This window comes from Leptinotarsa decemlineata, unplaced genomic scaffold (assembly GCF_025532065.1).
Source record: "Leptinotarsa decemlineata unplaced genomic scaffold, Ldec_3_MD MMD2_tig00004307_RagTag_RagTag, whole genome shotgun sequence".
NCBI classification, from domain to species: Eukaryota; Metazoa; Arthropoda; class Insecta; order Coleoptera; family Chrysomelidae; genus Leptinotarsa; species Leptinotarsa decemlineata.
The window spans coordinates 10,741,965-10,948,888 of NW_027412606.1; the positions used below are offsets into that span (position 1 = coordinate 10,741,965).

General features: G+C 34.1%; 3 protein-coding genes and 1 long non-coding RNA gene across 7 annotated transcripts; all 4 read right to left on the minus strand.

Moving 5' to 3' along the window:
- Window positions 1–20,800: 20,800 nt before the first annotated feature.
- On the minus strand, window positions 20,801–34,043 carry p115 (General vesicular transport factor p115). The gene is made up of 4 exons (XM_023162829.2): window positions 33,834–34,043; window positions 32,233–33,780; window positions 25,941–26,375; window positions 20,801–21,210 (listed from the first exon to the last, which is right to left on the minus strand). The coding sequence occupies exons 1-4, from the start codon at window positions 33,909–33,911 to the stop codon at window positions 20,821–20,823; spliced, it is 2,451 nt and encodes an 816-aa protein (XP_023018597.2). The 5' UTR covers window positions 33,912–34,043; the 3' UTR covers window positions 20,801–20,820.
- LOC141483912 (uncharacterized) lies at window positions 21,217–23,555 on the minus strand. Its single transcript, XR_012466366.1, has 3 exons — window positions 22,447–23,555; window positions 22,347–22,393; window positions 21,217–22,035 (listed from the first exon to the last, which is right to left on the minus strand). It is a non-coding gene; the product is annotated as an uncharacterized lncRNA (long non-coding RNA).
- Window positions 34,044–38,578: 4,535 nt separating the features above from the next.
- Window positions 38,579–205,252, minus strand: LOC111515046 (uncharacterized). Of its 4 annotated transcripts, XM_074178963.1 has the most exons (4): window positions 204,898–205,252; window positions 203,403–203,545; window positions 68,616–68,703; window positions 38,579–40,835 (listed from the first exon to the last, which is right to left on the minus strand). In XM_074178963.1, exon 4 carries the CDS (start codon window positions 40,666–40,668, stop codon window positions 39,304–39,306), a length of 1,365 nt encoding a protein of 454 aa, XP_074035064.1. In that variant the 5' UTR covers window positions 40,669–40,835; window positions 68,616–68,703; window positions 203,403–203,545; window positions 204,898–205,252; the 3' UTR covers window positions 38,579–39,303. The 4 variants fall into 4 exon arrangements, with proteins under 4 accessions (XP_074035064.1, XP_074035066.1, XP_074035065.1 ...); XM_074178965.1 differs by lacking the exons at window positions 203,403–203,545; window positions 204,898–205,252 and adding an exon at window positions 146,580–146,718; XM_074178964.1 differs by lacking the exons at window positions 203,403–203,545; window positions 204,898–205,252 and adding an exon at window positions 138,446–138,690.
- LOC141483915 (zinc finger MYM-type protein 1-like) lies at window positions 175,314–179,338 on the minus strand. The gene is made up of 2 exons (XM_074178961.1): window positions 178,828–179,338; window positions 175,314–178,419 (listed from the first exon to the last, which is right to left on the minus strand). The coding sequence occupies exon 2, from the start codon at window positions 178,404–178,406 to the stop codon at window positions 175,482–175,484; it is 2,925 nt and encodes a 974-aa protein (XP_074035062.1). The 5' UTR covers window positions 178,407–178,419; window positions 178,828–179,338; the 3' UTR covers window positions 175,314–175,481.
- Window positions 205,253–206,924: the final 1,672 nt, after the last annotated feature.

The window sequence follows — 206,924 nt, forward strand, 5'->3', positions numbered from 1 at the left end:
AGAAAAAGCCCAATCGAACTAGTTTCATATAGACATTGAATTATACACTTCTTCCTATTCAGTTTTTACTCCAAATATTCGTTATGGAATTCAATCATATATCATTCAGGATAGCTACACAATATACTACAGAAAAGAGGTGAAATTTCACTATCGTGTTCCATCCAGTGGCGGATATTGATGTTTCGGAATTAAGACATTTGCTCTTCAGCACCAATCTGGATAACATTACAGAATGAGACACTCAATTAATTCATATTTGATTCAATCCCAGACATATGAATCTTGTTTGAATTGAAAGAAGTATTTTTAAGAGAGATTAATTTTTGGGAAAGAAAGGTTTTTAGCTTTATACGTCTTCATCTTTATGCAAAAGATGTGGGAAACTTCTAAAGAAAGAAAGAAAAAAAGCAATGAATTTCATATACTCTCTTTACAATAGGAAAACGTAGGTATTTCTATATAATCCAATATTCTTATGAAAGGAGTTGTATCGAAAATATGTTTTCTGTGGTATAATTCAATGTTTATAATGAAGTGTTTGTTTCAAGTTTGTTCCAGTTTGTGAACCTTTCTTTCCCAAATTCTCAATTTCTGTTTTCATATCTGCCTGATTAGCAATCCTCTGGAGTCTTTCAAGGAATAGGTAGGAACATTGGATTTTATCATCAAGGTAACCAAAAATTCTGAAAATATTTCTGGTTGCCTTAGAAATAATGTATATATAGTATGCGGCATACGTATGGAAACAACGTTCCCAATAATATACCAGGTCATATGAATGACCTGGTATATCATTACCAAATTTAAAATGAGGCTAACATCAAAATGGAGTTAAATTCAGCCATACCAATTTGACGAACTCTCATCAGGAAACATTACCAACTGTTATGGTTCAAATGGATCACCGTGTATATTATTCTTTTAATATGAACATACTCAGTCTATTCATACCTTCAAACTATTATTATTACCTGCAATCACTTCAGTGTTATCATACTCGTATGTAATGGAATCAGCTGATGGAATCTCACAAAAACATATTTCTTGAATATATTTAGTGTTATTATTTCATTTGGGCCTCAACATTTTCATTGACGAGATAGAAATCTAATTGAAACAGACAAAATAATTTATTATCACGAAACATGTTCATTTGTTAAAATCATATACTATCAAATTCTCACTTCAAGTTCAATTCCAATCCTTTATATTTCACACCACATCAAAACGACTTCAGATTGGTGACTTCACAAGTGAGTATGTGACGCGCATAAATGCCTTTTATAGCTTAGAAATGGTGTATTTTTACCATACAGCACCATAGAGTATGAATAAATTATTATTTCTCTGATCTGGTTCTTCAAAACTCCAATTTCATTCAACATCCAGTAATAGAAAACTGAAACACAAACCTACATCAGTGAAACAAACATAATAACAGTACTCTCCAACATCTACTTTAAATGACAGAATATGACTCAGTATTGCCAAACCAATAGAAAATACCTGTGAAAATACCAATAACCATATATTCAAAATTGCATACAATTGGCAACACTTCAACGTCAACAATTCAGTGTCTCCAAATGTCACCTTAGTAGCTCCCAAAGATAAGAAAAATAGAGGCTCTCAAAATATTTCAGATAATTATTCAAATCTAAAGCAAATGGAACTTCAGACGTTATTCAAGTCGAAAAAATATGAAATTATATTCTTAAATGTTTCCAACAATCAGCAATATCTGTTTATTTTGCCGAATTGACGATATGAAGAAGATTTAGTCAACGGTGGACAGCTTTCACAGTTGAAAACTGTGATAGATATCAAAATTGTGTAGAAGAATATCAGGAATTGTCTCGAAGGATCTGATTTGTTCATCTTGCCGAGTTGGCGATATGAAGAAGATTTAATCGAGAACTACACCAGAAGCAGTTTCATTAACCATCAGTGGTACAATAAAAAAAGTAGATAATTTATTATTTGGAAATGGTGCCTTCAATGAGAACTACAAGTTTTTGTTTTTCTACTGCTTGGGAGCCGTCTGACTTGTTCATTTCTCCCAAGTTTCCGGAAAACACTGCAGCCTCATCGGCTCATTGCGTTTTTCTTCCATCTTCCCCATTTCAACGATCATGTTTTCTGTACTAGTTTATACAGGTCCCTTGCTGGATGTATGCCATATTCTTTTGAACGTAATTTGGGGTGTCCAGTTTGTCTCCAGTGATTCAGTATCTCACATGCGCATAAAATAAAACGAGCTGTCATGACCTCTAAAAATCTATGGTACCAAAATTGGGTTCGGAGTTAGCCTTCCCCCACTTGAGCGTAATCTCCGTTACTTCAATACAGGGTGGTGAAAAATACAGTTTTTTCGTTTGCTTGAAAAAGTGCGAAACTTCACTAGTTAGGTATACGCATGATATACTTAGAAAGAAAGCAAGTTTTAACAGCTTTATGAATTTGTAATGATATACAGAGTGTTCCATTTGCTTTATCAAGCAAACGAAAATACTGTATTTTTTTACCATCCTGTAAATTACGCTGGAGTGTGCGAAGCCTCCAAATATCACCAAACTTCATATGAATTTCGGTATCATAGTATTTCTTAACTCAAAGAAAAGAAATGAAGTAATTCATATTTTGAAAACGGTAACAGATAGGTAAAGGAAAATTTCAAAAAAAGTTGTCGAGTAATTGTTGTAGATTCCATAAATATATACAGGGTGTTCTATTTGAAAAATGAAAGTTACTACTAATTTCTAATGGAAGTGGCAACACCGCATTTTCGAAAATATTTTAGTTGGGTAGAGAATTTTCGAATATGCTCTCCATTGAATTTTCAAAGTTATCCGGTATCTGGTTCACCAGAAAAGTCTAATGTGCCATCCACCGTGAATCAGCCTGTACAGATAAATCATCAGATAAAATAACATTAACGAAAGAGAACATAGCTTCATATAAGACTGGTGACTCATTGGGTAGACATTGTTACGTTTTCCCCGTGGGTTTGACAATAATTGACTATTTTACTGCTATACAAACACTTAAACTGAAACTTCAGACTAATATTCAAATATCCATCGCCTTTTTAGCTTGATACTTCGTACGGCACTTTCAACAAGACTTTTAGATCTGCGTGTTGGTAGTGTTCATATATGGTAATGGAAGTCTCTGGAAGCCGATAGGACAGTCCTTATGTTTCTCAAAGCGACGTGACATCTAGAACAATTGCGAAGCGCAAGTCGAGTTGAGTGCGATCTTGGCCAAGTACAATCGATTTACGACAACCAGCGGCAGCCAGCGTTGTTTTTCCTGAAAATTATCTACAACACTACTCCCGTTCCTGAGGTGGTTCGCCCTGAACTGTCCTGAAGAGGAATGCTCCGATGCCTGTTCTCTCATGGTTGCGGACCATTTAGAGAAGGGATCCGAACTCCTGGTGAATACATTCTGTCATGTAGACTCTCCAAACTCCCTGTCCATTTAGTTATATACTCCAAACGAGTAGGCTGAGATTGGGAAGGCAAGCATATTTGTAGCAGCAACTTTATTCTTTCCTGACAATTCCGATGACCAGATCTGTCGGAGTTTGTGTTGATACTTGTCGCGGAGAGAGTACTTCAAGAGCTGTTACCTCTTGAGAGTGGCGTTGTTCAACTTCGAGGTAGATATACGTCTCTTCGGCATCCAGATGGTGCGGAATGCTTTCATCTACGAGGTGACATGAAGAATATCTACCCACAAACAATCGAAAATAGGCCAGGTTGGTGTGCCCACATTGGAAATAATCAACCAGTTCCCTCATTGACCGCAACGAGGCAGATGGATTCACGTGTGAAAACACAGGGTAATTGCTAAACCGTTATGATGGATACCAAATTGTACACGCAGAATTTTGAAGATATTCTTCAGAAGAGGTGATACACAAATATTGCACTAGATCTTTCTAGAAAGGTCTGGTCTGGACTTCAAGGTTTGATACATATCAACATCACCGCACCGCACCACAGCAAGCTCCATCAGGTAAATAAAATACTCAAGATTCACACGAAAAATGTTCCATTTAGACTAGAGAGAGTCAGCAACCAACTTATCAAGATTCCTACCTCCAATCAACTGTTACAAAGATAGAATGTAAGGCACTCCAAAAAATACGATTATCGAAAAGAATGTGACAAGTTCTACGTCGGTGAAACTAAAGTATATTAGCGGTCAGGAGAAAGCAGCGAATCGACAATATCGAGGTAAAACATGGGTTTGAAATGGAGTTTGAAGAAGCTGCATATATTTTGAACAAAGATCTATTCAGCCAGCTTGTGTGGAGATCCGGAACGTACAGAAACTTCTAATCGAAAAAAACACAGGCCACAGTGCATTGAACCGGAAAAATGAAAGAAAAGATGGGAAAAGGGAATAAGAATAGGACGATTTCAGTTTGAATTGAAAGAAGTTTATTTTTAGGAGAGATAATCAAATTATATATAATTATTCTATAAGATATATTCCAAATTTAACCCCTAAATTACTTAATATATTTCGTGACATAAAAAGTATTAGAATTTCTACCAAAATTTATAAAACAATTTCAACCCTATATTCTAAAATCAAAACCCCTCTCAGCAACAAAGAAAAATCTAATGTTATATATAGTATTCCATGTTCTTCTTATAATTCAATTTACATTGGTGAGACCAGTCGTAATCTATCTGGAAGAATCACTTCACATAAAAGTGACTGCAGACTAAACAAACGTTCCTGTGGACTAGCTGAACATGTTATCTCTTCAGATCATGTTATGGATTATCAAAATACTAAAATTTTAACAGTTGAAAATAATAAATTCCAAAGGCTTTTTCTAGAAATGGTTCACATAAGTAAACATAATAATAATTTAAACAAAAAACTCAGAAATACAAAATTTAAGTCAAATTTACAATTATATTTTAACTTTTGATAAATAAAATTGAACAAATAATTTCAATATCATATTACTAATAATTTTTCACTTACACTTACATTTAAATAATTATAAATATAAATAATTATAATATTCACATTTTCTCTGGTGCTGTAACAAAATTTTCAACGTCAAATTTTGCATTTGACTTTTCGTTTTATGTTTGGATTCATATGCCTTTTTTTATATTTTATACTAACTTTGGTGAGTTTTTGTAATATATCTATTGGTGTATAATGTGCACATGATCTTCATTTTGTAGATATTCTTGATAAAGGAGTAAAATATACTTTCCGAAAGTGTTTCCACACTTTCCGCAGATATTGACTGAAATACCCAAATCAAAAATAATTTATAGTTATATATATATATATATATATATATATATATATATATATATATATATATATATATATATATATATATATATATATATATGTTAACTCGAAGATTCTCACGGATAAAGTATGATGAGCTGTTTTCTCGGTTTCGCTCCGTGTTCTGTGTATTTTCTCCCCATAAGGATTATTTTCACAACGTTTCGGCAAAGTCTCATTTGCCATCTTCTGGTGATGTCTGGTTTTTTCAACTAGACTGATTAATTCGAACTCTGTGTCTCAATTTATAGGGATGGATGTTTCCCTTTACCTGCGTTGCTGCCACTACCTGTGTTTGCTCGACTACCTGTTTTGGTCTTATTACCTGAGTTGCCTCTCCTGTCTCTGTTATTGTACCTGTATTGTCCTGTACCGAGTTTTGCCTCTGGAGTTGAGCAGTCTGATTGCTTGTGCGAAGTGATAAAACGGATCTCCATGTTGATGGTAATCTTTGCGCATCATCCCTCTTGTTCATATTATTAGGTCGTTTTTCAATTTCGATTGCCTCTCTGATTGTTCGTGAGTAAAAGTTTTCGTTGCTTGCTAGCATTTTTGTGTTGTCGAAATTGATGTTATGTCCTGTTTGAAGTACGTGTTGGAAGAGAGAAGACGTGGTGACTTTTCCCTTCACTGCTAGTTTGTGTTCATCTTTGCGAATGTTGATTCGTCTGTTGGTCTGGCCGATGTAAGTCCTGTCACAATCATGGCATGGTACTTCATACACTCCTTGTGATTCCAGTGGTATCTGATCCTTGGGATTACGAAGCATGGACCTTATTGTTCGTTCTGGTACGAACGAAGTTGATATGTTATGTCGGTGAAGTATTCTGCTGATTTTATCTGTTGTTCCTGCAATATATGGTAGTGTGGTTGTTATGACCGGTGTATCTCGAGTTTTTTGTTGTTTCCGTGTGGTCTTGGCAGCCGCTTTTATACTTCTTTCTGAGTAGTTATTCATTTGTAGCGTTGTTTCGATGGTGTTCAACTCTTGTTGTCTGTGATCGTTGTCTGCCAGCCTCCTCGAAAATAATCCTTATGGGGAGAAAATACACAGAACACGGAGCGAAACCCGAGAAAACAGCTCATCATATATATATATATATATATATATATATATATATATATATATATATATATATATATATATATATATATATATATATATATATATATATATATATATATATATGATGAGCTTCTGTTTTTCCGTTAACCAGCTATCGCACCTCCACGAACGACAATCCCCAGAAGTCGAGACTTGTGTGAGCTAAGGATTAACGAGGTCTTACCTTTTAACAATTGATTCCTGAGACGGATTAGACAATAGGAAGTGAAAATCGATCGTTCAGACTAGGGCTTGAACCAGCGAGCAACACGTGTAATTCAATGTTTACATAAAAGTAGCTGTTTCAGGAGTTATTTCCAGTTTATGGCTAAAAGTTACTTCTTTGCATGATCTACATATCCATGTATAGAATAACTTCCTTCCTTTCTTTGGAAGATTCCAACATTTGTTTGTATCAAGATGGAGTAGTAGAAAGCCAAAAACTTTCCCAAAAATACAATTTGGAATCTATAAAATAACGTTTCTTATAAAAATTATTTTAAAAAATTTCACATTGAATCCCTCATTAACTTTGTTGATAAAATTCTATTCGAGAAAAACTCTATATTTTTAGGAAAAGTTTCCCACGGGGGAATCAAATATTGAATAAAATACAGGGTGTAACTTTAAAAAAATCAAGAAAAAACTGTGCTCGAGATTTAATTTACTCAGTATTACTAAATGACGCATTAAACAGTTTCTTAGTTCAAGATTACTTCCCGTGAACGTGGAAAATTTCATTTATATTTCATTCACCTAAAATACCAAATCTAAAATCCCTGAACGATTTATGGCCTATCAACATCCTTAATTTTCCATTTTGAGTATTTGAAATAGTCTATAAACAACTTTACGAGTTTTGGAGTCCACGTAGTATTTTACTTGTTAATCGGTCTCATTGGAACCGCTACTGCTCAGGTATAATAATAGTTCGCAGGAGTGCAAGAACAAAAGTTGTTATAAAACTGAAATATAGCGATATGCCTCTGACGTATCGTTTACATATTCACAAGACATTGTGACAAGTAACACTTTATTGTGAGATTTTCATTGGACAGTTTACAAAATCGTAAAACGTGTTTTTCCCCCTTTTGATTTATATATATATATATATATATATATATATATATATATATATATATATAAAATAAATAGATAAGTACTCTTTGATCATTCCCATATTGATTTCAATTTAAGAGCCACCGGTATACAGCTGTTTCAGCCTATTGGGCATCGTCAGTACCGGGCAGGCGGTCCTCGATTGAAGACAAAATGAGAAAAAACCAAGAAAGTACTTGATAAAAATAGCTGCGTAAACGCAAGCGAAACATAAGTGGAACCACCTATTGGTGTGACACCCAAGTCAACTTGGGTGTCATGATTTTCATGGAATTATTTTCCAGCAGCTTGACTGCATTAACCTTTCTAGATTATATATATATATATATATATATATATATATATATATATATATATATATATATATATATATATATATATATATATATAATTTTCATCTTTTCGGTTCCTGCTTTGGGGGCCATTTTCAAGAATCTCTTGGAATTGTACTTACATGACTCGAGAACGAGGTTGTAATCTCTCTTGCCCCCAAGTCTCTATGCTTGCTGTGTTCTGGTAGTATATCATTTTTCAAAATCTACGTTTTGAGACACCCTAGCATTTTTCATTCATGAACCGATTTAAATAAAACACATACTGAAGTGAAGCTTACCACAATACATTAGTGAAAACCATACTCAAATTCTTTAACCCGTTTTTGAGATTAGCGTGTACGAACAAACAGATAAACAAGACAGCTATCAGTTAGTATTTAGATTCACATTAAATGGAGTGTCTTCATTATCTATTGAACCACTGAAAGTTCTAACTAGGTGATTAACTGTAATAGACAGTACCTTTTAAGAAAAGTAAATATATGTACCACCTACTAGTATAGTGAGGAATTCTGAATGAGACGATAATTGGTCCTTTCTTTCTTGACGGTATCATCAATTCTGCAAATTTCTTTCAATTTTTATTGAATTGATTATCGGACGTCATCCATGAATTTCCCTTGCTGTTAGAGGGTTGTTGCAGGCATCGTGATAAGACACTGATTTTCATGAATAATAGTATATTAAAGTATAAATGGATATAAAGGTGTTCAGAACACACGCAATTTTTGAAAGCGACCTCCCGATTTATTCCGGAAGGCGCGTCAGCATTATCAACCAATGCCGTGTGGTGAATGATCGTGGGTCCAGAATAATGTGCCTTTTCTAACAGGTCTATGCAGTGGTCCTTTGAATTAGTAAGTATCCTTAGCTAGCGAGTCGCCCCGGCTCCGCACTTGTCTAATGCTGATACTAAATATAAATTTAAAGGCATGAAGAAACAGTGATGAAAAGATAATTTTGTTTTATGGACGCGCCTTTTTGCCCCGCGGCTGGCGCCCCAGTTGCAATATTTAAATTTTGTTCTTATTGCACATCTACAATATATAAAGACCCTACATATAAAATTCCAGCTTCCAAAAATATACCGGTATGGAGAAAAAGTGATGAAAAGGTAGTTTTCATATAAATTGATTGATTTAGGAATTACTACGTGGTATTAAATTCTCATATGTAAACGCGCCCCCTTTTACCCCGACGGGGGTAAAAGAGACGCGTTTTCTAAGACCTAAGAAGCACCTGCATACCAAATTTTAGCTTCCTAGGACTTACCAGTGCGTAGAAACAGAGATGAATGAGTGAGTGTTAAGTGAGTGACTTTCGCATTATATGCATAGATTGTTAAAATGGATGAATACAGTTATTACAAGTGTTCAAAGTACAGTCGTTTTCGATACTTGAAGAATTTTATGTTTTTTGCCGATATATCCGACAACCATAATAATATTTTCAACGGTTCGATCGTTACGATCCATGTATACTTGGTGTAATTAGGAAGATAATTGGAGACTCAGGGTCGAACTAAGAAAATCGACGTGTTACTGACTTTGAGAAATAACACACTTTTCAATTTGTTTCTTGGTGTAGGTATTTTGTTCTTACTTTCACTATCCGAAAAAGTATTAGAAAATATATTTGAATTTAAAGAAAAGATAAATGAATGTAATAGCGACTTTGGAATATTAAACTTAAATGTTATTATAAAATATCAATACTATACAAACAATAAAAATAAAAAAGAAATAATATTCGAAATTGAAGAAGAAAAATAAGAAAAAAGATTTCGAACAAAAGTTACTTTAAAACGTTTCGATGGTCAGTATCATTTTACCAAATTGGAATTCTTATTTACTTTCACATGTCATACTTAGTGCTTCTTTCCTTTCATTATTTGATTATATTTTATTTTTTCTTCATTAACTAGTCCAAATATTTCAGTTCTAGTGTTTTTAATACTTACGAGTACTCCATTTGTCTTCTCTTACATTTCAGATAATAATAATAATAATATTGTCATCGGTAGGTAAATCATCGTTATGGGCCCCACCGCCTTGCCTCTGACCCCTCCGAGCGGGTCGATTGTGGGGGCCCCTTCCTCGATTGCTAGGAACCAAGTGTTGGGTCCACCGGGTGGTTAGCCCAGTGGACCCACGGCAGGAACCGGTGGGAGAATAGTATTCTCCTTCCCAGGTGCGCCTGGGCTGCCGGTTCGGTTTTGCACCAGTTGCTCGGGTAAGTGGTGGCGCAACTCACCAAAGGCCAAGGATGTTAGCGGCCATCCCTGCTTATATCTATCCAGATCACTCTGTCAAGATGATTGTTCTGATTACACAACACAACAAAGTTTTTGTTTCGGGGTTGAAATTAGATGATTTTAATGTATTTCCACGTGTTAAAACCGAAAGTGGTTTTAACACGTGGAACAGTTGGTACACATGTTTGTTTACATAACACCCCTCTCATCAGCTGTTCTTAAGTAGTAAACATAACCTATGTGAGTTTGTCAATTGAACGCACGTGGTTGCTATTGAAATTATCGTGTGAAGTAGATTTTTAAATTAATTTAAGTGCTGATCTGAAATGCCTCGAAAGTGTGTGAATTCTGTCGATAGCTTTTGCTATATATGTGGTGAAATAACATTTAAGGCTCAGAAACGTAAAATGACACCTATCGTTAAGATAGCCTATGAACATTATTTTGGTGTGAAAGTTGGGGACCAAGATAAATCATGGGCTCCTCATATATGTTGTAATTCTTGTTCCGTCATATTGCGAGAGTGGCTGAAAAATAAAAACCGGGCAATGGCTTTTGCAGTACCTATGGTTTGGCGTGAGCCTACCAATCATACAGACGACTGTTATTTCTGCTTAACTCCTCCCATTAAGCAAGGTTTATCTATGAAGAAAAGAGGAACGGTTAAATACCCTAATCTCCCATCTGCTCTTCGGCAATTTGCCAGTCCCTTCTCCACCCCAAAACTATGAAATTTTAGAGGAAGGTGATGAAGACTGTTTAGAAGGAGCAACCCATCCTTCTACATCCTATGACCCTGATTTTGAGGTAAGCGATAGGTCTAGTGATCCGCACAGAATTAGTCAAGCAGAGTTGAGTGACCTTATAAGAGATCTTCGCTTGTCTAAGGAAAAGGCTGAGCTGTTAGGGTCAAGACTACAACAGTGGAATCTTCTAAAACATGATGTGAAAATATCTCAGTACAGACAGCGTCAAAAAGATTTGCTTCCTTTTTTTGAGAAAAAAGAAAACCTCGTAGTTTGTTCTGATGTTAATGGTTTGATGGACTGCTTGAATTTGGATCACACTCCATCTGAATGGAGACTGTTTATAGACTCTTCAAAACTAAGCTTAAAAGCTGTACTTCTGCAAAATGGAAATCAGCTACCCTCTATTCCTATAGGTCATGCAGTTCACATGAAGGAAACGTATATAAATATGAAAACACTTCTCCAATCAATTGAATATGAACAACACAAGTGGCACATCTGTGGTGATCTGAAAGTCATTGCTATACTCCTAGGAATGCAATTAGGGTTCACCAAGTACTGTTGTTTTTTGTGTCTGTGGGACAGTCGGGATAGAAAATCTCACTTTAAAAAAATGAGCTGGCCTACACGAGACCTAAACCCTAATGAGAAAAATGTAGTTTACGAGCCTCTTGTAGATCCTAAGGATGTTCTCCTTCCCCCATTACATATTAAGTTGGGACTAATGAAAAACTTTGTGAAGGCCATGGACCAGGAAGGACAAGCTTTTAAGTACTTGAGAGCAAAGTTTCCCAGGTTGAGTGATGCTAAAGTCAAGGAAGGCATCTTTATTGGGCCTCAAATCCGTGAAATCGTAAATGATCCTGCTTTTGACATGATTTTAACAGGAAATGAAAAAAGAGCCTGGGAAGCCTTTAAGGGGGTTCTACATGGGTTTTTAGGTAACAAAAGAGATGATAACTTCACAGCATTGGTTAAAGAGATTCTTCAAGCTTACCACCAACTTGGATGCAACATGTCCTTAAAAATTCATTTTCTGAATCGGATGGACTTAATTGAAATTTGGTGATACAAACTTCTTTTATTTGTCAAAACTCTAAGAATAATGTTTTTTTTATTAATTTTGTACTTAAAATATTCTAAAAGAAACATAACAATATTGTTTTATGTACTTTCACTTTTCACGTATAGTATAACTACTCTTTAAGATTAAGTACTGTGTATCTCAAAAACCAGAGCTAATAAAAATTTTTCATTGTTATTTTCGTTTTTATCACCCCAAAATTAGTAGAAATTGACTAATTTAGTGTAGGAAACATTCAAAAAATATTTTTTTGTTGTGTTGTGTTATTAGAGTCTTTGGTGGAATGATGCCCTTTCTACTCTCGAATATTAAAATCATACCGGCTTGCCGCACTAATGCAGAAATCTTAGCCGCACAGATGCAGAAGGCTGTCATTCTTGGCTCACTGCGCTTGCTCAGGGCACATGATTCTCGGACCCAATGATCACTTATCCCACGGCGTGGGGAGTGGTCGTTGGTTGATAATGCTGGCACGCGCTTCCGAATGTATCGGGGCTACAAAAAAATAGTAAATGAACAAGATTCAGTATGGCAATCGGCACTGGAAGGTGCAGACTGACATCTGTTCTTCCACTGTGTTAAGATTTTTTTGAACAATGCAAATCCGAACCTTCAACTTTTACGTTATTTACTGATCTGCAGAAATCTAAGATTAGATTCAAAAAAGGAAAGAAACTTAGAAGGGGCATACTATATTTGCAATTTCATCCCGAAATCTCAGGATTTTCACGAAAACTCGATTTTTTCCTGATTTTCACTTTCAACAAGAATTCGAGTATTTCAGACTTTGAAACTGGATATATAGAGATTTGAAGAAAAAGGTTCAGATTCAGAAAGATATTTAGACAGAAAAATCGAGAACTTGTCAGAAATAGTGATTAATTGAATAATTAAATGTAGCCCTGGTATGCTTTCCTGTAGAATCCAAACTGACAATCTATTTTTTAAAGATATAGAGTTCTAATAAAAACAAATTCAAGAACTGTTTGTCCGATGTATTTCAGCAGCAAATCTAATAATATTAATATGCAGATTTGATTATGCCATCAAAATTGTTTAGGTATACACAAAATTTTTCGAAAAAATTATCTCATCAATTGGATTTGTGAAAGATGAAATAGCTCATATTTTTGTCGACATGAATGTAAGTCAAGGTCAAGTGTTTATTATTCTTTGGAAGGTGTAAGAGAATTCTGTAGTTGTGGGTAGTACCAAAAACCACCATTAGCAAATCGACTCAAGGATGTACTCAGAATTTAGTTTCTGAGAAGGTTGACTTTACAGAAAAATGAAGTACTTCTGTAAAGATTTCAAGAAAATAGAAATTATTCCTTTTTGTTTTCTACCTCTCCTGACAATTAAAAACAAGTCATCTTCTGTCAAAAAGATCTACAACTTTATTGAAGAATTGTCTATATTTTATTTTTTATCGGACTTCCTGACTTATTAAATATTATCTAACGAGTTTTAATTTTCAATGGTTTTGTTCTATTCAATTCGAGTTCACACTTCTAGTAATATTTCATTGGACTTTTACATTGGTTCTACAATTGTAATTTTGTTCTCTACATGAATGCATGAATACGAGTATGATATATGAATGTAAATTATTTGTTTGGAAATTATGTATTGCTGAAGTTTATGTGATGATTTGATAAGTGGAATTTGGAAGCTCTGGAGTGAAATATTAATATCGTTTTTCATTGTTTCAAATTCGAAAGTAGATTTACATTCGAATATAAATGATATGACTGGTGAACAACGATTTGTACAAGCCCATAAAAACCACAGGGGTCGAGCATGGGCGGTCTACAATTTTTGAATTATTTCAGGTGGTTTACCAATATATTATTATACTTTCACACAATAACATATTTACACAATTTTCCAATTTATGAAAATAGAGATTGTTAATATAGGGTCTTTCATCAAGCGCCTTTTATCTTCAAATTTAAATAAAAGTGTTTGTAAGATTCATCGACTGTTTTATTCGTTTGAAACACCTATTGATGCCATCAAGTGTGGAATATAACATCGTTCAAATATCCGTCACTATTTCTCCGTGTGGGACGCATCCGAAACGTCCAATTTTGAATGACCCTGGCGCACAAATCTTTGACCGATGGCATAGGTTATGTTGGCTACGAAGACCGCTGTGGAATTTGGCTTATTCGCATACACCTGTGACTTGAGAAAACCCCATAAGAAAAAGTCTAACGGGGTCAAATCGCACGATCTCGATGGCCAGTTCACATCACCTCCACGTGAGGTGACCATGCCCTCAAATCTCCCGTGCAGAATATTCAATGTAGCAAGGCCGTAGCCAGGAGGGATCAAGAGAGATTGCCCCCCCCCCCCCGAACAATGTGACAATTTTGTGAGGAATACCAAATAAGTGCGCGAAAATGTGAGGATTACTGACATCGATTGTGAAACATCGTCAAAGGCTAATTTTTTCTGAGATCAGTCATTTTAAGTGATTTTGTTCTAAGCTTATGTTGCTTAGAAATGTTGTTCCCATACACAATGACACCATGCAAAATACTCCACTCTTCCATTTGCGATTTGGCAGCAGCTTTATAACATGTCGATTTAATCATAAAGACTATTGAAAATGTCAAAATATTGATTCGAAGTTTGCCAAACTTTTCCAGAATGCACAGAATTTGCTCTCTACTGTAAACGAAAAAAAATAAAATTCCGCGAATAACGTCACGCCAAGAGCATAGGGCAAACTACAACACATAAGATCCTGAAACCTAATTTAGAATTACTATAATGATTCCACTTTTGGATGATTTTATTGATCAGCTAGCTTCAATCGAGACTCCAAAATCATAAAACCACATTATCATCTCTCAACATTTTAATTCCTTCTGTGTGCGGCAAAAAACAAATCAATAGTAAATATCAAGAAAATTCCTTTGAGCTCTATAAAAAATATTCAGAATGGGACTTTGTGAAAGCTGAATTAGACATGTGGCGGATAAAATGGCTGGAAGAATCTGAACTAGATCGACCAACATGTGCTACAGAAGCTTTCGGAGAATGCAACCAGTCCTTATTTCCAAACATTCACAAACTTTCTCGTCTCTGAAGCGCCTTAAAACTTATTTAAGAAACTCTACAAGCCAGGAACGACACCGTAGAATTGACATCGACACCGAGAAGGTATTGATTTATTCGCTGCAAGGAAAGCTAGAAAACTAAATTTGATTTTGTATAAAGATGGTAATATTTCTGTAATGGTTTTTTCAATAAATATATATGATAATGTAACATTTTCTTTCTTTCGTTATTTTTGTATTTCATGTTTTTCTACTGTTCCACCAAACCAAACCCCCCAGAAATTGTTTTCTGGCTACGGCCTTGCAATGTAGCATGAGCTGTATGGTACGCAGGCGCTGTCCTGTTGAAATCACATGACATTGGGATCCAGATCATCCAATACAGGCCAAAGGTAGTTGATAATCATTGACTTATAGTGCTCGCCGTTGACAGTGATGGCCTGGCCATCTCCTCATAAACTAGCTGTGAGGGGAAGCTTTTACTTCAGGGCACTCAACCCGAGAGAGGGCATGGGGGGTGATGGCTTGGCCTTGGATCTTATGTGAATTGGTATCGTCCCAAACTCCTGCACATAGCTCCACATGAGCTATATCCGTCCATGGTGATTTGATAAAACAGATTGAGTAAATGACCACTAATTTGAAAGGTGTAGTTTCAACAGATGGTCGTTATCAATTGTCACTGTTCGGAAGTCCCTGTTGGAAGACCCTATTTCTGTCACAAAATTCAATAATCCCTATAAACTTTACCACTATCGTCCTCTACGTATGTTTTAAACAATATACAAAGTTATGGAGCAAAATTTTAGTAAACAATTAAGTGGTTGGAGAAAACAAAATCCGGGCTGGCAGGCCGTGATCGAATGGAGTTTGTAGTACCGAACGATTCGTCTGCTACTGCGGCAAACATCATCAATGATATGTGTTTCATCCGAGAAAACTTAGATGATTATTTAGATTGAGAAAATGCCTTCGTCATCCTATGACCATCTGCTACTGTTGATATATTTCAATGTTTCTATTAGAATCCTCTATCTCTCACATTTTAGGGCGCCATAATCGTTTTACCGAGAGAAATATTCGCAATATGGTGGACAAATTTGAGTCCACTGGTTCAGAAAACGTTCGACCAACAGCCGTAGGTATGTCGAGGAAAGGCAAGATCTGCCGTAAACATCGCCACTGTCTGTGAGAGTGTTCGGGAGAATCCGAAGCAGTCGATTTCGCGTCGTTCACAAGAACTCGACCTTTCGTAGAGCACAACTTGGCGAATTTTGCGTCGTGACTTGGACCTGCACCCGTACAAAATGCAACTAACCCAGGAACTGACCTCCAAAAAGTAAAGCCATCAAGAAGATGAAGGAGAAGTTTTTTTTCATCTCCTAAAGACGCCCACTTGGTTAAACGCGCTTCGAAAAGAGTATTGCATGCTTGATTAGAAAAAGTGCTCGTTTTGAAGGCGATAGAATATCTAAAAAATATTTCATATAAACACTGTTCAAAAAATAAGGTAAACTTTCTTTTTTCTCAAAATATATTTATTCATTGATTGATTTCTAGTTTGTCTCCTTCAATGTAGTCCCCCTCAGATAAAATACACTTGTGCCAGCGTTTTTTTTAATCCTCGAAGCAGTTCTGATATGCATTTTTTGGTATGTCCTTGAACTCTCTCAGCGATTCGGCTTCCATCTCCTAAATCGTCACAAAACACCGTCCTTTCACAGGTCTCTTTAATCTTGAGGACAGGAAAAAGTCGCAGGGGGACAAATCTGGTTAATACGGTGGTTGAAGCGTTATCATGTTTTTGGCCGAAAAATTACGAACAAGCAATGATCAGTGAACAGGTGCATTATCCTGATACAAACGCCATGAATTGTTATTCCACAGTTTTGGACGTTTTCTTCGTTTTGCTTCTCGCAGGTAATGCATACCCTGTATTGTTTGATTTGTCCAATGAATTATATGATGTGAAAGTAAAAACAAATGCTTGGCAGGAGATAACAGAAAAAATGGAAACAACTGGTAAGAATTAAATTATATAAGTAGTACTTGCACTGATTGAAACCTTTGGTATAATAATGAATATCACTGGAGTTTAGTCCCAACACCAAACCGTTATTTTTAACACCTGGACACCTGTTTCATTCACCAAGTTACCATCTTCAAGAGGAAGATTAAACTAAATTACACACAATATTATTCTTATTTATACCATAGATACCTCTTCTAGGTACCTGCGTCTCAAGTGTCCTAAATTAATTTCATCTACTCAAAACTCATCTACTAGTCTTGACTTAATTTTACAATGTGTCCTTATGTAATACACAGGTAAATCTAATAATAAAATATAATTTCAACAAGCTATATAGTATACTATTAGGTATTGGTCCACCATCATTATTATTAATATTATTAATTTCACTTATTCCTACACTCTCATGTTGTTGTTAACTTGTCTAACTAATCTTAATGAACTTAATTAAGTCTATAGAATGGTTTTGTTGCAAAATATGATGGGTGACTGCTGATTTTTTAGGTGTGCTAAGTATTTTTTAGACTGTCCATAATATTTTGTATCACAGTCCTTAATTTGATTTCATAGATTCCAGACTTTACCGAATTATCAACTTTGTCCATTGGTTTTCCTAGAAGGCGCTGTAGTGTATGATTTGTTTTAAATACCACACATTAATTCAGAGAAGTATTAGGAAGGATACAATTTTATATTTTCAATAATGTATAATAAAATATTAATGTGGGGATAGGGATTAATATACCTGAAATAGATTATTCATTTTCAGTCTGATTAGGTGATATCACAAATATATGTGATGCAGAAGTAATTGCAATATATAAAGGAATGTTGATATTTTGAAAACTTCATATTCATAGACTCCAAAGGTGCATTGGAAAGATTTGAAAGCTGTGTAACGAGTTACTATATTACCTTAAAAATGAAAAAGATAATAAGTTCATCGGCTTATAAAAATAGTACTTTTAAATTTGTTCAGATACCAGGACATGCCAACATAGAAAGTAGCGAGAAAGCAGATACTTAAGTGAAAATTGACCCTTCTCTGAATGGTTGAAACAAAACTCTATACAAATATAGTTCATGATCAATGGCAATGTAGCATACAGAAGAGTGATAAAACATATAGGATCAATTCAGATACCTTGCCTCCAGAAAAGTGGACATTGTATGGATTCAGCAGCACTTATTCCGGATAGGGGCGAACCAGAAACAAAAACTAACATTTTTTTTGAATGTCTTATCAATACTATCCCTAAGTACGACATTTATCAACAAAAAGTATCTAAAGGAATTCCAGTTTCTCTGGACACATGTACAATACTAAGATGTCTCAACGTGAAAATAATAAAACTATTTATCAAATTTATAATATCCTACTAAACTAGAAAAAACAGATTGTGCTTATTTTATTAGTTTTATGCTATTTGTCTGGAACTGTAATTTCCTTAGCACACTGAAGAAAGAAGCACAAGACTACAAAAGCTCCGAAACATGCACATGGACACAAGATTGCACAATGGAAGTTATCCCTTAACTCCTACGAATATTTTGTTCACCTAACGCTCAGTTTCGTATCCGGAGGAGCAACAGTCAATCGTGCTTGAACAGAAAGCAACGACCATCCAACGATAGAAAGAGAGGACTGGTCTAACCCTGAGCACACCTTAAAAAAGTGTTAGAACATCTCAACCTGAGCAGGAGGACATTTTAGCATCAAAAGGATCCCGGCACAAGTTCAAAGAAATATTAATGAGTCAGGTGTCACCTTGACGTGAAGGAATTATGTAAATGGTGCGACATTGGCTCTTCAAAGAAAGGCCCAACAACCAGGAGCCAACTATATCTATATGGAACCAGTTTCAAGATGGTTGCAGTGGATATACTTGAACCTTACCATGTGACTGACAATAGCAACAAATACACGCCGACAGAAATCAAATATAGAAACACAGTCCAGGAATCAACTAGCTTTTCTTGATCTTCTGGAAGAAGAGTGAGACGTTTTCAAAACCTACTCTGTTTTGCACAACATAACGAGAATACGGATTACCAGAGACCGGATGGAGAAGCAGTTAGACAAGAAAGCTATATGTGCAGAGTTCAATCAAGGAAATACTGTGTAGCTATACGAACCCCAGACGAAAAGGAGCAATACGTCCAAGTAACAGATGAGATGGAAAGACCCCTACTTGATGTCCAAGAAGATAAATAACTTGGTCTATCATGTTCAGTTAACCCAACGGAGTCAACTTCTGAGAACTACAAAAGAATGACCCCCTACAATGGTAATGGTTCTCAGAGTCAGTGTTGTTCCTGCTAGATTAAAAAGTGTAACCGATTATGCCAAAAAAAACTTTTAATAGAAAATTTTTACTTTTAGAAAAGTCACTCACAAAGCGGAGCATTTCACGCTGAAAGATTGCTAACACTGCTGATTTATCTTCAAAAGTGTTAGTTGGCATATCAAAACTGACAGGAGATGTGTTAAAATGGTCTTCAATCATCGGTTATGATACGTTAACTCTCAGTTTTGATACGATATTTGTCAGTTTTGATACGATATTTGTCAGTTTTGATATGTCAATTGTCAGTTTCTGTGTGTGATCTGACAGTTGAAAGTTTCTCGAAATGTAATAATAGGGATAAAAATGTAACATTTTGTCACTAAAGTAATGCTAGGAACAACATTGTTCTAGATGGATTCATCAGAATCAAGTAGACTAGTTATTCTAGACAGGACGCCACACTGTGAATCAAATCAGTATTGAAATACCCAAAATGAATGAATGAATGCCATCGAATAATCTCCATTTTTGATTTAAAAGAACATCATTCGAATGGGGTATAAATTAAGCTCCGCATGGAAATCGGGTGGTTAGAATTAGAACAGATTAGTTTCGATGAGCGACAATGAAATATAGGCGTACACCTATACCGTTTGTTGCTAAGACGACTTTGGCATATGACTTTCATTCTCGCAGTACACGTACATGTACAACCGGGCCAAACCATCACAGCAGAATTCAATTGTGAGGAAATTGATAAAATGAACCGAAAATTGCGTCAGTAACAGCCAGCACTGATATCAATAGAAGAGGTCCGATCCTGCTCCACGACAACGCCCGTCCGCACGTTTCACAAATCACCGTCCAAAAATCAAGCGAATTGATCATCAAAGTTTTGCCTCACTCACTCACCCCCAGACTTCCCGCCAACTGATTGCCATCTTTTCAAGCACTTCGATAATTTTCTCGCCGGTAGAACCTTCGCCAATTAGGACCAAGCAAAAACGGCCTTCGTCGACTTCATCGAATTCCGAGTACCCAATATTTATGACTTGTGTTACGATTGCAAAAGTTCACTGATACAAATGACGCTTACTTCGATTAAATTGAATAAGTATTCACTGAACTATTACAATTTACATAAAAACAGACAAAACTATTGTAACAACCTAATATTTTGACGTATCCCAGATCTATATCATCCTTTGGACATTGAAGCTGCTACTACTACTACAGAACTATCTGACAATTGGCATGCTACGTGTTAATAGTGAAGAAGAAAGCCAAAATATGATTTTTACAAACATTTTCTCCACAAAATAATTTCAAAACAATAATTTTAAATATCCAAGTGAATTGTATTCCAACTTTAAAAACTGTAGCCTTTGTTTGAATTATATATTGTTTTATAGATCAATAACACTCTGAATGTCTGAAAATAATTACTATTTATTCATCATTTTCTGAATACGCAGAGTTATTGTCAGAATCTTCATCATTGGTTGTCTGACCTAATTCTCGCAATTTATTTTTAAATGTATTCAGTTTCGTATCTTGGTCTGTTAACAATTCAAGTAAATCATCCTGGTCTTTCCTGATTTTGTCCAACTCAGCATCTTTCTCTAAATTCTCCACTTCCAATGCTTTGATTTTATTCAGCAAATCTGTATACTCGCTAGTATCAGAGACAGAATGGGTTAGATTGGATTTGACTTGATCTTGTTCCAACTGTGGTACCATATTTACAGAATTTGTTGAACTAATAGCAAGTTGAGCTTTCAGAAGAGTATTCTGATCTGCCGATTGCCTGTTGGTTTCTTCCAATTCTTGAATTCGTTCCTAAAAAATGATTTCACATTTGAAAAAATCAAATACAAACGTACATTATCAGGAATAATAGAAAAATTTAATTATTGGAATGAATAATTACCTCAATAGAGTTGAATACGATATAATAATTTCATGAACCAGAAATGAAAAGACAAATACATAAAAACTGGAAAAAAAAATTGTTGTTTATTTCTAAAGTGACTAAACTTAGGGGGCCACGGGGTTACAGTTGACCCCAATACCTGTATTGTTGATAATAGTAATAATTTATTAAGCCGCTGTTTTATAATATGTACATATGATACCTCAAGTACAGGTGTACAGCATACAATGCTCCGAATGTAACAAATTCTATATCGGCCAAACCAAGAAAAAACTAATCCAAAGGTACAACGAGCACAAAAAGGCATACATAAACCCAATAATATATAAATTAAACCTCGCAACACACGACATACAAAACAAACATAATTCCCCCGACAGAGAGCATAAAACTCATAAAACAAGTCAATAAGGAAAACTTTTCAACATATGGGAAAACTTAAACATCCATAAATTCAACAGTCATAATTCACTTATCGAGGAACAAATACAAATCAAAACACAACAAGACCTAACATTCAATATATTACACAAAACAATCCACACTCCTAGAAACAGTGAACTTAGAGAAGATCCAACACAAAGAATATTACCTGATGTAATGCAAATACAGGCAAATTTACCTAAATTACCTGCAGTACCTGAACTAAGGCGTTCGGACCGCATAAAAGGACAAACGAGAGGATGACACGTTCAGTTTGAGTAGAGCCTTGATGATGATAGCACAACCAGCTGTGAAAGCGCTCGCATATAATAAATACGAGTTATAAAGCTTCAAATCCTTTTTACATATATCATATATATATATATATATATATATATATATATATATATATATATATATATATATATTTGATTGATGCAACTAATTTTCCTTTATTTTGAGTATTTCAATATTGAATTCTACAAAAAGGATTTGAAGCTTTATATCTTCTATAAATTATCTGCGAGCGCTTTCGACAGTTGGTAGTAGTGTCATCTTCTAGGCACCCTTTGAAGGGTGACTAGAAGAAAAAACTTTCGAAAAAACGGTTTTCATTTACAATATTTGCCAAGCTTTCGCTTCATTTTAAAGCTTCTTCAGGGCTATCTAAAATACAATTTGGTGCAATTTTAACAGAAAAAATTAATATTGATACTTACAGTAAATATAAAAAATATATAAGAACAATGTATAAAATAATTGTAGAAAGTTTGTGAAAAATGTTTGTCAAAAGATTGAATTTAAATTGACTTAATAGTTGTCAAAATTGATATAACTTTGTTTAACAATTTTGAAAAACAATTAGTTGATGTTCATGGAAATATATAGTTATGTTTGATTTATAACAAAACGTCAGAGAAAATTCGTGTTTGCCTTAACAAATTGAAAATAGAAATGAATGATGGAAAATTCCCAATGATGTTACTTACTTTTATTTATGTCTAAATGTAATAAATACGTATATATTGTACTAAGATGATTGATATCTATTCATTTGTTCATATATATATATATATATATATATATATATATATATATATATATATATATATGATATATATCATATGTATATCAGGGCGACCGAGATAACGAGAGTATTCATTCTGCAAAAGCGATTTATTCGCCTGATATTCAACTTGGACTATAGGGAATCATGTAGAGAGACTTTTAGGACAAATAGCTTGATGACTTGTACAAACATTTACCTCTACAAGCTATTAAATTATACCCACCAGCACAAAAATAAGTTTCAAAAAAATAGTGATGTCCACCAATACAACACTCGAAACAAAAACAATGTCCACTTAAGCAAATTCAACCGTCTGCACCTGAAAAAATCTCCACTCTATGCAGGAGGATATTTCTATAACCTGCTACCAGATGAAATAAAAGCAAATGAAAATATAGTCAAATTCAAATCCACCTTGAAATCATTTTTGATTGACAACTGTTTTTATTCCCTAACAGAGTTTACTGAACAATTACTAAAATGAAATAACATATTCTCATCCCCTACATAGCACCAGGCATTTTATTCCCAACTCTACATGTACGAACTTTTAAAAAATATGTATTGTATTATTGTATTGTTAGTATTTTTAGGTGTATTTTTCGTTTTTTATTAAGATGTATTGTAATTTTATCCTGATTCGCAACCGAACACGGTTATTAGACTTATCTCATGTCATGTAAATGATTCGAAGAGATCAATAAATCTATCTATCTATCTATCTATAATATTGATATATGTTACAAAAAGGATTTGAAGCTTTATAACTCGTATTTATTATATGCGAGCGCTTTCACAGCTGGTTGTGCTATCATCATCAAGGCTCTACTCAAACTGAACGTGTCATCCTCTCGTTTGTCCTTTTATGCGGTCCGAACGCCTTAGTGCAGGTACTGCAGGTAATTTAGGTAAATTTGCCTGTATTTGCATTACATCAGGTAATATTCTTTGTGTTGGATCTTCTCTAAGTTCACTGTTTCTAGGAGTGTGGATTGTTTTGTGTAATATATTGAATGTTAGGTCTTGTTGTGTTTTGATTTGTATTTGTTCCTCGATAAGTGAATTATGACTGTTGAATTTATGGATGTTTAAGTTTTCCCAGATGTTGAAAAGTTTTCCTTATTGACTTGTTGTATGAGTTTTATGCTCTCTGTCGGGGGGAATTATGTTTGTTTTGTATGTCGTGTGTTGCGAGGTTTGATTTATATATTATTGGGTTTATGTATGCCTTTTTGTGCTCGTTGTACCTTTGGATTAATTTTTTCTTGGTTTGGCCGATATAGAATTTGTTACAGTCGGAGCATTGTATGCTGTACACCTGTACTTGAGGTATCATATGTACATATTATAAAACAGCGGTTTAATAAATTATTACTATTATCAACAATACAAGTATTGGGGGTCAACTGTAACCCCGTGGCCCCCTAAGTTTAGTCACTTTAGAAATAAACAACATTTTTTTTTCAGTTTTTATGTATTTGTCTTATGTATAGAGAGAGAAGTTAATAATTGGACATAGCACTCAAGATAGTGACAAACCATAGACCGAGCTTTTGGCCCATCATCAGTATGGTGCAACCAATTGTAAGGATGGGCAACACCTGGTTACTCCGTGCATTTGTATTTCTTTCTTTTGGCATGGGAATTTTATTATACATCTTTTGTACCGTTGTGTAAAAAACATGAATGATCAATAAATTATTTATATCTGTATTCCATTGTATATTAATGAATCCTCAAGCAACGTTGTTGTGGGCAGAGGAAGTCTGATCAAAAGCCCAGATAATAATTGGGAAAACAAACGATCATCCACAGGGAATCAAGAAAGAATTGAAATTTGTAAATAATAGGATCTCCAACTTGGAAGGCGAGAATCTCTAGATATCAGAGCAGTTTCAAACTCTCCACAGAAAACTGAGAAAGAATGCTATTGTTGTCTTTGAAATAATATCTACCGATGTTCCTACAGCTTTATCCTACTCAAACAGGACTCTGGAATTGAGTCTAAGCGTTTTTGATCTAGACATGTCTTATTTTTTCGATGACATCAGCAATAATCGAATTTGAGAAATATCCCTTTCCATCGTACCTGTACTTCAGATGATCAAAAAATATAAAGTCTTCTTAGCAAACCATTTGAGCCTTGAGAATCAAACCATTTCAGTTTAACTGCAATTTAACTTATCTGAAACTATATTCAGCTACGTGTTATGTTTTACACTTGCCATATTCATGTGCTCTGCTTGTGACAATTTCAAATTCAAATACCAAGCAAGCGCATAAATATGGAAAACATACTCAAGGTAAATTGAGGATAAAACTGTTTTAAATTAATGATAATAACAAAAACATTATGAAAACGAGATATGGTGATGGTGTCAATCTTTTGAATATAGAATGTCACGTCCAAAAACTAACTAATGATAAGAGTGACATTATTGATGTCAGTTATTAACTGGAGATGGAACAATGAAACTTATTCATTTCTATAAATATTGCTAAGATTTTCAATATATATTTGCTTAAAGAATATTACTGGAGTTTCTTCCTCTTGAATATGATCACTTGGTGATCGAAACACATGTTGAGGTGTTAAAATAACGGTTTGGTGTTGAGAAAAAAACTCCATTAACATTCATTACTACATCAAAGATTCCAAACAGTGCATCACAAATATATTTGCATATTCATACTGTTTTTGTTGATTTGGATCATTTAAAAAAAGTATTTTAGACATATTTCTCTCTGAATTCAAAACTTTCGTTCATAGCTTGTTTCTTCAGAATGTGTTAGTGCACAGGATTTTTTGTTTATTCATATATTATTTTTATTGCGAAGTTATTTTGCTTGCTAATGTTCTACGAGTGGTTCCAATACGAAAAGAGAAATGAAAATTTCTATGTTTTTTACCACTTTTATGTGAAAAACATAAAAATTTTCATTTCTCTTTTCATCATGATCTCCTACCACGTAGTAACGGCTACATCCATCAATTTATTGGTTCCAATATGTTATTTGAATTATATGTTTGTAAATGAAGCTGTAATGAATACATAAATTGACAAATAAATAAAATAAAATTGATACAAATAAAAATCTACAAAAAATTTAAAAAAATTAAACAAATTTTGCAATTTTGCTTACCTGCAAATCCTCATTCTGTTTGGTCAAGTTGTTGATGTTTTTTTGGAGTTCTTGAATTTTTTTGTCTTGATCTCTTATCAGTTCCTTGTATTGTAGAAGCAAGGCATTTTCATGATCATTCAAACTAAGTTCCGAAATTCCATTGGATAAATCTCTCTGTGCTCCCAAAGACTGGATAATAACACCCTCTAATGCTTTGAATAATTTACAAAACTCGAATTCTAATAATAATTCACTGGAATGGTTGGCTCTGATTTGGGGTTGTTTTGCTGCTTTGGCATAAACTTCATGACGGGAAATTTCAGATAATTTTTTACAATACGTTTCAATTCCAACTCGTTTTTCAATGAGTTGGCTCAAATTTTCTTTTGAGTAATTTTGAACGGAGTTGTCATTGAAAGCAACACAAAGACCCATTACAAATGCACAAAGACCCTGAAAAAGATAATAATGAAATATGTAGATTTTTTGATTTGCAGATGAAACAAATAATCTAAATCGAGTAATATCCAGTCATCTTTCATTTTCAGAAAACACAACCTGAATATTTATTATTCATTCCTTCCCACTACTATTCGTGGCTAGAAATATTTTTTTTAACAAAATAACATACATAAATACATATAATTTAAAACAAAGTGTAAGGTGAATAAAACCATAAAAGAGTCATTAGTCACCTTCAACAAAAAAAAATATATAAAATTTAAGATTTATTAGGTGAATTATTATTCAAAGACGTCTGTAGTTACTAACAATCAAAAAGTTGTGAGGTAGCTTGCTCAGAAATTGTAATTATTCTTTTTTCTTTCTTCACCACAACTTTTCTTCATTTTTATCAGTTGAATATTGCTGATATTTCAAATATTGTTCAACACACTTTCTAGATTCACTTTCATATGGGTCACAGTAATTTCGTTCATTACAAATTAGCTTTCTTAAAATATAAATATTTCGGTCTTGGTAATATTTCATTCATTTATCTTTTCAAGATTTCAAATCTGTTGATACTGTTTTTTTGAATAACAGTCTGAACATCTTACATTCGTGGAAATGTTTATTAAATTGACCAACTGATTATTTTGAAAACCAACATTGAATTTCGTCCAAACATCATCGATTATTGTTTTTATAATATTGTATATATCACCAGGTGACATATGATAAAGGATAAAAATAGAATATAATGGACTATAGTATTAGAAAAATAATGATCGCAGATAATATAACTAAAGCTTATTGCAATGTCATATCTTAATTCACTTGTAAAATCAATAATCCTGTAATATGTTGATAAATATTTCCTTCCATACATTTATGGATTATTCAGGATTGTAGGTGATTAATTTCAGCTTACCCTTTAAAAATATTAAACTAAATTATCAAAACTATTCGTGTAAAAAAACATAGAAAAGTTAGATATGCTGGATGCTTTTTATTTTCATGAAATCTAATCTCAGGGAAAATATATATATATTTGGTATCAGAAGGTCCACTGATTCAGTAGTTGAATATGTTTAATTGTAGACGTTTTAATGCAACATGCATATTCTTTAAAATATTCAAATATAAGAATCCTTCCTACTTATATGAACATTTGTCTTATAGGACAGATATCCATGAATTTGCGTAAAAAGACAGTGCTAAACATTCCTGTACATAACAAAGAAATATTCAAACGATCTATTTCCTAATATCTCCTCCTCAATAAATTATCTACATAAATGGGAAAACAATTTTTTCAACATGTCAGAAACTGTTTTTAAAAGTAGGTTTAAACAGCATCTGTTCAGCATTCAAACTAGGTCCGCGGGGAGAATCCTGAAAAAGGTTTTAGCTATTCATATATCTATATCTTTATATTACTTTCTCTTTTCTTTATTTTTGTTTCTTTCTTCTTTTCTTCTCTTCATTCATTTTCATACATTTTCAGCATTGGTGGAAGAGCAGATGCGAATGCAAATTCGCGATATATATATATATATATATATATATATATATATATATATATATATATATATATATATATATAAAGTCAACGAGGCTACTTGCAGTGAAATTATTAAAATATATTTTTTCAATTGTCGAATAATTTTCAACAGTTTGTAATAAAAGAAAAATAATTGTCACGGCCCCTAGTGAAATTCTTAATGAAACTCAAATGTGGAAACTTCTGTTACCAATATTTGTCGAAAAATTGGTGTAAATTGTTAGATATCAAAAAAAATCTTTAAACGCATTTCACTGAAAATTCTTGCATTTTTCTTGTAATACCTATTGTTGGAAGAATATTTTACTCCCTCTGACAATGTCGCAATAGTTATATTGATATCTTCATCAATTTTTTCGAAATATTGTGAAGAAAAAAAACCATAATTTATATGAGGTGTACCTCCAGTGGAAAAATCGATATTAGAGAAGAAAAATCACAGATTTCTCCCAATTAATGCGCAAAAGCATTCGACACCATTTCACATAGTATATTATTGATAAAATTATACGCATACGGTATCAGAGGAAAGGTTCATGATCCTCTTAAGAGTTACTTAACGGATCGACAACAATGGGTTAGTGTGAATAACTCCTCAAGTGAAACCAGAACCGCCACCTTTGGCGTTTCTGGCTCGGTGTTAGGCCCGTTATTGTTCACGTTATACCTGAATAGCCTACTACTTCGCATATCAAAAGGCACAGTTCACTGCAATTATTTACACTGCAGATAACTAATAAATATTACTGGAGTTTTAACAGTTTTAATCTTCCTCTTTGGAGATAATCACTTGGTGATCGAAACACGTGTCGAGGTGTTAAAAATAACGATTTGGTGTTGGGAATGAAACTACAGTAATATTCATTACTACACCAATGGTTCCAAACAGTGCATCATAACTGCAGATAACTGGTAAGATTTACAACATGAGGCAGAGACTGATAGACTGATTTTAAGACAATTACAAAATGGATTCAATACAACAAACTCATACTGAACATTGATAAAACTTACTATATGACATTCACTTCATATAAACATAATTTGCCACAACTAGGAAATCTAAAACTTGATGAAAACACTCAAATAGCAGGAACTGAGTTCGTTAAGTATCTTGGCATTATTATGGACAGACATTTACGGTGGGACCTTCATGCCAATTCTATGACAAAAAAAATAGAGGACTGATTGGTAGACTCAGGTATTTAGCGAATTTTCTGGCAATTCATCACTCAAAAACAGTTTATTTTGCATTAATTCAGTCTCACTTATCTTATGGTATCCTGGGTTGGGGAGGTATTCTTGACTGTCACCTAGAAAAAGTTATTGTTTTACAGAGATGGGTTTTGAGTATCATCCAGAATAAAAAAATCACCTTCCCCTGTGATGAAACTTTTTCATTGAGCAAAATACCCTACATAAGACAGTTATACTGTCAAAGAATAATTCTGAGTATTCACCGATCTTTAATTGAGCTCAAACCTATAGAACATAATCACGCCACTCGTGATAAGAGCGAAATGGTGAAGATCCCAAAATGTGACAAAAATATTGGACAGAGAAGTGTATTGTATCTAGGCCCCAAATTATATATCAACTTACCTCCACAATTAAAATTGAAAGTAATGAAAATTCATTTAAACATAATTTGAAAAAAATGGATTCTTAATACATATAGGATATTCTTTAGTGACCTAATGAACAATAAAATGTAATTAATAATGAAAAAACTACCATTTTCCGATTCTGACACAAGTACCGATAGTGAAAATAACAACACCTATTATGATAACTTCCCGAATGGGAGAACTTCAGCATAGCTGACCTATAACGATTAATTTCTAAATTATAAAAAACGACAGTATCGCAACACCCCTACATTGTAATTGCCAATTAGATTTTCTCTCACGAACAAGCAATCACTTGCTTCTGTGAGTACCTATGTTTATTACAGAGGAGATGGATTTCGAGTTTACGACTCCAGCTGACCTCCCTGTAAATTTGATCCAGGAGGGAGTCTCCAGAGGAGATGGCTGTCGAGTTTACGACTCCAATGGGCCTCCCTGTAAATTTAGTTCAGGAGCTAGTCTACAGAGGAGATGGATGTCGAGTTTATGACTCTAACTGACCTCCCTGTAAATTTAGTTCAGGAGCGAGTCTACAGAGGAGATGGATGTCGAGTTTACGACTCCAACGGACCTCTCTGTAAATTTAGTTCAGGAGCGAGTCTACAGAGGAGATGAATGTCGAGTTTACGACTCCAATTGACCTCCCTGTAAATTAAGTTCAGGATCGAGAGCTGCGGCGTACGCAGAATCTGTCTCAGGTGGGGGAACTAACCCCCCATGAACAGGTTAGCAAAGGTTTGTGCTCAAGTGAGGTTTCACCAAAACCAAAGGCAAAAAAGCCCTGCACGGTTGAATCTAAGGCATCGTCAGGTGTAGCTGACGTGCAAAAACCCTCATATGGGAAGGTTGTTGTGGGTATCAAGGTGAGAATCTTGCAACTTGACTATCCAACTACCTCTTTAAAACAGAGCATATACTTTGTGCCTGCCCCGCCGGGGACCGAATCAGGTCTTTAGAGTTCGGCAGAGCCATAATCTTACCATCTGACCTGAAAGACCACTCACCATATAAACTAATGGGCTTCGTTAAGAAGCTGGGTTTGTTTGGCCGAGTGAGAATAGGTGTGAGCCACAATAAACCCTTGCGGGTTGCGGTGGAGGTTCGAATAGACCCACTCACTTTGGACCTAACCTAACCTAACCTATGTTTATTTCATGGTATTCATGTAATGTTCAACTGCTTTTTGTTAATTTATTGTTGTTGAATAAACATTATTATTAATAATGATGTTATCTTATAGTTCTGTAAATAATTTTGTTTTGTTATAAGCAATGTATTGACTAATTGTCGTTATGCTATAAAAAAGTACAATTTCATAATAGTAGGCACTAAGTTCTCAGAAATATTATTGCAATAAAACGAAAATATTGTTGTCAAGATTGTGATTCTATATATTTTATCACCATTTTTCCTCATCTGTTTAGAATAATTTCCGTACGCCATTGCAAGAGACAGATTAAGGCAGTCATTTCACTCCTAAAGTTATTTTTACGAAATTCGAAACATTAAATATGTTCACAAAGAGGCATTTTTTGACAAAACAGGAGATTTTATTTCAACTCCTGGTTTTTTCCTGGAAATGAATGAAACACCCCGTATACTGAAACGTTTTTGAAATCTACAATTTTCTGAATCCGATGATACCTTATCGTTGATATTTGAATTATAGATTGAAACATAGTTGTCAAGTGGCCTGCAAGATCACCCAACTTAACTCCTTTAGACCTATTTAAGATCCTCGCGGGTTATTAGGGAAGTTGCTATGAAACAGTGAAACCACTTTTGACTGTTTTGAACTGTTATTGTTAGTGAGTTACTGAATACAATGCTGGAGATCACATTGATAACAGAAATAAATTGAAAATGCAACAAGTATATAACAAACGATATCTTGTTTCATAGCTGCTTCCCCAATAACCCGCGAGGACTGAAAGAGATCTAAAGGGGTTATATTGAGTGATTTTGCAGGCCACCTGACTGAACCATGTGTGTCAATCCATAATTCAAATATCAAACATTGGGTATCAGATTCATAAAATGATGTAGTTTTCAAATATGTATTCAAAAAACAAACTTCGATGTCATTTCTGGTAAAAAACTGGAAGTTGGAAAAAAGTTCCTCTTTGTGAGCATATTCAATATATCGAGTTTCATAAAAATAGCTTAAGAAATTAAGGTAAAAAGGTGGGAATACCATGAGTTTGTGTCACTCAGTATAGATACGCAGGAGTTTTAGTATAAATTATCTAATGTAAGAGAATACAGGCATAAAATATATGTTGTGTATCCATGCTCTGCTACCCTACCAAATTCAAGTGATACGTTAAATTCTTTTTCTAAATTGAAAGGAGTATAATTTTCAAGATACATTTTTTGTGAAAAATTTTTCATATGAATATTGAGATATACAAAGAATCTTGAGTGTTAATATACTAGAATATTCCACATGTTATATCACCTGGCCACACAATATATTAACTATTATACCTCAAAGCAAAGGGCCTTTCATAGTTGACTAAAGAATCTGCTTGGAAACCAAACGGCACTGTATAGGGGCTGAAAATAGGGGTACCAGGTAGTTTGAAAGATAGTATTGGAAATTTTAGCAGTGAAAACACCTGTTAGGTGTTAACTATTTAGAATTAAATATTAACGTAATACAGACGTGATATCTTACCTGCAAAATTTCTTCATTATTGTCATATTCGCTTGCTGACGCTTGTGCTGTCAAATAAGCCATCGCACCAGAAACATTCAATAATACTTTAACAGCTTGAGGAGAATATGCCATCCAGTTAGCAATCAACATTAGTATTCCTATTTTGGCCTGCAGGTTGCTGGTGTGCTGTAAAAATACACCACACTGATGGAGAAGGCTAACAGGTTGTGCTCCCAAATTTGTAGCCAAGAGGACCCTCAGTAACTGTTCTTTTTGTGCTGGATTGTCTATTAAACAGTGTGAGAGAGCTACAGCTGAAAACCAATTACTCAAGTGATCATTGCTGAACAAACCACTGCATAACAATTGTCCTGTAGTGAGAGCTCCAGATCCAGTATTACTGGGTAGCAATGTTTGAACGACAAGTTCTTGACCAATCTCGTTTTTGAATAAAAAACACTGGAAACAATATAATACGGCACATCTCAATGTGAAAGGTTGCTTTTCATTCACCATTGACATCAACAGGACTACAATTGCTGGTCTAGGCGGATTTGAAGGAGCCAATACATTTGAGAAATACTCCTGGTTGGTTAGATTTCCTCGAATCACTTCCCCAACAGTATTTATAGTTTCTGTTAGAATGTCTGCTGGTACTCCACTAGCCATCAAAATATCACACAAAGACTCCAATAAATTTGTATTACGCATATCTTTCTGACATGCAGTAATTATTTGTGCTGGATTATTAGGTGAAACCAAGGTTCGCACCAACCACAGAACACTATGAAAATTGGAAATTTTTTGGGGGCTCCAACCCACTTCTTCTAAATTTGGAGGTAAATTGAACATTGGAGCAAGTTTCTGAATATAGGAGCCTTCCTTGAAGAAGTTTATATTACTAGCATTGTTCTTTAGAAGATTCAACAAAAGAAGAAAACAGTCTTCCACTACTATTCCTCCATCAGTCCAACCCTCATTTTTTATTACATCAAACAATCTGTCAAAAGCATTTTCAAATGCAACTATTTTTTGTATATTAGCGTTGGACCTGGTTAAATTGATAAGTAAAACTAGGGCATCATTTCTTATGACTTCACGATTTTCTAATAATAAATCCATCAACTTTGAAACAGCCATCGGACAAACCAAAATTATATCCTGTATTTCCTTCGGTTTTGATAACGTGAGAGAATTCAGTAGTTTAACTGCAGGCCACCGTACTCTAAAATCATATTCCTCCAAGAACCTCAAAACTAGTGCAACATTTTCTGAATTTTTCAAAAACATCTCCGTAAACTGTTCCCCTACATTCACTTGCATATTCATCGACTCATTTTCTTCTTCAAATATTTCCTTTGACGTTATATTACATAAGGTATCCAAACAATAACCTACAGTTTCAAAATCACTATGATCCAATTCCAAAACTTGCTTCAAAACATCCAGTCCTTGTGCACCGACCTCAAGTCTATATTTTTTAGAGAGGGCTTTAAGGGCTCTGCAAGCATCACGTCTATCTTCAAGTAAAGTTGATGTGCTTACCCTACTGACGAGTCTTTCAACCTATAAATAATTGTATCAATCAATAAGCATATGTTAATAAATTTCATACCTACTGTTTCAGGACCTGTCGGCTGGGTGCCAGGAGGCGAAGCCCCCAGGACCGATTTCAATCCACTCCTAAAGTAGTCCATTTCTATCTTTTCAAACCATTTTTTATTCAATTTTGTTTTTGAGTAAACATTAATTAGTAATAATGAAATATTATCATATCTCCTATTATTACCTAGTTGACAGTTGACATCGTGTTTTAAAGTTGTTTGACTTTGACACTTTTGACAGTAACGACCAGTGGTGTCAGCAGGCAAATATTTATTCGTAAATCTTATGGACCGTAATAGTTAGATCTTGCGCGCGAGATCAATTTTTAAATTTTTCAACATCGAGTACAACACGAGTACCACTTTGAAGTCGAAAATTGAATCCACAGAAACTTTCTCAGTATAGTGATTTATGATATCGAATGCCTTCACTTTTCATTTATCCATTGCCATTAATATTTTTCTAGAATTGACCACATTTCAAACTCAAAAATCTTGATTATTTCGACTAGTGATATTGACAATTACGAAGGAATCATAACTATTAACAATGAAATATAAAACTCGGCCACCATTTAATCCTATTATCTATATATCTTCAATGTTTTTAAAGTGAATTTAAAGTGAAATTTGAAAGAAATAAGTGATAAGTTTTACATTATGCGTGATCACAGAATGCATTCACAATTTATTAAACATTGGTCGAACAAACTTCACATTTTTACATTTTCTGATACGTAAGAGCGCCCGTACACGAGCCACATTTTGCGGTCAGATCGACCACACAATTGCAGTCGCGTTCCAGCGAACTCAAGCCGCCCATAAGAAATGCTGTACTACACGTACACGGGCGTTCACAAAGGTCAAAACGGACGTCTGCAGTCAACTTGCTGCTGATCTCCGCCGAAATGTCATCGCAGCATCCGCCGTACACTAACCACAAACTTGCAGTCGTATCCAACCGCGTACACCATGGTGTACTTTTTCTCATATTGGTCTCACAGCGTGTATTCAAAAACTCAAAAACGATTCGTAGTTACGTCATCTATAATAAGATTCGCCAGAGTGTAATGATTCTAATGATTCAATAAAAAAACAAACTTTTCAATTTTCTCTAACGTCAATTATAATCGGATTTGTGCAAGTAATTATTTTCCAGCGTTATTTTGTACATCCTTACAACGTATTTGATGAAAAGTTTTCAGCACTTTATAAACTATAACGATCAAAATAAAGCAGAAACTGACAACTGACATGACATAATATCAAACTCCGTTTCAAAACCAACCTGACGCTAGTTTTGAATCACCATCATAGTTGATGTGACGGCATCGTTTCAATGCCAGAATGAATGTATTTGAATCCCAGATGAATACCTACGCTTTGAATACATTAGCGCCAGAAAACGCCTCTGAAGAGGTGGGTCGAAGTGGACGTTGAGAATATTTCGGCGCAATTTTTGAAATATGATAAATGTTATCTGTCATTCATAATTATTCATTTCTAATTTCATTACTCAATCTCATAAGTAATCATTGGACTAATTACTTACACATAACGAAGTAAATGTTTTGGTTGGTTTCCGGGATTTGCCATGGTCTTCTTTTGTTACAATCTCCAAACATTTCTTATGAAGACGTCATTTAGGGGATGGACGGAAAATTTATTAATTGTTATACAAGGTGAACGGCCAAGCTTATATCTCTCTGCAACTTTCACTGCAAGGCAACTTGATGAAACCGCAGCTCAAAAATTATTGTCAAAGCTTAGATTTGCAAAAGATCACAAACGAGACTCGAACATTTCGTGTTGAAGAAATGTGGTTTTACACATGTTTACTACAATGTTATTTAAGGACAACTGAATATAACAATGAAATTGTGCTTCAACATTGAATCACGGATGACTTAAAGAGGTCGAGAAATTTTAAATATCGGTCGCAAAATTGAACCAAAATGAAGGATACCAGCAAAAGTCTGAACTGTTATTAATGGTTTCTGAAGTATGCAATTTCTCTAACGCTTAACCAGTTTTATGGAACAAAATCACCCTTTCCCAAATTGTCCACATGGCTGCAGACATGAAAAAACCCATAGAAACTGCTTTAAAAGCGTTATGTAACCATATTTATGACCACTTGAATGATAAAAAAGCAGTTTATTAGGATCTCAATATGGTTTTCGATACTACAGATTACAGCCTACTACTACAGAAACTATATGGACTATAGTTATAGTAAAAATCAACCAGTAAGAACACTCCCATTACTTTCATTCATAAATTCAAAAATTTCTCGGTGACCTCGAAACAAAGTGCAGAGCCAATTCCGGCCGTTTATTACTACTAATTCGATGTCCGTGGGACCGTCAAAACCTTCGATACTACAGCTCTGAACGCTTTGGATGAGAATCTCATCCTAACAGCGGTTGAAGGTCCCCGGCAACTCTGGCGAATTCACGTGGTAAGAGACCCTACTGGTTATAGTCTACATAGTCTACTGTGCTATGGTTGTAGACAAAGTGAAATCTGAACCATTGAATGTAACAATGGTATACCACAAGGCTCTTATTTTGTTGCCATCATTAATGACATTATATATTCATGTACATCTTCATAATGAAATGTTTATCTATGCATATTATATAAATTAGTTAGTGCCTAAAAGATTGTTAACAGGCTCTGTTACAACTTGTAAAACGTGGGAATGAATTCTTCCAATGGTATGAGAATAATGATTCGTGCTATTTCAACAAAAAATATCAGTATTGACTATGGTCCACTGATAAGAATGAATCATTGGTCCATAGAACAAGTAGAATATTCTAAATTTCTTGAAAACATATTGAACAGAAGTTCACGTGGAATGTTCATACAGATCATATTCTATCCAAACTGAGCAGTGTATCCTTTGTTATTAGACAATTATAAGAGACCATCTCTCTAGAACCTCTTAAGCTGGCTTTTTATGGCCTTGTTCATTCAACACTGATCTTTGGCCTCATTTTTTGGAGTATTATTATTACAGAATTTTTTTTAGATGTATGATGAGAGTCAAACCACGGGAGAACTGTAAGAAAGAAATATTTTTCTCGTTAGGCTAAATCTGCCATGCTTCTATATATATATTTAATAACTTTTCAGGGTACAAAGGGGCATTTCAGCCATGAGGAAGGCTTTATCATACATGATTGTGGCATTCACAATGCTAATTGTAACTGTTGACCATTTTCTCGGTAAGGACTGGAGCAGAATTCATATATGTACCACGATTTAATTTGTTATACTCACACTGCTGAACATGTTTGATTGGTCATGTTGTCTTTTAAAATTGTTTATAGTTTTTTATGAATGGTGTACAGACCTTGAATATTAAGGTTATGCTTTTATTTTTATGTTGTATATATATTTTTTACTTTTAGTGTCCGAACGAAACTGGTTTTTATGAAACCGAAACCAAAAACGAATTTCGGCAACGGTTTCAGTTTCGGCCGAAGAAAGAAAAGAAAACGTTATAACAATCAGTCAGTCTTATTTTTTTTATCTTTAAATCACAACGTTATGCACTCTTCAACATTTTTACTTATTGATAATCAACATAAACCCTTATTTAAGGAAAAATATTAATCGCACCTGTTTATTTGAGTAGTTGTAGATCCTTTTTTCGAATACTATTGATGGTTTTTCAAAAATATCAAATATAAAATTACTTATTTAAGTTGTTACCTAATATCACAATAGGTACTTAATATTTATGTAATGAACAAAGTAAATCACAAAGTAAGTAAGGAGTCATGACATGATTAGGCACGTGGACTTGGCAAAATATCTTCGTCGCTTGTATGAAATTCAACGCGCCGAACATGACCGATCACAGCGCGGGAACTCCCGAATGCAGTTTCGGTTGTAGTTTCGGCAGGTTTGCCGCTAAAACCGAGCTTTCGGTCGGACACTATTTACGTTGTTTATATTTTTTTGTATGTCTGACTAATCTGATGATTTTTAAAAAGATAGGTTTCCATTCTGGAACTTGTAAAACTTTAGCGATGAATAAATGTATCTATCTATCGAGAGCCGAAATGGGGGTTGAACAGAAAAATGTATATTTTTGGAATATGTACGTTCTTGGAAAAATGAAAACATCAAAATTTTGTGATATAAACACATTTCAGGCACTTGGTAAATTTTGAGAGTAAGCTGTGGTACATAAAGAAAGTTAGAATTGTTTCCATTGGAGACATCATCAGGCCCGTAATGAAAAAGTTTTTTGATAACCATATCACCGAAACTCTCGGAAAAATCGAAGAAACATTGATTACGGCATTATATGATTACGATATTATATGAACATAAAAGATCAAAATTTGCTACAAAAAATGCAGGTTCGTAATCAAAATTTCAAAGTTGAGGGCGCCTGAATAAAAAATATATGACCATATTCTGAAATGAATGAATGTTCCAGTGGCAAAGTCTAAACATATTTTCAATATAAATGCGAATAGAAATGATACAAAAAAATATATGATTTCTCAAAATTTTCGACTTTTCCTATTTATCTCCGGATTCAAAAGAGCTAGTTTTGGTTTTTTAGTACTTGAAAACTGTCAAATTTTTCAGAGTTCAACCGACTTTCAATCTTTTACCATGCATAGACTCAAGCTCGAATAGCCCTGTATATTTTGAGTTTTGAAATGAAAGAAACATGGTCATTAAAAAATTGTTCATGCAATCATGGAAATGGGGAAATAAGTATTTAAAACCTCTTTTTATTTTGAAGAAATGTTTTAATACTATTTTATTTTAGAGAGTCTATTAGACAAATATGTGTACTTTTTTGAAATTACGAGCTAACCGAATCTGTATCAAAATAAATATGACAAAATTGAAAATACTCCATAGATGTTTACACTTGCATTTACTTAGTAACTAATATCTACAGTTAAAAACATTTGAATTGAATGAGGTCAGTACATCAGCCACTATCCAACTTGACGTTTTACCTCGTAACAATCAATCTATTAATTTAGAAAATATTCATGTGTGTTCTTCTCCACTCTTTATCATAATAAAATGAAACAATCTAATTTGGGATTGATATAAGAAGCAGACAATTTATTTCACTACATAAATTAGTATCACATACACACTTGAAACATTTGCCGGAATATAATTTTTAACAGCTGAGCCTTAGTTCGGAAGTAAAACAATTTTACAGTTTGCACCATTTTATCAATCTGGTAGATTTTCACTAAGGCAAATATGACAAGGATGACATGGATACAAACTTTTTGTTGCCTTTACTGTTAAATTTAAAGCTTTACAATTTAAACAAGGTATTAATTACTCTTACCACATTAATAGTTAACCTCACAATTACATTGTCTCAATTCTCCAAAACTGACCTAATTCAACTGTTATGCTCTCTATATACAATAATAAATAACTATATACAACGAAATCACATCAAAGCGGTATACCTAAACATTAATTACTGAAAAGGTTGTTTATGCTTGAATTTGAATAAATAAGCTAAATCATCTGTAGGAATCGATCTATAGTACTCCTCATTTTTAAATTGATTGGTATCAATATAGGCACTTTTTCTTGAAAATCTCAAAACTACAGGTTTGTGGAAGGTGCTTTGACTCCACCTTGGCGAAAAAAGACCATTATGCCTGTCACGGTTCCTCCTGTTGAAATTTCGATGGGTTGTTGCAGGTACGGGATGCCCACTGTTGGAATCTAAACCGACAGCTTCACGGAAAACCACTGGATCATCGGATTGTCTCGAGAAATCTTGATGATTGATTCCTACACTTCTTCCACGAGAATCCTCTGTTGACATTCGAGATACAACTGACTCATGATTGTCCGGGAATTTCACATGATTAGAGTGAACTTTTTTGTCATTGGGAAAACGCCACTTGAAGGGAGGTGAAAGAGGCAAAATACCTGGTTTGAGAGACGATACTGAAGGCAGTTGAGTTGTAGTTTCTACAGGAACAGTTGAATCATTTTCTGTAGTTGTCATCACTTCCACGTTCGAATTGGTACTATCCTGTTGTTCCAGATCCAGCATGTCTACTGTAGTTGCTTCAAAAGTAGTCGTATCAAAGGTGGAAGATGTAATTAAACCCTCAGTCTCAATTACTTTGGTGGTTTCCTCGTTATCAACTGTTGTGGGTGAAACTGGTTCTGTCACCACCAAACTATTAACGGGTTCATTTTCTCTGTTTATTGTAGATTTTGCTATATTTTTCAGGTACAATTCTTGTTTCTTTCCATCATCCATGCTCTCTCTTTTGTCCAAATTGAGAACTTTTTGGTCAAAAAAAGTTTTCGTGGGAGATACTATTATGGCAATATCAGTTTCTTCATCACTCTCGTCATTTTCGACTAATCCACTATTGATCTCTAACGGTATATTTACCTGCAAAGGGCCAGCCGTTGTAACCGTTTCATCATAATAATCGTCATAGTCTGCCGAGCTGAACTTTTCCTTCAACTTTTCAATTAAAAATTCGTAATGAGCATCCTGATCCAGCTTAATTATTTTAATACAACGACCCATCAAGTCCGAACTATATCCTTCAGCACAAGCAGGCAGAGACTCAGGACTGAACGTTGGAGCAATGAATATGGACTTTGGAGTAATTCGCCTTCTCAGCATTCCATCAGAATTTATCAGTTGCTTGTTTTGGTTCTGATCGTCCACAAGAAGCCAGGCTTCCCAAGTTAATTCAGGCGACCTCTCGTTCAGGGGCTTGGCAGGATATCCTGATGCCGAACATACACAATACGACAAGAGAATAACTACGAATTTGTATGTTTCCATCTTATTCATCTTTGTCATACTAAGTCATTGTATTGCACACTCGAAGAAACTTTTATCGTGCCTTCACCGTATTCCAATACTTCATAAACACTTTCTCTGATGCGTCTGATATAAGTCGTAGTGGTGTACTGATCAGTTGAACATCTGGAGCTGGTCCGGATATAACGTTGTTCGTGCGATGAAATCTGCAAATAAAATAATAAATTAGATAAGTAAAACAACGATTAATTTTTTTGTTATAAATGTAAGTTTCCATCTGGTGTTTTGGCAAAAAGCCACCATTCATTAGCAGCGGGACCAGATCGGTTTGTTATCGTAGTCAAGGATTATTTTTTTACAATGTAAATATTGTAGATTCTGTAATAAGTTCAATTGCGTTTTAAATTATGAATTATTTTTTTGATTAGATCCACTTCTGTATATGAATGTTGAGTTATTTTTCAAAATTGTTATTCTTTATAAATATTCACAAGAAATTGTAACTGAGTTTATACTGAAGGTCTTTTTTCCCAAAAACAATTCTTTCACTGTATCTTATGAACTTAATGGCCGAGTTCGTCTGAAAAAAGACAATATCACACAATCGACTTGTTGGAGAGAAATTTCTATTTGAAAACGAAAAGCAATACCTTTTGAAACATCGACATTTTTCAAAACTTGATAATTTTTTACTATGATTTTGACAACTGTTAATTAACTGAAGAAGTTGAAATTGCAGTTGTCGAGGATTTCCATGTGAATATGAGTTCAATGGTGGATTCAATTATAAAATATCTAACTGAACAAGACGAAGTTGAAAGTTCAATGATATTTATATATGGCGATTGATGACAAGCCTAATTTTAGATTTTAATTGTGAAAATTAATGAGCGTGAGAATTAATGAAATTTGTGGCAATGTCTTTCTTTCTTTCATTGTACGCATCGTAGAAAGGAAGAGCATTTCGACCACTGCTATATCGGCTTTTGTTAATGTGTGCCGCATTTTCAGTCGAAATATCAGATCTCATAGCATACAGAATATACCCGAAACCAGAATAAAGTAGAGTACAGGGGAGTAATTTATTGACCATATTGAATACAATGTAGGTAAATTCAAGGCGACATGCACAGTCACGACATTTTAAAAACTTAGTATATGACACAAACATTATTTATAACATAAAACAAATTTTTGTACAACTGTCATTGACAATGACATTTTTAATGGTTGTCAAGAGTATTAAAAGATGATGTTTACAAAGTAGTGTATTATAAATATTTTCAACACTAGTGTTGAAATTATTTTTAACAGGATTTTTTTCGACCAAATAGCCATAAACAAAACATAATTATTCAATTTGCAAGGAAGTTTTATTATAACAATACATATAGATACAATTAAATTCTGTTACAAATGTATTATACACAATAATTACATTATTATTAATGAACATTGAAATGAAAAGTACAATTAGAATAACTGCTGATATTGGCAATATTGAAGAGCCTTGTAATATATTTGAACTAGCTGAGTTGACAACTTCATGGGCATTAACATTTGTTTCTTGAAGTGAAGAGGACGATGCTTTCTTTCAGCAATAACTTTTTTATAAAAGATAGATTGAACGATGTAACCCTCAGCTACTGTTGTAGACTTCCATCCTCCGTGCTTCTTAATATCCGTTATATTTGCTCCTGAATCTGCTAACAAAGAAGCAGAATACCTTCTGAAGCAGTGACCTGTATATTCCTTTGGTTCCGAGAGGTTCAGAAACTTGTTTATACCAACTGGGTTGACACTGCATTTATGATGAGTATTTTAGAAAAAAATCTTGATGATTGATAAGAGAAGGGCGAAATGCAACGTATTAGTCAATGTTTTTCCAAAAATGCAAAAAGAACGACCTATTTTCGTTTTTGTATTTGTAATTTGAACAGTCAATGATTTATTCATTAATTTAATGTCTTCTAATAATAAATGGCACAGCTCTTCACGCCGACAGACTCCATATATTCCGAAAATAGTGGACACTTTAAAGGTCTCTGCCCACTATACCATACCAAACCATGACCGTGCTAGGACCGTATCAGACACGAAAAATAACACGACACGGTCTACCTTGCCCACAGTAATGGATCACAGTGTTCTAAGCCCGTAAGAAACACGTATAATGACCGTATAATACGTGAATGATGACCGTTAGATACCCGTTTGACAACTGTAGTTAATGTGAAGTATTGTATGTTATTCCGGCTTACTCATCAGTGAAGTATGAACGTGTAGAAGAGTTTACCACGGAGAACGAATATGAGTATGAGATTATCTACATTTCAATGGAATGTATTGCTGAATAAAATTGAAAATGATTTACAACCCGTTTATACACCGATTCGCTGCCGGAGATCGACCATGCACGTTGCGTATCAGCACCGGCAAAATATTCTCGACTCGAATACTGTCGTGGCACGTGCATGCTACGCTACGTGCCGGACCTGTAACGGAACGGTCTAGTGGACGTTGGTTCATCGTATGAAAGAATATTTTTTAGCACCTGCCGGTACGTTTACGGTCATAGTTTGGTACGGTATAGTAGGCAGAGACCTTTATCATCAAATATTTTTCATCTGGCGCCTCATTTATAAACCTCTGGACCTGTTCAAACGTTAGAGTTTTTGGGCCTATAACTTTCATTTTTTCGCTTCAAAAATGCTATTACTTCGATATATTTGCTTGTATTAACACCATTTTTAATGAGCACACTCGACTTTATCATTGAAAACTTGCTCCACAAAGTTGACGAGTTCCATATTTTTGATTTCTCTTCTAGATAGGCTAAGAAGACGGTTTCGCTGAAATTTCCTTCAACGGTTTTAAGTCTACCTAAGCTAAGAAAATTAGAATATGCGATGTCGTACTGCTGAGCCGATGTTTTTGGTAACAATTCAATTGAAGCTTTTTTTGCAGAATCTTCAATATCGCCAGGAACACACAATTCCCCATTAATGTTATTCATTATGCAAGACATTAAACACCACCAAGAACTTCAAATGCGACTTCGAATAAAACACGTGAGCTGTAAACAACACTGTTTGTTGGTAACCCGGTGATTCGGCGTCACCTGAAACGACCACTTCACAGCAAATGCACAGCAAAATTATATCATAAATAGCCCAGCTGGGTCAATATACTCGTATTCTTCGACTGTATAAAAACTATAGTCAAGAATTTTTTGATAGTTGGTTAGAAACTTCTGAAATTCAAAGATTTCACAAAAAGATCTAGACTAGACGATTGTACAAATCTGAATTCAAGGATTCTTTTGACTGTTAGAGCCTATATCTGGTATGATACAATAATTCTGTAGATATTGTAGAATTTTCATGGTTGTAATGTTTCGGAAAATATTCGACATTTTAATGGATCGCAAACGATTCGACAAAAACATACATTGACAGTAGTTACATAATGATACGCTAAATAAATACAGATCGGAAATGTTCATGAGCTAGAATTCATTCCATACGATTCTAGAAGTATTTTAATTGGAAAAATGTGTCCGACTTTGAAAAATAAATACAATATTGAAGTCACCAAGGAGCAACATATTTTTGTTTTGTTTCATGAGTAGAGATGATAGAGTATTGAGGTTCGTCTGAAAAACATTGACGTATCCTCTAAAAGATCTAGATAAAAGTATAATGAAAGTATTCAGGTATTGTAAGACTATACCACAAAATTCAGAATCGAGTTCGACATTGAAATTACCTAGATCAAATTGTTGGGTATACTAACGACATTTTTACAGAAAATGGCAACGCCACCATGTTTGTATTTTTGTGCACACAACTCAGCAGATAAGAAATGAGTAGAGATATTTATAGTTTTCAAGTTACCATCGCCAAGACGATGTTCAGTTGAGCAAAAAATATCGAGTTTATAATCGTTTAGAAATGTATTAATTTCAATAATTTTTAAAGCAAACTTCGTATGTTCGTATGAAACACGCTAAAAACCTCCTGAGCTGAACAATTTATTTTTGAGACTCTTTCACTGGACTTACCACCCACCCTTGTGTTTGTGATGTCGTCTTTTTTACATAAAAAAATGTGACACAAGTGCCCGGCTTGGCTATACCTCACGTTTTCGTGCTACGCCAAAATTTTCCTGATTGATGGATACTCTCATGCAGGGCCGTCGCCATTGGGGGGATGGAGGGGAGCCTCCACCCTGCTTTTTCGACTTGGAAAAAAGGTTGGGAAATTTTGGGCCGTGAATATAGAAAAACATAATAATAAAAAAATGAATGAAAATTAAAAAAATAAAAATGAGAGAAAGGAAAGGGCGAGGTAATAAGAAAAGGGAAAAAAACAGGAGAAGGTTGGGATTTCCCAACATGCATAACTTGGAAATCCCATACTTTGAAATTCTGAGTTTTTTGAAAACTTTAAAAACGTTTAATTTCTACCGAGTAAGAGAACAGTCCTGAACAGTCAACAAATTTTGAAGTGACAATTTTACAAAATTCCCAACTTTTCGCTGTTTTCGACTTGGAAAAGTTGGGAAATTTTGGGCCGTGAAGATAGAAAAAATAATAGTAGAAAACAATAAGCACAATTTTATTCAAGTGTTGTTTCCTTTCATTTGTATTGCATATTTCTATACATGGTGGATGACCAAGGACCTTGATCCAAAGTAGAATAATTCCCATTATTATTTTTATACCAAAATTTATTTTTGTTTGTGCATACCCTAACGGGCATATAAGCATTCAGCCAATCTTTGGATAGCTAAGTAAGAAAATTAATATATTATAGTAGTAACTAATCTGTCGGCTTTCATTTTTCGAAAGTTAGAAAATTTTGCTGGTGGGGTTGGGAAAATTTGGATTCTCTCCCCCCCTGGTTTTTTTTCGCTACGGCCCTGCTCTCATGGTCATAGATCGGAAATCTTCGACGGGTGTTTTTCACATCACCTCTGGGAAAGGCATACAACAAAAGCTTTCTTCAAATCGTGAGGTTCAGGCGTTAGATCAAGACCTGTGCTAGTATTGCTTAACATTTTGGTAGGTATGGTTCTAGGTAATGCCTGAAACTTCTCCATTACCACCAACTATAACCATTTTTTTGTTTGTTCTCTTGTGAGAAAAGTTTTCCCAATTGTCACTTGTTTCTATTCCCAAGTATTGTAAGTTAGGAATTTTATTTGCAAACTCAAGGGTCATGATTGCAGCATATTCACGTCTTTATGAGTAAAACTGTTCGGTAATATAGAAATGAAGATATCCCAACAGTATATGTTTGGAAAATGATGAAACAGCAGAGTATATACTTTGTGCCTGCCCCGCTGCGGACCAAATCAGGTTTTCAGAGTTTGGCAGAACCACACTTCTACCTGAAAGATCACTAACAACCATGTAAACTATTGGAGAACCACACATCAATTCGCATTTTGGCACGCTGAGTATAGGAGTGTCTTCGACTCCTAATTAATTTTGAGTTGAAGGTATTCACAGAAATCGAAATAGTAATCCAAAATTTTGTTATAGATTAAGGTTGTGTCGGAAGTTTTGTCCATTTTTATGAGTCTACTTCAAAATGTAATATCTCATTTTGATCGAAATGAGTGCACTTTTGTCAACGTAACACAAGTCGGTTAGTTCCGTCAGCATAAAAAATTGGGCGCTCCGTGTTCGGCGTAGTCGACGAATTGGCGAAGGTACTGGCAGAAATTCGACGGTCAATTCGTTTGATTTCCAGGCGGCGATTAGTGAAACATGCGGATATGCGTTGACGTGGAGTAGGATCGGACCTCTTCTGATGACTGTTGCTGCCAAAATTTCTTGTACATTTGGTCGATTTCCTTACAATAGGACTCTGCTCTGATGGTTTGTAGAAAGTTATAGTGAATCAAACCAGCCGCTAACCACCATACAGTAACCATGGTCTTTTGTAGGTGGGTTTTCGTTTCCGGAAAGTGCCTGGGTGTCTCCTGTTGTAGATGATCTACTTTTCATCACATTTGACGATTAGATACAAAAAGGGATTGTTTTGGTTGCGCAAAAGCAAAAAAGAACACACCCCCAAACGTTACAATTTCTGTTGATCGTTCAAATCGTGAGGCACCCACTTTTAGAGCTTTTTGACGTTTCCAATACGTTTTAATTCATCAAAAACCGCATGGAAGCTGACACTCTGGCCTTCCGCTATCTCACGCACTGTTTGTGGCGGGTCAGTCTCCACCAAGGTCCTCAATTCTCATCCCGGATCAGTGTAGGTTGACCAACGTCGAAAAGTGCGTTCATAAATACTATCATTGCCAAATTCTTGGTTAATTTTTCGGGCTGTACTTTGGTTCAATTTGAATTCGTAGAGAAAAATTGTCCAAAAGTCGCTCAACTACAACATACAAGCTGAAAAAGGGCAAAAATTTAAATTTGGAAAAATCAATAGCATCAATGAATAGAGTACAAAATTATCTATCTATCAGTATACACCAAGACATAGTAGGATAAATATTTCTTGAGATATGGAGCTACATAAACACAAGACATTAAAACAAACAAAACTTCAATTTTCTGCACTCTAAAGAATCTGCGAGAGTATAATGAAGAACAATTCGAAAAGTTGTTTAATTCTAATTATCTGCTTGTGTACTTGTTGCGAGCATTAACAAAGCGTTGGTGTTTTGTAACAGTGTCAATAAGCCAAATTTATATAGACAGCAGTTTGGTACAAATTTTTATTCAAAAAGGATTTGTCATTGGAAGGTGGCTTGTTGATGGATCATTAGAACAGGGGCCATGGAGCCCTAATTGAGCATACATTTTTTGACGGAACCCTAAAGTGTTCATATAGTAAATTGAATATTTTCATATTCCGATTCTAAGAAATGAAAAATTATAAATGAAAAATAATCATTGTATTGAAACAGCTATTTAATGTGAGGATGGAATTTTTCAACATATTTTCTTATGATAGAACTTAAATTAGGCTTTATATCCGATAGTTAGATACGAAGATCCGAAGCTGGATCCAGTCTGATTCTGTATTTATTTTTTGTGTATTAGTACGCTGAAATGCCAGTCTCGCATCGGTAAGTCGTCACAAATAGCAGCAGAACTAAGATAGCGTTTTCAACAATTGCAAGCTATTTAGATCTACCACAGAGCGCGCGGAATCCGCAGACTACTATTTAGGAGTCAAGCCATTTGAACAAACGCCTATCCGACAAAAAGTTATTGTTGGCCCTCAAAAAGGAAACAATCAAACAAAAGGCAGGATTCAATCTCTGCACTGATAGATTACGACAGAGGTTGCTCTTCCACCTGATTCAACAGATCTACAGTTCCAATCTTTCTACGGTGTAGGCTGATAATTGACATAAATTGATGGATGTAGCCGTTACTATGTGGTAGGAAATCATTATGAAGAAGAGATAATTGAAACTTTCTATGTTTTTTGCCACTTTTATTTGTAACTAACGTTACTGCAGTTTCGTCCTATAAGGACATTTTCAAACTTATACATTAAACCAAAAATGATTGATTACATTAGCTTGTAGGTAATAATAGAGGTACTTACCTTAACTGAGTACCTGAATTTTGATTACTTGTGACAATGTTGTTACGCTAATAGGTAGATATTTGTCTCAATCAACTCTAAATGAATATTTGTGAGTTAATCAGATAATGTATTCAAAATTATAAATATTGAACTTCGAAGTTCGAAGTGAAAGAACTGAATGTATTTCAAAGAAACTTATGAGGTGGTGGCTAGCAAAGATAGTACATTTGAGTTATGACTAGGAAACAGCTGAATGATGCTAAATATTTGTAGTGTTGTAAATCATCCCCTAAAGAAAATAACGCCGGCCGCCCCTGGTAGTCATAAACCATCTGTGACGTAGCTACGAGCGCGCGAATTTTCGATGTTCGCTGCCGTTCTAGATGCAGCGCCTTCGATTGCCAAATATAAGCGTCATCCTCTCACCCATCGAGACAGTCAAGTGAAAGTTACACCGATCTAGTGAGGCGATAGATAGATGCAAAAAATTGCAATTATTATTAACAAAATAAGATTTAAAAAAAATGGTATTTAATTTTTCGTTAATAACTCAAAAAATATTATTTTTTAAGCAATTTTGAAAAAAGCTCGTTGAAAAGGAGGAAATTTCCGATGAACAAGTCCCGACTCGCGAAACTCTATCTGCATTATTCATAATTTTAATTTGACGTTGAAAATAGAGTCCCCGCGGCTGTTACGGCATGCGCGCGCTGCCGCTAAAGAGAGTTTATCAAAGGAAATACATGACATAAAATGTTATTTTAAAAATTTGAAAAAATCTAGAATTCTCTCAACACTTGAATAAATCGAGGGTGTAAAAATTTTTTTTTTATTTATTATAATACTTTCTAATATCATACGATACCGTAATTATAGCGGCACTTTTTCATATATAGCTGTTTTTATAATTTTTTCTGCTTCAGAAAAAATATAACGTTGGTCAATATTTGTCAATAACAAATTGTTAAACTGATAAGCAATCAAATAATAAACAATTTTTTTTGCCAAACTATTTAAAAGTATGAATTATGATTTTTAAAAGCAAAATTATTTCTTAACTAATTATTTAAACAATCGACATATCAAAAAATCGATTTTAAACAATTACAAATTAAAATTATGAAAAAATTTTTAAAAAAATCATAATTATCTCTAGACAACAAAATAGCAAAAAAAATGTCCAAAAATATTGAATTTCTCTATTTGTTCAAAACAATTTAATAAACAAATTACGTAAAAAAATCATATCCTATGTTGACAACTGCCATTGTTTAATGTGAAAACAGACATAGCTAAATATCAATTGAAAAAAAAATGTATCAACAATTTTTAGCTATTTCATTTTGCAATAGTTATAAAAAATCATAATTAACAAATTGATAGATTGTTATGAACTTTTATCGCAGGATCGTATGAAGTATATATATATATATATATATATATATATATATATATATATATATATATATATATATATATATATATATATATATATATATATATATCAAAAGAGCTCCATGAAGTTTAAAATTTATAGGCCAATTATTTATACCTTTAATTCCATTATTTATGCCAACGGAGATTGGGAAAAAAATTTGTTAGTTAACAATTGAATAACTTTTCGAAAAATGGTGATGAAACTTTTTTTTCTACGGGACTCGATTCATTCAAGTGTTAAGAAGATACTAGATTTTTTTCAAATTTTTAAAATGACATTTTATGTTATAAAAAAATTATTTATTTGATACAGTCTCTTTAGCGGTAGCGCGCTCATGCCGTAACAGCCGCGCGGAACCCTATTTTCAACGTCAAAATAAAATTATAAATAATGGAGATAGAGTTTCTGGAATCGGAACTTTTTTATCGAAAATTTCCTCCTCTTTAACGAGCTTTTTTCAAAATTGCTTAAAAAATAATATTTTTTGAATTAACGAAAAACTAAATACCATTTTTTTAATCTTATTTTGTTAATACCAATTGCAATTTTTTTCCTGCACCAAAATCCTTCAAAAACATTTTTCTAGAGGTGATTCCGAATAGAATGAGCTGTCGCTCATATTTTCTGGACCTTTATATCTATTTTTCATGTTTTTGAACTTGTTGATTAGACTAACGGGGAAAACGTTATATTTGGTGAAATAATTGACTGAAAATTTTTTGTTTTATGGTGAAAACGACGAGATGGAAAAACTTGAGAAAATGCCCGAGGCTTTGCGAGCGAGCCTGGCAGAGAATGAAAAACGCAGAAAAGAAGAAGATGAACGAAGGAGGGAGGGAAAACGATTACGCCGAAATCAAGATCGTGAATTACTCCTGAATATTCTGGAAAAACAGGAAAAAACAGACTTGCTGGTGAATATTCTGGAAAAAAAAGATAGTGACAGAGAGGAATTTCGTAAATAATCAGGAGAAACAAGAAAAATACAATAAGATGTACCTTCATGTTCCCAAGTTAGTAAAGGTGAGGTACAGGAATTGATTCACGAAGAATTTGAAAAGTATTTCAAAAAAGAAAGAAGGGTTTGGAAAAAGTAGTCGATGAGAAGCTTGAAGGGACTGAAACAAAATTTGAAAAAAAGCTTGGAAGTGTCGAAAAAAAAAACTTTTTTCCTGATATAAGAAGAACCAGATTATGGAAGATATCACGAGAGCTGAACTTCATTTTTGGAAAAGAAGATTGAAAGAGCATGTTGGAAGAAACATCAAAAATAAAGAAAGTCTGAACACTTGGCAAATCTATTTTTCATTTGAATGAAACATGAGTCAATGGGGGTCATACCGTCTCGAAGGTTTGGCAAGACCAGAACATCAAAACTCTAAAGTGTGTGTCTCTCAGTACAGTCACACTTTCCTACTTCTTGAAAATGGCTTCAAAGTCGAAGCCAAAACGTCAAAAAATGCGAAACTGAGCGCGGTTCAACCCGAAATTCAGATGTTGAAATTTCTAACCGCAGAAACCTATTCTACTTGTATACTTATCTGGTGACGTTTCGGATACTCTAGCTATCTTCATTATCAAACCTACGATCAATTTGATATTATCAGTGCCAATAATAATATCAAATTGATTTACCTATATTGAAAGACGAATTATAACTACAAATTATAATGTTTTGATTTAAATAAGTTGTATACAGCAAATAGGGAGTCTTTAAAACGTCATCAGATGATACATATTCATTTTTATATGCAAAATTTTATAAATTCAACTTACCGACAATTTTTTTTTCAAAAATCTGATTTATCAAATGAAGCCATTTCTTTCCTTTCTACATTTGTAGATATTCATTTTTAAATTTAATAACCTGATTATTTTGTAGATCTGTAGAAAGTAACAATCCTTAATAAAAAACAATTTTAAATATAAATTGTCCTCCTCAAAATAAAATATTTAAACAAAATTAGTTTTTCACGATATTTCAGTTATCTCCGCACCATACAGAACATATCATTGGTAATTTTATATTAATACCGCCAGTCCGACGCCTATTAATAATATATTTAACGCAATATGATAAACAGCGTCGGCCGCCTCTTTAGAAGTTCTTTGTCGCAAGTCACTACTTTAATGTCTCGTTAGCGGCGTCCTCAAGGGGCATAGCGGGTAGAAATATTTCAGTAACTTCGTGGATTAATTGCCATGCCACTTGCTTGAGACGACTATGTTTTCTTTGATGTACCGACAGGTTTGCAATCTTGAAATTCTTTCACAATCAGACTATACCAATGAAATTATTAAAAAAATGAATGGACTGACCTGTTATTTGATGAAAATCAATAACACTAGCGAAGATAATTATTACACAATTTTCACAAACATTTTTATTTCTAGACGCCTTTTGCTAACACCGTCGCTTCCTCGGTAGAAATGAAATGTTGAATAGATTTATTGTATTTTGTTCGAAAATCTTTGCGAGTGATAATACATATTGATTGATTGACTACTTCAAAGTGTCACTATGTACATCGATACATCAAGGCAGTTCTAAAAAAACACTGAACTGAAATGTGGCCTACAATCTTCACACACCTTTCAACAACTGTAACTCAATGGCCTCCATGAAGTGACTTATCATCAACAAAAAATACTATTTCATTTAACATTCGGTGTTTACATGCTGACAAGTGAAGACGTGTATTACATAAGTAATCTTAACGCATCATTTCATTGAAGTGTTTGTTAGTCTTGGTGATAGCATGGAAATCGTGCACCTTTCATTTAAAAACTGTTACAAGGAAAACAAATAATTGATAATGAATTATGATAAAAAAAAGTGATATTGAGTTCGATCATATGAAGAGTAAACCATGAAAAATGTCCATGAATGATCTCAGCCATACGAATATTTTGATGATTTTTTGATAAGTCAACTATTTTGATACTCGATCGAAGTGGGGCAGATAAAAAAATCAAATAAAGCTAAGGTCATAGGTACATTGTAATTTCAACTGATAGGTAAAAATTTTTCCATTGAATGTGTAAGTTGTCCCAGTTAATTTTTTCAAAGGTATTTATTGATAACAAAATAGTACTTGCAGAAATTACATAACTTAAAAAACTTTTATTGTCGGTGAGACAGTTTTTAGCGGAGCGAATACAAAATTGTTTGAAAGTGTTCTTATACTCGTAGGACGAAACTTCAGTAACGTTAGTTCCAAATACAAGTGGTATAAAAACATAGGAAGCTTTATTTCTCATTTTTCATAAATCTAAATCAACAGAGATCTTCCTGAAATGTAATAAAGGGTATGTTTTATTGCCTTATACTGTAGGTAGTCGGAGCTTTTAGGATCCAATATGAAATTAAATACAGTCTCTTCAGCTGTGTGTAAATGCCAAAGACACGTTATGATCGTTCCTATTTTTTGAGAAGTTGGTTTGCCACTGAATTCTCGACTGAATCGATGATCACATTTGGGATTTTCAACTTCAGGAATCCTCAATTTGTTGTGTAATACCTTATATCTATACATATTGCATAAGATTTTTGAAATATATGCGATGGTGGAAAACATAAACTGAAGATTCAGAATCAATTGATGAAGCCTCTTACTGATGGTGAATTAAAATATAATCGAGAATATAATCAATAATTAGCAGAAAACATTACAAACGGTGAGATTTTGATACAATAACTTAAACATAGTTCGATGTGGTTGTCGTCTTTCGGGATACAAGTTTAAATATTTGGGAAAGAAAGTTTTTGGCTTTCTACTACTCCATCTTGATACAAAAAGATTTAAAGTAGAACTCATGTGAATGATATCTGATTTTTATTCCACAACGAATGTTTGAAATACAAACTGAATAGAGAAAAGTATCTTCTGTATAATTCAGTGTTCATATAGAAGTATTTGTTTCGAAAGAATGTTTTCTTTCGTATAATTCAATGTTTATATGAAAGTAGCTGTTTCAGGAGGACTTTCTTTCAGTTTGTGTCTGAAAGTTACTTCTTTGCATGATCTACACATCCATGTATAGAGTCACTTCCTTCCTTTCTTTGGAAGACTCCCTCATCCTTCTTTTTGTATCAAGATAGAGTAGTAGAAAGCCAAAAACTTTCTTTCCAAAAAATTAATCACTCCTAAAAAATATAACCCCTTCAATTCAAGTTTAAATACATTTCCGATGTCCTAACACTGTTTCTATCGTATTCGTAATAAATTTGTATCATATCTCTTTTTTCTTCATTCGTGAAAGTCATTTTTCGCCAAAAATTCAATGACTTGTACAATAACAAAATGTCATTGAGTGTAACAAATTGAAAGTCAAATTCAGAAACATCAAAGTCAAAGCCTATTATGATAAGAATTAATTTTTTTCAATATCTCCAATTTTTCGAAAAAGAATTACGGTGACCGGAAAGACGAGGATATATCATTTCTTATGAATTAGTCCAGGATTTTTTATCTCAAATAAAGACTTCTAGTTGTTGAGGTGTATCATTTCTAGAAAAAATTAAAATGAACACACCTGTGCACAAACTGATTTCAATAACCAAACCAAACGGAAAGAAATATAGGTGTATTGTCTAGCATCGAGACGCGAACTAAAATAATCTGGTGAATATTGCAGTAAACGATGTGTGAGTCATTGTTGATACAATTACAGTTTTCATATAAATATTTCTCGAGTTTCCAAACATCGATTTTTAAAAGGTTTCAAACAAAATACGTTTCGGGATACGTTTATGCTGTCGGAATACGTAAGTTGTAGATAAAGAAACGTATATGACGACAGACATAATCCACTACCGAAACACTCATTGTTCAACAAAACGAATAAATGTAAACATCCTAACCTCCAGTAATAGACCAGTCATTAGGCAAATGACCTAACTCAGCTTAGGAATATTGTAAACTTATTTTATAGAATTCGAAAAAACATCAGCTCTTATGACTGTGTAATTGATGTTATCAAAGTGGAATAATAATAATGATATTTCAGTTAAGTCATGCAAGTTTACTCGAAGAGGTCACTCCTGCATATTGCTGTCACTATATGTGGCAGCACTATATGTAAAGCTTGAAATACTACCTTGGCATTGGTGATTACACATAAGATCGAATTTATTTAATATCACGAAATAAAAGTCTGAATATCCATCCCCTTAACGTTTCTAAACGGTAGGATCTGGCAAATACCTGCCGAAAACATATATTTCTCCGGATATTATTTCAACGAACATTCAACCATATCAGAAAGGCATTTGTGCAAATTTTCTTAAAAAAGACAAGAGTGTGTCCTGCAATGAGTTCAGGAATCGATTGTCTTAACGTTAGTTCTAACCCATATATGAATGTTTCATCTGAGACATATGGAAAAATTGGGAGGAGTAAATATTTCGAATTGAATTTCGAAAAATTAATTTTGACTAGATCTAATATGATTGAATAAAGTGAATGAAAATGAAGCTCCGTCGGGGCATCGTCACAAGTGGCCAAAAAAAAATTTCTTGACAATATTCATTCATATAATGAACCTCAATGCCTTATTAGCAATGAAGCAACAGTGAAAGTATATCAGCAAAGTTTTTTTAAGACACCTGTAGTAGTCTGTTCAGAAATGAGATAACTCAGCAGTACATCTATATATATATATATATATATATATATATATATATATATATATATATATATATATATATATATATATATATATATATATATATATATATATATATATATATACATATAAGTGTATTCTTGAGAAATCTCATTGCCATCTCATTACTAAGCTATTTTTTGTTTATAAAAACGACAAAAAATGTCAGTACGACAACGAACATCATTGTTCAGTCAGAATATTCTCATTAAGTTTTCGCTTTTACTAGTAGAAGGGTACCACGTGAATAATCTCTGAAAAGCTCAATTCTTGTCCATTGGAAGAAAAAATTTAAGCGATTTTTATTTACACTGCGACGCATAACTCTCACGAGACCGAAAGGATGTTCAATGAAGGTTTTCCGAATCGTCCTATCTGTAGAAAATATTTGAGGGAACTTGTATCCAAGTTCACAACTACCGGTAGTGTACATAACAAAAAGCCCCCAGGTTATCCGTCCATTCCGGAAGAACAGCAAGTGAGATGGTAGTAAACCCTGAACAGTCTACTTATTCCATCGCGAATGTTTGTGAGGTGTCTTCTTCTATTATGTGGAGACTTTTGAAGAGGAATATGTTTCATCTACACAAAATTAAAATGGTACACCAATTAACTGAAGATGACCCTGAGCGAAGAACAGAATTTTGTGAAATCATGGCGAAAACCATTGCAAGGCATCTTTCCTATCTCCACAATATTTATTTTGGTGACGAATGTACAGTTTTTCAAACGACAATGTTCTCAGACAAAATTGCCGTTATTGGAGTGACACCAACCCTCACGTTTTCAGGGAAACACATATCAATATCCAGAAAAAAATAACGTCTGGGCAGGAATATTGGAAAACCATTTTGAAGGACCTCTATTTATTGATCAAAATTCAAAAGGAGAACTGTATTTGAATATGCTGGAAACTACTGTTAACCCTCTCATCACTGAAATCGTCGAAGCGAATCCTAATGAATTCGATATGGATATTGTATTCCGACAAGATGGAGCACCACCAAATTACTCCAGACAAGTAAGAAACTATTTGGATACTGATTTTCCCGGTCGTTGGATTGGTCGTCGGGGTCCTTCAGAATTGCCACCCCGCTCGCCAGATTTGACAGCTTTGGACTTTTTTTATGGGGCTATTTGAAACAAAAGGTGTACGAAACTGAACCTGCTTCAATATTGGATATACGACAGAGAATAATAAATATTTGTAGAGATATTGACGTACATGGTTCGAAAATGTTCGGCATGAAATATCGGATAGGCTGTTCATACGTCAACCATTTCGAGCATCTTCTGAACTGATCTCAAGCTTATTACCTCATATTATGTTGGTAAATGTCAATGTATTCAGGCAATTATTAAATATTCCGTCATTTTGTAGTAGTTAAAGATATTGATTGATTGAAAGATATTATATCTAGGGTTGTGAAGTATTCGTCAGGAGCTTCAAAAACACACACACACACATATATAATAGGAATAAATTTCAGCGACTGTGAGTAGTTATGTTTATGTCAATTTAAATTCAATCTCTTGACAACAATTTTTTAATGAACTTTCTACAATTATTTTATACATACTGTAAGTAAATATTAACCTTGTTCTGTTAAAACCAAAGAAAATATATATATATATATATATATATATATATATATATATATATATATATATATATATACAATGTGTCCAAGATAAGGATCCTAAGCATGGGAATCTCAGTACCTGTTGGAGATACAGCTTATGTTAAATTAGGAAAAAGTTGTGTTCTTTAAAGCTTATTTACATGCCGTTTAGAAACTTGAAGAATTTTCATGGCCTGCTGAGATATTTGGGAAAAACGAGAATTTGACAATATCAATTTTATTTTTTTCTGACTTTATTTGAAAAGATATCAAAAAACGAATAACACTTTTTCATTGGCACTTTTAAGGTACTACACGATGGTATTTTTAGATTTTATATCCGACGTTTCGTTTTCAAGAAACCATCATCAACTTTATTTTTTTAAATAGCCCGAAAAAAAAGTACACCCTGTATCTGTTTCCATTTTTTATTACGAATTCAACGATGTAACACATGCCATTGTTTTCTTTTTAGTTTAAGGGAAAATTGCATTTTTTCTATTTTTAAATTGTATTTTTAAGTAGGTTAATAATGACTTTTTCAAAGTAATGAAAACAATATATATATATATATATATATATATATATATATATATATATATATATATATATATATATATATATATATATATATATATATATATTTCGGCGGTCAGTAATTTGATATACTGTTGTTCAGATTGAACCGGGTCTGTAATTTTCATCGTTTCGACTCCTGCTCCTGCTTAGGAGCCATTTTCAAGAATCACTTAGATTTTTACTTACATGACATGAAGACGAGGTCGTAATCTCCCTTGTCCCCAAGTCTCGTTGCTGGCTCCATGGTTGCTCTGTTCCACTTAAGTTCGCACTGGTCACTCTGTTGTTCGGGGCCCATATTTATATTGTTGCAGTTGAAGGGTATTGAAAACACATTGTTTTTTTGAAAGCGGTATAAATACTTTGAATTATACCGTCAACAAACACACTGCACCCATCAAAAGGACCCACTTGGCTTTTTTCATAGGAAGAAAATATTACATTATTTTCTATTTGGAGTTTAAAGAGAGGAGTTAGTCTTAATCTCAGTCTCAGTGATATTCTTCAGTTTACTTCGAAAGCGCTTTGAATAAAAAGCTATACAACATGGAAACTAGTTGTTCGGGAACCGTCAAGCGTCCGAAACTATCAGCATTGAAGATAAATGAAAAAACAATTGTTATGAATGTTTATAATTCTTTAATACAATAATATCCGCCTGAAATAAAAAGTAAGGAGGAAGTGATGCAAAAATGCGTGAGTATGACCGGTGCCGGTGTCGATAGATCGACAATTTTTAGAATTCCTAAGGAACTCAAGAAAAACAGCTTTTTGGAGCCGAAATTATCCACTGTCAGAAAGTGTTTAGTTATCGGAGAAGAAGTCAAGAATTTTATTATTTTACATAAAAAACTAAATTCCTACATTGAATAAAGTTTTGTTAGTTATTCGTTAAGACAGTTTTTCTCCTGATATAAGAAGAACTAGATTATGGAAGATATTACAAGAGCTGAACTTCACTTTTGGAAAACAAGATAGAACATATTAATAAAAAAATGACAGATTGTAGAATCGAGAAGAAACTATTTAAGAGAAATAAAGAAAGCCAGAATACTGGGTAAATCTATTTTTATTTAGATGAAACGTGGGTCAATAAGGGTCATACCGTCTCGAAGGTTTGGTAAGACTAGAACATCAAAATCCTAATGTGTGTCTCTCAGTACGGCCACACTTATCTACTTCTTGAAAATGGTTTCAAAATCGAAGCAAAAACGTCGAACAATGCAAAACTTTGAGCGCGGTTCTTCTCGAAATTCAGATGTTGAAATTTCTAACCGCGGGAACCTTATCTATTTGTATACTTATCTTGTGACGTTTCGGAGACTTTAGCTATCTTCATTATCAAACCTACGATCAACTTGATATTATCAGTGTCAATAATAATAATATCAAATTGATTCACACCCAAAAACGAATTATAACTAAAAATTATAACTTAAATAGGTTGGATAAAGGAAATGGATAGTCTTTAAAACACCACCAGATGACACATATTTATTTTTATATGCAAAATTTCATAAATTCAAATTACTAACAAATTAGATTTTTTTTCAAAAAGTTAATTCATCAAATGCCGTAATTTTTTGCCTTTTCTACATTTGTAGTTATTTTTAAATTTTATATTCTGATTATTTTATAGATCTGTAGAAGGTAACAATCCTAAATAAAAAACTCAATGTCCTTCTCAAAATAAAATATTTAAACAAAATTAGTTTGCACGATATTTCAGTTATCTTGGCATCATACAGATTATATCAATGAAAAATTAATATTAATACCTACAGTCTAACCACTAATCAATACTATCTTCAACGCAATATGATAAACAGCGTCGGCCACCTTTTTAGAAGTTCTTTGTGGCAAGTCACTATATTAATGGCTCCCTAGCGGCGTCCTCAAGGAGCATAGCGGGTAGAAATATCTCAGTGACTGAGTTCATCTGAATTGGGGCCAAAACACTGATGTTATTCATTGATTCTTTCCTCTTTCCTCCAGACAAATCTTTGGGAACTAAACTATATTTAACCGATCTATCTCCCGCAGTTTAAAAATGTCCCCTTCATTCACATTGAAGAGTATACCTACTGTGTGGAAAATGAGAAATAATACTTTTTATGTTTCGTAACTAATTTTACTGCAGTTTTTTCCTAATAGGACGAAACTGCAGTGAAATTAGTTACAAATAAAAGTAAAAAACATAAAAAGTATAATTTCTCATTATGATCTACCACGTAGTAACGGCGACATCCATCAATTTATACCTACTTTATTCATATTGACTTCTTGTGCATTTAGAAAATATCAACGTGGTCCAATTCAAGGCAGTTCTTTAATAAACAGCAAAATCCAATATCATCACATATTTTTCCCAAAAATGTATCTCTCCTAAAATTATACCCTTTCAATTCATTCCAAACAATTTTATGTATATTTACTATGAAATTAATAAAGCTAAAGTGTTGAATTAAAATGCATGAGGATTTCACAAAAAATAATGAATAAAGTCATTTTATGAAAATGATGGTATATTAGCAGGCGTGTGACCTCTGAAGTACATCATGCATTAAACTCATTAATAGCTCAGCGTTTGAACAGGAACACTTGTTTTGATTGTAAACTAAAGAAACAGCGAGTCATTCATAAGATGCACGATGTTATGATAGTCGGTCCATCTGTACTGGGATAAACAGAGACAGAATAGAGAGATAGAATAATAATTTTAACTACAAGCAGTAACAAACCACAATGTGAAGGAATATAAAGAAACAAAGTTGTTTTCATAGTATCCATTAACTCATTCAAAAACAAACCTAATCAACAGTAACCTTGAAACCAATTCAATGATATCAAAAAGATAACTGAAATGTTGAAGGAAGCAGATACGCAACATTTCGAAGATGATTATTTGGTAATTGAATGTTGAATACTAAATGAACCAAAAGAAGAGGTCATAAAAAACAAATCTGTAATAACTTCCTATATAAGACGTGATCTTGAAAAGATCTCACTTGGAAGAATATCTTGACAAATATCCAAACTAAATAAGCCTAGAGTGAAATATCACAAGTGAAGGAACTATTGGACTACTAGATGTAGTCTAGTTCACAAGGCCATTCCACAAAATTTGCAATTCTTAATTTCATCCAGTAATTTACGATTTCAGCTAAACGAATAGGTTGAAGAAGTTGGAAACAATTGTATATATATATATATATATATATATATATATATATATATATATATATATATATATATATATATTCGGCATATTCGGACATTCTCTAGCCAACTAAAATATTTTCGACAATGCGGTGTTGCCGCTTCTATTAGAAAGCAGTAGCAACTTTGATTTTTCAAATGGAACACTCAGTATATAATATTATTTTTGGAATCTCCAACAATTGCCCGACAACTTTTCTTGATATTTCCCTATACCTATCTGTTACCGTTTTCGTATAAATTTCTTGAGGTTCATTGGCGGTAGATTCGGATACATTTCATTGAACTTTCTACATGTTCTGCTGATAATTTTGTCACACTGTCCAAAAATAATAAACAAATTCATAAGAACTTCGTTTGAATAGTTTTGTTCCATCGTTTTGAAGGTATTTGCAACTTCTGAAGTAACGAAAATGTCGATATTATTAGGAGAATGTCACAACGCTACTGTCAAATAGTAATCATGGCCTGCTTACCAAATACCGAATGGAAATACCATTCTGAAGGGACATTTTCACAAATAAATGTTCATAAGTCCGAAACTTGACTAGTTAGGTATAGGTATGATATACATAGAAAGAAAGCAAATTTTAGCAGCTTTCCGAATTTTCAATAATATACAGGGTGTTCCATTTAAAATAATCAAATTCCAAGCAAACGAAAAAACTGTATTTTTTTACCACCCTGTATTGAAGTAACGGAGATTAGGCTGACGTGTGGGAAGTGTCCAAGTATCACCTAACTCCAAACCAAATTTCGATATCATAATATATATATATATATATATATATATATATATATATATATATATATATATATATATATATATATATATATATATATATATATATATAAATCAAATATTAATATCAAGGAATTGAAAAACGGAGTTTTATATATATATATATATATATATATATATATATATATATATATTTTTTCAACTAGACTAGTCTAGTTGAAAAAACCAGACATCACCAGAAGATGGCAAATGAGACTTTGCCGAAACGTTGTGAAAATAATCCTTATGGGGAGAAAATACACAGAACACGGAGCGAAACCCGAGAAAACAGCTCATCATACTTTATCCGTGAGAATCTTCGAGTTAACATATATATATATATATATATAAAACTCCGTTTTTCAATTCCTATATATAAATTGGATAATGTTAGCGACTGGAGAAATTTATGGTAAAATGGATTAACTGTAATATCAAAGTTTTACATACCGAAAAAAACATTTCCAAACGCCTTTTTCTTCAAATGGTGGAAATTAATAAGTCTTCTGATTGTATGAATAAGAAAACTGACATTGATAATCTCAGCAGTATATATAGTAATTTACTAGAACTACATCAAAAACATAATAATAATGAAAGATGTATCAATCAATAACTCTTTCATTACAGTAAAAAAGTATCAAATCATCATACCCATTGAAAAATGACATTTATGTGAAGGTATGACATTTGTCAAATCCACAAAAAAATCGTATACATGTTAACTTTTACGTCAATTTATATCTTCAATTTATTGTTTTTCACTCATTTTTACTGTATGATTTGTAATGTTATTCAAAGGCGAAAATATTTAAAAAGCATTAAATTATAGGCCCTGAAGAAGCTTCCCATTAGAAGCGAAAGCTTGGCAAAGTAAAGCAGAGTTTGATTTTTGACTTTTTGACTGAGAGATCCTGTTAATCCATTTTACTATATATATATATATATATATATATATATATATATATATATATATATATATATATATATATATATATATATATATATATATATATATATATATATATATATATATACATCGGAAAAGTCTAGGGATATATTTATAACATACTAAATATCATAAAAATAAATGCATGAGGTCGTTTGATTTCGATTAAATTGGTACACTCGACCACCCTGTAGATTTCTATGGGTTGAACAAAGCCTGCAACAACGGTAACTAATCTTTTATCAAGTTTTTTACAAACTGTAGGTTTTCGGCTAAAATGAATAATCTGAAAGTGTCGAGTTTGTACATTCTATGCAGTTCTTGCTCAGCAATTAAACTGGAAATATTGTGCTTTAAAATGGAACGCCATCACTTACCATTGGCTGAGATGAATAGAGCTGTAGGGCTTCTTCAAGGTGGCATGCGACAAAATGATGTAGCTCTTCGTTTGGGGGTCTCCCAAAGTGTTATCAGTCGATTGTGGCGGCGTTTTCGTGAAACTGGCAGTCCAGCCGAACAACATCCAGGGCGAGGACGCGCTACAACTGCAGTTCAAGACCGATTTTTGGTCTTAACCGCAAGAAGACAACCGACAATCACAGCACCTGAGTTGGTTAACGTGTTGCAGCAGACGCACCAGGTAACCATTGGTCGTGATACTGTCAGAAATCGACTGCATGAAGCAGATCTCCACAACAGAAGGCCACTTAGATGTCCACCTTTGTCGAGAGGCAATCGCGGTAGAAGATTAGAGTGGTGTCAAGAACATCAAAACTGGGATGCAAATGATTGGCCCACAGTTTTGTTTACAGACGAATCCAGATTTGGATTTCATCCAGATTCTCGTCGAGTAAGACTGTGGAGACGACCTGGAAATAATGAACGTTTGAGACACGTCCAGGAAGTCCACACATACAGAGGTGGTACAGTAATGCTATGGGGCGGAATCATGCTCGGCGGCAGAACAGATCTCGTTTTTCCAAATCGCTCCCTCACAGTTCATCAGTACCTCGACACCATTCTTCTACCTATCGTCCGTCCGTTTGCTGGTGCTGTTGGTGAAAACTTCCACCTAATGCACGATAATGCTCGTCCACATATCGCGCGTCTAGTGACTGACTGGCTCACCAACGAAGGAGTTGATGTATTACCATGGCCAGCACAATCACCGGACCTGAATCCCATCGAGCATGTGTGGGACATGCTTCAACGAAGAATTACTCCGCATATGGGGAACATTCACACAACGTTTCAATTGAGAGAGCTTTCAATCGCTGAATGGGCAAATGTACCTCAACAAGACATTGACAATCTCATTTTGTCGATGCACGATAGATGTAGGGCCATAATAAACCAGTGTGGAGGCCATACTTTGTACTGATTCCAATTTTTTTTGTATAATGATTTTTTTTTCGGGGTGCCAAAGAAGAGCCATATTTTTTTTAGTTTTGCTTATATGCGCACTCAGTATTTTTGACCATTTAACAATTATTGCCATTTTTAAAAATATCCCTAGACTTTTCCGATGTATATATATATATATATATATATATATATATATATATATATATATATATATATATATATATATATATATATATATATATATATATATATATATATATATATATATATATATATATATATATATATATATATATATATATATATATATATATATATATATATATATATATATATATATATATTTTCTCCCCATAAGGATTTTTTTCACAACGTTTCGGCAAAGTCTCATTTGCCATCTTCTGGTGATGTCTAGTTGAAAAAAAACCAGACATCACCAGAAGATGGCAAATGAGACTTTTCCGAAACGTTGTGAAAATAATCCTTATGGGGAGAAAATACACAGAACACGGAGCGAAACCCGAGAAAACAGCTCATCATATATATACAGGGTCCTGCAACAGTGGCGCGGTGTTCCATATCTCTATATAGGAAGCAGATAGGAATCTAATTTTCTATAATATTACCTTATTGCTCGAGCTCGACAAAATAAAATCATTGGCGGTCACACAGGGTGTTCGATTTTTTCTGGGCGGATCCCAACTGTGTCTTTTTAAATGGCAACCTATATTTTTTATCGCTTTTTCGGTTTCTTCATAGAAAATAAAATAAACTTTATGTATATCTGCACTTCGAAAATATTGATGGTTTTCGAGATATCTAGCATGACAGGTTTTTTTTTCCAATATTCGTCACTCAGAATATTTGAAATTATAAAGTGGTGCCAAGTCCAGTTGAAATTTTTTTTTGTCGAATATTCTACATTGGTAACTCTCTCAAACGATATATCTGAAATCGACCTGTGATATACAGGGTATGAAAAACCGCTTGCCAAATATTGTAAATGAAAATTTGCAAAATCTTCCTTATATTAAATGGAATACCCTGTATATTATTGATCCATAAGAAGCGCCAACGAAACCTCTACAAATTTCATTAAGTATTCCCTATGGCTAAGTTCAATAGTTTTTCTTAAATGAGCATTTCTTTCGAAAAATGGTCATTTTTTCAAAGCGAAATCCATTTGACGACTGATAAGAATATACAAAAAATACCCTTTCCTTAAAATATCGCCCATTCCTAAAATTACCTGTTGCTAGATAAACAAGTTGCGAATTACACCACAAAATGGACGTTCTTGAATAGTTACAATAATTTAAAAAATCTCGGAATTTGTGCCATATTCTTTCGGTCTAAAACAACCTTTCAGCGAATGAAATATTTATTGGAAATCAAGTAATTTCACAAACTACACTTAAACGATTTGATCTCCACTAACTTTATTGAAAATAATCATAACATGTTTCGCTAAAACATTAGCTTTTTCAAATGATTAATCATTTGAAAAAGCTAATGTTTTAGCGAAACATGTTATGATTATTTTCAATAAAGTTAGTGGAGATCAAATCGTTTAAGTGTAGTTTGTGAAATTACTATGGATCTTCATCAAGTAACGGCCGAATCAATCAGGAAATCAAGTAGTCTGGCAAATGACAGAACAAAATATTTGGCTGCAAATGAATATTGAAATTTTTAGTCAATCGTGAAGTTGAACTGTCGGTATAATTTCATCAGAATGTTGTTATCAAAAAGTGATTTGATTGATATGATTTTCATATTAGGTGAATCAGACAGGAATTGTTTATTGGCAAGTAGAATTTATTCTCAACGGTATCCAGATAGAAGGCATCCAGATGAAAGATCTTTCCGAAATGTCTTGGGACGATTCGTTGAAACTGGATCTATTAATTATTCCAAACATGAGCGCATCAAGCCAGCTACTAATGAAGATAATGAATTGCAAGTTCTTCTTGCTGTTGAAGAAGATCCTAGTAGGAGTCAACGTCAAATTGGGGAAATAGTGGATATAAGTGAGAGATCAGTGCAACGAGTATTGAAGAAACATCGCTTGCATCCATACCACGTTCAGTTACATCAAGAACTACTGTATGCTGATTTCGAGAAAAGAGTGAGATTTTGCAATTGGGCCATGAACAAAATTCGTCGAAACGAATATTTTTTCAATAATATTTTATGGTCGGATGAATCGACATTCCATAAAAATGGATTTGTAAATCGACATAATTACCATTATTATGCGACAGAAAATCCTCACTTATTGAGACAGGTGGATTATCAACATAGGTGGTCGATAAATGTCTGGGGAGGCATCATTGGAGAATATGTAATTGGTCCATACTTTTTTGAGGGACATATGAATGGTGCAATGTATCTCAATTTCTTACGAAATGATTTACCAGGTTTGTTAGATGATATTCCTCTTGACCTCCGCAATAGAATGTGGTTACAACATGATGGTGCACCTGCTCACTATTCGGCAGAAGTGAGAGATCATCTAAATGAAGTATTTCCCAATAAATGGATAGGACGGAATGGGCCTGTACGGTGGCCCGCTAGATCACCAGATTTGACGAAACTAGATTTTTTCTTATGGGGATACATAAAAAATATGGTTTACGTTGAGCCACCAACTTCTCCCGAAAATATGCGACTTAGAATAACGAATGCTTTTCGCAGCATTACACCAGCTGTCTTGCGCAGGGTAGAACAGTCTTTCAAACATAGACTTCAGCTCTGCATTCAAGAAAATGGAAGACATGTTGAACATATTTTATAAAAGTTTCATTATCAACCTTAATTAAACTCTCCCTTTTGTAGTTTTGTAATTTGCCAGTTGACAAATTTGAATATCTAGAACTCAAGCTCTGAATGAATATAATAACATGAAAAAAATAGTTATTTATAATGTTTCTTTCTTTTAACTTGTTTGGTTTGATATTGCACGATTTATGAGTGAAATTCTGCATCCAATGAAAAAATAATTTTCCATTTAGCAAAAAGTGATAGGTACATACATTTATTTCGTTAAAAAATATTTGTTTGGACACCTTCTAATGTACAAAATTGAAACAAGATATCTTTCGTATATTTTTATCAGTCGTCAAATGGATTTCGCTTTGAAAAAATGACCATTTTTCGAAAGAAATGCTCATTTAAGAAAAACTATTGAACTTAGCCATAGGGAATACTTAATGAAATTTGTAGAGGTTTCGTTGGCGCTTCTAATGGATCAATAATATACAGGGTGTTCCATTTAATCTAAGGAAGATTTTGCAAATTTTCATTTACAATATTTGGCAAGCGGTTTTTCATACCCTGTATATCACAGGTCGATTTCAGATATATCGTTCGAGAGAGTTACCAATGTAGAATATTCGACCAAAAAAAAATTTCAACTGGACTTGGCACCACTTTATAATTTCAAATATTCTGAGTGACGAATATTGGAAAAAAAACCTGTCATGCTAGATATCTCCAAAACCATCAATATTTTCGAAGTGCAGATATACATAAAGTTTATTTTATTTTCTATGAAGAAACCGAAAAAGTGTTAAAAAATATAGGTTGCCATTTAAAAAGACACAGTTGGGATCCGCCCAGAAAAAATCGAACACCCTGTGTGACCGCCAATATTTTTATTTTGTCGAGCTCGAGCAATAAGGTAATATTATAGAAAATTAGATTCCTATCTGCTTCCTATATAGAGATATGGAACACCGCGCCACTGTTGCAGGACCCTATATATATATATATATAGGTATATATATATATATATATATATATATATATATATATATATATATATATATATATATATATATATATATAAAGGGTGTTCCAAATTTTGTCGGCACCATTGTCAACTCCGTTTTTCAATTCCTTGATATTAATAGTTGATAGGACCTCGCATGAGTGAGCTGAATTATTACCCATATTCATTCAACTATACAATGTGATCGAACTTGAATCGACAATATGGCCAACTTCTTTGTTATTGAAGATATATACGATTTTGGTTGCTAACAGAAAAACTATCGAATTTTTCGTTTTCGATTCATATCCAAAAATTAATGTATTTTTGAAAAAAAACTTTCTTCAAATTTCTAACTTAACAGATGTTATTATGATGTTATGTATGTTATTACGAATTTCACCTTAAAACCAAATAAATGGTGCCTCTCTCACTTTTGCCATGTAATATAAAATTAATATAACTGATAACCAGTCCGTGCAAAGCTTATTGTTATATCATCCGAAAATAAAACTTTTAACGGGTGATGATCAACTATATTGCCAAATATGTGCCAACTAACTGACTATTATAAGGTAGATTACAACCCCGTCGTCGAGTCATGTAATTTCAGTTTCAAATAGTTCTTTAAGATGGTTTGAAAGCAGAAGCCGAAACGTCGAACAGATGAAAACTACAGATGCGGTTTAAGCTGGACGACAGTACAAGTATACCATTATACCCATAGAATATACAAAAGGTTATGATGAATTCATTCCAAAGTGATATAACACACAAAGTGTATTGAAATTTAACACTTATTTTTAACCAGCAGGAAACTTGAACTGTGAATCTGAACTCATTTTCTGGTCTTAAAATGTGAAGAAAAACTGACTTTCTGAAGAAGTTTATTTCAACGGTTTTATAATTTTCCCCTTCATAATATTGAATCAGCTGTTGTATCACCTTATAACAAATGATTCCGAAAATCCATAATAATAAGAAATTCAATGCAAATATATTAAGTTATATAATTTACACCACACTTACCAATTGTTTGGAATCATCATTCTCGATCGTAGTTAAATCACTCTGGCGAAAGTGCATAGCCGGTTGAAAATGACTTCACTGCAGGCACCTAGAACAAATGACATTTTTATTTATTTAATTTAATGAATGTAGTCATTTAGAGAAGATAACAAGGGAGAACCCGAACTTGTTATCGAACATAGATTTCGGTAGTATTTTCATAAAAAATGGAATAAGACAACGACAATTTTCCTGTAGCTTTTATGAGACCTACTCAACATTATTGGGTGGCTAAACTGCACTTTTCATATGCAGTTGTTCGAAAAAATACCATCCAGAAATATGATTAGAAACTATCAGACATTTTGATAGAGTTGCTTTGATCTTCAATACTCATATCTGATGAATCTAGCCGCTGCGAAAGTGAAAATTTGAATTACCATTGCTTAAGGAAATAGACTTCATAAACAGAAATATGAGTAATAACGTTTTTCATGGTGCATTATTTTATGATTATACTATGACTTTATGATTATACTTATTTATTTGGGCAGCTTTTATTCTAAAAGAAAAATATGTATAATGTTTAACAATTATGATCTATCTAATATTAGAATGCAGTTGAATAAACATACTCCTGATGCAGCCCAACAAAATACCACAAAGAAAAAGACTGATTAAAACGCAAAATTCCGGGGTTGCACTTTGTATATGGTCTTGTTCTCCATAATCAAAGAAATATTCAATATTGAGATAAATGTTATCAGTGACATAGCTGGAAGCAATGGGTCTCCTTCAAAAGTTGCCGATAAATTGATTAGTGAACATTAATTTAGCGAGTGTCTTCTTAAATGCTTGACGCATCAATAATAGTTTGAATCAAATTTTCAAAAAAATTCAACATGAAAGTAACTTATTCATAACTCATTAGGCCAATTCCATCACATAAAAGTAACTTTCCAAGCTGCTAGCTCACTTCAGCAAATGGAAACTAAGAGGACTGCGGCAAAAGTATGTCAGTCAAACTAAATGCGATATTTAAAATAATTTCAAAGAACACACCGCATATATTTGGTTCTGAAAGCCAGAAAAATTCATTATCGCTTGAAACGACTTTAAAACGGCAATATAATAGAAGAAAACTGCTGTGACCGCCACAAGGTATCAGACATTTAGATTTTTAGATACTATATGTTTTCTCAAATCTACAAATTGCAAACTATAGCATGAGAGCTACGTTTAGTGGCAATCATCCTGTTTACCCACTGTTTACTTTTCATTAATCATTCACTTGAAATTGGCACGAACTTACCCAAAAAAATTCTCGCCAGTTGTGAAAGGGGGGGTTTAGGTATGAATACGAAATATCAGAATTAACACCAACTTGGATGGCGAAACGAGCGTCGAAATAAGGGTTGCTGTTTTGGTGCGTGGTATGTCGGAGATATGTTTGTATTGACCAGATTCTGCACATACCTTATGTAGTTCTTGAGATTCACAATATGATAGTTTTATTGGAAGTTCCACATATATGTAAATATTGATTCTTTTATCAGTTTTTTTGAATAAAACATTAAAGGTTCATTCTATAATTTGATTCACCAAATAAGTTCATTTTGTCTGCAATAATTAAGAACTGACTAAACAAATCAGGATAACAAATTCGGAATTTCATCAAGTGTATATGATTTAACAATTTTCTTAATATTAACATTTTGCCAGGTGCTAAGAAATCACAAAGAAAGTGAAACTGTATTCATTTTTATTTCATTTAAGAATCAGGAGTTTGACGCGTTATTTAATGAATGAGTCATTTAGTGAACGCGTTAATTGAAATTCAATGTTTCCGATTTCATTGTCTTCATCACTTACGAAGAAGCAGTTAAAACTCGATTCATTTCCAATTACTCAGATTTCTCCAGTGTTCACATGGAAAATACAACTTTTTATCAGAAATCAATTTGTATATTCGTACTTTTGTTGAAAATAAATATGTGTCTGAAAGAATAAAACATTCCCTATATACAAACAAGGTGGTTTCAGAAACTTAAAAATATTTTTCTCGAAAGATATCTTTTTCCTTTGAATAATATACAAGATTATTTCTACATTCCCATCATATAAACCATCTTAACACCTGTTATTCCGTTTATCCGTTTTATATGTATATTCAAAAACAATAATAACTGAAAAGGTAATTTTCAAGTAACAGACGAGCGTTATTTTCATTGGTGATTTATCCTAGAACGGGTAGTTATGCCAATGAAAGCATATACGTACGTCATTGATTGATGCATCCGACATAAGTCTCCAAAAACATAAACTAACCAGAAAGAAAAGTTGTGGCTACTACTCGGAAGAACTTAACATTTCGATAAAGAATTGTTTTTATTTATTTTGGTATTTTTGTTCATGATAGTTTTGTTTTTGAAAATCAAAAATTCATTTATATGCATAATCGTTACAAAAATTCATAATGAGTATAGAAATTATAAATAAAAAGTTATCTTGCCTAGATCATTTGTATAATATTGTACAATTATAAATAAGAGAAAAAATCGAATAGAAACATGCAAATTAATAGTTTATTTTCTGCCAGAAAAACTGTTCGCCGGATGATAAATAGGCAATAGGCCGGAGAGACATATTTACCTCGGGGTACCACTCACAAGAAGTAACAGCAGTGAAGAACTCTCTGGGCGGCCAGTATCAGCACAAACTTCGACAGATCTGGTCATCGGAACTGTCGGTGAAGAACAAAGTTGCTGCAACAAATATGCTTGCCTTACCAATCTTACTCTACGCGTTTGGAGTAGTGAAGTGGACTCGTGAGAAGCTGTATCAACTCGACGTAAAGACCCGAAAAATGATGCATCTCTATAGGAGTTTGCATCCCAAATCGTCCGTTCCACGGTTGTACTTCCCCCGACAACAAGGAGGCCGTGGACTTTTGAGTTTGGAGTGTCTACATGACACACTGGTAATGGATATAGCCTGTAAAGTCGTCAGGAGTTCGGATCCCCGTCTCTGCATGGTCCGTGACCATGAGAGAGCAGGAATTGAAGCATTTCTCTTCAGGGCAGCTGCCCGAGCAGCTGATGAACTCGGTATAGTTTTCGATACTGAACGAGGTGACCACAACTCTGTCACCGAGTTGAAACCCATTCAGCAAAAAGCTCGTATAAAAGCCGCAGAGATAACCTCACTTCTGCGGAAACACAAGGATAAGCCAATGCATGGGGTCTTTTTCAATAACATTGGAGACCTTGGCTCATCAAAGCGCTTTTGCTTTCCTCAGGTCGATTGGGTTATAGTCGGAAACTGAGAGATTCATCATGGTTTGCCAGGATGATGTCTTCAACACCTCAGTTTACAGCAGTCGCATGATGGGTATAGAGGTTCCTGACACGAGGTGCAGGGCTTGCCGCAAAACGCCCGGGACCCTAATGCACTTGCTATCAGCATGTCCAGCATATGCGGTCCCGGCCTATATCCATCGACATGACCGCGGCCCTTAGAGTGCTATATTACCATCTACGGCACTCTTACGGTATTGACGATACACCAGTGTTGCAATACGCTCCGGGGGATATTGAATCCGTTGTGGCGAACGAGAAGTACCGAATTCATTGTAACTATTCGTTCCCCACCCTCAGGCTCATACAAGCTAATAAGCCTGATGTAGTCCTTCTCGACCACCAGAGCAAGACGATATTTGTCATGAAGTTTTCAACAACTGGCGAGACGAATATCGTCCGAAGAAAGGGGGAGAAACGGATAAAATATCGAGATTTTCTCTTCGAACTCCGCAGACTCTATCCAAGATAGTTGTTCTGATTATTGGAGTCCTTGGTGGAATGATGTCCTCTCTACTCTCGTATCTTAAAATCATACCGGCTTGCCGCACTAAGGCAGAAATCTTAGCCGCACAGATGCATTCTTGGCTCACTGCGCTTGCTCAGGGCACATGATTCTCGGCGCGCCCTACCGAATATATCGGGGCTTCGGGGTATAGGGCCTGAACAGTGCATACTTCGGTATACAAAAAAAAATATTTATTCAAGTATAAAAGAAGAATACAGAAAAATGTAGAAAGAGGATAAAGGTGAATAAATGAGTACTCGATAAGTGTTTTTCACACTTGTTTCGAGAAAATACAATGCAATAAAACTTATAAATAATAAAAATAATGACTGACAATAGCGGACATATGAAACAATCAGACTTGTCTGAATCTAAAAATAAATATTTACAAATCATTTGCACACCCGCATATAACTATGTAACTATAAATTAATACGATGCGTTGATGCATGTGAGTGGTATAAGATTGTTTGTGTGACATTTAATTGACAAAAATGTTATAAGTGGTGTGTTAGAAATCATAATAAATAAATAAGGTAAAGTAGACAATCATGATGTACTAATATATAATATCAGGTTCTATTGTGAAGTAATAACAATTTTGTTCATTCACACATTTTTTGCATTGATAAAAACTTTATTTCAAATATTTTTTTGTCAACAAAATCAGAAATCATTTGTCTTGCTGTCTGCATATAAATTGCCTCAATGACTTTTTGAAGTGGTGAAATATATAAAGGTTTTCTATTGTATTGAGAAGGGTATTGAATAATTTTGGAGCCAGGTAGGTATATGTATGCTGCAAAAGTGATTTTTGTGTTAATGGAATTACATGATGATTTTTTTTTCGGGTGTTATAATTGTGTGACGGTAAGTGATACCTTACGTTTAGATTACATTGAAATAAAAGTGTTGACGAATGACAAAACACCGGCTTCACAAAGCAAATTGTCTGTAGGAGACCGTGAACTTTTCGAATGTCAGTTTTAGAAATTCGTTTCGTAGTACTTTAAGAGAACGAAGGTCTGTTCGAAATTACGGAAGCGCAGAAGGGACACATATTTTTATTATTTGTTTCTTGGAAATTACGAATTTGAATCTCGAAATTTCGACTTTTATCTCGAAATTTCAACTTTAATCTCAAAATTTCGACTTTCATCTCGAAATTTCGACTTTAATCTCGTAATTTCGAAATTTCAACTTTAATCTCGAAATTTCGACTTTCATCTCGAAATTACGACTTCAAACTCGAAATTTCGACTTCAAAGTCGAAAATGTTCATTTTATTAATAACGATAAGAGTAAAAACAACAATAAAAATTAATTGGCGCTCCGGGGCGACTTCATCGATTCCAGTGACGCATTTGCTTTTTCAGCTGCAGGAAAACCCGGAAAAACCTGCAGCACCATATCATCTGAAGATCTTGATCTGCCAATGTCCTGTCTCTCATAAAACAAAATGTAGGGTGTCACCAGAGGCTCCAATAGCTTCAATACATCGCCAGAACACTTTGTGACACGATTATCGTCAAACTTAAACCAGTCCGTTTCGTCTTTGATCAAGGCGTAATAATGACCAATTTAATCTCGAAATTTCGACTTTATTCTCGAAATTTCGACTTAAATCTCGTGATTTCGAAATTACGACTTCAAACTCGAAATTTCGACTTTAAAGTGGAAATTTTGAGATCAAAGTCGAAATTTCGAGATGAAAGTCGAAATTTCGAGACGAAATACCCCGCCCCAGCATGCTATCCCATAGCGTGAATGACTTTTTATTAGATCGATGTAATAAAGAATTTTCAAGTGGTGGGTGGAGAATATTTTTCTTAAGGTTTTGAATTTGTGTAGAATACTTGGCAGCTTTTTGAAAACGATAGAGGGGAAGTACATACATATTATTTATGAAGAAAAAGAACAGTGGTGTATCATGATATTGATAAAAATTATGGCAGGGTATGTTAACAGGGACGCCACTGATAAACATTAAGAAAACCTTTATCATGAAAAAATGTATAACAATTAGCGCCCTGCAGGATCCGCATTCAATTATGAAACACTCTGTATGCAAACAAAAAGAAATGAATGGAAATGAAATAATGAAGATAAATGATGAAAAATGCAATATAATGATACTTAAGCAGAAATATAGAGAATGCGAGAAGTCATTACCTTGTTGAATGACCACATAAATGGAGAAATTCAGAATTTTGGCCCACTATGTTTAACTGAAATGAAGAAGTAGAAGCAATCATATCGATGGAAAAGACATGTTTTCGAAAGAGTTGAACATTCGAAACGCATACAAGAACTTAGGGAACTGGACCAGCATTATCAGTTATGTAAGCCGCATGACGTATATCTAACTACGATAATAAAATTATACTAATATTTTCATATACTATATCTTCCCTAGTCCCAGTAATTTGTATTAATAATAAAAATAGCAACAAATTGCACTTGGTGAAGATCTAAGATCCGAACCTAAATCGACCTTCACCGAGCTGATAATAGAATGAAATATATTTTATAATGAATTTAGTATATTTGAAAATATGTTGAAAATGGGTTAGCTAAAAAAATTCTGGACAGACTATTTTTAATAATTTTTTGAAAAATGATTTTTAATTAAATTTTGCAACATCAAGATAATAAGAAAATTTTTGTCCTTACTTGTAGTATAAAACGTATAGAATGTGCAGCCGTTGGGTTGTCTATTATTTACCTGGGCGAACTAGTGGTTTGTCAGGTATAAACAGGTATATCGATGCCAGTTACTTTCACTGATTAGATAATAAAAAAAATGTATATCATCATAAGCGCTGTTTCATTGCGAACACGTTGATATTGGGTTGTCTCCAGAATATTCGGTCCTATTAGGGGTTTGCGAACTTTAAAGATTTGAATTTCAATGCGCGTGGAAATGTGTGACAGAGAGATCCGAGGTAAGTATACTGTGTAATAATAAAGGACCCAACATCATAGTCGCCTCGAATGGCATTTAGATGATTTTTTAAAACCAACAGGTTTCATCGGAGATCAAACTCCTTTGAAAATCCAGGACATCGTCGAAATGGAAGAGAAGGAGGATGAATCTAATGAATCAGAAGAATTCGAGTGCGACAATGATACTTCTGATGAATCAGATATAGAATAAAGAATATTTATTTTTCATTAATATAATTTTTGTGTTCATGCTGTTCTGTAATAAAATTTTTTAAACTTAATACAAGATGTTCAGTCTATCTTTTTTACTATTTTTCAATTTGAGTTTTCGGCTGTCCACTTTGTTTCTCTTGAATTTTTTCCAGAAAGAGTTCAAAAATTTCAAAGTAAGTAATTGATTTTTTTATTATTCACGTTATCATATTTTGAGATTACAAAAACTTGTCTATTATAGATATATAAGCTGCTGGAAAATAATTCCATGAAAATCAAAAAATAAATCATTGTGTGTCACACCAATGGATGGTTCCACTTATGTTTCGCTTGCGTTTACGCAGCTATTTTTATCAAGTACTTTCTTGGTGTTTCTCATTTTGTCTTCAATCGAGGGCCGCCTGCCCGGTACTGACGATGCTCAATAGGCTGAAACAGCTGTATACCGGTGGCTCTTGAATTGAAATCAATATCGGAATAATCAAAAAGTACTAATCTATTTATCTTTATCTATTTATCTTTATATATATATATATATATATATACCAGAAGAAATAAATACAAATGCACGGAGCCATCTGTTTTTCAGTTATTTATGAATTTAATGCTATATTGTTTTATTTTTTGGTACTATATTAAATATATTTGATTATTATGTAATTAATAATTTTTTTTGCAACTCAAATGTCAGTTGCTCCAAAATAACGCGCACTGTTTACTATTTGGAGGGTGGTAGAGGTACCTCTTCCCTCTATAGTTCACATACCGAGCATGCGCACTTTCTAATATTCAAGGTCCCATTCGAGGCGACTACGATGTTGGGTCCTTTATTATTACACAGTATACTTACCTCGGATCTCTCTGTCACACATTTCCACGCACATTGAAATTCAAATATTTAAAGTTATCTAATCAGTGAAAGTAACTGGCATCGATATACCTGTTTATACCTGACAAAACCAGTAGTTCGCCCAGGTAAATAATAGACAATATCTTGATGTTGCAAAATTTAATTAAGAATCATTTTTCAAAAAATAATTAAAAATAGTCTGTTCAGGATTTTTTAGCGAACCCATTTTTAACATATTTTCTAATATACTAAATTCATTATAAAATATATTTCATTCTATTATCAGCTCGGTGAAGGTCGATTTAGGTTCGGATCTTCTACTAATACAAACAGGATCCATGCCAAAAAAGCATCTTCTACCTCTTTCAGCGACGATCATCTTCAGCGATGAGGACCATTTCAAGAGCGTCCAATGCATCCCAAAAAATTCACTGTTTGGGCTGGCGGCGTCATCGGTCCATATTTTTTTGAGAACGACGTTGGCCAGTCCATCACTGTCAACGGCAAGCTCTATAGTTCGATGATTGCCAACTTCTTTTGGCCTGAATTGGATTATTTGGATACCAACGACACGTGGTTTCAATAGGACGGCGCTACGTGCCTCACAGCACATGCCACATTGGATATTCTGCACGAGTGCAAATTCCTTCCCGGATATTGAGATGACTATTTATGCAGACGACACTTCTCTACTGATTTCCAACAAAAATCAAATAGAACTAAAAGAAACCTTTGAAACTGCTCTATGCCAACTAACTTTTTGGTTCAATAAAATCACTCTTCCATGGTGAAATTCCATAGTCATCAGAGGAAACTGATAGATGTAGATATACTTTTAAATAACACACCTCTGCCTATAAATAACAGCTGTAAATTCTTAGAACAATTCGTTGACTCACATTTAGATTGGAAAGAACATTGTAAGCTCCTGATTTGCAAACTTTCATCCCTCCACTACATGTTCAGAAATGTCAAAATTGTTTTGAAACAACAACAATAATAAACTTATTCTATGCACAAGTGGAAAGTCGACTGAGGTATGGTATTTGCCTATGGGGAGACTACACTATCGAATAACGTCCTCGTATTACAGGAATCTTCTCAGAAAATTTCCTGCATATGCAATTGGCAATACAACTGAAAGAGTAGACCTTCAATTTTTGAACGGGCATACTTGCAGACCGGTTTCGGGCTTATTAACCACTCATCAGTGCAAGATAGTGGCCAACATCGACCTGAAGTTAATGATATTTCATAATTGAAAATCGAAATTCTTTCAGAGTACTTCATTCCTCTTCCTAAGTTGGAACGAATAACAAAATGTCACACCATCTAGTGGACGAGGTACTAACATTTAAAGTTCATTTCTTTAGATTTGTTTATTGCTAGTCTTTAAGCATAGACCTCTGACTAATAAGAAAGTTTTTCTTCCTTATTCAGAAGAATCGGCAAATTAAGGATATGCAGTTGAACGTTCAAAGTTCATTTCTTTAGGTTTCAAAATATTTTAAATTGTGACCTATACACGTCGTATAAGGATGATTTACGACTTCGACAATTGCGGAACTAGTCAAGTGTTACACCCATGCTCAATCGTTAAAGAGATGGGACGAAACCAAAGGATGTAATCTTGCCAGGATCACCTTGGGCGACCCTGGGAAGCTGGCGCCGAAGAAATATTTGGCAATGACCAGGAAAAATCTACGCCTAACAGTAGGATTTCTGACTGGTCACTGTCAACTAAGGAAACACCTCCATAATATGGGGCTCGTGGACACACCTCTATGCAGGATGTGTGAACAGGAAAATGAGACTGTCAGGCATGTCCTGTGCGAGTGCCCGGAGTTATCGTCAATAAGAGAGTATATGTTTGGTGAGTCTTGGCCTACACCTGCCGATATAAAGGAGATGTCCCCTAGTGACCTGTTCACCTTCCTGGAAAGGACAGGATGGACGATGACCTAGAAGGACAACTCCTCGGGAGGATGTACAATGGGTCACATGTGGCCTAAGTACTGTGGGCTTACACTCACCCTCCCTACTCTACAGATACAGAAGGATGATTTACGATAACTACTCTCTAAACGCAATATTTCCTATAAAGCTCCAGCTCGAATCGGCGTAATGATATTCAACAACTTACCTTCCTCCATCAAAAGCTTAAAACATGAACGTACCTTTAAAAAAACTCGAAGCATACCTGGTTGAGAAATGTCTATACTCTTCAAATGAATACCTTCAACTTGAACTTTTATTTAATGTGAATCTGTATTTTTATGTAAGTCAATATTCTGTGTATATGCATATTTATTACGTAAACATGTTTCGTAGTGTTGAATAATCCTTAACCGTACTATCATGCGGTTGTAACCATGACTCTTTCTTATACAACTGTATGTTGTCTTAAAGAAAAGAAGTGATTTGATTTTATTCGATTTGATTTGAGGGCATGGTCATCTTACGTGGAAGTGGTGTGAACTGGCCACCAAGATCGTACGATTTGACCCCGTTAGACTCTTTATTGTGGAGTTTTCTTAAATCGCAGATGTATGCGAATAAGCCACAAACCACAGCGGTCTTCAAAGCCAATATAACCCATTCCATCGGTCAAATTCATCCTGATTTATGCTCCAGAATCATGGAAAATTGGACGTTTCGGATGCGCTGCACCCAGAAAAACCCTGGAGGAGATTTGAACGATGTTATATTCCCCACATATATGTTAGCATAATTCCAAAAAAAGGTTGTCTAAACTATTTTCAGATACTTGTTGGGATACTATCATGCTTCTTTTCAGATTTTTCTGAGTGTACCGTTGTACTTACGAAAAGCAGAAACCGATTTGATCTCAATTTTGGAATATTTTCAAGTCTAACCTGACGCTAAAATTAAATTGTATGCTCACTACCTTGAGCATACAATACAAAAGATTTTCAATGTTCACCTAACACGTCAATCAACCGCGCATCCAAAGTTCACGGTCAAGCAAGATCTGAAGAACTCACATGTGCCAAATAGAAGATAGCCGGCTAGTTAGCGTGAATGGTAAGTTTTTCTTATTATATCAACCGCTATTGTGAGAGCTAGATCGAACCTAGAGTAGGACGATGGATTTTTCTGTAAATTATCTTGATCGTGCTAGGAACCTAACGTTGAAGGGAATAAATCCTTAGCTCGCATAAGTTTACACTTTTGAGGGTTATCGTTCAAATGGAAATGACCGCTCGTTAACGGAAAAACCCATTTTAACCCGTTTTTAACCAAACATAACTTTTTAACCTCGAAATACGTGTAATTCCATCTTATTTTTCCGTACTGATTAGATCAAATATGCAAGCAAGCAAGGATAGATATTAACATATATTTATGTTACTTCGGAACAGAAACGGTAGAAGGTATTCCTAACCTTACAAATTATCTTTTCACGTAGCACTTCCTACATTTCAATCTGTACCTTACGTAGGATAACATTTATTTCCATATTTACATTCACATCATAACTCTTAGGCAACTTTATATTTCATAACACCGAACAACTAAAATATTCTACAGCATACCAAACTTTAGGTCAATACCAGAAAGCGCTATTTCGACTTACCGCTGGTCTCATTGGTGATAAAAGAAAAATCTTCTAGGTAACTATAGAGCAGTCGCTTTTCTATCAGTGATATCAAAAATCATTGGGAAAGCCGTAAACCACCATATTCTTAAATATTTGGAAGGCTTCAACACCTTGAACGATAATCAATATGGTTTTCGGAAACAAAGATCAACAGGCTACCTCCTATCGTATGTCACCCATATCTGAAATAACTGTTGCGCTTGATATTTCTGAGGCCTTTGATCGTGTGTGACATGAGGGTTTGCCGACGAAATTTCGATGCTATGGTTTGTCGAATGATTTTTGTGTATGGCTCAAGAATCCAATATATTTCTCTGCTGACGACATCACACTTATCTTGTCATTTCATTTGGATTCCAGGATACCGGCAGCAGGAGGTTGCATATTTTAATGAGAATGTAGAGGTGATTTCTAATTGGGGTGAAATTAACCAGTTTCAATTCAATTACACGAAAACCAAGGCATCGGTTTTTCCCAAAAGGATAAATGTCTCCGAACCGATCTAATAATGTCAGAAGACATTTTCGCATTCTGCTTCGAAACGTTTGTTGGGGGGTTACAATGGACACCAATATGTCTTGGCACAATCATGTCGCTGGAATTGCAGAGGCTGCTTCTCAAAAGCTTGGAATACTTTCCGAACCAGACAAACCTCAGCAACTTTTGATGGTTTATAAAGCTCAGATCAGACCTTCTTTGGAGTATTGTTCTCATGTATGGAGCTGAGCATACCCTGAAGCTGCTGGATCCCATCCAGATATGAGCGATCCACACGATTGGAAACACAAACATCACTAGCATCCTTGATAGTCTGGAACATCGAAGAAAGGTCTCTCTTTTATGGATACTCTCAAGGGTGGTGCTCAAATGTCGTGGCACATTTGATTCCATCAAGGTACATTATTATCAGAAATACGCGACGGACTGTGGCTGCTTATCGTTTTTATGTTCAACACAGTACACATCGAACTTCACTGTTTAATATTTATTTCATTTGGAGTACTGCGTGTTTGTGGAATAAACTTCCTGAGAACGTTTTTCCAAATGAATTTAATCTCCAGCGATTCAACAACAACATGAATCGCTACTTACGCACAAGCACCGCTTTTGGAGCGATTTAAACATTTTACTTTATGCTTGTGTTTTGCCCTTAGTCTCACATATGATGTCATCCTAAAGGGAGTCATCATAGAAACTACTTACTCAAGAATGTCCTACTTAGGAAACTTTGTTTTTATGACCCGGCCTAGTACCACTGACAAGACTGGCAGATCCAAACAGCACTATCTGATATTGGATCATGTGTGCAACACTGTTAGGCTGCGGGCACGAAAATAGCGATTGTCGAGGTATGGCGAGGCGACGCGACATCGGAACGACATCGCCAGCGCTCGCCCGTCGCTATTTTCATGCCTGCAGATGGCGTCTTCATAAGGGGAGAAATTCAAAATGTTAGACTGTTTGCAAGTGAAAGAAGAATAACGATCAATCTACCCAGAATTTATATCAAGTTGACAATGTCGTTTTCTGTTTCATCAAGAATAATTTACTAAGAAGCTTGATAATCTTGTATTCAAGAATTCTATAATACTGACCACGCTGAATAATGCATGATCGTGAAACAATTTTCTTATTCATTTATTGTTTGATTGATTTTACAGAATAACTCTACATAATCAATAAAACATTTTGCACAAGAAATGAATTATAGATTATCATTCAAGTGTTACGTCACCAAGATGAATTACATTTTATATTGAGGATTGATAAGATCTTCACGAAAAAAAAAACGTGTTTTTTTCAGTTTAGTTTTGAGAATACCTCATCAGCAAGGTCACGATATCAAGGTCGTGAGTTCGATTCCAACCTCGATCAGATATTTTACCGAGAGAATTCATCTAGTTGGAGTTGGGATGATTCGGTAACTTTACATAGCAGACGGATGGCAAATAGCCATAATGCTCCCTAGATGACTTGGGGAGTTATTAACACTACCTACCCAGGACACGAGGTTAATGACTAAGCAGTCGGAGCCTTTGACATCCTGGAAAAAACGAATACCTTATAAAACAGAGGAATTGATTTGTGATAGTATTGATTGATTTCTGAAAGTGAAATATGCAATAGTATGTGAATCATATTATTGAATGCTGCTACTTCATGTTGATATGGATGTATACATGAATTGTGTATAATGATGTCAGTATAATATGGTTTGTGGAAAATGGCAAAATAATGTTAATTATTAATTCTAATGGTCAAGTTTAGAAAATTTATGGAGTTACTCACCTCCAACTCAGTCAAGAATTTAATCGAAGGGTGGATGAAATTAACAAATTCGATAAACTCACCCAGCTGCCGGCCTGTACCATACGTGTATTTTATGAATATGTTATAATACATCGGTCAGTATCGGTCAAGTATCGGTCATGTATTGGTCATGTATCGGTCATATTTAGGTCAGTTCTAACATACGAGTATTTGTTAATAAATATACAAATAAAGTTACCACACTTTTTTGCCATCAAGTTTGAATAAAATTTTCACTGAACCAAATTTTAAGTCGATGTGTGCTGAACAGAAAATCCAGCTGACAGTATCACAAAAGCAAAAAGGTATAGTTCAGTTCCCCTTCAGTTAGGGAGCTAACTAATTTCGTTATTCAACAATCATTTCTAATTATATAAGAATCACAATAACTATATAATATATGTATAATAAAAATATATATAATAATATAACAAATCCTTGGAGTTATTTGGGATAGCAGCGAAGCGCAAGTGTACTCTTATAACATAATATTTCCAATACTTCGACAATGGGTATTGTCATCATCAGGGAGCTAAGATGATAGACTTTGAATTAATACAGAACTTAAGTTAATAAATGAATATTTACAATGTTAGTGAGATTGGTCGCAAATGAGTTAGAGTTAAAATTAAAATATGAACGTTGTAATAATGATAAAAACAATCACAAAAGTGATTGTAGACTTCATCCACAAAGGTGTGCCCTTAGTGAACATGTTTATAATAATGGACACGTAATGGATTTTAACTCAGTAAAAATCTTGACTAAAGAGAGGAATGTTTCTTAAAAGATTATTCCTTGAAATGACTTAAATTTTGCTATCACGAAATTGTCTACATAAAAAAACGGACTTACAACATTCAAGTGAAATATATTCCTATTTACTTTTTATTGACAAAAATTGGAATTCCTTCAAAGACAACTCATTTGACATTACTCAAATTCATTTATCAACTTATCAACAAAAATTATATAACAAAACTCTTTCTTCTGAAAGCAACTGTAACTCTTTAATTAATTGTACCAGCGGCAAATGCCAAGTCTACTTCTTCTTGAAAAATTTTAATAAAAATTTTAATAAATTGACAAGTGATGTGTTTCTAACCTAAGATCACCACGTTCATTCTCAAATAAAATTTTTATGATTATTCCTTATTTAACGCATATATATTGTAGCTTTCATAATTCATATGTCTTGTATATGTATAGTTATTTGTTTTTATCATGATTACAACGTTCATATTTTAATTTTAACTCTAACTCATTTGCGACCAATCTCACTAACATTGTAAGTATTCATTTATTAACTTAAGTTCTGTATTAATTCAAAGTCTATCATCTTAGCTCCCTGATGATGACAATAACCATTGTCGAAATATTGGAAATATAATGTTATAAGAGTACACTTGTGCTTCGCTGCAATCCCAAATAACTCCAAGGATTTGTTTCGTAACTAGTCAGCAAAGACTACCTCTCTCTATAATAATATATATAGTAAATATTTTGTTATATAGGTGAGTGGGAAAGTAGGGATTCAAATAACAGGGTGATAATTACTCACATAAATATACAATCGATCGCTTTAAAAACACTTCATTAACTTTTTTCGAAAGCTTCTGATAATTCATCTTTCATATTCTCTGTTTCACTATCACTGTCGTCATTTAAATCAATTATGAATTTATTTCCACCATTAATATGGAAGTGTCCAATCTCCATATAGTCTTTTTCAACTAAAATTACTTTTCTAATCATTTTCTGCCAGTCTTCTTCTTCTTTAATTACTTCTATTATTTTCTTATCAAATTTTGTTTGCAGGCATGATAGGCGTACACATTCTCGAACCATCAGTCCACCCTTTCGTAACTGAGTCGTGAGTGTCATACACCCTTTCGTAACTGTGTCGTGAGTGTCATACCAAGTTTCGTTCAAATAGAAAATTTGCCGTTGTTCTTGTCTATATTCAGTTATTTGTTTTGAGTATTTGTTGCGCAATTCCACTTTTCTTCTGCTTTCCATAATTGCTTGACGTTTGTTTATTATTTCAAATGCAAATCCTAGTTTCTTTATCCAATTCTGAAGAGTTTTGTCACAGCAGCTCACGTTATGGCCGGAAGTATTCAATTTCTTCCTTATGATTTCAGTTGTAAGAATCTCATTGCTTTTGTAACAGTCGTATATTGTTTTTTTCAATGATTTTATTAGATGACCATCTAACGATTTTGGTAATCCTGTATCACATCGCATCTTGCTTTCATAAATTTTGTTTTTGACTATTTTACGTACAGACGAGAAAGGAATTTAGGTAAAATCTTATGTTGCTTGTAATAGTTTGTTTTCTTCGAAACCAAACTTGAGATAGATGTTAGATTCTTATTTATATACATTGAAATATACTCTATGCGCTTCAATATTCAAATGCATCCGAATGCTATTCACTGGTATTCCTTTTTCGCACCATCGCTATTGGAACAACTACATTGGAAAAAATCTGCGTTGTTATCACACTCGTTATTACTATTAGTACTTGTCCAATGACGCCATATTTTGAACAGATAACAAAAATTTCAAGTAATTATAACTGCACCAATATCGAATTTCAACACTCAAATCGCGATCAGTTCCTGAACTGAACACGACGGCGATAACCTTCCCCAATTTATATTCTTTTCGTCACCGTAACATGACTTGAAATTTATTTTTATGACTCTTCAGCCAATCATAAAACTCGGTTAGTAAAAATTATCCAATACGAACCGCCAAGTCCACAGTCCACGTGGACTAATTCGACTTTCTAGGAATTGGTTTTTTTGGCGTATGAGAGTGCCGATATCTTTAAATATGCACAATATCGTTTACTTCGACTATAATACTTCATGAAATGATATCCTTGATTTATACAGAACGTCATGACTGGGTGGATGAATTTCATTACTGTTAATAAATTTGTCTCAAACGTGTTCAAGAAATACGAAGCATAAGAAAATCTGTAATGCATAAAATTTCGACTTAGTAGTGAAGGAGATGTAGGAAGGTATATTATCATGATGAAAGAGCAATTTCTTTCGTCGCCAGACGAAGAATTTTTTAGGTATTTCTTCATTCATCAGATCCGGTAATTAAGCCATAATAGTCTCTAGTTATTGACACCCATCGGCGAATAGCTTTCTCTTATTCAAATCTTCATGTAATATTTTGATGGCGTGTGCCTTAGATAATGTACTGACCTTGTTATTTCTTTTACACTATATATTCACTTCACTCGATGACTCCACTTCACGACTTGACCACTTGATTTTTTGGTAAAGGAATCGAGTTCAGCACTTCTCTAATAAAATGAGTCCACTAATCAGGAAAGTTGTTTCCAGAGTAGATTGTTTAAAGGTTGTAAAAAAGCTGTAAGAAACATTTTGAAAGCCTTATGCAGCGGTGTGTTTCAAAATGTCTTGAAAATGTTCGCTAAAATTCACCTGAGAGGAACAATTAAGATTGTTTTTATGACTAAGATTGACAATATAAAAAAACTTTAAAAGGCTTCAACAGTTAATGAGAAAGTAAGCAAAATAAATCTGAAAAAATGTTGAGAAGTGTAACATATTAAATAATAAGCAAGAAATGAACTCTCTTGAAACTTTCAGTGATATCACTAGACCATTCATGAAAGTAATGAATTTGTAGTTTTAACGAGTACATCTCAATATTGAAGAACAGAGTTACAAATAAAAGTGGTAAAAAACATAGACAGTTTCAATTCTCTTTTCTTCATTATGATTTCCTACCACGTAGTAACGGCTACATCCATCAATGTAATGTCTTTAACGGTTTTATAAGTACAAAAGTGAAATTATCAAAATGACTTCAACCGTTTTGTTTGTAAGTTTTTAGTTTGTGACATACACAACATACATAGTTGATGTCCAATACAAAATTACTTTTTATGCCCTCAAGAAAACATTTTGAACACTTTCTTAGTTTATCGTTATCGTTTCAAGCTGCATTATATTTTATAAAGCTTACTTGGAACTACTAAAAAACACTTATAAAATTGTATTTCGATTATTTTTACGAAAATTACATTTTAAGAGTGTTACAAAAAAATTATAATAACTGTCGAAATGTTTATAAAACTGTTTTGTAGTGTTTGTAAAAGGCCCTACAAAATATTAATATAGACTATAATGTAAACTGCTGGATGTAGCGGGACTACGTGGTAAGAAATCATAATGAAGAAAAGAGAATCGAAACTTTCTATGTTTCTTAACACTTTTATTTGTAGCTAACGTTACTGCACTTTAGTCCTATAAGGACATTTTCAAACTTATACATTAATGTGTAACTTATACTTCAATCTCATACATTATTGTATAACCTATACTTGAAAATGTCCTTATGGGACGAAACTGCAGTAAAGTTAGTTACAAATAAAAGTGGTAAAAACATAGAAAGTTTCGTCCTATATGGACATTTTCAAACTGTAGTAACGTAAGTTATAAATAAAAGTGGTAAAAAACATAGAAAGTTTCAATTCTCTTTTTTTCATTGTGGTTTCCTGCAACGTAGTAACGGCTACATACAACAATTTACATCTTAATATAATTATGAATGAAAGGCGACGAAAATAATAGAAAAACTTCAGAGCAAGATACCAGGAGCAGTTTAACGAGTTATGTTAGAGCTGTACAAGGCATCAGTTATGTGGGTTATCAGTATAAAATTGGAATGTATACAGGGGATAATCAAAGTTGTGAATTTAAAATCATTTGTGAAAGTGTATGCATTTATGAAGGCTATTAGCAAGAATGACGGAGTCAACAAGATAACGCATTCAAGGAGGACGAGTTGCGTGAGTTTTCAACTGATTCACTGGACGTTACGTAGATATTCAAACCTATACCAATTTCAAGTCGGGATTTAGTATAAATAATATTAAATACGTAATTCTTCCTGATAACGCAAAATTAATATCGTTTGATGTCCAAAATTTATTTCCCAGATTTCAGCCAATTGAAACATTTGGACTGGTTGAGCGTCTCTTAGACAAAAACCACGTAAATCCATTGATAACAGAGGAAACTTTGAATTTACTCATTATTAGTCTGTCTCAAAATTATTTTAAATTTGACGAAAACTTTATTCATGCAGTGAAAGATTAATAATGGAAAACCCTTTGAGTGCTTTGCTGGCTGAAATTTTCATGGATAACATAGAGTATGAAATCCATAATAATCAGTTAACTAACAGTTTCTTGTACTGATACAGATGATATCTTATTCTGTTTTACTGTTACAGATAGGTAATTAGGCAAGTTCGTTGAATATGTCAATTCCATCCACCCGTCAATAAAATTCACCACTGAAAGGGATTTAAATAATTCAATAAATTACCTTGACTTAATCATGACAAAAAATAACAATAAAGATGATTTTACAATTCTCCACAAACCATCTCACACGGACATAATCATATATAATCCCTCCCTTACCAGCATAAAGTAGCTGCATTCAATAGTATGCTTTATAGACTATTGAATATTCCACTGAGAGTAATTTCCAGAGAGTGCTGTAAACTAATCGCGGTAAACAACGGTCATAAGGTAAATATTATAGACTCCATTCTTTCCAAAAAACTGCAAAATCAAGCCATGGACCAAGTCTACCCAAATTCAAGATGCGCTAACGTCAGTTATAGGACATTGTCATATTTGGCTCAACCAACCAATAATATTGCCCGTTTTTTTAAGAAAGAATGCGTAAACGTAGCTTACAGAATGAATAATAGTCTCAGTAAATGTATCAAAAACAATAAAGACAAAACTTCGGTCAAACAGGGAGAACATTTTCCCAAAGAAATAAAGAACATAGAAGTAGTTTTATAAATGGAAAGATCGATTTCACATTTGCAAATCACCTTTTAGCAGAAGGACATGAGTCAAATCATGAATACGATGTGTTACATTTAGAAGAGAAACTTTTGAAACTCAATCCTTTAGAATGTTTAGAAATCAATATATTCAGGAATTCGGGTAATTTACTGAATGGTCAATTGAATTTTAATAGCTCCCCGTTACTAAATATTTCTCATATGTGGTAACTGATAACATAACCTCAGTTAATTTAATTCATTACAAACTCAGATTCACATGAAACCTTAAATGAGCAGCTAATATTAAGGTACTTGAAATGTAGGTACTTAAAATTGTGAAATAATGTATTCAAAGCATTGAATATGAAGAATTTAGTTAGTAAAGACTAACCCGAAGAAGCGGTTGCCGCATCAAATGTGTGCTGTCCACAATATAAGTTCTATGAAATACAAATTTTGGCGCGGTTTTTTCCCGTTGTCTATTCGGTAACGCTAGTTGCACACACACCGATTTTGGACGGCCAGTATAAAATCGGCCCATATTTTATTGGTAGCGGGTGCTTGCACACTCACCAAATTTTCGTCGGTCAAACAATCAGTTGCTTTTTTGTCGTAATTAGCACGCACTACCAAAACGAAGTTAATGCGTAGTAACTACAATTTCACCGAGCATTCGAGACTGGAATGGTCGGTAAAAAACCGGTGAGTATGCAAGAGTGTATTTAGTCTGCCGGCGATACAGTGACAGTGGATGGCTGCTCACCGGTATTTTACCAGCGACGATCACCGGTCGGCGTGTGTGTCAGGTCCCGTTCCCACATGTGGTTCACTATTGGAATTTGGACGACCGGTACAAAGTCGGCTGTCCAAAATCGATGTGTGTGCAACTAGCGTAACAAGTCGCAGTTTCAAAATCAGTCGCGGGAAAAAACCGTCAGTGCCGTCGCTTCCATTAGTTTCCTTTACTCACAAAATCAGGCGGTGAAAATCCGCGACGGTTTAGTCGTAGTGCGGCCTAAGCCTGAGAGTGCTATATTACCGCCTTCAGCACTCCTACGGTATTAACCAAACTTTGATGTTGCCTTATGTTCAGGAGATATTGAATCTGTTGTGGAGAATGAGAGGTGCTGAATTTATTGGAACTATTTATTTCCCACTCTCAGATAGACACAAGCTAATAAGTCTCATGCACTTCTCTTCGACTATCAAAATAAAACAATCATAGCAGAAAGCTGCCATTCTCGGGTCGCTACGTCTTCTACGGAACTAATGACTACTTACTTCGCGGTTGTGGCGATCGTTTAAAAACAGGAGTGGAGTGTTTTGGAATGACTAAATTTTCTCTGCTGCGTATATTAAAATCATTGAAATCTTTGAACATCAACATTCTCCCAAAAAAATGATAGTACATTCTGATGAGAATACATTGTTAGTCGCGAGGTGCAACTCTCTTAGTTCATACAGTTTAATTTTTTCGATTATACAATTTTGTTACTGATTTGGTCGGATGTTCTTACCCTAGAGGCAAATCTGAAACAAGTATTCGAATTTTTTGGAGCCGACCTAAGTCGAACTTAGTCATTGAGCATCATATATGGTATCACACTATGAAATCTTGTATATAAAGAGTGATTCTCAGAAATTCAATTCAACTTCAGTTGTGAATGTAGAGAAATTCTATGTGGATAAAGCTGCCAAAAAATATTGTATAAGGATTTGATTAATTTATGTGTTTCACAAATTTGATTTCTGAGTCAAACCATAACCCAAGGTTTTTTGCCTCGAGTGATAAGTGGCTGGATAACATTACGGTAGATTTGCTAGCATTCAAAATGAGATTGTTCTCACTGAATATTCTGAGAAATTTTTCAGGGGGAAATAAGCATACTTGGGTATGCTTATGTATGATGTGTAGGTATGATGGCTTAGGTATGATGGGCTCGACATTCTGATACCTCAGAATTATTGTATATCACACGTTGAAATCTATCATGCGAATAAATATAAACGATATTGATTGCCCTATCGTTGAAACCAAAATATTTTATTTCATTAGTTCGGACTTCCGTTGTCTAATATTATATGAAATGATTTGAAATCCCTGAAGGAATCAATAAAATTGAAACGATTAGCTAAAAAAATAACAATTATATTAAGCCAGGGGTCTCCAAACTACGGCCCGGGGGCCAAATCCGGCCCGCCAGTGTCATCAATCCGGCCCGCGACAGCCAATGATTACCTAATTGTTGTTACTATTGCTGTGATAAGTTGAAGAAGAAAACACAGAATGATGATTACTTGGTTTTATTTACTTGCAAGGTAAAACTTAACGACAGAAATGATGACAAAGAAAAATTAACTTGAGTATCTAAGTTTAAGCATATTAATAACTAACAAATAATTGAAATGAATCACAGTAAAACAACAACACTAATGAGATTTATGTAATTGTGATTTTCTACCGACAATACTTTGTAGTTATGGATCAATTTTACTTGTACCAATTATCAGAAAAGATTTAAGATGCTCATCAGTTAATTGAGATCTGTAAACATTCTTTTTGTGTATACTTCATCTTGGAATACGTTTTCTCACACAAGTAAGTAGTACCAAAAACAGAAAACAACCCACGAGCAAATTTATGCAAATCATCAAATTGTTCCAGTGGAAGACTCTTATAAAATTCCAACAAAGATGAATTTTGATATTTGTTCTAAAGCATATCACTGCACCGTAAATCAATAATTTCCATTTGGACTTCCGGAGCCAGGGTTTCAATGTCAGACTCAAAAGGATTTTGAAAAAGCTTAATTTCATTCGCAATGACATCAAAATGTGAAAAACGAGTATCAAAATTTATCTTCAAAGCACTCAAAGTTTCGATTGCAAAATTGACGGGAAATTCAGTATCTGTGTGTGGCTGAATATTTCACATGTTTCAAAATTTGTGAAACATTTTTTACGTAATTGCGATTGAAATAGTATTATTTTCTGCCTGAAGGATTTGATATTGGTGTATAAATCAGGGAGAAGCTGATTTTCGCCTTGCAATCTCAAATTCAGTTCGTTCATATGATTTGTCAAATCGACATAGAAGGCTAACTTCCACATCCATTCACTATTTTCTAAATCGGCAAAAGGACGCTGCTTCTCATTTAAAAAAAATTCGATCTCTGCTCGAAGTTCAAAAAAGCGCTTAAGGACTTTTCCGCAATTAAGCCAGCCTACGGCAGTATGATATGGTAAATCATTTTCTCCAATCTGCTAAATAAACTCGCGGAATTGTCGGTGATTCAGCCCAGTGGATCTGATGAAGTTAACAACTGATATGACTGGTTTTAGAACTTCAGACATATCCAAACATTTTCCGCACAAGGACGGTTGATGAATGATAAAATGTAAGACTAATGGTTTTGAACCACCATCATTTTCTATAGCCTTTGACACAAGTGCAACCACTCCTTTATTTTTACCATACATATTTTTGCCTCCATCAGTTGTTGTAGATTTCAAATTTCTCCATCGAAGGTTCTTTTTATTAATGGCATTTTCAACTCCCTTCAAAATATCTGCCCCAGTTGTCGTACCGTGAATACAATCAATATTAAGAAGTTCTTCATACACTTCATAGCTTTTATCTGCTCCGCGAATAAAAATCAACACCTGAGCAATATCTGACACATCTGTTGACTCACCCAGTGCTAGAGAAAACCACTCAAGATGTCCATTTTTGTCAGACAGTTGAGATGATATATTTTCTGCGATGTCTTGCACCCTCCGAGCCACGGTGTTTGCTGACAAACTGACACTTTTAAATAAATTTACCTTTTCAGGGCATATTTCTTCGGCTACTGCAATCAAGCATTCTTTTATCATTTTTCCATTGGTGAATGTTTTGCCACGTTTACCGATTTCAAAAGCCACACGGAAGCTGGCGCGAGTTGCAGGCTCTTGTTCAGTATTCGCTTTGGTAAACAAATACTGCTGCGATTTGAGTCCGCGTTTCAAAGCTTCAAATTTTTCCTTCCGCAAACTTCCTGTATACTTGGAGTAACTTTGAAGAAGTTTCGATTCATAGGGTCGTTTAATGTTATAGTATTTGAGAACAGCTATGGTTTCATTACAAATTAAACATAGCACCTTATTACTGGACTCAATCACAAAATACTGAAAGTTCAATTTTTCTTGGAACGTTCTGCATTCACTGTCGATTTTTCGCTTCTTTTCCATACTATCAAATCACACATAAAAACAATAAGTCAAATCAAAATACTTTTATTGACGGGTGTTACTTTATTTCACAATAGACAGTTTCGCTTCCTTCGCCTTTCCTAAGCAGACTAACTCGTAGTTGCGCCGCTAGCCTTTTTATATGCAATTATTACTGCCATCTCGAGGTGATCGGAATACACTAGCTAGAACCAGAACTTTCTCGAACCAACGCGGTAATTCCAAATATTTAATTACGCCTAATGCCACCTAGCGGGTAGCTGAAAAACATAGCACATAGTACCACTACTCGCCACTAGATGTCGTTAAGTGTCACAATACACAATAATAATTGAAAAAATCATTATGGCCCAAAGGCTTCAAAGTTTGGAGACTACTGTATTAAGCAAAAAAAACTGAAATTACAATGAAATAAAATACAAGCAACAGTTGAAAACTGAACAATTAATAAGAAAGTAAAATTAAAATTAAAGGATTACACGACAAGTTACTTCACAATCGTCTTCGGGTGATGACTGGACTTATTCCTCTGAGAACTGACTATTTATAGGTCATTGGAGTGTTTTCACCTATCCCCTCTTCCCTCTCACCGCTTCATCGGTTTTAGCGGGAGCTGACCGTTTGGCAGAAACTGGCAGTTTTCCGTTTGATTATAGGTTCCCGTATGTTGCATATCCCTACGCTAGCTTGGCTAAATGCATTCTTGGACAACATATATGTGGCTTCTTTGAATTTTCTCCTAACCCAGTGTTCCTCCTTGTGGATGATTTTAGCTTGAGCCCACTTGACGTTATGTTGATGAGTCCAAACATGCTCTGCCCTCCCTGATTTGGAGGTTTTTTTCTCGCTGTGTGTGTTTCTTGTGCTCGGCAATGCGAACTTTCAATGGCCGACGTAGGATTCTCCGCCATCGCAGGGTATAGTATGGTAAATGCAATTCTTGGAATCGCAGTCCGCGTTTGGTGGCCTGGTTTTCGTGAGGCTGCTACGGATAGTGTTACCGGATCTGAAGCAGGTTTCGATGTTGTACTTGGAACCAATTCTTCTTATCCTCTCCGATAATCCTCTGATGTAAGGAAGTACAAGTCCTGTTAGTGACGGCTTCTCTTCCCTATGAGGCTCTTACTGTCTTCCAGCCAAAGTCTGTTCCACGATTACTTTGGAACAACCATTCCGTTGAAGATCATTTTTGAAGACGCACTTTGAAGCTTGGTCGTTTGTTTTTAGACACAATAAAAATAATAAACAAGCGCCGTCGGAACGTTTTTAATGTTAGATGTAACATATCCCGTCCAAGCAACTATTTGATCTCTTCAAAAATCGAATAAATGGCACGATGTTGATAATTTTTCCATTGTTACAATACTTTAGAGGGACAATGATTTCCGTTAGTAGAAGAACCTGTTGTTGCATCCAAAAACTATGCTTTGGACAACTATTTTGGACACATGCAAACGTATATAGATCATAAAGAATAATAATCAAGAAGACTAGTAGTATTTTTAATGACAAACTACTGTTTCCCTCGTATTATGATCATGTCCCTAATTCCTACAGAAGAAACCAAAGATGCTTGGTATCAGCAAAATAATAACGATCTTAAGACAGAAATGGACATAAATTATTGCTACATCAAACATTTCGTGTTGAGTACGTAACTCAAATGGTCGTGTAAAAAATATTATATTTGCCGCCAACTAAGAAGGATATGATGAGTAAAGTTTTACAAGCATTCAATTCACTACATGCGGATGAAATTAGCCGTGTTGTGAATAACAATTTGATGGAACGAGTGAATTAATGCTTGGAAGTGACTGAAAGTATATTTTGAAACTAGCTGTTGCCCGCAGCTTCGTTCGCGTTGCCTTCAGTTTTTTTTATATTTTTCTTTATTTTCTAACAGCAAAACGTTCTTATGTATCTGCCTATCTTTGATTTATGAGAAAATCCTTTTACAAACTATAATTGAAAGGCCGTTGTTAACTGAACCAGAAGTACCAAACGTTTCATCTGCTACTGCGGTAGACATAATCAGTGGTATGTGCGTTGACTGCGAGAACAGTGAGTTCAGCTTTTTTGAGAAGGGAAAAGGGAATATTTTTAGAAATGATCAGTTTTGAAAGCTTTTTGGCTTTTTACGTTGCTTTGAGGAGACAGCATTTGGCAGCCTTTCTTATACTAATGACCGTTGTTCCGATCTATATTTTTATTAAATTTATGTAAGTTTCCATACTTCTCAAAATGACAGAAATGTTAAATATGTTGCGGATATTTTTACTGAGCTACAATGTTGTAAACGTTGTTCAGTGATGAATCCGTTAAAGTACCGAAAGGTGAAGTATTTTCTGGAAATAATGTTCCACACGGAATGAACTATAGAAACTGTACAAAAAATGTTAGGTATGGCTTCTTTCAAAAGTTGAGTTTGCTCCCATCTGAAAGGAAAACTCAGGAAATAAATGCAAGAGGAAAAATTTGCAAAACGAAAAATATTCTTTTTGGATGAATCACTATGTCTTGACATTTCATGGGTTTTCAACACCCTACAACCTGAAAAACAGATTATTCATGACAATATATTTGACCCATTTTCATATATTTTTTTCAATTCTAAACGCGTTTCATTAACACCGTAGTTTCATCGGTTTTGATGAATCTTCGTCTAGAATACGTCTAGAATGGAAAACAAATTGGAAACATTGTTTGATTATTATTATGATATTGTTATTGATGAATTTCATCCGTGCATTCATAATTCAAAAAATAGATAAATGTGTGTAATAAAGGGCTACCTGAAAGGTTCAGTATGAGAAGTTATTGTTCAATATAAACCTCTGAAGACTCGAATTAGTCGAACAAAATCTACATTTTTCAATCGAGGTGATTTTCAGTAAGATACTTTTTTCCGAAGTCTCAGCTACTGTACAATAATTTAGTTTATGTAAAAATGTATGCATACAACTGACTGCTTTGACTCACTTTTCCTTTCAATACATTCTGTGAACCAGATGTATTGTATGATTCATTGCAAATTTCTTTCATGTATGTATTTTTTATTTATATAATTATCGATGCTTTTTGTGTAAATTTATATGTTACACTGGAACCGACAGGTGTTTGAGTGCGCTCGCTTCGTGGTTTACGCATTCGTCGCCATTCAACAAGGATCTGCGGATCTGCGAAGTTGTCCTGTTGTAGCCGCACAAGTGTTTATTTAAATATTAAAAATGCACGTCTACAAAATTAGACCCTCTACAACGAAATTTCGTTAGTAAATTTTCATTTTGTGTGTAATTTCATACAGTAAAATTCACACATAACTGAAATTCCAATAAGACAATTCCATAAAAACTTTTGCAAGTATTACCAATTTAATGAGTATATTCACAGGAATTATTATGCAATGAAATTTACATCAAGTGTGTATTATACTGAATCGAGTGCAAAAGTATAAAACATAACGTTGGCAACTAATTGCAAACGTTTTTTTGTGTAATTTTACACTTTTCTTTTTAATGTGTACTTAATCATCTCTCTGTGAATGGAATGGCGTCAAGGATGATACTATTTTTTGATATAATTGTGAAACAAACATGAAATGTTTTATCTTTATTTTGTTCACAGTAAAAATTTCCGGGACTTTTTCTAAGTTTTCATTGGCAAGGTCTACAAAATTATTTAAAGACCTTGCTACTGCTAGTAAATTCACCAAATGAATGCCATCCTCACCATTTATAGTGTCTTGTATTGTTCATGTAGAATACAAATAATAAAGGAACTATTATGCTACCTTGTGGGATACCTACTAACAATGAACCTTCTTCATAGTAATATTTCATTTCATTTTTTCTATTACCCTTTTTTATTTGCGGCGCGAAATAAAATACATTATCTAGACGAAAGGAGAACCTCTGATTACATCGATTGATGGACCATCAATCGACTAAAAAAAAGAATCATCAAGACTCTATTAGACCGTGCTTTTGGGCCCTGTAATACGAAAGAAGGTCTCGAGAAGGAACTACTCTGATTACATATTTATTCAACTTTTCTAAGTATATTGTATGGTCAATATACTATCGAAAACACAGGAGAGATCAAAGCATTCAACTAGTGATACATTATTCTCAAAAGTGGAAATTGAAATTTCAATAAATTCCTAAGTTACTGCTTTTTCAATAAATTTTCCTTTGAGGTGTCCATGTTGAGCACTACCTAATAGAATGTTTCGTACAGAAAGCAGTGATGATCCAAATAAATTAGAAAATGACCTTTTATCAAGTACCTATTGTGAAATTATTCCGTATACATGGTAACATCTAATCTCAAAATATACTTTATTGTTCACTAATAACAAAGTTTACCGAATACTATAAGTTGGTTCACTCCAAGGAATTCGTTTGTCGGTACGGCTCAGGATTGCATTTTTTGCGATTTCCATAAATCATATCGCCGACAGACGATGTCCGGAAGCCGCCGGCCGCATGACAGTTATACGAGGGCAGTTCCTATTCGCGATATCTACAGGGGACGTTCCGAAGTTGAAACTTCGCTTGCTCGGTTGTATCAGACAGATAAACAAAGATAGTTGTTTGTCGATCAACTTCTAGAAACATGATAGATAAACTCATGAATAAAGATCTAAGAAACAGATCAGAGTGATTTACTGATGAAATGATAAACATACGTTCAGAAAAACATGTTTTATTAACAAAAATAATACAATTATATAATGTTATATGTTTATAAATGATTTAAAATATTCAATTTTACATTGCATGATTTATGTTTCCCAACAATCTTCATGTCCTGGTTCATGAATTTTAAAGTAAAGTATATCCGAACTCTTGTATATAAAGATATATAATAATCGAAGGGGAATTTTTGACATGGATGTGAGAAAAGAATTTTCGAATATTTTGTTTTCAAATACTGTCCAATTCCCTTCTCACTGCCGATTTTATCAAAATTTTCAATGAATATGTTTTCCATCTCTATTACATGGTCAACAATATCTCTTGATGGTACGGTTAATCCACCAAACGATGATTTGTCGGTACTGTAAGCCTTTAGCTTACAGAAAATTACATCTTGATCAAGAAGGTTTTCTGAGGATTTGCTGAAATGTATGCAAATGTCACACGAATGTTGCATGAGACATTTTTTCATGAGGTATCCTGTGACATAGACAAGAGCGTTTCCTTCGGGACTTTTAAGGTTCTTATAATCTCGAGTGGAAACTTTCAAAGGAGCATAGTTTGGAATGTCGGGTGTAGCAAGGATGTATCGACATTGTTCAGTTAATTCTGGCGTCAAACTTAACAAAACGTCATTAACATCATCCATACAATTAGCACCTTCACTAGAATCAAAATATTTCAAAGCAAATATTTTTTTGAAAGCTCTACAAAACTGTATGGGTGTTGGATTCTTTGCGTTGCCAGAACAATTTCTGATCTGTCCAAAAAAATTCTCCAAACAATCCTGATTCAAATTACGCGTGAACAAATATTTATAATCACGTTCTTTCAACATCTCCCACAAGGCAAAAACTGCTTTCAAAGTCAACTTCCACCCAAAAATGAATTTCAATTGTTTCGTGACATTTTTGCCATCGTGTTTTTTTACTTGGAGATTTTGAAACATGACATAGGCTTCTTGAAGACATTTCATCTGCTTTTCCGTTCCCATAAAAGCCTGACATTTCTCAAAATTGCTCGAATTCAATAAATCAAAAAGATCATTCATTTTTTTAATGAAATCAGCAGTAACTAATGCTTCCTTGGACAAAATATTGAAGTCAATGTATGTGTGCATAGCCACGGCTACAGAGTGACTCAAAACTTGGGAAGCCAACTTGACTTTCATTTTTTGAAAATTATTTGGATAAATGTGGTCATTATTAAGTTTAGGAGCCAATTTATATTGTTTAGTTCTATCATAATTATACATTGTTTCTATGTAATGTTTTCTTGTTTCTCCACCCTGAAGTAAAAACTGATAGGAAAACAAATTGTTTCGTGTCGACTTCAGTAAGTGCGGGATATCAAACAAATATAGTTTATGATCGTCTATCAGAAATATGGGATTTTCGTCTGTAACATTCAAAGTTTTCACCAACTTCTGAAAATTTGAACCCTGATCGGAAACCACCCCCATGACATTTAGGCCTATACTTTTGCATCTTCGTACCGTTTTGAACAAAATATCTTTCAAATCATCAGAAGTTGCTGATGTCTTATAGAAAAAGTATGCAAGTGGTATTTTCCAATTGCTTGCTAAACCTCTGACCATTACTGTTAGAGCACTACTTGCTATGTCAGTAGAGGTCCCATTCAAACTCGTTTGGAAACCTACTATTTTGTCTCCGGAAATATCATAATAAAGATGAGATTTCAAAGATATTTCGTCTGGGCATAAAATACAATCTCTTTCTTTCTCCTTCATGAGCCCAATCCTGAATTCAATAACACGAAAAATAAAATCGTTGAAGCCTGGTTCAACAATCCAATTTTTCGTGAAACGATGAAGTGTACTTTTTGACGGTAATCTACAAATTGTTGAAAATTTTTTGTATGCTTTCGGACCAAGAAAATAAACAGTCAATGCAAACTGTTTGAATTCGTCACTATACCTGGACCCTTTTGGTGCTTTATTTATCAAAGAAAGCTGTGCTTTCAAGAGCTTACAATATTGCTCAGGATATTTTCGATCCAGAAACTTGAAAACATCATCCAGAGTAATTCCGGTTTCGTCCAGTGTTCTTTTCGATGTTGAAGCTACTTTTTTCTCTAGTGATACAATTTTTTTTCGTAATGCCACTTTTCTTGGAGTTCCCGAAGAGAGTTTAGCAGATGTTTGGCTGTATTCATCTAAAAGAAAGATGTACGTACTTTCAATAATTGTTTTCTTGTCATCGTTTTTGTTTCCGAAGCATATAAAAATAGATCAGGTAAGGTATAATATAACGAAAAGATATTTCACCTCGTGATCCTAATTGATCCGTTTGAACCTGAGCATCAATGTAAATAAAATCCTTGCTAGTACCGGCAATGGCATCATCATCTGGAAGGTTTAAACAACAAAATTGATATTGTAAATTTCATATGTTAAAAAGTGGAATAAGATTTTTTCATCATTTGAATCTATAAACTTCACTGAACCAACCTTTCTGAGAACCATCTTGAGGCAGACGCAATGAAGGAACAGCATAGCTATGAATACGAGAATTCACAATATCATCGGCTCTAAAATGTAAGCTGCAAATTTTAATTCTATTGTGACTCTGCTCTGGGTAAGATTAGCATATCTATGATTCCCAATGAAGCCTAATACATTTTTCCAACGTTGACACCTAAAAAAAATTCAAGTATATCAATCGATAAACTGAACATTTTGAAAAAAGATTGAAATGAGTTTGGATTGGCAAATGCCGGCGGTATATTTCATTATGAATAATTTTATACAACAAAACCATAAAAGGTATAGATAGGTAAAATAAAAATTAATGGTGAATATATTGAATGCATACCTTTCACTGTACTTTGGGCAGCGGAAAAACGAAATACCTGGGCTTCCCACCGTACTCAGACAACCATCCACTGAGCAATACGTCGACATTTTCACAAAATAAATATTTCGTACTCCGAACGAACACAACACAATCACAATACCAAAGTTTACCGATTCTGTTGTCTTTGACAATACCAAACAATACGGACAACCTTTATATCTCGTGTGCCGACGAGAACTGGTAACTTCAAGCGACACACTGTACTACCTCGGCTGGTAATTACCCGCTGTCGCTAGCGGGCGGCGAGATTTCTCAGATGTCGAAAAATGAGCGAGTGACACGTCTTATAGTATTCTGTAGTCTTTGCTAATAACCTTCATCATCAAGGTCATCATACCCGAAAGTATAATAAGCTATCTTTGTAATCAAGCCCTACCATCATCTCAAAATGAGGCCAGGGGGAAAGATTGTAACAAAAAAACATTAATTTAACTTCTATCGAGACTTCTATATAATTTCTCAACACGTTCAGGGGAATCACAACCCAAATATAATTTTGAAAAATCAAACAATGTTTTATGTAACTCAATTTGAATATCCTCAATTTTTTTAATGGGAAGCAATTAGTTCGAAATTTTTGATTATTTCATTTTTGTTTAGTCGTGACCATGTGACTTTTGAGTAGATATATTTGCCAACATAATGTTTCATCTGTTTTCCTGAAAATGTAGCAAAAAAAACTAATCAATACAGTTTATTGTATGATTTTCACTATAAAGGGTTTTACAAAAACCGCGACACGTGTTTCGCTATACAATAGCGAGAGTGTTTCGAGAGTTTATGCTTGAGGAAGTTATTTTATCGAGAAACACGTGTCGCGGTTTTTGTAAAATCCTTTATAGTGAAAATCATACAATGAACTGTATTGATTAGTTTTTTAATATGGATTTTCATCGGCCAGTATCGGCCAGTTCTATTCAATTATTGAAAATGTAGAGTTAGCTTTAGCTTCTTCGAATCTCAGTTTAATTGATGTATTAGTAGCTCTAAGTTTTTGAGTCTAGGACTGGCTTTAGATATTGCCTACATTCAATGTGGCTCACTAGAATATTGTTCAAAGATTTAGAATCGCTTTTCTTTAAATTCTCTGAAGCTCAAGTATTGCAGCGACGTCATAGAATCTTAAGGTGCCATATATACTGATTTGGGATTTCTTCGTTTTGCTGCAATAATGAATCCTCAGAAGTCTTAGAGTATTTTGATGCTTGTTCAATCTATTGTGACGAGGAAGCTTCAGTTGGGCTTGTAATTCACTTGGTCTGAAATCGGTATCTACGAAGATATCTTTATCAAAGCAAATATACCTGTTCATGTGCATAAGTGTCTAGGGTTTCCTCACAGTCTCACTAGTTTCGAGAGTGTGTGCGTGGATCTGAATGTATTTCTTCATCAATATTCTGATTTTGAACTACTATCAACGCCAAACTGATTCAAAAAAATTCTTCGAAGTCGGTTGAATGCATAGTTCCTGGAAACTGCTCTTTTCTTAGTTGTTGGTTGAATACATAGTTCCTGAAAGGCTACCCATTCAGATAAATGAGATTTCATTTATGCAAAAGCCATTCAAGCATGTCTTTTTTTGTTTCTTCGGCATGGACAAGTATGGTCATTAGTATAATGTTCTAGATAGGCTATTATAACACCACTTGAACACACTACAACTGTGCAAATTCATCACTTGTTGGGCACATTATCAGATATTTTACTGCTGCCTCTTGAGCATTCGAGAATATATTTTTCAAACACCTATCTCGGCGTCATCGAAAATTTTAAGGATTCCCCCTGACATGCTTTTCTTCTTTGCTTAGCGAAATAGAGCAATGTTATTTATGCGGCGCTAAGAATTATAAATACCCGTGAAGAGTTAAAAAATGACTCACTTAACCCTACTTTTTATTGAGTACCTGCAGTTTTGAAATGATTTACTATAACATGATGATTATATTTATTTGTCTCCTTGGTAATTTTTTTACTATACTCCGAGATATAAATTTAATATGAATTAACCTTTCTCCCTCAGATTTCGAAAGACCAATTAGAACAATTAAACAAAATCCAGCCAAAAACCCTTCCACAAAAAAAAAAATAGAGTTTTGAAAGATGACATTTTTTGTATTTTTCCATTTGATCGTGTTATTCTTTGAAAAGAAATCGAGATAGTATAACTGGAGTTACTTCTTTCATTTCAAAATCAAATTTTTGTGTTCTTTCGATCATGAAGACGTGATTCAAAAAAAAACAACGTCCTATATACAGTGCATTTCTTTAATGCCCCCCCCTTTTATTTTTTAACGGGTCAACTCAAAAAATTGAAATTTGGGATACTGAAATTAATGCTTGAATACTTTATTTTGAAGTGAAATTGACAGATAAAACTTTCAAGCTGACGACTGGGCGCCATCTGGAAAAAAAATTAAATGAAAAGAGGGGTCTTGTGATACATCATTTTGGAGCTCCTGATGAATACTTCACAATCCTAGAATATGAAGTCTACTACAAAATGGCGGAACATTCAATAATTTCCTGAAGACAAACACATTAATATCGATATTTCTAAAATTATTCCTTTTTAGGGAAATAGAGAAATAGAAAATAAATACAACGAAAGGAATTGATTAACTACTACTACGTGCCACTCACAACAGAGGACAAGCGATGTATTTGCAACGATTTACAGTATGAACAAATTTGTTTGAGCATCGTGTAAATACCTGTGATACCCAAACAATTACGCTAACTGAAAGGAGGTCAGACAAAAGTTGGCGACATAATTGATTACATGCCAGAAGAAGGTATCGTTGAACAGACAGCAAGTCCATGGTTGCCTGTTGGTGCAAATTGAATTTCTACTCTGGACCTGAAGGGCATTTACTGGCAAATCATAAATAATCCAACCTATTTAGCCACCATTCTATGTGGTAGTGTTCAACATGGGCACCTCAAATGAAAATCTATTGCAACAGCAATAACTTACGAATTTATTGAAAATTCAATTCCCAGCTATGAGAATGATTCTGTATCACTAGGTGAATTATTAGATCTATCCTGTGTTTTCGATAGTATATTGACCATACAATATACTTACAAGACATTAAAAATAGTAAGGATGACATTCATCTGTGAATTTACTAGCAATAGGAAGGCCTTTGAATAATTTTGTAGACCTTGCCAAATGAAAGCGGGGGGACAGTAGATGTTTACACATCTACTGGGGACGTTAAAGAAATGCACTGTATACCCGATTATTTTTAGGTTCAATCTACAATTTATCCATTATGCAATTTTAGATGTGAATCTTGAGTTGATAGGATGTTATAGATGGTGGAAGATGATTTACTCGTATCTAAGGATTCTGAAACATGGTACTTATAATGTTGTGTCTGGGATATTTTTTGGTTATATATTTTGTCTGTTGACAATTATAGCTGAATGTTTCTGTCGTAGTGGTTATAGTTCAGTGAATTGTTTAATATATCATTCCTAATTTTCGAATCATTTTCAAGGATAAAATGGCAGTATTAATATTCCATGAATTCTCAGAGCTGAGATATCTTCTACACTTTTTGAAACCTCTTCTTTTGCTTAATACAGTCATTGCCCTAGATAGAGGGCAACTACCTAAGGAAAAAATTATTCCAATACATATTCATACTACTATTCAATGTCGTTTATATCGGTATTGAAATACGAATGAAATTATTTTTGAATTCAAATACTTTCTAAAATTGTTCTTCATTGATGGTAACTGAAATACCTACACAAATATCTAGAGATTATATAGTTTCAAATATGGGTCTCCAATTTGCAATTATTGATGAATTTCATTGAATTTCAATTTATTCAATTCAATTCAGGTAATTCGAAATAAATTTTTACGATTTGTTCGATATTTTTTTTACATTTTGTTTAATGTGATTCCTCTAGTGATAGTTTCATAGGCAACTTATAGCCTGTCTTCTGAAAGTTATCTTTTGAAGGATCATATTCCTATTCCAACAATATATCATGGAGCAGAGATAATATTAGTTGTACATTAAATGTATCCGATTTACTTGTTTTATACACATTTTAGGCTTTCATAATGCTTGGGTATGAGAGGAGTGGAACAATTGATAGAATAATGTTTCTGTTTAAAACAGGCGTATAGTTTAAAACCTATGGGTGTTTTGGTGAGGGTTAGTAATTGGAAGATTATTGTTTACTTAGAATATACTGAAAATATTGTAATTTTTCATTAAAATTTTGTTTACTTCTTTTTTGAATCTTATGGCACTTTTTAGCTCTTTTATATTATTTGGGAGAAGGCTATATAATTTGGGTCCGTAAAAATAAACTGATTTTTGAGTCAGAAATTTTTATGCATTAAGGGAACTGTAAATTGTGTATTTGTAACACGTCTTGGTTTTCAGGAATTTTGTAGCAAAAATTTTTGACAATTCGTTTGAGACCATACTAAGCAACGATAAATATAAAGAGATCTTACATTGAATATTTTTGTTTCCTCATACATAAGATTGGTAGAGTAGTTTCTGTTTTTCTTCAGAACTATTTTTAAAATTGTGTTTTGTGCACTTCGTAAAGTTTTTATTGTTGAATTAAAAAAATGCTTCCCCAAGAGTTATAACTGATTCTACCTTAGAAGTATAAAGGGTTATTAAATTTTTTTTGTTTAATATATCTCGAAGGGTGTAGAATGTATTCATGAATGATCTTACCCTTTTTGTGACGTAAGTAATATGTTCGTCATCTGAGGTGTTTGTCAACAATGACTCCAAGGTATTCGGATTTCCATTTTCCAATATTATATAAAATGATTTGAAATCCCTTAAACAACCTATAAAAAAAATTTAAAAAATAATAGCAGAAAATAACAATTATATTGAAAAAAAACCCTGAAATGAAATTACAGTGGAATAAAATACAAGTAAAAAAAGGGCAATTGAACAAAAAATAAAAATTTTAAATTAAAAGATTTCAAGCCAAGTTACTTCACGACGTTTCGATTGTGAGTATCCACAATCGTCTTCGGGTGATGACTGTGGACGATTGTGGATACTAACAATCGAAACGTCGTGAAGTAATTTGGCTTGGAATCTCTTAATTTTTTTTATCTTTATTTTTTGTTTAATCGTTCTATTTTTGATTGTATTTTATTTCACTGTGATTTCATTTCAGGTTTTTTTTGCCCAATATAATTATTTTCAGCTATTCTTTTTTAATTTTTTTTATTGATTCTTTGAGGGATTTCAAATCATTTTATATAATATTAGACAATGGAAGTCTGAAGTAATGAAATTTATCATGAAACATTGTCAATCACCTTCAAACAAACGTTGCAATTATTGGATTGAGCAATTGTACGGGGGCGTATAAATACGAGTAGTGTTGTGCTCTGACTGAACTCGAGAATAGACATGGTGAAAACCGGATCTTCATAGGTCTTAAACAAGTACAAGTGAAGTAATCTGGTAATGATGGTAATGCGTACAACTATTGCTGCTACATAATCACAGTGGATATATGTATCGAATGTTTTGAAAATAGAAACCATCCTGGCAATACATAGTGTACGAGGTATGTTCAAAATTTAAGGTAAAAACATTTATTTGTTCATCGCAGATATAATAAACATGTGCCAGATTTTTTTTCAATTTTTGGTATGTCCTTGACCTCTATCAGCGATTCTCATTTTATCTCCTGTATCCTCGAAAAAAGCCGTCCTTTCATGGGTCTCTTCAATCTTGACAACAGGAAAAAGTCGCAAATGGCTAAATCTGGTAGCTGAAGCATGATTACCGTGTTGATTTTGGCCAAAAAATTACGAACAGGCAATAACGAGTGAGCAGGTGCATTATCGTGATGTAAAAGCCATAAAAATTGTTTTTCCACAATAACGAACGTTTTCCTCGTAGTGCTCGAAAGCGGCGCATAACTTCAAGATAATACTCCTTATTGAACGTATGTGTCAAAAACTCCTGTGAACTACAATACAGTAATCGAAGAAAACAGTGAGCAAAACTTTGGCATTCGATCGAACTGGGCGTACTTTTTTTGGTCTTGGCTCTCCTGGACTGCTAATGGGAAGCTTCTTCAGGGCCTATACTTTATTGAGGTGTGAGTTTTTTCGCCATTGAAAAACATTATAAATCATACTTACAGTAAAAATAAGTCAAAAACAATTAAGTTAAACATGTACAGGATTACTTAGGGTTGGACAAATATCATACCTTCACATAAATGTCATTTTTCAAAGGGTTGCCCCTTTCCTCTCATGCAAACCTACGACTTTGTAGGTACGTGTGGCAGATACCCAACGGAAAAACAACAACCCACCCAGCTAATGCCGCGCAGAAAGTTGAAGTAAAACCATCAGGAATCGGCCAGCGATTCGAACATATTTTGAAATATTCCACATGATTGTTTTACTTTTTTATAATTATTCATATCAATATTTCCAATTTCAAGTTTCTTGGTGCTTTTTTAAAGTTTATCCAAACATATTGAAATTGTTCTGAATTCGTATAAATTTCTTGAGATTCATTGGCAGTAGATTCGGATACATTTCATTGAACTTTCTACATGTTCTACTGATAATTTTGTCACACTGTCCAAAAATAATAAACAAATTTATAAGAACTTCGTTTGAATAGTTTTGTTCCATCGTTTTGAAGGTATTTGCAACTTCTGAAGTGACGAAAATGTCGATATTATTAGGAGAATGTCACAACGCTACTGTCAAATAGTAATCATGGCCTGCTCACCAAATACCGAATGGAAATACCATTCTGGTTCACCAGAAACGTCTAATGTGCCATCCACCGTGAATCAGCCTGTATATATATATATATATATATATATATATATATATATATATATATATATATATATATATATATATATATATATATATATATATATATATATATATATATATATATGAAACAATTCGTGGACACAACACTCCAAAAAAGGGGGGCAAACCGCGGAGACGTGTTTCTGGCTATTGGCCTTATCAGCGCGGTGCAGCCAAGTGTAAAGATGGACAACACTTGCTTGCCGAAAGCAGAAAACAACACATACGCACGGAGTCATCAACAGAAGCCAACCGCACATTTGTGGTTCCAGTTAGAAGACCTAGAATTCCCAGGCTACATCTAACATGACCACGTAGGCAGCTATAGCTACCTGCGTGACATCCCATGAAAAGGGAACATATATATATATATATATATATATATATATATATATATATATATATATATATATATATATATATATATATATATATATATATATACCACTATAACTATCAATGTTAAAGACTAGTAACAGTTTATGTTTTTGGGTAAATAAGAGCACATAGAGGACTTTATCGATATTATTCTTATCATTTTTAGAACAACGTTAAAATTTATTGTATTGTTATGTAAAATTATACAGTAAATCATTTCACTTTCACAAATAGGTGCGACAAATTACTGATGCAGATTGAAGGAAAAATGCATTTCACATGCTGAACTGATGGAAGAAATTAATCTTTGCCTAATATGTAAAATTATGACTATGATATGAAAGTTGTGAAAGCTTTTAAAAATTTCGCATGAAAACAGTTATTTCGTGCATATTTAACAAAAATCATTTTTGTGGAGGAAATCAGAGGTTTTTATTGAACTTTCTGGGAATTTTCGGATTACAGAAAGTGGAAATTCCCAGAAAGTTCAATAGAAAAAATTTCGGGCGTACTAAAAATGGGTTTGACAATATTGGTTATATCGCAATCAATTAAGTTTCATATGCTAATAATTGTGTGGCTACATATATTATTCCAGGATATATATGTTCAATTGATTTCATTGATAAACTCAATGAATTACGAATTCGAAAAGGAGATGTCCTGGTAACTTTCGATGTTGTGTGTTTGTTACTCACAACATCGTTCCCGTTGATAAAACCCTAATTATTGTGAGAACTGAATTAAAAAATGATAGTAGACTCAAAAATATAACAAAACTGAATGTAGAAGCTATTTTAGAGCTTCTGAAATTATGTACAGATAAAACTTTTTTTCAATTCACGGCAATTTTCATCAACAAGAATTTGGAACGGCAATGGGTTCATCCTTGTAATCTTGAGAACATGGCGCCATGAGTATCTACCTTACCAACTAATCCAATTGAAAATTAATGAAGTGGTGATTAAAACTATATTAAAAAGTGTTACATAAGCTCATTTCAACGATATAAATAAGTTGTTCGAATAACGTTTGAATGGTAACATAAGAATGGTACAACTGCGTAATATACAGGGTGTATCTTGAATGATGTCAACCGGTGCAGGAACTGTTAACGAGAGATTTTCAGAGATTGTGCAAAATCCTAATGGCACTTGTGAAGTTTTATTCACAGATGAGGCAATTTTTTCAAGGGACGCCTTCATAAACTCTCATAACAATCCCCATGCTACAGTAGAAAGTAGATTTCAGCAGGAATTTTCGGAGAACGTCTGGGCGGGTATTTTTGGGGTGATCATCTCATAGAGCCGCATTTTCTTTCTCCTCGACTCAATGATGTGACGTATACAAAATCTAGAAGACACATTTCCAGATTTGTAAGAAGATGTACCTTTGCTAGTAAGATGAAATATGTGGTTTATGCACGACGGGGTATCTGCTCATTTCAGTGTAACCGCACGTGAATATCTTACTGATACTTTTGCTCACCAGTAGATAGGTCGTGGGATACCTCAATCGTGGCCATCTAGATCTCCAGACTTGAACCCTCTGGAATATTTCTTTTGGGGATTCCAAATCGTTTGTTCATGTGAAACTAGTTGCTGTTGAAAATGAATTGAGGAACAGAATTATGTATAATTCCAATGTAATGCGCAATACCCCAGGAATTTTTGAACGTGTGCGGCACTCGACGAAGAAAAGACTTGTTGCTTGTATTGTAAGTCAAAGTTCTCGTTTTGCAAGTGGCGACGATTATAAAAATAGATTTTCAAACTTAAATGATGCGTAATCCCCATTTCAATGCCACTGACACAGATTCTAAAAAGTTTTGCTATTTCAAATGATATCAAACTTAGCGAAAACAGTGGCGTACAATGATTATTAGGATAAATATCAATCAAGTAAACCTCTACGACGCCAATGGAATTTAAACTCAAAATCTATATTCATGACTAACACGCGCAGTTTAGTCAAAATCGGTGAAAGTAATTGTGAGTTATTAATAAAACAACAATCTTCCTAGTAAAACTGTGACACCCCGTTATTAGGAAACGAAGTTAATATACGTTCAAAGTCTGTGCACAGGGTACTCCTTGGTTTTTGTGTTTCTTTGAGAAATGATTATTTATTTGAACAGTTGCAAAAATAAATGCCATTTTGATTTAAGATAAAAAATTAATGTAAGTTCATCTTACTCACTACCGTTATAGACAAAAAATAATATTTCATCTAAACAACGGAGATAGCTGGTAAAAGATGGATTTCATAACTTTATCGTGCTTGAAATTACACCTCAAAACACAAAACGAACTTTTTCTCTTAGCTGGCACAAATCTCATCTAATATTTCAATAAAAAATAGTGTAACTGTTTTTCATGATGAATCATATTGTTCCTTTCAGGTATTTTGTTTCTTTTTCAATCATATCATTCAAATTTCAGCTCTGATTTTTTAAAACATACGTTACTTACCATATTTTTCAGTATTGTTATAGATATATCAATGCAGGAGACGTTTTTGAAACATATAATGTGTCTTATCTATGTAGAATTTTTTCGCAAAAATTGATTTCAACAATACACTGTCTTAGTCATGTACTCGTATTCACCTTGGATGATTCTAACCTTCCTTCCTCCAATACCTTGTACTGAATTGCCTTCAAAATCATATTAATGAAATTCATTACTTTCATTCCAAAATATAGTGCTTTGTCAATAACACTAACATTTAGACTGATGATTATTTGGTATTTCCATCCCAAGTATAGAGAATATATTACTCCTAAACTTCACGAGCAACTACTTTTCATCAGTCTAGTATTTCATATAATGGAATCATTCAAAGTATTTTGGTAACCACAGGCGACCTTCTATCGTATGTCACCCATATTTAAAAAAAATCTGTTTAAAATCTGGTTTTCCATTAACCAGCTGTCGCACCCCTACGAACGACAACCCTCAGAAGTCGAAACTTGTGCGAGCTAAGGATTAACGAGGTCTTACCTTTTAACGTGTGATTCAGACTAGACTAGGGCTTGAACCACCGACCAACACGGCAGTCAATTCGAGTGAGTGAACAAAGCACACACGCCGAACCGCTTGGTTACCGACCGACCAATTTGGAATAACACAATCGAGAAACATGGAGAATCAAGAGCTGTTGAGCTCAATATTTCTAAGGCCTTTGACAGTGTGTGGCATGACGATGTTATGGCTTGTCGGATTATTTTTGTGTATGGTTTTTCAGCTTTCAGAAAGAAAGTTCCCTGCAAGTGGCCGTTGGTAGATATCTCTCGATTACTTTCACCATCAACGCTGGTGTTCCCCTGGGATCCATATTGTCTCCAACCCTCTTTTTATTGTATATCAACGACTCATTGGAAAAAACCAAGAATCCAATATATTGCTTCGTTGACGACAATACACTTGTCTCATATCTTAATGAGGATCTAGAAGTGATTTCGAATTGGGGTGAAAGTAACCAGGTTCAATTCAATGCCTCAAAAACCCAGGCATCGGTTTTCTCCAAGAAGATAAATGTCTCCGAACCGGATATAATAATATCAGGTCAGAAAATTCCGCTTTCTGCTTCGATAAGTTTGTTGGGGGTTAAAATGGACACCAATATGTCTTTACACAATTATGTCACTGGAATTGCAAAGGCTGCTTCTCAAAAGCTTGAAACACTGTTTCGAACCAGAAAACTGTACACACCTCAGCAACTTTTGATGCTTTGTAAGCACAGGTCAGACCTTCTTTGGGGTATTGTTCTCATGTATGGAGCTCTGCCCGCAAACATAGCCTAAAGTTGCTGGATTCCATCCAGAAAAGAGCCAACCGCCTGATTGGAGACGCGAACATCACGTGCAACCTAGATAGCCTGGAACATCGAAGAGAGGTTGGAGATTTGTCTCTCTTCTATAGATACTTTCACAGGAAGTGTTCAAGTGACTTGGTACATTTGATTCCACCAAGAGCGACACATATCAAAAATACACGACGGATTGTTGCTGCTCATCGTTTTGAGGTTCAACTCAGTATACATTGAACTTCACTGTTTAACAACTCTTTCATTTGGAGAACTGCGTTTATGTGGAATAAAGTTCCTGAGAACGTTTTTCCAAACGGATTCGATCTCCAGCGATTCAAACCCAATGGGAATCGCTACTTTCGCACAGGTACCGCTCTGAGAGCGCCTTCCTGTAGTACTTGTGTTTTGCCTTTGAAAAAACTATAGATCAGGGGTGGCTATCGCGACTATTAGTCCAGTCGATCGTGGCAAGGCAAAAATATAAATACGTAGAACAGACTGCGCGACATATACTCTCTTCTACATAGTCGAGAATTTGATGGAATTCTTCAGTTATCCGTTTATTGATTCCATTAATCATAGTGATATCTACGAAATGTAGTACATTTCAAGTGGACCGCATTCAAAACGAAATTATTACTCTGCGCTGCGACATATTTCTGAAAGTAAGAACATCCTCAGGTCTAGTTTTCTGGACATTGGTTTTCAACAAGAAATAACCAAATTTGAAGAAATATGTTGAACAACTGTGAGATTTTTACTAAACAGTTTTACAAAAACGCAACACGTTGAGTTGTAACGAATTGAATTACCTCTGCATTTGAAAAAACTTATTATTATTTATTTGTGAAATTATAAAACAACGATAAAGATAAAAACAACAATAAAAATTAATTGGCGCTCCAGGACGACTTCATTGATTCCAGTGACGCATTTGCTTTTTCAGCTGCAGGAAAACCCGGAAAAACCTGCAGCAGCACATCATCTGAAGATCTTGATCTACCAATGTCCTCTCTCTCATAAAACAAAATGTAGGGTGTCTCCAGAGGCTCCAGTAAATTCAAGGCATCGCCAGAACACTTAGTGACAGGACTATTGTCAAAGTTAATCTAGTCCGTTTCGTCTTTGATGAAACAATGACCAAATTCAACGTCAGAACCACAGTGAACAATGACTGCATGAATATTATAATAGTGGTCTGCTAGATTTGAATGTTTCTATTTCGAACCTTCAAAAGAGTTTCTTGCTTCCATTAGAGGTTGAGTCTTGTTTGAAAATCATCAGTGTTATTATTAGATTGACTGGAGCCTCAGCTATATTTGTTTTCTTATAGTAGTCAGTTAGTTTGGCGTATGTTTGGCAATACACTCGATTATCACCTGTTAAAAGTTCTATTTTCAGATGATTCGACAATAAGCTTTGCACGGACTGGTTATTAGTCATATTAGGAAAAACTAAATGAATTTCCAAAAATTCATATAAGTTTTCGCTACCTCTTGAACATTTACTACAAAATAAACAAGTGAGGATTTTTCCAGCAAAAGATTTACAAACACAAGACGAGATGAACTGTACGGAATCATTCAATCCAGAGCGGTCAGGAGTATTGATTTTGCTCATGAAGAGTATTCAACAAGAACCTCAAGAATTCGGAACAATCCTCTTGTTGTCCTAACTAGTATCTAGTGGACTTCAAAGACTCCAGGAAATCGGTTGGAGTTATAATAACGGAGAGTTATTCAATTCTATATGATCATTCAGTAAATTACCCAAATTTTTGAATCTATTGATTTCTAAACATTCTAGAAGGCTGAGTTTCAAACTTTAAATAATAATAATTATATCGTCTTTATTATCTTCTAATATATTTTTAGCAAATTAAGCAGGTACAGTTTATTTATTATATGAAGATAAAAGGCGATGTTCAATTTACATGATGACAAGTCATCATTCAATTGCTCTTCTCTTCTGAATGTATAATGTATTCATTATTAAACTCATCTCCTTCTGATAAAAGGTGGTTTGCAAGTGTGGAATAGGGCTACTTCTATGTTCTTTCATTCTTAAGAATTGATTTTAGAAGCATAGAAGTAATTTTGTAAATAAAAAAACCAATTCCATATAAAGGTACTTTTCAAATTGTAAAATTAGGTACATTAGGCATTCAATGTGTAGAATATAGTTAGTAAAGACACGCCCGAAGAAGCAATTGTATGGCAAAACACATGTTGCGTTTTTGTAAAACTGTTTAGTGAAAATCTTACAATAAAGTGGTTTTTGAATACGTTAAATAAGTAGTTACTAATAATAATTTTCAGTTTTGTTTTACCTCTCAACAAAATAAAAAATACCAAAATAATTGTATCCTGAACTATGCTGTTTCATTTTGGATTTCATGAAGTATGTAATTGATAGATCGCACAGTTTCGCCAATAACCCAGTAGATCTTGGGTCTAATCAACAAGTCGGCCACCTCTGCTCTAGATCTATTCACTATTATCTTTATTTTTTGAACAGACAACGTACTCATAAAAATATTTTTGGAAAAATATCAATAATAACCTACACGAATAATGAAAGTTTAACAGATCGCATGAAAAAACCAGCTGTTATTTAAGAGTGTTTATCACAGCAACAGAACTCAATGATTTTTGGAATTGTCTCTGTTTGTCTAAGCGTTTGTTTGATCTAACCTCAAAAATGGCTAAATCTATTTGAGTACAATTTTCGCTATATATGTTTTGCGGAAAATTTACTTAGCATTCAATGTTTGATTCATTTCAATCGGTTCATGAATGAAAAACTTAATTCAATGAATAACGTCAAACACTGTTGGAAAACATGCTGCTATAAAAATACTGCTTAATTGACTTGGCTTAAACTTTATTTCCAAAGATTTATCGCCTGCCTAATCTTCAGAATAGGCAAATAATTATTCCAATCTTTGATAAAAGGATGTTTTCAAATGAACAAACGTTGTGTTTGTTCTCGTAAGAGGTTACACTCAGATTTCTCAACAACCGGAACCAAAACAAAATCAGCATTACAAAAACATACCCAATTAAGTAGGACATTATGTCCGATTGGAAAAGTTACGTCGTTTTGCAATTTACTCAATACTTTCACAACAAATTCCAGAAATGACAACATTCAAGCGATTTAATTTTCGTCAGTGAGAGATTTTCAAACGGTAGAATCGATGAGGAATTATCTATTGCGATACCACTAATGAGGGAGTTATTACCGAAAACTTCTTCCAAGTCAGGAAAATTTCAAAAAATATGCTGTGTGGAAGACGAGGGGTAATTTTCTTGGAATATTCGTGGATAACGATAAACTTCCGAGGGGAAAATCTCGAAATACGAGTGAACTATGTCGCATACGACAAAATCAGTGTATCGCTTTGTTATTCCCACATAAAAAAACTAAAATCCGCAAAGGGCGAACTTGTGCACGAACATGTAAGCTGCGTGAATTACAAGAAGTACTAAATATGGGGAAAAATGTTTTACAGTTAAAATCCAGTTTTCTAAAAGTCGTGAAAAGACTGAATCTGAACAACCTTGATGGAAGGTATTAATTGATAATCAACTATTTACTAGTATGAGTAATAATATTACCTAATCCTAAATAAAAGCTAAAAGTGAAAATACGAACATGAATGTACAATGATTAGGTACACACGATCCTTAGGAAAAATCTGAGATGAGTAAAAACAAAATAAATTGATTAAGATCCCGTGGGTTGTGCTACCTATCGGGCGCGTCCCCAGGTGTCGTATAGGGGAACGGCCAGGGGAATCGGCCGTTCCCCTATCGGACGGGATCGTCGGACTCCTGGTCAATGGCAGAAATAAGTAGGGGGAGGGGACTGAAGACTCCCCAAAAGCCTTTGCGAAACATGAAACCTTGGACCAGCCAACCCAAGCTAAGGTGTAAGGAATCGTGCCGACAGCTGAATGGCCGCAGGGTGATATGCGGTCACGAAAGATCTCCTTGGGGAGAGGTGACCAACTCTTCCCTTGCTACTCGTGGAACCACACATATATGAAACCAACAAACAGACACAACAAAAACCAATCCCGAGGCTGGACAGAAGTACTCACCTCAGTCTATGGCGGTGGCTGGGGATGAACAGAAATGTCCATTCCAATCTACCGCTCGGAATGAGGCTGGACATAGCAGATTACCTCGTGATGTAATACAAAAGCGGCGCATTTGCGGCGCCGAGGCCAAAAAGATAAAGACATCGAAAGAGGAAGGAGTGGCAGCAAGTATAAGTGCACCCTCCTCCTCCCCCACTCCACCACCAACAGCAAGGGCACTTCCTGCGACGGGCGCCAAGATCTCCGCCTTGAATGAGGGCAAGGAACCGGCTGCCCCTGCAGAAAAGCGCCCTCACTTGAACACCTCTACTAGGGGAACCCCAGGATGGTTGAAGAAGCCGCGCAACGAAAGTAATGTCGCTGCTCCTTCCAAAACATTCGCGGAGACCGCCGTGAGATACCTCAAGGTTGCCAAAAAAAATGTGTGTGTTCGGCGAGTCTTGGCTTACACCTGCCGATATGAAGGAGATGTTTCCTAATGACCTGTCCACCTTCCTGGAAAGGACAGGATGCACGATGACCTAGGAGGACAACTCCTCGGGATGATGTACAATGGATCACATGTGGCCTAAGTGCTGTGGGTATACACTCACTCTCCCTTCTATATACATACATACACATTGATCGAGATTTGATAAGTATATCATACTTTTTTATGTTTGTCAAATTGTATAATTATCAAATATATTCTGGTGTATATTAACTACATGGGCTGAAAAGTCTCGAGCCTAACACATAGATGGCGCTAGTATTATTGCATTCATCGCATGGGTGGGTCAATTGAGGCTGAGCCTATGGCGAGAGACGCTTATTGCGCAACCTCTGCTGCAGGCAACCAGTGATGCAATTCTACCCAGGTTTGTGTTTAATAAATCCTACAAAATACAAATAAAACAAAACACAGAGTCAGATGCTACAAATGCAATACACATATATACAGATGGCTCAAAAACGAATGAAGGTTCAGGATATGGAGTGTACTCCAGATCGCTAAGCCTAACGATTAAGTGGGGAATGGGAAAAAATACCAGCGTGGTTCAAACAGAACTGGCTGGTATCCCAATTGCCACAAAAGAAATAACCAAGAAAAGAATTTCTGGCAAAAAATAACAATCCACACTGATAGCAGACAAACCCTATTACCCTAGAACAGACGTGTTACCTCAGGCCTAGTACTAGAGTGCCACCAAGATTTAGCCAAAGCCTCGGTAGATAATAACATTATCCTGGCGTGGATTAAAGGGCACGACTGGAGTGAAGGTAATCGCATTGCCGACTCTTCAGCCAAGGAAGTGGCTGGACTAAGAATTTTAGGACCCAGTGGCACCTACGGCCTGATGACTTCTACAATTGCGGAACTAGCCAAATTTTATACCCATGCTCAAGCCCTAAAGAGATGGGATGAAATCAAAGGATGCAATCTTGCCAGGATCACCCTGGGCGACCCTGGGAAGCTCAATGCTTAACAGTAGAATTTCTGACTGGCCACTGTCAACTAAGAAAACACTTCCATATTATATGGCTAGTGGACACACCTCTATGCAGGATGTGTGAACAGGAAGATGAAACTATCCTATGCGAGTGTCAGGAATTATCGTCAAGAAGAGAGTGTGTGTTCGGCAAGTCTTGGCCTACACCTGCCGATATAAAGGAGATGTCTCCTAGTGACCTGTCCACCTTCCTGGAAAGGACAGGATCGATGATGACCTAGGAGGACAACTTCTTGGGAGGATGTATAATGAGTCGCATGTGGCCTAAGAGAGTGGGCTTACACTCTCCCTCCCTACTCTACTATTGGAATTAAAAAATTCGTTGGCAAGACGAACCAAGTGTTTGAAAAAGAATATTGAAAAAAACTTTTCCGAAACACAATGGAAAAACCTCACGGCAATGTGCGTACAAACTTTCAAAGATCTTGGCGACACTACCTGTTTCCACATGTACCTCTGAAAGGACTTTCTCTTCTCTGAAACGCCTCAAAACTCCACAAGCCAGGAACGACTAAACGGTTTGGCGTTAATGTCAATCCACCGTAGAATTGACATCGACACCGAGGAGGTAATTGATTTGTTTACTGCAAAGAAAGCTAGAAAACTAAATTTGACTTAAAAAGATGTTAATATTTCTGTAATGGCTTTCTAATAGATGTATATGATCATGAAAGACAATTTTCTTTCGTTATTTTTATATTTCATGTTTTTATACTGTTTCACCAAACCGAAATTATTTTCTGGCTACGGCCTTGCACCAGAAAACATAAAAAATCCACAAAATTATTTTGATTGATCGAAAAATGAAGTGAAAGCTCTGTTCCAAGTGGATGCTGGGCTAGCTCACCGTTGACCAAAAACAAGAACGTCTTGATGATTCTAAGCAAACTGGATTACTTTCGTCGATATATGACAATGGATGAAACATGGATACATCACTCTCTTGTGTGTGGCTCTTGATGGGGATTACTTTGATGAATGAAGCGAATTTTGAACAAAAAAATCGCATTTTCCCTTAGCCCAGGTGTTAAAGTCTGGATAAACTTTTAAAGTAATGCACTGTTTGGAACCTTTGGTGGAAGGAATATTAAACTGTTTAATATTCCTCTTGAAGATGATCGCTTAGTGATTGAAACACTTGTCGAGGGGTTAGAAATAACGGTTTAGTTTTGAGATAAAACTCCAATAATATTTAAAATTTTCAAGCATAATCAAATTTTATTCCTTAACAAATTAAGTACTTTCATTTGTATTGTTGTATATCATGCCCGAAAGAAAATAACGCCGGCCGCCACTGGTAACCATAAACCAATGGTGATGTAGCTAAGAGCGCGCGAATGTACGATGATTTTCCGCCACTCGAGAAGCAGCGAGAATTGGTCAACCCATGGGTAAAAACATAACAGTATCATTTCACTTGGCCGCTAATCTTTTTCATACTAGGGGCACTTACAATATTGACAATTCTTCTTATTTCAACTTTTTATAATATTTTTGTTACAGAATGATTAGTGTTGCTTTTGTCGAGGAAAGACAAGAATACCTGGGAAAATTTTCCCTCTGGTCTTAATAAAAATACTGTTACGAGAGAAGGAATTCATTCACAGATATCATCTTGTCTTGTCTCGACTTTGTCTCTTTACGAGATATCATCCTTGGTATTCACATTTTGCAGTAATCAGTAAGCCTAGTAGTAGTTCTGTATTAGTTATATGGTTTGAAAGATGTTGGCAATTTAACCTCAATCATAAAACTAGCGTTAATATTCAAGAGACTTTACACCCGCCCGAGTTCACAGTGTTTATCAAAAACTGTTTCAAATTCTTGATTATACTTTTGAAAATACATATGTATCCATGCAAATTTCTGGTTCTTTTGGTATCAGACTGTTCAGAATTCATTCCACTCGCCCAAATACGTTGTCAGTATTTCACTGGTTGTAGAAGTTTGAAGTTTTAGACCGTGGTTGCAAACGTTGATCGCTAAAAGGCGAACATTGTACAATTCATTATTTTGTGCACATAAAAAAACGCTATGGAAACATTTTTAATTCAAAGAAAAAACAAACAAGTCCTCTCTCTTGTCAAGAGGAGGCTCACTCGTCTTGACCAAGATAATATTAATAAATGACTTTATTGACAGATGACCAAAATCAAATGCAATATAACAATTTTACATTTTTCTGTCGGAAAGTATAACGATTTTTCACCTGTTCCAGTAAAAAAAGTTTATGGTATCATTTCCGAAGCCATTGAAATGTATTATCGAGAAAAGAAGTTCATGGTTTATTGAATCGAAAGCCTTAATTAAATAAATCATGACAACTACTGTAATTGTATCTTCTTCAATGGCTCTAATGATACCATCAAACACATTAAGTAGCGCGGTTGCACAACTGTAGTATGATGTAAACCCCGATTGCATCTTTGGTAAAATACAATTTTTATCAACATTTTTATTATCAATAATAAAGCTACAGCTTTCTCTAATACTTTGGACATGAAGGGAAAGATACTGGTGGGTCAGAGATTGAGGAAAAAAAGATTTAGGCAGAAGTTAATCATATACAGAATAATTGGTTTCAGAAATGGGTAGCACAATTTGATGATGACCTAATTTATTGTCTTGTCTATACACGATTATTCAAGAGAAATATCTCCTCTTGTCTCGTAATATAGTGAGCAAACAAATAGAAGAATCAATACTTCTGACCGCTCTAGATTGAATGATTCCGTACAGTCTGTCTCATCTTGTGTTTATGGAAAAATCCTCACTTGTTTACTTTGTAGTGAATGTTCAAGAGGTTCAGACTATCATAAGAAAACAAGTATAGCTGAGGCACCAGTCAATCTAATAATGACCTGACGAACGACAACCATCAGAAGTCGAAACTTGTGCGAGCTGACGACTAACGAGGCTTTAACTTTCAATGTGTGATTTCTAACACGGGTCGGACGATAGCAGGTAAAAATTGATCGTTCAGCCTGGGGCTTGAACCACCGACCAACACGGCGTTCGATTTGAGTGAGTGAACAAAGCACCCACGTCGAACCGACCGGCTACCGACCGTGAGGAATATAACATCGTTCAAATGTCCGCCACGACTTGTCTGGATGGAGGGCATCCGAAACGTCCAATTTTCCATGACTCTGGCGCATAAATCAGGCTGTATTTGAGTTATGTTGGATGGTTCGGTGACCAGTTCGATGGCCAGTTCACATCACCTCCACGTGAGATGATCATGTTCTCAGATCGCTCGTGCAGAATATCTGATGTGGCATGAGCTATATCCGCCAGCCCAAAAACCACACCTAACAGTGACTTTTTCGGGATGTATTGGACGCTCTTGGGTCTCATGTGAATTCGACAATTTTACTTGTTCACATACTGATCCATCCAGAAATAGGCCTCATCGCTAACGACGATTTTTCGATGTGAATTAGGGTCAGTTGCCAACTGCCCAAGTCACTGTGCGAAATTCGCCAAGCTGTGGTCTGTGAAAGGCCGAGTTCTTGTGAGAGACGCGAAATCGACTGCCTCGGATTCTCCTACATACTCTCACAGACAGCGGCTATGATTTCGGCACATCGTGCGTTTTTTCGACTTACGGGTGTTGGTTGATCGTTTACTGAATCAGTGGACTCAAATTTATCCACCACATTGTAGATGATGCTTCAACAAGATAGTCGTTATCAATTGTCAAAGTTCTGAAGTACCTGTTGGAGGACCCGTTACAAGAGCCATTGTACAAGAGCCATAGTATTTGGTGAGTGGATTTCTTTCTTTCAAAATCATTTGAAAACATCGAATTGAAATCAGACTTCTCAGAATCTCCACTGAACTGACAATCTGGTAGTTTCCCCATACAGGACAGTCTGTTGCTATGTCCAGATATTTTAACTTTTTGTTATTTTGATATTTAATGTGAAATTAACATGTAGTACTTGAATTCTTTCATATTCTGGCAGATTTCTACTGACACAAGCGAAAGGTATAAAAAACCGGTAAATTTTCTTTATGTAGGTAATTTAAAATATAATGCATATACATATTGAATAGGAATGGTCCTAGAATGCTATCTTGAAGCATGCCGTCAGAAACAATTTCATATTTACTCATGGCATCAATAATTATTTGTTTTTGATAGTTGAGGGATATTGTCGATAAAAACAAATTGTCGATAAATAATTCTTAGTCGAAAATTATTAGTTTTTCCAATTTCTGCACCAATAAAAGAAAGCTGAACATTGTGCTGGTCTTCGAACAAGTGTAGCTGATTACATATTTGCAAAAAATAATTAAACTGATAATTTGCTTTTGAAAATGTACCTTGTTATCATGTTAAAAATATGCATACAATTTCAAATTTTCGCTCGTATGTTAAAATAAGGGGAATAAAAATCATAGTTTTCTGTGGACTTTGCATAGAATATAAGAATTATTAGTGAAATATATCAATAACAAGGTGTTTCGAAGTAGCTTGCCATCTAGTCTCGCATCGCAAATAAAAAAAAATGTATGAACCTGCCTAAGCCACTTGCTCTGACTTGGTGAACTCGACAGTATAACGTTATTTACCTAAAAATGCTCAGTAACGGAATCGTAAAAGAATTGTTTTGAACCGGAAGGGGCTGTTTTTACGGACTGTTTGTGCTAATGGGTATTTGTCGGCAAATTATCAATTTAACACATAATGGATTTTATTTTTGTATACAGGGCGACCAATAGGAATTTTCAAGAAAACCGCTGAGATCCGTCCATTTTCATTACTATTTTCAAAGTAATATTACAAATGATCCTGGTGCAAATTATTAAAAATATACAGAGCGAGTCAACAAGATTCCCTCGGTCCATTGCTCTAAGAGGAAACAATCTCTCGAACTGCTCAATTTTTTGCAATCATATCGAAAATAGTATCTTTTAAAATTATTTCTACTTTATTTTTATTTATTTATTTATTTCATACACTACTCTACAGGATGAACCCAATTACAAAATAGGGAGTAGCAGTGGCATTTACAAATATGTGCTTACATAATATAACTTTTGAATCTATATGAAAAAAATAAAAACAAAACTGTTAGTTAGGTAAGAAATGTCTTTTGATTTGTATAATCTGGCAGTTGAATATATCTAGGACATGACTAACAGAATTAGAGGTATCGCACATTGTATAAATTGGAGATTTTTTCATTATATTTGTACGCGGAGTGTTGACATAAAATGTGACACTATTTCTAAATGATTGTCTAGGAACCCAAAAATTTAACATATGTAACAGTTGAGAGCAGGTGATGATATTGTTTATGAAACAAGAAATGAATAATATTTACACCTTACCTCGAGACTACAAAAATTGTGAGTAACAAGCAATTCATAATAGAATATTCCTACAGTAGGATATGTGCCTTTAAGTTTAATAGACATATATTTTAGGAAGCGCCTTGTAAGGCTTCTAGTTGATTTATATGAACCTGATAGTAGGGACTCCACACGACAGATGCATATTCCAGTCTAGATCGAACCAAAGTAAAAGTAACTTCAATGTTGAAGCTTTTTCGAAGTCTTTTGAATTTCTAACTAAGAATCCATACATGCGATAAGCTGCTGTTAGAGGAGTGTCAATATGTTTATTGAAAGAGAGGGATGAATCAAAAGTAATACCTAGATCAGTGAGTGTGTCAGGACGCTCTAGAACTTGATTGTTTATGACGTAGTTGTGTGAATTCAAGTTCATTTTTAGTGAATAAGACATTACATTACATTTGGATATGTTGCATACTGCAACTCCCATTATATTAACACGTATTTCGATTTAATTTTTTTAGGTCTCTAAGGAATTTTTGTTTTTTAAATTCCATTGCGGCATTGCCAACTTATTCCAGAAAAACCTATTTTGCAGACCATATTTTTTTAATTCACCACTCGCATGTCTTCCGCAATTAAGTGGATTTTTTCAGGAATAGTTAGTTAACATCACTATAATAATTTCGGGAACCTCAACTTTCGGAAACAATATATAGGGTGCTCCGTAGAACCGGTCGAATTTGATTCATTTTCAAACACACATAATTTAACTTTTTCAAATGTAACCCCCTGTATTTTTTCATTTGTGGTGAAATGTTTCAACATTTCACTAAATTTTTCATCATTTTCAATTCATCATTACCATTTTACAAATACATTTCAAATTGCTCCTCACCTTGTTGAAAATCCCCCTGTGAGTACCCAAGACCTGAGTAGGAGCTTAGGATTTTCTCAAGCGTGTCTCGAATGATACGAGCAAGCAAATTTCATCCTTACCACATGCATTTGATGCAAGAGTTAAAAGGAAGAGATTTTGAAAAACGTGTTCAATTTTGCCGATGGAGCTTAGAAATGATTAATCAGCTAAATTATTTTTTCGATTTTGTGTTATTTTTTGATGAAGCGGCTTTTCATGAAAAATGGAACATTTTGTTCGTTGCCTGAACAATCAACAGCGTTGGTCACTAAATGATTGGAGTGGATTTCTCGGAAAACGAGTTATCTGTCCGTTTTTTTTTATGGACATCTCACTAAAAGAAAATTTGTAAGATCTCTTCGCCATGAGTTTTCGAATTTATTGGACGGGGTTCCATATGGAACAAGACTTAGAATGTGGCTACAACAAGACGGTGCATCACCACATTTTAAAACTGAGGTACGCGAATACCTCGACGATCATTTCAATCATAAATAAATAGGTAAGAGTGGGCCTGCGGCGTGGCCACCCAGATCACCTGACCTGACCAAAATGGATTTTTTTATGGGAGTGTATTAAATGGATTGTCTACCAAACTCCTCCGACATCTACAGAAGACATGAAACGAAGAATCACTGGACCTTTCAGGGAAATTCCAGAAGATATGCTGGAACGTGTAGAGAATTTGTTTAAAAAAAGACAGACATTATGTGTTGCAGACAATGGTCACCATTTTGAACATTTTTTGGACTCCTCTATTCAATACAAAATTTAGGCGTTATTGTTCATATAGAAAAAATTTTGAGTAAATGAACGTAAATAAATGAATTTTTAGTGATTTCAACAAATAATAAAACTGGGAATAATTTGTAAAATATCAGTCTTTCGTATAGTAACTATATGGAATGTTGACATTCCCGAAATTATCATAGTGATGTTGACTGAATATTTCTGAAAAAAATCCACTTACCTAATTGCTATAGACATGCGGGTGGTGAGTCTGCAAAACAGGTTCTTCTGAAATAACTTGGCAGTGCCGCAATGGAAATTGAAAAACAAAATTTCCTTAGAGAGCTGAGGAAATGTGGAATCGAATGACATATTCATATACTGGGTGTTCTATTTAAAGAAATATAATTTTTGTTGGACACGCTCGACTGAATCACCCAGTATGCGAGAACATTATTTTGAAAGATAGTATTCATCGATATGACTGCAAAAAAAATTGAGGAAAAAAAAGGAAAAATTGTTTTCCATGATAGCAATGGACTGAGGGAATCTTGTTGACTCACCCTGCATATTATTGAAAGAAGATACGTATTATATAAGTTGGTACAAATATCATTACTAATGCATTGTGATACATATGAATATAAAGCTCTGAATATCGAAAAAACTGTTTTTTTGGTGAATGTCTGAAGATTCGGACCCCTATTACCAAATTAAATAAAAATCAATGAAATAAAAAAAACTGAAGAATACTATAAATACCAGGCCAAAATATTCGGATACGTAAGTTGAGAAGAAAGAAAGAAAACAATAATGAAAATAGGAACGAAATACTATTTCTAGCAATATAACGAATATAATATTATCGGACGAGTTGACACCAGGGCCGTAGCGAAATGAAAAACCGGGTGGGGGAGGGAATCCAAATTTTCCCAACCCCACCAGAAAAATTTCCCAACTTTCGAAAAAATTAACGCTGAACGCTTATGCCCGTTAATGTATGCACAAACAAAAATGAGTTTTCGAAATTATAAAAATAATAATGGGAATTATTCTACTTTGGACCAAGGTCCTTAGTCATCCACCATGTACGGGAATATTCAATACAAATGAAAAGAAACAACACTTAAATAATATTGTGCTTATTGTTTTCTACTATTATTTTTTCTACCTTCACAGCCTGAAATTTCCCAATTTTTCCAAGTCGAAATAACAGCGAAAAGTTGGGAATTTTGTAAAATTGTCACTTCAAAATTTGTGAACTGTTCAGGACTGTTCTCTTACTTGGGAGAAGTTTTCAAAAAAACTCAGAGTTTCAAAGTATGGGATCTCAAATTTATGCATGTTGGGAAATCCCAATTTTCTCCTGGTTCTTTCCCTTTTCTTATTACCTCTTCCTTTCTTTTCTCCCATTTTAATTTTTTTAATATTTATTCATTCTTTTACTATTATTTTTCTCCACGGCCCAAAATTTCCCAACTTTTTTCCAAGTCGAAAAAGCAGAGGGGGAGGTTCCCCCCATCCCCCCATGGCGACGGTCCTGGTTGACACTCTGTACTGACCACTACTCAATAGACAGAATTTCAAATAATGATAAACAGAAAACCCCTATTGCTACTGGGAGTCATACTTAAAATCACAAAAAATGTGTAAATGTACATGGGAGAAAATGATGGCTACAGTATAATGGAACCGTTTTATATTGTTGGTAACTTACACGGTGACATATTATTGTTATCCTATGAATATGCAACTATAAGGTACGATCTGGATTGTTTTTGAATAATAGAAGCTGCCTTATACCAACATATATCCCCAATAATATGACACTCTTCTACATTAGGATAATGATTTTCCGAAGAAAAGATTTAAAAATGGAGGAAACTGTACTTACGACCGAATGCAATTCGGTCGTATGATTAAAATCCCGTGGGTTGGGCTACCTATCGGACGCGTCCCCAGATGGCGGATAGGGGAACGGTCAGGGAACTGGAGACCGTGTCCGGGAAGCCACTGTGGCCTTACGGACGGGGTCACCGCACTCTTTGTCAGCCTACCCAAGCTAAGGTGTAAGAAATCGTGCCGACAGCTGAATGGCGAATGATATGCAATCACGAACTATCCCTTTGGGGACCTGGGCAAAACCTCATTGTTATCAGCCTATCTCTGGTAATGCAGGGCTCTGCCAGAGGTAACCAACTCTTCCCTTGCTACTCGCGGGAACACACATGAATGAAACAACACAGAAACAACAGAAACAAAAACCAATCCCGGGGCTGGACAGAAGTGTTCACCTCAATCTAAGGCGGTGGCTGGGTATGAACAGAAATGTCCACCCAAATCTACCGTTTGGAATGAGGCTGGACATAGCAGATCACCTCCAACAACAAGGGCACTTCCTGCTGTGGGCGCCAAGAGCTCCGCCTTGAATAGAGGCAAGAAACTGGCTGCCCCTGCAGGAAAGCCCAAAAAGGTTGAAGAAGCCGCGCAACGACAGTAATATCGCTGCACCTTCCAAAAACTTTGCGGAGGCCACCGTGAGACACCTCAAGGTTGCCAAAGGAAGTGTGTGTTCAGCGAGTCTTGACCTACACCTGGCCTACACCTTGGCCTACACCTGCCAAAATAAAGGAATGTCTCCTAGTTCACCTTCCTGGAAAGGAAAGTCTACACTCACCCTCCCTACCCTCAGATACCAGAGATATATGATTTAAATGTCCACTCCAATTGCGTTTTATACTACCTGGGCTGAAAAGTCTCGGGCCTAATACATAGGTGGCGCTTGTTTTATTGCTTACCGCTTTTTCAATTAGTACTAAGCTTCTAATCACAAGTTTGTGCGTTATTGTGCAGAAGATGACACGTTTTTTGTTATTTTCAAATCAATAGATCAAAAACAATTGCTTGTTTTGATTTTTCCCTGCTTCTTGACGGGAAAACATACCGTTCAAACGAAGCAATGGCTTGAAAACTGAGGACATTGCTCCACCAGAAACAACAATTAAACATTGGTTTGCCTACATCAAACGTGGTCGTAGAAACACTGATGTTGCAGAACGCAGTGGATGTCCAAATGAGGCAGTAACACCAGAAAACAATAAAGAATCTACAAAATCGTTTTGTATGATCGAAAAGTGAAGTTGCGTGAGTTAGCTGACATTGTAAAGATATCAAAAGAACGTGTTGGCTTTATATTGCATGAGCATTTGACTATGATAAAGCTTTGTTCGTCTTGAAGATTCTGAGCAGTGCTTGGCCATGTTTAAACATAACAAACCGGAAATTTTGCATCGATATGTGACGATGGATGAAACATGGATCCATCAGTTCACTCCGGAATCAAAACGATCGTCATCTGAGTAGAGAACAATTGGTGAACTTCGTCCAAACCGCCCGAAAGCACAACAATCGGCTGGAAAGGTTATGGCATCGGTATTTTGGAATGTGCGTGGTGTAATATTCATCCACTGTCCAACATTGAATATTATATAGCGTTATTAGAGCGTTTGAAGGCTGAAATTGCAAAGAAACGACCGCATATGGCAAGTGGTTCAACAAGACAACGCATCGTGTCACAAGTCAATCAAAGCAATGGCAAAACTATATGAATTGAACTTCGAATTGCTCCCATAACCACCGTATTCACCAGATTTGGCTCCCAGCGACTACTGGCTGTTCCCAGACCTCAAAAAAATGCTCACTGGTAAAAAAATTCGCTAGAGCGAAGAGGTTGTTACTGAAACTAAGGCCAATTTTGAGGCTAAAGATAAATCGTTCCACAAAAGTGTTACTGAAATGTTAGAGAGGCGCTGGAATGATTGTGTGGCTCTTGATGGAGATAACGTTGATGAAGAAAGCCAATTTCGAACAATAAAAAATCCCGTTTTCTTTCTTGTGCCCAGGACTTCCAAATCTATGTGTTATATTAATATATATCAAACTGCACTTTGAACATTTTCTGGCATATAACAGTTATCAAAATGAAAACAAAGCTTCCACAACATTCATTAATGAAAGTTTTATCATAAAAAAAACTAATTAATACAGTTTATTGTATGATTTTCACTTTTATAGTGAAAATCATACAATAAACTGTATTAATTAGTTTTTAATATGGATTCTATTCAAGTTTTATTATGTTCACCACTTTTCAGATCGTACCATTCACTTTTTCAAGTCATAAAGAAAATATCATGACAAAAAGAATAATATACTGTCGGTCCTATATAAGAAGGCCAGTTTGTGAAAATCAGAAACCGTAATAGATATTAAGTCATTTGAATCAGTAAAATTTTGTGCATTTTAGAGCTTATTGAAATAACATTTTATAATTTAGAATATTCCTATTAGATTCGGAGATATTAAAGAAACGAATTTAGCAAATTTCCTTTTTGTTTTATTTTTCTGGCATTATTTAAGATATATTCAAAAACCCTTTCTCATGACCATATTTTAAGACAGTTTTTACATTTCACTCCGACTTTTCCTCTATAACCAATTTTACATTCTCAAATACACCGAAAAAAAAGAATTACTCGTTATAAGTTATCCTTTTCCGACGATTACTTCAGTGATGTATCTCACCTAATCGAAATTTCCTAAATTTTGAAACGTTATTCAAATAGGCTCTAAAATGGACGAACTTTGTCTTACGATTTCCGATTTTCCTCTTATCTCGGACACAGTTATATAAGGTGCCCAACTTCAAATAAAACAGTTGCTGATATTTACTGAAAAAATTAAAATTCGGCAACATCGCTTGGCATGAAATTCAATTCCTGAGGTATATCAGAAATTGAATTTCACCGCGCATTTCGTATGGTAAAAAAACTATGTATGATTCACTATCATAAAATGTATTATTGGAAACAAAAAAATCCCAAGTCTGAAAAGTTTCACTAATTTTAAATATACAACAAAATCGTTAATTGATTATTGATGCCATTTAAGGTGAACTTGTAGAAAACAAAGTAATTGGAATAAACGTATCTCAGGTGGAATAAATATCATAATCAATTGTATTTCTTGTTAGGGATTTTTGCAAAAAAGTTATTTTTTAATTTTGCTTTGAAGGACTTCCGCAAATTATTGCCATAATTAGAAATAATCATGGGTGAAACAACATTGGCTGTTAACATACTGTGCTTATCCCGGATCACAACGTTTATATCATTAAAATAACAAGGTATTTGTGAGGCAAGCTCGGTAGAAATGAAAAAAGAAATTTTTTAAAAATATTCAACAAACAGAGAAAGAAAAAAATTTATATTTTCTGATTTTTTTTTCTGATTGACTCGGCCTTTACTTGATGGAGACATTTCTATTGAAGTATAATGTAAGAGCGAATGGCTTCAGTATTCCATTTTATCTTCAACAATATTTTCGAAAGCTGATAGATATTCCTAGATAAGATGAATCAGTACTCGGAAATAACGAATCACAAACACACGTTATCAACTTGTCGTCCCCTTACGCACGACCACTCTCATGAATCGAAACTTGTGCGAGCTGAAGATTAACGAGATCCTACATTTGAACGTGCAACTTATAGCACGGGTTGAACGATACTCAGTGAAAATCGATCGTCCAGCCAGGGTGCTCGAACCACCGTTCTACATAGCGGGCAGTAGAATGTGTAGAACGAACCACTCACGTTAACCAACAGGCTACAGGTCCCTCCGCCCGTCAGTTAGGATGTTACTAATCAACGTTGCTGAGGACTATCAGATTTGTTAAACTGGGATAATGAAATTAATGTATGAATACTTCATTTTGAAGTAAAATTGACGGATGAAACTTTCAAGATGGCGACTGGGCGACATCTGGGAAAGGAAATTGAATAGAAAGGGGGGTCTTGTGATACATAATTTTGAAGCTCCTGACGAATACTTCACAACCCTAGAATATGAAGTCAATATTTTCACCTACTACAAAATGGCGGAACTTTTAATAATTTCCTGAAGACAAACACATTAACATCGATATTTATAGAAATATTCCTTTTTATCTGCCATATGGCAATTCCAACAACCCGATAAAGTTTGTTAAGTTATTTTTTGTTTATAAAAACGACAAAAAATGTGAGTACGACAATGAACATAATTGTTCAGTTAGAATATTCTCATTGAGTTTTCGGGTTTACTAGTAGAAAGGTACCACGTCAACAATCTCTCAAATGATCAATTCTCGTCCATTGGAAGAAAAATTGAAGCGATTTTTATTTACAGTGCAACGCGTAACTTTCACGGGATCGAAATGATTTTCAATGAACGTTTTCCGAATCGTCCTATCTGTAGAAAATATTTGAGGGAACTTGTATCCAAATTCACAACTACCAGTAGTGTACAACAAAAAAAACCCAGGTCATCCGTCCATTCCGGAAGAACAGCAACTGCAAATAATTGGTGAGATGGTAGTAAATCCTTAACAGTCTACTTATTCAGTACACCAATTAACTGAAGATGACCCTGATCGAAAAACAGAATTCTGCGAAATCATGACGGAAACCATTGCAAGGCATCCTACCTGTCTCCACAGTATTTGTTTAGTGACGAATGTACATTCTTTTAAACGGCAATGTTCACAGACAAAATTGCCGTTATTGGAGTGACACCAACCCTCACGTTTTCCGGGAAACACATACCCAATATCCAGAAAAATTTACCGTTTGGGAAGGAATATTGGGAAACCATATTGTAGGGCCTCTATTTATTGATAAAAATTTAACAGGGGAACTGTATTTGAATATGCTGGAAACTACTGTTGACCCTCTCATCACTGAAATCATCGAAGCGAATCCTAATGAATTCGATATGGATAATGTATTCCAACAAGATGGAGCACCACAACATTACTCCAGATAAGTGAGAAACTATTTGGTCGTTGGATTGGCCGTCGAGGTCCTACAGAATGGCCAGCCCGCTCGCCAGATTCTACATCTCAAGACTTTTTTCATGGGGCTATTTGAAGCAAAAGGTGTACGAAACTGAACCTGCTTCAATATTGGATATACAGCAGAGAATAATAAATATTTATAGAGATTTTGACGTTACTGTGTTCGAAAATGTTCGACGTGAAATATCGGATAGGCTGTTCATATGTCAAGAAGAGTTCAAGGCAACCATTTCGAGCATCTTCTGAACTGACCTCTAGTTTATTACCTCATATTATGTAGTTAAATGTCAATGTATTCAGGCAATTATTAAAAGTTCCGCCATTTTGTAGTCGTTAAAAATATTGACATTATATTTCAGGGTTGTGAAGCATTTGTCAGGAGTTTAAAAAAAATGTGACAAGACCCCCCTTTTCATTTAATTTTTTTCCTAGATAGCGCCTCGTCGTCTCTTGAAAGTTCTAGTTTTGTTCTAGGATTCTAGGGTTGTGAAGCATTTGTCAGGAGTTTCAAAAAGATACGTCACAAGACCCCCCTTTCCATTTAATTCTTTTCCAGATGGCGCCTCTTCGTCTCTTGAAAGTTTCATCTGTCAATTTCACTTCAAAATGAAGTATTCACGCATTAATTTCATTATCCCAAATTTCGATTTTTTGAGTTGACCCGTTCAAAAAATAAAAGTGGGGAAACATTAAAGAAATGCACTGCATGTTCAAGACGAGCGCACCAACATAAAAAATCACTAATCGAATTTATGTAGCCCGCGAAATTTGAACATTCACCATATTTTTCAACAGACCTCGTACTTGACCTTTATTGTTAGCAGTTCGTGAGAAATCTGGTGAAAACCGTAAACAAGTTTGGGTATCACAAACACTTGATACATGATATTATTCAATTGAATTGGAATGAAAGAAATTGAAGTCGTATTACATAACGATTAATGTTTACAGTATTTTTACTTTCAGTTTTCAATAAAATAAAAAAAAAGCATATATAGCATTAATATAGCTGCAGAAAATTCTTCAGCAGGTATTTGATGACGATTTCGACAGAAAAATCGAATTTTGTGAAACAATGACCGATTTATAAGTGAAAACCAAAATATTTTACACAATATTTTCTTTCCTGATGAGTGTACGATTTTTCTCACTGGACATCTTAACAAACAAAAGTGTTGCTACTGTAGCGAATAAAATTCGCGACATTTAGAAGAAGGTCATACACAGTTTCCGGAGAAAGTGAACGTTTGGGCTGGTATTCTTGCGAATGATATTATTGGACCTCCATCCATTGATGAGAATCTACCTGATGAGACATTCGTAAATTTACTTGTAAAAATAATAATCCCCTTGATAACAACTAATTTGAAAAATCAAATTAATGCGGCTAGTAAATGATTTTGCAAGATGATCTTATTCACTTTAAATAAGATGGAGCTCCACCACACTACTTTTTTCAGTTAAACAGTGGTTGGGTTAGGTTAGGTCCAAAATGAGTGGGTCTATTCGACCCTCCACCGCAACTCGCAAGGGTTTATTGTGGCTCACACCTATTCTCATTCGGCCAAACAAACCAGCTTCTTAACGAAGCCGATTAGTTTATAAGGTGAGTGGTCTTTCAGGTCAGATGGTAAGAGTACGGCTCTGCCAAATTCTAAACACCTGATTTGGTCTCCAGCGGGGCAGGCACAAAGTATAAGCTCTGTTAATGAGGTAGTCGGATAGTCAAGTTGCAAGATTTCTACCTTGATACCCACGACAACCTTCCCATATGAGGGTTTTGCACGTCAGCTACACCTGACGATGCCTTAGATTCAGCCGTGCAGGGCTTTTTCATCTCTGGTTTTGGTGAAACCTCACTTGAGCGCAAACGTTAACTGACCTGCTCATGGGGGGTTAGTTCCCCTCAGACAGTAGACAGTAGTTAGACAGTAGCTAAATCTGCTAAATGACAAATTTCCTTGGTCGAAGAGGAGCAAAAGAATGGCCACTACGACTGTCTGACTTATCACCTCTAGATTTATTTCTATTGTGACATATGAAATAAATGAATTGCATTGAAAGACATGAAAAAATGAGATATGAAGAGACTAATAATACCTGCGTGTAAAGAACTTCAGGAAGAAATTTTTAAGAATGTTGGAGCAGACTTAATCACTGTTTAGAAAATAATGAACAACATGTCGAATATTCAATGAGATAATTTTGATTATTTTGTTTTATGTTTTATTGCAAAACATTTCATAATTAAGTATCTTCATGATTTTACTTGATTTCCCCAAAAGTACTAAAAAAAGGCAAGTATGAGGTATTTGAAAAATTACCCTACTGAATGACCCCTAGAAAATAAGTTTGGCGTGTTTTGCATATTTTTAGATGTTTTCGTAAAACCTGAATCTACAGGATAGTTCGTTTTCAAATTGGCACACTGTGTATATCCTAATGAAGACGTATACAGCCAAAAATTGTTTCCTCGTGAGAAGCTCTCATTTTCTATACAAAAAAAATGTGAGAAACTTTCAAAGAAAGGAAGAAAGCGATTGCGTTTAAAATAAACTCGTCACAAAGATGTGTAGATCATGAATGGAAGTGAATTTCAGACACATTCTGGAAGAAAACGCCTTTTCGAAACAACTACTTTCACTTCAACAATGAATTATATGAAAATCTCTTGGTCCCATTCAGTTTGTACTTCAAACATCCATTTTGGAATTGAATCAGATACCATTTACAGGATTGCTACACAATATAGTATATGAAAGAGATAAAATTGCACTTACATGGAACAACATTATCCTGAATGGCGTAGGTCATCAGCACCTATCTGGATAATTTTATTTATTTTACTTTCAATGATAAAGGAAGTTTTAGAAAATTTTGTTAATTAACAATTGTCTAGATTATTGAAAAATTAACTTTAATGAAAAATTCCAACGGGAATCAGTTCTCTATCGTGTTTAGATTATATCATATTTTCAAAATTTTTCTATTTACTTTAAGTACCTTAAAAAATTATGTTCAAGTTACGTACGCGCTTAGAGGCCGTGCGCGCAACCTGTAAAAATGGCGCGCGGACGGCTATTTTCAGCGTAAAATTAAAATTATAAATAATGGAGATACCGTTTCGGGAGGCGGATTTTTTTTTTAGTGAATTTCCTCCTCTTCCAGGATCTTTTTTTCAAAATTCAAAAATATTTATAGTTTACGAACTATAAACAACAAAACCGTACACTGCTTTTTAGGGTCTTTAATGGTTCGGAATATGAAGTGAAAATATGTTAACATGATGTAAAGAAAATACTATTATGGCGTGTCACTTTGTATGAATAAAAAATATTTTCAGAATGTTGCTCCTTTGAAGAGTAGAACATTTTTATATGCCCTTCATTACTTGTAACATTGAATGTAGGACCCCAGGTATATAGAGTGGGGAGCATCCAAAAGAACAAAAAAAAAATCAAAAATATCAATGAACACTCTTGCCAGAAATGTATCAATTTGACACAGAATTTAATTGTTTTGAGATGAAAACTTAAAGAAACAACTACAGAGGCTTCTTAGAATTAGGAATACAGAAATTTTTCGTGACCCTCGGAGATGGAGAGATGCATCTGACATCGGTGTAAGAGATTAATTATAATTAATCTCTTACATGACTACTAATAATTATTAGTAGTCACTAAGACGCTTTAGTATTTGTTAGAAAGGCAACTCCCGCTGAAGATTCAATAATGAGTGATATAAAATTTTGAAGATTTACTGTTCAAGTTAATGTGATAAGTTGTATTTTGTGTTCCCGAATAATAAACGTTAATGAATATGTAATTGGTTAATTGATTTATAAACAATCCATAGGCGTTTCTATATTCTAATAGATCTGATGGTTGCGGTTGAATTTAACTTATTCCAAAATTATAATTTGCAGATTTTTTGGATTCTGCGTAAAGAATTATGTATTAGGAAGAATCAGAATATAAAGGTATTGTTTTTATTCTTGTGTGTGTCACTGACTTTTGTTGTTACTGTTTTTTATCAAATCGTAATAGAGAACGAACTGTATAAATAGTATTGTCAGTTAAGAATTGTCAGTTTACTAAGTCTTGGAAAGGTGATAATTTGTATTCTGAATAATGAAGGATTTTGCTGGATAAAATAAATAACTTCTCCACAATAATAAAATATTTCCAATTGACACAGCTGTGTTTATGAGTATCCCACCAATTTTAATTGATCAAAAAAGCAAAGTGTACCTAAAATATTTGCAATACAGGTTTATTTTCTATGAAATTCATTATCTTTATCTTCGTTTTGATGAAATTTGTCACCGTTGCACAGTTGAATGTTCTTCGTAAAAATTCTTGAATTTGTCAGTGTTTTACAGAAGTGCTTTCTCCTTCCAAAGTCTCCATCAAATTGACACGAATATTTTTATCAAACAAAATTACTCTCGACTATTCAATATATCTAGCAATGAAAATCCAACTTTGAGGCATTCTAGTAACTCAAGCTTATATGAAAATAGTTATACAGTGAAGAAAATGTTATAGTAACGCAGATCTAACTACTTTCCCACCAAGTGCCAATGTGACAGTGGATTGTATTAAAAAGTCTCTTTTTTGTCGACTGTAATTAAAAGCCTCTTTTATTCGCAATGTTCGTCCAAAAAGTTGCCCTTTTGTTGACTTACTTTTTGACGGGCGGAAGAAACAATCTTTTTGGTACGAGTTTTCGAAATCCACAACAAACTAAAAGAATATAAGCAATGTGTATTGGTCCGACTTACTGTCTATCAATTCATAGTTTTTTTTTAATTATAATTTATAACAACGGGCAACATTCGATACATCGATGTAATCTGTTTGACATCTGATCGTTGTAAAGTCATTTATTTCTCTCCTAGAAAAATGTGAGGTTATGGTTCATAGAGTAGTATATATGAAGAATCTAAATATTCCAATAGCAGCCTGGTGTGTTTTAACGTGCAGATTACAAATTCAAGAGAGTTCCGAAAATTACAACTTTTCAGCCATTTTTTACAAACAAGTATTCATTCACGACATCACGTTCACATCTTTTGCCTTCTTTGACACCTTTCAGTTCAATAATCAACAGTTTTCTTATAAAAAACCAAATTTACTAATGGATTCGTTTTCTGGTGATATCCCCCCATTTTGAGGTTATATACTAATGACATTTCGGGAAAAAGCGGTTGATGCAGCTCCGTGAATTGAATTGGTAGTAAAAAAAAACTATGATATCGCCGAAATAATTCAGTACAAATACTGATTTGTTTTATCTTTTGTAAACTACATTATTGCGCTGCGATGCCAAATCTCTAAGACTTCTACTTGCATAAGAATTGCAGTATAAGAGATATTGCTGAATAATTTCAACTCATGAGTTCATCAATTCTTACCAAAGTAAAAAAAATTATTTCATCAGAAGTGGATTGGTGGATCCTATATTCACAAGTGGCTCAAGCTGTTTTTTCTCGACATCTACTGCAAAATAATAATTAATATATACATAGTTGATGAAACAAAATTATGTTTGAAAACACAAACCAGTAGAAAACGCCTTTTGACGATCGTGAAATCATGAAACAAATTTTTTCCACACAGAGCGCTTGTTCACCTGGCTTAAATTATAAATCATTATCAATACTTATACGAGGTGGAAAACGATTTTAGATGGAAAATAGTGAAAAATAATGGATCGTGAATAATAGAAAATATTGAAAAATAATGGATCGTGAATAATAGAAAATATTTTTTCTCAGTAACATTAGAGTGCTTGTTCACGAGAACTGGCTTTAATTATGATTCATTATTAATACTTATATATTTTCCACCAGAAGTCGTTTTCCACGAATTTTCATCTGAACCTCGTATGAGAACAAGCCACTCTAAGATTACTGAGAAAAAATTATTTTCTATAATTCACAATCCATTATTTTTCATTATTTTCCATCAAAAATCGTTTTTCATAAATGTTCCTTTCAACCTTGTATTAGTATTGATAATGAATCATAATTGAAGCCAGATCTCGTGAACAAGCACTGTAAGATTACTGAGAAAAAATAATTTTCTATAATTCACGATCCACTATTTTCCCTTATTTTCCATCAAAAATCGTTTTTCACGAATTTTCGTTTCAACCTCGTATGAGTACTTATAATGAATCATAATTCAAGCCAGGTCCCGTGAACAAGCACACTAAGATTACTGAGAAAAACTTAATTTCAATAATTCACGATCCTGTATTTTCCCTTATTTTCCATCAAAAATCGTTTTCCACAAATTTTGGATACAACTGCGTATGAGTATTTATAATGAATTATAATTTAAGCCAGGTCTTGTGAACAAGCATTCTAAGTTTGGTGTGGAAAAAAATTTTTTTTTTCAGGAAATCACGATTGTCAAAAAGCGTTTTCTACAAATTTGTGTTTATTAACATATTTTCGTTTTATCAACTATGTTTATATTGATTATTATTTTGCATTAGATGTTGAGAAAAAGCAGCTTGAGCCACTTGCTAATATAGGATCCACCAATCATAGTACCATCACTCATTTCAATTTTTACGGAAAATTATTTTTTTTACTCTAGTAAAAATAATGAACTCATGTATTTAAATCATTCAGCAATATTTCTTATGTTTGAAGGTAGTTGACAATGTTTCATGGTGTATTTCCTCAATTCGGACTTCCATTGTCTAATATGGTATAAATTGATTTGAAATCCCTGAAAAAATCAAAAGGATTAGCTGAAAAATAATAATTTTATCAAGCAAAAAACTGAAATTACTCTGAAATAACATGCAAGCCATAACCAAACAAATAAAAAAATTGAACTATTGACACAAGCTGAGTGTGGATACTAACAATCGAAATGTCGTGTAGTAATTTGATTTGAAATCTTTTAATTTTATATTTGTTAATTTTCTTGTCTTGTTGATAATTTTTTAAATTTGTTCAGCTCGTGGTGATAGTTCAATTTTTTATTTTGTTTGATTGTTGCTTGCATGTTATTTCAGTGTAATTTCAGTTTTTTTTAAATAAAATTGTTATTTTTCAGCTAATCCTTTTACTTTTTTCAAAGATTTCAAATGAATTTATATCCGAACTGATTAAATACAATATTTCTAATATTGAAATTTTTATGCAAGTAGAACTCTTAGAGACATTGGCATCACTGCGCAATAATATAGTTCTATCCCACCATAGATTGTCTCTACATCAGAAGTTGCGGATGAAAATTTATGGATAACTTCACACTAATTCTTTCAGTGCAGAAATAATAACTGATAGATATTTTTATTTTTGAAAAATCACTTACAAGTAGGTAAAATATAATGGACAACGCAATATAAATATTTACTCCGTTACTACGAATTATCACAATCAAAATAAAAATCACAGAAAGACAACAAACTGAGTATATCCCATACTTACTTCTAGAATAAAATCGAACGTGCGACACTTTTATGAAAAATAGTGAAAAAATTCCAAAAATTTGAATTTTACCACGTAATTTGATATATAACTTCATATTGCAACTCACTTACGATTGTTTCAACAAATCGCTAATAAATCACGTTATTTGGAGCAGTTCAATACTTTGTTAAGGACAAACAGTAGAGAAACCGTGATGTTTTCATAAGTTTTCTGTACTTTCGAATATTTGTCAATCCAAACATATAAACAGTATATCGAGAGAATATTAATATTGACCTCACTGGAATCATGTTTTATCAATCGTATAAACACCAAAACCATTATCAATGAATACAGTACGATTACGTGCAGTTTTACCTATTTAGGAGTAAAGTAGGTAGGTCAACAAGGCAAATGAAAATAAAAGTAAAGACAGTCGATATGATTAATAAGGAGGTACTCACGTTGAAAGTAAACCATTTGCCACAAAACATTAAAATATCCAAACGATTAACCACATCACCAACAACACTAAGTTTATATTCTTCAAGAAATAAAAACCGATAAACAAAATTATCTTTCACTGTGACGATGAACCTCGATCTCGATCAGATCAGGAAGGTTTACTCTTCGTCATATGACTGAAACTCACTTCATTGAACGTTTGAGCACGTTTTAAATCCACTCTGAAAGTGCACTTACCAGTGACATGACGACTGCTTATTGTAGGGGGACTGACTGTCAACAATCAGTTGATTGTTGAGATATAAATTTGTATGGCTAAAGGAAGTCTGACTGTTGAGGTTGAGTTGAAAAACAGCCTTGGCTGATACCCCGCCTATTCACCTTTATACTGAAAGTTGTTTTTTCCTCTTTTTATCTGTTTAAAATTGTACTTTTTATGGTGAATAAAGATGTATTCTTATTATTATTATTATTATTATATTATCACTTGTTTGAATTGAAAGGGTACCTATATTTTTAGAAGAGATTAATTTTTGGGAGAGTTTTTGGCCTTCTACTTCTCCATTTTCATACAAAAAATGAAGAAAGACAGAAAGCAATTAATTTCAAATATTAACTCTGTACAAAGCTGAGTAGATCATGCAAAAAAAAATAAATTTCAGACACATTCTGGAAGAAAAAGCCCCTCCGAAACAGCTATTTTCATATAAACAATAAATACTTTCGAAACAAATACTTTTATATGAACGCTGAATTACACGAAAAACACTTTTCTCTATTCCGTTTGTATTCCAAACATTCGAAATGGTATCGAATCAGATATCATTCCAGGATTCCTACACAATATAATTGAAGAAAGAAGTAAAATTTCACTTACATGAAACAGTGAGGATGACAGTGTTCTATGTAAGTGAAATTTTACTTCTTTCATTAATTACATTGTGTAGGAATCCTCTAAATAATATCTGATTCGATTCCATTTCGACTGTTTAGAATGCATACAGAATAGAGAAAAGTGTTTTTCGTATAATTCAGCGTTCATATGAAAGTATTTGTTTCGAAATATTTTTTTTTCGAGTAATTCAATGTATATATGAAAATATCTGTTTCGGAAGGGCATTTGCTTCCAGTTTGTGTCTGAAAGTTACTTATTTGCATGAGCTCCACTTCTTTGTATAGAGTTAATTTTTGAAATTGATTGCTACCTTCCTTTCTTTGGAAGATTCCCAAACTTGTTGTATCTACATGGGGAAGTAGAAGACCAAAAACTTTCGCATATATTATTATTAAATAGATATACATTCATTCAGGTAATTACATATTTTAATAATGATATAACATTGAATGGCAAGTGAACAATTTTAAAGGCTGAGCTACCTAAGCACAGCTTGAGTTGTAGTATCAACCTATAAACAACTTAAACGATGATTATATATACACATATACATACGTATACTCATATATACACATGCATATATACACGCACATATACATACATAAACACTTACATATAATATGAGGTATCATTGTTGCATAATAAAGCAAACGCTCATACTGACAATGTAAATATAAATAATACAAATAGTTGGAAGGAAGGAAAACTGGTGGAAAGAGAGAGTAATAGTCGAAGAGAAGGTGACGTATTGTTCAATTTATTCAAGATATTACCTACAATAGGATGTAGTTTATATCCACAGCCTAGAGAGAACTTCGATTAGGAATCCACTTCATAGACAGATTTCAATATGACATAGTTTTGATTAACATATTCTTTCAATTTTGACTTGGATTTTTATTCATTAGAGATTGCTTTAATGTATGAAGAAACTAGGTTTATTAGTTTTGGGCCAGAGTATGATATAAATCTCTGAGTGCAAGTTAATCTACAGCAAGGGACATTCGTTTTTTGATAAAGTTTGGCTCGGGTTTCATAATTATGATTTATATTGGGGTTGGGGTTATTATGCATCCATAATATGCAGTGATAAGTGTATAATTTTCTCACATCAAATAAGTCAGATTCTTTGTATAGTGCTACAGTGGAGTATCTTTTTTACGACTGAAAATGATTTTCAGGATAGTATTATATTTGTTTGTCTGGTCCCTCCACATCCATAACACCGTGTGCTTATTATTATTACCGAAATAGTATGCAAAAATTCCTCATCTTTTTTAACAGCATTGATCTAAAATTCGTTGAAGGAATCTCGAATTAATAAAATTACGAACAGGTTACAGTTTGTGAATAAAAATAAAAATACAAAGGAACAATATTTTTTACTTTGACAAGGACACCCACTAGCCGGATAAGATGAAACACATGAAAGTTTAAACGAGTTTCTCATTCTACATGATCAAATTTATATCTGACCGCGAACTGCATAAGATAACCTGAAATTTGGTGAAAATGTTTTTCATTAAAAATGTATTACTCAATAGAAAAATATTTTTAAAATGCTATCAATCTTCTTTTGTGTAGCTCGAACAATGTTGAATAATGAGTTTTGAAAAAATGAAACACTGGAGATGGGCAGAAAAGTTGATTTTATTCAATAGTTTGTAACAGCGCCCATACTCCAATTCAAATTGCCAAGTTCCATTTTGATTCTAAAAATGTTTCCTTTTGTAGATCTTACAAGTATTTTATAGTCCGGTCAATTTAGACATTCAAAGCTACCTAAATTCTCACCAAGCTGAAAATCAGTAAGGTTGTTTAAAATATGAATAAAAATAAAATTTGAAAAATCCCCATCTTTTCCCTGTATGGAAAAAACTCGAAGGTCAAAGGTCAAAAAATTAGTTTTCAGCAAAAAGGTAGGTTTTATCATAAAATACTTTGGACAAAAATTGTAGAACATAAAATTATCCACAAAAATTATCAATACTTTTTTTCTACGAGCCACCGTTTTTGAGATATAATGATTCAAAAAGTTTCCATACAGGGGTAAGATAGGGAACTTTCAAATTTTATTTTTAATCATATTTTAAACAATCTTACTGATTTTCAGCTTGGTGGGAATTTTGGTAGTTCTATTCTTATTTTTTGGTCAAATTTGACCGGACTATTACTCTCTGAAGGTGCAAAATGAAGTGTTCTTTGCTTTCATTATGTAAAATCAATATTCGTATGCAATTTTATTGTATTTATAATTCACCATTCACCTATAAGAACTCACAAATCACCAAATATAAAGCATTTATCAATCTACTTTGCTGCTCCAACAGAAGCATCAATATGGGTTTCAGTAGACCTTTTTAATGACACCTAGTTATTAAAATAGAATTTTATCAAAATACCCTCTCTACTTGAGTTCAAATTCTTAAAGTCCCAGCCTGGGTTTGTGTTTTATATGTAAGGAGACTTTAAGTGAAGGTCAAGTGCGTCGAGTATTTCCTTTAGGCGTCACCTTGGACTACAAACTCACATGGACTCCTCATATTGAGACCCTCTGTATTAAATTGAGAAAAAACTGCTATGCTCTGAGATTCATGGCTAATTTTTGTAGTAAAGAGATTTTACTGAGCTTATACTATGCGACCATAAACTGCCACTTGAGATATGGAATTTTGAATTGGGTTACCGGCTCTGCTGCTGAAAGAATATTTATTTTGCAAAAATATGCAGTAAGAATCATTGCCGGTATTGGTTGGAGAGAATCATGTAGAAATGCTTTTAAAAATTTCAAGATACTAACTGTTGCTGGTCTCTATATTTATGAATTGTGTATATACGTTTATAGAAACAAGCATAATACATCTTTCCAGCAACATAATTATCCAACTCGTTCTAGAGGCAAACTGATGCCCAATATTCATAGAACAACTCTTTATCAGAAAAGTTTTCTTTATCTTGGACCAAAAATGTTTAATAAATTAGAAGAATCAATTAGAATATCACCAAATCTCAACATTTTCAAATCAAGACTGAAAAAGGCACTTATTGAAAAAAATTGCTACACACTTGACGAATTTTAAACTGTTTTTTTTTTTAATTTTAATGACAAAATATCACAACTATGTGATAAAATTGACTTTCATTTATTTATAGTTATTTTTTTACATAATCTAAGCCAAACAAATAATTATATGTATATACCTATATGTATCATATTTTTAGATTATTGATTACTACAAACATTATAATCTGTAACGTGTCCAACCCTCAGACGTTTTCCTTGTCACTGTACGTATAACAATGTACTTTTTAACAAGGAAATAATAAAAAATTATTATTTTATTATTATTATGAACATAGAAAATCAGCGTTTATTGAAGGGCGTAAATGAGATATATGTGCACAGTGCTTGTCAGATAAAATACAACAATCCGGAGTTGATCAAAGCAGCTGTTAGCAGTGGAAAATCAAATATTACATCATCAAGGGCCACGAGATCAGTCTCTGAGCAGTTCAATTTCAGAGAACACTGTTGTCTATGTGGAGACAAAATATCTGAAGAGCTCCTTGTGGCAGAAAGGAAGAAGAAGCCAGAAAAACGGAACAATGTCATAACTGCGGAAAAGTTGTCTCTCAGTGCAACAATCTTGAAAGCAGCTGAGAAAAGTGGTGATGAATGGGCTCTTAAAATAAAAGAGCGTATATCTGAGAACACAGATTTGGTAGCTCTTGATGCCAGATATCATCGGTTTTGCCAAACAAAGCTCTACCAGGCATCACCAACAAGAAAGTCCAAAGGAAATCGTCAGCAAGACCATGAAAAAGATTTATTCATTTCTGGGAGAGAACGCTGAGGAGTGTCAGATCTCTCTAGATGAACTCATGGACCAGATAGAAAGAGAACGACCTCAACTACGAACAGTCAAAACTCGCTTGTTTGCAAAGTATGGGGAGGACATTGTAATCGTTAAGAGACCATCCAAACACAAGACTTGTTTTAAAAACACAGGCCACAAAATTCTCACCAGTACATAGTATGACAGTAAAAACTCAGATAGTCAAGCAGAAAGATTACGCGTGGTGAAAGCAGCTGCTGAAGTCATACGAGAGGATATACGGTCGCAAATGTACGATACAACACAATTAACATCATTCGACGATTTCTTCCAGAATATAAATTCAGTTATCTCAGATTCTTTGAAACCGTTGCTCGAAACCGAAGACAAACGAAGCTGCTTGGCTTCCTATAGAAAGAAGTGCGTTGCAATTGCACATTCAATAATATCGGTAGTCAGGCCTGGCGCGTTTATCTCTTGTTTCCTGCATGGGATTGGTGCATTCTTGTATCACAAGTTCGGGTCAAAACATCTGGTTGAGTTATTGTCAACGCTTGGATTCTCAGCTAGTTATAAGAACCTATGCTTTTGGAAACCTTGGCCATCATGCGACCAGACTAACTCATGTTGAAGGACCCTTCAATGTCGTTTGTGCAATTTTCGTTTCATAACACCGACTTTAATGTCAACACGTTAGATGGGACGGTACTTTTTAGGCAATGGGAGGTATAATAGTTTTGACTTCCCATAATTCCTCATGTCCCGAGAATAAAATAGACCGTTTGACGAAGTGCACTGCATCTGAACTTCCATTACCTACATAAATGAGAATTTATCAATTCTTCTACATTTCTCTCCTTCCTCTTTGAGTTGTTCATTTCAATGTCTTCCTAGTTCATTCTTCACCCTTGAACAGCATCGTTCACACTTCTAATTTTCTTTTTTAACATCCCATCATACAAAGCTTCAATGGTATAATCATGGTCAAAATTAAATTAATCAGAAAGACAGAATTGCAAATTTTGCGAAGTTCGCAAAAAATTATAAACTTTGAAAGGCTCAATCTCGGAAACTCTTAGGTCTACAGAGGCAGCAAATTCAGTCTACTTTAAAAATTTACAAAGCAAGTTTTTTCAAAAACTAGTCCTTCAGGATTTTAATCGCTAAAATTTTATTTTTGACAAGGTTGCGTTCGGCGCTCGAGGTCACAAACTTGGATTATTCATTAGGCCAACATCATAAACAAGTCTGCTAAAAATCAGAACTACCGGATTTGACGCATACTGTGATGTATAAAGTTACTGGACTAATTCCAAAGTCTGATGTGAATCATAATATTGAATGCTGCCACTGTCCGTATAAGATTTGTGAAAAATTATCACAAAATCCTGCATGAGATAGTTTTTGGAGAATTCCATAACATGTCAGTGTCATAACTTTCGGTCTGGAGCGCGTCAAATGTATTAGAGTTCTATTTCAGCAAAACATAAAGGGAATACTTTCATTGAATTTCTTTCTTTCATAGAAAACCCATTTAGGTTGATATGAATTAAATAGTTTGCATTTCAACACTAGTATTGTTCCATCAATCAACTTTGGATTGATCCTATTGAAATATTTCAATTCATTTCATTGGATTCGTTCAGGAATATAACGAATGTTTCATATAAAAATACTGAGAAATGCCTTACTCCGGCCTCCAGTCTACTTTCGGAGATACGGCTACTCGAAAGGCGAAAAATAATAAAATAAAGTAGTGTAAAAACTTACTGAAAGCTGTACACTATTTTTCACTTGCCACTTTCATTTTTTTCCAAAAAATAACGTTCAATCTTCTCAATATTGCATTTTTTCCAACAAAATACATATTGTTCATAGACACAATTATATTATGAAAGTAAATAACATTATTACGAAGACTTTTAAGTTTTCTTAACCCCCCCCCTCACCCGGCATCAAACCGGAGTTTATTTTACCACAGAAATATCGCAATAAATCGAGTTACTACGTTTTATATTGATATTTTTTATTCAATTATGAATGTCAGAATTATGTTGTATATTTTTCCATTGCCTGTAGCTCTGTTATATTCTGTTAGCAATTTTACAAAATTAAACTAGAAATGGATGCACCATAGTCAAATGTATTCATATAATCAATAATGAAGATCATTATTGTAAATTTATCAAGAATATGTTTTTTCAAGTTCTATTTGAATTATTTGAATCTAGCTTTGGCTAGATTAGGTTATAATATATTAGATTTTGTTATATTAAAGGTTATGTGAAATTTTCGAAATTTGGTAACATAATTTTCAGTTATTCACTTTAACCTTCCGTGATATTGCCAAAATTCATAACAACTCTAATGAAACGACGAAATCATTAAGAACATAATTCCAAAAACGGTTATTTCATAAAAATAGAAGAAAAAGAAACATTTGAAATGAGTTTATTAACCAGCATGCGTTCGTGAAAGAGAACCATTCAACGAGATTTTTGTCAAAAGTAAGTTAATGTATTCAAAAAACACTTTGTGAGATTTTTACTAAACAATTTTACAAAAACACATCACGTGTTTCGCCTTACAATGGCTTCTTCGGTAGTGTCTTAACTAACACTATTCTGCATATTCAATACTCAATATACCCAGTTTTACAATTTGAAGTACCTATATTTCAAGTACCTGATTTATACCTAAGTTTGATATGAATTAAATTACCTGAGCTTATGTCCCAGTTTAAACATTGAAACAAATATTTAGTAACGGTGAGTTCTGCAATTCTAATTGATCATTCAGTAAATTACCCGAATTCCTGAATCTATTGATTTCTAAACATTCTAGAAGATTTGGTTTCAAACTCTTCTCTTCTAAATGTAACACGTCGTATTCATGATTGAACTCATGTCCTTCTGCTGAAAGGTGTTTTGCAAATATGGAATTGGTCTTTCTATTTACAAAACTACTTCTATGCTCTTTAATTCTTTGGAAAAAATGTAACCCATGTTTGGCCAATATACAGTTTTGGAAAAGAACCACAAGTCAGCTCATATACTCCTGATCTATCCGACACCGAAGTTTTGTCTTTATAGTAGGTTCCTGAAAAAGTCGAATTTTCAACATTTTCTACCGTTGACTGGCCTAATCTCCGAAAATAGACCATATCACTGCAGTCATGATCAGCGCACAAAAATGCGCAAGTTTAACTAAAATTTTTGTGAAAACTAGCGCGAGCACGAATAACAAATATTTACGTATCAAAAACTACGTTTCCATTTGGGAATAAGTAATTTAAAATATAATTTGTCGAAACTTGAAAAGCTGAAAACAGTCGACTTAGCGTTGAAGAACCCTATACAAGTTATGGTTTGATAGAAATATTGGAATACAAAAAAAACTTACTGAAAATTGGTTTTCTCCTGTTGGAAATATTATAAAAAAAGTGTATGTTCACAGGTACATTTTGGCACAGGAACGCAAAAAACCAGAAGCAAACAATGTGCATTAGTCACAAAGACGAAACAAACTGGTTCGCATAGCGTTTGTTTGAGTGTAGTTGACAGTTTATTTTGTGAACGGTGGATTTCCATTGTCTACACGTATACAAATTTAAATTCTAAAACAATGGCAGATAATTAAATTGGCAAAATGTTAAACTCTGGGTGGATACATATTTCGATAGCATGAAGTAAATTTTGTTGTTTCCGGGATAAACTCTGATGAACCCAGATATTTTTTCGGACTTACATGTCGACTTTGGAGAAACATAGTGTTCGAAATAATTCATAATATGTTTCTACTGGTGAAATGACACATCATATTCTTATAAATATCAATATTCAATTTTACATTATTGTGGATCAAAGTTGCCACATCGCCAAAATTCTTGGACCCCGTTATGTTTGTCTAAATGAGACACTATTATCATAAGTCAAAAAGTAATTGCAAAGTACATTAATTTGGTTACATAACTAATGCAAATTGGCTAAATTTAATTTTAATAAGAAAAAACTACAAACGAAAATGGGGCATAATAAAATGATTACCAGAATATATAGTCTAGAAGAAAATCGGCATGTCCTTCTCTGTTTTGTGGTAAGGGCCGCGAGTGGCCCAAGAGACGAAACCCCACATGTGCTGAATGGGATTCATATCTGGCGAGTTTGCTGGCCATGGTAATCTCTGAATATTCTCAATCTCTAGTGCATTTTCAACTTGAACAATGGAGCAGTGTCATCCATGAAAATGATAGTTACCCCAATTTCATTTCGTAGAGGATAAATTGGTTCAATAATTTTTCGAACATATCTATCCCTTATCATAGTGTCTAGAATGGAAATAGGCTGCGTACGACGACCTTCCAGTACTGATCCTCCTTGGTATGGAATGACTTCTCTGGCACAAGATAGTCTTTCTTGTGGACCTGGCCCTCTCCAGACCCAACTATCACTAACTAAACCAAATCTGGCTTCGTCCGAAGGAAGGACATTTCGCCACTGAACTAAAAGCCGGTCTCTGTGATTATGTGCTCACTGGGACGACCCGCTGGGGGTCTGGTAAGTAGCCTGGATACTGTTAATGGCCTGGATCGCAAATTGACTTGAAATCAAATCTCCGCCGTATTGTGGCATTTGCAATTAATCGACCAAAAGTGATGAGTTCGGAGAGCTGAGCTTGTTATGGTTCTATTCTGACGTACATATACTGCTAGATACAGATCTCCTCTTGCTGTTACCCTAGGACGCCCAGTTCCACGTATCCAGTCAACGCAAACCCTCATCATGCGAAGCCACTATTCATTGCTCTAAGGAACATTGAAATTATATTGTCAGGCATAATTCCAAAGAAAACTCCACAATCACTTGAACACGCTAAATCGGTATGAACCACTTTTCAAACATTGGTATTTAAAATTAGAGGAAATTGTGTTCGTAAACATTTTTGGATAACAATCACCGGTGAAAAAAATAAAGAATTAATGTACAAAAAATCAGCATTGATAAATATTTCATTTCACAATTTACGAGGGGGCTCCAACAATTTTTGCTATATGTGTATTTAACAGCTCGAGACAAAAAAATATTCGACGTCCTTTACGTTAACACAATCCACACACACACATCCTTTGAAACCCTCAATTGCATTTTTTCACTTACCAACGGTTCATCCTGTGTACTCTCGTTTAACTACTCAACTGACAAACATTTTTTATCAAAATCGTTTCAGAAGTTAATGAGACTAGGACCAAACTGTTGAAATTATGGAGCCCGTTCATATACATATTTAACACAAGAGTTAATTTGTTTCAAATTAGATGCGAAACAAATACATAATTTACTAAGGCTACCAAATCACATAAATAAATCATTTTTTATGAGTGATTTTTTTCGCAGTTTGCTTTGCAGAATCTAATAACTTTTGATAAAATTGTACTGTCGCAAATCTCATGTTTTATTGAAATCATTGCCAATCCAAGTAGTCTATTCTGTGCCATGATCGATCGCAGATATCTTTTTGTCAATTTCAATTTAGAAAAACTTTTTTTACCACTTTCTTCATGAATGTTTCTGAATTTGTACTCCACTATTATTGTTTTTCTCATGCAGATGGCTAGGTACATGTATATCAAACGATAGTACTCCATGGATAAACAGCCATTCTATATTAATAGTAAAAAAAGGAGATGATGATGATGATGGGGGTTAGCATTAGAATGTATTCTATTTGCCACAGAAACTCAAAATGGTAAAAGAAGATGAATTGGTAATCTCTGCTACGAAAACGTATCTATCATTATAACAATTCAAACGCTATTTGTAGATTTGCAATCAAGAAAATAAGTATTGACTACAAATGTGCCTAAAAATAAATCCCAAAAGAACATTTAACAGGTTTTGATAATATCACGAAATGTTGACATACAGGGTGTTAATTAAGTATGTACCATATTAACAGACGATTCTTTAGGTAATTTGAGGACGAAATGTTCATATAAACATGAGTCCGCAAATCCTTCGTTCTCAAGATACAGGGTGTTGAAATAAAAAAAAGTTATTCGTAAATATCTTAAATATCCTTTACCTAATTTTGTTGTAATTTGGCAATGGTATTTATAACATTAAGGAGCTAATTTAGCCCGAACGTAATTCAATATATCAAATCCAGTGGCGTCTCAAACGGGATTTGAGCGAATATTTTTGACTTAAAAATGTACGCCACTGACTTTTGTGTAATTTTTATTATTTATTTGGATTAAGCAATTAGAAATACAACTTTTTTGTCTCTTGAATTTTTTTCGTATCTTGCTTAGTTTTTAAGAAAAAAAAAAGTCGACCTAATTGCATATCCCTGGACCTCACAAGGAATAATATGGGGAATTAAATGTTTCTTTTGGAAATTATTATTTTTACAATTTTTCATTACTAATTATGTAACAATATTAACAACAAATATTAAATAACATTAACATCTAGACTAACGAATTGCACTAAATTAAGTGTTGGAAATGGCCTCCTTCAGCTTCAATACAACCGTCTAGTCGCCTCATTATTGAATTTCGCACACTTCTGAATATAACTGGCGTATTTTTTATTATGTCACATGAATTAATGATTTTATTCCGTAAATCCTCTTCACTTTGAATAGCAGTTTTATAATAGCAACGCTTTAAGGTGTCCCTAGAGGAAATAATCTAAGGGATTCATTTCGGGCGAGCTAGGTGGCCATGGGTGTGGACCTGCTCTCCCAATTCAGCGATTATGGTAATTTTCATCCAAAAATTGCCGTGCCAGTACACTCAAGTGTGGTGGAGCACCATCGTGCATGTACCACATACGGAATCTTTCCATGACTGGATTTTCTTCTAAAAGTCCAGGTAAAATAAATTCTAAAAACCTTCGGTATTATTCTCCATTAAGTCTAGGTGGAAGGAAGTGAGGCCCACATACGACTTTGTAAATAAATCAAGAATTTTGTATCTTGTATTGAATAACTCAATGAAGAAGAAAAATTACGTAATTCACTTTCGGTAAATGAAATAATGACTGAATCAGCAACCCCAGCCATCATGGATTGAACGGCTTTCTTAGTTAGTGTAACGATTCAAACTAGTAAAATTGGAAAAATGGCTTGATGAAATGGCAAACGCGGCTAGTCAAATGAAATTCTAAAATATAACATTCAGAAAACAAGTGAAAATCAAAATACCGGTCGTTTCTTCTATCATGTGGTAACATTGCTATATGAAGCCGATTAAATGAAAAAAAAGGTAAGTATCGTGGGTACAGGGACTTTTGCCTTTATACTTATATGTATGTCTCTGAACGGGATATAATAATGTCAGGTCGGACAATTCCGCTTTCTGCTTCGATAAGTTTGTTGGGGGTAAAATGATCACCAATACCACGAAGGGCGTGGTATTAGCCAGGGGAATAGTTGTTTTCTGATGGGTGTCAGTTCATTTACCTACAGTGTAGGTAATTTGAGACTGCCCTGAACGAATTTTTCTTTCAGAAATTTAATTTACAGCCAGCCTCTAAATATACCCACTCAATTTGTGTAGAAAATATAAATTCGAAATCGTATTCGAAATGAACTATAACGATGTGAAACTAAATCTTTCATTAAACATTTCGTGCCAACACGGCCACCACCAACTTATTATTTCAACTACGGACCTGTCTTTTGCATTACAAATTAGTGATGACATCATAATTCAGTGATATAATCGCACTCGATATTTTCATAGCGTTTCATTCAAAATGTCTAGCATCATCAGTGACAACAATGTTCTTTTCTAAATTTTTTTGATTCCTCCAAAACGTATTCAACTTTTGGCATACCTCAGACATTACCCAATAATATCGATAAGAAAATACTCCACAACAAACATTCGTATTTTTCCTTTTTGGAAATTTTTGTATTATAGTAAGTAATCCTTGTTTCAAGACCGATTTCTCCTTAATCAATTTTTATACAGAATATTTGTATGATTCTTAATCCTGGAAAATATTAGTTTTTGGTCAAATTACGATTGTTGTGTAATTTGGTTCAATTGAAAAGCATCTCATTTCATTTACCATTTTTAAACGCATATGCTTCGTTTGGTTTTCATGACAGAAAAAATAAATGGGTTATTGACATCTGTTGAAAACTGTCACAAGTTTATGCACTCGGTTACATATTAAAGATGTGCTTGACTGACGAAAGGACTGATATTAGGTATGCTGTTTACTTATGCAAAATCAAATAGAAATTATTCGTTGGCATACGTGTACATGTCGCCAAGCGAGCAGGGTGTGCTAGCAGCTGAACCTAATAAATTAAAGAAAAGCAAAATAATCGATCTCATAATGATTAGAGTTTTACCAGATAGTTTTTCTGAGAATATTATTTTACAGAATCTCCTTGTTAACCTATCGAGTGGTATTAACTCAAGTGAAAACTCAGACTTTGATCATGCCCCTCTTATACATCATTAATATCTCCTTAGTTGAAGGTATATTCCCTAATCGACTGAAACATGCAATAATAGTGCCTATCCATAAAAAAAATGACAAGCACTCGGTTTCCAATTACAGAGAAATTGCGTTACTATCTGCATTTTCCAAAATATTCGAGAAAACTTATCAAAGAAGACTCCTTTTTTTTTGCAAGAAGTATAAAATCATCCCAGACTGTCAATATGGCTTCCAAACTGGCAAGTCCACTCAGGATGCCACGATGAATTTAGTCAATGAAGTCATTTCTAATCTCGATAGAGGTGAAAAAACGATAGGTGTTCAATTCAACTTGTCACGAGCTTTCGACACTGATGATCAGAATTACTTTTGAGCAAACTGTTTTGTCTAGGAATTCGTGGCTCATCTCTGGATTGGTTGAGATCTTATCTGTATTGCAGGACGCAAATTGTGAGGGTTTAACTGAAGGCTGGGACCTTCCACTCTAGAACCTGTGTCGTTCCCTCCAGTGTTCCCCAGGGTAGCGTCCTAGGACCTATTCTCTTTCTTTTATTCGTACATGACCTCAACAACAGTAATTGTGAACATTGTACAGTGCAATTTGCCGACGATTCTTCGTTCACTCTGAAGTCATCAGATGATGAGGGATTGTCGAGTCAGGCCAATCAAGCAGTTGCTAATATGCAAAAATATTGTTCTCAAAATGAACTCATTCTGAACAGCTTAAAAACTAATCCAATCGTCTTTTTCAATCGTTCTGATCAAAATAAATGGTAAGTCAATTCAACAAACCTCATCTGTAAAATTTTTACGTTTGAACATTGATACTCAACTCTCTTGGAATAAGCACAATGATTATATTTTGAGTAAAATGTCGAAACATTGTTTTGTAATTCTTAATCTCCGTAATTTTGTTCCATTGAATATATTGAAGAGCTATTACTATGCTTATATTCAATCTTCATTCAGTTATTGTCTGATCAACTTTGGTAACTTAAACAGCTATCAAACCTGCATAAAACCTGCATTCCTTCAAAAAAAAAATGTCCCTTCAGAATGGTATTTCCATTCGGTATTTGGTAAGCAAGCCATGATTACTATTTGACAGTAGCGTTGTGACATTCTCCTAATAATATCGATATTTTCGTCACTTCAGAAGTTGCAAATACCTTCAAAACGATGGAACAAAACTATTCAAACGAAGTTCTTATGAATTTGTTTATTATTTTTGGACAGTGTGACAAAATTATCAGCAGAACATGTAGAAAGTTCAATGAAATGTATCCGAATCTACCGCCAATGAACCTCAAGAAATTTATACGAATTCAGAACAATTTCAATGCATTTGGATCAACTTTAAAAGCACCAAGAAACTTACCTCGACCCGTAACTTTCGAAGACAACCAGATTAATGTCTTAACATATTTTCACGCATTTCCCGTGTCATCGATAAGAAGTGCTGAAGAAGATTTGGGTATAAAATATTCATCGGTTCAAAGAATCTTGCGAAGACATAAAATGCATGATTATAAATTCACCAAAATTCAAGCAATGAAGCCTCAAGATCCTCAACAGAGATTAGAATTTTGTGAAATGTTGACACGCATTCAAGAAGATCCACTTTTTTTAAATAAAATTATTTGGACTGATGAATCGAAATTTTCGAGAGAAGGGATTTTCAATAGAAAAAATCGTCATTATTGGTCCAGTGAAAATCCTCACGTCACAAAAGAAGCCGGATTTCAAGAAAAATTTAGTTTTAATGTCTTCTGCATGTTGATGGACAACAAATTGAGGTACGTGATATACGAGAAGTCATTAACATCCAGAAGCTACCTGAATATTTTGGAGAATACTGTAGACAGTTTCGTGGATAATCTGCCACTCGAAGATTATCGAAACTGTTGTTACCAACTAGACGGAGCTCCTGCACAATGCACAAGAGAAGTGAGCGCAGAACTGGATAGACTATTTGACGATCGGTGGATGAGGCGCTTGGGACCATGGAATTGGCCAGCGAGATCACCCGATCTTAATCCATTAGATTTTTATTTGTGGGGAATGTTTAAAGAAAAAGTTTACAAAATACCCGTGCGTTCGAGAGATGAATTGTTAGAAAGGATTGCCCAAACATTTGAAGATTTGGATCCCAATGAAATCAGATCTGCCACCACGAAAGCAGTCAACACCCGCATTTTAAAGTGCTTGGAAGTGAACGGCCAGCGATTCGAACATATTTTGAAATATTCCACATGATTGTTTTACTTTTTTATAATTATTCATATCAATATTTCCAATTTCAAGTTTCTTGGTGCTTTTTTAAAGTTTATCCAAACATATTGAAATTGTTCTGAATTCGTATAAATTTCTTGAGGTTCATTGGCGGTAGATTCGGATACATTTCATTGAACTTTCTACATGTTCTGCTGATAATTTTGTCACACTGTCCAAAAATAATAAACAAATTCATAAGAACTTCGTTTGAATAGTTTTGTTCCATCGTTTTGAAGGTATTTGCAACTTCTGAAGTGACGAAAATGTCGATATTATTAGGAGAATGTCACAACGCTACTGTCAAATAGTAATCATGGCCTGCTTACCAAATACCGAATGGAAATACCATTCTGAAGGGACATTTTCACAAATAAATGTTCATAAGTCCGAAACTTGACTAGTTAGGTATAGGTATGATATACATAGAAAGAAAGCAAATTTCAGCAGCTTTCCGAATTTTCAATAATATACAAGGTGTTCCATTTAAAATAATCCAATTTCAGCAACTTTTTCAAGCAAACGAAAAAACTGTATTTTTTTACCACCCTGTATTGAAGTAACGGAGATTAGGCTGACGTGTGGGAAGTGTCCAAGTATCACCTAACTCCAAACCAAATTTCGATATCATAGTACTTCTTAACTAAAAGATATCGGCATTTTTAGAAGTCATGATTTTCGAAGAAAAAAATTGAAATTAATTTTTATTTCGAAAACGGTAACAGATAGGTATAGGGAAATATCAAAAAAAATTATCGGACAATTGTTGGAGATTCCAAAAATAATATAATATACAGATTGTTCCATTTGAAAAATCAAAGTTGGTACTGCTTTCTAATAGAAGCGGCAACACCGCATTGTCGAAAATATTTTAGTTGGCTAGAGAATGTCCGAATATGCCCTCCATTAAATTTTCAAAGTGATCCGTTGTCTGGTTCACCAGAAACGTCTAATGTGCCATCCACCGTGAATCAGCCTGTATATATATATATATATATATATATATATATATATATATATATATACATATATATATATATATATATATATATACATATATATATATATATATATATACATATATATATATATATATATATATATATATATATATATATATATATATATATATATATATATATATATATATATATACATATATATATATATATATATATACATATATATATATATATATATATACATATATATATATATATATATATATATATATATATATATATATATATATATATATAATTATTTGTATTGTGAATTTCTATATTTGATTTGATTTGATTTGAAGATATATACTAAGTGACAAAGAAAGGTAAACAACCATTTATATTGACGATATTTTAGTAATTTTTTACTTACATACTTGACAGTTGATAGCCAACAAACGTGAAAAATTTGAGAAATGTTAAATGCTCACACAAAAAAAACAGTCAAAAAACTACTGGGCAAAATAGCTTCCGATACAACTGAAATTTTACTGGCTTTTTACTGACCTCAACATAAATACACATGTACAACATTATTGAAATATTTTCAATATAAATGGGTGTTAACCTTTCTTTGTCATTTAGTATATGTATGGTGATTTATATCCGAATTGTCGTATTTCGAACATTCAAATGTTTGGACGATAAGAAGGGCTAATTGAACACACACCGATTTTGGACGGCCAGTATAAAATCGGCCGATATTTTATTGGTAGCGGGTGCTTGCAGACTCACCGGAGTTTTACCGGTTACCGTAGTTAGCACGCACTACCAGTGATCGGCGTCAATCACCGGTAGGCATGTGTGCCAGGTCCCGTACCCACTTGTGGTTTCACTATTGGAATTTGGACGACCGGTATAAAATCGGCCGATAATTTATTGGTAGCGGGTGCTTGTGGACTCGCCGGATTTTTACCGGTCACCATAATTAGCACGCACTACCAAAATTAAGTTAAAACGTAGTAACTACAATTTCACCGAGCAGTCGAGACTAAAAAAACCGGTGAGTATACACGAGTGTATTTAGTCACGTATTGCTAGTTGCACACACACCGATTTTGGACGGCCGACTTTGTACCGGTCGTCCAAATTCCAATAGTGAACCACATGTGGGAACGGGACCTGGCACACACGCCGACCGGTGATCGTCGCCGCTAAAATACCGGTGAGAAGCCGTCCACTACCACTGTATAGCCGGCAGTACCGGGAAGTAGTGGCTTACATGACTAAACACACTCTTGCATACTCACCGGTTTTTTACCGACCATTTCAGTCTCGAATGCTGGGTGAAATTGTAGTTACTACGCATTAACTTCGTTTTGGTGGTGCGTGCTAATTACGACAACAAAGCAACTGATTGTTTGACCGATAAAAATCCGGTGAGTGTGCAAGCACCCGCTACCAATAAAATATCGGCCGATTTTATACTGGCCGGCCAAAATAGGTGTGTGTGCAACTAGCGTATGCCACTACTTCCCGGTACTGCCGGCGATAGAGTCTTTGTGGACGGCTGCTCACCGGTATTTTACAGGCGACGATCACCGGTCGGCGGGTGTGCCAAGTCCCGTTCCCACATGTGGTTCACTATTGGAATTTGGACGACCGGTATAAAATCGGCCGTCCAAAATCGGTGTGTGTGCAATTAGCCAAAGGAATTTGAGAAACGGGTTCATTTGACAGAGAAAAAAAAACTAGAAAATGTATTGTTACGGGAGGAGGAACCATACCTCATAAAGATTAACACAATGAAAACACCTTTTGTCAACCATTTTCATACACTACTACTACTACTTTGACTACTTTTTTGGCACATTTATTTGTCTGACTAGTTTTTCCTTCAGTTTTTTTCGTGATTTGAGGATTGGTCATATGCATTTATGTAGTTTTTTCTTCCTGAAGTAATCATGTTTGTCAATTTAAAAAAAAAGTTTTTTATTTCATAAACTTTAAGCTACGAAAAATATTGTGGGAAACGCTTCACAAAGTAGTTTTCTACTTTTTGTGTCCTCAACCTAATTTCAAAGAAAGCTAATTCATATCTGAAATTCAAGTAGACCAAGTGATAAATTGACTGATGTTTTCGTAGCCGGGGTCCATTATATTTATCGTTTTCTCGGATCGGTGACAGTTTCGAATTGGTTGTAGTCGTTTATTTTCAGTGATAAACATTTCGCTGTCACGAGCGGTTGTCATCTTCAGGAGTACAAAGACTATTTTCTCATGTCTCACACCCAGAGAGAGAAAAGCTTGTGCTCCTGATCATGCTAACCGCCTCGTGTTGGCCTAACGTTGTAAACTCCATAGAAATGTATTTTTAATTAGACCGGGAAAACTGGATAAAGAAACGTTTTTAATTCAATATCTAATGCTCAATTGCGATTTCCAATTTCTTTGTTACAACCGGAATACAAATAAGAATATTGACCCTTACAGGACATAATCAAAATTGCTAGGTAAACATACTCTCAGACGGTAAACAGAGCATCCTGATTACACAGTATACCTTCACCCGCAATACCAGGGTTACGCAGAAAAACGATAAGGGTGCAGTGGCGGGTTAAACATTTGACGCGAACAGGAGGTAGTTGAAGTTCTGATCGGGTTTTTAGGCACTATGAATTCTTTTCCAAGTATGGGGAGTCGAATTTGAGATAATCACAACCTCAAACGCAATTACTGGTACGGAATGAGAGTTAGGATTATGGGAACGAGGACAAGGTGGACATTCAAATTTTAAAAAATTCTCAACACTTGTGACACAGACAGCCCAAGTTTTTTTAGAAAAAGTATACTCGTATATAGATCGAAGAATTGTCTTTTAACAACGTGATCTAAACGTCAATTTATTCATCCATCACGGAAAGCATTAGGAAAAAGCCCATACCACATTATTTCGATGATACAGCATATGCCAAATAGGGATTATTTTGATAGCCCAGTCCCGAATATCTTCGGAACCAAAGATATCGAGTGCGATATACAGTGTCATCCCCAAAGTATGCACCATATGGGAAACTTATTTATTAAGGGTTTTTCGAAAAAATGTTATTCTTGATAAAAGTTTGTGCATCCCCTAAAACTAAACATGTACCAACAAAATACAATAAAACACACGTAATATACGAGGAGTCTTCAAATATTTGATTTTGAGACAGGAGTAAAGTACTCCTATTATGAGAAATATCGGAGAATGTTATTTGGAGAAGTTATTCAGGAATAAAAAAATTCATCCAGATTTGAAGTCATGGCCATCTAAGTGAAATTTCATTTTTTTACCAATTTTTTTAAAATGGAGACTACGAAAAAAAAATTGCTTAAACGATAAATAGACAGCATCCTTTATACCACGGTTTATTTTAAAAGCCTGTAATATAACAAATTACACAACTATGGTGATTACCACGGTAAATTTTATTGAAGAGTATAATAATTTTCAAAGTCTTTGGTACAAAGTTATCTTGATTTTTTGTTAACACCGAAAATTACTCAAAATTATACAGTATTGTAACAGAAACTTAATATTCAATAATATCAAATTACGAAACATCAAAATAAAATAGGTATTTCGGAACAAACTTATTGATTCTCTGGAGATTCAACTCAAAACACTTATTTTGGACATCTAGATTCGAAGTCATGGCCATCTAAGTGAAGTTTCATTTTTTTACCATTTTTTTTTCAATGGAGACTACGAAAAAAATGCTAAAACGATAAATCCTTTATACGACGGTTCATTTTAAAAGACTGTAATACAACAAATTACACAACTATGGTGTTAACGACGGTAAATTTTTTTGAAGCGTGAAATAATTTTCAAAGTTTTTGGTGCAAACTTATTTTTATTTTTTGTTAACATCGAAAATTACTCAAAATTACACAGTATTGTAACAAAAACTTAATATTCAATAATATCAAATTACGAAACACCAAAATAAAATAGGTATTTCGGAACAAACTCATTGAATTTCTGGAGATTCAACTCAAAACACTCATTTTGGACAAGAAAATCTCCAGAAAATCAATGAGTTTGTTCCGAAATACCTATTCTAGTTCGATGTTTTGTGTAATTTATGTAATTCAGTTCTTGCTACAATACTGCATAATTTTGAGTTATTTTCGGTATCAACAAAAAATAAAAATAACTTTGCACCAAAAACTTTGAAAGTTATTTTACTCTTCAAAAAAATGTATCGTGGTTAACACCATAGTTGTGTAATTTGTAATATCACAGGCTTTTGAAATATTCAAAATAAACCGTCGTATACCCCATTTTAAAAAAATTGGTAAAAAATAAAACATCATTTACATTGCCCTGGTTCAATTTGAATTCGTAGTGAAAAATTGGCTTAACGACATCATATTAGTAATAAGCTGAAGAGGGAAAAAATTAAATTTTAGAAAAAACTGAACAGCATCAATGTGTGAAGTATAAAATTCTCTATCGATCAGTATTCTATCATACCACGACACAGTAGAATAAATATTTATTGAGATACGGAGCTACAAAAACACATGACAATAAAACGGACAAACCTTTGGAACAACCTATAATAACCACTCAATATATAGATTCGGAAATATTGAATTATTTTCTTTTTGAATAGATGTAAATCATGGATCACATTTTTTTAGGAGGAATCAGAGTTTCTATTGACCTTTCCGAGTTTGAAGAAATAAATATTGGAGAACGTTAAAAACGGTTAATTTCTAGTTCACCCCGAAAAGTTACTGAATAAATTATACATATTTGTTTATCAGTAACTTATCGTTACTGGGTAATAAATTTGCCTATATTGATTGACTTTCTGGACATTCTATGTAGAACAAGAGAGTTTGTCATTTTGGTACTTTCTACATTTTTCTGTTTTTTTTTAAGGACAAAACACAAGGACTACAGGAAAATCCTTGAGGCGCTCAGTGTGACCTGACCAACGCGTTTGACTGTGTCCTCACATTCAATACTCGTAGAGAAACTGGAGGCATAGGACGGTATACGAGGGTTACCGTCCAAATAATATTTCTAAACTATCACATGTGGTGTGCCGCAGGGCTCAGTACTGGGCCCGCTACTATTTATAATTTACGTCAACGATATTTTTGCTTACATGTACCCCTTTTAACTGTATTGCATTTGCCGATGATACAACTCTCGCGAGCTGTATCATCGGCAAATGTGCGAAGATGTGAATACAGTATCAAATGAAATAAATGTAGCCCAAAAAAAGCAGAAATATGGTTTAGAAGAAATAACTTGATGCTAAACAGAAGTGAATCGAAAAAAATACTTTTCTCATCCTAACCAAGGGTGACAGTGTTAATTTGCTGGGAATTATAATTGATGACTCACTAAACTGGTCAGTTCACATAGAGCAGCTATGTGCCAAAATCTTTCATACTCCGAAAACATAATCGACTTACATGCTCTGTTAACTACCTATTATGCCTTTTTCCACTCCAATATTTCATATGGTACAATTCTATGGGGTAATAGCACAAAGGCTAAAAAGGTTTTCCTTTTAGCTTTTGTATATTTTGATTTTTTTGACAGCATGGAAACAGTTGAAACCATATAGGTTATGCCAGATAACACAGGATGTCCTATGGATATCCGTTTTATATCCATTTCAGGTACAGGATATCCCGGTATTGAAAAGGTTATCTGACGGATGTCCGTGAAGGACAAGCGTATGGATATCCGTCGAAAGATATCTTATGGATATCCATAGGATATATGAAAAGTAAATGCAATTTCATTAATCAAAGTTTATACCCAAAATTGAATTTTCTGAATGTAAAATTTGTGAATAGAAATTGTTGCTTATTTTGGAAATATTTCAAATTCGATTCACTAATATTGGTAAAAAGGTCGTATTTTATTTCAGATTTATAAAAAATTGATTATGGAAATATGTAATAATTATTTCACATATACTGAACTCATCATTCCTGATTATATGTATTAATAAGAAGTACGTGCAGTTCTGTACTTGGCTTTCTTATTTTTATTCTTGATATACAAGAACTATTGTAGAACTGTTGGTGTTGATATTTGTCATTTTTAATCCTAAATTTTGGCGCTTGACTATGACTGTGGTTTTCGTGTTTATTGAGAATAAAAATATTGGAGCAATTGGCAAAGAGAATGCCTAGTAACCCTAGTCTTTGTAGTTGGGTGTTTAGAACTGATTAGTACATTCACTGAAATATGAAAAATCATAACCTTAAAAGTGGAATTCTCAACAAACCTTATAAGAAAGCGAGACGTGAAGTTTCAGAGTTGAATCCTTTATTGAGTGATAATTCTTCTGGAGATAACGTAATATCTCTAGATACTTCCTGTTCTGACCTGAATGAAGCCAGAGTAAATGCTTCATCAACTTCCAATGTGACCCTGATTGACCCAGTAGATGGTTCTTCTGTGAGCTGTTCAAGTGATAGTGACTCAAAAAGTGATTCATCATGTCATGATGAATTCATTAATGATTTGGTTAAGCATCAGAATACTGTTAAAGATTTTGAACAAGTCGGAACAGAAGAAATGTCATTACTGCTTCAACTAGGAAAATGGGCCTTAGAGAATAATATTACCCAACTGAAATTCATTTCTTGGTTACTGGACAACAATAAGTGTTACTGGCCCCCTTTTACACAAGAAAACATTTTACAAGCTATAAGGAAGCATGAGAACTACAATACATGTTGGCCACTCCATGAAATAGACATTTTTAGAAATGGAACATATTATGGTAATTTAATTGTTTGAAGGTGATTGACAATGTTTCATGATGAATTTCACTAGTTCGGACTTCCATTGTCTACTATATAAAATGATTTGAAATCCCTGGAACAACTAAAAAAAGAAGAATCAAAAATGAATAGCTGAAAATAACAATTATATTAAGCAAAAATAAACCTTAAATGAAATAATAGTGAAATAAAATACAAGTAAAATAGAACAATTAAACAAAAATAAATAAAAATAAAGAAATGAAAAAAGAAAATAAAAATAAAAAGTTGAGAGATTTCAAGTCACGTTAGTTCACGACGTTTCGATTGTTAGTATCTACAATCGTCTTCGGGTGATGACTGGACTGATTCCTCCAAGAGATGACTATTTATAGGTCATTCGAGTACTTTCACTTATCCCCGCTTTCCATTTTCCGCTTCACTGGTTCCGTGGGAGATGACCGTTTGGCGGGAGTTGGCCATTTTTCGCTTGATGATGGGTTTCCATATGTTGCGTATTTCTACGCTGGCTTGGCTGAATACGTTGTCGGACAACGGCTTCCTTGAATTTTCTCCTAAACAATATTCCTATCTGTGCAAGATCTCAGCTTGGAACCACTCGATGTTGTGTTGATGAGTCCAAACATGGTCTGCTATTCCTGATTTGCTGGTTTCCCCTGGACTGATTCCTCCGAGAGATGACCCAGAGAGGAACCAATGTTCCTCTTTGTGCAAGATCTCAGCTTGGGACCACTCGATGTTGTGTTGATGAGTCCAAACATGGTCTGCTATTCCTGATTTGCTGGTTTCCCCTCGCTGTGTGTGCTTCTTGTGTTCGGCAATGCGAACATTCAAAGGCCTCTTAGTTTCACCAATATAGGATTTTCCGCACTCCGGTAAATGCAATTCTTGGAATCGCAGTCCGCGTTTGGTGGCCTGGTTTCCGTGAGGCTGCTACGGATAGTGTTGTCGGATCTCAAACAGGTTCTGATGTTGTACTTGGAACCAATTCTTCTTATCCTCTCCGATAATCCTCTGATGTAGGGAAGTGCAAGCACTGGTTGTGACGGCTTCTCTTCCTTGCGAGGCTCCTGCTGTCTGAGATCTTGCACAGATAGGAACATTGGTTTAAGAGAACATTCAAGAAAGCGGCTTAAATGTTGTCCAACAACGTATTCAGCCAAGCCAGCGTAGAAATACGCAACATATGGAAACCCATCATCAAGCGAAAAATGGCCAACTCCCGCCAAACGGTCATCTCCCACGGAACCAGTGAAGCGGAAAATGGAAATCGGGGATAAGTGAAAGTACTCGAACGACCTATGAATAGTCATCTCTCGGAGGAATCAGTTCAGTCATCACCCGAAGACGATTGTAGATACTAACAATCGAAACGTCGTGAACTAACGTGACTTGGAATCTCTCAACTTTTTATTTTTATTTTCTTTTTTGGTTTTTTTATTTTTATTTATTTTTGTTCAATTGTTTTATTTTACTTGTATTTTATTTCACTATTATTTCATTTCAGGTTTATTTTTGCTTAATATAATTGTTATTTTCAGCTATTCATTTTTTATTCTTCTTTTTTTAGTTGTTCCAGGGATTTCAAATGATTTTATATAGTAGACAATAGAAGTCCGAACTAGTGAAATTCATGGTAATTTAATGTCTTTGGTTTTTCATTCTAGAGTAGACCTACATACTTTTTTCGATGATTATTATCTACAGGTCAGAAACAAAACAAAAATAGCCGAATATAAAAGCGACTTAAATTCTGACAGTGATTTAAAGTTAAGGAAAATAAGAAGAAAAAAAATGTCATTCAATCTTCAGATGAAATGAACGATGAAGATGTGATAAATTGCATCTCTATTTCAGACCCAACCAAGTTTATAAAGAATTCACCTAGTAATATCCACAAAAAGCCCATGGACACACTTGCAACTTCCAATTCACAACAAAAGGTGCTTGATGAGTCCCCTTCTCTAAGTATCTTAAAGCAAAATCCATGCCAAACAGGAAAGGTACACATTTGCTAAGATGGTTTCTTTTGTTTCATCTATCTAATAATCAATTTTTAGTAAGAGGAAACCAATTATTACCTATAACTGCTTATAGCAAAATCCATTTAATAGTTTTTAGAGGGACCAGTATTTTGTTGTTTTAAATTTATTTTAACAAATATAAGTTTTAATTAATAGGAGTTTTGTTTTATTCTATGAAAATATCAAACAGACGTCATTAATTAACGCTCTATGGATATCCATGACGGATATCCTATGGAAGTCCAAGTCAGTATCATCCCAACATCCTATGGATATACATATCGAATATTCATTGGACGTCCATGATGGATATTCTATGGAAGTCCAACTTAGTGGCCTCCGAACATCCAATGGATATCCATAGGCTATCCAATGGACATGAAACGGATATCTTATGGATATACGAAATATCCAAAAAGGACATCCACTGAATTTCCTCTGGACATCCGTGTGCTCATTGGGAGGTTATCTATCATTGAATAAAAAAGGTTATGTTGGGGCAAGATGGTTATGTTACCAATTCGTATGGATGATCTTGTACAACCCGTTAACATAATCATATCTAGGTACTATTACAGGAAACTTTTTTAACCATTTGTGTTATTATGTATTTTTCTAATGAATATGTTGTGTATGCCAAAGATGAGGCCATGAAGCTTGTGCAGGGATAGATAGGGATGACCCAGATGAATTCACATGTGATTGGTGTAAAATAACGCCAGGGAAGAGTCGCTTACAACTATAAAATGTTTTTTGAGTTTCATTTATATCGGCTAAAAATAATGAAGAAATTATTTTTTCTTAATGTTGATTATGGGTGGTGAAATTTAGAAAATTATATAAACTTTTATTCAACCACAGATCTCGTACAATGTGATAACTGCTTTCTTCTTTAATTATAATGGAGACTCACTGAAATGATTAAAGATAGTAAACCCTGATTATGACTGTATTCAGCTAATTCTACCATGACCTATGATGATTGAGGGGGGGCAACATAATCCTGAGATCATCTTGCCCCTACCGCAGAGATCATCTTGGACACCAGGGTGTACAAGATGGTTTTTTTATGACGTTTTAAAGAATGGTGTTTATAATAATAAAACATCAAAAAATATATATTTACAGTAAGTATGACAACAAATAGACAGATAAATTTACTATGAAGAATATATCTGCAATAAGTATAACATCATTTAAACTAAAAGCATTCTCCCTTAAGTGAATTATCTCGTACACCATTGGATTTATTGAAATTTATAAATGTAGGAATGTACGCTTTCACGGCTAGCGTCAATGTTCTAGTTGGTTTCCGGGTTTTGCCGTGGTCTTCTTTGGTTATAACGTTTCGACTGCAACTGCGGCACTGAAGATGACTGCCGCAGTTGCAGTCGAAACTAACCAAAGAAGACCACGACAAAACCCGGAAACCAACTAGAACAATTTATAGATGGTTATTGATTTCATTTCCGTGATAATCAAAAAGTCAGGTGAGTAATGACATAATCCACTTTTAAAATTTTCAAAAGCATCAAAATGATGATGAATACAAATTCCTAGCTGCATAAATAACAGGAATTAAGAAAACGTCTCTGTCAAAATTTTAAACTAGATAATACATGAAAATAGCCTTAAATGAAATGGCATTTGCTCTTAACATTTCACTATACTCGTATCTTACATTTTGAATTGTGAGACAAGGTGACGTGACGTGCTGACAATTCTAATCTTCATTTTAGATACAAAAACAGGAAGAAGTTGTCTGGGAATCTTGCAAAAATGTTAAAAACCTCTTACAGATCTGATAATATCAATAGAAAATATTAGATACGGGGTTGCAGGTAAGTAGACCTTAGGCAGCAACATAGCATTAAAACAAATGAAGGAATTTGGTTAACAACCTTATCTGTCACTTTGTTCCAGTTGAACATACCTGAAGAAACTAATATAATTGTTAATAATGATTTTATTTTTATATCGTTATTTTTTGTCAGTGTCATCCCCAAAGTATGCACCATATGGGAAACTTATTTATTAAGGGTTTTTCAACAAAAAGTTATTCTTGATAAAAGTTTGTGCATCCCTTGAAACTAAACATGTACTAACAAAATACAGTAAAACACACGTAATATACGAGGAGCCTTCAAATATTTGATTTTGAAACAGGAGTAAAGTACTCTCATTTTGAAAAATCTCGGGAAGTGTAATTTGGAAAAGTTGTTCAGCATTGGAAAATACATCTATATTTGAAGTTGTGGCCACCTGAGTGAAGTTTTATTTTTTTACCCATTTTTTAATGGAGACTACGAAAAAAAAATTGCTAAAATTATAAATAGACAGCATCCCGTATACGACAGTTTATTTTAAAAGCGAATTACACAACTATGGTGTTAACCACAGTCAATTATTTTGAAAAGTGAAATAATTCTCAAAGTTTATGGTGCAAAGTTATTTTTATTATTAACTGAAAATTACTCAAAATTATACAGTATTGTAACAAGAACTTGATAGAATATTAAAATAATATAATATTAAATATCAAAATAAAATAGGTATTTTGGAACAAACTCATTGATTTTCTGTAGAAGAAAATCTCCAGAAAATCAATGAGTTTGTTCCGAAATACCCAATTCATTTTAATGTTTTGTGATTTGATATTATTGAATATTAAATTATTTTATTCTTCAATAAAATTAATGTGGTTAACATCACAGTTGTGTAATTCGTAATATCACAGGCTTTTGAAATAAACCATCGTATACAGGATGCTATCAATTTATTGTTTTGGCAATTTTGTTTTCGTAGTCCCCATTTAAAAAAAAAATTGAGAAAAAAATAAAACTTTACTTAGATGACCTTGACTTCAAATCTAGATGTATTTTTCAAGGCTGAACACCTTTTCTAAATAACATTTCCCGAGATTATCCAAGATAAGGGTACTCTACTCAAAATCAAATATTTGAAGGCTCCTCATATATTACGTGTGTTTTACCGTATTTTGTTGGTGCATGTTTAGTTTTAGGGAATGCAGAAATTTTTATGAATAATAACTTTTTCTCGAAATACCCTTAATAAATAAGTTTGCGATACGGTGCGTACTTTGGGGATGACACTGTATAAGTAAATTTCATTAACATTTTGATAACTAGTAGTACAGTTGCCAAGGTCCTTTTTTGTGAATGAATAATAACGACGAGACACCAAACTGTCCAAAAATTCTTGATAGTGAACTACGGTGGCGTTCTCTGCCGATTTGGTGATTGCATAAATATATTGCTAACAGTTAGTTCTTTGGATAAATAATAAAACTTCGAGATGATATTATAAAAAATCTAGGAAGAGACTTGAGAATTCTCTCACTCTCGCTCTCTCTCTCTATCTCGCGCGCGCTCTCATAGTCTTCTAACGAACGCACATCTAATGGGCGGGGACATAACGGAATTCAGAAAGCTCTTCCTACATTTGACAAGCTGTACAAAAAATATATTTGCCCTTCAAAAAGAAGCGTCCCCACTCTCAACATAAATATTCAATACTACTAACCAGTGAATATTTTCACTGTTTTTGAGTTAATGCTTGTATAATTATATGATCATATTGTCTTAGAAATTGAATGGAATGTTGTTCCATGGCAATGTCATAAAAAATTATTATTTCAGACTATTTCCTTAAGCAGCGGATGATAAATCATTTTCAAGTATCTGTTCATAGGCGTATGTAATTGAGTCGGTAAAAAGTGAAGAGTGTAGTATCCATTTCAAGCAGTCAATGTAGTTGTATGATTTGATATAACAAATTTCCAAAAACTTTTTATAATTGTATGTATACATTGAGTAACAAAAATTAACAATTGCATTGATAATTAATAGATTTTTTTTCTAATCAAACACCCAAAATTGCACTGCTTACCTGATTAAATGAGGTATACCTGAGATATTTTCAATTTTCGGGGAAAAAGGGGATGACGTCATGATTCGATCCGACCTAACAGTGCTTCAATTAGGTACTCTATCGAACATTACTGGAGTTTTTTCCCAACACCAAACCGTTATTTTAACACCTCGACACGTGTTTCGATCACCAAGTGATCATCTTCAAGATGGAGATCAATCTCAGTTTGATCTTGCGAACCCGACAAGTTTAGTGAGTATGAACATTTTATGGATTCCACCAAGTGATCATCTTCAAGATGGAGATCAATCTCAGTTTGATCTTGCGAACCCGACAAGTTTAGTGAGTATGAACATTTTATGGATTCCATTTTATTTTCTGATGAATCTACTTTCCATAACAGTGGCTTAGTGAACGGACACAACTTCCATTATCAAAGTGATGTGAATCCTCACTTTTTCCGCACTCTGGATCACCAGAATAGATGGTCTGTTAACGTGTGGGATGAAATTATAGGTACACAAGTTATAGGACCATACTTCTTTGATGGAAAAAATTTACACGAGATGATGTGCCTGAGCTTCTAGAGAATGTGCCGCTAAATATTAAACAACGGATGTGGTTACAATTTGATGGAGCTCCGGCACATTTCCAATTCAGTGTCAGACAGTTTTTGAATATGTGCTTTCCGAATAAATGGATTGGTCAAAATTGTTCAGGGAGATCACCAGATTTGCTTTGCCTCGATTTTTTTCTAGAGGAATACTTGAAGAATAAAGTTTACGACACTCCTCCAACCACATTAGAAAATATGAAGGAGATAAAAGGGGCTTCTTTTCGAAGAGTGACGCCTCAAATGTTACTAAATGTTGAGCAGTCTTTCATAGAGAGAGTGAATCTTTCTATTCAACAGGATGATCATCATTTTGAGCACCTAGGTACTTTGAATTAAATACATTTGTGTTTCATATTTTGTAGTTGTTTCAGTTGAATAATAAAAAAATGTATAGTATGTTTAATGAACTACTCTCAGAATATGAATGTAAAAGATAACTTCATGTTAGTGAACAGTAAATAATATTTTTGATGAAGTGAAGTACAACTGTCAATGAGAATTCTGCGAGTAAATCAAATAAATGTCGTTTCAAAGCTGTCGTGATTTGAAGAATGAATGAAATAGAAACTACTATTTGAAAAAGCTAATATCTGAAAAACTATTCAGGTTAGATATAGGAAACCCCAAAATAAAATGGAAAGATAATGAAATACAGTGAATCTACATTTGTCATTTTGTTATACATAAAAAGGCCACTCTGTGGTCCCGAATATTGAAGTTTTGAGGTTATATTGTTTCCCTTCGTTGTCAAGACTCTTGAACACAGATGAAAATTATGTCCGAATTGAAATCGTAGTCGAAATATACCGGTTGTCAACGAATACATTAGACAAGTCATAACTTTTAGACTATGAAAATAAGATTTTTCACATATTTTTCACTTTCCGGCCACTTCGGGTTTCACAGGAAATGGCTCCAGTTCTAAATTTTTACTTATTAGTCAGTGGGTTATGCTTGAGGACTGGCAGTAAACAAATCTAAAGAAATGAACTTTAAGCGTTCAAGCGAGAAAACAGCTACGCCCTGGCTAATACCACGAAGGGCGTTGGATTATATCCGACAAGCGTCAGTGCAGGAATCTTCACAAAAAATTTCCTGCATATGCAATTGGCAATACAACTGAAAGAGTCGACCTTCAATTTTGGAACGGACACACTTGCAGACCGGTTTCGGGCCACTCATCAGTACAAGATAGTGGCCATCATTGACCTAAAGTCAATGATATTCCATAATTGAAAATGGGAATTCTTTTAGAGTATTTTATTCCTCTTCCTAAGTTGAAGCGAACAATAAAATGTCACTCCATCTAGTGGACGAGGTAATAACCAACTGCATATCCGTAATTTGCCAGATTCCTCTGAATAAGGAAGAAAAACTTTCTTATCAGTCAGTGGGCTATGCCAGGGGAGTAGTTGTTTTCTGATAGGCGTCAGTTCATTCAACCTACTGTGTAGGTATATTCGAGACTGGCTTGAACGTTTAAAGTTCATTTCTTTAGATTTGTTTACTGCTAGTCGTTAGTGCCTCAAATTCAAATATTGAAGGGATGTTTTTGTTTTATGAAAGGCATCAGAATTTTTTATCGCTCTTTTTTGAGTATTTTCATCTTACACAATCTGAAAAAAATTTAAATTGTAATTCTGTGTTAGGAATCACACGTTAAAAGGTAAGGCCTCGTTAGTCCTTAGCTCGCACAAGTTTCTCAACTTCTGAGAGTCGTCGTTTGTAAAGGGGGCGACAGCTGATTAACGGAAAAACAAATTTTAAACAGTTTTTTCTAAACAGTAGAAAGTAGAAAGGGCACAAACATATAAGGGTACCCCAATAAGTTTCAGAGTAAGTACTTTTCACAAAGAAACAAGCGTGTATTTATATTTAATGATAATATCAATGAAAAACTAAATTTGAAAGTTGCTGATGTGTCTATTAGCAGCTGTAGCTACTAAGCTTTTTACTTGTGAATCGGCAGAAAAAGAAACCGGAGCACAAGAAATAATGGTTTCCAAGTGGCTTCTGCATAATGATGCCCTCGAATTAGTCCCCATCCGAAGATATGATTGGTAGGCTAGTTTTTATCCAAGAGTTTTTCAACGCGCGACCTTTCATTTTTTCTGTTCTCATCATTAAAAAATCCCACAAAACAACTTTAAAGGAAAGTTAGCTAGAAAGTAACTTCACGTTATCTATTGGGACGAAATCCGGTTCAGGGGGATCGGGAGTTCGGCTGAAATACAGCCAATAACGAGCCAATTGGTTTCGATTAAATTCTTTATTGTAACTTGGTACAAGCACCTGAAAATATATTTTTTCAGAATACAGATAGTTGGTTAGCGTTCTTAGGCACATATGATTTTATGAAAAAATAAGGACCTACCTTAACAGATAACGGGCAGCTAACAAAAAATAAAACAGATACATACCAAACTGTTCGGGCAGAAGTTCATAGCAATAAACCAAACTTTAACAGAACACTGTGAAACACTACCAAAATCAAAATCTTCACCCAAGGAGATTACTCAGGTTCGCGCATGTCAATTCAAATATTGGAACCAGGTTGTCCCCAATAAAGTAATTATGTCACAATAGGTTCGTTCCAACCTTGAGTCACAAACAGATTTCCAACTGTTTGTAAATCGTTGTCAACGCGCATGTCTGTTGAATATTGGTTTCTGATTAATTTGAAATTTCTGATTGGAACAGCTGATACTTCAACTGAAGTTTGGCATGGAATTTCAACATAACCTTTAAAAACAATTTGGGAAAGAAAGTTTTTAGCTTTCTATTACTCCATCTAAATCAAAAAAAGGGGATGAGGGAATCTTCCAAAGAAAGGAAGGAAGTAATCAATTTGAAAATAAGTAACTCTATACATGGATGTGTAGATCATGCAAGTAACTTTCAGACACAAACTGAAAGAATGTCCTCCTGAAACAGCTACTTTCATATAAACATTGAATTACACTAAAAAAAAATCTTTCGAAACAAATACTTCTATATGAACACTGAATTATACAGAAGATACTTTTCTCTACTCAGTTTTTATTTCAAACATTCCACAACGAATGTCACTCATAAAAATATAACCCCTTCAATTCTTTAAAAATAAATCTAATCAAGTGTATTTCTGGAGAGTAAAAGAAGGTTGCAGTATTTTATATCTTTATTCTATTTACTTATCAACATGGAACTGGGAGGTCACCGCAATAATTAATTTGTGTAATTAAAGATGTTCATATTATAGGTTCACTTAAAGAATTTCCAATTTTTCCTGCGCCAGCAAATACATAATTTATTTTATAACAATTTTTGCAGGTTATGTTGTTTGTAAGTTGCATGAACATAAAACAGAAACAGTAATACGGAATACGCATGCGTCAGATTGATGGTTAGAAGATAATCTTCAAACCATTCTGATAGATTTCGAACAGGTTTGAATCTTGGATGGAACAGAAAACTGATAGTTTACTAATGGTTGGAAACTCACGTTGGAACGCAATCACATTACTGCGCAGAATCCTGACTGTCAGAAACTGTTTCTGACGCTGGTTGGAACGAACCTAATATAAACCGATCAAATGGTATCTCACCATATCAATCATTGCCCATACATCAGTACTGGTTACTACCAAGGAAGTGCTACGAAAAACCAGAAGATCAAATAATAGTCTAATCAACAAGTTCAAAAACATGAAAAATAGAGATAAAGGTCCTAAAAATATGAGCGATAGCTCATTCGATTCGGAATCACCTCTAGACAAATGTTTTTGAATTATTTTGGTGCAGGTGAAAAATTGCAATTGTTATTAACAAAATGAGATTTAAAAAAATGGTATTTATTTTTTCGTTAATAACTCAAAAAATATTAATATTTAAGCAATTTTGAAAAAAGCTCGTTAAAGAGGAGGAAATTTCCGATAAAAAAGTCCTGACTCCCGAAACTCTATCTCCATTATTTATAATTTTAATTTGACGTTGAAAATAGGGTTCCGCGCGGCTGTTACGACATGCGCGCGCTGTCGCTGAAGAGAGTTTAGCAAAAAAAATAATTTTTTTTATAACATAAAATGTCATTTTAAAAAATTGAAAAAAATCTAGTATCTTCTTAACACTTGAATGAATCGAGTCCCGTAGAAAAACAAGTTTTATCACCATTTTTCAAAAAGTGATTCAATTGTTAACTAACAAATTTTTTCCCAATCTCCGTTGGCATAAATAATGGGAGAAAAGGTATAAATAATTGGCCTATAAATTTTAAACTTCGTGGAGCCCTTTTGATATATATACTTCATACGATCCTGCGATAAAAGTTCATGAAAATTCATTAATTTGTTGATTATGATTTTTTATAACTATTGCAAAATGAAATATCTAAAAATTATTGATAATTTTTTTTTCAATTGATATTTAGCTATGTCTGTTTTCACATTAAACAATGGCAGTTATTAACAGAGGATATGAATTTTTAACGTAATTTGTTTATTAAATTGTTTTAAACAAATAGAGAAATTCAATATTTTTAAATAATTTCTTTTGCTATTTTGTTGTCTAGAGATAATTATGATTAAAAAAAATCCTAATTTTAATTTTTAATTGTTTAAAATCGATTTTTTTTATATTTCGATTGTTCAAATAATTAGTTAAGAAATGATTTTGCTTTTAAAAATCATAATTGACACTTTTGAATAGTTTGGCAAAAAAAATGTAACAATTTGTTGTAAACAAATATTGACCAACGTTATATTTTTTTCTGAAGTAGAAAAAAATTATAAAAACAGCTATATATAAAAAAGTGTCATATTAGAAAGTATTATAATAAATAAATATATCTGTTTTTATAAATTTTTTCTGCTTCAGAAAAAAAATATAAAGTTGGTCAATATTTGTTTATAACAAATTGTTAAAGTAATAAACAATTGAATGATGAAAAAAAATTTTTGGCAAACTATTTAAAAGTATAAATTATGATTTTTAAAAGTAAAATTATTTCTTAACTAATTATCGAAACAATCGAAATATAAAAAAAAAACGAATTTAAACAATTAAAAATGTGAATAAAAAAAATTTTAAATCATAATTATCTCTTAGACAACAAAATAGCAAAAATATTGAATCTCTCTATTTGTTTAAAACAATTTAATGAACAAATTACGTAAAAAATTCATATTCTATGTTAATAACTGCCATTGTTTAATATGAAAACAGACATAGCTAAATATCAATTGAAAAAAAAATTATCAATAATTTTTAGATATTTCATTTTGCAATAGTTATAAAAAATCATAATTAACAAAATAATAAATTTTTATGAACTTTTATCGCAGGATCGTATGAAGTATATATATGTATATATATATATATATATATATATATATATATATATATATATATATATATATATATATATATATATATATATATCAAAAAAGCTCCACGAAGTTTAAAATTTATAGCCCAATTATTTATACCTTTTCCCCATTATTTATGCCAACAGAGATTGGGAAAACATTTGTTAGTTAACAATTGAATCACTTTTTGAAAAATGGTGATAAAACTTGTTTTTCTACGGGACTCGATTCATTCAAGTGTTAAGAAGATACTAGATTTTTGCAAATTTTTAAAATGACATTTTATGTTATAAAAAAAATTATTTCTTTTGATAAACTCTCTTTAGCGACAGCGCGCGCATGCCGTAACAGCCGCGCGGAACCCTATTTTCAACGTCAAATTAAAATTATAAATAATGGAGATAGAGTTTCGGGAGTCGGGACTTTTTTATCGGAAATTTCCTCCTCTTTAACTAGCTTTTTTCAAAATTGCTTAAATATTAATATTTTTTGAGTTATTAACGAAAAACTAAATACCATTTTGTTTAATCTTATTTTGTTAATAACAATTGCAATTTTTTACCTGCAACAAAATCATTCAAAAACATTTTTCTAGAGGTTATTTCGAATCGAATGAGCTATCGCTCATATTTCTAGGATCTTTATCTCTATTTTCCATGTTTTTGAACTTGTTGATTAGACTAAAACGTACGATACCAAGAACGATAATAATTTTTCACTAAGATCCTTCACCACACAAATTCCAAATGGCAAAATACTTTTCTAAACATGAGAGAATGAAGTCTCAGTTAGTAGTTAAATTCTATTCTCAGGGCAAATGAAGGTAAAAATGGACTTTCATTGGAACAATTTCAAAAATTTTGTTTCACAGGAGCATTTTTCATAGAAAACAGTTTTGACTGTTACTCTGAGAAACTGCCAATCCTACCCATAAAATTTCGAACCAAACCTTTGCCTGTGTTATTGGAAGAAACCGAGAATCCAATTAATTGCTTTGCTGATGATAGCACACTTGTCATTCAACCTGGATTCCAGGACATCGGACTTCGGAGGCACATCTTCACCGGCAGCAGGAGGTTGCATGTCTTAATGAGGATCTAGAAGTGATTTCGAATTAGGGTGAAAGTAACCAGGTTCAATTCAATGTCACAAAAAACATGATATTATCATATCCGAACCGGATATGATAATATCATGTTTGATAACGTCATGGTCGGACAATTCCACTTTCTGCTTCGATAACTTGGGGGTTAAAATGGACACCAATATACACAATCATGTTGCTGGAATTGCAAAAGCCGCTTCTCAAAAGCTTGGAACATTGTTCCGAGCCAGAAAACTGTACACACCTTAGCAACTTTTGATGGTTCATAAAACTCAGATCAGACCTTCTTTGGAGTATTATTGTTCTCATGTATGGAGCTACGCCAGGCCCGTGCTGGACCCTTTCTTAGGGCGGTGGACGGCCATAGCCAAAGGGCGCCAACACCCCCCCCCCTCCACCATTCCTAACCTCTGTTTTTTTAGCGTGTTGATCGCTCATGACGCTGGGTTCAATTTGCTATTCTGGCATCTGGTCACCGTACGAGCGAACGATCACACTTACACAATCGTACCAGTATTTGTCAAACAAAATGGCCATTTATTGTTTGCTCAAGAATAACGGTAATTTTAAATATTTGCAATGCGGAATGGGAAAATAACTGTCGTACTTATATCGTTTGAAGAAATGTTTAAGCTTAAGCTTTTAAGCTAAAATAAAATAATTAAAAGAGAAAGTAGGAGTTGAAACGTAATAAGTGTAATTTTCGGTAAACATTTCACATATAACATGCAATATATACATTTAAAAAAAAGTTACCACTTATTACATAATTTTTAAGGAAATAAAAAAATATATATAATTCACAAATGTAGGTCTTCTTTGAGTCAATTTGCAAACTGAATCTAAACCTGAAGAAGTCTTTTAAGTTCGGAGCTGGAGTTGCAAAGATAGTCAATAACGCTGTCTGGATCTATGGAGTTCAAAATATCAGCTTCTGATTGCATCAACAGTAATGATTCTAAATTGTCATTTGTCAAAGACGATCTTAATCTGGTTTTGATAAGTTTCAACTTTGAAAATGCTCGTTCGCAAGAGACTTGAGTCAATGGGATAGTTAGAAGAAACTTATACACTTTTGAAAGTTCTGGGTATTGTAAACAGTACATGTTATATTCTAATATAACTTTATATGCACACTTGATACAGCTATTGCATGATGCCGACTCTTTGCACTGGACCTCGTGGTCTTCATCATCTTCTTCTTCTTGCGCATCGATTTTCTCGTCTGAGACATCTTCATTCTCATAGTCGGCGTTCAAACTTGCATTTGAAATCTGGGGCCATACATTTACGAATGAGATAAGTTCTTCTTTCAGCTTTTCTTCATCAACGTTCAAAACTAATTCTCCTATTTTCTTCAATGCTTTAGGTGGAAGAGATTCTTGGGATTTGAATGTTTTTGGGTCAAAACATGCCAGATCCAAGTATAGCGATTTGTGCTGCACAAAACGGCTTTCCATAGTTTGGACAGCTCTCTCTACAATTACGAAGAAGATCTTTATTTTGAATTCTTCTTCCGGAGAAGTTCCAACACTGTCGTCTTCAGCAAGTTCTCCTGCCATTTTCTTTACTTTCTTCTTTCTTTTCTCAGTTATTGCTTTGCCAATAACAATCTCATTAAGAGTTTCATCGGCCTTTGCTCTTTCTTCGAGTTTCTGCGTCATTTTCAAAACAAAGCGTTGTGCTGCATTCAAAGTCTCATCAAACTTCTCCCTTAGGTGTTTTAGCCTACTAAGAGAAGACTCAATATTCCTCCACGCTTGGGCGTAGTCCAGATTCTTTGTTTGGAGGTAATCCGATAGTGGCGTAGTGATTTTGAACAATTGCAAGAATATCATGCCAACAAGTACTGTTTCAAAATCCAGATACTTCTTAAGTAAAGCAGTTGCTTCATGTCTCACTTTGGCGTTGAAATCAGCTGAATGTGAAATTTTGAACAGAGCCAATACCAACTCCAGATAAATGTGTTTGTTAGGTTTAGCTGTGTTTGAAGACTGTTCTTCAGAAGAGGTCCACATGTCTATTCTGCCGAATATTTTCGTTGCTGCATTGCTGCGGCTTCGCCATCTGGTAGCCCCAATGGCTTCCAACTTGTACTCAGGATTTTGCTTCCTAAACATATCCAGTCTTTTAATTGAATCCTTCAAAAAAACCTGGGTCTCTTGCATTATGCTGAAAAATGAGATTGTTACAGTGAGGCATTGAGCTGTATCAGATATTACGAGATTCAAAACGTGCGCGTAGCACCACGTGTGAATGTGATTTGGGATTTTGCTGGCCATTTGTGCAGTCAAACCATTATACTGACCGCTCATGTTAGACGCACCATCAAACGCATTTGCGACGCAATCACTCAAAGGTATTTCAAGTTCTGTCAATACACCAGAGAGAGTGTCAAATAATGCCTCTCCTGTAGTAGAAACCACACTTTTTAATGCCAGTAGTCTCTCGCACACTTCATGACCTTTAACATACCTGGCAACTATTGCACATTGATCATTGCTACTTATGTCTATCGTCGTGTCCATCAAAACTGAGTATTTGCCGGCCGATTTGATTTCATTTGCCACGACAGATTTGATTTCTTTTGTCATACAGATCATTATTTTTGCTACCGTGTTGTTACTTAGAAATGTCACGGCACTTCCTCTGCCCACCCTTTTGTTTTTGCCTTTTTTTTCGTGTTCCACGTCTGTTTTTTTTGTTGACCTCTTAGACATGCGCGTATCACTTTCTTCAATAGCCTTTTTCAAGTGTTTCTCTAACTGTGGATCATACTTGGACATTAACATAATAATTTCTAAGAAGTTGCCATGGTTGATTGTGTCATCTTTAAGAGAGTAAGCAGCTTCCTTTGATGCACGAAAAGCCAATCCTTGCTTTCCTATAAGCTTCAAGACATCTATTACAATTTTCACCACATGTCTCCTTTCTAAGACTTCTTGTTTCCTCTTATCTAGTTGATCACAAAAAAGAAGGTCACGAGTACTTTTCTTACGTTTGGCTACCATAAAAGCCTCGACGGATTGAAAATGAGCTTTGGACATTTCATGTTCATTAACTCTTTGGTGGACATGTTTCCAGTCTTCAAACCCTGTACAAAAGGTTGAATTGGAGTTGCTGCTGTAAACGATGCAAATAAAACAGAACAGTTTCTTTGAATTTTCGTCATATGAAATCCAATGTCTCTGAAAGGTTTCTCCATCGTTTCGTTTTACAGTGTATAAGGGTTTTTTGTCATTAAAAGGCAACTCTCTTTCATCAGGTTGTATTGGATGATAATCAAGATATGCCGATAAATGTCTTTCGCTTGGTTTTTCGAAGTAATTGATTATATGTACTTGAGATTCTTCTACTGAAGAATAACATCTTCGAGCCGAATTTCCTGTGTCAAGTGAAGGTGCTTCCAGTTTACGAGGACTAAGATAATTCGGGTCTTGCTCTTCAGTTTGTAAATTTTCAACTAATTTGAACCCCTGAAATCTATCAGAACTGAGATCGGAAAACTGATTATCATAAATCATTTTGGAACAATCAAGATTTGATGAGCTTGATGGTGAAGACAAGTTGAAGCTAACAAATTCTGCTTCCTCAAACGTTTTGTTTTGTGCATGTGATTCAAGATTTTCATCTTCAGATGGGCCGTCTGGTTTTTTAAACAAAGCTGTTATTTTTGAACATGATATTGCAGACTCGAGTAGAAGTTTGTTTTTCTTTTCTTGACGAAATTCATGTCCACTTTTTTTCCTTTTATTTTTCTTGTCCATGATTTGTAACCCGCTAAAAAAAATTTAACTGATCACTTTATGTATTTAAAAAAACAAGATTTAGTTTTAAATAAATGCAAGATTAAAAGAGCATACTTTGACAACATGTGGCTATTTGACAGTTCGAGTAAAAGATAAACAAACATAGTATGTTACCAATAATAATTTTAATGTGATCTGTATAAAATATTTTGATGAGATGATTAGTAAAAGTAAATGCTTTGGCCAACTTAGACGCCCCTTATATATACTCTGTTTTTTTCTCAAATTTACCAGCCACTGTTGTGAGAAAAGGCTTAGGTCTATGCTATGCAGAAAAGGCTTAGGTCTATGCCTAGTATTTTGCTTTAGGTTATCTATATCTATGTGCTTTTTCCACCTCAAACCTCAACTCACTAATAAGAATAATAACAACACTTACCTTTAACATTAAGGGTTTGAAACTTGCACGGGAAGAACAGTAACAGCACCGAATAACTTGAAATAAAACACTAATACAATACTACACAAGTACAAGTTACAATCAGGCCGACTGCATGAGTTTACTGACTAGTGAGTAACATGTAACATACAAGCATGAACAGGTAGACGAAATTGGGACTCTCGTACCGCCCCCACTCCCCACACTTCCTGAGGGCGCTGTCGTAGTTCATTCTGTGTAGCCTACAGCCGCAACACTCAACCCGGCCGCTCGGCAATATCGACGATAAGCTTCGTCTTATAATGATCCAAATTTAATTATATTTATTATTTAAATTTTCTGTTTACTTAAACGGTGTTAATTATGCTGTTAAACATTTAATGTTGGCATTCTAAATGTAAAATTTGTAAGGTTCGGGGCCGGAGGGTGCCAGAAAGGTCCGGCCAAAGGGCGCATCCGGCCAAAGGGCGCACCGGGACACGTTCCGGTGTCCCGGCGGCCCAGCACGGGCCTGAGCTACGCCCCTAAGCATACCCTGAAGCTGCTTGATACCATACAAAGAAGAGCCATCCGCCCGATTGCAGACGCGAACATCACTTGCAACATTGAAAGGTTGGAGATTTCTCTCTTTTCTACAGATACTTTCACGGAAAGTGTTCGAATAACTTGGGATATTTGATTTCATCAAGAGCGGTACATATCAGAAATACGCGACGGACTGTGACTGCTCATCGTTTCGAGGTTCAAGTCAGTACACCTCGAACTTCACTCTTCAAGAACTATTTCCTTTGGAGAACTGCTTTTATGTGGATAAACTTCCTGTGAACGTTTTTCCAAATCGATTCAATCTCCAGCGATTCAAATCTGATGTGAATCACTACTTTCGCATAGGCACCGCTCTTAGAGCGCCTTAAAAAATCTCGATGGACAAAGAATATTCCGAAAATAAAGGCATATTGAATATACACCACTGTATGAATTATAAGTTAAGTACTTCATCTAGTTGTGAAATCGGTTTGAACCATTTTACGCATTGAAAGTTTATCTGTCAACGAGTCTCTTAATTTATCATAAACACATTTCTTTCTGATTTTGAAATGAAATCCGATGAAAATGTCAGACGATTAGACAAACTGCAATAAAAGTACTGAACAAAAATACCAAGCAGAAGTGGAAGAAATACATAAAGGGGAATCGAAACAAAGGCGAGAATGGAAGTTTATTGAGCATAAGGTTTGTTTGTAGTGTATTGTATTTCCAGAAAAAATATCCCTTGAAGAAGGAATTCCTCTCAGAATAAAGGAAATAGTTAAAATAATTTTGTTTTTTGTTTTGAATTTTTAATTTTGTTTTTTGTCACTTTACAAATTGATATTTATGATTCACTCTCGTGTTTTAAAATAAAGAGGATGAATAAAATTCACTGGACAATGTTGCAAAATTAAATTTCAAATAATTGAGGAAATGAACAAACATGAAATTAAATGAAAATCAGTTACAAGAATGGCATTGTGATTAGAGCAACAATAAATTTACTTAGTTACAACAAAAACATCAGCTAATGGTTTAGCTTTATAGAGGATCACTATACCTATGTATATCCCTTTTTGAATTGTCGAAATGCTTTGAGTTACGATCAGTGTTTTCACCCTAAAAATAAAGAAAATAGTAAAGATACTATATCTATCAGTATAACCTCTCTCAAAGAAAAACAATCCAATTAATTTCATTATGACAGCTAGTCAACAAACAATTTTCCACTTTGTTAAGATTTCGCCGTTGTTTTATTACATGTACTTGTCAGTTTTATAAAATATGGAATTTAAATATACCTAGTGTCAACAAACATCGAGATGGATTCATAATAATTCCATGAAATTTGAATGTGTACATAGGCTGTGTACTGCTTTAGCATTAGCTGGATAATTTACCACCAAAATTTATTTAATATTGATAGACATAATATACATGCTTGGACTAAATTCATTATTTCGGAAACAATTAACAATGTATCTTCTATAAAAAATATGTGAAGATGATTCATATTTTCCAAAGCCAAATATTTTGGTACACATAAGAATGAGGTTATGTCACCGACTTTGACGTGTAAACCTAATACGTGAATTTTTGAAATCAATATTTTATTTAATTACAAAACATATTCAATGACAAATTGGATTAAACAAAATCATCTTTCAGTTGAATAAAATGAAGTAGATGTAGACCTTTGCTTTTAACTAACCCTACAGGAAAATCCAGAGAGGCAGGGTTATGCTCAAGCACTGTAGAGAACTTCTTGAAACTCTAAGAGCGGTGCCTGTACGTAAATGGAGATTAACATTCGAAAAACGGTCTTGTGAAGCTTATTCTACAAGGAAGCGGCTCCAATATTCCAAATGAAAGGGTTATTAAAAAGTGAATTTCTAGTGCAATCTCGAAACGATGGCCAGCCGTAATTAGCCGTGTATTTTTGTAATATTTTCCTATGGGTCGAATTAAACCAGTCAAACACTTGATGGTTAAGATATATGAAAGAAAACCATCCATGGCTACTTCCAATAACCGGCATGTGAGAAAGCTGGAAAGCCACAAATGAAGATGATTTAGCTAACGATAACAAAACTAAAGTAATGAACCCCCATGCCACACATGGTCAAAGGTCTTGGAGATATATTGATGATCGTCTGTTGAAGTGCGGACACATGAATCTCACTGTGATCAATATTCAGGCCCATAGACGTAATGCCAACTAGACATGATTTCAAGGAAAAGTTAAAAGTGGTCATTAACAGCCTAAACAGGCGCAGCATACAAGTCGCAGCTGGATGGATATAATAATAACACAACACAACAAAAAAAATATTTTTTGAATGTTTGCTACACTAAATTAGTCAATTTCTACTAATTTTGGGGTGATAAAAACGAAAATAACAATGAAAAATTTTTATTAGCTCTGGTTTTTGAGATACACAGTACTTGATCTTAAAGAGTAGTTATACTATACGTGAAAAGTGAAAGTACATAAAACAATATTGTTATGTTTCTTTTAGAATATTTTAAATACAAAACTAATAAAAAAAAACATTATTCTTAGTGTTTTGACAAATAAAAGAAGTTTGTACCACCAAATTTCAATTAAGTCCATCCGATTCATTGTAAGATCGCTGTCGTTTAGCTTGTCTTTTATAAAACACTTCTGGAGCATCCCTACACACAGACCAGCAGTAGTCTGCAAGCAATGCTTCATTCCAACGGCCCTGATATCTCTGTTCCATTAAGGCAATATCTTGATGGAATCTTTCTCCATGTTCGTCACTCACAGCTCCACAGTTTTGTGGGAAGAAATCAAGATGAGAGTGAAGAAAATGAATTTTTAAGGACATGTTGCATCCAAGTTGGTGGTAAGCTTGAAGAAGCTCTTTAACCAATGCTGTGAAGTTATCATCTTTTTTGTTACCTAAAAACCCATGTACAACCCCTTAAAGGCTTCCCAGGCTCTTTTGTCATTTCCTGTTAAAATCATGTCAAAAGCAGGATCATTTACGATTTCACGGATTTGAGGCCCAATAAAGATGCCTTCCTTGACTTTAGCATCACTCAACCTGGGAAACTTTGCTCTCAAGTACTTAAAAGCTTGTCCTTCCTGGTCCATGGCCTTCACAAAGTTTTTCATTAGTCCCAACTTAATATGTAATGGGGTAAGGAGAACATCCTTAGGATCTACAAGAGGCTCGTAAACTACATTTTTCTCATTAGGGTTTAGGTCTCGTGTAGGCCAGTTCATTTTTTTATAGTGAGATTTTCTATCCCGACTGTCCCACAGACACAAAAAACAACAGTACTTGGTGAACCCTAATTGCATTCCTAGGAGTATAGCAATGACTTTCAGATCACCACAGATGTGCCACTTGTGTTGTTCATATTTGATTGATTGGAGAAGTGTTTTCATATTTATATACGTTTCCTTCATGTGAACTGCATGACCTATAGGAATAGAGGGTAGCTGATTTCCATTATGCAGAAGTACAGCTTTTAAGCTTAGTTTTGAAGAGTCTATAAACAGTCTCCATTCATATGGAGTGTGATCCAAATTCAAGCAGTCCATCAAACCATTAACATCAGAACAAACTACGAGGTTTTCTTTTTTCTCAAAAAAAGGAAGCAAATCTTTTTGACGCTGTCTGTACTGAGATATTTTCACATCATATTTTAGAAGATTCCACTGTTGTAGTCTTGACCCTAACAGCTCAGCCTTTTCCTTAGACAAGCGAAGATCTCTTATAAGGTCACTCAACTCTGCTTGACTAATTCTGTGCGGATCACTAGACCTATCGCTTACCTCAAAATCAGGGTCATAGGATGTAGAAGGATGGGTTGCTCCTTCTAAACAGTCTTCATCACCTTCCTCTAAAATTTCATAGTTTTGGGGTGGAGAAGGGACTGGCAAATTGTCTGAGTGTGGTACAGGCCGAAGAGCAGATGGGAGATTAGGGTATTTAACCGTTCCTCTTTTCATCATAGATAAACCTTGCTTAATGGGAGGAGTTAAGCAGAAATAACAGTCGTCTGTATGATTGGTAGGCTCACGCCAAACCATAGGTACTGCAAAAGCCATTGCCCGGTTTTTATTTTTCAGCCACTCTCGCAATATGACGGAACAAAAATTACAACATATATGAGGAGCCCATGATTTATCTTGGTCCCCAACTTTCACACCAAAATAATGTTCATAGGCTGTCTTAACGATAGGTGTCATTTTACGTTTCTGAGCCTTAAATGTTATTTCACCACATATATAGCAAAAGCTATCGACAGAATTCACACACTTTCGAGGCATTTCAGATCAGCACTTAAATTAATTTAAAAATCAACTTCACACGATAATTTCAATAGCAACCACGTGCGTACAATTGACAAACTCACATAGGTTATGTTTACTACTTAAGAACAGCTGATGAGAGGGGTGTTATGTAAACAAACATGTGTACCAACTGTTGGTGATGAAATATTTCATTTGTTGAAAACTCAATATACATATATATAATATATGTATATTATATATAATTTATTTGGTCACTTTCGGTTTTAACACGTGGAAATACATTAAAATCATCTAATTTCAACCCCGAAACAAAAACTTTGTTGTGTTGTGTAATGAGTCATAGTTAGGCTTAATAATAATATGAAGTTGCAGATAAGAAAAACCGTGAATTAAGAAAGGAAAAAAAGGATGAAGAAGGTCTACGAACTAGAGTTGATTCAAATAAATCAAGTTAGCTTCCTAGAAAAACATTTTTTTTTCATTTTCATTTTATTTTTCTTCACGGCATCTCTCTTCATAGTTTTGTAATGTGGTAATTATTTTTTGTATCAATGAATCGGTGTAAGTTTTCTCGAGGTATACTAAGTAACTCTCCCTTGTTTACAAACGCCACCTTATATTTTATCTCAAGCAGGAAAGAAGTTCGTGGTTCATTCGATAATAAATGTATTAGAATAATTTTATGTATAGGGAAGTCACTTTGAAGTTTCTATTACAATAATAAAATATATTGTTCAGAGGAAGGTAATAAAGAGCACGCGTGAAAAATTTTCATATGCTATCACGAATATGCTTAATTCCTACAATATCAAAATGACGGAGATAATGATGTGGAAAAAATGTAGTGAAGCTAGACATGAAATACTCGTATACAGCTTAAAAACAACCTTCATTTTATAGCCAACTACTGTTAGTGCACTTAAATTAAATGAATAAAAAACACTTTTGTCTAAATACCACTGGTAGATTTTATTTATACGACCGGTTTCGGGTTTGACCCCATTATCAAGAATAAAACCACACATAATGTTAGAGCAATTTCATAGTCGTGATTTAAGTCGAGACCTGAGCTTGAACGAGACTACATATGTCAATACTGCCCGAGTTATAATCAGTTCTTATCGCAACCATAATCGTTCGTGAGAACTACCTGAAATCGCTTCAGTAACTTTCAGGACTATAATAATTAGTTATTCTTCGAACTACCCGCTTTCCTACGAACACATTTCTTTTGTAGGTTATTTTCAGGCACCATTGGAATATGGGACATGAACAAGGGGGACTTGGAGAACAAACTAAACAACTAGAGAAGTCAACACAGCGTTAAAAAGCAAAGTGCCTGAACTGACGTGATCAGAGAACTGTACAAGAAAGTGCAAGCTCTCAAATAGGCCAACAAGAGAATAGTAGATCTCAAAAAGCCACCAAAGAAGCGATCATCAGAGGAAGGAACGAAACGACCTAACAAGACCCGGACAGGAGATTTTTGCACGAACGAAGCAAATACCTGGGGTTACCCCGGACAGGAAACTAATAATCAGGTATTTTATCACAAAGAGGCTCGGGTTAGCGAACGCTGTTAGAAACCACCCCTATCCTATTATCGGAAAAAAATGTTCCTAATCAAGACAATCCTATTTCCCATAATTTTGCATGCCTCTGTTACCTGTGGCCAGTGCGCAGAAATATAGGACCCATATTCAAAGGTTTATGAACGTCTTCTACCTGAATCTTAGTAGCCATTATAATAGGGGAGCCCAAGCGGGGACTTCGGGATTTACTAAAGCGCGACAGATTAATATACAGGGAGATACCTTGCACCCGGTTAAGTACCTCCACCAAATATGAGCCCCATATATAAGGCGGCCCGTGAAGGATGAAGGATCAGATAAGTAAAAAAAAATTGATCATCAGAAATTCTCAAGCGCGTCAGATTAAGGTAGGGTGGGTTAATTACATGCTAAAAAGTGTATATTCCAGTAATCTGACAATTTGAGAGTGACGTAAAGAAAGGGGAGGGCAGCAAAGTTGTAAAAAAAATAACGTCATTTCGACATTCTCGAGCGTAGCTAATTTTTTTTTTTTATTTTGAAGGAAATAATTCAAAGATAACGAAAAATATAAAATCTGACGATTTCCGCAAGCCGAAATAACAAAAATTCGTCGATAAAGTTTAATGCGTGTACCTGTGTGATACCTAAATTTCCCTCTCCGAGTTTCTATTTCTCTATTCTCTATTCACTTTTTCTCTATCTATTACTCTCTCACTCCGTCCCCACTCTGAATTCTGTTGCCATAACGCCATCACAGCTGTTCACAGAGACTCCTTCGTGATGAAGATGATGATTAATTATTCAATTGATTTTTTGAGCATTTTTTTAATTATTTTCTTATAAATACAAGTATTCCACTTAAAAAACAAACACATATTTATTTGCATGATATTTCTTGAGATTTTCAACTAATTAAGTTCAATGAATTAAACAAAAAAAAAATTTAAAAAAATGTTTTTGTCAGATTAGGCGAATCCCTCTAGATACTAGTCAGATTATGAGACAGCACGTCTAGAACATAAAGATGAACGATATATATCTTAATCTGACGCGCTTGAGTATTTCAAAATGGCGATTTTTTTCACACATTGTTATAATGGCCGCGAGTTAGCGTCAGATCGAAATCGTCAGATTATTGAATGAAAGTTTTTTTGTTGCACTTAACACCCCCTTAGAAAATCAGACGCGCTCGATTAAATTTTTTTTTCACTTTTAACCCTTACGTTCAACCACCCGCATCATGCAGACGATCAGATCAACATACGAACATTATCAAAAATACGTAGGACATTGATGCTATCAGTATCTGACACGCTCGAGTATGTCCATGCAACAGTATTTTTTACATATTATAAAATCTATAGCCGCTTCCCCCTCCGATGAAAAGGTATATATTATATAACATTTTTTCTTCCCATCATCTAAGCTTTGCAACCTAATATGTCTCTATGACGCTCGAATAAATCCTTATTTTGCATCGTGGGCTCTATTACGTGGCTACTATTATGTGGATGTCCACCTGAAAAACCTCGCCGAGAACATCTTCAAGTAAATTCGGACACTCTCTAATCGATCGCTCTGTATCACCTTTAAAATGGTACCCGATTCTTTACATAGCTCTAAAATAGATGAGAAGCCTAGCGCATTCCTAATTGGCATTCACCATTATATATGCCATTGTTTGCCATCAGCAATCAACATACTGTCAAGGCAAATATCTGTTATTCCATAACGTATTCAAATAATACTTTCAGTATGAACGAGCCCGAGGAAGTTATTGTATAGTGAAAACACGTGTAGAAGTGTTATAAGCTATCCAGTGAAAATTGCACTATACATTTTACTTGAATATACAGCGTGACTCACGGTCGATGGTAGGTTAGACGTTTCTGGAAAACGCAAAGCATGATTTTTCTGAAAATTTCACCTCTCACATTTCCTTACCTGTTCTATCGATCTAAAATATTTTCAGCATTGCGGCGTTGCCACTTCCATCAAAAAGTCTTAGCAACTTTATTTTTTTGGAATCGCTCTGATATTTTAATACTTTTTTTGTTAATAATGTCCTAAAACCTAAATCGTCAAGTTTTCTCAATAAAGTGGCTTCTTCTAGAAACATTATTTTTTTTAGAATTTGGATTTAGGTAGCAGTGGAATTATCAAGCTTATAGCAGTTCGGTTACTTTTATAAGTAATTCACAAAGAGTTATCGACGGTGTTTCGAATCATCTTCCAAAATGAATGCAAATATCGATTATTCAAACGAAGTTCTTATGAAATTATTTATTATACACATGAACAGTGATCAAATCATTGTCAGAACGTGTAAAAAATCACCAATGAACGAGAGGAAGTTTGTAAGGTTACAAAATAATTTCCTTAACTATGGCTCAAAGTTTCCAGGGAACAACTGTACGAAAATTTCTAGGTAAAAAGTAAGATTTTGTGGGCTAAAACATGCGAAAGTACAGACAATAACAGAATAAATGCTGAAAATGTTGTCCATTACATTCAAAACACTTTAAAATATTTTTTTGTACGCGACTTGTGGTTGCTTTTTCAATTTCCTGGGAATCCAGATCATCAATACTCCGCACTATTTGCCGTCGCAATTCTTTTTTGGTAGGCACTGGAGTACTGTATACTCTTTCTTTTAAAACACCCCATAAAAAAATGTCAAGTGGCGTGAGATCTGGTGATCTCGGTGGCCAATCCCACGGCCCTAAACGCCTAAACCAACGATCGTCGAAGTGTTCGTCAAGTTTCCTGGAAACTTCCTGGGTGGAATGAGCAGGCGCTCCGTCCAGTTGAAACCACGAATTCCTATATTCCTCTAAAGGCAAATTTTCAAGAAAATCGGTTACAGTCGTCCTTAATATTTGGAGATATATCTCTGCATTCAGGGTATCTTCATGAATAAAAAAGCTAATTTTATTGTTCCTCAGAATACAGAAAACATTCAGGTCAAATTTTTCTTGAAAACCCATTTCTTTTGTAACATGAGGATTATGATCAGCCCAAAAATGTCATTCCTTCTATTGAAAATACCATCCCTCGTAAATTTTGATTCGTCGCTCAAAATTATTTTTGACAAAAATTCCCAATCTTCCTGGGTATGAATCAAAAGGGATTCACAAATATGCATTCTACGTTCGAAGTCTTCTGCTTTTAGAGCTTGAACTTTGGTAAATTTATACGGATGCATTCCGTGATTTTTCAAAATTTGTTGTACTGAAGCATGTGATACACCTAAATTTTTTCTGCACTGCGAATGGAAGCTTCTGGATATGCATAAAAATATGCCAAAACGTTAACAGTATTGTCCTCATTTGAAGTAACAGGTTTTGGTAATGTTGAAGGCGTTTTTAACATAGAGCCATAGTTAAGGAAATTATTTTGTAATCTTACAAACTTCCTCTCGTTCATTGGTGTTAATTCAGGATACATTTGGTTGAATTTTCTACAAGTTCTGGCAATGATTTGATCACACTGTCCGTGTATAATAAATAATTTCATAAGAACTTCGTTTGAATAATCAATATTTGCATTCATTTTTGGCGATTTTTTGAAACACCGTCAATAACCATTTATCAATTACTTATAAAAGTCACCACACTGTCATAAGCTTGATATTTCCACGGCTACCTAGAAATCAAATTCTTTAAAAATTATTTTTTGTACAACTGTTATTGAAAATCTCTTTGATAGAAACACTTCAATCAGAACACCTACCAAAAAATCATTTAGATAAGTTCACACATGCAGTTCGTGCTATTGGTAATATTAAATCCCTGTGAAGTTACTGACGATGACGAAGTAGTATTCAGTCCAACTGTAGAAAGTCCTTCATGACTAACCAATAATCCTCCTTAAAATAACGTGAGTTGGCGTATGTAGTTGTAACATATGCCTTGTATATAATAATTTTTTTATTATCAGCAGTAACGTTATACAAAAAAATTTGTATGATACATTTGTTAAAAGTGATTTTATTTTGCTCGTGAGTTTGCTCCACTTGCTGACGCTCGTTTTGCAATAATCCCCACTCACAAAATAAAATGCCATTTTCAACACTTGTAGGTAAAACGTGAATAACTAATTGTCCACAAAAACGGCTTTATTAAGAAAACTTGACGATTTAGGTATAGGGACATGTATATCATCTTGAAGCATTTTTCACCATCTTTCAATTTATCGAGTAATATACAGGGGGTTTCATTTGAAAAAATGAACTTTCGACTACTTTTATGCACTAATTTTAGCACGCCCTGTATGATATGGAGTCGATTTCTTGGTGTTATTTGAATATTTCGAGTTTGTCCAAACTATCATTAAAATATCAACTTTTCATGAAATGAGAGTACAGATGTACTTAATTTCAATTAAGGCTATGTTTTGGACCATATTTAACACAATTTATTTTTTATCTCGAAAACAGATAGAGATAGGTATAGGACATTATTAACAAAAAAATATTAAAATACTAGAGCGATTCCAAAAATGTATTAATATACGGGGTGTTCCAATTAAAAAAGCATAATTGCTAGGACTTTTTGATAGAAGTGGCAACGCCGCAATGCTGAAAATATTTTAGATCGATAGAACAGGTAAGGAAATGTGAGAGGTGAAATTTTCAGAAAAATCATGCTTTGCGTTTTCCAGAAACGTCTAACCTACCATCGACCATGAGTCACGCTGTATATGTTCATCATCAACAGAAAAACGTAATGGGAAGGTGTTCGATAAAGGCCCACTCTGACCATCGCCATTGATATATGTTGACAGTAGCGTTTGAATGAAATGTGAGATAGTTGACAAGCGACTGACCTTGATTCGCCAACATGTGCCCCCATTTCGGCTAAGCGCTAATCTAGTATGCGAGGATCCAAATAAGTTTATATTATGAATCGAATGAGTGTGAGAAGGTTTTGTTTTTTCTTTTCTTTGAGCGGTAGCCAGGCGCGGTTCAACGTGGGTGCTTCGTTCACTCAGTCAATCGGCCGATGTGTCTGTCGATGGGTTGAGCCGCAGGCTGAACGATCGATTTTCACTTGCTATCGTCCAACCCGTGTTAGGAATCACACATTAAAAGATAAGACCTCGTTAGTCTTCAGCTAGTACAAGTTTCGCTTCTTAGGGTTGTCGTTCGTAGGGGTGCGATAGCTGGTTAACGGAAAAACATATTTTTTTTTCAACATACATATAAAGTAATATGACAGAAATTTTCCGAGAACATATTTTTCGAATGATGATTATTGGCTGAAGTTATTGGCCAGCTGAATTATTTTGGTTAAGAAACTAGACTAGTGTAGTTTCTTTTGACAGTTTTGGAAGTTACCGCTACAATAGCAGGATTTATATTTCTCCTCCATTACCAATAGTTAGAAGACAACCCCCTCAGTGTTCGGTTGTCTTGTTGGAAAAGTCTGGGACTGACAAAATGAGCTATGAAGATTGCTATAAAAAAATGTCAAACTAAACGAACACATGTCACAAGGAACATGTTTCACATACAAAAATACGTGCACACATTAAATATACAGGTGTTTTGAAGTTATGCTTTACATAATAGGTAATTACCTTCCTTATTTATATTTTTTTATAGTGTAAATCTTTACCCGCCAAACTGTTTAAGATAATTTTATATACAATACTAATAGTTTATTTTTTTAGAGAAGCCCTGGATAAAACACACACACACAGGCAATTATGCCTAGGGGTATGTTTTACTCAGAGAGCAAATCTAACCCCATTTTGTAAAAAAAAATTGTAATATTTTTTTTGTACATGCAATACTTGAATAAAAAAAACATATTCGATTTCATAGAGCAGAGAAGTCCAGTGTTGCTCAACATGCCATATAGAACGGCTAGAGAACAAGTAAAGAATGCTTGAAATTACTGAGACCGATACAAAACAACAAGTTTTGAGATGCCTTCGTAAGTTCAAAAATTAAAAAATGTGGAATGAGATCCACAACAGTGATAAAGGTCCCAGAGAGGCTAGATGGACTACATATAGACTTGAGCACATTGCCACCGAATCAGGCTTTTAGAGTTGGGCAGAGCCGTACTCTTACCATCTAACCTGAAAAACCACTTACCATACAAACTAATCGGCTTCGTTAAGAAGCTGGGTTTATTTGGTCGAGTGTCAATAGGTGTGAGCCGCAATAAACTCTTGCGGGTTGCGGTGGAGGTTCGAATAGATCCACTCACTTTGGACCTAACATAACCTAACCCATTCCTAATAGCACCGTTTTTCTACTCGTACGCAATTACAGGTAGAAAAGAAGTTGAAGATTAGGTATCAGTCAGGTAGAAAATAACGATAAGAACAATAACAAAATACTGGGATGTGCGATGGAATCGGCCGATACCTGGTGAGAATCCATAACATAATCAAGAAAAACTTTATGAGATTTTCACTAAACAGTTTTACCAAAACGGAACACGTGTTTCGCCATCCAACATATCCGTACAAACTTTCAACAGTCCTCAACATATAGGAGAAGAAAATGGATCGAAATGAATAACCTTTACGTTAGGCAACCCACCCTACATTTAAACGCTACCTCAGTAACCTGTCTTCCAGGTAATTTGATAGGTAGATTTAAAAAACGTTTTTGCATATGGATATTTTGCCTCCATTGACATGAACATTATCATCATTCACAAAAATCACGATTTAATTTAGTTGAAAAGAGATTACCACGTAGCGTTCAAATGTAGGATGGGTTGCCTAATCAGAATGTTAATAATTTTATTTCATTGTCTTCTAATAGTAGTTTTTGTCCAATTCAGATATTATAAAACATGATTTTATATGCTATTTTTTGAGGGTATTTTTCGAGAGAAATTTTTAAAAAAGTAGTCACTTATCTTTGGCTCTGAATGAAAGGAACATAAAGGTCCACTTTACCAGAAGATATAATAGGAATTTGAGTAGGTTTCGATAGTTCCAAAATTTCACTCTATTAACAAAACCACAAGAATTAATAATTTTGTATTAAATACTGAAATAGATATACGACGACCATACTCTCATCTTTCATGATTCTCCAAATTTTCTGTATACCAAAATTCCCTGATTCCACTGGTCAATAGTGTTTTTGTCGCATGAACTTTGTGATGTTTTTTTGTTTATGTTGGCCTATCCCCATTATAAATATATAATAATTTTGTTTCAATCAATTCTAGTTTTTTTGTGACAGCTATTTATTCATTTCTGACCTTATATACATGTATTTGTTTGAATAAAGTCAATTAGGCTGCTGTATAACTAACTACCTATTGCATCAGCTAACATACATTTTATTTTCAATAGGTATATCCCAAATATGCCACGAAAGTGTTCCACTAACCCTGACAGTTTTGTTATGTGTGTGGAGAATCAACTTTTACATCCTAGCGTCGAAATTTCGCTCCCTTAGAATATTTTGGATTTACTGTGCAGCATCAAGATAAATTCTGAGTCCCACATAAATTTTGTGTAACATGTGTGAAACTCCTATTAGGTTAGGCTGAACAAGAACCTAGATATCTATTTGCTATTTGGTATACCAATGATTTGAACAAGTTTGGATGCTGGAGAGTATTTTTGGACTTCATTGTATTGCCTTTTATTTGAGTCAAACAAAAATAAAACGCATTACAACGACCAGAAAAGTTGAGACTCCAGTCCGGAACTTGTTGGCATGAGGAATATGAAAAGTTATGAACCGCAAACTTCAAAAGAACCGCACTCATTGACACGAAGTGATTAAAACGATTTAGTGTATAATTTGAGTTTGTCTAAAAAAAACAGGCTAAGCTTTTGGGGTCTGGATTAAACGACTGTAATTTACTTTCTCCTGAAACAAAAGTCTTATTTTCGACATCGTGACGATGAAATAAAACCTTACTAATAAAGGAACTAATAATGTCATATAAAGCTTTGGGGTGTCCTAAAAAATATATATGTTGGGTGCTGTGAGTGAAGAACAACGAGAGAGATTCCATCAGGACATATTCCTAATGGAGAAGAGTTATGAATGGAAATGGAGTCCAGGAATGCTAGCAGATCATTGTTGGAAACTCAGAAGGGACCCCCACCAGAAGACAAATATTCACGAAAATCATAAATATTTATTATACATTAAGTTATAATTTCTTCTAGTGTAGTTCATTTTTGTATTTTTTACGAAAATGTATGTTTGATGTCAAGAGAAAACCTGATGTGTTAATTTTTTTCATTGATACAATATTGGTTAGTGGCTCTAGTGGATTCAAAGTATGATACAAGTTTTCATGTGACAAAAAACAGATAACATTTTAATGACCAGTGTTCTTTATGATAGAATAGAATAGAACAGGTTTTACTGACTTCTTTACATACATGTAGCAGATCCAATGGTGTTTTATAAAATGTCGACCTGGAACTTAAATTGACATGGATTACATAATATATTAGGTTGTTTCGAAAGTTTTGTCCGTTTTCATGAGTCTACTTTAAATTGTAATATCCCAGTAAATAAATTGAAAGGGTATATTTTTAGGAGACTAATTTTTGGAAAAGAAAAGTTTTAGCTTTCTACCATCTTGATACAAAAAATCTTGGTATCTTCCAAAGAATGGAAGGAAGCAATTAATTTCAAAGATTAAATCTATACAAATATGTGAGGATCATGTAAAGACTTTAAGACAGGAACTAGAAGAAAAAACCCTCTCGAATCAGCTATTTTCATATGAACATTGGATTACAAGAAAGAAAAATACTTTCTAAACAAATACTTTTATATGAACGCTGAATCATACAAAAATTATTTTTTCTATTTCGTTTGTATTCCAAAGGGATGGGTTTTTGTCTCTTGGAAGTGCTAGGGTGGCTCATCGATGTTCAACCACTGTCCTGAACATCTCCTGTTGTCTCTTGTTTTATCACACGTGACTATCCGATCCTGAAAAGGATCGCAAAAGCAAAGAAGAACAGACCTCAGAACGTGACAATTTCTATCGATCGTTCAACTCGTGGAGCACCCACTTTTTGAGCTTCCTGACCTTTCCAATACGTTTTAAATCATCAAAAACCGCATGTGAGCTGACGCCCAGTTCTTCCGCCATCCCACGCACCAATTGTGATGGGTCAGTCTACACCAGGATCTTCAAATCATCGTCCTGGATTACTGTAGGTCGACCACTTCAAGGCTCATATTCAGGGCTAAAATCTCCGGACGAAATTTCGCAAACCAACATCGAAGAGTGTGTTCAATATCACCATCATTGTCAAAAATATCGGAAGAGTATCAGGGCAAAATGTAAAATCATCTCTAACCATTATGCATCTCAATATCCAGGGCATGGCAACAAGGAAAATTCAACAGCTAGAAGTTCTAATGGACCGCAATCAACCAGACATTGTATGCCTATCAGAACACTGGCTTACAGCACCAGAAATTAAAGTCCTAAACATATCGAACTACAATTTAGTTAATAATTACTGTAGAGAAATTCATAGACATGGTGGGGTCTGTATCCTATCAAAGAAAAGTTGTTTTCTCAAACCTTTTTCCTTTAACAAATGTATAGAAAAAAACTTCGAAGTAACAATAGCTACCTTTGAAACAAACTGTAAAAATTGCCAATTATATATTATAACAGTGTACAGAACACCAAACAGTGATATTAATATATTTATAGATGAAATCTATGATCTGATGTGTAACCTTTACATAAAAAACAACTACTACATTCTATGTGGTGATATAAATGTAGATCTACTAACTGATCACTGTGAATCACGAAAAATAAAAAATATCTTTTGCGAATTCAATATGAATAACCAGATCACTTCTCCCACACGTCTCAATAAGGGTATAGATGTTATAATCAGCAATATTTCTGCTACAGGTGTATATGTTGAGGACACCCATCTGTCAGATCATAGATTTCAACTGTGTATATTTGAGTTACCAACACTTCACAGTAAGAATATTAACATAACCTATAGTCGTAATTATTCAGATGATAACTTGATGACTTTCAGGAATTTATTAATTGACGAAGAATGGGAAGATGTGTACAAATATACAGATGTAAATCAAAGTTTCAATATGTTCTATACAACATTTCAATTCCATTACTATAATGCATTTCCACTGAAAAAAGTAAGGACAACTAAAAATAGGGACAAACCCTGGATAACTAGGGACATTAAAGAGCTACATCAAATGGTATGTGATATGTGTAAAATAGTTAAGTCTACTAATAATGAAGTCATAAAAAACAAATACAAAAAACTTAAATACCTATATGAAGAGCTAATAAAAAAAACTAAAACAGAGTACAATAATAAACGAATCTTGAATGCAAGTAATGTAAACAAGGAGAGCTGGAAAATTATTAATGAAAGTAGAAACATCACAAAAACTAGAAATACAATTGAACTCACTAACAACAATGATATAATAACAGATAGGGAAGCAATTGGTAATTACTTCAATGATTTCTTCATAAATATTGAGAAAATCGAGCCAAAAAAAGATATAAAATTAGCATCATTTTTTAACAATAGTTTATTTCTATACTCGACAACCCCAATGGAGGTTCAAGATATTATAAAAAAAACAACAAAAACGCCAACTCCAGGTGTAGATGAAATACATGGAAAAACCTTGAGGGCTGTCAGTGACATTATATGTCATCCCCTATCATACATTATAGACAAATCATTCTGTGAAGGGATTTATCCGGATGCGCTCAAAATATCAAAATCTGTCCCGATCTATAAAAACAAAGGATCAAAAAATGAAGTAAAAAACTACAGAAACGTATGTCTGCAATCACAACTAGCAAAAATAATTGATTATAGCTACTATATGAGATTGAGTAAATTCACTGAACAGCACAAAATTATTCCTGATTGCCAGCACGGCTTTAGGCAGAAAAGATCAACATCTACTGCGATAAATGAACTCTGTGATCACGTATATATGAACCTAAATGAGAAGCAATTTCCAGTCTGCCTATATTTTGATCTTACTAGGGCTTTCGACACCATTAATCACGAATTACTTCTTGAAAAATTTAACCGAATAGGGATTAGGGGGATAGCCAATGACTGGGTTGCCTCATATCTAAAAAACAGGATGCAGGTAGTAGTTATTGATTCGGTAAAATCAGAACCTGCCCTTGTTAAAATGGGGGTCCCACAAGGATCAACACTAGCCCCGCTATTTTTCATCATCTTTATGAGTGATATAATACTTGCATCTTTGTTACCAAATAAAACTATAGCATATGCAGATGATACAAGCCTAGTAGTAGCGAAAAACAACCTTCCACTCTCGATAGAAGTTGCAAATAAAACTGCAGAAGAATTCTCACACTGGTGTAAAAATAATGGTTTACAAGTTAATATAAACAAAACAGTCTTCATGCTCTTCCAACAAAAAAATACTACATATGATTACAGTCCCCTCATAAGAATCGATCATAAATCTATAGAGCAGGTCAGTCATATTAAATACTTAGGACTTACAATTGACCAAAAACTGACTTGGGAACTACATGCAGAAAATCTTACCTCAAAAATGAGTAGCTTGTGTTTTGTAATGAGACAGTTACGGGGAACAGTTTCATTGCAGGTACTCAAACTGACATATTTTGCACTCATACAGTCTGCAATGTCTTATGGGCTGGCCTTTTGGGGAAATTCCACCCATATGACAAAAGTATTCACTATGCAAAAAAGGATAATAAGATGTATGGCAGGTCTACGTCACAGAGAATCCTGTAGAAATACCTTCACTGAACTGGCACTCTTAACATTGCCTTCACTGTATATATTAATCATAACAATGAATATCAAGAAAAATGAATCAAGCTACATTAAAAATAACATGATACATAAACATCACACTCGGAATGGTAATGAACTGCGACTACCCTACTCTCGACTGGCTCTTGGTCAGGGATCCTCAAGTTATCAAGGTATCATCTGCTATAATAAAGCACTTCAGCTATTTGGAAACACATGTAATTTCACTGAATTCCAAAGTTCTTTACTTGATTACCTTACCAAAAATGCATTTTATAGTACTGAAGAATTTCTTCAACACTAGCTATTATTGTGTAGTCACTTTATTTTACTTGTACAAATAATAATAATAAAAAAAAATTAGATTTCACAATTTTTACTAATTTAAGCTACTTGCATATATTATCTGTCACTGTTCTTGCATCTTTTTATTATGTATACTTAACTTCTAATAACATGTATATATACACTAACTATAGATAAGCACAGTTGCTTTATGTTCGGTTCTGACTAGTCTGATAAAGTTTTATACTGTATGTACCACATGTATAAAATCTTTTAATGATGAATAAATTTCTATTCTATTCTATTCTATTCTATTCACCTGGTTAATTTTTCGGGCTGTTTCGGAAGCATTTTGGTTCAATTTGAATTCGTAGGGAAAATTTGACCGAAAATCGCTTATTGACATTATATAGTGATAAGCTAAAAAGAGACTGGAAAAAATTAACAATATCAATGTATAGAATGCGAAATTCTCTATCAATCAGTAAATACCACAGCACACTAGAATAAACAGGTAATGAGATAAAGATCTACGAAAACAATCGACATTAAAACGGACAACTTTTGACACAACCTAATACAATTTAAAAATATCGTTGAAATCATAATGTTACTGATGAAAGTAATAAGCTCTTACAGTTTTGTGTTATCAACAATACTTTCTGTGATATTTTTTAAAGTATCATGCTGCTGGTAATGTTTTTCAGGATAAAAGTTTCTTGAAGTCAAGTTACAATTCGAAACAACAGAATATATAGCAAACTTCATCACCAGAGGGGTGTTTGACATATGCCAACTGAGAAACACATCAGCTTGACATAGTTCAGAGCTCTACAATCAGTGAGGGAAACAAAAAATAATTTCCTATTAATCACACATGTCGTTTGTGAATTGGTCGAAAAGCAGCTAAAATTTGCTTTTCCATAATATAGTAATTTCTATCTGTTTACCTCTACAATGGTTAAATCTGTTGCATTCCAAAATATTGAATTGCAATTTGTGTTAATTGTGATTGAACTCTTGCCACTCTGTCAAAAGATGGTTTGCAAATATTGAATTGGTCTTTTCATTCAAAGAGCTACTTCGATGTTCTTTTATTTTGTGGAGAAAGTTCTCCCAGTTTAGCCAATATAAATTTTGGGACAAGATCCACAAGTCCACTCATATACTCCAAAACTATCCAACATTGAAATTTTGTCCTTGTTTTTAATAAATCTGCTCAAATCATTTGATGAGTTCGATTAGATTTGAAGGTTGTTCTCTTTTTTAGATCATGTAATTTATTTCTGAAAACATTTATTGCTTTCCTATTTCTCATGCTTTGAATGCCGCAACCTTTTTGGTTCAACAGATAAGTTTTCATTCCATCTAGTAAATTCAATTTTACATTTAATGTTGTGAGTTTTATGAAAGTTCTGTTCTTTGTTAAAATATTTCTTGAAAGGAAAATCCTCTTTCAACATCTGTGCTACCCATAAAAAGTTTTTTTACCTTTCTCCTCCAAACGTAATGCATGGCAATCATACTGAACTTGTGTGCCCCTCTGTCAAAAAATGGTTCACAAATGATAAATTGATCTTCTCATTCCAGAACTATTGCTCGCTCACCAAACAGATTTGAATAATTTCCAATTATTGAATTTGTAGTATAATTATGAAATTAGTAATTAAGGTAGGTCTTAATTATGGTACAGGTAGTTTTGTATTTATTTTATGTAGAGTTTAAGGAGTTGTTCCTAAAATGATGCAAATTTATTGTGAAATAAATTGGAGGTAGAAATTTGCCAATTAGTAATAGTCATTAAAATTCAAATTATTATTTTATATACAAGCAGGATGTTCGTTAGTTAGTACTGGATACTTCTGAAGAAGCTATTTCACTTTTTTACAACTAATTCATCCAAATATTTCGATTCCAGTAATTTTAATACTATATGTATTTACATCTTCTTAAATTTCAAATATGTTGAAAATTTTCTAAGCAATGAAGTCTCTAAAATTCAGAATTGGGAGATTCAACTGGTTCTCTAGTGAATGTTTTGAATGAGGTCGTCTTCAATGTGATCTTCTAATATGTAAAAAACTTGTGTAACTGTGTTTGTGGTCGCACTTCTCCGAAACGGCTCGATCAAATTTTATGAAACTTCTTGTGTATATTCGGTAGGTATGAGAATAGTTTGAAGGTGGTTGACAATGTTTCATAGTGCATTTCATTAGTTCATACTTCCGTTGTCTAATATAAATTGATTTGAAATCCCTGAAAGAATCTGTAAAAAATTAAAAAAGTTAGCTGAAAAATAATAATTATATCAAACAAAAAAAAACTGAAATTACAATGACATAAAATACAAGCAATAACCAAAAAAATTTAAAAAAAATTGAACTATTAACACGAGATGAAAATTAAAAAATATTAACAAAAAATGAAAAATAAAAATCAAAAGATTCCAAACCAAGTTACGTTACGACGTTTCGATTGTTAGTATCCACAATCGTCTTCGGGTGATAACTGGACTTATTCCTCAGAGATCTGACTATTTATAGGTCATTCAAGTGCTTTCACCTATCCCCTCTTCCCTCTCTGCGCTTCATCGATTTTAGCGGAAACTGACCGTTTGGCGGGAGTTGGTCGTGTTCCACTTAATTAGAGGTTTCCATATGTTGCATATCTCTATGCTCGCTTCACTAAATGCGTTGTTGAACAACATATGCAACTTCTTTGGATTGTATCCTAAACCAGTGTTCCTCCTTGTGGATGATTTCAGCTTGAGCCCACTTGATGTTATGTTGATGAGTCCAAACATGCTCTGCTATTACGGATTTGCTGGTTTCTCCTCGCTGTGTTTCTTGTGCTCGGCAATGCGAACTTTCAATGGCCTCTTAGTTTCACCGATGCACTCGCAGGGTATCTGGTAAATGTAATTCTTGGAATCGCAGTCAGCGTTTGGTGGCCTGGTTTTTGTAAGGCTGCTACGGATAGTGTTCCCAGATCTGAAACAGGTTCTGATGTTACACTTGGACCCAATCCTTCTTATCTTTTCCGACAATTCTCTGACGTAGGAAAGTACAAGTACTGGTTGTGGCGGCTTCCCTTCCTTGTGGAGCTCTAACTGTCTTATAACTAAAGCCTATTCCACCATCACTTTGGAGTAACCATTCCGTTGAAGGTCATTTTTGATGATGCCCAGTTCCTCTTCAAAACCTTCCTTTGTATTACAGAGCCCGAAAGCACGGTTTAGTAGAGTCTTGATCAATCCTCTCTTAGTCGATTGATGGTGGATGGATTCCTAGTTCAGATACTGTACTGTGTGAGTGGGTTTTCGATATGTCGGTTCTCTTTACCAATATGCCTAAGAATAGCAATTCGTTGTGGACTTTCTTCTCCATTATGACATTGATGGAAGGACTCACGTTGTTGATGTGCTTCAGGAAGGTGTCTAGTTCTGCATTCCCGTGTTAGGAATCACACGTTGAAAGGTAATACCTCGTTAATCCTTAGCTCGCACAAGTTTCGACTTCTGAGGGTTATCGTTCGTAGGGGGTGCGATAGCTGGTTAACGGAAAAACAGATTTTGAACAAACAGACAGATAAGAATAAGTTGTGAAGTATATCTTATATCGCTAGATGTTTAGAGTTAGGTTAGGTCGAAAGTGAATTGGTCTATTCAACCTTCCATCGCAGGATGAGTCCCAATTTAGAGTATATTTTATGAATTGGTTTTTATTGGGCATCAATTTTGATACTCTATAGAAATAATTCATATGGCAGAATGACGTTTGCTGAGTCAGCTAGTAAAACATTAACAACAATCAATTATTGAAGGAAAGTCATTTTTTGAGTAGGAAAATCCGTTTTTATTGGTTTTCGTTGGGTATTTTCCACATTACAATTTTAATATTTTTTAGATTGTGGGTACCTCCCACATATCCTACAAAGGTCGATAAAAAATAATAGTTTTTATTGTGATAACAAATTTACAAATATTTATATTGGTTAGTTTTAGGGGGTACATGAAAATTAAGATATAATTTTGTTTTAAAAAAGCAATTTACTTCAAATTCATCGAATCAACTGATCAATTTGTTATTGAGTCAAAGCATCTTTGTCGTCTGGATCTGGTTTGTCGGATATTCATTTTTGTTGGTGTAAAAATTATTTCACTATAAATGAATATACTGCAGTCTAACCAATTTATAAAGAATGTTTGTTTCTTGAGTCGAAGCATCTTTTTCATCAAGTTCTGGTTTGTCTGAAATTTATTTTATATATATATATATATATATATATATATATATATATATATCATTATTTTATTATGAATGAATAAACGCACCAATCTAACTATCCCTGGATTTTTCAGAAACAATCACATTCATTTCTAAAGCGAAGTTTTGGACTACCTCTTGTTAGAATGACTCCATTCATTCTCTATACTCGCGAACAAAATAAAAATTCTATTAATTTGACATCTTTATAACTGTACCCTGCCCCAACTCACAGTGACTCAGCGAGTTGAAGTGTTAACATGTTGGGAGAAGATCACTGAAGTTTCTGGAGCTGATAATGTCGTCAGTAACATGTTTAATATATTTACTGGCCATCAAGAATTGTGAAATACAGTGAATTCACACACGCACAAGCACAAGCCCACACCGGATATTTTTTTGTGGGATTTGGTGAAATTCCATCGGAAAACTACTTCTTTGAATAATACCAAAACAAATGCTGAAGTGGTAGCATATAGAAGCATCAATCCTCTGTGAGGAACGTTGCAAAAATATTAATCAATTGTAATTCAATATTCATCATGGTATTAGTCAGGCAAGTAGTTGTTATTGAGTATTTGCCAAAATATACTATGTAGCATAGCTGGGAATTATTGATATTATGAAATGTATCCAATATTGATTTTTTTTTCAATTCTACACAAATATAAAACTTTTTTTCAAAAAATAAAGATGTAATTTTATTGGACAAGAGCGCAAATAATGCAAAATTTCTATTTTCCAAGACCACTCAATAGCACTCAATACCCAATTCATATTACAATATTTTAAAAAGCTAGATATAATTCGACTGATATCACTGGTAATCCGATTGGTGGGGGAACCCCTCATTTGTAGTGAAAGGTTGAAGACTTCTATAAATATTTATGGTGAATCAAGTCATCTAAAAGAATTCGTTCAGGCAAGTCTCAACTCGCTACACTGTAGGTTAATGGACTGACATCTATCAGAAAACAACTACTCCCCTGGCTAATACCACGAAGGGCGTTCGATTGCATCCAACAGTTGTCAGGCAGGATTTTTCACTGAAGTTATTCCTGCATTTGCTGTTGGCGATAGAACTGCCGCAATAGATTTTCAATTATTGGAACACATTTGCAGACTGGTTTCGGGCTGTTTGGCCACTCGTCAGGGCAAGGTAGTGTTTTTCATCAACGTAAAGTCGATGACTTCCGATAATTGAAAATCGAATTCCTTCAGAGTATCATTCTTTGAACTAGGCTGAAGCGGACAACAAACAACGAGGTTTGTCATCGCCCCATCTGCCTGTGAACGAGGTAACCAACCGCATACCCGAAATTTGCTCAATTCCTTGTATAAGGAAGGAAAACTTTTCACATATAGTCAGTGGGTATATTCGAAGGCTGACTATGTGAAAAATTTATGGTGAATGATACTTTCCAGTGAATTATTTTGTCAAGGCCAAGGTCAAGCCAATTAGTGAGCCTATTTGAAGTAAACTAAAACTACTGAAATTAAATGCCAAAGTAATAACAGTCCAATGTAAATTTTCGTTTTTTATTCAATGGTAAATGGCCATCATTCATGGTCAACATTTCAAATGCTCCGTTTTTCTTCATCAGAGCAGACGTCCCTTAAGCTGATTTGATAGCCAACAATATATTTATATTCAAAAACAGATGTTTTACATGCGATTTACATGAAAGGGAAAATATGTAGTCCTATTTTTTTCAAACTATGTATAATTGCATATTTCTAAATTGTATTATTTTTTCTGATTATTTATCATTTCTTCTATAATGTTCAATAATTTTTGAAGTTTCAGGTTTAATAAATCTAATAAAATGTTTCAATCAGTTACAAAATACTCACCGATAACATAATGTGAAACCTTTCAAATTCTTTTTGATATTTCAATTCAGGTAAGAAAATAGTTTCAAACTGTAGTATTGGATAATAATAATTCACTCGACAACTGCTTCTATCCATTTCCATCTTCGGAACTTGTTTTCATTCTGCAAAATATACATCAATAAAATATTTTTTCATATATACATTTTATATTTTTGTAGATAGTACTTTCAGAACAAAACTTGTGAACAAAATATTAAAAATTACGGTCATAGTATATCGGTATGGTTTCTGCAAGATGTCAATACTTGACCTCCTTCTTACTCATAAAATATGTAACCAATGAATGAATAAATCAATAAAAACTAAAAGTCTGATTCATAAAAGTTTGAGTATCAAAATTGGGATATATAGTATGTTGGGTAAAATAAATGAGGTAGTAAAAATCGGTTCGAAGATCACATCACTGGTCATACTTAATTTTGTAGAAATTGAGGAATATTGTTCAAAATTGTTGGGACTGATACATGATACCAATCTTCTAAATTGTTTTCTAAAATTACATAAATCAAGATAGTGTCAAAGGTAGCATCATTGAGAAATTCTATTAATGAGTATAAATAGTAATTAGCAGTGAAAGTATCCTTGACCATTCACCCAGCTAGATGCCAACCTGAGGAGTCTGTTACATTCAAATTATCTCAGTTCATTATCAATTCTTGTATTATTCATTATTCACTTATTTCGTTTTCAATATTTTATGTAATGGGTACTTCAAGACTTTTCTGCATTTTATGACAATATGACAGACAAAGTTAATGCAGTAGCTAGGATTCAATGATTTCAAACAGGCAGAGACTGGCTAGAATGATGTTATAATATGATCGGCATGTTATTTATAAGGCACCGTCGTCTTGGATTCAATTCAATAACCGCCGTGGTATCAACTCGAGAAGTAGTTATTTTCTGACAGAAATTCTAGATTTTAATGTGAAGTACAGTTGAGAGGGATGTATGTCACACAAAGCCCAAGGTATTGAATTAAGGGTTTGTTTGCCAATCCCATTGCCAACGTATATGGAACTTTTACCCCAGAAACTATAAAAATAAGCATGAAAATATTTTCTAATGTTCCCATGCATATAATGTGTATCTTAGAACTTTGTGAAATGTATATTTCTTTCAATGATTTGATGTAGTTAATGAGGTAATACACTCATGACACAACCGCTATAGTGAATTGAGGTTCGATCCCTTCTCTGGGACTGGATGGGTGACTTGTAAGATACACTCTAAGCAAATGAGTCACGTAAGTTCACTACGTATTGTCTGACACACGCGAGGAATCGCATGCTAAAAGGTAAGACCTCGTTAATCCCTTATACAAATTTATGGAAGACATCAAAGAGTTGCCGTTCTTAAGGGGGCGATCACTGAATACTGGAAAAACCAATTTCAACCCATTCAAAAAATTACATATTGAGCACTAAATCAATATATCACAGTAGAAACTAACCTCACTTCCATTCAAATAAGAAACACCTTGGAAAAATGTTTTTCACGCCTGAAAGGATACCGCAGTGGAATATTTTGTGCGAGATATCAAAGAGATTTCGAACCTATTTCAAGTTTATAAAGACTCATTTAGTGACAATGTTTATATTTGATATTTCAAGGTTTTGTTGCCACCAACTAGCATTTATTATTTTTTATTTATTTGTATGAATCAAGAGGTCTGTTTTGGTTTCCAGATAAGCCTAGGGTTCACAAAAAACACATAAAAAATCTTCACTAGACACTTCACAATCATACGTGAAATACGATAACTTCACTTTTGTTGTTATTGATTACATATAAAATCTGTCTAGAACCACGTAGACGTGGAAGGAAACTTCGCCGTGCCTAATTATTTACTAGTACGCAATAGTACGCATAGACATTTGGACAATATTCTACGCGGTCTGCAATATTGGAACTTTGAAACTCAATACCTTTTTCAGAACAAATGTATCTTTTCCATGTAAATATATATTTTTGTCAGTCAGAACCATAGGTATTATAATGTATATACTTATTTCAAATTTCCGAATTGCAAATGTTTTATACAATGCGCATGCTCATAATCAGTCCTCTTTCGGATACAACATTGTCAGATGTATAGAAATTTTATATTTATGGATGAAATTATCAAAATATCAATAGATAAGTATTACAGATCGGCAACAGTGCCGATTATTTCTTTTGATATTTTATTTCGTGCGTTGAATTTGTATGAAATAAAATCGAAAACAATGATATTGAGAATTTTTATCTGTTTTCTATGTGTTCTAGTTTCGAAAACGGCTTAACCGATTTGGTAGCGGTTTCCACTATTATATTGTAGGTACCTACTTAATAAGATTCATTCAAGCGGGTCATAAATAAAAAATTTATGTCAATTCAAAGAATTGAGTAAAACATTTGTTGACACTTAATTGTATAAAAATATTATTCACGTGATTTGACTCAAACTTTCAACAACTATATTTCTAGTTAAAGATTCATCTATGAATCAAATAACTTACATTCTGCTGTTAGTTTGAGAAAACTCGAAAACTGAATTCCATGTGAAAATGCAATAGCTAATTTTAATACATTTGGTACATAATGACAAAATGCTCCAAAACGGGAATTATTGGATGAAATTGAATGATGTTACTATAAAAAAAATGGATTTTCTATGAAAATTTTTGTTTAAGTAAAATTGCCATGAATGGTTCTCCTTCTGAAAGGTATGATTTCTTCAGTACCTAATTGCTACAAGATTTATACTCGTAAGCTGAAACTCTCTAAATTAGAAATTTCGTTAGATACCAGACCCAAATTATTATTTGATGCCATCCAACAAACAAAGTAACCCAAACAATGATAGATGAGTGATCAAAGCCTGATCATCACTCACATTTACAGATTTAACTGCAATCGGCTGGCGGAATTCATTCAGGTATATCGCTACAGCCGCATATTATTAAATAAAAATTCGGTCGTTCCTTAGTGTGACTCAGTACAAGTAGCCATGTCTGGCAGATCACGTGCATGATCATGTTTTGGAGCACTCTTTTGCTTAGATGGACATTAGAGTATAATTGCTTCGAATGCATCAGTTGAATGTTCAAGATTGTATCAAATAAAATGATTATTATAGATGATAGTGTAAGAAGTTACCGAAAAGCTGCTGAAGAATTCAATAGGATAAATCCTGATAGTAGAGCTATTTCACTTATATATCTGTAGTAAATAAGCTTTACAGGAAAATTGGTTCTGTGAATTACAAGAAAATGGGGACAAATAGGAAAATTGATAATACAACACAACAATCCATCTTTCGTTTGAAAGTGGTTGACAATGTTTCGTGGTGTATTTCATCAGTTCGGACTTCCATTGTCTAATAACTCTAATATAATATAAATTGATTTGAAATTCCTGAAAAAATATTACAAAACCTTAACCGAAAATAATAGTTTTATTTGAACAAAAAACTGAACTTACAAAGAAAATAACATA

Excerpts from the sequence above, each read along its gene's own strand:
- p115 (XM_023162829.2), bottom strand. The coding sequence starts at position 33,911 with ATGGACTACTTTAGGAGTGGATTGAAATCGGTCCTGGGGGCTTCGCCT. Across the intron at positions 33,781-33,833 it reads AGCCGACAGGTCCTGAAACA|GTTGAAAGACTCGTCAGTAG; the intron begins GTAGGTATGAAA and ends AATTATTTATAG. Across the intron at positions 26,376-32,232 it reads ATAATGAAGAAATTTTGCAG|GGTCTTTGTGCATTTGTAAT; the intron begins GTAAGATATCAC and ends TATCTTTTTCAG.
- LOC111515046 (XM_074178963.1), bottom strand. The coding sequence starts at position 40,668 with ATGACAAAGATGAATAAGATGGAAACATACAAATTCGTAGTTATTCTC.
- LOC141483915 (XM_074178961.1), bottom strand. The coding sequence starts at position 178,406 with ATGGACAAGAAAAATAAAAGGAAAAAAAGTGGACATGAATTTCGTCAA.